The sequence below is a fragment of the Falco biarmicus genome, chromosome 7 (genome assembly GCF_023638135.1).
Source record: "Falco biarmicus isolate bFalBia1 chromosome 7, bFalBia1.pri, whole genome shotgun sequence".
NCBI lineage: Eukaryota > Metazoa > Chordata > Aves > Falconiformes > Falconidae > Falco > Falco biarmicus.
The window spans coordinates 43,343,015-43,631,372 of NC_079294.1; the positions used below are offsets into that span (position 1 = coordinate 43,343,015).

At 43.2% G+C, this 288,358-nt stretch overlaps 2 protein-coding genes across 5 annotated transcripts; one reads left to right on the plus strand and one right to left on the minus strand.

The window, feature by feature from the left end:
- The first annotated feature begins 10,683 nt into the window (after positions 1–10,683).
- Positions 10,684–186,308, plus strand: BRF1 (BRF1 RNA polymerase III transcription initiation factor subunit). 3 transcript variants are annotated; one of them, XM_056344999.1, is made up of 18 exons: positions 10,684–11,001; positions 24,806–24,886; positions 55,656–55,829; positions 80,676–80,707; positions 89,490–89,562; positions 97,629–97,778; positions 99,401–99,494; positions 109,284–109,410; positions 110,960–110,999; positions 111,089–111,181; positions 111,850–112,128; positions 137,798–137,856; positions 139,975–140,056; positions 140,154–140,209; positions 142,058–142,314; positions 177,233–177,284; positions 180,347–180,515; positions 182,743–186,308. In XM_056344999.1, the coding sequence occupies exons 1-18, from the start codon at positions 10,815–10,817 to the stop codon at positions 182,778–182,780; spliced, it is 2,043 nt and encodes a 680-aa protein (XP_056200974.1). In that variant the 5' UTR covers positions 10,684–10,814; the 3' UTR covers positions 182,781–186,308. The 3 variants fall into 3 exon arrangements, with proteins under 3 accessions (XP_056200974.1, XP_056200975.1, XP_056200977.1); XM_056345000.1 differs by lacking the exons at positions 10,684–11,001; positions 24,806–24,886; positions 55,656–55,829; positions 80,676–80,707; positions 89,490–89,562 and adding an exon at positions 55,851–56,423; XM_056345002.1 differs by lacking the exons at positions 10,684–11,001; positions 24,806–24,886; positions 55,656–55,829; positions 80,676–80,707; positions 89,490–89,562 and adding an exon at positions 92,195–92,325.
- BTBD6 (BTB domain containing 6) lies at positions 91,512–97,133 on the minus strand. 2 transcript variants are annotated; one of them, XM_056345004.1, is made up of 5 exons: positions 94,336–94,921; positions 93,788–94,088; positions 93,530–93,620; positions 93,134–93,252; positions 91,512–92,903 (listed from the first exon to the last, which is right to left on the minus strand). In XM_056345004.1, exons 2-5 carry the CDS (start codon positions 93,997–93,999, stop codon positions 91,871–91,873), a joined length of 1,455 nt encoding a protein of 484 aa, XP_056200979.1. In that variant the 5' UTR covers positions 94,000–94,088; positions 94,336–94,921; the 3' UTR covers positions 91,512–91,870. The 2 variants fall into 2 exon arrangements, with proteins under 2 accessions (XP_056200979.1, XP_056200978.1); XM_056345003.1 differs by having other exon boundaries at positions 93,788–97,133.
- Positions 186,309–288,358: the final 102,050 nt, after the last annotated feature.

Genomic DNA, 288,358 nt, shown 5'->3' on the forward strand with positions numbered 1-288,358 from the left:
CCAGGCCTGAGAACCTGGTTGTATATTTAGATGCCCCCTACTGTCATTTTCGATCTGTTTGCTGAAAGGTCTGTGGGCTTCTGCATTCATCAGTTATCTCCTTGATGTGAGTTCTCTTAAAAACTTTCCCCTTCTCTCCCTGCCCTCTGTGCCTTTCCAGCACATCAGCCGCAGTGCCATGCTGTCAGATGCGGCTTTGCCCGGTAAAAGTGCTTTCCTCCCAGGCAGGTGTTTTCTCTGCACGGTGCTAATGCTCCTGACAGCTCAACAGCAGTCCCTGTCCCACCAGCTCACCATCATGCCATCTGTGTGGATGAAGCCTCTTCTTTAGCCCCTAAACTTGCCAAATCTGTGCTTTCCTTGTTTCTTGGATCAGCTCATATTCATCTTTGAGTGGATTCTTCAACCTCATCGTTCCCTTCCTTCACAATCAAGAAATCTCTCTCTGGGTCTATGTCTGTGTGTAACAATATAGGAGATCCAATCAAAAAAAGAGTAAGGGACTGTAAATAACCATATCTCCATTGTATAGCTAGATAACTTGGGGCCAGCAGTATCTAAGTATCTAAGTATCCAAGTATCCAAGGTCATAAAGAAAGTTTGTGTCAGACCCTGCAATTATATCCAGTTTTGCTGTATCCCAGACCCTTGTCTTAGTCATTAGAACACCCATAACAGCTCTTTTCTACACTTCTGCTTGCATGTACTAATGAATGCTTTTCTTTCAATTTCTAACAATTTCTGTCATGAACCCTTCATTGTGTACTGAGATTCAGTCTGACAAAACCATGTTTTCCCTTTACTAAAGCAATGGGAGCATGTACTTCTGATGAGATTTGGCTTCTTCAGCTAATGGACCAGCAAAGTTTTTCTGTTTCTGAATTTTCCTTAATTCTTGAAATCAGCACTGAGACAAGTTCATTTGAATGACATTTATCTGCTGATAAATTGGGATCATGAGTATAAAATCCAGACTTCTTACATCAGTCTGAACATACCAGACATACTCTAGGTCAGTATTTGGAAAAATCTGTCACAGGCAGCTTATGGGGCAAGACTGGATTTTATACGCATGACTTATACTCTAGTTTTAGCATAGGAATATCTGAAGCTTGTATCGGTGACTCACTTGTTAAAATATTGAATCTTGAAGCAAGGAAATAATCTTGCTGATTGTGTTTCTGTGCTTTCTAGTATGTGTCATGGAAAAAAACTGGCTGTCATGCCAGACTTTGCCTCTGCGGAATCTGGTCATATTCCTTTAGCACCTGTTGATTAACAAATTACCTGAAACTCCCTCCCTTGCTTTTAATTACTAAGCATGATTGAAACCTCTGTAGGTATTTCTAATAGTTGCTGGAATGCTGAGATAGCGCATATTTAACTGTTCTGGCCTGCTGGGCTGGAAGAACCCACAAGCAGTCATTTGTTTACATGAAGATTCCCGTTTTGATGAATTTTTTGATGAACCCACAGATGGAGGGTGCTCTATCTGCTAACATCCTGATGTTAGAGCTGCACTGCTTTTCCAGAGCTCCTTCAGGACCGGCTAGTTTTTGTCATTTGGGTCCCTCAAGCACCTTTTCTAATACAGAGATAATGCAAAGCCTCTTACAGCCTGAAGGAAATGTCAAATAGGTGGGATTATGTTTCAGTGAAAGGCCAAAGTAGCAGTGTTATGGACACTGGGAGACTCTGATGGGTCATGGTCTTGTGGCAAATACAGGTTGAAAACAATGTATGAGCTACTCAGTGGAACTGCATGGAGTTAGATGACACCTCTCCAGCCAGGCTTTCTCTCTGAGACCCCAGAGGGCAGAGGTAGCCATCGTGGTGGATATGGATGGTGGTGCAGGAGGGCAGTCAAGCAGAGGGAAAGAGGGCATGGCGTGGTACCACAGGTATCTGTGCTATGAGCTCATCTGCAGAGGAGTTTGGCTGAGGTCTCACCTTCAAGCCATGGGATTTGATGGATTGGATTGGGCTGGTGAAGACATGTAAGGGACCCAGGGTAAGCCATGCTCCTTTAGTCACCTTGTCGATGCTGCATGTCAGCATCCCCCCATGTCAGTCAAGGAAAGCAAGAGCTCTGCTGACGTGGAGAATATATATCTGATGCCAGTTACATCAGCTCTGTCTGAACTGCCAGGCACGTTGTAGCAGAAATGCAGGATTTCAGCAACCCTGTTCAAGGTTCATGAGCTTTTCAAAAGAGTTGCCAACCCAGGCCAGTGCTGTTTGCAGTAGAACTGAGTGGAAAATGGTGTGGAAGGAATCTAAATCAGCAAGTTAGGATTGTATTTCTGGACTGGAAAAAGAACATTTGCCTTGTGATTTCCCAGCTCAAACTCTATGTAGACATCGCTCAATTTTTTTTTCATTATTCCTGTAATTTAATTGTGGGATTTACTCCTTGAAAAAAACCAAAGCCAAACAAAACCAAAACACCACAACAACCTTTCAGTTCTGTTACTCAAAAGAAAATTTGTTAGCAGGATATGTGCACTTATTAAATTAGAATGTTTATTAGTTGCTCATTTATTCCTTGAAGTTGAGAGGAAGTTTTCTCTTTCTCACCTTTCCCAACCTGTTCTGTCTGGGAAAGCTGATAGCATCTCACTTTTTAACTGCAGTTTCTCATCCTGTTTTTAGCAGACACAATGGCTGCAAATGAAAGGTGACCACAGAGGGAGTGGCTAAAATGTCATTGTTGTACATTGTTGTACAGGCTGATGATTATTAGTCACAGTATATATTGGGAAAGGCTATTCGTAATTTTATGTGCCACAAGGACAGTTTGTTTTTGCTCTAAGCCCACTAAATTGCTGTTTCAGCTGGATATTTGTTGCAGCTTGCTTCATTACAAAGTCTTTGGTCATCTGGATAGCATTTCTGTGGCACGGGTGAGAAGTCACGGTAGTAGCTCTAAAGCTTTATTAGGAAGAAAGTTCTACTGTTACTGTTTAGTATGGGATAGACTATGATGGGATGACAGGATACTTGTTAGAAATGCCAAAACTTTAATTTTATTCTTTTTTGGTCATCTTTTCTACTCACATTATATATAAAGTCCCTTTCAGTAGAGGCTCTACATATGTAAGGTATCATAAGCAAAATATGTATGGGAACAACCTCTTCTAGCTTTCCCTTCCAACGGAAATCATTTAGTAGTTAAGCTTAACATCTTCTGAAATGCTGCATGCATATGGGTGTGGAATTGAACATGCTTGGAGCTCTCTGAAATGTTTCTCATGCTGCTATTAATATACGCACTTTACTAACAACTTGCATTATTGACATTGTTGTCCGTTGTACTCATATAAAAAATAATGGTTTTGTGTAATTCTCAGCAATATGATACAGCCATAACTCATGTAGTGAAATCTGGTTCAAAAAGGGACTGAAGACCTCATTGTTCAGTGGAATACATAATCTGCTGACTGCTCTGTTCAATTTGGGCTTCAGACTGTAAACTCCTGGGTCAGGTTTTTTATAATCTTGGTGTGAGCTGACTGATTGAAGCACAGACAATGGAAGGGCAAGCCAAAGGCTCCAGATTTTACTGGCATATTGTTATATTAGATTCCCAATTTTAATTTACTGAAAAAACCCCGTGTTTATCCCATGAGATGGGGAAGAAGAACTCAAAATTGTGATTTTAATGGTGACAGGTGGTAGTCTTGAGTTTGCAGTGCCTTGAAACAGAGAGCTAAGATATATGAACCAACCCATTGTCCCAGGGCAGTGCTAATTTCCAGGCCATCAATGCTGTGGTTCCCAGTTCCCATCTACGAGGGTGCACTGTAAAATACAGGAGAGAGAGGTGACCCCAGCCCTTTCTGAATAAAGCAGAGATTGGCATGCCCATGGTGACAGCATTCCCCCTTTGCACTACTGATGTGGCCTTTTTTCTGAAGAAATGGCAAGATGTACTGCTTTGGGGATAGATCCTGTTTTGCTTCTGGAGGTGTAAAAGAGACTTCCTACCTTGGGGTGAGAGTGGGGAAGGAAAGATGTGGCTTGCACAGCCCTAGAATTTTTCCTTAAACTATTTTTTAATTAAAAAAAAAAAGCACTTTCTGAGACATAAATTGACTATAAATGTCTATTTTGAAAATTGTGGCAGATTTTACCCTTTTGATAATTTCACATTTAAAGAAAATATTTAAATTATTGAAATGATTTTTTTTTCTAATTTAGGCTAACTCAAAGTATCAGTATGAAATAGCTTGATTTAGTCCAAGCATTTTTTATGGCTGCCCTCTGAAAAATGTTAGGCATCTAATTTATTCAACTAATTCAAACTAGGAAACCTGCCAAATTCCTGCAAATTTTCTGGCAACAGGAAAGGATTATGCTCTGGCTTCTCTAAAGTCTAGTGTTGTTTTTATTTAGCCTGCTCATAGCTTTAGATAGTGGACAACTTGTAGTATTGACTGATGGTTTCTTTAGCAATGGGTTAATTTTGGCATATTTGAGGTAATAGGACTCTCTGGGCAGAAAAGTAGGCAATGACACACAGCTCACTGGAAGGATAATTCTTTGATGTCTTCTAGGACCCAAATGGGAGAGAACTGGCCTCACCCACAGGCCAACCCATACTCAGCCAAGCTGTGTGCTCCATTGTACTTTTTCCTGGTGCTAACGGGCTGTGTGAAGGAGGATGCCATATTCCTTACCCTGATTCCAGACTTTCTTTTGCACTGGCCAAGGCAGAGGCTTGCGTGCGGCTGCAGCAATGTTCTCTCTTACCTCTGCAGGTTTCTGTCCGAAGGGGGTCCCTGATGGCCAAAGGAGTCATGACATTATCATACATAAATACACACTTTTGAGACTATGTTGACACACTGACGTTTCATGGTCTTAAATAACACTTACCTGGCATGTTCTTCTTTGATGCTAGCACAGTCATTCTGATTACGGCAGACTTCTGCCTATGAAATGCCAATAAAGAGAGTTTGGATTATTAACACTGCCTGGTAACAGCAGGATTTTTAATACCCTGCTCTAACGTAGCTAGCAAACTCCTGTTTAAGAGGCAATCTTTTCTCCTAATCCAATTTATGACTTGTTATGTATAATTTGTAAATGGCCAACACCATCTTAGGTACTTTACAGACATAGTTTATAGCATTATTTTTTAACTGCATTGAATTTACCTTGATGCTAAGCAGATAATCCACTATTATGCAACTACTTTTCCAAACTTATTTATCAAAGCTAAAGAAGACTCATATTTACTTTTTGATGTGCTTCTACAGGTTCCCACGTGCTGATCTGAATTTTTGGTTTGTTCCAAATTTGAAAGAAAAAAAGGGAACTATCAATAAGAGGTATGATTTGCTTCTGCATTTGTGTGTGCAGATCCATCCAGTGTAATGTCCCTGGGTTTTTTTCCCTTGTACATGAATATTTACACTTAATGAAAGCTTCAGTTTCAGTCTATATAGAAGATGTATTTGCACCAAAGTATCCACTTATCAAGTATGCACCCAAAAATGGCACTTGTAAACAGGCATTTCATAGAATCATAGTATCATAGAATGGTTTGGCTTAGAAGGGACCTTAAAAATCATCTAGTTGCAACCCTCCTGCCATGGGCAGGGACACCTTCCACTATTTCCTCATTGCAGTTCAATTTCTAGGTACACAGACAGTTGCTTAAAAAGGCAGTTGGCTGCCTGGAATGGTTCTCTGATGGTAAGTGATGAATTCATTGTTTGAATGCACAAGTCTCAGAATACAAGAGCTGCAGACAAGCAGAGTTGTGTTTTCACTGGAATATTTGCCTGTGCTTACACCCTCAAGTGATGGAGGCCTTTACTTGTTCAGCACAGAATATAACCAGTGCTTCATAAAAAAAGGGTTTCTACTTAAATGACTTCCCTGAACAGATTATTCTGTGTTCAGACTGTGACTGATTAGCATTGCACTAGTTATCTGGGGGACAAGTTGCTCTTGTGAAGTGATCCTGATTGACAGAAGCTGTAAAACAGGTATAAAAAATCTGGACTGACATGAAAGAGGTATGATGGGAGCACCTATTTGCCACTCATTATAGCACAAGAACTCAGGATAAACTGAAATGTTTAGGCTATTTTTAAACTTTTTCACTTGCTACCCAACTAAACTGTGATACACCCAAACCACTGGACAGTATGGATCTTGAAAGCATACAGAGATCAAAAACTGATTAAACAAACGGATAGATAAAAAGTCTGCTAGTGTCTATGAGCCTTCATCTGATTAAATCCTTAAGTTGCAGATTGCTAGAAACTAGGAGGCCACATGTATTTTTACCTTGCTTACATCCCTCCTGAAAGCACTCACTGTTCAGCTGTGCATCTTCAAGCGGTGTGCTGGCAGTGGGAGATGTTCAGCACGGAGTAGCTGCTCACAGCTTCCAGTGATTTGCTGATGAGAGACTTCCTCAACTGGCTGTGGCTTCTGGATCTTTGTACTCAATATTCTTGGACTTTCCCTCTGCTAATTTCTGGGTGGATTTTCTAAGCTACAGTATTTGTGCTTTCTGCTGTCCTCATGTACTAAGAATTGTACCAGGCACGGACCCTGGGATGGTACCCAGGAAAGCCATGGGGTCTCTGACACTTAGGGATCAAGGCTTAGCTGCAAAGTGCTGTCTCTGAACAGCAGGGATGTGATTGCACAGAGATACGTTCAGGTGTTTGCTAAGCTGGTTTACTGCGTAATAGATCCCAAAGCCTTTTCTTCGCTGAATGTTCTTCCCAAAGCTTTTAAAACTACATTTTATTGATGAATGCCATGAAAAGATGCAGAAAAAAAAACAACCCAACAATCCCCCAACCCTCTCACCACCGCCACCACCACCAAAAAACCCGCAAACCACCCCCCAAAGATACCCCAACCAAAACACCAAAGGAAAACAGATGGAAAATCAGGCTAAGCTGCTGGAATGTGGCAGCTCCTCGACGATTTCTTTTTCCTTGGGTGCCCCCTCGTGTTCACCTCTAGTGTAGCCAAGTGCGTTTGGACTGGCACAGGCGAAAAATACCCACTTGCTATCACCTTATAAGGTTAATCCATTTCCAAATCCTTTGTTCCCCCTCTATCTAATATCCCTATGACTTCATAGCCAAAGAATCCATGTGCAAATCTGCAGGTTGAATGCACAGTTTACGCCTTACCTTGGACAGTCCAAACCCATAGAAGGCTTCCTCTGCCTGTGTTTTGTCCCACGTTATGTGCATATTCAAACATCTCGGGAGACTTCATCAACACTTTTAGGTCTGATTTTAAGAGGAGCAATTCCAGCTGAAATGCCAGAGAGATGAGGATGCTCACAGCAGCTGATTGGATCAAGGGATTGAATTTGTGCCTCTAACTGAAAGTTATTTGTTCCACAGGCTGGTGTGTGGGGAAGAAGGTGAGCTACAACCACAAAGCCAGAGAGTCTCTGGCTTTTCTGTCATATGACACTCAAGCATCTGCTTCAAATCATAGTATTTATAGAAGAGGATCCATCTCTTGTGGAAGTATAGTAATGTGTCGTCATCTTGCTCTAATATATTCACTGCTGTGCTGTTCACATTCACAGGAGCAGAGTGGGATTCCCTTGCACTCCAGTCTGAATTTGTACAACTCATTTGTGTTCTTCCTACTGTTGTATGGGCAGTAGAAAAAAAAAATCTGCTTTTCAAGCAAACGAGAACAGTTCTTCTCTTTGAAACCTCAACAACCGAATGTCAAATGCACACCCACGGGTGAATTACATTCGGGGTTCCTGGAGACACAGCAGGAAGGAAATCTGTTGGTCTGGGCTAACAGACATCCTGATCACCGCTTTTTGTCACACTTAGGAGTGAAAATAGGAGGTATGAAATGTGAGAGAGCAGGTGAAATGGAAAACGGGTCCTTTCCTCCTCTTAACCAAAAGGGCAAAATATTGCAGGGATCGTAGTTTTGTCAACACAAATTTTTAATCGATCAGGTCTTCTTGTCAGGCTTCAGACAATTCACAAAAAGGTAAATTTTGTTAGCCTAAGTGAGCTGAGTTATGGGTTATTCTTTCAGCAGGCTGGATGGTATTGGTCAAAAAAAAAAAAAGGTTGTGTGTGTGTTTTCTTTTTCTTAAATCACAAAAAGTTAACCCTCTTGCAAGCAGGAGACAAAGATCTTGCAGAGGTGAAAAACGACTTACATTTTGGCTGGTAGAAAATGGTCCTACAGAAATGTTTGAAATATTTATGGGGTATTGTATAAGAAAGCTTTCATGAGTGGGAGGCCAAGGGCTTCACTCTTCAGGACTGGAAACCCATCTTCTCTTATCAGCACTAACCTCACCTTGTAAGAAGATGAAAATTAAAACACACGTCCTTCTTCAATATGACACTAAATGAGGGTTTTTTTCCCAGCGGCTGTATATTTTACTCTCACTAGGGCCCTCTGCTGCTCACATTCAAAGTGAAAACCTCCAAACTTGTTCGGGATTCCCAGGAAAGACTTGTACCGCTTAAACCAACCAAAACACCAAGAATTTTGGAAGGGATGTAAAACTTAGGTCCTCATGGATCAGGACTACATTAGTTTCTAAGTGAGTCAAGAAGAAACTTTTTAACTGAAAGATATTTCAAAACTGCTTGCTGCACGATTTCTTGTGCCTGTGCTAGCCTCTGTCAGGAGCACTGTATACGACGTTGCAGCTGATCTGGGTTGACAGGTGTTGATTAAAATCTTCTGATACTCAAGGGACTTTGCTGAGAGAGGAAAATAATTTATTTCATGATTTTTTCTCCTCCTATTATTGCTAAAATATTGGTTTATCAGGGTATCATTTCCCCTGATATTATCTGCACAGTGTATAATTTTGTGAGATCATGCTTGGCTGCTCTGGCACTCATTACATCACTCGCAGTAGGAGGAACTTCAGGAAGGATGCAAACTTTCAGAAGTGGAAGGAATCTGAAAAACCCCAAAGTTCCAATTTTCACAAATTGTCTCTGACAACAGAATAAAAAGGACAATAAGAAAGAAGCCAAACTGTGTATGTAGTGGCACAATCTCCATTATGGTATTGCTATTTTCCTTTGGCAAAAGCCCAGAATATGCAGATTTTTAGGCATATGATGTAATGTCATGACTATGAGAGACTCAACTTTCTGAATGGAACATAGCTTTACTATGTGCCCCATTTTTTTTTTTTTACTTATTTAATTTTTTACACATTTACTTATTGCCTCTAAATGAGCCTCAGCAAGTCATTTTGTACCATGCCTCTGGTCAGTTTGTAGATCTGTGTGGGATACGTGGCTGCATCTGAGTCATTTGGTGGAACACAGACACTGACAGGGAATTTGTAAGGTGAACATTTCTGCTTCTGCATTAACTGACTCGTGTATTTCAAAAGCTGACAGACTGAAGTCTATACAGACATCCACCTCCTTTTCTGCTTAGTTTCCTTCCCATCTGTGGCATGGCGCATGAATTTACTACATGCGGGTTGAGCGCTAAAGTGAGCAATAACTTTCTTGCATGAAAACTGAGTTCTTTGACTCAGGAACTAATAACCCAGAGAGTTACAAAGCACTAGACCCTAATGATATGTCACCTTTGTTATGCAGAACTCAAAGTGCTTTACTGAAACCCATTCATTATGCCACACAAAACTTTCATCTAAGTATTACAGAATGATCGATTATGTTTGATTGATGAAATAATTTTTGAAGCGTAACAAACATTATATCCTTGAAATGCAAGTATCAGTGTTGTAGCCCCAGTTTTATTTTCAGGGAACGCAGGAATTAGCCTACAGAAGTTGAAACCATGAGGGCCATGTTTTTCACTGTATGCCATGTATTTTTACACAACTTTTAATTATTACAGGGTGTCAGAAATAATGTAACATTCAGCCGCAGTGCAGACCTCGTTTGTTAAAAGTCAAACCACCTAAACTGGAAGGACAACGATCGGCAGAACAGAGGCGTTCTCACCTGTATCACTCAGAAACCATGGTGTGAATTTATTAACTCACACGAGGTTAGGTAAGAAGTCTGGGGGGAAATGACTGAATACTGGGCAAATTTTCTGGGAATCCTGGTGTTCTACACTGGCACCGCTGACCCGGAGAGGCCGCGGGCCCGGTTTTGCAGCAGAGGCGCTGGCGGACGCTCCCCGCGGCAGCACCGCACTGCCATGGCGCCGCAAACACCGCGCTCCCGCTGGGCGCGGGGCCCGCAGCCACCCCCGGGCAGCGCCTCCCGAGCCATCCCCGCTTCCCCACGGCCCCCTCCCCCTCAGGAGCTCAGCGCTGCCCGGGCCGCGGCTCCCTGACGGCCCTCCCCGCCGTGGGGGGCAAGCGAGGGCCCGCTGGGTCGGAGCTCCCGGCTTGGCCTTTGGGAGCCCGCTCCGAGCCTTTGGGCCCCGCTCCGGTGCCCGGTCTGGCCGCGTTAACCGGTGTCCACCGCACTCGTCGCGGTCACGCCTGGAGCGCGGTGGCGGCCAGGTGCGGTTCGCGGCCGTTTATCTGGGGGTGCAGGAGGGAGCCCCGCGGGGAGGGCCGGGCCGGGCCGGGGAGCCGCCGCCGCTCTCTGACAGACAGGGGGCGGGGCAGGGCCGGGCCCGCTGCCGGCGGTGAGGCGGGGGCCGCTGCGGAGGGGCGGGGCGCGGCAGACGAAGTCTCGCGAGAGCGGGCGGGGCCGGCCGCCGCCGCGCTCCTCCCCCTGCCGGTCCCGGCGAGAGAGGCCTGCGTTGAGGCCGTGCTGTACCGCGCCGGCCGGCCGGCGGTAGCGGCAGGGAGGCAGCGGCGGGCCGGGGCCCGGCCCGGGGCGCTAGTCAGGATGCCGGGCGGGCGGGTGTGCGCCGCTTGCGGCTGCTCGGAGATCGAGGTGGACGCGGCGCGCGGGGACGCGGTGTGCACGGGCTGCGGCTCGGTGCTGGAGGACAACATCATCGTCTCCGAGGTGCAGTTCGTGGAGAACAGCGGCGGCGGCTCCTCCGCCGTGGGGCAGTTTGTGTCGCTGGATGGTGAGCGCCGCCGGGCCGGGGCGGGCCGCACGTGCGCCGGGCCGGGGGGGGTGTGGCGGGGGCCGGGGGCCACGGGCCGGGGCGTGGGGAGGGGTGGCCGGGGGACGCGGGCCGGTGCGTGGGGAGAGGCGGCCGGAGGGTCCGGGGGACGCGGGTCGGTGCGTGGGGAGGGGCGGCCGGGGGACACGGGGGGCACGGGCCGGTGTGTGGGGTGAAGGTGTGAGGGGAATAAGGAGCGGTGTATGGAGAGAGATCGTTGAGGGGACAGGGGAAGGAGCGGTGGGGGCCAGGGACGTGGCGTGAGGGGGGACAGTGCTGTAGGGGCTGCGGGGGACGGGGACGGTGCAGGGGGTGAGGATGCTGTGCCGAAGGGCAGGGTTAGGGATGGCGCGGGGGGTATGGGTACTGGGGGTGGGGACAGTGTATAGGGAAAAGGGTGCTGGGCAAATGGGGTGCAGGGCGGGTGCCCGGCGACAGGGTGCTGTGCAGGGTGCTGTGGGGCACAGGGTGCGTGGGAAAGTGTGTTGTGCCAGGGAGGGATGGGGTGGTGCCTGTGGGAGATGCTGGTGCTGCACAAGGTGGAAATGGGAGACAGGTGGTGCAAGGTGAGACCGAAACGGAGGGGGGGGGGGGGGGGGAAGATGTGCGAGGTGGGAGAGATGCTCTGTGTGTGACAGGAGTAAGTGCCTGAGGGACTGGAGCTCCCATGCTGCTGGCCTCAGAGTGGAAGGACTGGGTGCACAGGGAATGGGAAGGTATATCAAATTTGGGGTAGAGGACAGGTGAGTTGGGTGTTTGAGTAGGGGGAGTATGGGGAGGCACAGAGGCAGTGTGATGGAGGAGAAACAGGCTGGATCTGAAGGGTCAAGAGTCTGCTTCTGTGACCTAGATGGGTTGGGGTGTTTGTGTGAATGCCCTGGACGATAAGGCCTGTGTACTTGGAAAAAGGCCATATGAAGAGGACTCGGTGTTTGGAAGGGAAGGAAAGCGGTTGTGGGGAATGCGTATAAGGAGGAAGAAATATAAGAAGCATGGGAAGGAGCTTAGCAGTGAAACAAGGGGGCTGATGGACTGTATGGCTGTGGGGAAAGAGCAGTTGTGCGTGGAGAGGGCAGCACTGCATACTGGAGTTTGGGAGTTTACTGTAGGCTAGGATTTGTCTAATGGCATTCCTGTCTTCCGACTCAGAGTGCTGGCATTGCCTCTTTTTTATAGCTTGTGAGCAGTTCTTGTATCCTTCACTTTTTCCTGTAGTGATGTGGAGACCACATTTTTAAGGGCTTATACTGCTTTTTCTCTCCCACCCAAAATTATGCAGGACAGATGGCATGCAAGCTAGAGCGGATTTTGGGATGCCTTTTTCCTATGAAAAAAATGTCAAAAGGAAAAGAGATAAGTGCACCATACTGAGGCTGCTTCTTCTTCTGGATGAATTGCACAGTACTTTCTTAAGTTCCTTTAAGGGACCCTTTCCCTTTTGTGCAAGTCCTGAGATGCTGCTGTTGGTTAATCTTTTTTTGATGGCTAGTGCATTAATCCTTTGCTCTTGTATAGCTAGTTAGTTACCTGTCATATGTTACTCTGAAAAGTAATTCTAGCATCTGTGAAGACAGATAAGCACCATGAGGACAGGTGGGTGTGTAAAAGCAAAAACATAATCGGAGCACATTCTCGCATGCCTATGGTGGCTGTATCTGGCTGGCACAAGGTGTGATTGCAGGGGCTTCGCTGTACGTTCATACTGTGACCTTCTAGTCTAGCAAGTCCCCATGTGCATTAATGTATGTATTTTGGTGAAGTGTTGTTTGTAGAAACAATAGAACAGGACTTTCAAAACAAGTTGCTAAGTTACTGCAAGGATGAGTATGGGGCCCTGTTCACATAGTAAATATTTTAGGGAAATTTGGATATGGTTGTTTTATGCTGGTATAATTCTTTGTTTCAAAACAGATGCTTCTATTGTAAATATTTTTTTTTACTTGACTTAAACTGAGTGATGCAAGCTAATCTGAAGAGATGTATTTGTGCTGCAGTAACAGTGTCTTCATGATGTCTGCTTGTCATCTTAAACTTATGACACTGATTTAAGCCCTTAGGAGCAGGGAGAAAAGCCCTTTCCTGTGTAAGCAAGACAGAATTTGTATCTAAGTGTTGTGCTGGCTGGAGAATTTCCAATGGAACGTATATTTCTTTTAAGTCAGAAAACATGTACTTGCTGAAAGCAGCACTGTCTAGTAAGCTATAGCTTTCAGCGACTTCTGATTAAGTAAGCAGGTTTCCATTGAAGTTACCTGATTTTAACACTTTTTTTCCTGTCGTCTTTGTTGACTCTTTAGGTCTGTGGTTCTGAGGGATCCCCTGTGTATGAAATGCCTTGGGCTGAGGCTCCTCGGACTGCAGTTTGGTCATCACGGGCAGTGATGTGTGGAGCATTTGCAGTGTCAGAGGTGCCCAGGCTATTGTTCTTGAGACCCTGGCCCCTGGTCAGTAGGGCTGGGTGACTCAGATTGTTGTCCAGGTTTTGCAAAGTGTGAGGGTTGCCAGGTTCTCTGTTGCAGAGCTGGGAGTTGAATGGGACTCTTGGTGTCTATGGAGTTCAGAGCTCCTGGCTGTGCAACGAGATTCCCCAAACCCTTCAAAGATCCATGAGGGCTTCTATTTGTGTGCTAATATATGTTGAATAGTTATAGATGCCTTTATTCATAACTTTTTAATCTTCATAATAAAGAGCCAAAAGGGAGTAGAAAACATGGAGATACTGTTGCTGACTTCTTGGTACATCTAGCAAACCTTTTTGTTTTGCCAAGCTGCATGTAAAGGATGCAAGATTCTGAATTTGTTTGCTGAAGGAAGGAAGGGTCTCCTGCGCTTTTCTGTATTGAAGTGGCCTGTCTAGATCATGCCAAGTGCTTGCTAATAAGCCCAGCAACCTCACTGTAAAACATGGGAAACCCCTTCTTTTGTTCTCTCAGGGTTGAAAGAATGTGTGGGGCCACACTTAAGTTTTCCCAGGCGGTATTTTCATTCATCTATCAGTGTGCCTAGTGTAGGAAGCCACAACCTCAACACTGATTTCTTTCACAGAGAAGTTTGGTGTAGCCAGTGTTTTCCAGTGCAGGTGTGTGAGTCTTGTTTCTTTCTGTTTTGACAATTTTAACAACCGAGCATTGGTGTGCTGCGAAAGTGTAGGTTTGTGCATGGATATGAGGGAGAGATCTTGCTTTGCTACTGCATGAAGGTTGGGGTAAATGCAGGCTACGAGTTTGTTGGGCAAAAGGGTAGAAGCAGTGACGGGCAAAATAGGTGGCTGTACAGGTAAATATGGGGGAAGAATGTTTTTTTGGCAAAGTGGTGCGCCTTGTGGATCTTTTGGAGCTTTCTAAAGAAGTCAGTAAGTGGACCAAGCAGATTGCTGGATCTGTGAAGGGAGGTCAGCAAGATCTTTCACCAGAAGCTTTTAAAGAATCTGAGCTGTAGTGAATAAGGGAATAAGGGAGGGTCCTTACAGAGCAGAGTAACTACTCAAATTGTAAGAAATGTAGACTACAAATAAATAATAAGTCTCCTGAAGGAGATGCCAGTGAAGTTCAATAGAATCTGAGCTGATGATCTGGAAAACAAGTGAATGGCGAGTTAAAGGTTTTCTGGCAACACTTAAGTTATTTGGGTTATTAAAGACTGTAGAAAGACCTGTTGCTCTTAGTAGCTGGGTAGTAGGATAGCAGGTGGGATCAAGAGTTGCAGTGAGAGTTAGGATTGTTCCTTTCTTCCACATATGGGATGGTCGTATCTGGACTGGCTAGTATAACTTGGGAAGGAGATCCCTAGGTCTTAATGGATAATTCTGTAAAAACGTTCAGCTCAACATTCATTTGCAGTACAAAAAAAACAGAGTGGTGAGGGGAATGTTAGAAGTTATCAGGAAAAGAATATGACAGCATGTATGTATACTGTTAGGTATCCTCAGCACTATCTGCAATTTAAATGCTGTGTGCAGTTCTAGTGTGTTTATCTCTTTTTCTTCCCCTTCCTCAAGAAAATCTCTAACAGAACTAGGAAAAAAAAAGATCAGGAGAGAAAGATGGGGTGATTAAGAGGAGTGCTTCTTGAAGAGCTTCTCAGAATGACTGAATAGACTCAGCCTCTTCAGACTGGAAAAGATGATTGAATGGGGACGTAGTAGAGGTCTGTAAATACAGTGGAATAGCGTGGTAAGGATGAGCAATTGTTCAGTATCACACAATGCAAAAACCAGGGAGCACTGAGAAATCTAGCAGCTGGCTTATTTTAAAGGTAGCACGTAGGAAGTTCAGAAGCATTAGGAGGGGTTTTGTTTGTTTTTTGTTGGGTGTCATGTTGTGCTGTGTCTGTCGTGCCTCTACCCCCTGAAAAAAAATAAATGAAATTGTGAGTCTTAAATTGTGGATGTTAAAAGTTTACATGAGTTGGAAAAGGATTGAGCAAATGGAATAAAAATGTGTCACAGCCATTAAAAAAAAAAGCTACTATTTCTGGTTCAGGAAATCTTTGAGCCACAGATCTCTAGACTCTGGGAAATTATATGAAAGAACTATTGTGACAAGCTTTCCTACTATGTTTTGTGTTCACTTGTAGGCAGGTATATTAACAGACTTCACCGTTCAGGGGTGGGATACTGGACTAGATAGTTTTTTGACCTTTGGCACAGCTGCTCTTTTGAGTCTTCAGAGGAAGATCATGTTCTTTGAGCTCGAGAGAGCTGCTTTTGAGGGCTTTGACCATTCTTTTAAAACTGGTCCAAGAATCAGAGGGCTATGGTTTTGCAGCGTGAAGTTTAGTAGGTGTCCCTATGAATTAATACTGGGGTTTTGTGGGGTTTTTTTTCAGCTTGTGTTTTGGAAAGCGGTGAGCACAAAACTCTTCTGACTTCGACAATTATATAGATATGTTCCCGCTCTTGAAAATGCTTAGCTAATTCTTCTGACCTCCTTGTGAGAAGTAGGTAGTAGCCACATTTACAGTTGTGAGAGTCTGATAAAGTGTCCAGAAATCCAGACTGCAAGGTGAAGACTTGTTTAGAGTAAGGTTTATGAAGTTGTGTATGCAGTACTTTGTAATAAGGACATCTTCCCTGGTGGTAGTTGGGGCATATAAAAGAGCATAGTGGTCCTATAGAAATACACAAAGGGGGAGCTAGGCCACCCCAGTCCTGATGAGATGCCCTTTGGAGATGGGCATGACTTCACTGGTGGTGGTATGCTGAGACAGGTGTCTTTGTTAGCATGTTCTTGATGGAAATGCCAGATATGATTGCAGGCTAGCCTGATCCCAATCGCATAATTCCTTTTAATGCTGTCTGTCTTGGGGAGTGGCAGGTCATCTCTTGTTGTGAGGCACCTGTGACTTGCTGGGTCACGAGCTGGTAAGTTCTTTCACTTGCAAGGGAGTACCCTCTTCGTGCTCTAGAAGGGGCTTACTGTGTATCTTTCTATTGATCTTCTGAGAGGAAAGTCCTCACAAAGCACAAGCTAGTGAAAGCTTTAATAGGCCCTGTACTGGTCCAGTTAGTTATAATTCAATTCTGTTGCAAGTGGTCACAGTCCAGCCTCAACACTTAACTAAGTATGGTATTCTCTTGAAGCCTGTGAAGGCCCTGCGTTGAAATTGAGTTTCTGAGCCTAACTAATTTGACCCTGGGTAAGTCAGATATGAGTGGAAAAGGGTTGTTACGCATATTTGAGCTTCAAGGAACTCTGCTAATTGCACAGAAAGTGTTTGAGGCCTGTGCTTTTCCTAGCTGAGTCTAGTTTTGAAGAGTAACTATCCACCTTATAATTGATAGCCAGCTCAGACCATCTCAAACTAGCTGAAAGAGGTTGTTCTTTGTGACTACTTGTCAAATTTGAGAGCATTTGAATTAAAATTCCTCATTCTGCTGATTGGAATGAATGCATCTTGTGGGTTTTTTTTTTTCTTCATACATAAGTTCTTAACCGGCTCCTATCGATCGTAACATTTGAACACCTCCCAGCATGAAGTACCGCGATACAGGGTCTAAGAGTGAGCTATGTTTCTCCCTCTCCATTACACTGTAATTGCATCCTGGAAGACTTGAGTTCCGAGACCTTTGCCAGTCTGCACTTGTTTGATGGCTGCTGCTTTTGTAGAAAGGGAAGTTGTGAGTTGTGTGCCATGTTTGAAGATGGTGAATTCTCTGATCACTCTTTCACTGTGCCTGGGTGGGAGCCGCCCCCCTGTCTTGTGGTAGTTGTTGGGAGAAACTGTTTTTACAAGTAGTTTCCCTGAGGCTGACAGGAGAAGAAACAAGTACAAAGCTGAAGAGAGTAAGAGGAGGAAAGCTGAACATGGAGCAAACATTGATAGTCCAGATGTCTCTTCAGGTTTTTGTTTAAAGAAGATGAGAAAATGGAAGTCTAGGGCTTCTGACACTAATCAAAGAAGAAGAAAACAGCCCCACCTGAGAATGCTGATGTACAGGCAGTGCAGCAGCAAGCTGGAAGGCATAACAGAAAACACAGCATGAGAAAATGGCACCACGAGGCATACCAAGCTTGTGATCGTGAAACATGAGCTTGTGATCCTGAAACATATATGTGGGGAAGCTCAGCTGCTGTTGTTCTAGAAATTGCCTTTAAATGCTTGGTAGTAAGTTGAGAAAAACAGCATCTGATAAGCTTCTTGGGCACAAACCATAAGGCAATCTGGAAACCTACCCTTTGAGGTGAAGGGTATCTCTGCGTGCGGTCTGGTGGCAGGAGAGCTGGCTGCTTTGCCAGGCACTGCTGTCCCTTGCTGTCCGTGACCAGCTTCTTGCTGGGGCTCCCCCAACCCTGCCCATGGCCCAAGACCCCATGTCAGACCCTCAGGGACATCAGCCCCTGCCCCAGTGATTCTGCAGCAGAGCTGGTCTGGTCTTCAGTACTCCACAGCCCTGCCCTGCCTGGCCATGGGTCCTGCCAAGCCAGGCCTGTGTCCCACCTGGCCTCATCCCTATCCCTATGGCCCTGTCCACCTGTCTCAGGGCCGTGTCTGATGCGGTTCCCCTTGCTGGGCCTGATCCTGACCCCCACGTGCAGGCTGACATCCTGCCTGGCTTCAGCCCATCCCTGGACCCACAAAGGTGCTCAGTGCCCTGGGCTGCAGCTGCCCCATCCTGCTACAGAGTTCAGGGTCACATTTCTAGTAAAAAATCAGGATTATTTTTCAGAAGTGTTTAGCTAACTCTTAATTAGCATGTGTCTTCCCCAACCAGCTGTCTATCTTTACAAAACCAATAGTATCCCTGTAGTTTTGAGACCTCTGTTGCCCTCTGAGGTTTGTCTGAAACTGGGCAGAGAGGAAAGGGATGGGCAGCGTTGCTCTGTACACTGTTTTCCCTCTGGAAAGCAAGGTGAAAACTGAAGGTTAGCATAACGAAATGCAGCCTCTGCAGGCTGAGGCAACAGAACTGTGGGGTGGAGAAGACAAGTTGGTGGAGCTAGGGGCATTTATCAACTCCAGATAAGACCTACAGGATACTTCATCCTTAAATGCATGTCATGGAAAGCCTCACTAGGAGGGTTATGGAGTAGCCTGGCCACTGAAGTGGGATCCTTGCCCCACGGGACTCACCCTGCCTTTGGGGTCTGAGGTGGGTGAGCATCACTGGTGTGTCTGTGTGAGACTGAACAGTGTGACTGTCTTGAAACAGATTTACTGTTTTATGGTTGATTGCTTGGAATTTCTTTTTTTTTTGGTGGCTTTTGGTTAAAAAATATGTAATAAACTAAATTAAAAATGCCTGTTCTTTTCTTTCAATGCTAAGCTGGCATTTGTTATTTGAGATTTATAGTAACAGATGTGAATTAGTCTTTTACCTTACTCTTACTCAGTGACTTAAGTCAGGAGATTTTAGGTCAGTCACAAATATATAGTCATAGTTGCGTGGATGGGAGGCTGCAGCGGGCATTGACAGCATTAGTCCAATTTCAGCACTGAGTCAGGACCACATATAGCTCATGGCTCTTGTACAGCATGACATAAATTAGGACCTTCATCTCCAAATGTGTATGAGTTTGCAAGATACTGATTTGAGGCTGTTGGGAAGAATGTTTCTTGCGGAAAGTTGTTAGCTTTTGCTCATAAGGAGAAAGGAAAGTTGTGAACTAGTAGCCCTTAACACACCGAGTGTTTGTTAAAACTTCTGGTTCAGGAGGCACCACAACATTTATATTATAGGCTGCTTCAAATATTAGAGTATCAAGGAAAAGTTTCTTCCTTCTCATACAATTCTTTCATTGCAAGTAAATTATAAGCAACTTACTACAGTGACCCATTTGCACTGCCATGATTGCTGAATGTGTACTCTTAACTCTGCAGTTATTGCAGACAAATTTAATGTATCTTCTTCTTTAGTAAAGCTGTGGTATGCTCAATTTTTCAGGTGTGCCTGTGGAAGCTTACTGAAATATTTTGTATATGCTACTTTATCCTAAAAAAACTCTTTATGTTTTCACATCATAGAGCGTGAACTACATTGACCTTAAGTGCAGAACTTGACTGTAGTTTGCCTTGATATAAGTATTTCAGCCTTTTGGAGTTTGTGAAAATGGAAAGTTTCAAAAAATAAAAAAAAAGGTCAGCAAACTGGAAAGAAGAGAGGGATTAGGTACAGGGAGGAAAAAGCTTCCATAAAATTTCAGCTAAGCTTACTAGCCATTGATCTGTGCTTTTTTTTTCCTCTAGAACTTTTTAAGGTGGATAATTACTGTCACAGTGCTAGTGAGATAGTTTGGTAAAGAGGATGAGCTCTGTGTTTGTATCAGTTCTGTGTCTTTGGCTGGTCAGTTGTTACCTACAATAAAGGGTTCTTCTGTATTTTTGAATAATGCAGAAGTGGAAGGAGTGGTGGGTTTGTTTTTAATTGGTAGTTATTAATTAGTTTGCATGTAGGATGTATTGATAGGCCAAATCCTGACATAAAGTACAGTGCAGCCTCGAACAGTCCTGAAATGGGTTCCTGTAGTAATGCACACACTAAAATTGAAATGAAAGTGCTAGGTTCTGAAAAGTAAAAGTAATGTTAATGTCAGCAAAATTCCTCATACTTGTGATGCAGATTTCTAGATAGCACTAATTCACTGATAACTTTAAATTATGTAGAGTGGCCATGATGTAATTTGCAACACAGAAGAAAGTATGGGTATGCTGGATTTGCAGACTTTTTGGGAAATCCTGAAGAACATTTACCTGTTTTAGTGTATGCTAGGTTTTCTTATTAAAAAAAAAATCTATAAACATGCTGTGTTGGGAAGGAAGAGGGGAAACTTGCATCTACTTAATGCAAAAAATAATAATCTGCTATACATTTTAGTGAGAGGGACTGAATCCATTTTTGCTTCTGTAATCCTCCAGGTGGCAATCCTGTGTCAGCTAAGCGTATCATGGATTTTTTCTGGCATTGAGTCGTTTATATGCTGTCCTCGTGATGGCAACAAATGCTTGATTGAAGTGCTGCAGAATGTACCGCTGTCAGTTGTGAAAATGCTGAATTGAGCACGTAACTTGGATGCAGACTGGTTTCATAGAATTGTGCAGCCCTAAACTCGGGTGTGGTAGACGCAAGAGTATATTTATCTCTTTGGTTGGTAGTTATGAAAATAAGGCCATAGCTAGCTAGCTATGGTGGAGTTGATAAAAAGTTTGTGTAAGTTTATTCACCAGTACCATTTCAGCAGGCTGGGGTGTGTGCAGATCTGTTAACTTCCCTGTAAAAATGACTGAGAAAAGAATTATTTCAGTTACAGACTTCAGTAGTTTTGTGCGTTCAGAAAACTTTAAACACATCATTTTGCTTTTGTAGGCATGAATTGTAATGGGGACATTTACTTAATCTCCTTGTGACTTTCATAGTCTAACTTAAGTAGGAAGCTCATTTTTTTCCTCTTAGATTATCTAGTCTACCCTGACTATGAAACCGTTGGTGTTACATAATCTGCATTCTTTATCAGACTCGGATTTTATGCTTGGTCTGTAAATACGTGGGGTTTAAATTGGAGAGTTTTCTCCTACATTGTCCTGAAGAAAGGGCTGGTTTTGATTTCACAGGCAAGGATTTTGGTAGGATCAGTCCTGTCAAATAGATACGCTTCAGTTCAACGTGCAAGCAGCTTCATTCCCTGTCTTTACTTCCTCATTTATGTAGAGGAGACAAAATCCGTCATGATGGGACTGAATCTGTTTCTTCTCCAGGTGTTGAATCTGAAACTCAGCATGTCACTAGCTCTCAGAAAAATGCCCTTTAAGCTGCAGATGCCCGAGTGACTGCCCTTTGCCTCTTCTGTGTGGAGGGATGTGATACGTGCTGTTCCTGCTAGCTGTCGGTTTTTTTGTTGCTGTTCAAGGTTACCACAGACTTCAAGCTTTGCTTGCTCCATTTACTGCTTGAGGAATGTTTTTGTAGAGAAGCAGTGATGTGACTCCCTTCGTTAGTGAGTTGTTAGAGCAAAACAAATAGCCCAGGTGCCTGGGTCTGACCCTGCACACAGCAGCTGTGCCTCCAACTGCTGCAAGGAGCAGATGTGGGGATGGCTGCTCTTGACTGCTTGTGGGATGGGCGCTGTAGTTCAGCACTCAAGTAATGTGGAGTTATAGGCTGGGTCTGGACCTGTGTAAGCTTTGACCAAGTATCGTAAAATTCATAGGCATATGATGTCTTGCGTCTTCAGTTCCTTTCTTCTGGTGTCTCAGGACACTGCCCTACTTGAGGGGACCACAAAAAAAAAAAAGGAAAAAAAAAAAAAAGAAAGGTTGCTTCTGAGCTGTCTAACATATCTCTCCACACCTTCTGTGGTCCAAAATTTAATGTAAATGTCCAGAGAGGAGTCTTCAGTTATGCAAAGCTGAGAATCTGAGTTTGTCATCTACTGATTATTTTTAGAAACTCCGTACCTTGGGAGGCGCTGCCTCATGAAGGTATTTGAGTTGGCTTAGGGAAATGTTAGTGTTAATGTTGAAGATTTGACAGTCAGTCCTTGAAGACATCAAATACTTCTCGGATATATTTTTGTATATCTTGAAAGCTGAATGTGGAAAACCAAAAGCCTATTTAATTCACTTTCGAAGTTTTAGAGGAGGAAAAATGGAAAAGGTCAAGAAATGTAAAAATTTCAGTTAAGCTGGGATGTTAATTTGGTTGTGCCTAGCAATTGCTGTTCCTTTCCTTTGTACTTTTTAAATGACTAGCTTTGTAGGGATTTTTGTCTTTAAATGAATTTGATGGTTTTATTTTTTTTAAGAGTTTATCTTTTTATTACCCAGCTGAACAGTTACGTTAATGAGTTTGGTTTGCATTCTGCTTGTAAAGATTAAAGCTGGTGAGACTTCATAGTCAATGGCAACGTTAGTTTGCAGTTCTGAGGGTCTTAAGTGCTCAACAAACTAGTATTCTGTCAGTTTTCAAAGCCAAACGCTAATTAGAGATGTACAGTCTTTCCAGTTAACTCGCTGAGAAATGGGCACATCAATTCTGATAGCAGAGTTTGTCTTTCAGATAGCTCTGCTAGTATCTGCTGTAGCTTGGAAAGAAATAACTTTTATGTACAATGTTGTATCTTGGTATCTAATGAAAAAGAATCTTAAAGAACTAAACCACTGAAATATCAGCTTAATTTTATTTTGTTGCTTTTTTTATTCTAGCTTCTGAGCTAGTTAAATTATTTTGTTAATAGTAGTGTTTATCACTACTGTAATATTGTTTTTGTGCAAGCTTTTTAGTAGTGACAGGGAAACCTATAAAAGAGTACTGTAGTTTTGACAGAGATCCAATAAAACTCAGTATTTTGGTGTATTCAGAGTTAGAGGGGACTGAAAAGTGGAGCCTTTGTGCACAGGAAGGGGACTGGTCCCTTGGATCCAAGTGCTGGATGAGCCTGCTCCAGCCTGCCCTGCTGTTTGGTCCTGCTCTTGCCCTGCAGTTTATGGCCTCCTCCGCTGTACTGATGCTTGAGCCTGTGCTCTCCAGCTGCAAATCAGACAAGTGAGGTAGCCTGTGGTAAAGCAAACCTTAAAACAACAAAAAATGGAGGGTAAGAGACAGAATTTCTGAAGGTAGATTTGCTACTGAAGGAAAGGAACATAAAACTGTTGCCACTGTTGATACTGGTTTTTTTGCCAGGTAAACCATTCTTATTAAATGTATTCCAAAAATGTTTTGTGTGCTAGGGTAGTTCAGTAACCTCTCTCTGTTTTGCTTCATTGGTTTGTTTTAGAACCTATAAGAATGGCAAGCAGCCATTGTTGTCTGTAGTGGTCTGGAGCAAATACAGAGTTGGGAGACATACCCAGTGAGGAGGTCACTATAGAGTGTTTTTCATTTCTAATTAGGGTGTTGAACTGAAGTGCTTAAGCTGTAGGGCATTTCTGTGAGAGCTTCTGATTATTGTTTGTTGAAATGATCTGCTAATGAAGTGAAGGTGAAGTCAGTTTCTGTTGTGGATAGTGCTGGAAACCCAATTCAGAGTTTGGATGGAAAATCAAGCTTTGAAGGCTTATAGTCAGTAATTCTGCAGGAGTATTAGCTTTTTGGTTTATTTTTTTTTCCTCAGCATAGACGTACATTAAAGGCAGCTGAGAGGAGATTAGCTAAGGAAGTCTGGTAAAAGGGAAAATTTAGGTCACAGTTTCTCATCACTTGTACCTGCTATGGAAGTATTTATTCAGGTGTGTGGGAGAAATACCCTGAATGGCTTTCAAGTGACATTTTTTTTTCTATCTCAAAGTCATTCTAGTTTGTTCCAGAGAACTGGTGTAAGATGGGAAAACATACCTACAAGAACTTGAGGGAAAAACTGTGGGCATCATAGGAACAAGATGACTCTGACTTTTTTCCTATTCTGAAGAGCAGACTACTTGAATTAAGTAGAAGTCCTTACTAACAAATTACTTCTTTTTAATACTGTGCAATATAGCTTTTTGATCGCACTTGTTGTTAAGCTGATAGATTTGAATATCCTGCTTGAGATAGCCTGATTGTTTTTAAAAAAAATCCTTGCTTCAGTGGGAGACTATTTCTGTCCGTGGTAGTTTAATTCCCTGTTCTGCAAGATTGGTTTCTGTGAGTAGTTCCATTGACTCCCGGTGGACTTTGCATTCAGGCTTCTCAGCACTGGCACAGATGCATAAACCAGCCTCTAGTTTATGCTAATTTACAACTCGGGCTTGTTTTAGTCTCCAGCCTTTCAGGATATAGAAGCAGCAGTTCCAGCTTTGCAGTTTTTGTAGCCTAAGTGTCGCTCTGTGTGCCTAATGTTAAACTGAAGTTATCTGAAAGTAAGCGTTAGGTCTGTAGTAGCCAACACAGTCACTATTGAGTGCTAAAGGTGTTTTATATCCTGTAGTGCCAGTAATTAGCTATTAAAATTCTGTATTGAATATTCTTCAGACAAAAAATATTAACTACGCAATTGTTTCATCATTTACTTTAAGAAATATTTTACAATATTGACTTTAATGTTCTGCCTGAAATAGGGCTTTCAACATTTTTGTACTTTTCTTTGGAGCTGAGATTGGGTGGACTTATGGAGCCATGTAATTCCTATGGTATCCCACAGAAGAAATAAACTGCACAGGATTTACATTCAGTATCTTAAACCCTTCAAGCACTTCTGTTGCCCTTCTTAATGTAATTTGACATATTGTAAATTATACAGATATTGAATATAGTGGCACAGTAACTTTCCTTGTAATATTGTAATTCATTTATTGCATTTGACATGTCTGAGTTTTTCGTTTTTCTTTTTTTTTTTTTTTTTTCTCCCTCTAATAGGTGCAGGCAAAACACCAACTTTAGGAGGAGGATTCCATGCCAACCTGGGAAAGGAGTCACGAGCGCAAACTCTACAGAATGGTACTTGCAAGCTCTAGTCTTGTTGATATGGCGGGTTTTTTTTATTATTATTATTAATGTGGTTGATTACAATTAATTTCTAGTTCTGAATGTGACCTCAAAACCTTGGCAGGCCACTTGTTATTCAGTAGACCAGTCTGACTAGCGCTGATTTTTACATTGTGCTCTCGTTTGGTTGTTATACCTGATTTATGAGGTCAGGTAGCTGGCTGACAAAGGGTAATGGCACCTGACAGTACTATCGTCGTTTAAAAGGACTTTTTCAAGGTTGACGTGCCCATTGCACCTTTTTATTATCTGTTAACCTATTGTGGCGTTTTATTTTATAAGTTTTCAGGGTTCTTGAAATGCTTTATGCATGTTTATTTTGAAGTATAATTGTTCAAATGCTTTTGGTTTTATGCAGTGTAAGTGTGAGAATGCATGTATTTATGCACACTTAATAGTAATTGTGCTTCATATGTGACGAATGTGGTGGGGGGATGGAAAAAAGTATTCAAATGATACTTAAATAAATACTCTCATTACATATTATACATTTTAATTGAGATCTACATAATATACGCTCTTTACAGAGAGTGAATAAAACCTGCTTTTATTCCAGAAACAGAATGGTTTTCCAGTTCCAATTGCTGTTAACTTATATCAATGGGCAGGAGTTGTCATTTTATTTTTTTTTGCTAATTAATACTCTTGTCTCATGACTGCTGGAGATGACAGCTGATGGACTGTCATATCAAAGACTCGGAAGCTGACATGTAATTAACTAAGGGACATAGATGGGTTTTACTGATATGGTGCTCATTGTGGGGGGGGGGAGGATATTTTAGATATTTTCCTAAATTAAAGTCTTACACTTGCAACTTAAATGCAGAAAATCTTACCTGGTATTATGCCTGTATAGGTATACAAAGGATAAGATTGATCTGATGATATATCTCCATAGGTATAGAAAGGTTAAGATTACCTTATTGAAATATAACCAGAGTGCTTTACTCAGCATTATTCAGCTAATTTATATACAGAGTGTTTTATTCAGCTGTTTGTACTGAACAGTAATGAGCTGTGCTTTTTTGGCAGAGTAAAGCTTGTGCTTTGTGTGAGCTAGTTTCAGTGTCAGGTCCAAAGTTACTATCTTACAAGTTTCAAAAATGTCTGGATAAAGTGTAACCTTTGTAAGTGAAATAAAACCACTAGAATGCCTTTTGCAGTCGGTGAAGTTTGTCTTTGGATGAACGCACTTCTAAACAAAACTGTAATTTTAGATGGGTGTTTTCAAAATAAATTGGCATGTTGTGCCTAAGGACTGCCCAGTTCCTTGTCTTTAGCTGTAGAAAAGTAAAGTGCTGAGGGGAGAAAATCCTGATCTGTTGCTTGAGTGTTGTTGGAGTGTTTGAATCCTTCAGAGCCCCTTTTGGTTATGCTGAAGGATAATCACAAGACATTGTAGATGTTTTTCTGGGGTCCAAACATGGCTTCTTTCTTGGATGAGTGTTTGCTGGGGCATATTTTTGAGCATCATCCTTCCCCACAGCTTTTGTGCGTGGGGGGGCCCCCCAATCATACGCAGTGATTCTGACTTGGCTAAAGTCTATCTGTATTATATACAAGAAATTGTAGTTGTTTTGAATGAAATTATCTCCCAGACAGTTTTGAAATGGGAAAATAATTTGTCTTTTCACCTATACCTGTCTGAGGCTTTTTACAGGTTCTCTCTCTCTCTTTCTTTTGTTTTGTTGCTATCCTTTATATAAAGAAAAGTATTTGGTCTTTGATTTCTGTAACCAACCTGCATTTGTCATGCTGCCAATCTGTCTCTGGGAAAGTTCTTTTCAATGAGCTAAGTGATGTTCTTGCTCAGTCCCAAGCATGACAACAGCAGCTGATATTTCAGGTGGAGCAATTGGTGTTTGAAAGGCTTTTCTTTCTGCTGCAGTATAATGAGCTAGTTGTCTGCTGCATTTAATCACACTTCTAGCTTTACATAGTTTTTAATTGCAAATTGAGCTATGGCAGTGAACTTAGAAAATCTCACCCTGTCACTGTGTGCCCATGATAATGGCTTTTTTGGGTGAAATTATATTAATATCCATTGTGCTTAGACTTGAAAGTGTAACAAGGTAAACATACTTACTGTATATAATTTAAAATAAAAGCATGAGATTGTTCATTGAATGAAACTGAAGTACGTAGTAAACTATATTAAAAATGAACAGTTATCCTTGGAGTGCTATGCTTTCTGCTCAGAAAAAGGCTGAGCTGCTTATTTATTTGCTGGTACTACTATGTTTGTATTTCCAAAGTTAACTGAGTTGCAAATGAACTGCTGAAATTAGCTCCTGTTCAGATGCTGGCGCAGTGCAGCCTGTGAGCACGCTTCAGGAGGCCTATTCCTGCAACTTGCTGATAGCTCTTACGTCAAGGCTGTGGGCTACCTTCAGTTGTGTAAGCACATGATTTTTTTCTTCTGTATGGTGCTCTATACAAGCTGTTGCCAAAGGGAAGATCCAGGCTCTGGGAAGTACGGATGGGTGGCGGAGCTCGGATTGCTCTGGAGGTTGTCCCCAGTGTACTGGAGAGCAGCTGAGAGCGTGCGTGTGTGTGGTCTGAGAGTGCTGGCAGGTCTTGCACTGTGCCTGGTCTGCTTGCCAGCAACCTGCAGGCTTGACATGATGTGGAGAAAAGTCCAGCAAAGGCAGCAGGGACTTGCTGTTGGTTTTGTTGTGGTTTTTTTTTTTTTTTTTTTTTAAAAAAACAACCACCAACCAACAACATCCCCCTGCTTTCCCTTCCCTCCCCCACTTAGTTTGGGCCAAATTTTTCCCTTCCCTCCCCCACTTAGTTTGGGCCAAATTCTTCCTTGCTGTAATGTCTGTCTCTTCAGGGAAGGTGAAAGGGAGGTGATCTGGGCTCACTGTCTCTTGCTTAACCACAGCAGAGCAGCTGGGGTTGGCTGAATGCATGATGCTGCTATTTTTTGAGGCTTGTAATGAAAGGATATTTAGAATTAGATGAAAAAGTTTTCCATTAGAATACCTAAGGTAAAAAATTCATGATTTTTTTTTCTTTTCCTCCATTTTAAAGTGAAGAAATGCAGAAGTAAAATGTTCCAACTGCTCGGCAGTTCTGGACTAGTCTACCAAAAAATATTTTGTGCATTAGTGTTTATATATACATACACACACACCCTAAATAGAGCCCTGGGAAAACTGGAGGTTTTATAGTTTCCAGGTTTGTGCAAGAATGTCTAATTCACAGAACTAATCTCCCTTATCACACATGCCTTTGCTGTATGTTTCTTCACTATTTATGATGTGGTGGTGCATGGCAGTTCATCATCTCTGCCTTTCTTTGCTAAACCAGCTGATGTTTGTGAACGTTCATTTGTGAATTGGCTGCTTATAAAAACTGGAATCTTGTTTACACTTGCTAAAATATTTATGCAGGAAAGGCCTAATACTGTTGTATTTGATTTTCAGTTTGGTTTTTGGTGTGAAGTACTGTGCTAGCTGAGTGTGCTAAGCTCCGCAAGTTCAACCACCTCAGGTCCACAAAACGCTTTGTATCTGTTCATATAAAGCTCATTTCTGTAGTGAAAACCTGCACATCTATGAGATGATGTGAAGAGGTGATTCAGCATTGTTTTAAAGGATTTGACAGAATAACCAAACAGTACTGTTTTTGTGAGAGACAAGAATTGGGAATAAAATACTAGCTCAGAGAGGGGGGACCCTTTGGCAAGAATTCCTCCCTGTGTTGTCTGCACCTCTTCAAATTGCTGCAGTACTGCCTAACTTTTATGGTTACTTACAGGGCTGAAATGCAGAGTTCTGTCTCTTTAAATCTCATTTTACAGCTCTGTGCTGCATTACATAATCTCTCTAAATAGCTGGTTTATTCTTGTTTCCTTGTAGGCAATCTGCTCTCACTATATCCATGTCAAAGTCGTAGTTACAAGGGAGTTGTTCTTGACTTGGAGCTCTGATACTTTCAATAGTCTTCAGTGGCCAAAAAGAAAAGGGAGAGGGGAAGGAAGGTCAATGGCATGATTATAACTTGAAAGCTTCAGTTGCAGATATTCAAATTTGGTTTAAACTAAGTTTGAAAATTGCAGCTGCAGCTAGCTTAATCCAATTTCTGAACTGTTGTGCTGTGTTTTTAATGATTTCTTTACATGAGTGTGTGTTTTTCCTCAGTCCTCTTAAATACCAAAAAGTAGCTAACAGCATTTTGATGCTAAATGGAAAGGTATTTCTGAAGATATACTTTAATGCATTTTTGACTGTTAAAATTCAGCAATTAGTTTAAATGTTTTAACCTTTGTTGTCATCACTAGTTTCATAGCTGGTTTATTACAAGTGGTTATGGAGGAGGGCTCTCTCTACCTCCTGCCAGAACTACGGCATGAATTAGATAAGGACAACATACTACATGTGTGAAGAACAGAAGTACCCAAAGAAGAGGAACAGAGAACACTATTTAACAAAACTAAAATAATGAGAGAGGAGAGGATGGTAGAATTCTAGGATGGTTTAGATTGCAAAGGACCTCCAGAGGTCTATAAAGTGGTGGCTTTGAAGTTGCATTAAGCTGCTTGGGGCATAGTGCAGCTGAGCTTTGGGTATCCTGAAGGAAGGATATGATACAGTCTCCCTGGACAACCTGCTTTCTAATGTTTGACGACCTTCACAGTGAAGAATTTTTTCCTTGTATCTGTCAGAACTTACTTTGATAGAATGTGACTCTTGCTTCTTGTCCTTTTGCTGTGCATCTCTGACAATTCTGGCTCCATCTTCTTTATAATCTTCTGCTGAGTAGCTGCTGAAAACACCAATGAGACCTCCCCCTTAGCTTTCTTATCATAAGACTGAGCAAATTCAGGTTTTGGCCTCATGCCATGTGCTTCAGTTTCCTAATCATCTTAGTGGCTCTCTGCTGGACTTGCTCCAATATGTCAATGCCTTGTCTTGTGCAGAGCAGTCCTGGACTGGACAAAGTACTCTAAATACAATATCACAAGTGCTGAAGAGGGGATAATAATCACTTCCCTTGACCTGCGGGCTACAGTCTTAATAATGCAGCTCTAGGATGCAGTTAGCCTTTGTCACTGCAACTGGATGCTGCCGAGTCATGTTCGTCTTTTTGTCCATGAGGAATCTAGATCCCTTTCTGCAAAGCTATTCCCTTGCCAAGCAGCCTGTATTGTTGCCCTGCAGTTGTTCTGTCCCAGGTGCAAAAAATAAAAAACTGCGTTTGTTTTGTTGAACTTCATGAGGTTTCTGTCAGCTCATTTCTGCAGTGTCTTAAGATTCCTCTGAATAGCAGCTCTTCCCGTCAGTGTATTGACCGCTGTCCCAGTGTGATGTCTGCAGGCTGGAAGAGGGAACCTCCTGTCCCACTGTCCATGTTGTTAATGGAGGCATTAATCAGTGTTGACCTCAGTATCAATCCCACTCATAAGTCTGATGGTTGAAGTGCTGACCGTTACCCTTTGAACCTGGCCAACTTTTCACCCAACTTGTAGTTCATCTGTCTAGTGTGTATCTCCTCGGCTTGGCTGCCAGGGAGAATGATGAAATGGGATGAGAGAGGAGCAGTGGTTGCTGTTTACCTTGACAGCAGTGTGGCTTTTATTGCAGTCAGGCACAATCTGCCCTCATTAAATCTGTGCTGGCAGTTCCTGGTAACCTTCTTACCCTTTGTGTGTCTGGAAATGGTTTCCAGGTAGATTTGTTCCATAGCCTTCCATCAGGCTGAGGGAAGGTTGACTCACCTCTAGTGTCCTACTTTCCCCTCTGGAAGAAAAGCCTTATGCTTGCCACCTTCTAGTCGTAGAGTACTTTCCCCGATTCCTACAACTTTTTAAAGATGGCAAAGATGCCTTTTTTTCCTAGCTCCCTTAGCATCCTCAGATGTATCCCATCCAGTCTAATTGACTTAGGTATGTAGATTTTGCTTAAGTGAGCCCTTCTCTACCATGGGAAATGTTTCATTTCCTCCAAACTCACATAGAGACCCGAGACACCTGAAAACAGGCACTGCAACAGAAGACCAAGGAGACTCATGAGCTGCTATAGAACCAAGCTGTCATACACCCTGCCTGCTCAACTTCCAGCACATCAGCGTAGAGCGTCCTTGTACTTTGGAAAGACTGTATTTGGAGACTGGACAGTCCTCCTGGCCCCTTTGGCCTCCATGGCTGTACCTCAAGGGGTCCTGCTTACCACCTCTCTGAACAAACTGAAGCCTGCCTTCTGAAATCCAGTGTTATAATTATGCTACCCATCTTCCTCACACCCCTCAAGATCTTAAACTTTCCTCATCTTAGGGTTGCTATAAGCGAGCCTGCCATTAAACTTTACATTCTCCACCACTGATTCATTTCTAGAGAACGGTAGGTGTATCACAGTGCTTCTCCTACTTGACCTGTTCCTGACATGCTCTAGAAGGCCACTGCATTGCTTGTTCCCCCGCTATGCTTCCCTTCCAGCAGATGCTGGGGTGGTTCACCATGAGAACCAGGACATTTTCCTGTTGTCTAAAGAAGCTTCATCTTCAATATAAGATTGTCTGTAGCAGGTGCTCATGACAGTGTTTCCTTTGGTCTTGCCTCTCATCCAGACCTATTAACTCTTTACTGGCCTGTCACTTGCTTTTCAGCAGAGCTTCCCCTGTGACCTTTTCTGTTTGGCCTTCTTGTGGACCCTGTAACTATCCATGTCATGATCCCAGTCACGTGAGCTGTTCCACCACAGATTTTTCACCTCCCTGTGAATTCGTAGTTTTGCAGCTGTCCGTCCACTGAATTCTTTGATTGTTTCCTTTGCTGGATGCAATGTTTTCTTTGACTTTTCCTCCTGTATCAGCTCCTGTCTCTAGTTTTGGTTTCAATAATGAAACTTCTAGTCTAGTCTCTCTGCTGTTGTCATGTCCTTGCTTTTATTTCTGTTGAGATGGAAGCTAATCTTAATCCTTTCATCTCCGCCTTCAGTTAGTACCCCACTGGGGTTTCTTGTCTTGTCTTTTAAACCAACCAGTGCTTAAAATTTTCCTCTTCTGTTTTTTTCTTGTATCCTCCTAAATTTCTTTAGTCAGTAAGGCTTTGAAAGACTACTTCTTCTAGCCAGACCATTGCTTCAGTTTTACCCACTTTGATCTGTCTACTTAAGAGTCCTTTGTTGTCATTAGCAATTTGTCTCATTCATTTCCTTCATCTTTCCATTTGATGTGTTCACTTTCTCCATTTCTCCTTGAGGAAGGGTAAGGGGCATCTTCCCCTTTTCATTTGGGATGATAGTCCATGGTTTTTTGTGTGTGGGTGTATTTTGGTGGTTTTTTTGGTTGGTTAGTTGTTTCAAGTGCAACATTTTCCTTTGGTAAACTTCTTCATTCTCAGCATACCTGTTCCATCTAGTCCCATGTTATGGCTTCAGCTTGAGTGGCAAACAAAGTTTAGATGTCTGTGTGAGCTCATAGTCCTGAACTACTTTCAGGGTCTCAGCACAGAGGCAGACAGACTTAGGGTGTGATTAATTTTATCGGAAGGGAAGTCAAATGACTCATTCTCTTAAGCGTCTGTTTCTCTTCCTCAATGAAAGGAAGTCTAGATTGACTAAGCTCAGATGCTCATCTCTGAAGATAAGGGTGATGGATTTAAGGCTTTTGGTTTTGTTTGTGTATCCCCTGTTGACACAGACTTAACATGGCCAAAACTGAACTACTGAATTGCATCTCACTGCTCTGCTCTTTTGCGTGTTAACAAGTTCAGTCTTCCTCCTTTTGAGGCCACTTGCAGCTTTCCCTTCTCCTGTTTTGTAGATCCATCTTTTCCAGCATCTGCTAAAATGTGGATGTGTCCTAGCTGTGACACTCACGTATTTATTTCTTGCACAAGTGTCTCGTGACTTTCATTGCTCTTCCTTTCTGATCAGAACAGCTCCAGAGCCAGGAAGACAGAAAAGTTGTGACCCAGGATGTTAAATCTTTGGTAGCTTAATGTCTTCATCACAGAATTTTTAAAAGGAATGGTATTTTCCCAACCTGTTTGCCCTTTCATGTCTGTGATCACTGTTACTTGCCACGTAACAGTTCAACAGAAAACTTTCCTGGTGTTAGTGTGCGTGTTCCAGCTTCCTGGACCTCTGTGCTTCTGAGGCTTGCTTGAGTGTCAGTAGGTATGGGCTTTCCTGGTCCGCTGCTTTGACGCAGGTTCTGGTAAGTCACAGAAGCATAAGCCACAACTTAGATGCTGGTGTCCCTGATGGCTGACTTTCAGGGTGTCTCAATAGCTTACGCACCTTTCTCAGAACTTCAGCTTTCAGGCTTTGCAGGCAACTTCACTAATCACCAAAGACTTGAAGAGACACAGAAACTGCTTATTTAAGAAAAACAAACAAACAAAAAAAACCCTCAGAGGCAGAAACGCCAGTCTTTATCAAAATTCTTAGAAGAACATATGCTGGTTAAAAATAGCAGCAGAATGTATTCCTGTTTCCCTGTTAGACTTGGGGACCCGTGGAGTTTGATTCAGAGGCATCTGAGGAAGCAGGGATCCTTCTGGTACTGTAGCCTCTCCTTCAGCACATGGAGAATCTCTTCTTTCTCAGGTGGCTAATGAGACCCTCTGCTTAATGATCTCCAGTTATCTTTGTTAAGAGACCAGTTCATCAGCTGATCTGGGACAACCATTTGGTTATGCATTGATTAATTAGTTCTTATTGAGTTCAGGTTTGAAAATTTTTATTGTCTTAAGCCTTTGCCATCTTTCTGTTTTGATAGGGAATGACATAAAAAGTAACCTGTCTTGGAGATGCTTTTGATGAGCTGCTTCTCCTTATAATGACAGTATCAAGGGAGAAGAATTGATGTCTCCTTTAATGAGATCTGTTATAGTTATAATGAATAGGGTCTAGGTTCCTTTAAGTAAAGAGTGCAGGTATAAAATATAAAATAAAAATAAAAACTAATGGTAGGATTTTGCCAAGAGACTGATGGACAACTGATGTAAAACTTTGAGCACCGCATTCCACTCAGCTGAAATACCTGAGTCAAGCTTTGATGGTCTGTCTTATTCTGTTCCTGTGTTTGCTTAGCCAGAAAAGGGAAAAATTAGAAAATGCACTTCTAAAATTCCTTGAAGGTGTGTGTTCAGTCTGTATGTGGACTCAGCACGATCTCTGTTGTTACCTTTTTCTTTTAATTTTGAAGATTGGCCTTGAAGTTGAAAAAAAACAAAACTGAGGTCTTAAGTGAGTTAACAGACAACTTGTGTTGCCTTAACTAATAACAAAGAATATTTGCGTGTTCAGCTGCTTTGAATTGACCTGTTTGACTGGTGTCTTTCATGTTAGTTAAAGGTGTCTTTCATGATTTCCTTTGCTCTGTCTCCTCTCCTGTCTGTTCTGTCTCTTAGTTTATTAGTTGGCTGTGGGCCAGAAAACTGTTGTGCCAGGGAAGCACAAATCTCTGCTTCATTTTGACAAATAAAAAAAGAAATACATTTTAAAATTCTGCATGCCTGCGAAATTTATTGTGTGGATATTTAAGTTTTGGCCTCTGTTAACTTAAATTTTCTCCTTGTTAACTTTGACAATTTCAATGTGACAGAGTAGGACAAAGTATATCGCGTTTGTGGAATTCACTGATGGAGATTTATCTTCCTATAGCCTTGTGTAGGTACTTGGAACCTGTCATTTCTCTTGAGAGCATTCCTTAAAGACAGTTTACCTAGTAGGCTAATGTTTTTTTAAAACATTTGCTTTTTGAGTATCATTTGCAAGGGGATGTACTTGGATATTAATAGGACTATCTTCCTCCTTATGCAGCGTGGCAGAAAATAGGCAACTGCCTCTCTCATCTTTCCACCCCCTGTAGTAATGCCTATAAAATTCTGTGCTAGTAATCTGCTGCTTCTAACAAGCTTCTGCATTAAACCATTTTAGCTTTTGAATGTTGTTAGATAAACTCGAAATATACTTCAGGTAACATAGCTTTGGTTGAAGTTCCACGTAGCTGCTGCTCTCTTTTTTTTTTCATAATGGAAAATGTGTGCCACTTATATGGCATAGGACTGTTTTAAACATTCAAACGTAAGTTTTGAAGTGTTTGTGTCATTTCACAGGCACTATGGTTCAAAACCTGAGAGGGAGAATGTTGTTGCTTTTTAATGCTGTGTTCTTTGATAGCACCTGGTTTCCTTTTCATGTGTTGAAAGTGCCTTCTTGTTTTGCTTTACGAAATAAATTGGATAGCTTGTGATATGATAGTGCAGGGAAGCATTCCCTAAGCCTGAGGGTCTGCAAGTGTGATTTGCTGGTGGAGCTATTTCGGTTCTCTTGGAAGATGGCTTTTCTTAAATAATGGTCACAGCATTAAATGGAGAGTCTATAGGATTAACAAATAAGAAAAAATTCAGTGCTTGTGTATGCTGTTTTTATAAGGAAGACTATGATTTATTTGCTTGTGTTCTTGTAGACACACTTGTACACATTTCACCTGTACTTTGCAGCTGGACATGAGTTAGCTGTGGTTCTTCCAAGCTGCTTTCATCTCATCATGGCTGATGGTCTTGGAGGAACCAAGCATGCATTAGTTGATGTGGGATACAGGGGACATCAGCTTAAAAGTGTTCGTGACAGGGTGTGCAGGCATGTTGTATTCCTGCTACGGTCTGGCTGGTGGTGTTACAGCCCTGCATCTGGCACAGTATCTGTCATAGGCATCCAGGGTGGCTGAGGGAGCGGTATCAGAGCAGCACACGTGGTGATGCTTCTTCACAATGCTATCACCTCATGCCTTGTGCAGAAGTGCATGTGGAGCTTTGATTGTCCTTGTTGTTTTCCCAGTTGTGTGATAACATCCTCCCAGATGGACAAGCACTGCCATTGCACGTGCTATTCAAAAGTCACTCAGGCAAAGACTTTGGCTCCTGTTCAATGCCACTGCTAGAGCAGCCTTTCCCAGGCAAATACAGTATACCGCTGGAATGCCCAAATGTAAGTCTGGATATTGAATACGTATGAACAGAAACTACAGGGTTCTGTACTAGGTGTGAAATATGTTTGGTGGGAGGGTCGTCCTGTGTCTGGTACAGCCACACCAGCAAATTTATTAGCAGGCTGTCATATGTCAAGCCCCTGCTGAAAAAAGGAAAGCAAAAACCCCCTCAAAAACAAACCCTGGTCCCAGCCTGAACCAGAGCAACTCTGTGCACACATTAAGGTTTATTTTGGGCCTTGGTGATTGCTGTGCTGGATTTGCTGCGCTCCCAGTAGGTAGTAGCTGTGTCAGCCCAGAGAGCTGACGTGCTGTGGTGCGTGGGTGGAAAATGAGATGCTATGTAAAGGATCAGGAACTCCTTTGAGTGGTATTGCCATCAGAGGCAACAGTCTCATAGGGCTGCAGCTCTGGAGTCCAGTTCCACCATCAGCATTTCTAACAGCAAAGCCAGTTTGATCCTGGCATTTCCCAGTCCTCAGCTGCCCTTTCCCATTCCCCTTATACAAATATCCGGGTCTTAGCTCGGGCAATGCATCTGTTTACTGGAACAGAAAAAAAAAAAGCAAGCCACACCCAAGCAGTACCAACCTTTTTTTCTTTTTTTTTTTCTTTTTTTTTTCTGTTTCCCTTTGATCATTTTACTCCTCCACATGCCACCACTGAATGGATGATGTAGAGATGAGCAGGAGCCTCTTAAACCAGCTTTGCAGCAGGAGAGTCTGAACGCAGGGCTGTGTTGTGAGCTCTTCTCTCATTTTTTTTAATTTTTTTTTTTTCACAAATATGTATTTATAACCCATTGTCCTGTTACGTTCAGTCCTGCACAGTCAGAGCGAAGGAAGGTGTTTTCTGTTCTTTTGGCTTGGCTTAATATGCGTGGGAAGCTTTTTAGAAATGTTCTGTTCATTGACTGCTGCTAGCAGATGGATGCTCTCTGCTTGAAGTGCCTCAGGCCTTTCTATCTTCCGTTTTCTCCCCTTCCCTCCTCCCAGCACACACCCTGGAGTGTGCAGGCTGTGCTAATTTAGTCGCAACTTAAAAAGGAGTGGTGAAGAAGAAATGCTTAACTCTAATAGAATTCTTGTCGCTTGCGACGTCTTCAGGGAGTACTTTTTCATTTCAGGATCCCTAAGGATTTTTCCAGCAATGTGTGTTAGATGTTCTGTGATACAATTCTTAATGTGTTAGGACCAAAATGCTAATTCTGTTTATGTATTAATCTATTCAGAATATACAGCACACGTGACATCTAGTTTGATTTTTCAAGTGTTTTTAATAACCTAGGCCTGACTCTTTCCGAGGCGGCCTTTCCATCTGTATGAACCATAAACCAAACACCAAACCTCTAAACAGTCATTAACCTAGTATGTTAAAAAATTTGAACCAGTTACTGCATTTTACTAAATTGGCTGTTGCTGTCAAGAGCTTTTGACACTTACTGGTGGAAGTCGGCTGATGCTTGCTCTGAGGGGTTGGATTTGTTTTGCAACAGAATCACAAAATGTTACTATTCACTGGTAGAAATTGCATGTGTTTTTAATGGAAAAAATGCCAAATTATTCACTAGCAGAATCTAAAATCTGTTCTATAGTGGATGCCTTAAAAATACTGCATGGCTACAATCACCAGGTGGTGCTGTTACTGCTTAAAACGGTTTTTCAAAGTAAGTTTAAATTCTGCCATTGTCATAGTTATTCAACTGTAATTTCATGGGAGGAGTGGTGAGAGAGAAAATTTCTTTATTTAGTCACGTCTTTAAAGCAGAGCTTTTCCTGAAGATTTTGGGTTTGCTCTTCTGCTAGTTGCTCAGAGTGAAATTTGCTGCACATACCATTTTTACATCAGAGATGTTCATAAACTATATGGGATAATTTAGGAGGTTGGAGGCCAGGTGTGTGGGACCATATCTGGGCTGTAGCCTATGTGATTCCTTCTTGGGTGATTTTATGAAGGCTTGCATTAAGTAATGAAGGAGGATAACATTCAGGTTCTGCATGTTTTATCAAAGGGGGAAGGTTGAAGCGTGATGTCTCCTCATAAACTGAACATAATCTGTTTCATGAATGACACTAAATTTAACCTTGTGAGTTTTGAAGGGCAAGAACTCCAGCCTGCTGTGGAAAGAGGCTCTTTTAAAAAAAAAAAAACAACAACCCAAAACCCCAAACAACTCCAAGCTCCTAAAACACAACTTCTATGTAATGTCTTCAATAAGCGTAATGCTATTCCTCTTATTTAGAAAAACTTTAGATCATACATATAAAAATATAGCAAAAAATAAGAATTTAAAAAAATGCCCCTCTACAGTTGTACGGTAATTAGAGTTGTAAAGAAAGCTGCTTTTTTCCTAAGGCTTTGCAGACTGGCTATTTATGGATAAACCATGGAATGGGAAATCATGAGTTTAAAGTTGCAAACTGTTCCTTTTGATGAAGATTTCCACCCTGCTCCCGCCTCTCTCCTTCCCCCCCCCCCCCCCCCAATAATTGAATCATTTTGGACAATAAAGACAGCCAAGTATGAGTCTGCGTAGACTAAACCTAAGTACTGCCAACCATGTAGGTAGAAGTGAAGGAGGTTTTAAGTAATTGAGGGAGGGGGGGAAGAGTTACCAGAAGCATACCTCTCCTGAAGGCATTATTATTGCTATCATTTAGATGTAACTTCTTACACTGAGAATGTAACACCTGAAAAATGAATTGAATTTTTTCCTGCGTAGTGATTTTTTTTTTTACTTTGTTTTCTAATAACAATTATAAGCAAGTGATGCTTACAAAGCAGACAGAAGTACGGCCTGGTCTCCTCGAACCCAGGCTCCAGTGTGGGTAAGGACTGCCAGCAGTGTGGCAAGGAGTTGGGTTCAGCATGCTTCAACCTGGTTTTGAGCTGTGCTGTTTAGACCGAGTCTGAATGTCCGTGGGAGCTGTATTTGCTTGGCATTACTATTTGGGATCCCAAATATCTACCTACAAGTCTGGTTTTAATAGCCTGATTTAAAGCCTTCACGCTGTTACAACAAAGCTGTCCCAAACAAACACAGCATAAATTAAGTGAAAAAGTAGTTAATTGCTTAATTGTTTAAAAGTCAGTTCAGAGGATTCCTGCATTTTCAATCCAAAGAGGCTTCTCTTAAGTTTGAACAATAGAAAAATCAAACATGGATCTTTCTTCAAAGACAGATTGGTAACACTGAATGCAACAAAACAAGTGGCTGATCATATTCAAATGTGTGAATCCCTACAAAATTATATTGTGCTAATAAGCATATAAATTGTTTTTTAATAAAATAAATTAGAAATCGCTTTTTTAAAATATACATCTTTCTTCTATGTGCTCTAAACCCACACAGATAGTAATGATACTTTTGGGTAGTATATTATGAATTGCATAATATTAAGAAGGCATTTTAGGATCATAGTTTGATTCTGGGGGTATGTACAGAGCTGGATTTGTGTGCATTAGACCCTCATGCTTTCCTGTATGTTTGTCATTCATTAGAGAGAATGTATATGAATCGTATTTACATTTTACCTTAGATATATTTGATCGGTTTTATAAATCAATGTTCAGGGAAAGCATTCCATGCATTTTTGCAGTAGGAATCATGAACTTAGTATCGCTGCAGAGGGAGCTGTATAAGGTTCAGTAGTTTGCTTTTTGCTTTGTAGCCATTTAGGTTGAATTTCTGAGAACAGGTTGCTCTCCAGACACTAGTCATTATGTCTGGTCAGAGTGGTGGGTTTTTTGATAACAGTATAGAACATGCTGAACCCGAAGATTGTTTCCTGTCCTTGTAAAATTGACATATAAGACACAGCCATCTTCCATGTTCTTCCATTTTAGAAAGCATCACATTATCTTGCCTAAAAGGGAGACACAAACACTGGAGAGTCTCCAGCCACACTCTCATGGGGTAGCATGCGTGCTGAAGCATGGGTCATCATCCTTAGTAGTCATCCTTGCACTTAATTTCAGGGTTTTGTGGAGCCACTTGACGCAGAACGGCATTTCTGGTTCCACTAGGCATGCGTGCACGTATACATGCAAGCTTAGATGGATGCATAGAAATCCATTTGCATAGGAAAAGCTACTTTCTGAATCAGGTTAGGAGATTGATGCCTTTGCTTATGGAATATGTATACTGCATGTTTTGAGGAAGTAGATGGACAGCTGTAAACTTCTTCCAAGCTCTTTGTAGCATCTTAGACAAATCGGAGGAGTTGCCTGCTACCAATGCACTGCTCTCAAGGCTTGCTGCTGTACTTCTTGCCAGTGCTTGTCTCACTTTTCTTCCTTGCTCTAGCTGATGCCTGTAGAAAACAGCTTTTTCTTTTTTCCTTGGTTTGTGGCTCAGCACAAAATCTGAAGAGCATTGGGAGCTGGTGCAAGGGGTGGTGGTGGGATGGATGTGGGATGTCAGATTTCCCCTTTCAATTCTCTCTGGTAAGGTCATCCTCTGCTATTTTACCTGATCTGTTATAAAAGAAAGCAGACTTCTCCTAATCACTAAAAGATTAGAAAAATGCTCTTATAAAATAAAACTGATGAAAAATACAGCTGTAGCTTCTCCAGTTGTACCTAGTCTTCAGGCTGAGGTTTTCATGTGTTCTCTCCTGCTTCTTACCCTAGGTTTGCTGTGGAGTGAAGGGAAGAAAGCAGACTTCATATGAAAAAGCAGTAAATCAGTAATAGCTCTTAGTTTATCATTCACCCCTCTCTAAGTATACCAGCCTCCGTTTTAAATGTGAGATTAATCTGCAGTATTTGCTAATCCAAATTCATCCTCATTTCCAAAGGTGAGCACAGCTATCTTCCTATCATCAGCAAATTGGCATCTGTAAATGAGGGGGATTTTAGAGGGTTTGCCTTATTATTCTGAGCCCCATGCAGCTTGCCAAATCCAAGCAGGTGTTATGTTTGCTTACTTCCCTCGCCGTGAAAGCTCTGTAAGCTCAGGGAAATAGCTAGAAATAAAATTATTGCATGTCAGCTGAAATATTGTGATTTCATAACAGTACTAATATGGGTGAATAGCTCTGCAAATACAGTAGTTTTCCACCTTAAAACAAATATTTTTATATCTAAAGGCTTCTTTCTTGAGGTGGGGAAGTAATCTGACATTTTTAGCTGCATGAAATCTGTCTTTTAAGCTTAAATACATGGAAAATAATTTACAAGCTTGCATAGTGCTACTGCGGGAAAACGTGTATCTTGAGACTCTTCAAAATAATCTCAAAATAGATTTAGAACCTATAGTTCCTAACATGCACTAGGAAAAAAGAAAAAAGTACCGCTGCTGGTGCAAGTAGAATCAGTCCTTGAGTGTATCAAGAAAGAATACCACTTTTCAAGTGATCTTTGGAAGAAATCCAGGGTGCTTGTGAGGTGACATTTGTTGTCTGAGTGGTCTGTGTTATTCCAGCTGGCCCTATACTAAAAGTTAACTCTTGCTTACTGCCAGCTTCTTTCTTGGGAGTAAATGGGAATCTGTAGCTTTGGTCAAAATGATGTTGTTAGACATCCTGTGGATCATAAACACACTTCTGTCTCTTTCCATTCTTTATCCATGGTGAGTCTACCATGCATTGATGGTAGATGGTCTCCTCAAGGGTAGTTTGCACCCTATTTCAGATCCTGGAGAACTGGGAATAGAAATAATGTTCTTTTTGAAGGATTATAGTGGTTCTTACACACACTTTTCACCATTGGCTAGGCAGTTTGTCTGCTGTAGTGTGGGTAGTTTTGCTTCCTCCCAACTCTGCTCTTTATCTCTCTGGCATATACAACAGATTTCATTTCAAGATCATTGCAGTGTTTGATACCAGCTTTAAGAAGAAAAGGAAGCTTGATGTTGATGAAGGTGTTTGACACAGAGAAGAAAAAGCTTTGATGTTGTTTGGGATTTCTCAGAAACATTGATTTATCACACCAGAAAAGTCAAGTTGTGGGATTATGGTGACACTGAATATTAAGTACCAAACATAATCCTAAGAAAACTTCAGCAAAAGATAAAGATGAGCATAAAGGACTGTCAACGGTATACATGGAAACAAAAATCACCGTCTTCAAAGAGTACATTTGGAGATGCTGTTTCCTTTGCATCTCGCAGAAGTGAAGGACTGCCACCTGCCTCTGTGGTTCAACACGGGGAGCTGTGGGTGTTTTTCAGTCTCCTCCAGGCACACTCGCTCACTATGAAGCTGAGAAGAAGGATCCTTATGTCAGATATCCATTCCTGATTCAGTCTGTAGCAAGCATAAAAGGGAGACAACATAACAACAGCCACTTGGAACAAAATGTTGTTGAAGTTTGAGTGCTGTGATTTCAAAACTATAAGAGGCACAGTTACCAGAAGTTAAAACCACAATTGATTCTGGGCTCTCAGAAATGTTTAGTTCTGCCGAGTTCAGCTTCCCATCTATAAAAGCATGACTTTCATTAGGAGTTGAATGCTTGTGATAATTAAAGCTGGATTAAACAAAGTGGCACCTATACTACTTCTATGGTAATGTAGGATACAGAACTATTAACTTGAGTGTGTCCTGTTGCTATTATAGCAGCCAGTGCCATGGATATGTGGATGTAAGGTTATTTTGCACAAAGCTAGGCAGAATTTCATCTGCCTATCTACATATCCTAATACTCTAGAGTAAAATACAAAAGGTAGAAGGCAGGAAGGGCCAGTGATCATTTTGTGGAGGAAAAACATGGTCCTTGAGGTTGATTAATGTAGCAGTAGGACTTCTGAGGCCTTCAGTGAGGAACGGCTTGTAGCATAAACAGGTCTGAGGCTGGCAATTGATAGAAGTGTTTGCTTATTCTTTTGGATCTTAAAAGAGGTCACTAAATAGACTTTACTGTATGGACCCTACCAAAGCAGTGTGTTAGGTCCAAGGTGATGCTGATGTTATGCGATTCCTTAGGGCAGCTTCCTTCATTGCAGCTTCACAAAGTCAAAGAGGACAACAGTAAAAACTCATTTTGGTTTTTACAGCACCTGCCGAACTGATTTATAGCCAACTTATTTTAAAAAAGAAATTTTCCAAATACTGTCACCAATCAGAAAAATGCTATAAAGTTGAGACCTGTCTGTAGTCAGACTCGGGCAATATTAAATTCGTATAGATCATTCTCACAACTAGTGTAAGAACTATTTCTGGGGTATGTTGCAATCAATACTCTTGTGTTGAACATCAGTGTCTACTCTGTAGGAGCAGTGACAATATCAGGGGAGAAGAATCCATGTCTGTCTTAATGAGATCTGTTACATTGCTGCATAGCAATCATCACATAAATCCACTGATTTCTGTTTAAGTCTTTAGTCAGTACGTTCTCTGGTAGCTATTTTTCACCATGCCATATTACCTAGGGGAAAATGAATTAATAATACGTCTAGTCTTGGGTATGTATGTTTAATGGATGATCTCACATCCTATCTTAGAGTCATACTGCACAGAAAAAACCCTGTTGTAATTGATCTTTGAGGTTGAGCACATAAAGAACAGGAAAATGTAAATGTGCTTACCCAAAACATTCTTTTAACTTACTAACTGGCACACTAGAGGCAAGTGAATTGTCTAGAAGAGCAAAGGAAGTTGGTATCTAAAGAATTGGTTATGGACAAAATTTCTGATTCTTTGTTACATGAACAAGTTTTGAGACTTTTTGTGGGGCGTGTTGTTAATACAATATTTAATTTAGAAAAACTAGAATGGAGTGGTGACTACGGGGCGGGGGGTGGGGGTGGGGGTGGGGTGGGGTGCGGAATCTAAGAGGCAGGAACCTGAGCAGGTGGATCTTTGCTGTTTGGGTCAGGATGGTTTGATGGACATTGGGTCTGCATTGTTCTGCTGCCAAACTGAGCAGGCTGGAAAGCTGTGGACTGAGTCAGGAGAGTCAGCAATTTGGGGAGGAAAGGGTGGGGGGATTTTTTGCCCCGTTCTGTACACTCAGGATACAGAATGATTCTGTCTGCAAAGAGGCTTTTCTCTTAAGCTTACAGTTTTGCAAAAGCAGAAGAACTTACTTTAACATAGTAAATCATTGTAGCCCATTTGTCTTAAATGGGATCACTCTGCATCACGCATTTTTCATCTGTTTTGCTCCTTGTGGATTCATATGTTCCAAGCAGTGGGAGTTTCCATCAGTTCCCTTGGGAAACTGTTATGAGGTCCAATGAGTTTTGTGGTAAGTTCCCGTTAACATGCTGCTTATATTTTCCTTTAATTTCATGTTATTAGTCCTTAGGCATGAACTCATGCTTGTATCTATTTATAGCTTAATCTTCCATTGTCTTCAAGAAATCTAGGGGCCTTCTGCTCTTCTCTTAACAAATCATATTTGATAATTTGGTGAAAGCTTTAAGTTCAATCTCTGGGTCTTTAAGCACCCACCCCCAATTTTTCTTCTGTGCTCTCCATCTTTAATTCTAGGCAGATCAGGGTTCCTGAAGAGGAGAATGAAGTCTAGTGAGAATTTTCTTCTCCTGAAACAGTTGCTGATGACGTCCCGTATGTAAAGGGTGGCTTCATATAAATGGATCACAAACATGCAGATAGAAAATATTTGGCGTAATTGAATAATATCTGAGGGCCACGTTGGCTCTATAGAAATACATAGATGGCATTGTAATTCTAAGTTTTTACTAGAATAGTCTATACATCTGACTTTTATAAATGTTACTGTTTAAAGAAATATAAGGCTGTTCCTGAAATATGTTCATTCTCTCTTTAAACCTAAATCTCCTTTCAACTCCAAACCAAAGCAGATAGCACTAAGAGACTGGCTTGATAAATAGCATCGCTGATTCACTACATTGTTTAGCTGAGATTTGTGGCAACCTTCATTTATGTTTAGTTTAAAACGGAAGGAAATGCCAAGTTGAGGCTGAAGCACTGTCCATAACTTCTTTCATCATCTAGGGGCAGCATACAGATAAAATTTTCAGGGGTAGGTGTAACTGATCTAAACGGGCCTTTTGTAGTGGTAAAGGAGAGCAGCCCCCTCAGATTTATACTCCTTTCTTGTTAGCTATAGCTGATGGACTCGGCTGCCAGGGACAGACTTAAGGGCAGAATATCATTCTGTAGCTGCAGCCTGGATAGATTGATGCTGTCTTACCAAACTGCCAGGTTTCTTATCCCTCTTGTATAAAGGAAGAAGTATTTGACCGCTCTTGTCAGCTTCATATAAAAGTACCTTAAATAAGTATTAACCTAATACAATCTTGCTTGCTTTTGTAATGGCTTTGTGCCTTTCCCAGCTTGATTTCACTACTTCTCTCTTTCTGCTTCCATTTTTAGATCAAGTTTTATCTCTTATCCCTTTGATATCTTTAATAACTGCTTCTTTTTCTTCACCCCCCTCAACTACTTCTCTCTGCATTCTTTTTGCCCTTCATGCTTTCTCCCTTCTCATAAAGAAATTTGCCAATTAGTTGACACCTATGAAATTTCTACTTTTGGAATGAGTGTGTTGTACATGTTCTGTGATTGCCAGTTGGGTAAGGTCTGGATGGGGAGAGGGTGCCCTTCATTAGATCTGCATGTAGAATTAAAGGGGAAAGGAAGGAAAGAAAAGAAACAAAACCCCCAACCACCTCCACAACCAGAGCCCGAAGTAGCTTTGGGCTCACAGGCTTTTTTTCAGTCCTGAGGAAGCAGCAACCTGAAGTCGAGTATGGGTTGAGAGCAGAGTGGGTATTAGTCTGTCAGTAAGGTCTTTCCTGCCTACACACTTGGATGATGGAGAGTGGAAATAACTTACCACTAACAGTTGTATTTTGACCAGAACAACTGGTGTGCAGAGGAGCAGGGCTAAACTCTAGGGGAGGAAAATTGTTCTGCATGTGTCTGAGAACAGGTAATTTCTCAGACATGTTTTAAAAGGTAAGCATTAAAGATGGACCTGGGAAGTAGGGAGGGTTCACAGAAATGTGCAGTACCCTCTTGGCAGGAAAAGGGAAAGGCTGGACTGGCTTTTATAGTGGGGAAGGTGGACTAAACAGGAAGATGCTGTTTTATTATTTTTTAAACAAATTTAGTATGTGTGACCTAAGCTAATAGTTGCTGCAGTGCAGCTGAGAATGGTAATTGTTCAGCTGCAGTAACAATTACTTCTGTTCTTGTCCCTGTCCTCTTGGCCTCAGTGGCAGCTCTGGCCAGGGGATACCTTTAGTTCCTCCATCCTCCTCATCCGTGCGAAGCACTTTGACTTCTGGGCCTGCTGTCTGCTTCTGTGGTGTCCACAAGACTGAAAAATGGCTGCTCTCAGTTTTTACTCTTCTTTGCCTTGCAAAAGCCTGTGTCTGTGGGGAAGGTGCTAGAACTTGCTGTCAGTGAGCGGTAGCACAGCACCAGTTTATATGCTGTAAAGTTTTTCATTGCAGCGATGGATCCTTTTATATTCAGTCTTCATTTTTGTTTTATTTTAAAGATTTTGATAACTCTTACCAATAGGCAACAGAATTTTCTCCTATATTGCACTGTAGTCTTCAATTTTTCTAGCTGTGTAGATTGATGAGAGTGCATGTTAAATGCTTTTTGCTTTGTAGATTTGAAACAAATTCTGATCTTTCTCATAATGCTAGAATTATGGTTTTTTTAAACTTTTAAAAAGTGATCTTTTAAAAACTGTCAGATTATGTCATGAACAATTTTTTTTTCTTGCAGTGATGTAGAAATAGGTTTGGATGCTTGAAGGTAGTGCTTAGATCAGCAGTAATGCTGTGTGACAGTAGAAATGTTTCATTTCTTGTTGTGACAGGAGTAACAATTGGTAATTGATAAGTGCGGGGGAAAAAGCTTTATGTGTATATAGATACAGAAAAATCTCTAAGAATAACTGTCACTTAAAATGTAATTAAAAAAAATAAATCACTGCCCAAACAAAACAGAGGAAGATTAAAGCAAAGCCTAACTGATGGTGCTTTCAGAAGGAAATCTTGAGTGCTCAAAAGCTACTACTACCTAAAAGTTCTTGGGGTCTCAGATTTTTCTTTCTAATTCTGCTAATGTCAGATAGATAAAGGTTATGCTACATTAATCAGTTCTTGCCAGTAGTGCAGCTTTCCAGCTGTTTTGACTTTGAAACAGCTGCAAATCTTGCATGAGTAAAAAATTCGGTTAAAACTTTTGGATATAGATAAGTCTGTACTTGCTTGCTTCTAAAGTTAATCTTACACAACCTGAAGTGAAGCATTCTAATATACAAACAACTAATGAACCCGTTAGCATTTATTTAAACTGTGATAAGTCAGACTTTTGTGTAAGCTCACTTGTGTGAGAGGAGTGGTGAGGGCTGGGAGCAGTAGCAGGGAAGCAGGAGGAGGCGCAGGGATAGTGTGTATGTCTCTTTGACCCGTTTAGGCCGCAGTCTCACATTTGCTTTAAGTCGATCCACATGTACTCTGCTGCTGACAGCATTTCTCCTCGCCCCCAGCCTCATTCTGCTGCCGTTACGGCTTGGGAGGCTGCTTGTGGAGTTATATGAGGGAACTGGTCCAAATGAAAATTTTGACTTTTTGTTCCTTGGGCTGATGCTCAGCAGAGCAAGTTCCCTCATCTGTACCAGCATGAGGCTGCGTAAATGTCGTGCCGGAGGTGGGAACTTTGTCTGCAGCAGCAGCTTGGGCTTTAACTTGACTTAAAACTGTCATGATCCAATACCTTCCGATGCTAGTGAATCAACAGGCAGGGATTTTGTTGGGTTTTTTTATTTTGTTAGGTTTTCTTTTTTTTTTTAATGTCAGCATTGCTACTTTTACTGTTCGTTGGCCTTTTTTGTTACAGGCTCACTGAGATAAAGCTGCTTCTCACTCATGGTATTGTGTGTGTTGCTGGAAATGCTCGGTGTGATCGCTGCAGCCATCGCCTCTGTTTCCTCCCTGCCTTCCCCCATTGTTTGCGCTTTAATGCCACATGGCTGTGGTTTCCCAGTTTGACAAGTAAAGTTCATTAAGGCCTTTACAAGCAAGAAGTACTTTAGATGGGCTAAAAAAAAATAAGCAGGGGTAAGAGAAACAAGCAAGCCACTGTGTTAAGGATGATGGGGCAAGATTAGTAACAGGTTAGGTGCAGCCCATGAATAAACTGTATGACTTCTAGTCTGTTGTTGAAGTGGGGGTGGCAGTTAAATGGATACTGGGAATGAAATGGCAGCGGTAGAAGTGCCACCTGTGAGGGAAGCAGAATTCCAGGAACTGAATGGAAAAAGAGGAACAGCTTACAATGCCAAATATTTTGGAGTGGGTAAGGCAAATTAATTTAAATGGCCAGTTGCTGTATATGCAAAGAGGCTGTCCATGTGGAAGTGGTATCATATAATCGGGGAATGGAAAAAGTGCTTGAGGAGGGGGGTGGGGGAAGTTTCGTGGGCGCTTTGTAGGCCTGCTTTGGCATTAATGGAATACAAGGGCCGATTTTGAGGGAATGAATACTTAAAGAAGTACAGATAAGTGCTGGGAAGAGATGTTAACAGCAGATTTTCTAGGTGAAAGAAAAGTAGCTTAGTATCAAATATTTAAGAAGTGGTTGGAGTAGTGACCACTGTCTGAATTTTTAAGCCATTAATCTTAAAGATGCATGCTACTTCTCTTCAGCTGAATAGATGAGCGAACATTTGACATGCAATGGAAGGGCTTTACCGGGAGAGATGGGGAGCTGCACCTGGTAGTTGGGGCACTCTCATGGGAGGCAAAATGGATGGGACTGGATTGTTGTCAGCAGGCAAAGAAATTGTATACAGGTCTCTGCACTGAGATAGTCTGGTTCTGGCCCAAAGAAGATAAAGCGGAGGCATCAATCCTCCAGTAAACAGGTCTGGATTAAGCCTTTTTTTTTTTTTTAATTATTATTTTTAACAAGGATCAGTTTACTGATTTGGTTTTCTGTGTGTCCCCACAAGCAGTTGTGCTGGTGCAGCTGGTGGAGTATCACAGGGAAAAAGGGTCAGGAACTGTTTGTCTCTGCTGAGGTAGCAGGAACAGAGTGGTACCCTTGGGCAGCCCGTGAAGCAGGTCTGCCAGGTGACACAGGCATGGGGATGCATCAGTTTGGAGGGGGGCTGAGTGTGCACGGACCCCTGGTTGCTCAGCCCTGGGGCTGACACATCCTGGGGAAGAGCATGGGTCTGGGGATGTGGGGTGCACCTACGATTAGATGGTCATGACAGTGGTGATTTGAGGCTAGGCTGAAGTAGGCAAAAGCATGGGAATGAGGCCAGCATGTTCATCGCTTTCCTCATAGGCAATTAGGTGTTGCTGGGTATAACTCTTGGCTATCCTTAATAAAATTAAAGGTCTTACTGTGCTGGGTCAGCACTGCTGTAATGTCCTACAGTGCTGCTACTTTTACTGTTCGTTGGCCTTTTTTGTTACAGGCTCACTGAGATAAAGCTGCTTCTCACTCATGGTATTGTGTGTGTTGCTGGAAATGCTCGGTGTGATCGCTGCAGCCATCGCGTGTTTCCTCCCTGCCTTCCCCCATTGTTTGAGCTTTAAATATTTTCTTGTCTTTGATCATGGGATTCTACCCTTGATTAGGTTTCTGGGACTAGCCTTCATGAGGAAGCCCTGCTGATATTCCTGGACTTTCCTTGTTGTGGCTTTGTTTGTTTGTTTTACTTATTTGAAATACAAATAACATAGAAGCCTGGCATCCAGCAAAGAGCAGGAAATTCATTCAGGCTTTGAGCTGGGACTTGTGGAAATTGAAAGATATGACAAAGCATACAGGGATGCCCACACATAAAAAGTACTCTTCCCCCCCCCCTTTTTTTGGGAGCCTTTTCAAAGAAATAAAATTTGGGTTTTCACTCCAAATGCAAAATAAAATCTGCACATTAAATTCAGTCAGTAAAGTAATTCAAATTCTGGGAATGAATACCCAAGCAAAACCCATCCAAAACATTCCTTTTAATAGAATCTAGTGTTTGTTACCATAACAATCCTTTATATTTGTGTTGGGTTTTTTTGGGGGTGGGCAGAATTAGTGCTGTTTTAACATGACTCTACTGCCTGATTCAGGTGGTGCTAGTTTCCAGGGCCCCTCAAGCAAATTGGAGAAAGGGGGGAAAATCTGTATGCCTGGATTTTTATGATGCAGTTTAGTATCATAATAACTCGTTTAAGCTCTGGCTGTGTACTGCCTGTTATTTCCCTGGAAACTTATGCTTCATACTGAAAAGTACTACTTGGAAATAGCAATGTTAGAGTCTCTCTCCAACTGAGGGGAGGCTTGCAGATGAGCAGGCAGAAGCCAGATAAGAGTAATCTATAGCTGTCGCTGCTTGACATTACTGACTTTTAAGAGATCCAAAAAAAAGTATGATTCCTCTTGAACAGGGGAAGAGAACAAGATGTTTCTGTAGTAACGAGATCATAAAAGAAAGAAAATTGCTTTTAAAGAATGGGTCTGATTTTTTTTCCCCTTTTTCTATTTTGCTCCTATTTATAACTTAAGCTGCAGTTTTGCCATCAACTGCCTCTTGTGTAAGCATTTAATATTACCAAGATTTTCTGCAAATCTACTTTCGTTATAGTGATTTCTAGCCTACACATTTTGTTTTGTAATAACCACTGTTTCCTCCATCAAAAGAACAGAAGTTTTCTGAAATAAAAGGATAGTAGCATTCAGCGGTCCTATCTGAACTTGTCAGTTAAGGTCTTAGGTGCCAGTTCAAAACACTGAGGTTGGCATCAGTTGAGAAGATGACGGTGTCTCTTTCAGCGTACTGGGAGTAGATGAGTAGAAATGCTTTTTTTCAGTAGGCTTGGAACTAAAAACTGAAAAAGGCCTTTTGTTTTTAGATGCAGATTCAGGAGCGTGATAAACTTTACTACTTGGTAGCCTGGGAACTTGATTTTGTATGTTGCTTACAGAAGCATGAGCTTCTCTCTCTCCCCCTCCACCCTGATGCTATGATGAGCCTTTGAAAAATAAATGGGAACTGCCTGGTATGTGTCCTATGTGTCAAAAAATTTCTGTGTTTTCTAGACTTCAGTTCTTTTGCTTTTGAAAGGAGAATAATTTTACTTTTTTACCAGTGAGAGGAGGGGGAGGATTTTTGTAACCTTGCTCATGAGCTTCCCTGCCTTTTTAGAAAGACACTGTTCCTTGTCCTTTTCCCCAAGGTACTTAAACACCACTTTAATGCCATCACTAAATTGCAAGGGCAGCATGAAATGTAAGCTTTGACCTTAAAGGCTCTGTTTCTTTTGGTTTAAAAAAATAATCCCAGGATCTCTCAAAAACCTGTAAGGCTCAAAGGAGGCAACTCTTACGGCAAGTTACTAATAAAAGATGTACCTACTAAGAGACTTGTTTTACCCCTGTATATTTTGTCTTGCATGTTGTACTTTTGCCTAGCAATTTTGACAAAATGCAATACTGATTTCTGACTCTTCCACAAGATGATATTCCTTTATGGTACTGAGATAGTAGTTGCAAGTTTTTGGAGTAGTGTCCCACTCAAACTTCTTTTAAAAAAACTGTTCTAGTGGATAAAATGGAGAAGAAAGTAAAGAAGCTGCTGGTCTGAGTTTTGTTTTGCAACCCAGAGCACGACAGGGTGTAAAGGTGTGGCAGTTATGTTCTTTTCCATCCAGTAAAGCAGTTCAATTTGTTTGAGTTTGTAACACTGCGATGTAATCTAGTGAATACAGAATTAAGCAGATTGCTAATAAATTGCATTGTAACATTGGATATTCCTGCTGTTTTGGCTGAGATCATAAGGCTTGTTGCATTCTTGCAGATAGCTGAACCAGCTCACTGCACACTAGGACCATATGGTCAAACTGGCGGAAAGGGCATTAGCCAGCCGTTAGGGCTGATTGAAGCCACGCTGGTAGTCTAGAGACAAACGATAGAGACAGTCAGGCGATAAACAGCAAATGGAAGGTTATAAAATGCCACCCAGCTAGTGAGGAGCAGTGGGAGTTGGGAGTATGTTCAAGGGCTGATAGACATAATGCGGTATTGTAGGCTGGCTGGAGGGAGTTGCTCATCTTCCCAGCCCTGTCGCTTTTGCAGCTGCTCTGCAGCTCCTCCCTGCGCTGGCCATATTGCTGGGGGAGCAGCACGTAAGAACGTATCTGAATGCTTAGCAATGTTTGTGGCTACTGTGGCACAGTTAGGAGGACTCTTCATGTTGAGGACAAGCAGTATGAATGGGTATTTGATCTCTGCTCGTGTTTGTCAACAGTAACTGGAGCATTGGATACAGAATTTTATTTCGATCATTTATTTTACTATGCCCAGTTTCTCCAAGCATGAACATTTGCTCTTCAGTTACCAACAGGTTAAATTGCTGTATTTATAGTTAAATAAAATATTACGGAGATGCATTTTTCAGCCCTGGAAATGTCAGGTTAGAGAGATGAGCAGAAAAGGTTGCAAGTCACAAAATTACGTACTTTTGGTCATCATCTGACTGGGATGAGGGCACTGTACAGCAGTTTGGTATGGTACTGCTGTACTGGGGCGACAGCCATTTAGCCGATGCCAGCCTTTTCTTGGAGTGACCTCTTGAATGGAGATGCTGCTTGAATATGTGTAGGAACCAGAAGGAGCACAAGGTAACTTGTGTTCCCTGTGGAGAAATCTGGAGGCATAGTTGCTAATGCTGACTTTTGCAGCGATTTTTTTGTTGGTGTTACATAAGATACCAGAAAAATAGAATTTTGTTGTCATGTTAAATTTAAGGAGTGGGGGTGGTGGTGGGGGAACAACAAAGCTTTTGATCTTTCTTTAGTAAACAGGAGACTGGTTACAGAATGTAAATGTTTATCTTGGATGATGCTATAAGTAGTACATTTCTTTCTCTCTCCTCACAGATAAGGACAAAAACCAAGTTAGTCATCAAGATGCACATAATTTCTAAGATGTTTTTGTCCTGCTGTAAGTTGCTCGTTTTGGGGATCAACAGCAGTGTAACGGTTGTCTTATTTTTCCACAAACTATGACTGATGCAATGCTGCAAAGCCATTTGAGGGAGTACTAGCACACAGATTTAAAGCCTTCGTTGGTCTGCTGAAGACTGAGTAAAACATTCAAAGAAATAGCATTTCCTGAGTGGACGAGTAGCTTTCTGTGCTCTTAGGTCTCTTTGGTATTTGTCAGTAGACAATGACTGGTCACCCCTAAGGTAATTGCATTTTAAAAGATGGATGTTGGATGAAGAACTCAGCTAAAAAAACATATATTACTCAAATAAGCATACTGTTTATGTAGGATGGATTATGATGAATTATATTTCAACATTTGAAATTATGAAAAGGTTAAATACTCAAAGAATATTAATGGTAGTTCAGGGATGAGACTAGCTCAGTGGGAAAAATAGCTTATGAAAGAAATTATTTTCCAAATATCTTCCTCAATATTATTTTTTTTTCTGTTCTGGTATGATTTTGTTGCTAAAGTGCCCTCCGAGGTGTGGAGTCCTGAATGAGAGTGGTGTTCTTGGGAGAAGGATTGCCTCATGATGGGGATGGGCCAGGGGAGTGCTGAGGGAGAAGTCTCATGGATGCTTGTGCTGTTCTTACTCTGCATCTCCAGCTCGTTTGGGCTGTTCTCTGGCATATGCCCAGGACCACATCAACTGCTGCTGTGCTGGTGGCATGGGAAGCTTCCTCATCACCTCTTGCACCACCTCTGCACCACCACCCTGGCCCTTGTGGAGCCTGGTGGGCCCTGCATACTGGTTCCACCATTAGCCCAAGAAGCATTCAGGAGAGCATGTGCCTCTTCCTTGGCATAGGAGCCACTGTCCTCTGCAAAAACTTTACTTAAAAGCAAAATTCAGACAACACTTAAAACTGCTGAAATTGTTTCTTTTTATCAGCTGCCTTTGTGGCTTTGAGGACATTGAATTGGACCATCTGTCTTAAAGGGAATGCTGCTCATTGCCCAAAATCTCTACAGGTGACCGTTCCTTGTGTCTTCACCTTGGCAGCCATGCATTGCAGAATACAACCAGATAAAATAAGTGATGGGAAGAGGCAGCTTTCTATAGCCTCACAGATCCACACTGGCCTCTTGAGTGGACTTGTTTGGGGAGGGGTTGCTCAGGGAAGCTGCTTTGATGCCACTGCAAAAATGAGTTTCAGTACTGAAGGCTAATAGCGTTATTATTTCTTTCCCCTCACAGATGAGTGCAAACTGATTCTTTGTTAGGGACATAAAAGTCTTGATTCTGCTTCAGCATACAGGTTGTAGAGTGGGAAATAAAATTCAGGGGAGAGTGACTGCTAGTTAGTGTCTTAGTTTTGGGAAGATGTAGCGTTTGTATTTGGGGCTGGTGAGCACCAGTCCAGGGCCTGCTGATGGCAGTGGAAAAACTGTTCGCTTTTTGGGCTTTGGATTACTCCAGATTTTTTTGTACCCATACCTCCTGTGGGAAGTGATATATCCTTCCTCTGTTATTTCGTCAACCACATGGGTTACACCTGGTTGACCAACAATGTGCCTTAAAGGAGATCCCATCGATGAGTGCACTAATTGCCACTCGTGGAGGGGGGAGAAGCTATCGCTTTGTGGCACCTCCTGCTTGGCCGGAGTCTCACTGACCCTGGCTGCGCGCCAGAGTCACCTTTTATTAAAGCTGAATCGAAGCAATGTCTTTGGCAGGAGGTTGTTGGGAGGTTAAGCATTTGTACCATGTTATTAGTGATGATGGTGTAGGGATTTGCATAAGATCGAGCTGGGTGGTCTGTGGAGGTGCTGGTGGTGTTGGGGTGAGCATCGCGTGGTGGCTGTGGCTGTCCGTGAGCAGTGGTGGCCGAGGCGCGTGGCGGGCGCTGTGCCCCCTGCAGCAAAGCCACTCATGACATCTCTCAAGGGAACAGATGAACGTTTCCTGTAAATACATGTACTGGAAACATCTGCCCAGCACAATGAATTAAAGGATTTTTCTTGATGTGCTGTCTGACCCCGTATGCAGAGAAGCTTCAGTGCTCTGTTTTCCTCATGACTTCCCCATCTTTTTCTTAAGTTGTCTTTTCAGCACACTCTTCTGAAGCTGGAGCTGTGAGGATGGACTGGATCTTGCTTCCCACATCTGTCCCAGCAGCTGTACTGCTTCCTGCCATGAATCATCTGAAATGCACTTTTTTTTTAATTGTTTTATTTAAGGGTGAAGGCATATTTGTTTTCCTGAAGCCACAGACTAACCTCGACAGTCTGGCAGCCAAGCCCTAAATGGGGGCTGGGGTGTGCAGGTGTTCGGAGGAAGGAAGGGCACCATTGGTGGTGGTCACGGGCATGCCTGGAGCAGAGCTTCTTTCCTGGTGGGCTTTGGCTGTGGTCAGAAGAACTGCAAACTTCATTGCTTCTTGGAGAGCTGCAGCAAAATGTCTCTGTTTGCATGTCAGTGTCAAACGTGCCATTCTGGCTCTCAGAAGTTCATTGCTGCAGCTAACCAAGTGCCAATTGCCAAATTATGTTGGGGGAGAGGGGCATGATCTTTTGTCTGAGAAGTCTTGGCCATATTTTTGGATCCTTTCTGGGGCTGATGTTTGTGGTTTTATTTTCCAGACCTCATTGATTGCATGTATTTCAATTCTAGCAGTCATTTAAGGCTTTTTTTTGTCCTGAGAAGCTGAGGATGTATAGTTCCTCCAACTTGAGAGGTTACTGTATTTCACGCGGAGATGAAATCCAAAATCCGCCCCCTCAGTTTTGTCTTTTAAAAAAACACTCCAAAAAAACCCCAACCCAAAATCACATTAACTACAAACTTGTTAAGCAATTTTTTTTTTCCTTGTTAATTTTTCTAGGGAAACGTCAGATTCACCACTTGGGAAACCAGCTTCAACTCAATCAACATTGTCTGGATACTGCCTTTAATTTTTTCAAGATGGCTGTGAGCAAACACCTCACCCGGGGGAGAAAGATGACCCACGTAATTGCTGCATGCCTCTACCTGGTGTGTAGGACAGAAGGAACTCCTCGTATCCTTTCATGCTTAAATAAATAAACCACACTTTTAGCAAGTCAACTATCCCAGTTAGACCTTGTTTCAGAATTTGAAAAGGTAAGTGTTTAGGAGCTAACTCTGTCTCTGTTGGTTTTTGTAGAATGAAGTGAATGGGAGTTTTTCCTGTATGTGGTTCAAGTAAAATTTTTCCTTTTCTCAACGTGCAATACTTATTATTTACAAGGAGCTTATAAATGTCACTCTGCCACACATCAATAACCCTAAATTTCTTCTTTCTCAACATTTTCTTCTAGTGTAAAGTTGCACTTTTCCTGTGCTTTGCTAGGGATTATTTGTTCCTGGTGTATGTTCTGTTTTGTTTTCCTTTTTTAAAACAAATGAAAATTAACCTCAAGCCTTCTGCAGTGTCAGCATTAAAGAACAGATATGAGTTCTAGTGGGTTTCCCATCAAGATGCTTGGATTACCTTTTAATGCTTGTGGGAAGGACAGTATTGCTCCCATTTTAGTTTTGGGGAAAAAGCATTTGATAGATTCTGAAATTTGCTCAAAAATCATACAGGAGATCAGTGGCTGGAGGTGGGACTGCACACAGGCCAGATTTGCAAGTGAGTACTCCTTGCTCCAAGTCAGCTCTGTTTTTGTATTGTGGAAAGAACTTCATTAAAATCTATGTAAGCTTTAAATACTGATGACCATCCAAATTTGTTTGGGTTATAGTTTTTTCTTTTATGTTGTCTTTCAGTTGCTGGGATTTGGAGTTCAGTATCAAACAATTCTGTGTTATTTTAGTTCTTTTCTACTTTAAAGCTATATGTGCATATCGTCAGTATTCTGTTCAGTTTGATGCTTTCTCTAGGTTGCTGTTCTCATTCTGTATTTTACCAGTCGAACAGCTTAGCTTTCCTTTTAAGATTGAGATTATGTTTTTGTTTTAGTTTTGGAAACTACATTCAGTATTCTAAAATTAGTGCTTTCTGATAGTGGCTGTGGTCATTGCATTTCATGGTTAAAAAACAAAACTGGTTTTGCAGGAATAATGGAATTAAAAGGAAGACTTGCCTATTACATCGGTCTCTTCTAATGTATAGTCTCTGTGTGAACTTTGAACAGTATATTTATCATATACCATAAAGACTCTGTTGATTTAAAAGCATTACCAACAGTTTTTTTATGCCCATGTCACATTTTCAAAGTAATTTATTTACAGTCGTTATTTGATACTACTGAATGATAGCCTAGCTGTAATACATAAATCCATTTTCCCCCACTAGTAGTGACAAAAAAGCATTTGAAGCAGTATAAGCTGTAAGAGGCAAATGGGTACATTTAATGTAGCATCCATCTGTGCAGCAAGTATGACTAACTTTTCTAGCAAAAAAACCAAACCCATCCTTTGCTTGCTTAATATCCTTCTTTAAAGTATTTCAGTGTGTATCTGTTATGTGCAAGATGTGCTGGTCTGGTTGACGCTTCATGAATACCTAAATTCATTTCCCAACTCTTTTCATTAAGTGGAGGTCTTCTGTGATACTTCACATAAAATACTAGGAGTAAAGTATGAATAAGACTGCAAAGTTTCTGTATCAGTATCATAAAGTATTTCATGTTCGTTTGTACAGTTACTGTGCCACCTGGGAATCAAGAAGTACTGGTGCATGACTGTATGGCTTGATTTTGGTAGTGTTGATTTTTTAAAAATCCATTAGATTACTTAATTTTGTCGTTGTTATTAAGAATTTAACTATGTTACTTTGGGAGAGTGAGTTCAGCTTCTGCCTGTGTTCTGCTGTTTGGATGGTAGTTTGTTTCTGGCTTGGTGGTGGGGGTTTTTAGGGTGGGTTTTTTTAATATTTAAAGCTCAGTGTGGCTTGAAAAACAAATCCCAAATAAACGATGGATTCTGAACACTGAAATACAAGTTCCTTTTCTGGTATCTTGTCTGTTCATTAGAAACTTAAAAACCTGAGAGCCACAGGTGCATATTGCTGACCCTTGCAATTAAAATACGCCTAAGCCTCCACAAATTAATTATGATGATCATTACCAGTGTGTTGTCAGATCTAGGCTGGAAACAAATACAATACAGAAATGCACTACAGGAGGCAGGAGTGTTCCCAGGGCCTTTGGTCCAGAGGGACCAAGAGCAGATGTAGAGGATGGCATGTGACAGGATGCTTTAGCAAGAGTGAAGGTGCACGTTCAGGGTAATAAGCTTGCAGTTGTTCTGGGTCTTCTAGAGAAGCCAGCAGAGGATGGCACCCAAAGAGGAGAAATATACTGCATAATATACACTGTACAAAGGTCGTACAGTATTTGTAACACTTCAGGATTTATATATGCTGCTAAGGAGATTTACTGAGTTTAAAACATGTGTTGTCGTTGTGTTAAATACAGAACTTCCACAAAGAAATTGGGGAGAAATTTAGAAAAGGAAGTTAAAGACTGAAGATTGGTGGGTGTATTGTAGAGGAAGGAGATAACGTGGAAGAAGTAGTGAAGGGCGGCAGTATTCCCAGAGCTCAGAGACAGCAGCCTTGGTTTTGGGTGGCCCAAATGAAGTAGTAGAGTGACTTGCAAGCCATAGAGACATGATCTGGGAATGCATTAGTCTCTGAAGTAGACGACAACATATTTCTTAAAAATAGTAGCAGGAGCAAAGTCTGTATGTGGCCTGGGGAGGGAGTGACGGTGGGGATGTAGTCAGGGGCTGAAGTGGCAAGGAATGTTGTGCTCTCTCCAGTGGCAGAACCAAAGGAGTGGGAAGTGTGTGGAGAGGGAAAACAGAATTTAATTGTGTCTGCAAGTTCAGTTTGAGGGAGTGGAATGTATTTATCTGACATGGATATCTGCTTATTCTTCTTTTTTCATAACGTACATGTCGCCAGCCAGCCTCTGTGAAAATGTGAAGAAAATTGTAGCCAAGTCTGGTGCAGTCTATGCTTGAATAAACCTCAGCCAGAAACAGGAAAACATTAAGTTCTCCTTGGTTCTCATGCGTTGTTTAATTAATGCAAAAATGCAAAATATTCCAGTAACAAATCTTTTTAATCTGAAAAAAACAGCTCTAGAACTTAGAGAACAAAGAAGTTTATGCAGCTTTTATTGATAGATCTTTAGAAACTTTAATATATTATTTGAGATCTGAATTGATTTTAGATGTTTGTTTTTTATTAGCTTATTTGACACAAAACCCCACAATGCAGCAACTTTGACACAGCTTTTCATCTGCCTTGCTTATATTACTCGTCGGCATTAATGTTTTAAAGGGAAGATGGCTTACTAGCCATTAGCTGAATTTGGGAGGTTTTCCATCCTTTTGATGAGCTACCTATAAAAGCTTTAATTTATTATTCTCTTTATAAAATGTGTCTATATTATCAGTGTCAGAAGTAAAGGTATAATGCAAAAAATACATCTGAAGGAGATAGGGATTTTTAAATCCTCAAGTTTGATGGAACTGGTTGTTCCCCCCCTCCCAGGGGTTGAGGCAATGCTGAGCGTTTACAGTGACATCTGACTTCAGCTGGCACTGCCAGCGCTCTGGGCATTTCAAACTCAGGCTCTTAATTTGTTTCTTGGAATAGTAACAGTCCTCACTTGTTTCTCTTTAATGTTTTGAACAGCTTTTCCTCCCCTACATATGTCTGAATGGAAACAAAAGACTCTTTAGCTTGTCCTGCCATTCCCAAGGGAGAGAACTTGGGAAGAGCTGGGCAGGGTGTTTGAGTGACTTACGGGCTTGGCTGTAACCCGTGGCTGCCCTAGGGTCACTCAGGAACAATGAGAGCCTGGCCAGGATTTTCCAGGTGGGATGTCAGTTTGTTTTAATCAAGGAACATTTCATTCTGTTTGTAATCCTTTTTACTGTACACAACTGTTAGAACAACTGTACAACTGGCTGCTATTTTGTTTGTAAGATTTTCCAGCGCTACCACCCGGGTGTTTTTTTTTTACAGCAACATGGTAAATGTCTTTTATCCCACACAAATGCACCTTTATTTTACTGATTTGTTATTTTCCTTTGAAGCTCTCTGGAAAATGCACCCTTGTAAACCAAATCCTGTCTTGTTAGAGAATAGTAAACAAAACCTTTCCCACATGAGAAGAGTCCTCACAAAGTTGCCTCGCCAGCTATCTTGTGTAAATATTCCTCTGTTTGCCTTTCAGGAAGGTTTTCCCCCCCTCCAGTAAAGCTGATCAGTCTCGATGCTGGGGGGGGTTGCCGAGCCCTTCCCACCGCCCAGGGCTGGAGCAGCCCCCACAGGCTGAGGTTGCTCAGGTTATTCAGGTGGTCTTCAGCAGCTTTGTGTGGTGTCAGAGGAGAGAGGTGGGGTCCTCCTGGGGTCAGTCCAAGGCAGCCATGGGAGGCCTCTCTTCCAAGTTGTTTGCAGAAGAACCTTTCCATTAAATGTCGAATTAAAATAACATCTTAAATTTGAGCGCTGGGAGCAGAAGGCTGACAGGAGAAAGTTTGGTGCCTTGGTGGCTTTTATGTGTAAACTTGCACTGGGTGGGAAAGCATAAGGCGCTTTTCCTCCCCTGCTTCCTCTGCCCTGTGAACCTCCCTTTTGTTTGAGGGCATTGCAGGATCCCAGCAGGCAAGAAGGATTTAGGAAAAAAAATAAAAATGGGCATCTCCTCACTGAATGGGGCAGTACTTTGTTATTTCCTATTTGTCTGAAGTACTTGTGCTTTATTGCCAAGCTATTTGAATGGCTCTTGGGTTAATGTGTTTATTTTCATGTCACAGTAAGGGAAGTTGCAAGTATTTATCTTCATTTCCAGGTGCAGAACTGAGACTGTGACACATTCAAAGTTACCCAGAAAATCTGTGATGGAGTAAGGAACTGGTCTCTTTAATCCTAGATTAGGCAGCAGTTCCTGAGCCTTTCTGCCTTGCTGGCCTTTGCAAGTTCAGTTCGGCTGGTTTCCTCTCGAGCATTAGCAGGCTCTGTTGGCTTCCATACTGTCTTGGGAAGCTTTGTATAACCTTGCCATGAGAGCCTTTGATGGATACATTCTTTGTTTCCCTACTAACACTTCAAGGTCTGTCTTTGCAAGGAAAAGGGCAAGACTTCCTTTTTTATTAGAAATGAAAAATTAGATCTCCATCAATCTTTTGACCTCTACTAAAACTTCCTGGAGCCAGCAGGCCCTAGTGTTCCCAATTAAAAAGTTACCTTTTGAAATTTAGGCTTTAATCAACAAAGTTTTAGAGCTCTGGTCAGGGAAGTTAATAAAACCAGTTTCTATTTCTCTTTGGTTAAGGACTTCCTTTTTAGCAACTGACCTTTTACTTTTGATTAAATAAAGTTGCATTCAAAACGTTTTGTTCAAGTGTTGAGTATGACAAGGACATAAGAGATTAAAAATGGTTTTTAAATTGCAGTTAAAATAGAATATTTACCAAAGCAAATTACTTTATTTCATTTCACCAGATTTTTTTTTTTTGTGTGTGTGGTAAAGGACGCCAAGAACTTTCTTCATAGAAGGTTGAATAGAATAGATTATGTTCAGTTGGAAGGGACTTGCAACGATCACATAGTCCGACTGCTTCAGGGCTGACCAAAAGTTAAGGGCATTCTCCAAACACCTCTTAAACACGGACAGGCTTGGGGCATTGACCACCTCTCTAGGAAGCCTGATCCAGTGTTTGATCACCCCCTTAGTAAATAAATGTTTCCTAATGAAGCATTTGCTTGGGCTTGAAGTCTTGGGAAAGCCTTGTCCATTTCAAAATGAAGTTTTAAAATTGGAATGCTTTTGAGGGGATAGATTTTGGCTGTGAGAGTTTCAATCTGTTAATGAAGAATGGCCGTCTTAAGTCGGGTGTGGCTGGTGTTGCCCCATGTTATTTGCATCTATTGCCAAATAGTTCATGTGTTTGGTTATGCTTGGCTTGTGTGATCGTGCCCATTTGGTACCACAGGAGAAAATGCTGGAGACATAGCAAAGAGGGCAGCCAGGGACAGCAATAGAAATTTAATTTTAGCACCTTAATTTCTCCCCGTCATCTGTTCCTCCAGCCAGGGTTGGAACTGCTGAATTTCAACAGCAAGGCTCATGACCTGAAGCCTGTATATCCAGTCTCCTTTTCCGTGGAGTGAAGGAGAATCATGCAACTGGCAGTACTGCCCCACAGGTTTTTTTCATATGAAGAGGTACATCTAAAGCAAGCATGCTGCTGAGAGAATGAGGTCTTTTATGATTCCTGTTGGTGGGGAAGTAAAACTTTCCATGTTCTTGTTGATGTTGTATGCTGCATTGCATGGCTTCATGCTCTTCCCCACTGCACCCCCTCACTGCAGGGGCTGCTCCCGGCTGTTGCCCTGTGCTCACAGGTGGGCAGCGCTGGGGCAGTGAGGCTGGAGGAGTCGGGGCTGTGTCACTCTTGGGTATCTTGCCTGGCCTCCGGTTGTATTGCAGAAGAGCTTATGTTTCCCTAGGTCCAGTGTCATATCTGTCAGTCTGCTATGGATGTCTTTATACTATCTGAAGTGATGCTGGGTACTTGAGTTGTTGGGCTTGGATCTGGTGGTTTGCAGTGTCTTTTAAAGAGAATTGCCTCTTGAGAAAAAAATAACCTGAAGCTTTTCAAACTGGTTGTATGGCCCTGCACCTGGGGGACAGGGCTGGGGAGATGGTTAGTGGTCCTCAGGTTCTCCTCTTGTCTCTTGGTGGAGGAAAGCCATAAACCTTACTTGTACATGACTCGGATGTGGCAGGACAATAGTGAGCATGATTGCTGACTACCATTATCCTGCAGGGTGCCTGGTTGCTGAAAGTCATCGAAGCTTTCCACGGGGAGACTGTAATTTTAATGTGGAGATTCAGTACTTGGGTGATTTTCTTTGTTCCTTTAAGATTCCAGAAATATAAAAGAGGAAAGGAACTTTGCATTGTGCTGTGTGTCAACTCAACATCTTACTGTTTAAATCCTTGTACTAAGTGCCCATTATGGATGCTTCAGGGAGGGAGGGGAAAAGCTGCTGTAAGTGCAGTAGTGATAATTGACCCACTTAAGAGAGCTGCTCTAATTTTGCATGTTACAGCATCCTGGAAATTCAGATAAGAATGTTGATCTCTCCAGCTAATAGGATTTCTAAATATATCATCCAAAAGAAGCAGGAGGACCGTAATTTTGCATGTGTGTGTGTGTTCAGGCTGATGTTTTGTTTAAGAATTGCACACTCTGAAAATCTGCTTTTCTGTTAACTTGTTACTAACTCTGGATTAAAATAGTATTTGACCTCCGGTGCTGGCAAGGAAAGACCTGATCCTGCCCCATTGAATTTGCTGACGGAATTCTCACCAGCTTTTGTATAGAGGAGTGAGCAACTTTTTTCCCCTCAGGATGTTGGTACCCAGCAGGTGGCTCAAATTGTCAACTTTTCCATAATGTAGCATTAAACAAAGTATCTGTAGAGATAGAAAGGTGGCAAGGGTCACAAGATGGCCTATCAGGATTATAGATTTCATCTGGTTTTGATATTTTTGTTTGCTTTATTCATTTAAAGGAAATTTTGAACAGTGAAGGTCAAAATAATCCTCTTCTGAAATTTGACTGCAGAAATACTTTATTGTTTTACAGAGCAGAGGGTTTTAAATCCCTCTAGGCAGCTGTTTTTCACATCAGTGGGTCTGACTGCTGAAAACCATGGAGTTTGCGCTCAATAGAGCTGTTGCACCTAGATTGTTTTAAATTTTGAGATCCTTTGGCCTTGCTTATCATACCTTTCAGTGCTGGGACAAAACCAGGCATCACAGCCCCCCTTTGAAAAGAAGGGACAAGCTTTACTCTGTAGGCTTCTGGATTAGGTCCACTGAAGCCTTTGTCAGCGTGGGCTTGGATTACATTATGGGCAGGTAGAAAAGGTGTTTATTGCTTGGCAGTCCTGTGTTCCGTCACCATGTCAGGCCTTGTGCAATGCAGAAGTACTTACAGAAGAGGCATCTGAGCCAGTTTTTTAATGCATGTAATAATGGTTTGTTATTGCATACATACAAAAATAATAAATTCATTGCATGGTCTGCCCCTCTTAGTAATTACGTTCCAGTTTGGGGTTTCTGAACAGTTGAGACATTTGAACACTGTCATGGTAAAGATGCAACAAGGAAAGAGACAGAAGCAGGGAACGATAGAGCTACAAAGGGATCAGTAATACTAGAGTAAAAATAGGAGGGGCAGCCCTTGCCCTGAGAGGGGGTGATGCTATGAGACACGGTGACAGAGACATGGGAACTAATGAGGGGAATGAAGGCAGGATGAGTTCTGGGTGATGGGTGGGAAATGTGATGGCAGAAGTCTCCTTCCAGTGAAATAAATACAAAGGAGGGATGATAAGGAAGGGGATCACACCTCTGATGTCTTTGACCTTCAGTGATCCTTGCATGCTTGTGAAAATAAATATTTAACAATCTTCTTAAAGCTTGTTTAAAAGAGGAAATAATTAGGTGGACTCTCTGCTTAATTCAGAAGTTTATCTCTGCATCTGAATTTTGGTGCTTAGGTTAGCAAAAACAGCATAATTACTGGGTGGTGTTTTGACCTGATGGGAGCTAATACGTTGCAAACACCAGCTAAATAAAAAACCAGTGTGGTACAGCTGGTCATTGTGTAGCATCTTCTTGCTTTTGTTAGAGGATATGCTGGATGTGGTGTGGGATGTGGAGGAGACTCTTCCCTTTCCTTCCCTGCATGCCCACCCTCGCTTAAGAAAAGAAAAAAAACCATTACTATAGGCTTTGTTTAAATAAAACCTGGTAGCAAATATGATTGATGATTGATGCTTTTGATCCGGTCACTGAAAAATATACCTGGTTGTAGCCATCTTGATTTTCTGCATTTTAGAAGTCAATTAGAAAATGAAATGCTCTCCTTCATTAAAATAATTTTGAAGATTGTGTATTTGCATTTTAATGCAGTAAGAATGATGCCTTAGAAGACAAATTCATATTATTAGTTTGAGATCAGTAATGCAAAATAGGGTGAATAAAAGCCACCAGTGCTTTGAGACCTGTAAGCAGTTCTGTGCTTGCTATCTGCAAATAGTTTTAGCTTGAGGTCTTCTAAAACTGTGTCCACTTTCATCATATTCTTAAGTCTTACGCAGCTTTTTTCACCTTGCACTTTTTGATGTTGTAAGAACAAAGTGAATGCATATCTAAGAAACAATATTACCTTTTGAATTTGTTTTGGAAAGAACAGGATTCATTCTCATAGTTGGCCTGTCCTCCTACCTTGAAAGTGGTCTTGGTAATGACTTAACATCCTAATGAAGTGTAAGTCTTTTAAAAATTGGTAAAAGTCCTTCTCAAGAGCTGTCTTATTTCTTCAGATGTTTGTCATTGGGATTTTGTTTGCATGACATAGTCTTCACACACAAACTTCATACTGAAAAAGCTTCTCAATAAAAGATTTTTAGCGTTCTGTAATCTCATGTCAAGTAAAATTGTGAGCTGAGCCTTTTCTAATCTTTTCACTGTTAGCCTGCCTTTATGGTAAGTCCATGTCCTTCCTTGAAGGCAAAAGAGAATGTCTTTTAAGTTTAACTGCCAGACTGGCTCAGTATTGTTGTAAGTATGAATGATGTAATACTCGATCACATGGTGGTATGTCTGCTATTTTCTTCCCTTTGAGAGAGAGAGAATAATCTTTCCATCTTATCCAGTTTCAGCAGTCTGGGAAAACGGCAGCTTTAAATGAGACCCAAAACAACCAAAATCTTGATTTCTTCCAGAGCTTTGCTTTTGAAGCCAAATGTTCCCTGTGCCTTCTTTATTTTGACTTGCTAATTGGAAATAAGATGTTGAAGATAACGTGTGCTTTGAAGCTTGTGTATTGTGTATTTTATTTAGATTTAATCCTTTAAACATTTGACAATAAAACATAAATTGCGGAGCTCTCGTCTTTAGATCAGCTGTAAGTGGATCATTTTAAGTTTTCAACATCCTTCCAGTTTGGGAGAAACACAGTAGTCTCAGTGATGTTTTGACTGCATGTGTTGGTAAAGTGCTATGAGATTTGCTAATCGGTATTTTTAAATGGTGATATATAACTGTTTCTTCAATGAAGGAGCAGCTTTTCTGCCAAAAATCTTAGCTTATGCCTTGACAGGGAGTAGAAATCAGAATGCTCTTCATATTCCTTTTATATTTATTGGTAAGCAGGAAGGAATGATGAACTATATATATTATCATATTAGGAACTATTCATGATGAAAACCAAATTTTGGAAAAGGGGAAATACACAGACTGCCCACACTAACAGAATTTTTTTTCCAAAAAATTGTCTAATTTATGCTATAATCTTTTTAATATGAAGAGAAAATTGTGCAGTAAAAATGCATATTCAGCAACAGGACATGTAATAATTGAAATGTGAAAGTCTCTATTTCATAAAAAACAGAACTGCAAACTTTGCCTCTGTCTTATTGTTGGGAGAATTTCTTGCCTTATCTGTTTTACAATATTTTTCCTTCTATAATTGGTCCTCTTAACTTTTTATTGTGCTTGTAGAGAGCCTTTTGGCATTGCAGTTTCCAAGGGGAAACAAAGTTGTGATTGTCATTTCAGGTACTGTAATGTGTGGCACAATTCTGGGACAAAGAGCTGGTGTTTCAAGTTAGACTGTAGAAAATTTGAGAGGTTACCTGAACTTGCTAGTTCTGAGAAAGCACCACGGTGTCCTTGCTTTGCAAGGATTTTGTGCCTTTCTAGCTAACTTGCATTAAAAATACACTACTTTTTTTTTTTTTTTTTCCCTTTTTCCCCCTCCCTAATGAAGCCATGGCTCCAGAGTAATGAAGTTCTGCCTATTCAGCTCCAAAGGTTGTGAAATTATAGATGCTGTTCTGTGACTTTTCCTGTCGGGTGAAAGAGCTGGGCTGTCTGAATTGAGAATATTTCTTTTGAAATTTGCCATTGAAATCACCAGTGGACCATCCTTGATCTCCAGGGAAATGAGGAAAGAAATGTAGAATAATTGTAAGTCATTACTAAAGAAGTTGTCTTTTAAAGAGACATCTGGAGGTTTCAGCTGCTGTGTCTCAGCTGGTACCTGAAATCAGAGAATGCTCTATTTTGTACTTATCTGGAGTTGAAAGTTTGGTTTTCCCACATGAGTGCTGTTAACTTCTGCAGAATCTAAGTTGAATTTTCTCTTCTGTATGAGAATTTCTGGTCCTTAAAGGATCAGTCTTCTAGAGAATGCAACAGATGGACTGCATCTGTGCTGCTGTCTCTGAGGGACTCCCAAATCACTGCATTCTTGTCACATCTGGAGGACCCAGTTCATTGCCAATAATTATTTCCAGCACGTATTCAGATTACAGTTTTTCGGTTGAAAAATATTTTTGTCAACGTTCAGTTTAATATTTATTATCTTCCACCTCAACTCTAAGCTCTTACTGTGACAGAGGAAAGCAACTCAAGTATTGGTTGCTCTTATATTAATTCCTCAGTCTTTGAACTGGTGGCTTCCGAGTCTCAGCTGTTTCTCATAGTCATTCAATGATGAAAGAAGAGAATACTCCAGTCCTTGGGTTTTGCTGGTAACATTGGCAGCCCTCCCAGTAGAGCTGAACTGGTCACTTTCCTCCTGTTGCAACTGGCAAAGATGGGAGCACAATCGGGAGCCAAGAATGTGGGCTGAGAAGGTGGTATCCAGAACATGAGGACATCCCCCCCCAAAAGAGCTGCAAAAGAAGTATAATGATGGAAGTGTTTCATCCCAACAGTCCTTCCTACTGACAGGTTCATAGGATGGGAGGAAGGAGAATATAGAGTGTTTTCTGCCAGTTGTCCAGCAATCAGGTGTGGTACATACACTGCCTCTATAAACGTTTCCCTGTATCTGAAGGTGATGAAATATGCAGGAGATAATCCAGAAAGCTTGTGCCATATGTAGGGTTGTGGAATAATTTCGACTGGAAGGGGCCTCTGGAAGTCAATTCTCCAGTTCCCCTGCTCATGTCCTCAGTAGATTGCTGAAGCCCTGCTCAGAGTGTTGGTTGTCTCTAGCAATGGACATGTCATACTCTCTCTGGGTTTTACCACCTTCTTGGCAAAGATTTTTTTTTGTCTTAATATCTAATCAGATTTTCTTTTGCTGCAACTTGTATCTGTTACCTTTTTGTTCTGTGTGTGTGTGGCTGAGAAGAATTTGGCTCCATATTCTCTATACCCTCTCGTTTAAGTAGTTAAGACAGCATTAGATGTCCCCTGAAGCCTTCTCTTCTCTGGGCTGAACAAGCCCAGCTCTCAGCCATTTCTAGTATATCGCACACTCCAGCCCCTCAGCCACCTCAGTGGCCCTCCAGTCATCACTCCAGAGTGTTGGTGCTGCACTTAACCTAGACCTGAACATGGCACTCCAGGTGTAGCCTTGTAGGTAGTGAACAGAGGGGAATAACCATGTCCTTTGACTGCTGGCTGTGCTTTTGCTAGTACAGCTCAGTACATGTTTCACCTTTCTTGATGCAAAAGAGCATCCTGCTGGCTCCTGCTCAACTTGTCCGTGGGGACCTCCAGCTCCCTTTGTGCAAGCTGTTCCTTGGCTGGTCAGTCCCAGCCCGTACTGTAGCAAGGGGTTACTCTGTCTTGAGTCTTGCCTGTGAGACTTTTAAGAAGTTCAAAGACAGATACAGCTCCTGTCAGCCTGGTTCTCCAACTTGCCAAGATCCCTCTGAATGGCAGCCTCACCTTCTGACAGATTGAGCTGTATTGACTGCTCCCCAAGCTCGGTGTCAGCTGCATACTTGCCTAGGGCGCCTTCTGTCTTGCTGTCTCCTTGCTAATTGAGACAGTGTTGCCCCTGAGGGATGCCTGCGGTAACTGTCTGCTAGCTGGACTTTGTACTATTCATCACAGCCCTTCAAACTTGGCAGTCCAGCTGATTTTATGCTTACCTTCTAGGCCAGCAAGCCAAACCATAATGTCTCAACAATCTGGCTTTAAGAACACCATGGCGGACCATGTCGTCAGCTTTGCTGAAGTCAAGATAAGCAGCATCCACCACAGTGCCAGTTTCCCCTGAGCCCATGTCGATCAGGGTGCCGTGGAAGACTGATGGGTAGGTGACACTTTGCTCAGGGGTGCAGCTGAATTATCTTTCCACTTGGCAGTTTAAGTGTTTGGCTAGTGTTATAGTACGGAGAGTTTCTCTTTGCTCAGAGCCCAGAGTGATCCATCTTATGGTGGGTGACACAATGACAGGTGCTTATTGATATGTTTTTTTTAAATTATTGGGTTTTTTTTTTTAGAGCTGGTGATTAAAGCCTCTTGCTGATTTGCAGGAAACCCAGATTTGCTTCTGTAAGGGGAGTTAAAAGCTGAGAGGGTAATCGGGGCCAAGCCCTGCCTGTTCTCCTTCTGAAGCTGTTGCTGCCGTGCAATCTGAAATGCAAGAATTGTGGGACCAGAAGAAAAGCAAATAAGTAGAAGCTTTTGTAGGTGAATGGCCAGGCTTTGAGAGAGGGTGTATACCTTGTTCAGCTTCTTTCTCTTAGGTTATTTCTGTGTCTGTCTTCGGTGTTTTTTTTTAACTGATGTATTTATTACATGTGATTGTATTGACCTAATATGTAACCGGTCCTGCCAGTAGGACTGTAACTCCAGTTTGCTTCCTCCTAGCTGAGGGTCCTGGTGATGGAGGTATAGAATCTGTAGCATTTTATGAAGGTCAGTATTACAATCCCCATCTTCTGGGTGGAGAAACTGAGGCACAGAAGGGAAGCAAAATTACTTGCTCATCAAGGCAGTAGTAGGATGTAGATATGTTTGTGCTTCATGTGTGTCTATACCTCATACTGCTGCCTCCCACAACATAGGAGTCCTGTTCTACATACTGCTATTTGATTTTGCTAAGACCCTGGAATATACTTTTTCAAGTCTATTGGCTAAACCCCTTGGAATTTTTAGCTAAAATTGTGAAGAGGAGCAAGTTCTCCAGGCTCACTAGCCATGGTGTCATACTGAGCTTGTTATCAAAATCCTAGGCTGATGGGAAAAAAAGTTGTCATTCTTGAAAGCCTTGCAAATAAGACACAATCAGCAAGCAGCTGTAAACACAAAACCCACAATAGCATTCTCCGTTGTTGTTCGGAGCAGAGCTGTATTTTAGGAGCTTGGCATCAGCACCTTGTAGAATGTTACTTGAAATTACACCACTAAGTTACAATAAAACGACTGCAAGACTGTGTTCAAGGACTCTAAGGAGATCTTTCCCAGCGTATCACTGGCAGTTTTTATTTTCCCAGAGGCAGATGATATGTACACCATTACTGATTTTTTTTTTTTCATTCTCTCATGAAGAATTCCAGCAGCTGAGATAAGTTTACAGCTTCTTAAAAACTGATAATGAATGAGCAGTCTCTGTGCTGTAAGAGAGACAGGAGATAAGTGCTTGCCATTGCTACAGCATTCAAAAGAAGATAATACAGGGATAAAAGTTTAACATGACACTTCAGGAAAATATTCCTCGTTTTCCATCTTGATTAAAACCATTTAATGAAGGTTGTTAACTTTTAAGAATGTGAGAAGTTTCATTTGCAAGTAAATTAACTTCAGTGTATTCACTAACGGATGCTTTGCAACATTGTCTTGTGATGCTTTGGGAGTTCCTGACTGAGGTATATATGGGCAGTAATGCCAAACAGAATTGCAGGATCCATGACCAGTGGAGAATTGTAGCAGACTGCTTACTGAAGACCTGAGTTTTCAGTAGGATATTGGTATGTGTATTCTGACCTCTTCCTACCCTCCTCTTCCCCCACATGCCTTGCCCCAATGAAGGGGTTTCCTTTTGCTCCTTAAGGATCCCTTCATAGAGATGAGTAATCAGTAACAAGGAATTAACACTTGCCTTATCTTTTTTGACACTGAGAATTTATTTACTAAATGTATTTACAAAGTGATTTTAGAGCAAATTGGTGCAAAATTGAATTAAATATTAAACTGGATAAAGGATGTTAAAGTTGTTACAGGAGCTTCTTAAGCTATGTGTTTTGGATAATAGAGGCGTGAAAATTAGAGCTGGCATACTTGCAAGGGGGACTGAATCTGTGATAATGCATTTAATCTCTTTATTATAAGGCACTGAGGATGTCACTTAGCTCTTAAGCTTTTTTTGCATGTTTTGGATGGGGACAAATGTCTATGTTGATTTGCATATCGTAAACCCACTAGTTAGATCAGGATGTTGCATTAAGACAGGATGTAGTTTGGGCCTTTCAAAGGCAGGGAGATGGTCTGAAAAGTAATTGTTGACCGTAACATTAGTTATCTACTAGAAGATTATACCTAAAGTACATTTGAAGGCTTGTTTCTCTGACTCTTTGGGGAGACTCTGGGGACCCCAGAGTCAAAATGCATATTATAATAATAAAATAATCAGAAGGTTTCAGAGCATTTTGGCAACAGTTTCTCCTTCCTTGATTTCATTATAAAAACATGATAAAGATGAAATGTGTTTTGTGGGATGGTGGCAAAAATGGGAACAGAAACCCAGTGTCCTGAGGCACAGCCTAGAGTGCCCCTGGGCTATGGCTTTCAATTTCTTGGGGAAAAACTGATCCCTAAAGGAAAGCATTTATTTCGCACCCTTTCATGTAGATAAAATCCAAAGTGGATCAAACGTCTGTGACTGTATTTTCCCTGCTTAGTAGATAATCTTAAAGATTTAGTCTTGTAATTGAACACTCTGAAAAGTTAGCTACCTTAAAATCTCAGACATGTCATCTTTCTTCTGTGCCATGTCAACTCCCTCCACCTGCTGTACTGTACTCGATCAAGGACCAAATGTAATCTTTTTCTAGGGGCAACTTTTCAAGATATAAGCTTGCTTTAAATTTAGAATCCAGTATATTATGTCCTTGAAGGGGAATGTGTCATTCTGAGTATTGTATCCATTTCAAAGTATGATGCATCGCTTATCTCTGGCCCTCAAAGGTATTTAAAATTGGTATTTGCTATTTTTAAAATTAGAAAAACTGTTGTGGTTCATTGTTTGTTTGGGTTTTTTTTTTGTTTTATTTTTTTTGTTTGGGTTTTTTGTAAGTTCTTGAGCCCTGTTCAGTTGTGCTCTCAGGAAGCGAAGGTATCTTCTCACCTTTCCAGCTAAAGGTAATCTCTCCTTTGTGTATTGCTGTGAAGTAGATGTGAAGACATATTGTGTATATGTGTATTGTGTTGCATATTGTGTATTGTTCAGAGGTTGGTAAATTCAGATGTGCTAACTCAGTTTTTTTCTGTCTGTTACCATATCCAAAGATACCTGGATAACTGTCCAAGCAGGTAGTTCAAGTTTTCTACTCCCATACTGCTAAATAAACCTCCCTTGAACACTCTTAGAGTGGTACGATAAAGCATGGCCTGTGCAAGATATGTTGTTCTGTATTTGCTGAAATGCTTTATTAGTAACTCATTTGGGTAAGCTGCTACTTATGATCCATAAGGCAAGCCCAGTTTAGAAAATGTAACTCTTTAATAAAAATCAAATTCTGTATAACCTTGTGTTATGACTTATGTAGGTTTCTGCTACAGTGAACATGTATAAATCCTTTTTTTATATGTAGTGTAGGCATTTTTAAAGTGAAAGCATGCGTTGAGGATTTTTCAACCCACTGATGCAGTGCATTAGTTTAGCACCATGGTTTCCTTTTTATTTTACTGAAAATGACTGAACAGACTGCTTTGAGCAGTTTAGCTAGTGTAAAAGTGGCATGTTGTCCTGACTTCCAAGCACTGCTGATAGCTAGTCCTAAGCTCCTGGTTTTCAGCTCTGTGCACCGTTTAAGTTCTGTAACCAAGACAGGTGATTGGGGAAGTTATTGTGAGTTACTGCAATGCCTTTAATCAAACTTGATTTGATTACTACGAGACTAGCAATTAACAGTTTGGTAGCACTTGTGAAAGCAGTGCTCAGTCTGTGCCCTGGGAGAGAGCCAGCTGCAGCCTTGAAGCCATCATGCCTGGTGTTTCCCAATGGAGTGCAGTAGATGTGTGGGAGGGTGGGAATGCAGAGCTCTCCCACCTGCTGGGGAGAGGTTTTCTGATCAACTGGAATACACTGGTAGGGGGAAAGGCCCCCTGTACCGCCTGCTTTCTGAATACAAGGGCCCCCTTTGGTGCCGGGCAGTTAAGTATCCAGTCGGTGTCATGAGAGAGGTTTCTACTCTTAGGTGCCTGCAGGCTTCTGATACAGAGGGGCTTATTCTGTCCTAGTGTTACATGCCATATGCTGATACGGTTCTCTTGAACGCCTCTGAGAATGGGAGCTTTAACACATCCGATTGTTGTACTTCCCACCAAAGGCCATTAAGGATTCAGCAGCCTCAGAATGGCAGGGAAGTGATTCATTTTTTTTGAAGCCGTGCTTTTTCTTAAAACAAAGTCTCTAGTGTCAGAAATCTTCTGCTAAATGAGTGGCACTTACATGTAAGATACCAGATAATGCCTATGCACAGATAAATCAAGTTCACAGGTACTGGCAGGAAAGCAACACCTGAATTTCTGTGCAAACTCTGGCGTATCCCGGTGCTGGGTACAGCAGCCACCACACTCCCGTCCCAGCAAAGGTCTGTTGAGATAATTCTCTGAGGAGCACTTAATACCGGTGCATTAGACTCAGTATGGGTATGAAAGCAAAGATTTACCACTTGGCTTCAAGCATCGAAAATGTAAAACATTCTGTATCTACAGAATCTGGTTTTGTTCTGGTTTAATTAAGCACTGAAATGCTACTTTTTGAAGAGTATAGCTGGGTGTTTGTAGTGGGTAAAGCAGAGCAGTACTATGATGAACTTTTGCACAGGAACTCTGTATGTACTTAAAATAAGGAAGGTGTTACCAGTTTTTTAAGATTTTGATTTACTGTAAAGCAGGTATTCCACAGGCTTTTGCTCCTTAGTTGTTTTAAGGTTTCTCTTTCAGATAAGGTAGTCTTTGTGTTTTGGAGCAAGCTGGGGAGAGCTCTGCAAACATTGACTTTAAAGAGAAATTTGAGAAGGTGGGATGGGTGACCGAGAGATTGTCTCAGGCTCTAGTTCTGATGAATGCTTTAAGCTAGCGTGAGCTGGCACAGCTTCAGAAAGAAGTCATCTTGCTTTGTCCTTGTCTGCTCAGTCCTCCCCCAGTCCATCCCCTGCCTTCTATCAGCCCAGGTGTTCCTGCAGTTACATGGGAAGAGGGGAGTTAAACCAGCTGAAAGGGGGGTGGTGGGCAGAAAAAAAGAAAAACCACTGACTTCAGACAGTTCCCTAGGCTGGTTTGCAACGTTGCTGCACAAATACCAGCCTGGGGATGGTAATGGGCCAGAATCTAGCCAGTTTGGGGCAGGCTGGCTGAGATTATTCTGGTTGGGGTTGTGTGTGGGGGTTTTTTTTGTTTTGTTTTTTTGGGGGGGGCTATTCTTTTTCTTTTTTGCATTTTTCCAAACTCTTCCATTTGGAGTTTTTTGAAAAATGGAGTGTCAGGCTCATGACAGTGCTGGTTGTCCTTTGCCACCTCTGAGCAGGCAGTGATTTTTCTCTGCATCTAGTTTCTCTGTCTCAGCCGGCTGTTTCACGTTTCCAAATGTGTGTGTGTTGCTGCTGTGCTGAATTCCCGATTGTCATCTCAGCATCATTCTTCCAGGTCCGCACCTCTGAGTTTTGTGAAACTTTTCCTTCGCTGTCAGTACAAGAGTCATGACCTTTACAGATTTTGTACACGGGGGAAAAGAGAGAGAACTGAATTTCTTTATGTTTACGTAAATCTTTACTGTTGGTGTCCTCCTTCCCAGCTGCTTTTTTTTTATGCCTACTTTATTATCAAATAGTTGTTCTGTGCAGATTTTTGAACTGTGCAATTTCATAGCTGCTTATATGTTTGAACTCTTCAGACACAGGATGTTTTCTGCAGTGGTTTTACTATTTACTCTGTTTCTTTTTCCCTTCCAGCTTGAGCTTTGCTCCTTTCCTGGTGCCTCTCTCCCATTCTTGTCTGCCAGCCCCACTCTTCTTCTGAGTTCTTCCTTAAACCTTGCTTCTCCTAGCAACCTCTCTTGTTTTCCCTCACCAGCGCTTCTTCAATTTACTATGGAGGGAACGAGGTCTCTCTTTCTTGTTTGGAGACTTTTTGTTGTCTGAGTATAGCCAACTGTTTATTTATACATGGTCACATCATCCAGGTTGAAGATTAACCTCATGTCTCTCAAAACTTCTAAATTAGTATTTACATTTTCATTCTATGCCTAAATTTTCTTTTCCCAGAGCAAATATACTAACTAGATTATCTTTCAGTAGTTTTTACAGGATATTCTTTGCATATTTTATCCATTTGATGTCCTGAATAATTGCAAGTTAACTGCGCAAGCATTTTGGGACAAGAAATGTTTTTTGTTGTGTGGGGTTTTTTGTTTTTTGTTTTTTTTTTTACTTTTTTTGGTTGTGTTGTGTTATAAATTTACATGCAACTATGTAAATACTTTGCAAATAGCCCACAAAGCAGGTTATTTACTTGCAGTCAGTAGCACTAGGAAGACAGCCTAGCCCCGATGCTTTGAAGATCATATTCTCCAAGGGCAGTGTTTTCAAGAAAAGTGCTGAATGCTCGCTGCATATTCAGCTAGCCTGGCATACTTTTGAAAATGTTCCTCTAAATGGGAATGACTCTGAAGACAATTATTAAGAAAAGCTACAGCATTAATTTAGTGAAGGCTGAACTGTATGTGCATTGGGGAGTCTGAAGGTTGGTACAGCTCGCAGGCATTGGATCCATCCAGTCTAACTGGCTGTGGCGCCAGCCAGCAGCCCAGTTGCCCTAGATTTTGTCTACAGTCACTGGAGATAGAGGAGGGGAGAACTGGTGTCAGAGGCTAATTCGGATCTTGGGTGAGACAGAAAGCTACACTTCTAACCCTTTCAGTTAATGCCATGAAACCAGGCAGGCTGAATGCAGCCCAAAATGCCTGTCTCCTTTTTCATAGTCTGCCTAGGTGGTTGTATGATGCTGAATTACTGCTGCTGAATTATTGCTGCTGCCTTTGTCCTAGCTAGGAAGATAGTGACATTGCACATGTTGAAAGGGAAGTGCTAGAGAAACATCCGGATTTACCTGTGGAAGGATTGTGGTGCTGCTTTTTGTCCTTAAGTTGGGGATTTTAGAGTACAGATTAAAGAGAAATATGGTTTTATGAAACACAGACATGCAGCTGTGTGCAAAGAAGGAAAAAGCCCAAAACCCACAGACCAAAATGCAATTTTTTTTTAATCATGCATTGATCTACACATAAAGATAGCTTTTTATAAAAATGGTATTTGTGTTTACCAGTTTGATTTGTTAAATGCTGTTTTTATTTGTATACTTGACTGGAGCCTGTGCTATGTGGGCTTCCTTGCACAGACAAAATTGCAAACTTAAACTTTGGAAACTGGCTCTGTAGGATTTCAGCCTCAAGGCAAAGCTTTTATTAGAGTTATCAGAAATGAGTTTTCTACAAAAGCGTTGGTTTTGGTGGTTATCTTCCAATCGTTTTAGTTCAGTGTCATTGGGAAGAGAAATGTTTACTTTAAACAATTAGCGCTGTCAGTCAGTTTTAATTAATTGCTAATTAAAATGGTGAAAGATTGTAAAGCAGCAGAGATAATCGTGATAAGCTGTAGTCAGAAATCACTTGGTGTATGAAAACATGGAAAGGGGAGTTTGTGAATTGGGTGTTGAACTGAAAGGTGGAAAACTGGGTTCGGGGCCAGCCAAATGCTGGCACTAGTTGTTCACCCTGGTATCACTCTGTGTCTGTCTTCCCTTTTGTCTTACTGTGTGTGTTACTGTAAGTGCTTCTGGGAAGTTCTCATCTCTTATGTAGCTTATACAGAACCCTGACGTTGAAATTGCAAATATTTCATTTCATTTAGAACTTGAAGAAAATTTGTTTCACTGTTCAGCAAATTGGTGTTTTATTTTTTGCTTTTCAGTCAGATTTCCTATTAAGCTTTGCTTTTTTGTTTGCAGCCAGTTGAATTGCTCTGGTTGAGTACAGAGAATGACTTTATGTTTAAATAATTTAGAAATTTAATGACTGTGGTTTTAGTTTTTGATAGAAACAGAAAGCATTTTAGCTTCAGCTGAAAAAAGGTAATGCTTCATTAGTGGACAGCATGGCTGTTACGGATGTCAGATTTCTGCTGAGAGGCTTGCAGTCATGATTCCTGGGCATTTGTTCTCTTTCCGTGGGATGGCTGATTTTGTAGTAAACTTGTAAAAATAAGTAAAAAACGTTCTGAGGATAACTTACAAAACCTAAGTAAATACTAGACTCTGTCTCCTCTGCACTGCTTTTTTGTGCTTGTATCTCCCAGATATGACATGCTACGTAGTGGAAGAATTTTGACTCAATAGCATGAAATAATCTGTTTGAAGGTTTCCTGATTATTGTAGGTTGTCAGACACTAAAATACAGATTAATTTTTGTAATTTTTTTTTTTTAGGACTGGGAACAACTGCATTGCAAATTATAGTTGTTATTTTAAAAGCATCTTCTACAATTTATTCCTGCATCTCTATATATAAACTTTGGCAAATGCCAGTTTTACTTCCTGCTAAATGTTAGTATTGAAAACCAAGGGGGTTTCACTACAGTATTTGCTGTGTACAAGTACTTTTAGGATAGCTGGAATACGTAAAATGTAGGTCTATCTGAAGTACAAATGCATGCTTGTTTTGGTATTTTTGCGTTTTAGGTTTCCGGTAGTATTCATTTAATTATGAACTTTTTGTTTCCTCTGGTGCTGGAATGAGATCATTATTGTTGTGATTCATGGTGCTCTCACATAATCCACAGATTACTAGATTATAAAGGCAGAAAAGGGAGTGTTCTGGCCACTCAGTCTGACCTCTTGCATCATATTGGTCAAAGGATTCCCTTGAATTAAATCTTCTGAAGTGAAGACTTTAGACTCATCTTGTTTTGATTTATAAGTTTCTAGTGATGGACAGTCAATTGCCTACCTTGCTGAAACTGATTTCAAGAATGAATAGCAAAGGAAAAGCAGTTGAAACTGTTAGAGCTTTTTTCTCCTTTTTTTTTTTAATTTGGGTGCATTTATAACCTAAGTTCCCTTGTGTTTGTCCTGTTATTTTGTATGTGTATATCTACCATATCAGTAGCTTTCTGTCCCTTTCAGAACTTTCCATGTGCTAGCAGGCTCTGTATGTAAAATCATCATTGTTTTCTTTCAGCCTCAAAGAAAACATCGATCTTATGATTGTATAATTTTTGAATTCATAGTACGTATTATCTGCTGTTTTCAGCTGTTGTTGTACGTTCTCCCGAACTGTTCCAACTCCGAAAAGGAGTTTGAAAACAACTGCCTGTTTTTACAACTACTTCCTGCTGATAATTGTGCTCACAATATTCATAGTAAAGGCCAACCCATTGCTACTGCATGACTCAAGTTTCCCCTTTGCTTTTGCTTCACTGTAGCAGCTACCCGTCTAAACAGGCAGAGAGATTGCTGGAGGCTACCTTAAATGAAATCCAGAAATGCCACATTTTTACTGTGACCTTTGCTTTTGCAATTTCAGTGGACGCTTGAACTAACTTCTCTAAGGAGCAAAGCAACTGTATGTTAAAGCATCTATAGTGTAACTCTAAATTGCTTCAGAGTTGCCTGAACCCTGCAAGTGAATTTCCCATCTGCTTAGCTCTAATCTTATGCCATTATAAATGCATACAATGCTCTCTTGTTTCTTCTCACTTGGACAAAATGTGTGGGTGTTCTTGGTTTTGTTTTTTGTTTCCCCCGGCCTGTTACAGTGATAAAGCCTGGGCACCTGTAATGTGTTACGTTTAGGTCTTCCATCAGAGTGTTTTTTAACAGTTTCAGGAGGATGAAGAACACTCTGGTATACAGATTTCATGACTGTAACTGAAATGTCTAGGTTAGAAAAGTAGCTCTCTGGCTCACCTAAGATGTGAATTAGTGTTTGGCACTGATGCTGTCTTTCTGGCTCCTCCTCTGTCTCCGGTGACAGCACTGGCTCTGGGACCACTCTGTTGCTCACTTCAGTGCCTCAATAACTTACAAGCCGCATTATGATTATTATTATTATTTGTTCTTGTTGTGTTTTTTCTAAGTTATGACAGAATCTATCAGATAAGAGTGATAATTTTGTTTATCTCAGTGGTGAAGGTGTCTCAGGGTGAGTGTAAGGTAACCAGACACTTCAGGTCAGTAATGAACTAGGAACATTTTCAAATATAGTATAGTTCTCAAGCATAAAATTGGTGTCATGTTTTCTTCCTAGGTCTGTTAGATAAGCTGACGGTTATGGTTTCTTGGCAATTGCATTATTATTCTATTTTCTCCTTTCTTGCTACTTTGACCAAAAAGTTGCATTGAATTCAGTATTGCTCTGCATAGATTTCTAAGCTATGTATTTTACAGGTTGGTTTTGTTAGCAATTTCCTTACTGGGTTAAAATTTAAGATTACTTTAATGTCTTGCGTAATACTGTCTATAATGGATTTTGGATTTTTTCAGAGACATGTTGAGTTTTCAGCTAATTAAATATCCAGCTATGCTGTATTTTTTAATGCTAAAATTACGTTTCACCAAATAATATTAACATAACATATTGAATTTTGTAACGGATTTGGAGTACTAAATTCTTACAACTTCAAATGCAAACTAAGGATAGAAATATTCAAGGATAAAAATTCGTAGCGAGGCAAATGTTTATGTATAAACTGATAACAGTATCAGAATTATTCACCTTCCATGGCTGATAATATTTAGGAGAAACACTTACTATATTACTCTGGCATACTTCAGTAACATAATATGTGTGTTACCATGATGAACCAAACGTACCGATGTCCCTGTATTCTTTTTAATACTGGATTTTTTAACATGTATGTGCATTTATGTATGTAGCACCCTCACACACGTGTTTTCTTTGCCTGCCTCACTCTCTCTTCTCTCAGACTTTACTTTGACGCTCTTTTTAATGGTAAAACCGGAACACCTTTACAGTGTGTAATTCACACCCGAGTAGCTGATAGGAAATCCAGCATGTGTTCTGATAGCAGCAAGAAGGCTACCTTTGCACCTTAAGCTTAATGCTGCTTGGCTTTTTTCTTATGTACTGTTACACAGTGTATTTCTAAGCATGCTTGCTTTCAGTAAAATCTAATGGAGACTTGTAGTGCTTTCTGCTTGTTGTTAGCTATTATGAGTTCCAAGTGTGCTCATAATGAGTAGTAGATGGTGACCTAGTATTTTTGCAGCAGTGTAGGATATGATAGATGGAGTCAAAACTCTAAGGTAACAGCTGATTTGCTTGGTCAGAGAAGAGAGTAGCCAAAGCAGCTTTCTCTTCCCAGTTCTTTGACAGGTCCCAATAGAAGAGGACAAAAGAAACTTACTGCTGTTTTTTTAGTTTGCTCTTCCACCTGTTTTTCTGGGAACCTGGGCTCCTAAAGTGGGATAGAAGACTACTGATGCTTTATGTTCTTAAACGAAGTGCAATAAACTATCTTGCTGCTATTACTTTTTTTTTATCAATGGGTCTTTCTTAGGCTGCAGTATATGGTATTTTAAATCACACAAGGTGTTGGTTTGTCCTTTGAGACTATCACTCCACATAAACAACTTGTGCGGTAAATGCAGTGAGTGCTGGCAGGACTTTTGGGGGGACCTGAACTGTCAGCTGCATACCAACTGTTAGCAGAAGTGGTACATCAAAGTACTTAATCTGTATTTGGTTTCTTTGACAGTTAAACCTGGGTTTATTTCTTCCTTTTTTTGTGGTTGCTAATGAAACTAAGAAACGCTGTCACATTCAACAAGCATGTGTATTCCTTGACTTCTTCACAGACATGTTACTTGATCTCAGTGACCTTCTTCAGGTATTGTATCTCTTTTTATTTGAAACTTCTGTTGAATTGTTGAAGTTTAAAATTCATTGCAAGCAGAGAGCTGTCAGTGTGGGCTGTTCGGGATGTTTCAGTTTCTCTCTAAAAATTTTGAATTGGAAAATCACTGGATTTGTAAATCTCAGTAACATTACATGTCAAAAATGTTAATGCTACAAATAATGTGTCAAGGGTTAGTATGATCCTTTCGTCGGGATTCAGAGTCACTGCAATGGCATAGGGTCAGATGTTACATTTTTAAAACAACAGTTGTTGAAGACAGGTAATTTTTTTCTAGATAATACTGTGTAAATGGATTAGTGCACTACAGAGATGTGTTCTATGAAATGTATTTTGAGAGAAATGCATACTTGCTCTGTGTGTGGAAAGAGAAAGCTCTACTGACATATGCTGTCTTACCCCCATTCTCCATGTTACAACTGTTTTACATATAATGTGAGTAGGTTAGTTGCATCTATTTTTGTCCTCCCAGCTGTCTTGGTAAATGGCATCCCTCTGAAGACTATTTATTGCTTGAAGCAATCTGCTGCAATTGCAATAATCAAATGAATTTTTAATTCTTAAAATCAGTAACTTTTTTCTGAACTCTTATTGAATTATCTTGATTACTTATAACCAAATACTGCATGTGTAGAATGGGAGGCATAATTACATAGTGTGAAGAATAAGAGGTATCAGTTAAAGAAAAAAAAAAATCTGTTGTCTGTTCCTGCTGACAGGAAAGAGTGAATGATTTGTCTTTTTGCCTCTGTACATTCCAGCCAGAAAAGGTGTCAGGATGGGAGCATATGAGGACCAGAAGTTTAAAGAGTGGTAAATAAAAAGATGGGAGAGACAGAAATAGATTAGTAGTAGGGAAATAATCAACCCCAGAAAGAAGAAAAATGCAAAATGTCAGTATAATGATCTGTATTTATGCATTTAACTGTGTGAAGACTTCTGATGTGTTCTACTTTATAGCTTCTTAAGATGAATCTGAGCAAACAGGAATGTTAAATGTTACTGTTAACTGGAGCTAGCTAGAAAGTCCTGTTTGAGAACGTATAAATGAGCTTTTCAGGTCCTAGCTTGACTTCTCCTCCACCCTGAGTTTGTTTAAAACAAAACCCAAAAAAACCCAACAAAAAACTTGGTGGCCAAACATTTATGGCCCAGGCAGAAAACTTCAGTACATTCTGCTCTAGATCAGCCTTTGCCCATAGATAGTGTGCCTAAAAATGAAAAGCAATTAGTTCATTAGATTGTATATATTACCTTGAAGTGCCTTTTTCCAAGGACAGCTCTCCCATCCTGAAGTTGGGATGTGAATGCCATTAAAGAAGAAGAAAGGTTATTACCTGTAGCAGTAGTGGGAGTGGTGCTATCTTTCCAAAATAGTTTACTTGTTCAGACTCATCTGTAGAAAATATGTCATGCTGGTTCAGGTAACTGTTTTTTCTTGGTAAAATGAGAAAGGTGTCAATTCTATATCAGGAAAAAAAATCACATCTGAAAGTCTAAAAAAATTAGTTACTGCTGACCTTCACCAACTCTTGCTTAGATGCTAACAGCAAATTTTGAGATTGTTCTTCTGAACGTTCTACTTGATGCAGCTCAGTTGCTGTGGGGGGCAGGGAAAGGCATAATGACCCTTTGTGTATTGCTTCATCTAAAAGCAAATTAAAAAAAAACCCCAAACTTTAACTCTAGCTACCAGCAGAAAAGATAAATGAAAGCCTGTGAAACAGGCTGTCCATTGTTTCCTTTTGCCAACCTGCAGCTGGAAAGAATAGGAGCTGTGCCATTCTTCGTCCCACTGATGGCACCCTGCACGTCAGTGACCTTCAGCCAGTGTCTTGCAAGCACTGGGAGAGTTAACACCCTCTGTAACTCCCAGCATAAGAAAGGTAGTAGCTAAAAGTAAAAGTAATGAATATTTGAATCTGCTGTTACCTGCAACTCAGTATTTGTTTAATGACCTGTCGTATTTGTGTTCGTTCTCTCTTGTTCTGTTAAGCTTAAAAACAAAAACAAAAAAAAACCCCAACCAACCCAAAAAAACAAAAACAAAAGGCAGGAGGTATGGAAATCCTAAGTGTGGCCTCTTGGTCTCTGGTCTGTACTTCTTGTACAGCCTTTCTTTGTGTCTTTTATTGAATTGCTTTGGAATTTGGTTCCTCATTTTCCATTAAAAAAAAAAAAAAGCTGTCCCCTGTAGTGTAATATGCTTTCAGAATAGTATTATGCTGCTGAAACTTAGCAATAGAGCAGCCTAATTTTCACTGTTAATGGCCGTCTGTTTAAGAAGTCATACAAGCCTTCCTCTTATGCTGATGACTGAGATGTGGGAGTTTGTCTCATCCCACTGGAGAACTGCTACATTTCATAATAGGATTATGAGCTTCAAAACTTCTGTCATCTTGGAACAAGCCAAAATGTTGATGGTATGTTTGTTTTTTTTTAATTGGAAAGGCAATTTCTTTGGTATTTTTTTCTGCCATTTTGTCTTCAGGTGAAATATGTCTTGGAAACCCCATGTTGAAAGTGTTGTCGGATTCAGTATGCCTTTGGTACATTTAGACTTTAAAGCAGTATCTGCAATGAACTGAAAATGTCCAGACCACAGCTACAAACGGGGCTCCTTCCCGGTGCAGGGCCGTCATGCTGCATGTTGATTGAGTTGGAAGGATGATCAGTCATCAGTCTCTGACAGGGAAAGTACTTGGTTATATTTTCAGATACTGCATTTTACTTGCAAATATAGTCTTTAGAGAGGTCTGTAATCAGGCCTTTTGTTTGCTTTTTTGTTAGTCCAACTTAAGCGACAGGCCTTGCTTGTTTCGGAGAGTTGCGAAGCCTGTCAAGCCTTGGCCTAACTTTTGAACAGTTTAGGTTTGCTTGTCTGTTTCGAAGCACCTCATTCCTTGCACCTGCAGAACTATTTGACTGAAGTTTTGATCTCACTGTGGTGAAACGCTGCCTTTCTCATCCTCAGAAACGGCAGTTTCTTTTTTTATTCTCTTGTGATCTCCAATGTAGTGGTCTTTGCAATGTGGTCATAAAAGATTTTGAGAAGAGGTGTTGGCAGTGCTTTGATCTCCAATTTCAGCCTAGTAGAATATAATTTTTAGTGTGCCTTGTGTTGTGTCCTGCTGTTAAATAAGGCCAATGCTTTGGTTACTGAGATGATGTTAGACAGAGCCCAGCTCTTTATAGGAGTATGCTGGAGGAAGATTTGCAGCAATGAACATAATTAAATGAGATGTTTTGACTTGATATCAAGAAAAGGTTTTTCACCATGAGGACAGCCAAGCATTGCAACAGATTGCTCAGAACAGTTCTGAAGATTTTTGTCTATCAAGGTTTTTGAGATCCTGAGCAACCTGGTCTGTTCTTGTAGCTGACTCTGCTTTGAGCAGGAGCTTGGGCTGGAGGCCTGCTGAGATCCATTCCAACCTGAGCTATACTATGGTTATAGATATGGAAAGAGGGTGCACAAGAAGCGAACATCAGTAACTAGTACTTGCTTGATCTAGTCCTCTTTTGGTCTCTCTTCAAAACACAGCTCTCACTCCCTATTTATCTTCAGTTTGTCTAGTCAAGTAACACTGCACTCTTGTCCAGAAGGATTTTTATTGCAAGTTACTTTTGGATGCTTGTTTTCATTTATTTCTTCTACAGGCAGCATTGGCCTCTCAGATTCTTCTATACTTGTTGCGAATTCCTTTTTGACTTTCTTGCGTAGACGGAATGATAATGAGTAATTGTACTGCTGTGGTGGTAGAGGAAGAATGCTAGGACTACCACATATGCGATTAGCGAAAGTAGGCTTTCACTTCGGAATCCCCAGACTTAAGGCCACACTTTAAAGCATGGCATGAGAGGAAGCTGCTTAATTGTGATTTGTGTCTCTTTGAACTGCAGTCTGACAAGCTGGGTTTAGTACATTTGTAGTTTTGCGTATTGTCTTTTGAGGATAAATGTAATGTTCTGGTTGCAATATGGATGCAAAAAATAAGTTTGTTTACTGTGTGTAGAAGGGTAAAATAGAGAATTTTTTAAAGACTATGCTCATTTGCTTCGTTTTTTAATACCCTTTGTTCACTTGAAGTTATTAACATGTTGACGGCATTTGCCTTTATTGCCCCTATGCAAATTGCTATGTTGATTGAGTTAAACAACCTGGTTGGGACCTTCAGGCATTACTATACTAGTAATGTTAATAATGAATCAAATAACCACAGGTGCCTCTTTCCCCAGCAACAGACAGTCTCCTTAAAAACTCATTTGCTTTTCATGCTTGCTTAATTATTTAGGCAAGCAGCCATGGATGTTTCACAGTGTGAATTCTCATTGCATTCCAGCTGCCCAGTCTTTGGCTTTCTAAAAGACAGAATACCTTAACCACCATCACAATGTGTAACATTTTCCCAGAATTGCCACATCATGGTCTTGAAAAACCTTTTTGGAAATTGCTCATAGTGAAAGGGTATTGATTTATAAATTTATGGAACTTATGGTCAAGCAAAAACTTCCATTCAATGATTGCAGCTTTATTTTTTCTACTGTCTAGAAGGTAAAGTGACTTGGTAACTGTATGAATGGGAGATTCCCTGTTTCCCAAAGAAGATTTTTTTAAATTCTGAAAGGTGTTAGTGATGAACAGCTGAATTCCTGTGTTATTGAAAACAAGGTATTTGTTATTTCTAAAAGTGGAAGTATATTGGTGTTTCTGAACACATCAGGCATGATGTGAAGGCAAGAGGAAATTCTGAAAGGATAAGAGTCCCCATGGAAGTGTCCCTTTGAAATCATCATCTGATGACTGACAGATGTGAGATGAAAAGACTGTACCTCCAAAAAAATACTGTGAAGGGCAAAGAGTATAGCAAGTAGAAGGATCTTTCTGTAAAGATGTAAATGAGTAATTGGAAGCCATTCCTTCTCCAAGTTACTTAACTAATATAAAGTTCTATAACAAGAGCAGAAACTAACTACTGGTAAAAGACAACATCTTAGAGAATCTTAAGTCCCTCTGTAAAAAGGGTAAAACCAGTTGGGTGGGGTTTTTTTGCAGTTCTTTGGTGAGTACATACTTTTTGTCTGAAAGATGCCTTCTTGCTGAAGAATCTTGAGTGTTTCTTTTAAAGAACTCAGTGGCAGGTCCATATGCTCCTAAGCTTAGTCTGTTACATGTGAACTGAATGTAAAATAATATGGTAAACATTATCAGTGTATGCAGATATTACTTTAAAATATCCCCTCTGACAGAGGATGACACTGTTCTCTGTTGTATTAGGTGTTGATGCTCAAATATAATGATTGCATCAAGTTCAGGAAATTTTAATATTTGATGAAAATACACAAAGAGCGTAGGTCTTATGAAAGTCTATGAAACAGTTGTCACACTTGACAGTTTTGATTGGGGAGAGTTTGGGGAAACACTGTTTTTCAGTATGGCCCTTTTAAATTAAGAAGGGGAAAAAGGCCGAAGTTAATGTGGTAAGCTTGAAAGCTGCACCAATTCAAGTCTAAGCCAGAGACATCCTTTTAGAAGGGCATTTTTGTTTATTCACCATTGTAAGGACTCATATAAAATTAGGTTTTATGAATGCAAATGTCATATGCTTCTAAATTTGGAGTGTTAAGCTTTTGATGGCTTGGAGTATATGAATTTGTATAAGAAGTTCTTAATGAAGAAAGAACTGGAAATTAAAGTAGGCCTCTAAATTAATTCTCAATTTTCTGAGCTTAATGGAGTGCAGAAAAACATACAAATGATGAGAGTAAGGAAAGACACTATCTATATGCCTATTATATATCATATCTCATCTGTCACAGGATGTGCCTGTGTGCGTGAGTAGTAGCTGAAATTAGTGACAGTGGCATAAAATTTTAGTGAAAGGGCCTTCCTCCACTAAAACCAGAAGTTCTTAAATACCATGTTTAAGCAGTTCAGTGCCATTACAGATTTCTGGGTGAGCTTTATGCCATCTTTAATTTCCCATTTATGACGCATGCACCAGCACCTGTGACTGTCTGGTAACTTTTAAAGATGAGAAGCGTACTGTTTGAGGAGGCCTGAAGTCTCTTTTCCTACTGATTTTCCAGGAAAACTGGAAGCAATTAAATACTCCTGATTCTTTTTGTGACTTTACCTTGGCATTAAAAACATGTAAGCTTCATGAGAAAAACAATATGGGCATGTAATCCACTGTATATTATGCTTGCTTTCTAAATTGGTGGTAACCAGAAACTGCAAAGAAATGCATTGATGATCAAAAGAAAGAAATTCCCTGATGTTCCATTTCTATTTTGAATTTCTTTTGTGTAAATATACTGCCTACACCTTGAAGCTGGTCATAAACCATTGATGATGTGGGTGAAGTGGAAAAGCGGGTTAGATTTAAGTACATTACTTCTCAAGTAGACCATGGATCCAGAGACTTTTAGTTAGGCCAAGGTGAGGAAGATAGTCATCAAGGAATTTTATTATGCATTTGACTTTGCTTTAGATTTAATTTGGCACCCACTGTGATTGTTAGAACTTCACTGAAAAGCCCTGCTGCTTTATGCCTCTTGAATTTTATTTGTTCTTTGATGGTTGCATTTATGGAAAGTTTGCCTGGGAGGAGTTTCTTAAAGTGACACGGTTTGATGGGGACAGACATCAAGGATTTGGATGTCATGACAAAGAAAAGCCAGAAGGAGAAATAAGTGTCTGAATTTGAGGTTGTGGGTTGGGTTGGTTTTTTTTCCTAGACTAAAATGAAAGAACTAGACGAGTTTGTGAAGCCTCTGATGGAAACATAATGTGTTCTTGGCTCCACTGAAGTAACTGTATTGATTTGTGCAGTGAAACTGTCCTTGCAGAACAAGATCGAAGTGATGAGGTTTAAGATTTATAGAAACTTGGTCAGCCAATGTAGAAGGCTAAAACTACAGCCAAACCCGCACTCTTTATAATATTCTTTAGACAAAAGGTCAAAATAAGCCACTCCAAGCTTGCAGTGAATCTGGAACATCTAAAGCCAACTGAGACACTGCAGATACTTTGCTGTAGTGATGTCTGTTCTCTGTGGCTCAGGTAGAGTCACATACTCTCACACTCTTACATGAATTGCCAGATTCAGTAGGTGCTTACTTTTCTGTATAAAGTTCGGTGGCTTATTTCCTAAGAAATATTCTTCTTATTCAAAGGGTATATTTTGTTCCCTTCCTGTCCATAGAATAGTATTTCTGTGTTGTCCGGTATTTCAGGAAAAAGACAATAAAATTTAAGACTATACTTCTGTATCTTCTAAGCCAGTACAACCATCGGTCACACACAGCATGGAAGATACTCAGCACTTTTCACTAAATATGGAATGAATTACCATCATACCATATACATTTGATTGCTCACTCACTTGCAGGATAAATGATCATTCTGAGGATTTATTTAAAGTTCTCACTTTTAAATTTTTTTTTAAGTTTGAGAAAAACACATAACACTCTCATGAAGAAAAGTTTGGAAGTGTAGGTAAAAACGTGTCAGGTTTTGTTTTCATTTTGTTTAAATGTAACTTCGTATTTTAAACTAATGTTGTTAAAGCTCTTTTGTGAAACTGAAAGAGAATATACTTATTAACAAGGATTTTATTTTTTTTTATTTCCATGGGCTTGTACCATAATCAGCAACTCAGTTGTGCAACTGACTGCTTAGTAAACACCTTCACTGTCCTGGCATAAGACCGACCACTGCAGTTCTGTTACATAAAAGCAATATACTATGGTTAAAAAAAAAAATAATTATTTGTTTGTAGTGTAGGAGGATGGAGGGTTTTGTTGTTTTGGGTTGTTTTTGTTTTGTTTTTTAATACTAACTTTGGCCTTTACATACACCTTGGGGGAACAAGGTGTTCATGGAGCTTCGTGGGAACATTTGGGGCTGATTGCGAACTGAAGTATATCCTGCCTTTCCTGCTGACCACAAAAACACATATTAAGATAGGGAAAGAAAACTTCCTCAGACTTTAAAAATACAAATGTAGCTGCCTATGCTATAAATTGCAAATCAGATTATAAAGAGTAACTCCTCTTTCAGTTTGTATCTTCCTGAGTGCAACAGTGAAGGAGGGCAGGGGAGCAGGGCTCTGTCCCTGGTTCCTTAGCAGGTTTAGTGTGGTTTAGGGCTTTTCTGAATTGATTTATCTTTTTTTCAAAATAGGGTGATCTGGGTCAATGTCCAAACACTAAGAGTTGACAAATAACCCTTGGAGCATGTAGCACCACTCCTTGCTTTGGTGGAAAAGTTTTGTGTGTGCTTGTGCAATACTTTAATTATCCCACTTCACATGATCATGCAGAGCTGAAATTTGCACTAACTTGTGAGTATTTGCACAGGTTTTGTTATGTTGCAAGATAAATAACACTTTACAAGTACTGATATTATATTAAAGTCTACTTCATGCTTTACAGTGTTAGGTGACAGCTGAAAAATTGTCCAAGTACTAGAGCAACACTGAGCCCACTGAAGAGCATGATGAACAACTTTCATTTTTTTTCGAAATAAGCTTACGCTTTGATTTACAAGGCTAATTTGTGCAGCTCTTGACAAGCACCAAGTATTATTCTATACCTAATGAATATCGCTTGTGTTACTTCAATGGAATTTTTTTAAAGCAGGTTGTTTAAGATCCCAAAAGTTGGGGTTTTTTTCCTTTCCATATAAATGTTCTATTAAAAGCATTTGTGGTTTAAGATTTAAATAATGGGTTTTTTTGTCTTTTAATAGGTGAATGTCTATGTGCTGGGAAAAACTTTCCTTCTGTTGGCCAGAGAACTCTGCATAAATGCTCCAGCCATAGGTATTTTCTTTGAGTTGACTTCTGAGTATTTGGGTGTATTTTCTGCATGGTTACTTGACAAGAATATATATGCATGTATGTATATGTACATAGTACTGTGTGATGAATACCAGAGTGGTAACTTAAAAATGAAGCTGGAATCAATCCAGGCAGAAGAGCATTGCTGACTACAAGAGCCTGTTCTCCTTTATGTAAGAGTGTTTTTTGGGGAGCAAGATGCAATTTTCTTTTACAAGTAATTTTGTTGCATTTTCTGAGAGTAGTTTAGGCTATGCTAAAACAATGGGCTGATGTATAACAAATTTGTGTGCGTCTACAACTACAAGCTTGCACAGGTCTGTCACACACTAATTCCACAGAGATGTGACATTTCATAATTATTTGCCAAATTTACTATCTGTCCATCACCTGTAGCTGTGTTCAGTGCTTGAAATACAAGTGGCTAGATGGAAAAAGAGGAGCAACTTTTTCCAAGCATATGCATAATTTTTTTATTAGTAAGTAATCACTGAAATTGTACAGTGATAGGGAGGTGGGTTTTAACCTGTCAAAAGGGTAGAAAAAGCTATTGTCTTGGCTGTAGCTTTTAAGCCAACAGAAGTCATGCCAATTGCAGTTAGGAGTGTTCATAGAGAGGTCTTGTGACTGTTACCCACCTCTGTGCAGGAATTTTCATGTGTCTTTTCGCGCTCTCACTCCCACTCTGTCTCCTTAATCTGTACTGAATCAGATGTCTTTGTGTTCAAGAACAAGACATACACCACCCCCCCCCCCCTTCAGATGTACGCAGCTGGGCATGTAACTGCCTTCCTTTGCAGCAAAAGAACCAGCAGCTCACATGCAGAGCATCATCATAACAGCATCCAGATAGTAGTATGTGGCAGTGCACAGCTATTGTGCACGGGCTTCATTAGCATAGCCTGGTATCTGGTAAAAAGTTCTTGTATTCAATAATTCAGCTGCCGCCTTATTTTTCATTACTTTCAAGAGAGAACAGGCAGAATTGATATTGCAGCTTAGTTTCAAGGTGAAAATTAATGCAGCTTAGGAAGAGACAAACAGAAAACACTTCTAAATTAAATGTAGAGGTACTTGTTTTACATGGAAAAAATACTGGTTTTAGACTGCTGTTTGAGTATTCTTTCCAGGGTCATTATGACAAAATATATTTATTAAAAAACAGTAAGTATTTCTAATTGGCTCCTCTGTAACAATTGTCAGACACTTTTATCCCCCTTTGAGAAAAGGGTACTAACTATACAATGGCTGCTCATAGTGGAGGAGACTATGCTTGAAGAAAAAAAAAGAGGGAGGAAAGAGGCAGCAGCTTTTGTTTAAGGTGGCTTATTTCTAATTATTAATTAATTGAACTTAAAAGACGACATTGCAAGTATTTCTCAAACGTCTGCTTCTAAATGTGAGGGTGGGATGTATATTTAGACAGTGGTTGCCAGTATCACAGCTGTGGGCTAAACCTGTGATGAAGCCTGTCACTGCATTAAAACTTCATCTGTATGTCTTGACTCGGGCCCTTCGAGTGGGGTGCAGTTTGACAGGTGCAAGTGTCAGTGTGGCGTTTGCTGGGCAAGCTGGAGGTTAAGTCAGAGGATGTATGTGAATGGGCATCAGAAGCTTTCAGATATAACCACTGGATGATTTTGATCAACCCTGATTACACTCATGGTTTGCTGGTCTTCAGCTTAGGCAACACACCCAAAAAAACTGAGCTTCTGCATAGGTCAGCATCCTTTTTCACGAAGGAAAGTAAAGGCTGCTGCTGGGTAATCTCCGTTACCAGGCAAGGCAGCTTTCGTGTCTGCAGTGATAGCTAATGCCCTGTGTAGATGCACAGCAGGGGCCAGACTACAGGACTGTCACCCCTGTTAACTGTACTGTAGGTGAATTAACAGACACAAGCCATAAGATCAGCAATGATCAAGTACACAGGATTTAGGGCAAGTAAAAATGTTTTATATTTCACAGATTCATAAACTGCTCTAGTTTAGAACATTCTGTTTTAAGTCAGCTGCACTCTGCAAGTTAGTTATCTATATACAAAATAAATGCACAGTACGTGCGAAATTTAACATTTTTCTGCTTGTTGCAGTCTTAATAATTAAGTCAAATAGCTTATGAATAAATAAAATAAGATTAAATTCAAGAGCATTCCTTCACTTATTTGTATAGCCTGATGTAGCAGATAGGTAAGTAGCGTAACATTCCATACTGCTGCAGAGTTCATAGTAAAACTGAAAAATCCCTTAATGTGCATCATTGCAGTATTGGAATACAATCAAGGTGAAATGCATCATGCATAGAAAATGAGCTCAGGTATTTGTCCTCCTTGTACTCCAGTTCCATTAGTACTGTCCGAGGAGCACTGGAACTGGAATGTCACTTTCCCACACTGCACTTCAGTCATTCCCTCTTGCCCAAAGTAGCTGAGTTCATTACCATCAAGAATAGCACTTACATTGTAAAACGTGTCTTGCTCAACCTGCACAGGGTGTTCAAACCACACAGAGAAAGTGTTACTGGAGCCGTCAGAAGTAAACTTTGTCAGATTTTGAGCAAGGACAACTCCTAAGCGCTTCAGTTCGATTTTGACGCTGTATTCAGCTTTGCCACAGCTCGACCCATACAATCCCAGTCCTGCTATAAATATCCGTTTGTCTACAGCAAACTGAATACTGTCACATCGCCCTCGGTACCTCCACTGATTGCTGCGATATGCAGACGACTGAAACCGATGGCATCGCTGAGGTACGAGTCCTTTTCTTTTTGTCAGCGGAAACTCTAGTTTGGGTTTATTTGCGGCTGTGTACCACAGGAATATGTTGTGAGTTTCCTCAAGGGTGAGGATGTCGGACTGGGCAGCTCCGTTGGCAAACTCTTCCAAAGTCATGGTCGGAATCCGCACCAAGTACAAAGCTTTTCCTAATACGTTCCTCTTGTTGCGTGGCGTAACCGGCAGCCCTTGCCTTTTGCATTCAGCCTCTGCCCAGTTGAGAACAGCCTCAAAAACTACCACTTCCTTGGTGTTGAGCGCCTCCCGGGTTACAATGATCTCTAGTGTTTGTTGATCTATCTCACAGAAGCCTTCTGACTTCAGTGCCATTTCTGCTTGAGCATCAATCACTTCCCAGCAGCGCTGCGTCAGCTCTGGCTCCTCGAAGAGCCTGCTCTGAGACAGCAGGACACAAGCGTTCTTCGCTTCTAAACTGGTCTCCAGAAAATTGACGCAAGCCTTTGCTAGGGCCGGCACGATGTACTTCTTGGCAGCATACAGCGTAGCCAGAACTGTGTCAGCTTCCAGGTCTATTTCGTCACTATACATGTATCTAGATGGGAAAAAGATAGTTTCTTAGGGAGGGGGGGAAATATATATATAGGCCATGAAAGATTGATCTATCATCATCTTTGCTGGCAGTGAATCTGATGTTCAGCATTTGTCAGCACATGAAGTAAACAGTAATAAGTGCGTATTGCACAATGCCAATTAGGAGATGTATATTTTATAAGCTACATTGATTCTGTCCATGTAATTAGTAGACTTGTAGTGGCCACTTACTTTAATAGGATTAGAAAGGCTGCAGGTTCCACATCTGGTATATGGATTTCAGATTTGACCTCTGCGAGATCGCCATAAAACATAGCATAGAAGACTGAGCTACCGACTGCCAAAACATACTGGAAAATAAAGAGAGAGAAGCCTCAGTCATACACATCGGTAAATGCTGAGTGCGCTGGCTTTTGCTAAGAGCTACGCTTAGGGAAAGTTAAAAGCTGCAGTGGAGGCAGAAGACTGCCTTGGACTGCTCCCTTTAATTGCAGCGTATGTGAATTACTTCTGGGATTAGACGAGAGCTGTAATTAGAAAAAAAAAAAAGTGGAACCTAGTTGGAAGGCAGGGGGAGAAGGCAATACGCGCAGCAGCATTAAGGACCCAGAAATCATCCGTACAAACCTTATGGGCAGGAACTTTCTTGGATGCGCCCGGTGGGCCCACGATGAAGTGGACGTCAGCCATGAGTTCGTTATTGAACATCAGTGCGTTCCTGCAAGCGAGGGGAGGGGGGAGAAGCCCCGTTAGCCGCGGGCAGCCCCTCGCCCGATGCCGCGGCCGCCCCAGCCTCCTCCCGCCGGGGCCCCCGGTGCTGGGGCCGCCCCAGCCCGGCCTTGGCGCAGGTGCACGGGGCGGGGGGTCCGCCGGGGCTGCCCTTACCTCTCCCGCAGCGTGGGGTGGAAGGACTGCCAGTTGGCGCTCTCCAAGTTGTTGTTGTTGAGGTTCTGGAGCTGGGGCGGCGGGGGCGGCTGGGCGCTTTGCTGGAGCTGCAGGGCGTTCTTCTTGCTGTTGGCAGCGGTGGCGGCGGCGGCGGCGGCGTTACTGTTTGCAATGTTGGTGTTGGTGCTGGCAGGGTAAAGTTCTGCAGCCATCTTCTTCTTCAGGGACAGGGGCACTATCTCATAGCATCCTGGCACCTTGCCGTTTGACCTCACACTCTTTTTGGACTTCTTTAAGGTCTCTGGAAGCAGAAGAAAAAAAGTCAAACACTTCATGATCCTGCCATTGAGGCAACCATGGGGCAGTGGCATGAGCAAGAGAACTAACAGATCCCAAATGCGAGTCCCACTATCTGGATATTTTGTACGCTTCTAGGTGCGGGGTGGCTTTTGGTTTTTTTGGTGTGTGTGCGCGCTCGGTGGCTAAATCCCCCGCACCTCTCCGGGGGCAGAGGGATGCTGCTGTATTGGACCGGTGCCAGCGCTCACCTTGGCTCGCAGGGGGGGTCCCAGCCTCCGCGGCACTGCCACGATTGCAGTGGGGAGCCCGAGCGGGGCTGCCAGGCACTTCCTTCCCCCAGGGAAAGAGAAGAAGAAAAAAAATAATTAAAAAAAAAAAAAAGCCAAAATCCAGCCGCAGAACAGCCCACAAATCCAGCCGAGGCAGTGGGTCAGAAGGGAGAGTCAATCCACAAATCTTCCGAGTGCAGCAGCCCGGCGAGGGTGAAGCGCAGCCAGCCGCCCAGTCCCCGCTGCCAGCGACCGCGCTCCGCTCCGTCCTTCCCCGCCCGGCGGGGGCACATCCGCGGCGGCCGGGCCGAGGCGAGGCGGCGGCTCCCTGCAGTCCCGCTCCCGGGCGGCCCTGCCGCCGCTCGCACCAACTTTCCTCCTCCACCCGCGGCGGCCGCCGCCGCACGGCGCTGCTCCTCCGCGCTGCTCCTGACCGCGGGGCGCCCCGGCTCCTCCGCGCCGGGCGGGCGGGCGACGCTGCCCTGGGCGCTCCCCTCGCGGCAGCGGGACGCGGCGCTACGCGGCCGGGCTCGGCGCGGCTCTGCCGGGCCCTGCCTCCGCCTCCCGCCCTAATAGGCAGCCGCCGCGCCGCGCGTCACGGCCGCCCGCGCCAATGAGGAGCGCCGGGGCGCGGCGGGGGGAGCCGCCCCCGCCCCGTGTGCCAGCCCGCCGCGCCCCCCCGCCGCGGGTGTACGTGCGCAGCGCCGGGCCCGCGACCCCCCCGCCGCCCCGCCGCACCGGGAGCCAGCGCGGGGCCGGGGCGGGCGGCGCGGGGGCCGGGCCCCGGGGCTCCTGGGGCGGGGCGGGCGGCCCCGGCGCCCACCGCCTTTCCCGGGAGGCCCGGGCGGGGGCGCCGCCGCGCCGCACACCGCCCCGCTCCGCTCGGCCGCGCAGCCCCGCGGGGGGAGCCGAGCCGGCGCCGGGGGCGGCCGCAGGGGCACGGCCCGGCGGGGCGAGCCGAGCCGGGGTGGTTGCGGGGCTTTTCCCGGCCTGTTCTCGTAGCCCTGGGGCTGCCGTGCCCCGCTGTGCGGGCCCTCCCCGCCCGCCTCCCGTGGGGCCGCCACACACACCCCCCCACACACACACCCCCGCCGCGCTGCCCGTGCCCGTTGGGTGGGGGCGGCCTTCGGCGGGCCCGGCTCCCGGGCCGCTCCCCGGGCCTGCCGCCCCCGGTACCTGTGTGGCGGGGAGGCCGCGCCGCCCGTTCCCGGAACCTTTCCTGTGACTGCGTGGCGCCCGGGCGCTGCGAAAAGTGCCGGTCCCGAGCGATGAGCGAAGGGCAGCCCTCGGCAGGGCAGGTGCTGCTCCCCTACGGCACGCACCGGCGCGTCCCTGCTCTGTCTGCTCGGCGGCCGCCGCAGGCCCCGCTCGGGGGAGCACCGGGCTCGGCCCCGCTGGCACGGCCGGTGCCGGCCCGAGGCTCGCCCCGAAGGCGCGGGGGTGAGCATCAGCGGGGCGCCCCCCCTCCACCGCTGGAAGGGAGCCAGGTGTCCGGGGGGGCTAAAAAAAAAAAGTTCACATCCCCGCGGGACATGTTTACGTTAACCTTCGCCCTGCATTCAAGTTCTATATTGCTGGTGTTGCTTCCTGGGCATTTACAGCCTCCTTCAGGTTTTGCGGTCCGTGCACACGTGCCCCCACCACCCCCCATGCATTCATTTTCTGGCTGGTAGCTTCAGAATTTAAATTAATGACGTGCAATATCTTGTCAAATGATGGGTGGGCATGAATGCCAGCAGAAATGCCAGAGGAGCAACAAGGTGGGTGTGTAAATGCTCCTGGGACTGGGAAGAGAAGGCGGTGAATTGCCTTGCTCCACTCTGCGCCCACGGAGCTGAAGCTGGGCCCTCTCAGACACTGAACAGGCTCCTGCAGTGCGAAGAGCAAAGTTTAAATGTCTGTTGAACCCTGGGCTGCCGCTTCTGAAAGGGTTTTTTCTTGTATTTCGGAACTGGGCGTTTCTGTTGAGTGCAGTTTTCTAAAATCATACTTGGGAATGCAGAGCAACCACCCTTACGAGTCATCAGGATCAGTTAATCCTTCCTAAACCTTTGAGTTTTAGGGTCACTTTTAGAGGGTGGCTGCACTCCGGCATTTCTTTGGTTTTGAGGGAAGTGTGTTTGGAAGTTCTTGCTCGATAAATGTGTTCATTTAAATGCTTCTGCAGGGCTGACAGGCCTAATCACCTACGGTGTGATCTTGGTAATTATGGATAGCAACAGGGCATCATTGTTAGAACTCGGTGCTAAATGAAATGGCTTTGATTAATTGTAAATTCATAAGATTGTTCCAGTGTTTCCAGCTGAATTTTCATCTTTATCAGTTTAAGTGCCCACATAGGGGATCAGCTAAGGAAATTGAGTTGAGCCTGGTAGTTAACAATTTACTGTACATCATGGATTTTCGGTCAAGTGATAAAAGGCTGGCAGGAAATGAGAAACTGATACCTCAAATAAGAGTAAACATGTGTTAAGTGTAGCTTTTACAAGATTGTTTGATAAATTATAAATTGGTTTAGGCAAAGCACAATCCATACTGACATATTTTGGTTAGTTTGAAGCTGATAACGCTAGCACTTGTAATAAGTTTATACATCTGGAGGCAGATCCGTGGCCGATGTAAATTGTCATAACGCTGTTGACGTTAATTGAGTTCCAACAATTTATGCCGATGGAGAGCATGCCTTAGTATCTGCAATAAACAGTGTTTTGTATTGTTGGAATATGAGTCTGAGAAGGAGCTGGAAGTAAATTTGAAGATGTAAAGGAGACTTTTGCTAGGGCCATGGGATTTTAAGCAAACTGATTTTTTTTGAAGCTTAGTTTGTAGTCAGGTACGAGACCTGCAAGTTACCTTACTTGTTACTTTGCAGGAGACATTAAAAAGCATTGGGTCTAAGTCAAGTCCTCATTCTGCAAAAGCTTTTGCAAATGCTTAGCTTTGTCAATAATTTCAGTGATACCAGTAATACTGCTCATGTGTTGGAGTTGGCACGTGCAGCCTTGGACTCTGAAAGGCATGTAAGAAAAACTTTGCGCATGCTTTAAAACTCTTGTCTATAAAGCAAGAAAGGGTTTTGTTTTAGCTTAACTAAAAAGTTGCTTCTAAAGCTCAGTGACCAGAGGATCTGGCCCAGCAGCACAGTCCATGTTGTTTGCTGAGATGTGAAGCAAGCCAGCCATAACAGCTTCACAGTAGTGCTGCTGCTCGAGTACTGCATTTCCTAAATCAAAGGTTAGGATTAGAAATAATTTTCTTTCTTTCTGTTGCAGATCCATGTTTATATATTCCTCGTTTTGCACACATGCTTGAGTTTGGGGATAAGAACCACGAGGTGTCCATGACGGCTCTCAGGCTGTTGCAGAGAATGAAGCGGGACTGGATGCACACCGGCCGCCGGCCGTCTGGGCTCTGCGGAGCAGGTATGTCAAACGCTGGGTGTATCACTTCCCTCACAGTGGGATGCACAGGAGAATCTGGGAGTTGGGAACAGATGAGGACTTTCTGATTTGCTCAGTGATACCACATTCTCTGGGTTTTGTGCTGCACCTACAGATTATATAGGTCTTCACTGGAACAGTTTTTGAAATTCAAGCTCCATTTTTGCCCTTGCTCCTACATTACTTGCTCAGATCCTTTGTATCTTACATTTTGGATTTTTTAACCTCCTTTCTGACGCTCTTCTCACCCTCACTCTCTGCAAGATTTAGCTGCTAAAAGGTTTTTTTTTGTCAGCTAAAATGACACCATTAGCGCAAGCACTTTGATTTGTGTCTTTACACAGAGTCTTATGCAAGAGATGCCCTCTTTGACCTGTTCTGTGAAATTATTTCCCTCTACTTCTTCATCTTTTTTCCAAGATCCATTGCTGTCATGATGCTTACGTAAAACCTACCAGTTTGGGAGGGCTAGGTTAAAAGGTAGACAGTACCAGCCAGTGAGGTCAGAGTAATGAAGAGTGTAGATAGTCACAGAGTTTATATATGCACTTTATTTTATTTGAAAGATCTTACATGTGCATGCTGGAACGAGAAATAGTGGTCAAACCTTAGGGAACCCAGAACTGTGCAGTCTTCTTGAAATTTCTAGCCTCTTTTTGTTAACGGTACTTGCTTATTGCACATTGCTAAAAATTTGGGTATAGACTCTATGGGAGACCAGCCTGGTCTTTCATTCACTACATAGACTGTATCCACATGAGCAAGTAATTTGATTCAACAGAGATGGATCAATAGATGGAAGCAGGTGCTGAGTCCCCTGCATCCATCCATGCAACATACAGTTCGTGAGGTGTACTGTGGACGGGTTTTAGCTTGTTTCCCTGGGCTAAATGTCTGTGCCACGCATAGTTCTTTGAAGGACCAGTTGTTAGTTCAGCCTCTGATGTTCCCATTAGAAACTGGAGCACTTCACACATATACCTGAAGTAGAGCTCTGTTTTAGTTTCCACTGAAAAGAAGCAGTTCTGCATGCTTAAAACTGTTCTGTGCACTGACCCACTGCTTGATGGGTGGGGGTGATGCTTCAAAACGGAGCTAGTGCTCTGAATCAACAGACTTGTGAACATGCAGCCAGTGCTAGTTACCTAGCTGTGTAGAGGGTCTTGCCAGAGAGTACTTGGCCACTAGCGAGACAGTGGTAGTGGTGACCATGATGAAGATAACAGCTTAGGCAGATTCAGTGTTTTGCTGGAGATCTTTTTATTGAGGACTAGTAAATTCTGCTGAAAAGATGACAGCTTTGAAAATATGGGATCAATGAGATGTTCTTGTGCTGTATTTTCAGTAGCTGGCCACGGTTGCCCAAATGCTGAAGCACAGAATTTTTCAGGGTGCAGTTTGCAATCAGCTTAATTTTATTGGGTAGGAAGCAAAGTTTGTGAAGTCAATTCAATCACCTGTATTCAGCGGCAAGCTGAGCATAAGCATTTACAGCTTTTTAGCCAAAGGCAGGGGCAAAGAGAGGCTATAGTTATCTGACTGTTTTCTGCTTTTCTTCAGGAAATTTTCCTCTTTGACATTGACTTTCCCTGCTTATTCTCTAGCTCTGCTAGTGGCAGCAAGAATGCATGATTTCCGACGTACTGTTAAAGAGGTCATCAGGGTGGTCAAGGTTTGTGAGTCTACATTAAGGAAAAGGTCAGTGCAATTTTATTGCTTTTATCTTCCGTTTACAGTACTGAAAAGTGGTGTAGTCTAAAACGAACGTATATCGGAGAAAACCAGGTTTTTTTGCTTTTCAAAACTGCCAAGAATAACGTAAGTACAATATGTTTTTAACTGGTCATTTTTAAGTACTAACACCTGCTTCTTATGTAAGGGCTCAAATGCTTAGCAGAGACGGTAAGGAGCACTGTGCCCATTTAACAGGTGAAGAGTTGAAGGCAAAAAAATGTTGGGTTGGAAATGTTAACAGTGTTGTCATGTCTTAAGAAGAAATAATTGATTGATTCTCAAAGCTGAGGGTGTACTGTGGGATTTTTTTTTTTTTTTTCATTAATCCAGAATAGAGTGCTGAGAGGTCTTGTCCTTCAGCTGTTATTGAACAGAACTTTTCAAAATATTTTGCTGCAATGTTCATTTTTGATAGTGTCGCACTGCTAATAAATAGAAGACAGTGAAGTGAGTCTAATGCTAAGGTCACTGAAGGGATCCAAACTGGAATTGTCAGCAGAATGTGAGCCTGAAAATAGGAATTTCCCAAGTACCTTTGGCATGTTTGGGGTTTTTTAAAAAGATCTAATACTAGTTTCCATATTTTGATGAAGTAAGCAGTCACTCAGTTTCCCTCATTTTATTTTTGAAAAGCTGTAACATTTTCTTTCCCTGTATTTTCAGTAAAAAATGACCTTTTTGTGAAATATAATGCTTTCTGTTGCCCCCAGATGGAAATTTTTGTACCACCAATATATTCTGAAGTGTGTTCCATCAAGGTCTGTCTTTAGAAAGCTCTCCTGGTGTCTCTCTTTCTCTCCACCTCATTGAGACCAGCTTAAGCACATCCAGCTCTGTCTAATACTTCTTAATAATATTAACTTCTTAATTGTGAAAAGTATTTTTGCCCCAGATCATCTGTGGAACAGGAGTGATGCTATTTCCCTACCATGCCTGGGTGGTATAGGGGTAAAGTTAAAGTGTTTGAAATGCTTCAAGGCACTACAGCTGCAAGGATGGAGTAGTACAAAAGCTACTTTTTTCCTTTGGCCAACAGGTCATGTGTTTTAGTGCGCATTTGGTATGATTGATGATTTATATATCCACAGTGTGCTTCAAGATCCTTTGGTGAAATTGTTAGAGTTGGTTCTTACTAAGAAAATAAGCATAATAAGTTAGAGTTGGAAGGAAAATTAATTTGAGCAATTGTTTCAAGTGAAAAAATCTTACTGCAAAATTCATGCTTTGAAATGTTTACTCAAGTCACACACATCAACTAAAATGACAGCGTTATTTACTTTGACAGAGTAAACGTGACAGCTGAATTATTTTCAGGCAGCTATAATTACAACTATTTATCATGAATCTATAAATTTGATTGATGTTTTTCAAATAAGAGCACGTAATATAGTATTTAACGAAGGCACTTAAAAAAACCCAACTTTGAATAACTCTTTCTGCACTCCAGTTTTTATTCTTTTCTTTCAAGAATTCCTCTCAAAATGCCATTGAGTAGAAGTTGTCTAAATTAATAAGAACTTATTCTTGTTCTTAAAGATTTCTTAGCTTCTCAGTTTTTGATCTACAGTTTTATTTCCTTGTGATTATTGCTATAGTTACTCTGGTGTGTAAAGAGCTACTGCTGCTTGGAGCATTGTGAAGGTGTTAAGCGTAATTGGGTGAACACTCATGAACGGGTGGCGTTGGATGCTATGCTCATGGCTGATGGCTTTGCCCTGACAGCTCTTGAAGTGAAACCAAACAGGAGGCCAGATAACCCTGAAACTTCTAGCCTGCTCGTTTGATTTAGCTCCCAGCTGGCTGCATGGTCCCTGGGGAAGCACAGACCATGGGAAGCTGCATTTGCTTTCAGTGCTGACAGACTTGCATGGCAGAGATCTGCAAGGGACGCGGCAGCACGGGCATGAGGTGCCGCCTCCCCCCTTGCCTTGCGGAGGCAGGCCTGCAGCTGGGGGCGCCGGGGCAGTGTTCCACAGTGGCTTGGCTGAGGGGACAATGCTTTTTAAGAAAGCCCCGCTTGGCTTCCCATTTTGGGAAGACCCTCAGCAAGGGGTGGCAGCCCTTCCCTAAGCAGGGCACTGTTTTTGATCCAGTGCAATGCAGCTGATGCGACTGTGTAAAACGGGATTAGTTCACTCTGTTGGCCGTCATCTGGAGACCCCCAGGCCCTGTGGTCTATCACCTCTTTCACTGCTGTGTGGTGGAGGAGTAGCCCTTAGGAGGCTTTTCACAAAAATTGGATGTGCCTTCAGGCCATAAAAATGAATGACCCGATCATAAAGGGAATCTATTTTGGAAAGAAAAAGCGACAAAGCATGGCCCGTGGACCCTGTCGCTCATCTCCAAATCAAGAGTTCCTAATTTAACTGTCTGTTTGGTTAAAAATCAGTGTATGTTTGTTTGTAATAGGTGTGGGGGTTTGGTAGGATCTTGGGAAGAACACTTTGTAGTTCCTTCACAGGGCCTTGAAGCTTTATGTTTTGAAGTACACAATTAAAATGTAAAGCTTGTTGCTGTTGTTGAAAGTGAACATATTAAATATTAATAAATGCACTGATAATTCTATCTCATTTCCAGTCTAATTGAAATGATATTAACTTATATATCACTTTATATATTCAAAGTACTGTGCAAATATTAACTAATTAGTCAAATTGTTATTTTCTGTGTAATCATCTGTGGAGATAGCAGAAATTAACTTTTAATAAACCCAACCCTTTTATTCAGTTTAACCCTCACATTCGTGCCTGTGCTCAATGCACCTGTCTTTGCTGCTGCCTTTTTAACCTTTACATACTCTCCCCCTTCATCTGCTTGTTCACCTATTGCATGCTTTCTCTGCATACTAAATTCTGTCTTTATCTGCAGTGAGAATAATTTTTGTGATGTTTGTCCATTGTGCATTATCTAATACTGTGCGGTCCTTATGCCTGTTTGAAGATCTTAGGCGCTTCTTGAATAGAAATAAAAAACCGTAAATCAGCTTATCTTTGTTAACACTTATATTTTACTTCTTTGCCGTACTCTTTTTATCTTTAAATTAAGCTGCTTTTTACATAAAAAATACTTCTTCTCAGTTCCATAAAGTACTGTCTGTTAAAAAACCTATTTGTGATGAACTTCAGGAGAAGTAAAGCTTCATTCAGAAGGAGTTGGATAAAAGGCCAGAAAGGGTTTAAAGGGCTCATTTTTGAGGTGACTATTTTTTCTCACAACAAAATAGCATTTCTGGGGAAGGAAGACAAGAGTTGTTATGAAGGAACTCCAGTTTCTGGTTGGAGATGCTGCAGGGACTACCATAAATGGGGTCCTTTGCTCATATCCTGAGGGCCCAGCTACAGCTCTTTCAATGCCTGCTTCGGTAATTTTCTGGGAAAATTAAAGATTCATGCATAGAGATAAATGTATTGCCTGCAGCTTTTCTTATTTTCATTTCTGCAATATATAGCTCACATAAACTTCATGTCCAAGCTCCCAGTGCAGTCTCAAGCTGGGTAGATGTCTGCCAGAGCAGGCAAAGCGGGGAGCAAGTCGGTATAGGAGTCCAGGGTCAGGCTGGGAAGAGAAGATAGCAGGGGTGCACGTAGCTGCGAGGTGGCTGTGCGGTTGCGTTTTCCAAAATAGCAAAGTCGTATCAAGGCCAGGGCTGAAGGGAAAGGCGTGAAGAAGTCTGTGTTCAGCTGTGATCCAAGTAAAGCCGTGCTAAAATCCCGTGAAAGGTGTCCGATGAATTAAGTGAGAGCTGTTTACCAAAGATACTTGAGCACGGGGAAGGGTCGGGGATGCACAGTATGACCGAGTTGTGGTATTTTAGAAAACTGAGGAAGTTACTTCATGTAAAGGAGCTTGTGGTGGTGTTTGCTCTATCTCAGCTCAGCAGCTCTGGAGCTCCTTCGCTGGCCACTGATTGTGATAAGCTAAGAAAGTAAATTGAGAAATATTTTATGTCCCCAGTTCAATAATTTCAAGTGGCTTATAGATGATTTCTAGAAATCTTTCCAGTATGGTGAGTAAAATACAACTTGATCCATGCGGGTTGGTATTGCATACCTTTGTAAGTTGAGTTGTCTGATTTAATGAAAAAAAGGTTTTATTTCTGAGGAATCCAATTTCACAGGCAGTGTTCCTTTTTATAAATCCAGCTTCTCTACAGCTAGTAGGCTAATACGTGAATTAGATTCCTAATATATTTTAGTACTTCATACTTATTTAAAAAACGTAATTTCAAAATTATTTGGTGTCTGTTACTTTTGAAACAATAATTAACTTATTAGCACTAACTCAGGCTTAGATCTTGTCAACAGTTTTCTCTGTGTTCGGCTTTCCTCATCTGCGCGGCTGTTAAGAAATTAAGCAGCACGCTATTTTACTTTTCCAGGAGATCATAGAGTGTTTTTGACAGGCCACAGTGGAAGGAATCACGCTAATGAAACAAAATTTTAAGGAATGTGAAAGCATTTTGTTTCATTAGCTTGGTGTGAACATTTGAATCAGGTGGAGAAAGAAACCCAAGAACAAAAAATTCCAGATCGTTTAGACTGGTGGACTTCTGGGATGGCCAAGGAGATAACATCGGTGGGATAGCGGGTGAGCTAACCGTGTGCTCAAGTGTTAACCCGAATTAACCACATATGTAAGCGTTTGCAGAATCAGGGCTTTGAAATTTAAGCTAATGAATTTGTGAGAATTTTAAATCTCTGTTTTGGTGTGAGCAAGTAAAACCCAACTAATTCTAAAGGGTCCTTTATTTAGTACAATACATCTTTCAAGGTGCCCATTCTTTAATATGTAGAAAAACAACAGAGAGTTGCCAGCAAATGAGCACCATTAAATTATCAGTCACCAATTAATTTGCAGTAAATGACTGTGTGTGTATGCTCTTACTCCATTGCAAAAAGAGGTGAATGTATTAATGTAGTACACCGTGGAAGTGAAAATGCTTCTCTTTACAGTTGCATTGGGCTGGGAACACAGACAGCCTAATTCAGCGCAGCTCAGGTGATAAGTTGTAACACTACAGTAACTGGATCGCCTTTGATTTTGTCCTTACCTATTCATGTAGGCTTCAAAAATACCTTTTCTTTATTGCTACAAGTATGTGTAAAATCGTGTTACATGTACAATGATTAGATACCAGAGGATTACACTTCTGTTTGTTTACATACTGATGGGTACTGGAAAACTTTTTTCATGTCATGTAGGAAGCATTTAGTAACTGTTTCTGATATATGTTCTATATTAAGTATCACTTGTAGGGTATGTGTTTACATACTTCCATAAATCATTCATGCATAAATATTGTATGGCTTGGAAAAAAAAAATGGGAGAGAAGGATGATGCAATAGACTGTTAAATTTGTAGTATAAAAAACAGTGATGGTTTGCCACATCAGTGTAAATTCTGAACTACTTTCCTATGAGTGAGTGCACGGGTTTAGAGTGGTAGGCAACACTGATGAACGTTCAGTTAGAACAGTGGTGATCTACTGCAGGGTTTTGGTACTTCACCAAGATAAAAAAGTAAATCCCTTTCCCAGAGTCTGCGAATGTTGGAGTTGTCAAATCAGCTGATCTATTACTAGAACTTTTGTAACTGATACGACAGTTAAGATTATGTAGAGATCATGTAAGTTATTACTTATGTTTTTAATTATATTGTTAATTTTGGAAAAATCAAGGGAGTTTAATTACCACCAGCAGCTTATCTCACAATAAAGTTCTTTTCATGTATTTCTGCTAACAATATGCCAATATTCAGCTCAGTACTTTTTTTTTAATCCATTAATAAAATAATTTAAGTACCTTAAAAAGACCTTTCTCAACAGGTAACTTAAAAGCTGATTGCTCAGGATTAAATTTCATGTTCACTCTTTAAAAAAAAAAGTCTCTGAAGTTACAATTTGCCCTTCTGTATAGGGGTCGAGCACAAGATACCTCTGCTTTATGCTGCCTGCTTTCTAGAGCTAGATGCTAATTGTGTACATGTAGGATGACACCATGGCTTTTCCTAGCTGGTCTCTGCTTAGAAGCCCCTCTTGGACTTTGAACTTGGACTCCTGAAGCATTTCTGAGTTGGGATCCAGAAGACCTTGTTCTTTTATGTGCTTTCTCGCACCCCACTGCTGCAGAATTTCAATTAAACATTAAACCCGAGCAGCTAGCTGTGCACGGGAGTCTTTTTTTTTCCTTGGCTGTAGGTTGGATTCATAACTCTCCACTGGACAGTCCCCCTGAAGCAAAACAAAGTAAAAAACCTTGCTTAAAAATGACTGACCCGTTTTCTCTTGTTGGGAGCTAAAATTAAGTGTGAATAGAATCTGTTTACTGTTTTGTGCACAGAAGTGCTTTATCAGAAGACAAGGTGTGGTTTTGTCTGTAAAGGAATGAAACAAAAGCCGTGGAAATTTTTCTTTGAAAAAAAGGGTTGGGGTTAGGAGCAGATGACACTAAGCTCTGGAAAAACTTTTCTCCCGAAGGAATTTGCTTGAAAGAGTTTGCTGTGAGAAACTGTATGAGGAGGGTTTATACTGGAAGTTGAATCCTAGCCTGGGCTGTAGTGGTTGTCTCTGCTTCGACTATAAATAGAAAATACTTGTCTGCCAAATTTCAGTTTTTAGAGCCCTTTTGAATTTGTGCCAAGGAAATAGTATCTTAATTTGTATATCTGTTTATTTTCCTCCTTCTGTGTATAACTTGAAATGGCAACTTTTATTAGATTTTTTTAGATTAACAAAAGTGCAAAATGAACTTGGGTATCATTTTAATGTGGACCTTAAAAATAACCTGTAGCTATTTTTTTTTTTTTCATGAGGGCACTCCCTTACCCCTGAAATTACTGTGCTTATAATTAGGGTTGCATCAGTTTTTCTTATCTGCCAAATTAATGTTACCTTGTTTCATGCGGGGTAGACTGCTGTGTGCATCAGTTTGTTGCTTTGGTGGCATGTGTCCAAAATTAAAGAAATGTTTAAAAATATGTAGACAGGATATCAGCCAATGTAAAATGTTGAGGCAGGCAAATGGTTGGCAAAGGCAGGTATTTATTTATATCGAGTGGAAGGAGGAAATGTTGAGTGAGCAGCTCACTCTCCCACAGAGATGATGCTCAAACTGTGATCCTTGGCCATCAGGGATGGTTCTTCATTTCAGGAGGAAGGCTAGAGCCCTGTGGTTAAGACTAGTGAGAAATGAAGAAATTATGTACTACTCTAAATTGGGGCTCGCTGCAGGCCTGTGCCTATGCTGTGGCCGGCGGGTGGTCAGCCTGCGCCCCGTTTGGCTTGTGTCAGGGCTGAGGAAGGGCATGGGACTGGGTGCTGGTGGCCGGCTCAAATGGTCGCACTGTGCTGTGCTGTGGGTTTGAGCTCCTTCTAGCACTGCCAGCAAACATGGCATAGCTCTGTCCTGTCCTGGCGCAGATGCACTGAAGGTCTTGGGAGAGACCCATGCTGCCATTTTAGCCGGGTGGTGGCCGGTGGCTCACCCGTGGGCTAACACTTGTGGGTGCGGGGAGCGCCATGTGAGTCACACGACACGGTGGACAAGGAGAGGGGCAGGCAGAGCCTCCGATGTCGGCAAGGAGACGTGCATGGGGTTAGGTGCTGGAACTGAAGCATGGTCATCTTACCCCCAGCCTTGCTTCACAAGCAACTGGTTTTGCTACTGGTGTTTGCTACGTCGCTCCGCACGCCCCGAGGTGGTGTCGTTTGGCTGGGCACTGGGTCTGGCTGCACGTCTTGGACTCGGAGCCAGTGGAATAAACAAACCAGGTGTCTTTGCCAAAGTGTATATTGGCTTTTTGCAGTGGGAGGAGAATAATACTTTAATGAGGTGAGTGTGGTTGGGAGGAAAAGTCTTCCTGAAGTGGAACTACCTGTGAATGCATGATTCATATGTGGCGAGATGGAGGACTGTAGTTTAATGGTGGTGACTGGCAAAATCCATGCTCCTAAAATAAGGCATGGGTTTGGCATGAAGTGAATCCTGAATTAAAATAATAATAACAGCAGTGCCCTAGCCAGGTTTTCCCTCTAGCCTGATAGATGAGGCTCCCTTCTGGAAGGTGGGTAATGCGCGCTGGAAGCCCGTTAGCACTGAGAAACACTTCTAGTCTGTTAATTAAAAGCTGGGTGATGCTGCTGCCAACAGCATCCTCCTCTCCTTTCCAATTTGATCTGAAAGGGAGGAGGAGGGAGCTGGTCCCTGGTACTCTGAGGGAAGGTTTTGAGCTGTCAGTCACTCTCAAATACATGGCTAATTTGGGGCTTGGTGGAGATGCCTGAACTCCAAAAGTAAGACTAGGTTTCAGAGGCTTTCTTCTCCTCAGCAGCACTAATTTTGGCTGGCATAGCCGTGCGTGGGCTCGGTGTGCTGCTTGCTGTTGGATTGGCATAGAGGTGCCTGGCTCTCCCTGCCATGTCACTGCAGGAGGTGCCACACGTGGCCTGTGCTCCAGGAGCAGGGTGCCTCTGGGCAAGGTGGCCTGAAGCTACGGCATGCCTGCATCCCTCTTGCCTTGCTCCTCAGTTTATAAAAAAAGAAATGCAGGTACTGATGAGGATAAAGGCCGAGAGTGTGGCCCTGTGCTCTTGGGTTTGACCCTGGAATTGGTTGGAAACTGAATTTCCGTGCTAGAGAAAATTACTTCTTCGGAGGGAGTTCTGTTGCGGTCAGAAGTAGAGGGGAAAGCCACGACTGCGTTTAGGTGGGGAGAAATGTCGAAAGGTTCAGTGCTGGGAGTACTGAATCACCCTTTTTAGTTTCCTAGCTTTGCAGATGGAAGCTGTTGTCAGCTTTGCTTCCTCTGGAAGATGGGAATATTCCAGTAAAGCAGCTGCAGACCCGTCATTGCCGTTTTCCCATGGAAAATGTTGATATTATTAAAAGGGCACTTTCTGTCAGAAAAGCGTTCTGCCAGACATTTCCTGACCTGGCTTTGTAGTTAACCTTTTGTCTCACTTTCTCCATCTGTAAAATGGATGTGCTTGTTCTCCACCACCTGTATAAAATGATGAAATTACGGCGTCGTCTCATTTAAGATTCAGCTCCTTTGAAAGGTTCAGCTGCTTTCATGGCAGATTCCCCATGGAGCTAGTCCTCTCTCTCACATAGGAAGGAACTTTTAAAACACAAACATTAAACAAATACAAAGTATGTTACTGTAAAATTATATGCATTTGCCTATTCCATCTGTGCAACGTGTAGATGATCTTTTTATTTTTCTACTGCTTTTGTGTGTCCTGGGAAGATTGCTTCTTGTCCTTCTTCCAGTCTGCTGAAGAGACGTTACTTTAACACTTGCTTTGCATAAATTAATCATGCTAACATATCAGGAATATTTTAGAGCATACTCCTAAACTATGACGGCAGACATTTTAGTTTGGGAATCTGTTTTGTTGTTGCTGTTGATAACAAAACAATGAGATGGGAGGGATGAGCTGTGTTTCCTGTCTTAGTTTTGTCAGTCTATACTTACTTGACCATAGGGGCCGTGGTATTTCTGTTCAGTCCTTGTTCATCAAAAAAAGTGTGTGTTACATTCTGTAATAAATCAAAAGCTAACTTGTGATTGAAAAGCTACTTTCTTTGCAGCAGGTGAAACAATTAGTATCACTTCAGTTTTAATGTAATCTGCATTTGAGCCAGAGTTTCTAACGATGACATGTTTATTCTGTAACTTAGCAGACTGACAAATTTTGTTACTCTTAAAGGCGTTCTTAAAGATGTTATGGTGATGTGCTATATGCTTTGGTAGGTTGACAGAGTTCGAAGATACACCAACAAGTCAGCTAACCATAGATGAGTTCATGAAGATTGACTTGGAAGAAGAATGTGATCCTCCTTCGTTTACAGCTGGTCAAAAAAAATTGAAGATACAGCAGGTGAATTCTGAATTGGATGCTCTCTGTATTTCTCTCCTCCCTCTGTATATTCCTTTTTGAATCAGTTAATACTAAATCCTGACTGACCAGCCTTTGATAAGGTTTAGTTACATTTAATTTGAGGTTCTTAAGAGAAGGGTGAGCATTAATGCATATATAATGATATACACAGTGCATTAACTAAAGGATATTTTTTGTTTTACTGGCAAAGGGATAGCTTCCCATTTAAAAAAATAATTATATATATATAAGTTTTTTTCCTGTATCATTTTTGCTCACTCCTCCAGAGAGATGTGCTCTTCCAGATATGTAGCTTCAAATGTAGCTTTAAACGTTCCCTGATGAGGGATCGAAGTACGTCTACTGTTGTAGCCAGCCACTGCAGAAAGAACAGAGCCACTGCTTTTGTTAGTGCAGATCAGGATGTCTGGGTGGTCGAGTAAACAAGCACCACCTGAGCTTCCGTGTTTTTCAGGCTACCAGGGTTTGGTGCGTAGCCACGACTGCTGTATTGTGGGTCAGGGTTCAGCACACTCTGCCCAGATGCTCCCCCATTTGCAAGCTGACGCAGTTGCACTGGGCACAGTTACCTCCTTCTTGCTTGCTTTCTTGCTGCATGTGTGTTTCCCTTTTTTGTGCTTTCCCTTTTACTGAAGTGTCAAATCTTTTTGTCCTTAGAAAACTGGAGGCTCTCATGTGACAGCTTAAGCTGAGCTTGTGGCATGGAGGTCTTGAGTAGCTGTCCTTATGTCTGCACTTCCCTTTTGTGTGCTGCGTGCAGTCTTCCACCCTGGTTAGCAAGAACCAGGGTTGCAAAGGTGTAAGCTTTGTTACTGGATCAGAAACGGTGCGCTGTTTTTAAGGTGATACCCATGGTCAGGAGAAGTGCCATTACATATAACTTTTGTTTAAACACATATGAAAACAATAAGCCAATTACTTCAATGAGACTGCAGGTTTTGTTGTGTGGTACAACACCTGCTTCCGCAGAGATTAGTTCTCATGTGGCTTCATTTCTTTACAAAGCATGAACTGAAGCTGGTACCAGCAGAGAACGTTTTACTACTGTCACAGCCAATTCTTACATCATTAGTTTTTCAGGGAGTTTCATTTAAAGGTCTGTAGGCGTGTTTATGATGTTCTCAAGAGCCTGCCACGTGCTGTAAGTCAGTGGGCTTCACTCTGCCATCGCCTGTGTGCTATGTCTGGGCTGGGCACTGCAATTCCAGCACTGTCCTTGCACTTCTTTGCGTCTACAGGGACAGTCAGAGAGTTTGACTGCTGAGGAAAGGGGCCTTTTATTTGCAGCTTGCCAGAGTGAAGGTTCCTTTTGAAATACAGAAATAGGTGGGACATTTGAAATTGGTCAGTATTTTGAAACTTGTCTGTCTGACCTGTCTGACACTGCAAAGTAATTTGGGTTGGGTTTTAAACTTGCTTTTTGCTTTTAAAATACCCTATCATTCTCTGTCTCTATATACAGTTCACAAACAGTAGAAAGTTGTGGGTTTTTTTTAGTAATTTCACATATATTTTATTTCTGTTTCAGCTTGAGAAGGCATTATCAAAAAAGCTGGAGGATTTTGAAGGTATAAGTTGTGTTTAGTGTAACATATCACTCATTTGTTCAAAATTACATCAATGATTGCTGAGTTTTATTTTTATTTCAACACCACAGGTGAAATATCGAGCTATCAAGATGAAATAGAGATTGAATTAGAAAACAGTAGACCAAAAGCAAAAGGCGTCTTTGCAAATTTCACTAAAGATGGTAAGTCTATAAAGTCTTGTGACCACTTAAATAGTAACAGGTTCAGATCCTGCAGGCAGTCTTAAGTGTATAAACTTTATTGTGATAAACATGATCATGTATATGGTCTCTATTGGGTTGGAGTTCTCTCTGCCAATTAGTTGGTTCATATATCAGTCTTCAAAACAGCTGCATTGTTCATTAATGATTTCAGTTGTTCTTCTTTCCTGGTGCCTTATAAGCTTGGCACTGGCACATAAGAATGTTCCTTTTCATCTCTGAAAGTGCAGTGGACCAGTATCTAGACACTTCTGTCACCAAATCCCACAGCTGACTTGGTGATGTGAAAGGGCCTTGCCTGTGTTGAAATGGCTATTTTTGATTTGTAGTTCTACCAGTAAGTAGCTGGCTTCTCTTACAGAGCCATTTTACTTGCCATAATTCGATAACACAATACTTCTATTTTAAATCATGACTGTATTCACAAGAATATGTTTTATTAGCCGAGGTAATGAATTGGAAGAGCATCTAAAAACTCCATGTATTCATATATTGTAATAAAATAATGTATATTTCTTCTACAGATTTTCTCTAAAAGTTTTTATTCTTTTAAGTCAGCATCTCTCTATTTATTAAGTTTCCGTAACGGATGGTATGCAGTGGCTGATTGGGTTTTTTCCCCTTTACAGATTCTATAGAAGATAATACCTCTAGCATATTTGGAGAGGAGGAGGCAGAAGATGAGGAACTGGAAGCAGCTGCTAATCACTTAAACAAGGACTTTTATAATGAACTTCATGAGAAGGATAGAGGGAAAAAAAATGAAGATGAGGAATACAAAAATGGAAAGGAAGCTCTTGTAAGACCACCCGCATTGGAATCCTTGCTTGGCCCACTCCCCACTGCAGCTAGTCTTGGCATAACAGAGTCCATAAAAGAGTGCATATCCACTAAGGACCGAGAGCCTGGTGAGTAGGAGATCGGTTCAGCTCAGGGTGGAAACTGGACACATGCAGACAGTTGTGGGTTTGTTGTGTAATTTGCATGTATCCTGGCGGTTAGCAATTCCATCAATCACTGTAACATCGATGTACAGGAGCTGTGAGATTGGGTGGGACCAGTGGTCTTGGTTGTTGATGTTGGTCATTGGCATCTGCTCCTCAGGAAGCAGCAGGAAAATCTGGAGTGCCTAATTATTTTCTGCAGCCTGAGAATGTGTATCTCTTAGTCAAATAGATTTGCAGTCGTATGATAGCTAATGGGCATATTTCAAGCCATGGAGTCTCAATTTGGAAGTTGGAGGAAGCAGATTCCTGTAAATATGACTGGAAATTAAAACCCAAGTATGAGAATTTTAGATCAAGGCAGAGTTTCTCAGGAGACATTTTACTGGAGTCAAACATGATGCAGTCTGTCTCTCTGATTGAGAATCTTTGCAAATGGCAAATACTTAAAATGTTTGTAAGAGGAGATAACCGGTTGTATGCTTTTTTCTTTGATATGAACTTTGATGTGTAGCGTGGTGGTTTTGCTCCATTTTTCTTAAAACCCCCAGATCGATCTGCATTATAAAGCTCTGTATAGTACAGTGGGAGCGGGACTGATCAACTAAGGAAGCCAGTTTTGCCATAGCCATTAAAGCAGACAGTACTGCAAACAGCCAGGCACCCAGGCAGGTTTGTTTGCTTTTTCTTATGTGTGCTTGAGGTTTATGGAGATGGCATTTTTAAAAATTCCTTTTGCATCTTAATGACTACGAGAACAGAACATATCTAAAGGCCATTTTATTCTTTTCTTTATCACAGTTAATTTTTCCATCATAAGACATACCTGTCCAAATCTGTTTTGTCAGCTTACCTGGGGGTCGACACAGCAGAACATTTTGTTATCCAAACTGTTCTGATGCTAATTTCTGTTCAGCATCAACTACTTACAATAAGATACTCCCTGCCTCAATAGATGAACTGAATGCATTCAGATGCTTATTATGTTAGTGTTCACCTTCCAGAAATGTGGCAGGATGATTGCATGTTTATATTCTATACAAACGAAATCATATAGAAACAGTTGAGTGGATTTCGTTTTGTTTTAATTACAATTAAGAAAATGGATGGCTCGTGGCTTGTCTTTCTGCTGGAAATCAGCAGTTCATGTTGAAGAGTTGTCGGTAATGGCTAGAAGCTGTTGTTGTCTGGCTAGCCAGTGACCTGCAAAAATGAGTTTCCAGTGATGGACGTTTCTCAGCTGGCATTGCTATTGACCATTTTAATGGACAGGCTGAGGACTGAGGTGAAGGATGAAGCTTAGCTGGTATAGCCAGGTATGTTCCTCTGAGTCAGGCTTCAAGCAGGTGGGCAGGACAGTGCATGGCTGCTCATGCTATGGCTTGTCTGCATTTGCTGTTTGTTTTCTTTCAAAAGTGGAAGATGTGCCAAATGAGCTGAATTTCAAAACCAAATGGGTTTCAGTATGTTCATTCTCTTTTAATGCATCTGAGAAATCATTGTGGGTGTTTGAACAAGTACTTTTCATAACATGTTCTGAAGCTTATATGCAGAATTACTGTTTTGTTTTTATTTTTATTATAGATCCTGCCTGAAACTTTTTTTTTTCCAGCGACTCTGCTAATTTATTTTAATAATTTTAAAGTTTCATGTTAAGTCAGATTCATTTTGGTTGTGTCTGTGCTGCAGGATGGTTTTGCTGGGGTGCAGTTTCCAGTCTCCAAGCCCTTGCCACATGGTGCCTGTGTGGTGTGGCTGCATCAGGGTGTGCGTGTGCATCATCTCCCTGAGAACCTTGTTTCCTTTGGGAGGTCATCGGGGTTCAGGAGCAGTAACAGAGCCTTGATGTGTTTTGGATGATTGAGAGCCAGGTCTAGCAGACAAGCTGGGAAGTACACCTGGCTTACAGCTGGAATGTCGTTATGCAGATTAGAGAAAACCTCTTGTTAAGATGCCTCCCGTTGGTCACCTGCACATCTTAGCTCTGAACCTCAATGAAACTGGTGTAGATGTTTCTGTCACCTCAGGCAATGACATCTTGAGTTCTGCCTCATAGCTCTGGGAAATCTAGGAAAGGCTTGTACCTGGAAGTAGTATCTTCTTCTATCAAGCCAACTGGTATAGTTCTAAAAATTAGACAATTTCCAGGTTTCTGGGCCCTTCATCAAGTCTGAAAAGGAACAGCAGTTTTCAAAACTAAATACAGGATGAGAGCAGTTGCTCCGAGTTTAATTTGAATGGCATAATCATCTTGAAACAAAAGTAGTTGGTACCTGTGGAGGGAGGAGGAAAAGATCATAAAATTTCCTGCATTTATCCTGTGTATTTGAATTCGGTTTAGTGCAATTTATACTGTGACTCTCAGCTGGCTGTAGACTTGTTGTGGTATTTCATGTTCCAACACCTACGTCCATTGGAGAAGGAAGAGAGTCATTGTAACATCACACCCTTAAGGTGACGCTTTGGTCCTTCTCCACAGCTGTGTAAGTCATGAACCAGGAACCTTTCCCTTCCCTCAGCCCTCTGCAACCCTGACTCATCTTCTGCTGTGCGGACCATCTGGCTCAGGTTAGGCTGGAGACCTTGGTCAGAATGATTTTTATCTCCTGCCGGGCTCCACGTGTTGTTGGATGGGTATATTACGTCCAGTCACTGCAGTGGCTGGAAACAGCGTGCCCGGTGCAGTGTGGTGAGGATTCCCTGCAGACCCTCACAGTGATAACACTGCGTGGTTGGGCAGGTGGCTATTAAATAGGAGCTCAGCAAGCAGGTGCAGTATGCGCAGTGTTTGGCCTCCCTAAATGCAGGGTATCTCCTCTCCTTGCTGTAATGATCTCTCTTCCTCAAAAAACACTCTGCTGTAGGTACCTTCTACAAAGTCTTTTCATTTGGCTTTTGCATGTGGTAATTCAGTTTATAATTGCCTACATCAGCTGCTTTGGGAAATCTTCCACCTTTGTGCCACAGCGGCTGCAGCAACAGCAGAAGGTTTCTTGCAAACTGCTTATGCAGGTAAGGCTTAGGTGCAGAGCCCAGGTATTAAGAAAAATTTAGTGTATTTTTTCTCCACTTACATTTGATATTTGAGCAGTGTGAGCTTGTCTATATGAATGTTTTATGGAAAACATAGTATTTTAGCAAATTTGCATTACAAAGACAGCATGTGAGGTATCGGGTTAATGAGTCTGAGGCAGTAAAGTGCTTAGAATAAACACTACATTTGACTGGTTTTTTCCTACAAAGTGTATTAATTTGCAGAGACATTTAAGTTTGAGTCTTTGCAAACTGCTTCTTTCTTATTCTCATGATAGAAGTGTTTTATAATGAGATCTCCATTTCAGAGTTGGACATTGGGTACATCAGTCTGTCCATTTTCCTGGCCATGCAGCATCCCAGCACCCTCTCGATGCTCTACATGCTTTTCCTGATTCTGCAGTTCCTCAAAACAGGGCACTGTTTCCTTTAGGAGACTGCCATGGTCAAATACCATGGTCTTTGTTCTCAAGAAATAACATTCTTTGCTGTAAAATTTCCCTTTGCAATTTATTTTTATGTCCCTTTTGTACTGCTTCAGATAATTTATCATCTTTCTTGGTGTTTATGTCCTGGTGTTTGCTGGCTGTCATCCTGTCCTTCCCGTGTCATGCTGCTAGGCTGTACAGTGCCAGTTCATCTGTTCTTGCCACAGAAAGCAAAAGTCATAAATTTAGTTTTGGCCAGGGCTAAAAGTGAGCAAGGTCTGATAATAACAGAGATAAAGGTAAAATACAGGGTGTAAGTTACCAACTAACTTTATATAACTTCCCCTTCACAATCTAGGTAGTGTTTGAGACCTGGTTTAGTTTCTGTTTTGAATCAAAATTCACATACAGTCATTAAGAGCAGTGGTTTCAAATAATGTATGAGGTGGGTGGTAACACGCTCCTGCATGTCCTCATGAAAGTGAGCGGCTTTTGAAGTGAGAAATCACTGTGCCTGTAGCATCTTGTGCTTGGTTAGGTACCCAGCTAACTGCATTCGCTGCTAATTTCACAAAGAATACATGAGAAAGGTTTTGTGCTTGTTCAGAATTTGTAGTTTGCTCATTTATTCCTCCTTGTATTTATTCCCCCTCGTATTTATGCCTCCGTTACTGCTGCCAGCATAATCTGGCATGGGCTGAGGTTGAAAGATGTTGCCATTGATTTCTGTGGGTGTTAAAGACCCTGTGCAGACAATGTTCATTGATTGAATAGTTGTCCCTGTGTACAAATACTTTTCAACTTCTTACTTAAGGAGGCTGTGAAAAGTGGCTAAAGATGAAGTTATATGAGATAGGGATGGGCTCATCCCTCATGGTCCTACCCTTCTCCTCCAGCTTTCATCCCCTGCAGGCAGCTGCCACCTTCCATTTCATACTGGCCTTGGGGCTTCCCTGCACCCTCTGTGAGCAAACTCAGCTCCCTCACCCAACGAGGACAGATGCAAGTGCGTATGATCCCTCTTTGTTTCTGGCAGCGGCAGGCGACCAGTGCCAGCAGCACTGTGTGCGGGGAGGTTTGCAGAAAAATGACATTTCTAACAGGGTCTGAGCTGCTGTGGAAGGATCCTTAAGGGCTGGCAGGCTGAAAGCAGTTGGAGACTGACTGTTGGTGGCTGTATGGGCCAGGGAGAGTTGTTTGCCCTGCCTGGGATCCCAGCTGAAATTGTGGGGTGGTGGGGGAAGGCTCACTGCTGCCACCGCTGCTGCCCCATCAACAGGTGGGTGCTGACCCCTTTGTGTACTGGCTGCTTATTCTAGCATCCTCCTTGCTTCCTCAGATTTTGTCTGAGTACATCAGTATGAATATCTATAATTGTATACGTGCATATAAAAGTATACAAAAAGATATAATCAGTAATTAGAGAGAACATTATGAAGCCCTATTAAATCATAATTACTGCATACATGAGCAACAGAGCTGCTGAGTTTAGCGCTATTTGTGTTACATATGCAAAGTACTCTTGGTCATCAGTGCAAGCATGCATGGCCCCATCCTGGTTGCTCTTCTGGCTCTGGATTCAACACTGCAGTGGTTTTAAGCCCCACCTGTGGAAATGGGCAGTGTGCGTGACCTGCTTGGTGCCATCGTCCTTGTGTGATGCCTTCAAAGCACTTTGAAGGTTTGATCTTTGTGTGCCATTTTGCTCATTGGAAAGTATTTGCTGTGGCAGGACGGACTCTTTCCCAATGTTGAGATCTAAGCAATAAAAACCGTGGTGCAAGCTGGTCTTTCTCATCTAGCCTCTATATGCCTGTGTTTGGCAGTCTTGATAGACTGTATCCCTGATTGAGCCTTCATTATGCTGTTAATGAGATGTGAAGAGCTTGCTGCAGCCAGCATGGTAATAGGAGACCACCAGCTGCTTTGAATGCATTTTTTTGATACCTGAAATCTTGGGTATGAATTACAGATGACGTGATTTTCTTCCTTGACTATGCGTGTCACTCACACACAAGTATTGCATGTGCATGTGTTACTCCAAAATCTGTGTATACGTTTTTTTGCAGGATCTTTGCATTTCATTAGAGGATAGGAATGCTATAAATTTGTTCCATATTCATGCTGTGAGTAACTAGGAAGGTTAAGGGATGAAAACTAATCATACAGTTTGGCTGAAAGATTTCCGAACATATCTAGAGAGGAGTTTTGGAGAGAAACCTGCAGTTTGTTAGAGCCATCAGGGAGATAAATTTGAGTGAAAGCATAAGGTGAATCATGTGAATACAGTTTTAGCACATTTGTGGATGTTACAGGATTTTTCCAAAGGATTGATTTATCAATACAGACACTCCTTACAGGAAAATGTGTGTCGTTTTTTCAGAAGTCTTGGTCAAGAAGAACTGCCCGAGAGTAATGGGTGCTGTGGTCAGAAGAAGGTACTGGAGGATGGGGTTCAGGTTCCTGAGCTGAACGGAGCAGACCTGTCTCTTAAACCTCACTTGGCCATGTCCCCTGTGAATGAATTCCCTTAGCCCCTGGCTGACCAGGCTGGCTGTCCTGTTACCCTGACTGTTTCAGGGCAGGAAGTCTTTATGCCCTTCTCCTCCTCCTCCTCCTTATTTTTCTTTTTTTTTTTTAATTTTATTTTTTATTTCATAAAATTCTGGTCTGGAATGGGCAATGTTTTAAAATCTTGAAAGCTTTTCCAGGCTTGCTTTTTTTTTTTTTTTTTTTTTTTTTTTTTTTTTTTTTTTTTCTTCTTTTTTTTTTTCCTGACTCCTGCCTCATCCTGACTGCTAAGTGGGCAATGGGCAATGTGTCTTTTCTGTCTTGAATTCCTCTAATAAAAGCATGACAGAAAATCAGCTTTATTTTCAATTTGAGTAGCGTAAAAGCCTTACATTGCTCTTTGATGAGGCTAACCAGCCGCTTAAAGCCTTATCCTTCCCTTGCCTGAAGAAAAAAAAGGCAGAAAGCCGCTTTCTCCTCTCTTGCTGCTTCAGCTGGCTGCAGGCTCTTTGGAGAAGGAGGTGGCAGCAAGGCTGTGTCTCCAGTTCAGAGATATGTGGCTGGGAGAAGAGGTTGAACATGCTGGACAGGGGCTCTGGTGCATCATTCTGTGTGCTGATATTTGACGTGTGTGCTGCTACATCGATACTGCTTTTTAATGGAGCAAGGAGAAGCAGTCAACCCCAGCGGGTTTTTATACGTTGATTTCCCTTGCAGTGAGGGGAAGTCCAGGTCTGCTGTCATCTGCTCTTCCTAGGTTTAGGCTTAAGGAGGTAGAAATGTCCTGGAGCACAGAGTTGGGCAAGCAGGGATAAGAGGAGAAAGCTCAGCTGGGCCTTTAGCAATGGTCCTTTTCCCATACCTAAGCAGCAGAATTATGAACAGTTGCTCCCCAAATACTAAGGGAGGGTTGTGTTCTGTGGTTGACTTGGATGCCTCAGCATTTGTAGGTGCCAGTCTAAGGTTTTCCTTCTCTTAGGGCTCCTTTTCAAGGTTTTCTCCTCTCTGCACTCCTTAGCATCCAAAAAGATGCTGGTTCTCTGTGTGGGAGATGCTTTCAGGAGCATTTATAATTGCTCCTGCCTTTCTGGGGGCTGATTCTTAAGGAACCTGTGGAAATGCAACCATCTGAGAGATCACTGCCCTGCTGCTCCTAAATCTTGTTTGAAATAGGCTGCGGATTAAAACGAGGCTTGGGAAGGTGGTGATGGGGGGTTTCAATGCAGACACCTACAGGCACACAGGAAACCTGGCTAAAAAAGCTGAATAACCCCCTACTAGTATGAGAGTTATATGATACTTCCTTTTCTGCACCTGCCAGAATTTGAGCTCATTAATGCTCACGGTTATTTGGTTAGGTGGCCAGTTTGCAGAAGAAATGGCCATTCCTGCCCTGCCCTTCTGCCAAAAAGAAATAAAAAGGCTTTCACAAAATAACTCTACTGAAAACTAAAATTGTTCATCAGAGAGTTGCAGAAAGTGAAATGTGTGAAAGCTATGGAGAGGATGTGAAATTTGCATGGAAAGCCAACCGCTCAGGAGGATGTTATTTGAGCAATTCATCACGGTATCTGAAATGTCAGGAGTGGAGGCCTGGGTTCAGTTCAGGGAGTCTTCATGGTCTCAGTTGTTATTGAGAATAAAGAGTTATTAACCTAGGTCAAGGAGCCGCAAAATGTGCCCTTGGAAGAAGGAAGTACAGTGCAGAGAGATTTGCAAGGCTTAGCTACTTTGGGTTTAATATGATGGGTAATAAATCCGTGTGCAGTGCTTTGGTGGATCCTGACCACTTCGCGTTTGTCTTGCATCTTCTGAAAAAGCTAAAATAATCCTCCATTTAGTACTTTATTTTCTTGTGGTGCAGGTTCAGCTGGTAAAGGCAATACCTGCAAACTGAAAATCCACCGAATTAATGCTTTAAATGGAGTGCTGTTTTGGCAAGGTTTTAATATTTTTTTTTGTAGCAGTTTGTTGTTTTTCTTTTGTTTGGTAGCTTTGACTTTAGTTTGGAAAATTAATTCCTATATCCTCTTAAGGATTAACTTCATCACACCCCTACACACTTCATCTGTTTTGTTTGTTGGTCTGAAATCCATGGGACTGTCGTAGTAGTCAAGATGCATGGGCTGGGCTGCGACTTGCATAGACGACCCTTGTAATTAGGGATTTCAGATACGGCACTACAGACTGTTAATGAAAACAGTCATGAGTTTAGCCTTGTATAATTGCAGTTTGACATTTTTGGTTTGCTAAATGCTTTCATAACTAAAATGGATGTATTATCCAGTAGACGAATAGTATTAATGTTGACATTGTTGGCAATTAAAAACAATTTTGGAAACTGAATTACTACTCCTGATTGCTTTTGAAATAATTTGTTTTTCGATGTTACTTTAGGGTTGGTTCATTTATTAGGTCTTTTTTCTTGTGTGACAATGAGATAATTGCTATGTATTTTTTATCCTGTAAGCAATTATAATCAAAGCAGCCAAATATAGAGTCTGCTTTGGCCTGGAATCAGAGTGACCTGTCAACATGAGGCTACTGTAGTCTTCAGCTTTTCAATTAATTTTTTTTTTTCATATGCACTCACCAGACTGCATTCAGCAGGGCTGTAAAAATGGCTTTTAGGTTTTTAAGTGTTAACATTAATTACAGTGGTGCAAAGCTGTAGAAACTGGCAGATATTAACAATTTTGGGTTGGTTGTTAATTACAAAAATCGTGATCTTTTATCTAAGATTGTGTGGACTGTGTTGTGTCAGTGTCCGAAGTGGTTGGAGGAGGAGTTGCTGGCAGGCTGCGTGGGGAGGGGAAGGTGCAAACTAGGGGGAAATAGCAAAGAGTTGACCCTAGGGATTTTTTTGCAACCAAGTTTTGCTAAAAGGAAACAGAAGAAACTTACTTTTTGGTTTTTGGTGTCAGCAGTTTAAGTTAAGGCTCACTTTCATATCAAAATGTATATGTGCACGTAAGGTTGTAGAAGTTGTTCTCTCTGACGAAAGACCTGGACGTTTACAACTGTGTTCCAGAAATAAGGAAAGGAACATGAAATGAGAGAGGGTAAATAATGCTGTTAAGGAGTACCTGGGAAGAAATTCAGAGCAAGAAACAAGGCTCTTGAGATAGGTATAAATGTAGAAGCCAGAAGTAAACAGTGGTACAACGGGTGGAAGGATACCATTTTCCAGCAAATTCACTACTTAAATGCCATGTTTGATTTACTTATGGTGGAGAAGCCACCGTGTGCTCACAGATGGGAAGGAAGTAAAACAGTACTCTGACCAAATCGTTAACACATAGAAGAACAAGGCAAACAACTGATTTTGGAAGTTACACTTAATGGTCCTTACTAATTTCCTCCTAAAGGTAAAAAAATGCAAATCCACATTACCACAGAGGTCATGTATTGAAATACTGTGTCACTGGTGGTGGTGGTGGTGTATTCTGGCAGTGTTTTTCCTTAAATAAAACATACTCCAGTGAGAAGTTGCTATTCCATAAAGTCTCTCCTTGCACTTCAAGCCAGTTTTTTGCACTTAGTAGGAGTACTGCTTTCCGTGCTACTGCTGTGTCTCACAGCTCTGTAGCTGCTGCAGAACTAATGTGAAGCTCCTGTGCTAAGTTCTTCCCTGAGAGCAAAGATAAAATTCCAGGTTTATACCACACTGCTTGAATTTGGCCTCCAGTTTTAATGCAGAGCAGGTGTGTCAGGATGTGATGTTGTGGGTGCTGTTGGTTGGGGTTAAGAAGTGCCTTGCCTTACTGGCTCGTCCCCCTCTTATCTGCTGGGTTTAGTGCACATGTAACTCCCTTACCTCGGTCAATCAAAAATGTCACAGGCTTGTGCAGCCGTTTTTAATAACAGGGTCATTTTGACAGACATGTGTTAGGGAATGCTGCCTTGGTGGGTACGGGAGGGAGGGAGGCAGCACCCGCTGCGGAGGGAAAGGCACAGGGCTGACACTGGGGGCAGAAACCAGTTCCCCCAGTTCCGCTAGGGTTGGAGGAACACTTTGGACCATGTCTTTGCGGCAGCAAAGAACATGTATTTGGGGGGCTGAGAGTGACATTCGTGCTTGCACTGAGGTATCAGTGCTGGAAAGGTTTTACATTCCATCAGTGAACTGGAATGGGCAATTTTGGATATGTTGTTGCCCAAGATAATTTTATATGCAGGGTTTTTGTAGAGAGAGTAAGGTTGATGCTTGAAGTTCAGCTCCAGAAATGCAGCACTCAGAACTCTGGGAGCAATGAAGAAGTCTGATTTAATAAGGTGGGGAGGGAATTCAAAAAGGCATGCTGAATTCTCACCTGAAAAAGCCTTCTTTTATATTTAAAGTTTATTGCTTTATCTTGACATTCAGGAAGCATGCATGAAACTTTCTTGCCTTTGAAAGCTTGATAGAAACTCTTGAAGTACTTTGACTGAAACAGAAAATTTAATAGTGAGGTATTTTGAACATGGAACGATGTTTGTGGGCAAGTAATTTAAACAGGTACTAATATGAAACGGTGTTGTACTTGAAAGGCTACAATCGGTGTACACACACAAACTGGGTAGAATATCACTGGGAGCAATAAAATCTAGGGATTCTTCGTACTGCTTTCATTGCAAACAATTTTTATGGTATGGCGGTTGAAATGCAGAGAGCTGGCACATCGCTAGATTGATAATTCCTCCTGCTACTTACAACTTATTCTCAGTACAGATGTCCCCAATTCTTTCTTTCTATCACATTAAAGTTTCTTGTCTGCTTCAATTTCGTGCCTGGCTCAAACCTTTTTTGAAATTGTCCCTCCAACATATTTTTTCTCTCTTTAAAAGTTTATATCAGATAAAATCTAACTGCTGTTCTTTTATCCTAAGGTTTACGCTTCAACTTTTAATAAGCTCGTTTTAAAGAACAGTCTTCCTTGAGAGAGCACTTGGCTGATCCATCAATAATTATATAGTAATAAAGCAACTGTGTAAAAATGGCACCTACATGCCGAACAGATTGGTTTGCAGAGCCGCTGACAAAGATTAATGTTTATTACAGTTTACTGCTTTTGGTTCTGCAGATGCAATATAGCTATTTTCTTTGTGGTATAAGCATCATGAAAAGTAATTTCCAATTGTGGAATGTTTATGATAATAAGGATGTATAACTAGGGAGAGCCCAGACTGACTTTCAAATACCAGCATGAGTTTGCAATGCTGCTAATTTAGAAAAAAAAATAAGCAAAGAATATTTTTTGTTTTATTTCTCTGCTTAACAGATTTTTTAAGCAGTCACTGGGACAGAACACACAGGGAACCCTACAGTGTCATGTAGTTACTCTTCTGAATTAATTGCTATTATATTAATTGCTGAATCCCCATATTTGGCAAGCTTCCTCATTCTCCTTGCTGCATCCAAAGATTTCTACTTTTAATTTTACTGCGATATGGAGGAAAATGTAGTGTCTATAAAGAACACGGAAGTCTGAGATTGTTGTTGTTTCCTTCCTTTTTTTTTCTAAGTGCCAGTACAATTAAGGCTGTGATTTACATGGGTTTGGATTGTTCAAATCTGTCCTTTTCTTTTGGGTCAAATGTGGAATAATGTAGTCTGTAAGTTTTTATGGCCGGTAGATGTGTAGTCCTTTTGGTCAGTTAAGCTGATTGCTTGCAGTGATGAAATCGTCTCTTGGTAGCAGCTGAGAAACACCTTGAGAATTAAACTTTTGTGGATGCAGATGTTGGGATTCCTGCCTCTGCAGCCTCCGGCACGGCTTCCTGGTACCCCTTCACTGGATTTCCCCGGGGTGATGCTGGTGGGTATGGATGCCTGGGCACTGTCAGTCGTGTCCTAGCTATAAGGTGCTTTCCTTGACTTGTAAACCTCTTCTGGGCAAAGGCCAAGAGTCACGGGTTCTCTGCTGTTGCTGCCAGTAATAGCAACTTGGCCTCATCCTGGGTGTGTTACACCCAGTTCAGAGTGAGGAGTGCAGTCGGTCCTGCTCCCAAAAGACCCTCGAGTGGCATAGCTCCAGCCTCATCCCCTTGGTCCCTGGGGGCGGTGGCAGAGCTGAGGTCAACGTGCCTGGTTTGGCTCAGCAGGAGGTGAGGATCTGTTCCTCAGACCAGTTTGCTGCCACAGCCCTCAAGTCTTCGTGGCAACTTCTGGCTACATCAGCAAACGCTTTCAACCCAGATCATTCATTTCAGTTGGCACTTATTGGCGGTAATGTTCCTTTGCTTGGCTTCATTTTAGCATTTAAAGGTTTTTATGTTGTTTTTGACGGGATGAAGGGAATTAACATGGGAGTGCTTTGTCTGGACTTAAGTATTCTCTGCTTTATCTTGCTAGTAAGATTCAAAATCTTATTCTTCCAGCAGACAGGGCTTTTGTCTGTGCACCTTGCTAGCTCTTCTCTCATCAGTCCCTTCTGTCAGCCCATTATCCTGGGCTTATTTTACTGCACAGTTAATGATGCTTAAGTCTGCTCTGGAAAGAGTTTGACTAGTTAAAACTAACATAAAGTACAATACATCCCAGTCTTATCTAAAGAAGTAAAAGAAATAAAAAAATAAAATATAAATAAACGTCTGTTCCATAGGAAAGGACAGTAGGCCTGAATTTGAAATGATGGTCTGGTGGTGCACTCGGTCCCACTGTCCCTGTTGCTGACAAAGACATTGAACAGTGCCGGTCCTAGTAGTGACCCCTGAGGAATGCCACTCGTCACTGGTCTCCACTTGGACATTGAACTGCTCTTTGATTGTGACCATCCAAGTAATTCCTTACCCACCTAGGGCTCCATCTGTCAAATCTGTGTCTCAACAGTTTAGACACAGGGATTTTATGTGGGACAGTATCAAATGCTGTGCACAAGTCCAGGTAGATGATATCAGTTGCTCTTTCCTTATCCATCAGCGCTGTCATAGAAGGTCACTGAATATGTCAGGCATGATTTGCCCTTAGTGAAGCCACGTCGGCTGTCACCAGTCACCTCCTTATTTTCCATGTGCCTTAGCATAGTTTCCAGAAGGATCTGCTCCATGATCGTGCCAGGCACGGAGGTGAGACTGACCGGCCTGTAGTTCCCCGGGTCTTCCTTTTTTTCCCTTTTTAAAAATGGGTGTTATGTTTCCTTTTTTCCAGTTGTTGAGAACTTCACTGGACTACTGTGACTTTGCAAGTTATGATGGATAGTAGGTTAGCCACTCTGTCCACCAGTTCCCTCAAAATCCACAAATGCTTCTCATCAGGTTCCATGGACTTGTGTATCTTTAGGTTCCTTAGATGGTCTTGAACCTGGTCCTCTCCTACAGTGGATGGTTCTTCATTCTCCCTGTCCCTCCCTGCCTTTACCTTCTGTGACTTGCGTGGTGTGGCTGGAGAACTTGGCAGTGAAATCTGAGGCAAAAAAGTTATTCAGTACCTCAGCCTTCTCCATATCCCGGGTAACCAGTTCTCCTGTTTCTTTCTGGAGAGGGCTCACATTTTGATGTACCTATATGTACCTGATGTACCTAGCCTTCCTTTGATCACTGATGTACCTATAGAAGCTTTTCTTGCTGCCCTTGATGTCCCTGGCCAGATTTAATTCTGTCAAAGCTTTAGTTTTCCCAGCCTGATCCCTGGCTGCTCGGACAATGTCTCTGTATTCCTCCCAGGCTGCCTGTCCTTGCTTCCACCCTTGGTAGGCTTCCTTTTAGTGTCTGAGTCTGTCCAGGAGCTCCTTGTTCATCTATGCAGCCTCCTGGCCCTTTTGCCTGACTCCCTCTTTGTTGGGACACATCGCTCCTGAGCTTGGAGGAGGTGATCCTTGAATATTAACCAGCTTTCTTGGGCCCCTCTTCCCTCCAGGGCTTTGTCCCATGCTACTCTACCAAGCAGATCCCTGAAGAGGCCAAAGTCTGCTCTCCTGAAGTCCAGGGCAGCGAGCTTGCTGTGCGCCCTCCTCACTGCCCTAAGGATCTTGAACTCCACCATTACACAGTCACTGCAGCCAAGGCTGCCCTTGAGCTTCACATTCCCCACCAGCCTCTCATTGTCGGTGAGAACAAGGCCCAGCGTAGCACCTCTCCTTGTTGGCTCCTCTGTCGCTTGGAGGAGGAAGTTATCACCAACGCATTCCAGGAACCTCCTGGATTGCTGATGCCCTGCTGTCGTCCTTCCAACAGATACTGCTGTGGCTGAAGTCCCCTATGTGGACCAGGCTTGTGAACATGAGGCTGCTCCCGTCAGTGTTTAGTGGGCCTCATCCACTCGGTCTTCCTGGTCGGGTGGCCTGTAGCAGACCCCTACAATAATGTCACCTGCCCCTGCCCTCCCTTTGATCCTGACCTATAAACTCTGGTCGGATCCTCTTCCATCCCCAGGCGGAGCTCCGTGCGCTCCGGCTGGTCACTGGCACAGAGGGGAACACGCCCTGCTCGCCTCCCCTGCCTGTCCTTCCTAAAGAGCCTGTATCCTCCCATGCCAACTCTCCAGCCATGGGAGCCATCCCACCACATCTCTGTGGTGCCAATAAGATCATAGTCCTTCGGGCATGCGCATGTCTCTAACTCCTCTGGTTCGTTCCCCATGCTGCGCGCGTTTGCATCGAGGCATTGAAGCTGTGCCCCCGGTGAGGCTGGCTGAGTGGCCGGAGCGGCTGGAATTCCTTTGTGCTGCTCTTGAGGTGCTCTCCTGCTGACCTGCCATCCCTCTCCAGGCTCTGGGCATCACTTGCTGGCACTGGCATCAAATCAGAGGGATCTGTATTGCATGTAATGCTGAAGGTGTTTAAGTGAATTGGTACACAAAATGCACATCCCTCTCTCCAAATGAGCTGCGGACCATGTAGTCATGTTTCTGAGAAGTGGTGCCAAAATACAATGTGTTATGGTGAACTTAGATTAAGCTTCATGGGAAAGCATCATTACTCAGTTAATTAAAGAAGAGCAACTTTGATATTATGCCATGTGCTGTAAAATAAAATGGGTGCGTGGCAGAAAGAGCCATGAATCCTTTTAGTGTATGTGAGACTGAGACATAATGTGTGGCTTCCTTCTTGCCTCTGCAGTGCTGTGTTGAATAGAGATTGAATATATTCAAATAAAAAAATAACGACATGTAGATATGGGACCTTATCTTTTCCAGTGCTCTCTTTGAATGTTTTACCAGTCTACCTGTTTTTTGAGGTTTACTAAAAATCTTTTGAAAGTCTTTGCTTCGCTCTGCATCTAATCAACATTTAAGCAGGGTCCTTTGTGTGCCTGTAACCTGGAGAAGACTGGCAGGTTCATGAGAAACTGTAAAATCAGCAATATGTAATGTAGCTAAAATGACATATTAAATATAGTCCTGTTACTATATAAACTTTATATACAAGTCAGATGTTGAGATTAATCAGAATGACAGGTTGTACAAGCATATGGCTGGCCTTTCTGATAGCCATTAGCTTGAAAGGCCGGCTTTGAAATCAGCTCCATTATTTATAGGTGAATCATGCTGCTGGGCTTTGTCGGGAAAAGGTTATTTCTCCAGCTCCGCTGAAACCTCCTATGCACGAAAGAGCCTTTTTCCACAGTTCCTGGAGAATAAGACAAATTCTTCTCCAGGAACTTCGCCACAACTTTCTTCCCTTGGAAAGCTGTGGTGTCGGAGGGCATTCCAACGCTATAGTGATGGATCTCAGGCATATGGAGTACACATGCTAATTATGCTGTGCTTACGGTTCAGTCTATCCAAATGCCAAGGCATTGGGGCCTCGGAGTTGCTGCAGGCAAAATGTTAAAATCTTTGCCACTGTCTACTGTGCATCTGGGAAAAGGCCCGCTGTAGTCCCTAAAACATCTGGGGAGAGGAGGAGGGAATGTGCGCATGTCCTCGTGAGGAGTTTGCTGCAGTACATGTGCTGTCTTCCGCAGGACTCTGCTGCAGTTTGGCCGGATGACCAAGGGAGCTTGCACTACTGCAGCGTCACCTGGAGCCATCCTTTTATCTTCATATAGTTAGCTGTCTGAATGGATGCAACACTGCATTGGTCCCTGGGGCAATGCTCCTGTGAGATCTCTGGGTCTAGAGCAAGACAGAGAAGTACTTTACCACCTACCCATTGCTCAGCCATTAGGCATGATCAGAGGCAGAAAGATAGCACTTAATCTAACAAGAACCAGTTCAGCTGCCATGATTTTTATGTAAAAGCGTGGTCTGTGCTGGCTGCGGCCACTTATTGCATAATGGACTGGTGCTCTTAACACAGATCTGCATTTCTGTAGCTACCAGCTTTTAAGAATTCAAACCCATGTCTCCTGTTGCAGGTTTATAAACCCCAGCTGGTGGTCCTGATCACTGCATCAGAGTCAGGATCTTACTTGTGTGATCTCTTTCTGCTCCATGCCTCTGATAGCCCTAGTGGCATCAAACACTGCCTGGTAGCTGCTCTGAATCCAGCCCCATCTGCCACTGAGGCGCTCTCCTTTGGGCCAGGTTCCCACCTAACTGCTTCATTTACAAAGGTTATGTTTTTTTCAGGGGAGTTTCTGCTCTTGCTAGTTATTCTACTATAGTAATATTAAATAATAAGAATAATAAACTTTTACCTTCTCTTCCCTCTCCCCATCTCTATAATTCTCTGCTTGCTATTTCTTGTTAGCAATAAAGGTAGGAGGAAGCTGGGTAACAAAATAAGAAATTTCTTACATGGTAATTTTCTTGCAGTTAACAGCTTCTCACCATCCAGCCTGCCTGGACAGTGCAGTAAATGTCCAGGATGCAAATTGTTTTTTTCCCCCTCTAAATAAAGACTCAGGTTTATAATTGCGTATACTATATTGTGGTGTTGTCTTAATGCTAATTGCTGAAGTATTTCTGTAGTCCAGGTGACTTCTGGTGGCTGGTGCTGAGCTCATTGCCAGATCTACCATAGACCAGCTCTGAACCTCAAAGGAGGGTGCAGAAGTCAGCCCACCTTTGCTGAGAGACAGTGAGAGTGATTAGAAGAAAACTGTAAATGGAAATTCAGCTCCTTCCTCTTTCTCGCTTCTCTGGGTGAGTTATTTTGCTAGGCTGTTCTTAACTGGCAGCAGCTCTTTGGTCCAGACCACAGTCCTGGGAGCAAGAAGAAGACTGTGTCTTTAGCAGGACAGTTGGCATAGGCCAGGCTCATGTGGCAGTAAGTCTGTGGCCTTTGGAAGCTGAGTGCCTGTCCTGGGGGTGGGGGGCTGTGGGGTGGGAGCTCAAGGGTGAGTGCGGTAACCCTGACGTTGAGGCAAGAGGTGTGTCAGAGCTCGCCTGGGCTCCTGTTTGCACTTGCTCATGACAGTTCAACCGTTTGTGCTTCTGCTAAAGGCAAATTGCTCTGATTTTTGGGCTATCATTAGAGCCAGCGGTGAATGTCCTAGGAAAATACGTTAGCTTTGCTTTTGAGTTCTGATCAGTCAAATTAACCTAAAACTGTTGTATTCCAAGTCTCCTCAAATTTTCCCTGTATCTTTGTAGCTTAAAAACTGTGTGTGTATATATGGCTGTATACATTTAAATTTTTTTCCTGGTGGGACAGAAATCGGTTCATTATTAAAAAAAAATAGAAATAAAAATAATCCAAGCAAAATTCTAGGATTTGCTTTTTAAGTTCTCTGTAGTGCAGAGCTCACCGCCTAGTTTTATTTGAGGTTACAGGAGTATTTTTCTCAATAAAGCATATGTCCTTCTACTGGGGTGGCTGAGTGCCGGCCAGGCAAGGATCCTGGGCTTGCAGGGATGCACAGCAGAGCATTTAGCGCCCACAGCAAGACCTGGCTTCTTAACCGGCAAGCTGCAGTTGCAGAAATGATGCTTCAGCACTTAAACATTAAACCAGCTGTTCCCTTTATGGCTGGCTCGGGTGTAAAGTGCTCTTGCTGTTTTACATAGTGGTCTGGCAGCACGAGGAGAGTGGGCTGGAGACAGATCTGAGCCCAGTTGACTTTGCTATCGGCTTTCCAGGGCGTTGTACAGCCCTCGCCCTCTGCAAGAGATACGGCGGCGCTTTGCACTTGCAGGGTTTGGAAAGGGGAACTGATTAAGATGCTGGTCAGTTCTTCTCCCTAGCCTCTCCCTTTATATAAACTGTTACTGTTGGATACCCCTGCAGAGATTAAAAAAAAATCAGAAAATAGAGGCCAGAAGGCACCAAAAAGAAGGAAGGGTGGGGGAAGGGAAAGGAGAAAAAAGATGCCAAGAACAGCATAAAAGGCAAAGGAGGAAAATACAGCAGGGAATTGGTGTTCGGATGGAAAAGAGCAATAAGTAAGGGAAATCTGTCCTATATTTTCTCCATTTTAACAACTTTTAAGTCCGTAACTACTCAGGCAGGAGAAGGTGAACCTATGGACGAGCGCTGAGATGTGTGTCACACCTTTGGCAGGAGTGCAGGACCAGTCTGGGTGTTGCTAGACGCAGAAATTTTGAGTTGGAGAAGACTTGTGCCTGTGCATGGGAGCTCGTACCACTTCTGGGCTCTGGAGCGGGAAAATGTCATTTGTGGTAGCTAATTAGTATGTTTCCAGGTGAGTATTTGTCCAGTTGATCGCTGATGGTTATTGGTTTCATCAGCAACAAATAGCTTTTTTCATGTTGTTCAGACCAGCCATCCTCTGAGCACTTGGTTGTGGCAGCAGGGTTCTGAGTTTAAAAGAGAATGATGGGTTGCATCAAGTAGGTTGCATAAAGGATGCTCTTTTTCACTGTTTTCAAAAGGTGTTTGGGGGACGTGAACGTTATTCCAGAAGAGGAACATCTGCTGCTGGTTTTGAGGACAGTGTCAAGATGTTCAAAAGATTAACTTTCAGCTGTATTTATTTGGGGAGGTTGAAAGGATTTTTTCGTAAGGGCTTTTTATATTGCTATGTAGTTCAGTAAGCATGAGCTTACCTTTTCAAAGAAAATTCTTCAGAATCAGAAAGGCTTTGTTTATTGCTGGACTGGTTTTGAACAAAAAACATATATTGCAGGGAGGATTTCTGGAGAGAATGGAGTGATTAACTGTTTTTGTGATGAAATAGTGTTTAACAAACTTCCATGTCTGTTAGACTAGCAGTATAATCTTTAACTGAATATAAAATGTGTGGATGTGGTTTGGTTAGATCCTTTGTGGACTGTGAGGTGAAACAATAGTATTTGGTTCAGTGTGGGTTTGCTGCCAGAAAAGCAGCAGGGTTGGTGGTTTGGTGTATTTGTTGAGGGTTTTTTTCGAAACAGAAATTTAATTTATAAAAAATGTGTTCAGTGTCTAATAAAAGTTCTGTGAGAGATGACTGACGGTAGGAAAAGCTTTTCTCATAATTCTTTCCCATATACCATTAAACACACAAGTTCGAAATTCGGCTCCTGCGATGGGGTAGTTGTTCTGTGGCCGCTGTACAAAGGCAGCGAATGCGGGAAGGCTGTCGGGTGTCCGTTGGCTGCCGTAGGGCAGACGTAGCACCTGGAGCTTGAATCAGTGTCAGGAAATAGAGATGCAGGCACTTACTAAAGGGTTTGTATTCTGCTGAATCTTGTAGGAAAGCCTCCTGCTTACAGCGACGTGGATGAGCATTGTGCAGTGATTGCAAACCAGCTGGGATCGGTCCCAGCTCTTGTTCCTCTTCGTTTTGTGAGAAGGTTCTATTTTCAGCAGACAGGAGTGAGGAAGGAGCTAATGAGCTTGTTCATCCCTGCTTTTGTGCAGGCTTGCCTTGCAGAGCCACTCTCTCGTGCTTGCAATTGTAGGGTACGTAGCATATATGTGGAATTTCTTTGGTTTTATCAGGTCACATCTTTTCCCTCTTTGCCCTTCATTTGCACCCTTTTGGGCTTTGCCTCTATACTTCCAGTCCAAGCACGAGGAGCCGGCCGGTGGGTGCTTTGCAGTGCCAGGGCTGCGTGTCCTGGTGCTGCCGGGCAGGCTGGCGCCAGCCAGCAATGCCTCCTGCCATCCCTCATCGGCAGGAAGGAACATTTCTGAGAAGAAGGGGCCTCACTCTGCATGGCGCAGTGTGTTTGCTTTCTCTGAAGGAGCTGGCAGGCTGGAAACTTGGCTTCAGCTGGAGAGGACCCCTTAACCTTGCCTTGGCAGGAGGAAATAATATAAGTGACAGACTTCATTTATCTTTATGCTGTATGCATAGCCTGGTGTGCTCCGTACGCTGTCAGACCTAAATCCTGGTGTCGAATTGGCACTATGAAGGAGTAGGCTGTAATTTTCAAGGTGGCTTCAGGTACAATAAAATAAAAAATGCTTTCACTTAAATACAAGTGTAAACGTCCTGCATTTTGTGACCTTAATTTCATCAGTGAGTGCAATTCATTTTGCTCACTCCTTACGTTTTGTTTCTGTGGCATGCTTCTGATGGCACACGATGACATTGCTGAAGGTGACCGGAGGGAGCAGAGGCACTGGCAGCTGCGCGGTTGCACGCTCTGGGATCGGGGCATGGCGGGGAAGGCTGGGGTTGCACAAAGAGGTGCGTTATCTGGAGCACTGAGATTGGCACCAGTTTAAAACTGCCAAGATAACCTCTCAGCCTGTTGCAGAGGCTTCTAGCCCCATATTAATAAAACTCACCATGTACCGCTCTCATACAGCCCCATGGACTCTGCGTGCCCCTTGGCGTGCGGCAGATTCATTTGCACACCCATTGATCTTCGTATGCCGCACTTCATGCCGCGCTGCTGCTGCCGCTGCAGCGTTTTCACATCCATTTCTCTTCCCTATCTGATCACTGTGGCACTTTGTCTGCCCTGCGCCGCTGCTGCTACCCTCCCGGTTACCCACTTAATGACTGTTCTCTTCATGCCCCTTGGTAAATCAGTTATCTTCCCCTCCAGATGGGTTCTTGTCCCCTCTGATCAGCTAATCAATTATATTCTGGTGTGGTTGTGCAGTGCCTTTTTTGATGCTAAGCTACCACCTTCCCTTTGTGCTCCTTGCAAATCCCAAAGTGGCACCGACACCGCTCATCAGATTTAGCTGCAAAAGCGTTTCTGCCCCGTCAGGTTCCTCCGACAGTCTGTGGGAGCCTTCTGTGGCTCCCGTTGGTTTTAATCCCTCCCTGGAGAGCAGCGATCAGTCCCACTATTTCTGGTGCCCCGGGCTCAGGTCGTTTGGTTTGTTGCTTACGGCTTTTTATTAGTGAAAAAGGCTCTCCCAACTGTTTTAAGATTTTGTGGTGCTCTAGCCCCAAACTGTTTCTTAAATGCTGGGGGTGCTTAGCTGAATAGGTGGAAGGGTTCTTTGTTTAAACTCTTTCGGCTCTTTGACTGCTACGAAACGGTGCGACGCAGGGTGTATTTGCTGCATGGGCCCACAGCACCAAGTGCCTTCTATTATATCTGCTCCAGAGGATTTCCTGGGAAGTGTTCAGCCTCCATTTCTGTCTGTAAGGAAATCCTCTTATCTAGGCAGAGCAATAAATAGTGCTGCCTCCTGTAATAGAAGCAGAAAAACACATTCTTCACATGGCTGTTTTTAAAAATGTGGGGTTTAAAATATATCAGCTGGAATGATTCTTCTGTAATAAATCCCCATAATAGCATGTATGTATACATTTAACTAGCTGCGCAGAGGTAGGGAGAAGGGGAGACGGTGTGTTAAAGAGGGTTTAGCGTGCATTTAGTAATGACAAGAACAGTAAATAATCCTGCAGGTTTACAAACCTAATCCCCAGTGTCTGATTGTAGCCCTTGCATCTACTAGAATCAGTTGGAAAGTCATTAAAAGGCTGTAAAGAAAGGGCTTTTGGTGTTTGTGTTTTTTATTTTAAATATTGGGGGAGCTGGCTGGGTGACTGATGATTTTAAGTGGCATGAATGTAGTTCATTTGGGACCTTGATGGAAAGCTCTAGAAGTGCCACGGAGACGTTAAGTGAGGATGGAGTAGTGTGCTCCTGGCTGCCTTGCTCTACGCTCTTCCTGATAGTACTTTCATTTAAGAAGTGGATTTGGGGGTGGGGGTGTTGTTTTTAATGCCCAACTTATTTTTGCCTGTGCCCTGCAGTGAAGTGGTTGTTTTTCTTAGCAGAAGAAATCCACAATGTCTAAGAGCCGTGCCACGTGATGCTACTGCTTTTAAATAAGCTTTTAAGCGGTTGGACCAGATGTTGGCCACATCTGTGTTTTTATTTCATTGAACATTTCATTTCGACCCTTTTATTAAAAGAAAAAATGATCATTTAGGAATTATTTTTAAAAGTTTAGCAGCTGGGAAGATCTTTCTGGTATATAAAAAACCCAAGTGATTTACTTTCTGTGTCCTGGAGCAAGACGTATAACATCGAGCAGACGGATAGTTATGGCTGATAGGGTCTACTCATGTTGGGAAGGAGTGCCGTGGAAAATTTCAGATCAAAACGGGTGTATTCTGTTTTGAATTGGCATTCTGTAACAGAACACCTTTTTTTTTTTTTTTTCCTCCCTAGTGGAAGTGTTAAACCAGGGATTTGAAGGCACCTTCTCTTCTGAAAACCCCTCACATTTAATGAATGCTTATCGCCTTGGCAGGAAAAAAGGCGACTTGCAGGCAGAAGGATATCCTGCAATTACTCCCTCTACTGCCATTATGGGGTCTCAGAAATGCTTATTATTTAGAACTTGCTTCTGGATTTTTCTCTGCAATTTACCAGTTGAAGAATGAGTTTTCCGTCCCCATTGCTAATTGATCCAAAGAGAAAAACTAGCACCTAATTCAGTAACAAGTTATATTTAAAATGACATGTGAAATTGCTCATGGTGTCTGAAATTACATCATTTTCAATCTTGCATATTAGGGCTGTATAAGGCAACAGACACCTACTGTACTGTGACATACTAAATTTTAAACCTCTGAGCCAAAAATGTAGCAGGGCATGGGAGGAGCAAGGTGCTTAATGATGAATGAAAGCAGTGGCAGCTTAGTTTCAGTGGGATATTTTTATTGTTCATAAGAAGCTGTGGCAGTTTTTACAACAAACAATTTTGGGATGCAGTTTTATGTGAAGCTGAGCAGTGACTTGTGTAGTTCTGTCGCCACTTCCAAATGTTGATTTTCTAGCCTGCGATTTTCAGAATGTACCAGTAATTTTTGAGTTTGGCTTCCTTTTTCTTTGTCCCTAATTCCAAGCCCAAGATAGTTTATATTTTAGTCTATCTGATGCGATGAATATGGGAAAAAACCCCTAATCCTTTATTCACTCAAGTAAACCAAATTGAAAGTTGGGGTTTTTTCCCCCAAAATAACACTGAGAGAAAAAAAAGGTAGATAACACAAAGAAGGGGGAGGCCATCCCCCCTTCTGTCCTACAGCTTGGTGGTTAAAGCGCTTACCCAGAATATGGGAGACCCAGTTCACGTCCCATTTCTGCCCAAACTTCTTATGACCTAGCAGACAGGTTGTTCTGGCCTGGGCACACTCTTGCACTCTGCTGTTGAGCTATTTTATTTTGTGTAATGCAACATTTCTTGACCCAGGTGGACAGTCGACTGAGAAAGGGTCTCAGACACTGGACTACAATATTTACTCCTTTCCTTTGTGAACATTTAAGCATTTTGCTCACTGGAAATTTGTATCTCGGTTCCAGAAGGAGGGACATGTAGTGCTGTTTTGCAGAATACTCTGTGCTCCAGTGAGTGATGCAGCATACAGTGATTCTTCTCTGCACTTTGCATGGTTAGGGTTTGCTAAAAAATTCCAGTGAGTTACATTAAAGAGGCAGCAAAACACCAGGATGTAATTTGTCACTTTCTTCTTCCTCTCCAGCCTCCAGCCAGGGTGCACTCTGCCATGTCCTTGGGTCACATCCTTGCCTGCTGAGTAGTGGGGTGCCTGCACAAGGAGCTGGGGGCTCCGTAGAGATCAGAGAAGAAGGAAAGCCTATATATTGAACAGTTATATAGTTACTGTAAAATGTTTCACACTTTTAAAGTATATTTTGGGGAAAAGGTTGTAAAGTACATCTGGTGCCTGGGACTAAAGTACAGTTAATTTCTAAACATAATGGCAATGAGAAATGTTCCTTAAGGCCTTTCCAGTCATATTAGCATCAGTTTGTCTGAATTGGTAAAGTTCACGGTACATTTATGAGACAATCTCAGAAAAAAATCAAAGCACAGTGTTATGAAGTTCCTTGTGACAGGACATTTTCTTTGGGGTGAAACCTGTTTCGCATATAACTTGGTGTGGAAAGTTTAAAACTTCCTGTTGATTGTTTAAAGTGTTTTTTGGAAAGATGTTCGTAAGCGCTCAGTGTCCGATACCAGTAAATGTCTGCTGAGTTGAGCAGCCAGAACCTTTGCACCACCTTAGGAAGTGCAGCCTTTATTCCTAACCAGATGTTTTGGTTGGATTCGCAACCCTGTGATTTCACATACTTCAGGCAACTGGTGTAAATGCCTGAGTTTTGCCAAGTGGAGCATCATTTGTATCTTCTGGGAGTGCTCGTAATGCCTACCTTTGCTTGTCTTCACCATTTGGTTGCCGTAACCTGCTGTTGGATCAAAGGGCTGCAGCTGCCTTCCCCCTCTGCCGGTCCAGCTCTGCGCTGCTCAGGAGCTCTGCTCCACGAGAAAGCACCAGGCTGGGGAATCAAACTGTTCAAAGGTCTTGGTTTGTGTAGAGGCACATCTCCTGGACTGGAGAGCAGGAACTGTACAGTTGCCAAGCTGTTCTACACCATTTCAGTTTTAATTTGTTATTACAGATTATTGAAGTTTTGTTGATTTTTTCTGCAGGTAAACTGGTTAGATCATCTCTTGTCTAGTCTTGATTACAGGTAGTAGAGGTGACCAATAACATTGCTTCATTCCCCAGCATCAGTCTTTGTTGAACAATTTATTTTCTTCTCTACCTGAACTACATTAATAGTGTGTTACTACTGTACATTCATGTGATGTGGAAAATCAGGTTTTGCTGCTGTACACTGTGCCAGTCCCACATTAGGCCTTGGTTCTGTGCTGTTAATGTTTTTTAATGGATAGAATATTAAAAAAAAATGTTTTCAGAAGAAGTCTGCATAAATACAAAGCTAGGAAGATGACAGTAAAATTGTGATTACGGAAAGGCATTATTGTTTAACATTTATCTAGACCTTCCATAGCTTTTAAAAGTTATTTTAAAATTTGGAAATGTTTTAATAATTCCCATTTTACTAATACACATCTTTTTACAGAGCTGGTATGAGGTAAGTGGTTCAAATGATGACAGATCAGAATGAAAAAGAAAGCCATGGTATTGACTGTCAGCATGATGTCTTTATTCATTGGTCCATGTTGCTTCCCTGAAAACAGAAAATATTTTCTAAGTCATAATTTACGGATAAACTGTTGACCTATAGGCTCTGACAGATAAATTCATATTATGATGATAGAAAAAATGGTCATCTTTTTGAAGTGGTTTCCCCAGCTTCCCGCTTAGTGTTTGTGGCTGTAAATTAAAATGGGGGGAAAAAAGGGCAACTGAAAGTGTCTAATAGATTTTTAGTGCTGAAGAAGACAGTGCTGATAACGTTAAATTAATTCAGTGTGGTGAATATGTACACATGTGTATCCCCATATTGAAAATACTCAGCAACACATTAAACCTCCTGGATGAATGCAGGAAGGATGCAAATCTCTGAAGGGCAATTGTTAAGTGTTACTTTATCATAGAACCTGAATTGCAATAGATTTTGGACAAACGTCTGCCTGATTAAAATGTGTTTTTCTCTGTAGAGAACACAGGGGATGGTGAATTAGATCTGAGTGGGATTGACGACAGTGAGATAGATCGGGTAAGTCTCCCTCTTATCTTCTTATCCAGGGTGTCTTCTGCATTTGGATATCCAAGAAGGACAAAGCGGTTCTTATCTGGGTTATGCTCTCCCCTCACTGCCTCTTCGTTCTGATCTGTAGAGAGGTTCGAGTGATTTCAGTGATCTGAGATCTCAAAATTAACGTTCCCGCAAGCCTGTGAATTTGGCGTTCCTTGCCCAAGTTATATATATCTGTGAGGCTGCTGCTGCTTGCTCTTGCCATGCTGGAATAATTATGTTTTAGAATGTCTTTTATTCTGAAGAGGGACTTCTAAAAGTTTGGTGGAGCTCTAAATTCATTATTTAATTAAGATATACTCTACATAGAAGGCTGCCATGGAAACCAAACTGTAAAACCAGCATGTACGGCTTCTGTGTTCTTTCAGCGATTTCTGTAACATTTTCTGGATTTATTATTATTTGTGTGGCAGTAAAAGATACACTTTACCGTAGAACCTGAATACGACAGCCAGCCAGCTGTGGAAAACGGCTTGTTGAAGGCCACACAGCAGGTCTGGCTCTCCTGCCTCTGAGCCTGTTGCCCTCTCCAGCTGCCACACTGCTTTGCAAGTGTAATTTGAACAGATAATGCCAATGCTAAATACTCCTTTTGGGGTACAAAGTCATTGAGAGCAGTGAAATTGTGTAGGGGTCACTGATCTGCAAAATGTTGCTGATGGATGGTGGAGCAGAGAGATGCTCTGCTTGACTTCAGCCTTGAAGTGGGTTTTGCTAGGCTGGGCATTCGGAAGGGTCTTGTGAATTGGGTGAGGTGAATGTGGTGTGGAGGAGTGGGAAGGCTGAAGGTTTTCAGCATAGCAGGTCCATCGGCACGGTCGTTCCTCCTCCTAGGCTCTGTGAAGAGGTCATAACTCTACTTTTATGACCTTATATTAATTTCCATGGCAATAGACTGTAGTATTGTAAGCCCAAGATTATGAACTCTCTAAAAGCATAAGAAGAATGAATGACTGAGTTAGGAGGAAGTGTATTTTACTATTATGGCCCACTTTTAATTGAAGCAGATGAAAGAGTGAAAATTTGTTCTGATAAACCAGGGCTTGCACAGCTGTTTACTCTCCTCAGTTGCCCTTGGAGGAAGGACTTCTCCTTGCATTAGTTTCATTTGACTGGAGTTATTTTTATCATTAAATCCTGTATGTACATTTTACTTAGGACAAAATCTTGAATGCTCAAACCCATAAGATGGAGACATCTCAATTTGTTTTTCTTGCACTTAAACATCATTTTACAAGTCTTGGGTCTGCTGCCTAAATATGACGTGTCTTGTTCATGAAGGATGGCCCGATTTGTCTTCTCCATTGTTTCATGGACAATTGTGCTAAATTCTGGGTTTATTTTTACATTTTTGTAACTGAAGAAGAGATCTATCTACCAACCTGTGAGCCTGCCTGCTACCTGTTTATTTCTGTAATTCATCTGAACAGGTTCTAGATGTGTTTCACAGCTCCATACCTTCTAACGATGTAACTGAGACTAAGTGGAGTGAACTGAAAAATGCCTCGATGTTATTACTGAACCCAACTCTCTAGGGGACTAAAACTCCAGCAGTCTAAGCTGGTTTCATTCACACAGATGTGGCCATTGAACTATTAGTCTCAGTAACTGTGCCTAAACCTTTGCAGAAACCTGCCCAGAAGACACATGTTTCTGTTTTGGTAGCACAGGGCAATGGTTCCCCTACTGTTTTGAATTACGGACCACCGTCAACACACAGAATTACTTGCAGATGACCATGTTGTCACGATACCCTCTCATATAATATGAAAGAGATCATAAACCAGGATCACTTTAGGTTAATTACAGACCGTGTACAATGAGTCCTGGCTGATTTTTGATCGCCCCATCATAGTCTGGAAACTGAGCACTTGTTTTTTGAAAACATGTTGCTTATTTTGCTGGCTTTAGAAGTGACTAGAAATGCTCTGTTTGTCACATCTCAGTCAAGTTTTCTTTTATTAATGTATTTTTAAGAACAGAATGTGAATTGACCTTGCCAGTGGTTTTTCAATTCACTTTTGTTACATGGTTTTCAAGTTGATTTCTGAAAGTAGATAAACTTGTTTTGTCTTTTAGTATATACTTAATGAAACAGAAGCTCAGATAAAAGCAGAGCTGTGGATGAAAGAAAATGCAGATTATTTGAAGGAACAGAAAGGTAAGTATATAGGACTGAAATTCTCCTTTTGGCCAGTGTTGCTGAAGTATGCAGTCTGTGTAATTTTCATGCTGGTTACCCTTTTGTCATCTTTCAGAAAAGGAAGCAAGAATAGCAAAAGAGAAAGAACTTGGGATTTATAAGGAACACAAGGTATTAAACTGTGTGCGAATTGTGTCTGTTTGAAAATGTCCTGGAATTCATTACATTTGCTGATCAGCTCCATGTAGGATGTATGGGCGTAATGGTACAGGTCACCACTAAATGAGTAAAAGCTATTGTATCTCTACCTGTTATTGAATTACAAGGCTATAATTTTTCAGGTGGTGAGTAAAACTTTCTTGCCCAAGATTTTATTTTAAATTACTATTACGAGAAAAGTCTGTGCATGGCAAAGTCAGAGCTAGCTCTTTGCATTTATGATTGCTGTCCTAATTGCTTGCTTATTTAAATAGAGGTCTTAAGACATGCCAAATTTTTATTTTTCTTTTAACGTGTGCATGGGGAATTTGTTTGTACTTGCCATAACTTCAGTAGTTTTCTTGCCTCTTACCATAATGATTTCTTTATGAAGAACTGAACAGATCCACTTGAAGGAATATTTTGTTCTACCTTTCATAAAGAATGCGACAGTTATGTTAACAAATGGCATGTCCTGTCTCCATGTTTAGCAATTTAAAGCAGCCTAATTGGCCGTATATTCACAATTTACGGCATTAGTGTTTTGTGTAATTGAGCAAGTGACAAGTCAAATCTTCCACATGCAACTAAAATCCATGTTAGCTTTAGTGTTTGTATCCTCTATCTTTTTTTCTGGCTAATGCGAAAGACAGAGTTTCCTACTTCCCCTAGGTATTTTAACAATAAAAACAAAACCAGACAATGAAACACTGTTTTATGCTTCAGACTTTCTCATTCATCCTACGTTTATGCAGACGTGGCAGTCTACCAGCAGTTTTCAAAATTGTATAACTCGTTGGCACCGCCAAGTAGCCCAAACACCCACTTTTTTGTTCGGACAACACAGGAGTTTTTCTCTAACTCTGTATTGTTTCTGACAGCTCGAGTAGAACTTGATTAATATAGTGCTTTCCAATTTCAAGGTAGCACTTGACCCATGTAGGTAAACAGAGGGGCTATTATCCATTAAAAAATAAATCTCCTGCAGAGCTTGATGTTAAAACCTTCCTGTGAAAAGGAAAACACCAAATGAGAAACAGAGGTTCTGGGCTTTTTCGTACCTACCCAGGCATGGGGCATGGCTAGAAATGTTCCCCGATGTCATTTCTCTTTGTCTGGCTCTATGCAGCATCAACCTCCGCAGCGCAGCGCTGGGCTTGGGCTTGCAGCATTTGCCAGGGAAAAGCAGTTGCAGGTGACATTGCTCCTGTGCTCCTGCGTCTGCAGCCTCCCGCTTCCCATCCGCCAGCGTAAATGCCGGTCCATGCTTAGAAAGCTGCTGCTGATATTCGTGGCCTTTTCCAGTGTGGAGGATGGGTTGGGTGGATGCTCTCCCACGCTGCATTCGGAGTAGATACAAAATACCGTTGCAGTTTCAATATGGAGTTGTCAGTGCTTAGGGGAGTCATGACCCAGCTTGACTCTAACTGTAAAGGCAATTTTAGCAGGGAAACTTCTTTATTTCTCTGCTGAGTGATGCTATCAGGGTCCCTGTTCTTGTAACAGGAGTTCACTCCTTTTTTTTCCACGCATGAGAAATGGCCCATGTTTTTTCTCTGGCAGCATTACTAATACTGAGTAAAGAATTTGTAGTAAACTGTTCGGGCATTTGGCAAAAAGTGAACACTCATCTCTCTGAGAAAAGAGACCTCTAGGTCCTGGTGAGTGGCAGGAGAGGGAGCGCTGGCTTAGCCTGGGCGCGTCGCCTGCATCCCCCCGCATCAGCAGCACCTGAGCCAGGACTGCTGAACTGCAGCTCGCCCTTCTGCTTCAAGGAAACTTTGTTTGTATCTACATCACTAATTTTATATTTTAATTAAGCCAAAGAAATCTGCAAAGAAGCGGGAGCCAATTCAAGCCAGCACAGCAGGAGAGGCAATTGAAAAGATGTTAGAACAGAAGAAAATCTCAAGTAAAATTAATTATAATGTGCTAAGGGACCTGAACAGCAAAGGAAGTAACACACCAAAGAAAGAGGATGACAGCACTGATGACAGCACCAACACCAAGAAGCTGTCAAGAAGAAAATCTATTGCCAGTAGGAATATAGCCAACCCTGTAAACAGTGTGGGAAAAAGGTACTGCAATTGTTCATTTATATCTCTGTCTGTGAGACTGTCTATGTATCTTTCTGAGCCAGACAGTGTAGGGACTGAAACATTTGTTTGAGGCTAAAATAATGCCGGGGCTCTGTTTTTATTTATTTGCCTGCAGTGTCGTGGCAGCACCTTATTTATAATTCACATATCAGAGGTCTGCTTTAGTGCGAGGTAATCATCCTGAATCAAAAAAAAAGAAAAAAAATCAATGGAAATTCATAAATGTGAATCTTTCAGCCAGGGACACCTTTTCTTCATATAATCCTGACATTTGCTGTCCTTCCTTTCTAAGTTGTCTGTATCAGCTGACATGACACTAAATGTTCGAAAGCTTTGGCTTTTTGCTTGATTTGAAAAATATAGTTCCCATCTGTTTTGACAGCTAGCTGTTTTGATTAGCTTTTATTTTAGTTTTATTCCAAACTTTTGTTGTTAATTGATGACACAAATATAAAGCTTTATAGTAAATACGCTTGTCGGTTTTCTGGTCTGCATTTGCAAATGTTTTATAGTGTGATGAAAGCTATTATTTTAAGGAGTAGAATATTCGACTTGCTGGGCAGATTTGTAGTGTGCTGTGAAGTGCATAAGGAGATTGATGTGTCCTGTCTGCAATATTAAACTATTCTATTTGTCTTCAGTTTATGAAATCATGTCAGATGATCATTTGAAATGTGTCTATGTATAGTAATTTCTTACTTGGATTTTATTTATTTATTTATTTATTTACTGCCTAGAAGACACTTTTTTTTTTACTTCCAGAAGTATAGGCCAGGTGCCCCACGGAAATTTAGGTATTTAATTCTGAAACATAAGATGATGTCTCAGCATCATAGTTCAGATTTAGGCCTGTGTTGCAACTGGGTAAAGGGCCAGGGAGGTCCGGAGGGCAGGCAGCCACAGGTTTGGGTGCTATTCGTGCAAGAACGGGAGGTGTAGGGTACCTGAAAACGTGAAGCTGGGAGGGGGAGTAAGCGTTCGTCTGGAGTGGTAGTGAGCATACAACTCTCAGAAGCTAAGCAAAATAAGGATGACTAACCCTTATTATTTTATGGGTAACCCTTATTTTGACTTCGTTGGACAAGGAGGGCAGAGGCATGGTCTTCAGTTGGGCTGAAAAGCCAAATGCCAGAGCCAAAGCATTTGCTGGCCCCACTGTCACTGGGATGCAGGTTTTTGCACTGTACCAAACGTCTTCCCTTTCTTTTCTGTACCTTCTTTATTCTGTGTTTTACCAGGATGACTTCATCTTCGTTCAGCTTCTCACTGTTAATATCAACAGCTTTGCTTTCTAGTTCTTGACTCACTGTGGATTTTAATTTCCTCGCTAAGTTGCTACTTAAGGTGATGTCTAATGACCTGAGCACCTAAGTTTTCCACTAGTGAAGGAACGTGAGGATGCATTGAGGATTAACTAACAGCATTTAGCCTATGCTTTATTTGGATTTAACAGGTATTAATGAGTCATATTCGGTATTTCTAGTAAAATACGGCCAATTAAGTTGTCTGAAATGCATTGTTGCGATGGGAAGTAGGACTGGCCAGGACCATGGCTGCATTTCAGAGCTCAGCAGTAACACGCATACTCAAGCTGCTTTGCCACGTCCAAACCTTGTCACTTCTGAGGTTTGAAGATATGTTGGGCGCTCAGAACTCCTGTTGAAGTCAGCGTGTTAAACGCTTAACAGGTGTTAAACTCTTTGCAAAATCATGCCATAAATATTTAATTTAACAGTGGTGCAACTTGAAAAGGTTTCTAAATAAATACAAATCAGTATTTTCCAAAAGCAGCTAATAAAACATGTTTATTTTTCCTCTCGAGAGCCTAAAGTACGTCCTTAAGATGCATAACAGAGTTTCCTAATGATGATTAGCAGATCTCGGATACAATGAATTTTGCAGCAGAACACTTCAGAGGAGGTTGGGGTTATATGCAGATACGTGAGTTGAGAAGATTTTGCGCTCCTGAAGTAGGCAGTGTTCGTGCTTAAATAGTATGAAGGACTTGGCAAACCATTAGTTGGACATTTTTTTCGTACAATTAAAGATTTATGACATACTTTTGATTTTTTTGCTAATATTCTAAATGCCATGCCTTTTAAATGGCATGCATAAATTTCTGTGTTCTGCATTGTTCTTATATGCCATGCATTCATTGCCTTTGTTCAGCATTGTTCCTCTGAGAGGTGAATGGCTAAATAGTTTCCCAGTGATACAAAAATCATGGTAATTTATATGCAATTAATAATAATAAAACCCCTGAACATTTCTCATTAGAAAATGAATGAAGCATATAATGTGTCTTTATCCAGGAGGCGTTTGCAGAGATCTTGCTAACCATTTTGGTTTGTAGTGATTTACAGTCCTGCGTGTTTATCTTTGTATGTCTTCAATATTTAGTAAGCTGCATCTGACTGCAGTAGCACCTTGCATAACCATGCTTTGATCTGTCCCTTTAGTTCATCTGAGTTACAGTCAGATTTTAAAGAGCTACTGATTTAGTCCTGTTCCCAATTAGAAGGTACCAGTACCAAGTTACAGGGAGCTTTACAAGCTAGGAAAGGAATACTTGATCTTCGTGATTAAAGCAGCAGTCCTCTAAAGGTATAAAATTAGGAAAGTAGATTATTATTTTTTAAATAGAGAAGTATCTTTATTGCTTTCCTTTTGCAAGCCAAGATTTTACATACCTCACCAGGTTTGGACAGATGATACAATGAGGTATGTCATGTGTCTTAGAAATTGTCTTCATATACAGTATGTAGCACCTTGGAAGTAGGAAGTTGATCTCCATCTCCATCTTTCTAATTGCCCCTTGCTATAAAATACTCTGCGCTGTTACTTCGACATAGAGGACTTCAGATTATCTCGTAAGAGGAACGGTTTCCCCAGCCAGATGTGGTGCAATCTCTGGGTGGTGTTTTGGTTTTTTTTAATATGACATAAAGTAGCAGTTACAGTGTTAATCAGTTAAAATATTGGAAAAGCTTTTTTTTGCCGATGTGGTAATGATAAGCAAATTTTACAGTCTTGTAAGAAGTTGTTCATTTGCAAGAAATTTCTGAAGAGCATGGTCCCAGGAGCATGCTAAAACTGGATATTCTTTCAGTTGGTGGCCCTTTTAATATAGTTTTGTTGCTGCTATAATCATTTAATGGTTACTTGGATTCCAAAGACTATGTAGTTTATGCGCGTATCATTTCATAAAAAATCCTAATTTTGAAATTTTTCTATTTTCTGAGATCTTGTTTAGAAGGTACTTTCAAAGAATTCTTCCAAAGACCAGGCAGATTTCTCTTTAGATGAGCAGACCTCATAGACATCAATACTTCTAGAAGGAAACTGGACTTTTGAACAGGTTTCTTTAAGTGAATGCTGTGTAATTTTTTTCAGTTTTTTTAAAAAAACACCTCTCCCAGAATTATACTGGGGTTTTACTTATTGTATCTGTCAAGATGGTAGAATACTAGTAATGACAATGTAAGTAATTTGAGGAAACTTTATATTGTGTAAATCTATTTCATTACATTTCTTCATGTATTTTTGTTCCAGTGGGTATCCTGATTGGTGCTTCATATGCAAAAGCATCTCATTCTCTGTGTGTTCGAGATGTTGCACAGTGGATATTACCATAATAGATGTTGCAACTTTAATTTCAATTACCAGTTGCACAGTTTATCTTCACTAATGTCGTCTGTGCCTATGAAGCATAAGAATAATATGTTGAACTCCTAGAAAAGAACAATTACCACTTTGAGCTACTTAAAACCTCTACTCCAGTTAGAGCTGTGCCATGCGCTGGAGTTCTTCAGGGCTAATAAAGAGGGGGTTTAGGGCTGGAAGCTTTTGGTTAGAAGCTTAATAATTTATTTTATATTTACTTGAGCCGTATCTTAGAACATTACTTGTAAGTGAAATGCATTGTACCAAGAAAATGTGGGAACAAGAAAGGTTTCAAGTCACTACTTTTTAAAAACTTTAAGCCCATTTATTGCTATGTGCTTGAAATTGGTAATGATATCAGAAAAGACAGAATATATTGTCAGGGGAGTAAATGTGTCAGGTTAATCTCCTGAAGAATTTGCCTTGGAAGAAATGAAGCAGGACTGCAAAGCACGGCTGAATCCGTTGTAATGAAACAAGGTTGTTCTGAATGGAAGCATATGAATATATAACAGAAAACCAAATCATGCCTACTATGAGTGTGATGAAAGCCCTTGGTAGAGATCTCAGATCTGGAAACTTGCCTCCAAATTCTCTCGGTGGTCTCACTTGTATTTATCAACTATCGGTTTTGCTGGTGCCTGTTGGCATGTGGCTCCATCTGTACTTGTGAGCGATGGGATCTGGATGTTGTGAACCATGCATGTGCAGTACCGGGGACTTGTTCTGCTGCTCAGGGTCCAGCCCTAGGATGCACACTTTCAATTAGAGTCTGCTCCAGCTACATTTTTGTTGGCTTTTCAATGGGTGTCACGACCCCAGAAAAATCCCTTTTTATTATTAGGGAGAATGTATGTAATACTCTTCTACAGCCTAGCATTCAGCATCTCATTTAACCTGATAAATTACTTGGTACTTTCTTGGCTCTAATTGGAATCACATTCCCCTGGGGGGGTCATGTATGGGCAGAAGCCTAATTTAGATGCTTTGGAGAGCCTGATGATCCCACGCTGCCGAGGGAGCCCGGGGAGACGGAGCTGGCCACCTGCCGCGGGACAGTGGGAGCGCTGCCCCTAGCTCCCCCCAGCTCCCACCCTCACATGCCACTGGCCCTTCCTGACATCCAGGATGGGAATACTGCTTTGTAAGGTGGAAGTTTGTTTCGATGTCATTGGCTTTGCCAGATTATTTCTGGTAATGTTGTGGGAAGAAAGGGGCATGGGGTACTGTTTATCGCACCCAGCCTGAAAACTTCCTCTTCGCTTGTCGATACTGCAGATGTCCAGCAGAATCTGTATTTCTTTATTCTGGGGAATAAGGAGGGAAGAAGCCCCGACCACCTGTTACCCTCACATCCAGGATCACTGATCATATGCCCTTTATTTGTAGTTTTACAGTTTAGGCAGGTGGAAGCGTTGTGCTAAGCGTGGTACCATGTCCTGGCTAGGGTCCTAACTTAGCTGCATGGCTGAATGTCCTGAACGCTTCGTCTACCTTGGCCATGGCTTTTAATTTATTTTCGTAAACCTAAAGCAAATGAGTTGTTTGATGTACAGTATTTTTAGTTTTTTTACATTATGAGACTGGTATTTGTGGAGGGGAGGAGTGTGAGCTCGTGTTTTCCAGATTATTAGATCAATCTAAACCAGCATGAAGCAAAGCTCAGCTTGAATAATCCAAGGGATTCCTGGGTGTCTGATAAACCTTTATATTGGTTAGACCCAGGTGATTATAAAGGTGAAAGCACTCTGGATTCACTGTCAGGAAGAGAGTTGTGCTTTCAGAACCTTTTTTTATTAGGAAAAATGACATTGTAGTAGTGGTTGAAAAATTTGGGAATGGGTATGCTAGAAGTTCATTGACTGCAACGGATGCAGTGGGGACTGGTGGGCTGGTGGGCATCCAGCTGGTTATGCTGGTTAGCAGTTCATCAAAGCAGAGCTGCTGGAGAGGGACAGGCCCCTGTGTCTGGCAGATAGGAAGCTTTTGAGAGTCTTTTCCGTGCTCACTTTGCTGGTGTGCATTCTCTGTACAAATTGGCCCGTTGAGATGGGGTCTTAAGAGTGTTTCTATATGCTTTAATTTTCCACCATATATTTTTATTTTTCAGAATTGCCTTCAGCTCTTTGTCTAATTTACCTTTGATATCCTGTTTTTCTCCTTCTGCTTTGAAGTCTGTTACATGGTTTGGAATTCACGTGTATTTACTCAAAGTGAGATATTAAATTTTATTTCTTCTCTTGTGCTGCTTCAGGCCGCCTTTTTATATGTGACTAACATGCTAGCACCGATTTTCCACATGGAATAAAATTCCTTACAGAAGATTCTGGGAGTACTTGTTGAGAAGGTAGTTAGGAGTTTCTTCTATAGTTTAATTATTATTTGGTTGATATTTTTTGTGTTTCCTCTGGAGCCAGTCTCATGTTGGCTATGGGATTAACTAGACTGATTCCTGGGTAAGAATGTGCATGTGGTGGGAGCCTTCCCGTTAAACATGTGGAGTCAGCTTTTGGTTTGAATATTACGTACGTGGTAAATAAATTCTCTAACCACTTTGACATAACTGTTTTCTTATGTGATCTGCACTTTGAGAATTTCTTTGGAGTGTAATTTTATGTATGTTTGTGCTTTGCTGTGGTATATAATCATTTAAATCAAAGGTTAATCAGAATGATTAGTCATTTTGAACAGGAAAACGGTGACATTTGATAAGTACCTCCACTTAAAATAAATCTTACCAGTATTTTCCAGTCTTGTAACTTTTAGAGGGACAAGCTTATACAAATTATGTTTAGTATTTTATTTACAAAAAGCAAAGCCAAGAAAAAATGAATTCAAGACTTCCAAGATTCTGCTTTTCAAGTCATGCATCTCCTTATTAAAGTTAGCTGTATGGGGGAGAGCTTTACGAATGACCTTGAAAGGAGCTGACACATGCATTTGCTTGTTCACAGTTGATTTGAGGAGTTGATCTAGCAAAGCCTGTAGTAGTGTTGTAACCTGGCTAACGCTGCAGGTTACTGCTGTTCATAGGGCTAAGAAGCCTTTTATAATAACAAGATAAATCAGAGCCAAGAACAGGAGAGAAACGTATCTGACCTAACGTGCTTTAAAATGAGGGTGTGTTTTTAACTTCTGAACGCTAAAATGTGATGACCAACAGCCTCTCCTCCTTCATTAAGTGAGGACACAGGAGGGAAAATGCCTTCCTTCTGCGCCTAACACCACGCTGCTGAGCAAATGTGGAGGTAAGCAAATGCCACCGAGAGACCAGGGAGGCACCCTGTCTGGGGAACAGTGCGGCAGGTTATCCCTTCACCCTCAAATTCATTTCTCTTGGAACTGAGATAGGACAGAAGGATGGGGAATTATTTTTTTTTCCCCAGAAAAGGATAAAAAAAACCCCCAAACCCAGTTCCCTAAACCCATCCTTCTAGAAGCTCGCAGGTGTTTGTCAGGATCTGACGTTTATTCTGATTACTCAGGCCATTTTGAAGATCAGTTCCCCCTGATACCAACGATAGCATTTTTCTTTCTCATCTGATGGGCTTGATAGCCCTGAAAATACAGCTGCGTTAAACTCTGGACCACGTATGGATTACAGGTCTGCATGGCTGTGCTCCACCGTGTTTGGAAAGGAGCTCCTTTCCACCCATCACCCGGCACAGCTCGCATCCCCAGCCTGCAGGGTCTGGATGCATCTGTGCTGCTGCTTCTGCCATCGACTCCCAGGTCATTTCAGCAGTTACTCCAGCGGCTCTGCACTTCTTTGGTGTGCAGCATCTGTTCGTTAGGGCGAGGTTACCAGAAAGCTTGTGAGGTTACCAAAAGCTTCATCCCTCAATCTTTTCCTTCTGCAGGAGGTGAGTTACAGAATCATTTCCCCCTTTCATGCTTGTTCTGCCAGTGAGTTAAGTTAAACAAAGTTAGAGGTTTTCTAGCTTGTTAAATTATTAAAATGGAGTATTTTTCCTGAGAATCCTGGGTTTGGATTCATTAGTTTTCGAGTACTGGAATAAAACGCTAAAATTTCAGTATGGCAACTAATTCACCTGTATTTTCACTCTGTAAAATATAATTGGAGAAAAATGCCCCTGGAATAGCTTAATGATAGGAGAAGTAATGTAAAGAAGCCTTCTCAATGTGAACTGTACCAATTTATGTAAGTTCAGTGATGCTGCAAATCATCTCTAGTTGTACATCATTCATTAAGAGCATTCAAATTTTATAGGACAGACATTTAATGTTGTCAACATTTGCTTTAGCATAAGGATAAGGGAACAAAATCTGCTGCGACTGCAGAGGGGTGTTCCTGAGCTGTCATTTATTTGGACTTAAGAGAACCTTTGAGAAATAGATGTAAATAAACCTTTCAGGACTGGGGGAGGACACATCCAGGCTTGTGTGAGTGTTTCAGAAATAACCATTGTCTGCTGAGTCCAGTGCTCAGTTTCATTTGCCCCAAATGATTAGAATGCCTTCAATTCAAAACTAAAAAGGCATTGATCTGGCTCGACCTCGTGGCCCAGACCCAGGTCAAGTCTCCTTATTTTTACAGCAGCCTTCTTGTTTGTTTAATATAAATTGGATATTGCTTTTCTGCCTCCCACTCAAGAAAATCATCTCCTTGTCAAATTCCAAGGGAGGTCGGCTGGGCAGTGCAAAAATGCGGAGGGGATTTTTGTGACTGTCTGAAATAATTTTGTCTTGTGTTTTAAGACCAAATAGGAGCAATTTTAGCCCAGAAGATAATTTTGTGTGACAGCTGGATTGTGAGCGCCTTGTTTATCTATGTTCTCATTTTCAGGTTGGTTATAAGAAAATACTCTGCGAGCCTTTTTCTTCCAAATTACACTCAGTGGGTCTAATGGGAGACTGAATATAAATATGTGTGCGCAGTCTCTTTAACTTTAATAATGTGTTAGCAAAAACAGTTGTATGTGATGTGGGGGATGAGAGGATTGGGAAGAAACAAAGAAATCGGAAGTGTTATGGCTCTTGTTATCAAACCCTAGAGGTGCATGTCCTGCTGTCACGGCTGAGGATGCTTCAGCTCTGTGAAATGCTCATTCTCAGACTGTAAATGTTTCTTTTTATTTCTTTGGGTTTTTTCATGAGTAGAAAATGGTTGGTTTCAGAATTGATTTTCCTTTGATCCTAGTCCAGCAGTATCTGATTGTCCATCTTCAGATATCTGCTCATTTTTTTAGTATAAACCGAAGTGCGTGCATGATGTCTTTTGGATTTGCAAATGTAGTTTAATCTTCTGCAAATATTTGTTAAATGATGAAGCAAAACAACCCAAAAGTTAACTTTTCCTCACTACAATATGGTATACGTTATTTTACCAAGGCTAATACCCAGACTAGGAGAGCAGTCACATGAAGCTTCTTGTTTCTTGATGTTTGCACGCATTGCCGGGCTGGATAGCTGGCAGTCATTATGTGGTTATGACTGCAGTTCTTTCACCACGGCTGGATAAAGTATTGGAAAGTTATAGCAGTTTGTTGCAAAACTTCAAGTACTGTTTGTTCACATAATATTTAACAGCATCTACATAATTAGTTTTAAATTGGCCAGTCTGCTGCAACTTAGTCATTTATGTAAGTGCTGTTCCATTACCCAGTGATGCTTCTGGTGTGCTGACTGATTTCAGTTTTACCTTGCTGCAGTTGTTACTAAATATAGGATGAAACATGCTGAGGTAACTTCTAAATGTGGTCTTGGAAGATATATGCAGGAAATTTGACTTTTTCTTCTGCTGTTCAATTTCCAATTTATTGTGAGTCATTTCCCCTGCCTCCAGTGCAGCACGACGATAGCTTGAGCAAACTCATTGCTGTGTGTAGGTTACGCAGGAGCCAAGGAAACTTCCCCCTGACTCTAGAGCAGCACACCTCCTTCTCTTCTCTCGTACAGACCCCTTCTTTGTGACCCAGAAAGAAGTAAGGGAGAAAACCACTGACTTTTATATACATTTTCCTCTCCCCCCACGCTTTACACTCCAAAAGAAACCTGTGCTGCTAGAGATGTTGGGGGGGAAGGTACAGAGCATAGCGTGCATGGACCTCAGGACCTGCAGTCCGTATCCCAAGTGCACATGTAAGTGGAGAACCTCTTGCTCCGAGTGCTGTTTCAAGGCAGCGCTTGGCTCAGCAGCTGTCAAAAACAGTAGATGATTTGAAATCTTTCCATTCAAGCAGGACGGTGATAGCTGGCAGGGAAAGGATACACCGAGGCTGTTAGAGCCTACAGAGTGACATGGTGTGATGGATTTGAAACCTGTATTGATACTCAGAGTTGAGTGTAACCTTGCTGAATCGGAGCACTGGAAGATGCTTGGACATTGAGAGCACTCTCAGGCCCCATACAGCATAGAAGTGTTGGACATGTTTTGATAGTCTGTTGTCTCTTTATTTGGAATCGGTTCTAGATGTGGTATATATATGAAAGAAATATATGCAACTTTACAGCACCGCTTTCTTGGAAGAAGTTATCAACATATTTAATCGGGGTGTTTTGAGATCTGAAGTATGAAAGACATGCACATTTGGAAGTGAAATGAAGTGGCTGGCATATTTATTTTGTAAGGTTATCTTTGCCTGTCTAGAGTGGTGACGTGGTAGTTTTAATAGGAAAGAGGTTTTGCACACTTTTGCGTGGATTTTATCATGCAGCAATAGAGAAACAAAATAATTTGGAATTTAACTAAAACTATTGTTGAGGTCGAGTGAGACAATCATCAGATTAAAGCTGTAGTTGAATCAATCGGTCATCTGATGAATTAATGATGGAGCTTAAAGTCAACAGTGAATCAAATCATTAGGTGAAGAGGAGCAAGACAGAAATTGGAATGGTCTAAAACATATGACTGGTTATTCCAAGGCAGCATCGCCTGCTGCTTGGCTACGGGGGGCAGAGCTGGCCCCTTCTAGTTTGGGTTTTCGTAAGTCAATTTAAGGGTTAATTCTGTGCCTAATTGAGGGTGGTTTAGACACTTGTTTTCTTTCCTGCCAAATGAACTGTGTGCAAGCAATATTGGCTTGAAAAATTGATATGCAAATATGACACATCTTAAACATGTTTGCACTTTATTCATACCCTTTGAAATACCGCAGGGGAAAAATCATGGGAACAGAATAGAAGAAACTCCTTTGTGTAGGTTGTTTGTAGAACAGGGTAGGTAGGAGAGCAGCTTGGATTGCTGATATTGCTGATGGATGCCTGTTGTGGGCTTCCTCTACATGTATTTCTCTACATGTATTCCTACATCAGGCTGTACCTTCTGGGGTTTCTCCTCCTCCTCCTCTGGACAGTGTCCAGAAGATTAGGATCATTAATGGCACTCAGTGATGTGGTGGTGCAAAAAACCTACTTTTTGCTGATGTATTTGTTCATTATACCACCTCTGCCACACCTCTTTAAATCTTCTGAATGCATTGGTGAAATAAGAACTTTCTTTGCCTACAACCTGGTCCAGTCCAAATGTGATTTTGACCTTTGGGCAGTCTGGAATATAAAAAATTACTGGGCCTTATGTTTGAAGCCAGAACATATATGCTCCAAGTGTGTAAGAGAGAAGCTTGCTGGAAGAGCTTCAGTCTCATCATGGGAAAAGTTCAGAGTACATATACCTTAAATTTTCTTAAATCCCTATAGGAATATAACTACTTTTTATCCATGCATCCATTTTTTTATTTTCCTGTTACTTCTTAAAATACTCTCGTTCCTTTTCACCAGCAAAGCATCGGGATAATGAAATAATTTGGTTTAACTGGATTACATACATTGATCTTGTATGGCTCAGATAGACTGTCCTACATTTCATGAAAATAAACATAAATACTGATTCATCAACTCTAAAAGCATGAAATGACTATACTCAATTCTGTTCTATTTAAAAAAAAAAAAGTACAGAGAGAGGGGAAGCCATGAAGGGAAGAAAGACAAAGAAAGGACTAATTAAGGATTTAAAGCCACTGGGGCTTGGAGTTTTTTTGCAGCCAGTGAACTGAGTCCAATGTGAAGTGTGGTGTGTGTAAGCCATAAGAAATCATAAATTCTGTATAAAGCAAAATAACTTACTAGCGAGTGACCGACTAGCTAGAGAGGCCTTGGTTGGAAGGGAAAGGTTTCTGTAAAAATAAATCTCATCTCGTTGACCTTTCCTGACCCTGGCTGCCTCTTTCTTAATCTAACCTGAAGAGATTAGAAAACCTCTTAACATCAAAAGGAACTGTAGACACTATTGTCTCCCAGAGCCCCATTGTGTTTCTGGGTGATTTATAGGGAAGCAGCAGCCTGCTCCTGCTCTGGAGCCTTCACCCGCTGGCACCAACAATGCGGCCGTGGCTACGGGTCAGGCTGGCAACCTCAAACCCTGCCTGGGAAAAACAGTGCTGGGCTCCCAACGTGAGGGGCGGGAAACCCCACTCCAGGATTCATTTGCTGCCCAAACTTGTTGATTTTACTGAATCAACATTTTTCAGGTGCTTCCTGTATTTTATCCAGGAGCGGATAAATAACGCCTATTTTGTTCAACTACAGCAAACACAAATGCAATTAAATCACATTGAAAGTTTGTTCCTTCAGCACATGGTTGTTGGTTCTGGATGTTATATATATATATGTGTGTGCATGTGTATAATATATATATATAAACCCACAAGCTTCACAGGAAAAGTTCTTTAAATAGCTGTTGGAGGAAAATGCAGGTTTTATGCATTTATTTCTATCTCATCGTCAGAATTGACATAGAACATTTCTAAGATCTCATGATTACTAGGCTGTAGTTTTTCAATTAGCTTTGGGTCACAATTTAAAATTACTCCTTAAAACAGGAGGAGGTCTTAAATTATGAAGCAGTAGGAAATCCTGAGACCCCAGGCATTGAGTGGCCTTGCAGTATAGTATATATTTGTTATTTTGTTGCTAGTTCAGTAGCTCAGAGGTATTAAGCACAGCGTTACATTAACTTTTTGGTGAAGACCAGACACTAGAAAACTCAGGTTTATGGTTCAGCATTTGCTGATAGGATTTGCAACTCGGAGAAGTCCAGATTTAAGATGGTTTTTGCAGAGTACTTGTGAGGGGCCAGCCGCAGTAACAGATGCATTTTTGTCCAAATTACTTTCCCTCTCTTTTCAATTTCAATATCTGCTGATTTCATTTTAAAACCCATTTTAAAGCAAATGAAATAGCTAAGACTTTTTCTAGCACAGTAATCAAGACCATTAATACCCTACCTCTCTACAGGCCACAGTTTTAAGAGCTGATGTTTGTGGTGCTGTTGCCTGTGCTGGGTGTACACTGCGGGAGACATAGTGGAGCTAGGGGTACCTGTATTAGGCTCTATTTTAAAGTAATTTTAAAGATTGATCAAGATTTTCAGGCTTTTATTGGAAGACTTATCTTGTACTAAAGCACTCTCAACAGCGGAGCTCCTCTCGCCTGTGCTCTGTATCACAGCTCCAGAGGTATCTGGCCAGCTTCCAGTTTAAATTCACTTAATAGAGTAAATCTGAAATGATTTAAACACTCTCCATTTACCACCATAACCAAAGGGTCAAAGCCAGGAGCTGTAGAAAAGCTAATATTCAGGAGAGTTTTTAAAGAGGAATTTAAACCTAGCTGCTTTAAAAATGTCATTAAGATGAGATAGGGAATACTTTAGGTAAGTGATTTCAAGCACCCAAATCTTCTGTTAATGGATCACCTTAAGATTTTCTGTACTGTAACATACCTAGGGTTGGATTTTGTCCCACTGACCTCGGTGGACTTCTTGTGCACTGTCCAGCCGTGGAACAGTGTATTTTGGTATGTATAGAGGCACTGCAAAGAAATGTGAGCCTTGGTCCCTAATGAGGCAGGTCATAGACTGAATGGATGTTCTCAGGCTTTGGGCACGCTTTTGGAAAGAAATGGTAAAACAGTCTCCTTCACATCTGAATTTTTGCCAATTTGTGCTACAGCTTTCCCTGATCAATTGCTAAACATGCTGTGTGTTGCTGTTGTTGCAAATATTTTGTTTTCTCTCCTTTTGTGAGACATTTTTTAGGATGGGCATCACCCTTGTGTAATAATCTTGCTTTTCTTTAGCTCTTATCAACTGTATCTCAACGTTATTTATTGTCTTTCTGTCTAACTTAGGCTCTTATGTATGTTTTTACTGCAGTGTTTCTCAAAATCTAGAAAAAGAACCTTAAGTTTTGAATGAAAAGGAAGAAATAGCTGTGGTTCTCGTTTCCTTAGAACTTCAAAAGCACCCAAAAAAAAGATTAAATAGGAAAACAGAGAAAAAATAATTCAGAAACATTGAAAGGTGTGCACTGATTAAACTGTAGGGAACATTCATGTATCTGCCATTTGGTCTCCTGAAGATCAATACCATGAGACTAATCTATGATGCTGTAGCAGTCTATAATAAGACTAACGTGTTATCTTTCAGAGTATTATTACTGGAATAAAAATTGCTGGTTTTAAATTTTGAAGATATTGGTATACTTGTCCTGGCATTCATTATTTCATAAAATGGATCAACAGTGTTCTCTGTGTGCACACACAGTTCGATATTCTTTCAAAATGATACTGAAGGGTGATCATGCTGTTCCAGTGATCCTGTGCAGCAGTTACACTTGGAGGAATGCCAAAACACACGCAAAAAAAAAAAAAAAAAAAAAAGCAAGCAAAAACCCAAGGAAAATGAGACTGATTCATGCCTGATGCTCAGTGTTACAAAGGCAACTTCTCTCTCAGCTGGGCGATGAGCACAAGGCAAAGGGGTGTCTGTGTCGGCAGGATTTTGCCCAGTGACAGTTGCAAAACTGTCTTTGAAGTTTTTTTGTGTTGGCTTGTGGTCTTTGTAAGTTAAGATACTGGGAGTTTGTAATTTCACGAGGAGGGAGAAGCGTCTTTAGTGACGTATTTACTGCTGTACTGATAGACAGGTTATGAAGTTTGAGCTAATTACCATTTCCTGTGTCGCCTTAAGTAGTTTTGAAATTACTCATTTGCTCTTGTGCTGTAGTAACTTTTATAATTTATTCTTTTTTTCTTTCAAGGAACAGAATGCCATATTGTCTCTAAATTGGGAAAATATTAGATTTCCTTAGCCTAATCATAGAGTCCTGGTTTTGCGTTTATATTTCAAAACACTGGTGGACAATAGTCAGTGAAAGCAAAAAGACACAAGGCTTGCTGAGGCTGAATTTGGAAGCCTCTGTTAAAAATATGGTTGTAAAGCAACCAGTGCCATGAGCAGTGGAAGCAGTGAAGTTTCATTTTCTAGTGGTTGCCGTCTTTTTCCCTTTGGTCATTCCCTTCCTCCCCTGGAGCAAGAGCCCCAGCTCCCCTCAGTGGGCCTTCCCTGTTAGCAGAGATGGGTTTTCTGGTGCAAGGCACGGAGCTGGTGGCCAGCCCATACCTGCGTGGGATGTGGGCAGCTCTTTCCCCTTTGGAGGGGGAAATCTTTTGGATGTCCTCTTCCTACTTCTGATTTTTGCCAAGGGGCAGAGGAACTTGGTTATTTTTGTGACTTTGACCTCTGTAGGATTTTGTGGTCCCCAGACATTTGGAGGGGTTGGAGTGGAGAGGAAGATGGATGGACTGTCAGCATATTGCATAGTTATCCTTCTATAATTACCTTTTTCTTATAGTGGAGAGTGCACCTTGTGTGTGTAAGCAAAGACCTGAAAAAAGGAGTGAATTTCTGTTGCATAGGAGCTGATTTAATAGGACTTTTGGAGCTTTTGTTGGTGAGGTTTGGGGTTTCGTTCGTGTTTTTTTTCCGCAGCTAAGCTACTATCTGAATATCTTCTAGCATTTAGTAACTGTTGCTCTTTTGAGCAATTTTCAGGGTGAATCCAAAATCGCATGAAATAGAGAAAGAATAATTTTTAACCCTCAGAAATGCCTATGTTAAAGTTGCCCAGTATGGGCAATGAATACTTCAGTATGATGTGTTTTATTAGCTTTGCTTGTAGCGAACCAAAGGGAGTTTGTCATAACATGAGTTGCTTATTGATGACACAGTTGTCTGTGATTGATTAAAAGTGGCAGATTTATTTCAGCTTCAACTCTTTCCATTAGCATTCCTATCGACCATCTGGCAGTGGAAAACCTCACTTGTGAGATAGACTAGGGTCTTGTTAAAAAAAAAAAAAAATCACAAGATTTCTTGGGGCCTTTTTTTTGCCAGTGTCCTGATGAGCCAGAAAGTTGTCACTTCCAGTGACAGTTCTCATTGCCTGAAAGGCTTGAGACTTATGCTGGGTCAGCCTGTGACTTGTTTTTAGTGGTTTGTAATTATTGCCTTGTTCACAGCAAACATTTAGTTAATGGTTATGCAAGTATCATTTTGTGGGCTTTGTAGCTCTTCCATAGTGTTCAGTTGTTGTTCAGAGTGAGAAGGAACACGGTGCTGTTTAAGTGGGAGGAACAGAGCAAACAACTTTTTTCAAAACGATACCTACAGGAAACTAGAACTTCCCCTGAATTACTCGATTATGAAGAAGTCGTATCGTAATCAAAATCATTTGACTGTGCCTAAGATGCTCTAATCAAAATCATTTAAAGATCATGTACCAAGGAGGGATGCTTAAGTGGCAAAAATGAATTGTAAATGAATTGCAATGTTCCAAAGTGTGGAATTGCCTATATGTCCATTAAATGGTAGATACATGACCTGAGATGAGAGAAATATGGAGCTGGCATACAATGGGCGATGAAACCTCAGGACATTTAGTAGAGCTTCTGCAACAGTACAATGAATTACATCACGATCTGAAGCACAGCAGCTGCTCTGGCCCTACCATCCCCTGATGAGTAATAGTGCATCAGGGCTATCTTTGGTAAACAGCTTTATGGGGCTTTTCTGCTGCAGTGTTTGGCACTTGGAATTGTAATGCTGTCTCTGGCTTCCCACCTGCAGCATCCCCTGCTCCCCAGAAATACAGTAATTCAAAATAAAGGCATGAAATCTTGTGGTTAGGACCCCTTTCATCTAGATTTTATAGGGGGGCATTGTAGAGATTAGTGTTACCTGTGTACTGCAGAGACGTGAGTTATGGACAGAGAAAATATACTCTCTATGAGTTTCCCTGTATCTGCAGGATTTGCTTGAAACAACGCTTTCGAGTCTTTATTAGCATACTTTTTTGCCATGGCGGGGACGGGGAGTTCTGAAATAAATATTTCCATTTCTCAAAGTGTGATAGATTTCTGTCCAGGATCTCCAGAACATGACCTTGGTGGCTGTAAATATTTTAAACGATTCCATGGATATTTCAAGTCTGTGGCTTGTTGAGGCATAATGCACAAGGGACTTCTTCCTAAATGTGTTCCTCGTTGCACTTAGACTCACACAAACGTTGCAGCAAGTGAAGGCATTAAAAAAATTCACATGAAGGTCAAAGTGACAGGTCTTATTAGGAGATTACTGGCAATGGTTCTCTTGAAGAGTAATCTCCTAACAATTTATTCTCAATTTCATATTCGATTTTGGAAATTGTGTGGAGGCGACGTTAAGGTTACATAGATGGTAGTTACTTGTGCAGTATTTAGCATTAGAAAGGAGATGAATCCCTTCTGGTTTTATTTTACATCATTAGTAATGTTTATGCTGGGGGACTGTGCAATTTCTGAAAATGAAATGTTTTTGGACAGTTAGCAGGGATTATCTGAAACACATACATAATGTATAGTGTAATTCATTTGAAGGTCTCCTATGTTATCCTTTTTTTGGTCTGAAGTAAGATAATATTGGAGTAAAAATTGGGAGAAAATTTATTCAACCACTTGAAGGCATTTTGTGGAGGATTAAGATTTGTTTGTTTTTAAGTGTTTCTCAAAAAGTGCTTCTCTCGACCGCTGTTTTAATTGTGCCATCACATCTGTGAAGGATCATTATCATATTCTTTTATACGGTCACGTGTCAAAGTGTTACTAGCTTCCAACCATCCGTAGACTATTTGATACAAATGCTTCAGAAATGGAGCTAACAGACAAGGCACCATCCTTGTAGCAGAAAGTTTCTTAAATTTCCCCACCTGCAGGTTTTTTTGTCCTACTTACTACATTTTCTTTCAGAAACAATGCCTTTTGGCAGCTCCTCTTGTATTCAGTCCAGGTTTTGGATAACTGGCCAGACTTAGGCACACCACCATCTCAGTGCGCTCTGCTAGGTTCCTTGCCAGTTGTCTGCTTGAACACCATCTGTTCCTGGCAGGAGTTACCTTCAAATACCTAACAAAACAGGTCATGGGAAAAACCAAAGTCTTCCAGGAGCTAATGGTGTTCATGTACCCTGCTCCTCTAATGCCATCAGCATTTGCCTCATAGCCCTTCGGGAAACTTGGGTTATTTAGGCAGGTTCTCTTACCCCAGGGTCTTTCCTTTTGGGGAGTACCTTGTCTGCCCCAGCAAACAGTGGGAAGGGTGTGAACTTGCAAGAAGATGTTTTGTGGAAAGCTGGAACAATGTGTGAAATTCAGTCCTATTTCACAATGAGATGGAGAACTGCGCTAATGAAATCTGCAGGAAACAATGAAGTGAGTCATACAGCAAAGACAACTGAAAATGACCGTGCAAAGCAGTGCCACTAAGAAAAAAAAAAAAAACCAACCAACTGAGAGCAGGAAGTAGAAAAGAGCGTCTTGGAAAAAATCCAGGCTAATGCATCCGAAGAAATATAATCTGAAATGCAGACGTACAAGGGAGCAGAAGCTGTAAAAGCCATAAGGCTGAAAGAGATAGAGAGATAGTGGACTGCAAATTAGATATGAGGCTCTACAAAAGGACCAATTTGGGCCACGTGTTGGAGAAGCAGCACGTGACAGATCAGGGAGGCATTAGGCCTGTCTCGGAGAACTGTTTGCTTCTGTGGACAAGAGAATTGGAGTCATTAGGGTGATTTCAGCAAGAAACTAGTGATGATCTGGAGAAAGCGCTGAAACACTATCCATAGTGCGATGATTGGAGCCTACGCGTACATGAGCGTGGAAGCATTTAGAGCGTAGATGAGGGAAACAGCAGCATACGGCACGGCAGAGCTAGGCTGCAGCTGAGGAAAAGGCTCATTTCAGTGGGATGGCAGAAGGAAAGTCTCAGTGGCGGTATGGCTGAGTGCCGTGTTTGAAGACAGCTTCATCGAAATACAGGTTGACAGCCAAACACTGGATTGACCTAAGAAGTGCCTTGTCTCTTTTTGGAGCTGTGTCTTGATTAGATGGTCTGAATGTTCCTAATTTGTTCCTTAAGGCACTCATAGACTTGAAGAAAGAGATAAATGGTGATGGAGAACCATTTTTTCACTCCCATGGGTCCTCTGTGGCTGGAAGTGAACTTTGAACTATGTCTAAGCAGAGGGTGCTGCATGTCCCGGTCACTAACGGGTGAGAGAGGAGGATGCCAGGAAGGTCCAGTTTCATATCCCTGTGTGGGAGTCAGCACCCTCAGATATTTTTTTTCTTTTGCCCAGCTAATAACGCCAATAAAAGTGTGAAAGGGTTTGAAAACTTAGAAGTTTGTAAAAAGGTCAGTTTGTTTCTCCTGCAGGAGTGTGACTGTGGCACGCTTCTTGGGGTGGGGGTGGCTGAAAGTTCCTGCCTGTATCAAGGGGAGATGCTGGCATGAAGCAGAGTTGTCCTGACCTTGTTCCACCATTGCTGCTGTTGACCCTGTTAGTGGGTTTAGTCCTAAAGAAATAAATCTTCAGCTAATTATTTCCCTACTCTGGTGGCCTTCATAGACATTTTAACATTTTGAGTAGGAGCCGTTACTTTGAGCATTTTTTTGTTTAGTGTAGCATGCAGAAGGGGAAACTAAAATCTGATTTACAGTGATCCTGGATGCAGGTCAGTTATTCGTGTCAAGAAGGTTATATGAAAACAGGTTACTTGGTAATTTTGAAAGTGGCCCAGCTTGCTGCTTAGTAGGACTGCATTTTGCAGAGCCTGATTATTCAAACTCCTTTTTCTAATATTAGCGTTAATTCCCTTATAGCAGTATTACAAAGTTGCTCATTTCTCAGCCCCTTTAAATGTGGGAGCCTGTCTGTGAGCACAGCAGACAGCTTATCAGCTCAGCAGCTGCTGCTGTTTGCCAGTATCGTATGTTTGGTAAATGCTTGCAGTCAACCTTGAGAGTTTACGGACCTTGGCTTGCGTTTCTTTCTCTCTGTATTTCACTGCATTGTTTAAATCAGGAGCATTAAAAACCCTGCTAAATTTAGAGAGAGGAGGGAATCTGCAAATACACCAGCCCTGCCTCCTCCCACCAAAAACGCACCTCCTGGCCAGCGAGAGCTGGAGGCAGCGGGGGTGCGAGGGGGCTGGGGGTTCTGGAGGGCTCTGCAGGCACACCCCTCCCAGTGGCTCTGTGGATGCAAAGTGAGCCCAAAGGTAATCTATGACTTTGTCAGGGAAATGGGGAGGGAGTAAAAGAGCCTCCAAAACCAGCACTTTTAATAGCTCAGGGTGAGGTTTTTCCCTCCTTTCAAATGTTTTTGTTTTATTATATCTGACACCAGTCAAGGAGAGAGGAAGCTCCTTAACCTTAATGCAAATAAAACAGTAGTGCTTTAGAAAAGAAATCTGTTCACTTTATACCTCTAGGGCCAATGGTTCTGACAGACCAGAGAATTTAAAAATAAAATTACTCATTAGTTAAGTTTTTTTTACTTAATCTGTTTAACTGTATCAATCCATTTGAAGCCTGATCTCTGCTTAGGAGGAGTAAAAAATTACCTATAGCAATAAATCCATCTGTCTGTCATGCTGTTTATCTGTCTCTCTGTCTACACCCTAAAGACTTTAAAATGTTGGTTTTTATTTCTATACCATTGCTGAAAATCAATTGTGACATTTTCTGTTTAGGCTGCTAAAGGTTTTGGCAGATAGAACATGGATTTTGTCTTTTGATGGTGAATTCAATTCAGTATTTATTGCAAAGTCCTCAAGTGTTTAAACGTGTGGTGATAGAGAACTAAAACTCCTGCTGTGCTAAACTCCACCAGGTCTCTTCAGTAGTTCTGCTATTCAAAAAGAATTGGGACTTGTTTCATCTGTTTTTAATAAACGTGAAGCTTGCACGCTATTTGTGTCAGAAGTAAAGCCAACTTCATGTTGCAGTTTGACATGTAGAATCTAACTTTTTAGCTCTTGCTCCTAAAGACACCTACTCAACTTACGATATTGTTATCCTTTGAAAAAGGTGAGGGGCTTGTGCATCATCTTATCTGAACTGTGGCACTGAAATGTGCACATGAAGCGAAAGCCGGTCTGCAAAAATGCCGGTCGTGCAAGAGGGTACACACCTGGACTTGCTTACTGGCCAAGGTGGATACCAGCATTTGGGAGCAGTTGGCTTTGGTCGGGTCTGTCCTGCTGTTGCTAGAGCTGAGGAGAGTCCGATGGAGTCCTCTTCCAAATATTGGAAAATGAGAGGAGGACAGAGCTGGATTTGGTGAGTCAGGCATCATCATCAGCATGGCATCTCCTGCATCATCATGGAGAAACGGTTTAGGTGATGTTTACAGGAAAGGGTTTGGTGATCCCAAACTCCTGCGCCTGTGCCCTGAGCCTCCTGGGAGCTGTAACACCCTGTAGGCATGATTTTGTGTCTGAACAAATGTGCATTAAATACTGTCAGCTGTTAATGGGGGCCATGGAGGCATCACAGGAACTGGTGCATGGCAGATGAGGGAGGGCTATTCCAGCATGGTTTTGCCAAACACACTTGTGCCGCCAGCAGGACTGATGGGCCAGGAGCCCGGGACGTGACCACAGGGACAGCGCTCGCTCAATGACATCCTCGTATTTCTTTTGTTGAGAGATGAGAGAAATCTGCTCCAGGGCTCTCTGCATGGTGCTGCCATTTGGTAAAAATACCACATCACTCGTATGCTGTTTCTGAAGTGTATGGTTTCACTTCTGTCCTGTGAGATGGATGGGGAATTTGAATGTTGGACCGCTTGCAGGGACGTAATTCGGTGGGAAGATGCAGAGGCGGTAAATAAGTTCAGTATTGGAATGGATCAGCTTTTGCCAGTGTTGGCAGCTGGTTTTAGCACCTTTGTGTAAAGCAGGTTCGTGGTAGAAGTATGTATTTTGTTTACGAGATTTATGCTGCTTTCTTGTTTCTCTTAAGATTTTGAGTTAAGGTATTAATGGTCAGAAGCTTAGAGGTAACAAGAACCTAGAGGAGCTTCAGCTGTAGTTTCTCTGTTGAGGCCAGGCAAAACATAACACTTCTGAACTAATACTTTCTTGCTCTAAGAACGACTGTGAAAGTTCACATCAAAGGATCATAAATTGCTACAAAATTAATTTCCAAATGTAAGTCTGTCGTGCATGTGTTTAAGTTTGATTAGGTTCCTTTAAAACAGTTTACTCTGAAAAGCTCTTTCCATAAAAATATGCACAGTGAAAAGTGTTTATGCTACGATGTGGCACTTGCATAGCATTAAAAAAAAATACTTTATACATTTATTTATTTGCTGTAACATTTTCCTAACCAACTGAGCAAAGTAACTCAAAGATCTGTGGTGTCGTGCTAAAAACCCAAGTGTTAGGCTGCCAAGTATTGATGTTCTCACGATGCTTGTAGACACAAAAAACGAAGGCAAACTGGAATGATGCTGTAGTGCTGATAAAGGAAATGCAGTGTATGGAGATTAAACAGCTGAAAGGCAGACATACTACAAGTGAGTCTGTGCAGACTGCTGTCTCACTAGAGCCAAGCACTTCTTAGGCATTTACTGCATATTTTTGACCTAGTACAGAATGTAGGATATCTAAACGTAATGCATTCAAGACTAGTGTTTCTTAAAAAAGGGGAGAAGGGTGTCACTTTTTTGAAATTAGAGGGTTTTTTGTTGACTGATGCTTCAGAAATGCCTTTAGAGAGCAGAACGAGTGTGGTGCTGAAAAAGAACATAAGCAAACTTGCTTGTTAGATGTTGTTAAAGCTAAGCTGATCATCGATAGAGATTTGCATTATTTTCCCCGTGTGGCATTCGGTAACAACTTTCCTCAGTGCGCTTTTGTTTCAGTTGACATTTGCTTGAATGGCCAAGAGAGTTGGCAAATTTTGTGCTAGTGGTCTTTGAAGTTGTGACTTCAGCCCAAACAGCCTTCTCTTTGTGTACGGCGGGGAGCCCCTTCGCTTTGGAGAGGGATGCGTGCAGCATAAAGCCTAGAAAGGGTCCGTACACTGCAAGTCTTACAATACTTCTTAGCACTTAACTTTAAGTAGTTCAGGTCTTGCAGGAATATTGGATTGCTTTCTGTAAATTTTTAATGCAAGGAGTTGGAGTTCAAAATAAAACAATAAAAAAAAAAAGCAGAAGATTAACCTGAAAGTACTTTTTTTTATTGATCTTCAAACATAGGTTAGTATTTAGAAGGATTTAAACTGCAGTGGGAATTTACTGTCTTCTCTGCTCAATACTATTGTTGTTTCACTACAGGGTTCGAGTGCAAGCTTTCTGAGGTACAAAGAAAGAAACAGGGATTTACTTGATGGATAGTGTTTCTTTCATGTCTTACTCATTCTCACTGGAGTTGTATTAAAATCGGTTATCAATAAGCGTCTGAAAAACTTGACAGAATATGGTGACAAAATATGAATGCTAGGATAGGAAGGAGGAATTTTGTATAAATAAGACAGCGTAAAAGTATCTATTTGTTGTAGTATTTGCACGTTTCACAGTCAGTTGAACTCCTTTTACCATTCACAGTCCGTATCTCAGTAACTGCGTGGGACTGTAGCTTGCACGGTGTATCTGTGACTCTTAAGGGTTTCATCCCTGGCCGTACCCGTCCAAGGGAGCAGCACGGTGCTGAAAGGCAGCCACTGCCATTAAAGCCTTTCATTATTTCTGTGTACACAAAGTCGAGGATGTGCATGAGCAGTTTTTGGATGGAGCCTTGTAGCTGCAGTAGTTTTCTTTTTAATGCATCTTCTGTAGCGGTGGTGAAGTGGAGAAAAGGATGTTGTTCAGCAATAGGGATTGCTTGCCTGACTTTTACGCTGACCTTCCTCAGAAACTGGATTTTTGATGGCTGAAGAACTAAGCACTGGGGGCCACAAGTTCTTTGAAGGGATGGATAAAAAAAAATTAGGTGGAGTAAGGATTTTTAAACAGATCTTGTCACGCAGGTTTTGCTGTGTTTGGCTTTGATGAAGAGTGACTCATTCCCAGTTACAGAAGTTTTGGCCATCTGGATGTTTAATATTGGGGTCAACCTTCTGCCCATCCAGGTGAGGGCTGGGTGAAGAGGAGGTGTCAGGAGCCACCTGGGTGAGCTGTAAGCCAAGGTCAGGGACACATCTTCCCAGCTGAACTTAGCTGCTTCTTGCCGTCCCTCAGATCTGCTGGCTGACCTGCTTTTGCAAGTGCGCTTTAACAGATTTCGAAAACTCCAGCAATTTCAAAGGGTAATAGTTAGCAGAGGTCTCTTTTAGGATGACCTGGCTTGTTTTGACTGAGCCAAATTAGGGACTGGTGACCCAAGCAGAGGTACCCCCTTCACCAACCTGTGCAGCCAACTGTGGGCAGCATGGGCTTCACCTGGAGAGGTTTTCTAATTGATCCGGTTAAACCAGTGCGAGAGGCTGCGAGAGGCATCTCCTCTGCAGTTTGAATGAGGTTTCCATTGGTTAATTTGTATCTGTTAACACTAGTATTAAGCTGAATTAAAGAAAACCACTATTAAATAAATCTGCTTTGCATGTAGCATCCCCTACAATATCTAACTTAATCACAGATGTGCAATATGAAGCTTACACAAGACATCAGAAAAGGTGGTGCTTGCTCCCCACATCAAAAGTAGTGTCTCTTAAACAGGAATTACACGTATTGTACACAGATTTTGAAACAGCAGGTGTTTTTTTTTCCTTCCTAACACTTCCATTTGGAATTTTCTTTCCATAAGAAAATGTGGCTGCATTTTTACACTCACCAATTTATCTGTACCAAATGCATTGCAAAGGAGATAGGCTTTTTATAACATGAAGGGCTTCTGCAACCCGGTTCAGTGGATCATTGGTACATAGCAGTATGTGTGAGCAAGCTCCCGTAGTGTGTACCAATTCTTTCAAACTTGTGTCATATTCAATGGTAAATAGCCATTTTCCCCAGTGATTTGTACTGGTTTTGCACTGTATTATCCATGCATAGTTATACCCAAGCAGAGATTGCTATGCAAGCAGCTTCCAAGGTTGGAATAAAAGGGTACAGTTTACTTTCTGGACCTTTCTTATGTCAGTAGAGCTTGGATCCAAAGGTATGAGAGAGCTGTGTGAACTTGCTCTTTTATAGGATATTTGGCGTAGAGGGATATTCTTCCAGTGGAGCATCCTGTTGGGTTTTTGGGATGGGATGTGGGACTGACTTCATTTTAACTTTGAAAAAGGCTGTACAGATTAATGTAGACATGTTTACAATGTATGCTGACATCTGACCGGTTCATGGGCTGGATGTAGCCTGATCTTGCCTGTTGTCGAAATGGTGCAGTTTCGGCTCTCTGTCAGGTTCCCTGGTCCCTTTGGCACAGCTTCTCCTGGCGAGGTGAGAAGGGGTACCCCACAGCGTACTGGTAAGGAGCAGGGGAGGCCAGATGCAGGCACAAAGGGCATCACAGCATCGGTGGCAGCGACTCCTGGCTTACCCTGTATGGCAGAGCTGGGAGGAGGACCCGACAGACCGGTCCTACAGGCTTCATGAGGGAGCCCAGTTTACACAAGGCAGAAAGTACTGGGGTGGTTACGGGGCAATCACATGCCAGCCTGACTTCAGCCAGCAAATGAGCATTGCTATGGTTATTAGCTAACTATTTCCATAATGTGTGTCTCTACAAGTTATAATTAGAGCTAAGCCTGCCCCTAACTAATTACAAGCTTGCTTAGAAGTATAGTTTATATAGAGCTTTTAAAACTTTATATGGGGAAGATAGACATCCACAGGCATAATAAGAATGATGCCTTATTTTCAAAATTACATTTGTAGGCTTTGGTGTCTGCTTCTCCCTCCCTTTACAGTTTGTGCAGGCTTTTTTGTTGCATCCTCATCCAAAGTTTTTGCCAGTAATATTGCCCAAGTTTCACCAACATCAAGCCAGCTATTTTTGAGTTTTCTTCTGAGTGTCTTGTTCTCACTGCTGAGAATAAACCAGATGTTAAAATGTCTTTGAGCTTTGTTTTGAGATCTCTCATAAAAAGAAGATAAGGAGTCTTGAAAGCGGTGAAACTTTTTATTGAACACATTGCTACAAGGTCTACCTAAATAATGAACCATCTATGGAGACTTGCTGTGTGTTTGCTTAGGTGGTGCCACACTTGTACGTCTTCAGCTGGGTCGCTCAGGAATAAAGCGATGCTGGTGGCATAACCCGCTCTGAGCCTGACGCCGCAGGGCAGCAAGCCTGGGTGACGGGGCAGGTGGTGAGTGTGACACGCAGTTGCAAGGGGGGCTGCCGTGGCTGTGGGTCTAATGGTGGCATTACCCACACCCAGGTGGTTGTTGCCATCACCGTGCTGGCCCAGGCCACTCTCTGGGGTGACTCGGGGTGACTGTGTGGCAGAGGCAAGGCCAGATGGTACCGACATGGTCACCACTGCCCTACAAAGGTGTTCTCTTCAGATTGTCTTATTTACTTGCTGTCTTCCATTTCCTGCTTGCAAGTGCTGCTCTCTCAGGAGCAAATAGTGTCTGAAAAGGGAAGGGAACGCAGCGGAGCTTGCAGCGCTCACGCACTTGGCTTTTGGCACCTTTGGTACCAGGGGATGCTCACATAGCCTCCATCACCACTGCTTATCGGGGAGAAATAAAAAAGTGGGGTGCCTAACTCTCATGGGGAAACACAGAGATAACTCCTGCAGCTGAAGAACTCCTGCTCCTTGCTTTTGTCTAGCCATTTTTGAATTTGGTATTTAGTTTGATTATTCAGGTCAGATCAGATTTAGGTCAGTTGTGATGGATTTTTTCCAAATCCAGTTCCCTTGATTCCTACTGTAAACGCTTACCAGATGACACAATGTGAAGCTGGAACAGACTTGAGCTGTGTGATGACCGAATAAAATCTCAGTGGGAACCACTTCCACGTTCCTGAGATCAGTTTCTCATGTAATAAATTCTGTATCCAAAATTGTATCACATACTTTTCTGACAAGAGTGAGGGGTTTTTTTCTAACGGACAAATCCCAGCAGAGCTATTTATAAGAAGCCTCTCTCTTGTGTTTGCACTCACATGCCTGTTGCTCAGACCTACACTGAAGAACAAATACAAGTAAAAACTTCTCCATGTCCTTGCCAGTGCTTTTGGATCCACCCTGTTTGGTCTGGTCTGACATCCTCCACTACATTTCTTTGATATTGTTCTGTTGGAAAGAGTTGCCATAGGAAGCCACCATTAAACCCTTCTCCCCAAAGGAATGATCTGGATTTATATAGTGACACCTTTTCTTTGCAGACTGTTTCACTCCTTTGTTCTGCTTGATCCTCTCCTGGCCGTGAGGGATGGAGAGGAGTGATCCAAGAGGGATCATGCCAAGCACCATGCTATGGCTAACACTGGCAAAGCCTGGTGCAACACGGAGTAGCCTAGATGGCAAGTGCCCAGGCGGTGCACGGGGCTGTCCTTTGGCTGGGGAGGAGGAGGAGGAGGCCAGTCTGTTTCTCGAACGTCATTCCCGGCATGAGAGAAGCTGCTCAAGTTGTTTTTTTAAGTATTAAATTTAGAGTTGCGTTCTTTCACTGTTAGTTTCTAAAATGAAATCAGAAAACGTCCAGAACTTCTTCCTAGAGCAACCTACAGCTCCTTCTTCCGTTCCAGCCTCTTCATTCATTTCCTGATACAGGAGCGGGAAGCCTTGACCCAGACTTCCCTGAGTTGTGTCCTGGCTCGTGTATCATGATGATACATGTTTCAGTCTCTTCTGCATTAAATCAGACAGGTGAGACCTGTGCTTTCAGTTTTGAAAAGTCCTGGTGTACGTGGGGCACAGGGGACAGCGGGTTCTTCTGCACGTGGCTCCTTGGTGGCTGTGAAACCACGTTAAATCATCGTCCCACCATTCAGCTGCGTGATTAGATGTTCTGTGCATACCTCAAAATATGTGATGTTTTAAAGCTAGATTTGCTATTTAAATAAGAGGTTCGCCTTAATTGGCTGTTACAAATTACAAGCAAGAAGGAATGATTTATTGCTTATAATTAGAAATGAGTTACGAAGGGGAATGTTGGTAATCATAAAATAAAGCTTGGAATACATTGATTTCCAGATGGCTGGCAGTGAATTTGCTCTTTAATGTATAATAGACAAGGGGGAAAAAAAATCTGTCATCCATCTTTATTCCTTGATGGATTACTTGTATGAATCTATAGTTACCTGAATTTTGAAATACTAGTTTTGCCTGCATAATTGGATGAGAGAAACTTAATGTGCGTGGTGGTATATGCTATCAGAGGTGGTAGAAGAGGTGATTTAGTATTTTGCCTAGCATGATTTTTGTCCTTGTAATGTCAACAGGGAAGATCTAACGATATATCTGGCATCACCTTTGGGTATAACAATCTCAGTGGATTGTTCTCAGAGACTGCAGGTTACTAAGATGTTTTTCTTTTCATCTTTTGCCTCATTAGCTGTTTTTATGAGGTTGAGATTGATCAAAACACCTGTCCAAAAGCAAATATCTGTGATCCTCATTTCTTGAGTCTAGAAAAATATACTCGCACCAGATACAGACGGCAGTGCTACTGCTGAGAACTTTTCAATAGCATAATCCTTCTGTTGAGATGATAGTGTGTTCGTTCAACTTTTTAAATTTAATATCTGTTACTGTAGTTCCAAGCGTGATTTAAAAATTATTTCTGTTTGCTTTCTCCGCTAATAATGGTGCTTTCTGCCATAACAGATGTGTTCTGCACTGTTACCACTTGAAAGACGGCACTAAAAGATAGTTAGACATATTCGGATTGTCACCACATGAGTTGTCTCACGCCTATGTTTTAAAAGTGACACTGCCATTAGACTTGCTTAACTGAGACCATCATGGTTACTCATTTACCTTCATTAAAATGCTTCATAGCTTCCTTATTTTAAGTAGCTTTTCCCAGCAAGGTGCACATTTGCCTTGCTGCCATCATTTCATCTGGAAAAATTTCCATGGTGAAAGAAACAGCATATTTTCAACTAATAATTTCCTGACCTGTGGAGAGATGAGCTCATCAGTATCTTTATTGACAAACCCAGGAAGAAGGTGTGTCGACCAGAAATATTAGATCAGTCAGCCTTTCTTGTCCTGGAGCAATTGTAATTTCCCATGGTCTGCAGCAATTTCCTTTATAAGCAGATATGTGCAGAGATTGTTTCGGATCTGCTGCAGTAACATCATTTCATTTGGTCGCAATAAGGTGGCCTTAGATTTCATTCTTTTCATTTTTTGTTGTCGAAAATCTTTTGGTTTAGTCAGTGGAAAGAACAGCAAGTTGCTATTTTACAGCATCTAATTGAAGAACGAGCGCTGCAGCTATGCAGAAAAATACTGCCTGCTCCGAGCTGGGTTATTGAAGACAGTTATTGTGGCCTCTGCCCCTCGCTGAAAAGCCTGAAATAGGTGTTCAGGATACGTTAGCAAAAATCCTGCTTTTCAGAAGCATTTCGGTGACTGACGTAGGTGCTTAGTACCGTGCTGATAAACATATCCTGTAGTGAATGATAGCGATGCTTATTTTTTGGCAGTTTACTCCTGTGGGTTTCGATCCCCAGATACTTAAGCCTGGGTATTTGCTAGAAGAGGCCAATCTCATTAGCACTGAAGATGTTTCTCAGCATCGCGTTGTCTGATGCTGCGCTGATGAAAGCGAAGGTCCTGTGATCCAGCATGAAAGAAGGCTGAGTGGGAATCAGAAGTGGGAACAATTTCTCATTTCACTCTAGTTTTTGTTGTCACTTCAGCTTTGCTTTTTTTTCTGCTTGAAACGGCTCTTTCTGTAGTGTTGCTTGCTTGGATACAGGAGGCAAATGCTGGCTGTGTATGCACAGGCGTGTTGGAGCAGAGTTAGAAGAAGCTGGCTCTTAACACATCCTGACCATGTTGCCAAGGTGTCTGGCACTATCTAGGAGGCTCAGACCCTGCCTGCTGCTCCATCAGTCACGTCTGCACAGCTGGCAGCTCTGGGGTTAGCTCTGAGGGACCTGGACCACGCTGTGCGTGAGGTGAGCTCGTTGCAATGTGGACATGCCTGTCAGTTGGTGTTGTTTTGTCGGTGGTTGGGGTCTCTGCAGCCCTGTCACTGGGGAGGGTGATTCAGGGAAACTCCTCGGGGCTTTCACACTGATGGTGAGCTGGTTGGGTGAAGGGCTGGTCAGCCTGGCCTTCAGAAAGCCCAAAATACTTGCCTGCCTTATATTCAGGCACAGGTGGTTTCAAGGTGTGAGGATGCTCTGCCTTTCTGCAGATCATGATGTTGTCTGTGGTTGTGTGTAGACTTTTCCCAGTGTGCTAGAGTGCACCCTTCCACTCCAGCCCGTCCTCAAGGCTTCCTGCAGCCGTTCCTTGGTGTCACAACCAGCCATGGCCTTGGCCATGCACCTTGGTTGCCTCTCTAGGGGAGAGAATGACCTTTGTGAGCACCCGGCTGTCAGCCAGGAGCAGATGTAGGAGATGGTGGGATCCATAGCTGGATGTGCAAACCCCAAAGTGCTCTGGTCGCAGTCGTGGTTGCAGTCTCTGTTTTGCCCTCTGGAAAACAGCGGTGGTCTGAGTCCAGGAGGGTCACCCCTCAGTCCTGACCTAATGGCACAGCAGCGCGTCTGTGTCTCCTGACGCAGCTGTGTTTCCCAGAAGAGAATTAAATCCTTGCAGAGAGGTAATTCCCAGCTTTCCGGTAAGGATAACATTGATGGTACCTAATTAAAGGGCGCTCTTAGCTGGGGTAAACATTTATATTAATTTCCTTCTCACGCAGATGTCTGGTAAACTGACCTTCTGAGGCAAAACCATCTGGCCTCAGGTGGGAGGAGGATCTCGGCCAGCGTGGAGAACCTGACCAGTCTCTTGCCGAATCATTTCTCAATAGCTTTTTCTGTCACTGAAATGGCAGATGTATGAAAGGCCTGTGGTATGGATGCATACATTTTATGGGCAGTTCTCTTAGATGACCTGCATAATTACACTGCAGGCTTGTGGCTGCGGGCTCCGTTGTATCTGCTTTCCATCGCGTATTCTGGGATCATCCGCATATAAAATTAGCATGGGTGGTAAGCAGCAGTAAGATGTTCCCTACTTGGATGGATTAAATTAAATCCAGTAAGAAACAGAGCTTTGGGTGACTTTCCAAATTACTTGCAGGATTGCACTGAGGAGGTTGTTGCGGTATCGTAAACCTTTTTGGTGGGCGAACAGCCTGATGCAAGTGAGGTGGTTTTATTACCTCGCAGTGCTCTTTGTATTTTATGTACTGTGCTGTGTAATCTTTTGTTATTAAATAATAAGCAAAATAGAAACAGTTGTTTCTCACAGCCAGCTTGTTTTTCAGAGAAATTTGCTCACTTTGAAAGTTCAGTCTGTGTGATCTCCAGCCCTGTCAGGAGCTATTATTCTGAATCTTCTTTTAAATTGTTAAGCTGGAGGACAAACCTAGATGTTATCATGCAGATCTCAGCTGAGAGCGGAGTGGATTCGGCAGGGAGCAGCCTCTGATGCCATGTACCATGCCATTAGTTTTTGTCGAGAACGTGTCAAGATTATCTGCTCCGAGTGTTATGTGTGTTGGCTGACACGAGCATTTGTAGAGCTGTGTAATTTTTGAAGTAGTTTGAAATGCGGATATAACACTTGGTGCTGTGAAATCTCTTTTTTCCCCTTTTACGAATCACGTCGCTGTTCAGAAAGTTGCTTGTTTTGTTACTCCCTGCCACAAGGTACTGTATTAGTTTGCAAAGGTCATAATGGAAGTGCCTCAAACAAGTCGTCAGCATAGACAGTGAACAACTACTGAAGACCAGTTGCAACATGACATTTTCAATAGAGACTGTTGGTGCTTCAGTAGATACGGGATCATATCTCAGTGCAGGATATTGTTATTTATGGAACTTGGCAACCCTGAATTGGAGCTGGACCGTGATGGACAGGATTTTTCACGTGCAGTGTGTGTGTGCATCTGTGTACTTAGTAGCCTTTTAGAGATGAGGTTGACTCATGCACAATAAAAGTTGGATAAGATACATCAGCTACTAGTTTTTTCAAGGCGCTTTTTTCATCATAACTATTCAAACTTATCCCAGCCTCAAAATCAGTCGTCCTCTTCCGTGAAGACACTTTTTTTCTGCCCTCTGTGGTGCAGCCAGACAGCAGAAGGAGCCCGTATCTGTAGCCATGGCAGCCAGTAATTTATTGCTCCATATGGCTGGTGTGGCAGCAGCTGCTCTGGTTTAAGGAGGTCAGGGCACCGGGGCATTTAAAAACAAAAAACCTCGCTATAAAACCTTCCTAAATGGTTTTGTACAGTAATAGTAGGGTTCTCCATAGGCATAAGGAGAGTCAAGGGAGAAAAATTAGCTTACCTATTTATGTATTAATAACTTTTATATAATTTTAATCAAACACATTATTTCATGGGGGGGAATAAGTTTTTTGTCTCCCCTTGCAGTGGTTTAACCTTTTTTCCGTTTTCATCGCTGGTGTTTGCAGGTAGCACATCGTGTGGCGGCACAGCGAGCTGAGCTGTGCCGCCCACAGGGCGAGTGACCCTTCCAGATCTGTGCTGCAGCAGGTGCCCACCAGCCAGAGCAGGAGCAGCATCCAACCCGCTGCTTTTGGATGCATTAGATATTACACTGAGAGAGAAACCGTATCACCCGGATCGAATGGCAGCGCTATTCTTCTAGCAATAAAGATGCATGTTTTGTGAGCAGTTATCTTGGAGCAGAAATACAGCTTTAATTTCAGCTGGGTGTGAGAGTCACTCACCGCTGAAAAATGGTATAGAAGGGCTCTTGGATTTAGCACTAAAGTTTGCAAATAGGCTTTTCATAAGCGTGAATCTTTTTATTTTCATTAGGGGACCATTTTAATTAAAATGAAACTGGAATGTTTACTCTTTGCTTCCTATAGCTGTGATTGTTTTCCTCACTGTGTGAGCACATGTATAATTTGTTCTAAAAGAAATGTCAGCAGTTTCTGATTACCTTGTGAGTCTTACTCAACAGCTTGATTTTAATTGGGGGGAGGAAAGATTTCAGGGTGCTCCAGGGAGGTCTGATGTCTTTTGGTAGCAGGAGGAAATAGGTGCTATCTTTGGTACAATGTTAATTGCAATAATCACTACTACTGGTTTAAAATAAAAGTCCTTCATTTCTTACCCCTGTTATTTTTTTTCAGTCGTGTCAATGAAATACAACCTGTTTGGTAATTAGCATCCTTCAGCTACATAACCTTTTGACACTGCTGCATCTGTATGTTTGTAAGCATCTAAACAGGGTGACTTTCGGAAAACAGTACTTGACAGTAAGACAGTAGTCTTAAAATTTTAGGCAATAGGGAAGAAATTTTTACGGTGAGGGTGGTGAAACACTGGAGCAGGTTGCCTGAAGGGATGGTAGATGCCCCATCCCTGGAAATGTTCAAGGTCAGGCTGGACCGGGGCTCTGGGCAACCTGGTCTAGTGGAAGGTGTCCCTGCTCATTGCAGGGGGGCTGGACTAGATGGCCTTTAAAGGTCACTTCCAACACAAACCATTCTGTGGTTCTGTAAAAACTCTACAATTTGGATTAGATAAAGGAAAGAAAAGGCCAGGCACATAAGGGGGAGTGCGTCCATGCATTCAAATACATTCTCTCTAAGCCCAGAAGTCCACCAGGACTTTTATGTAACAGATCGTTTATGTGGGTCAAGAGTATCTCTTTCTTGATCTTTTTGATAATTCTGAAATATGACAAGAAATATCTGTAGCAGAATAATGTGTTCTGGTCCTTCGGTGGTACAGCTCCTGAAGCATTCCTGTGGCTTCTTTTTGTTTAGATCTACTTTAAGGAGGCACCTTGGACTACTTTGGTTGCCAAAGTGCCTTTTGAGCCTTGTGAAGCATTTCTGAGATGACCAGTTTCTGAACCTTTTTGGAGCTTAGACGATATTTTGTATTTTTATATCGTCTTCTCCATCAGGGATAATGATCTGAGTCTCCCCTGGTCATTCTCTGGGATTCTGTTTCTTCCTGCTAATTATTTGAAATAAACAAGTAGGAAAACAACTGGTTTCTGTGTGTTAACAGGGAGGAATGACTAATAGAAAATTGAGGGAAAGATACAGCTTATCATCAAAGACTGTATCTCTGGAGACATAAATTGGTATTCATTAAGTTGTTTGCCTAGACTTAGTTAAAAGATGTACTTAGTTAAAAGATGTCTGAGCAGTGTTCCAGTAGAAAGCAAGTCTTCTTGTTCATGACTAGATACTTCTAGATGAGGAGGGGAGACCAGAAGGCAACACTAAGTGATGGATTGAGAACAGCCTTCCTGCAGTAAGGAGAAAACAGGCTATGAAATGTTTTTCAGAAACAACAGTATTTAACACTCAGCGGTGAAGTAATACTGATCCATCTTTTCTCCCAAAATATGCAGGTCTCTTTCATATCTGTTGCAGAATTTAAAAAAAAAAAAAAAGTGTATGTCCAATTTCTGTTTCTTATTCAAGGTATGAGCAGCAGGGTCCCCTTGTTTTTGATGATGATTTCTGTAGCTGGAACTTGAATTTTGCCAGTGATGATTACGATACCCTGTGTGTATGATCTTACTAGTATCCTGTATATATCATCAAATACAGGGAATGGGTTGCAGAGTGGTGCTGGGTAATTCAGAGTGTGGCTCGGATTTGCCATGTCTGCGTTTTTCTAAAAAATCAGTTGCCTTTTGACTTTTGTAATACGTGACAAAACCATCTATTCCAGAGGCCTTTGGAATGGGCTGGGGCTGCAGTTTGAGGTGAGGTTTTGTTACTGTGCTTGTTAACGAGCATCCTTTCTTCCTATCCTGAACTGGGGCAGGCGCTTGCAAGGGAGAGTGTTTTATTTACTGTGGAGTCTGCGGCTCTCTGCTCTATATCTCATGTCTTTAAAAAAGTAATTGCCCAACATAACAAAGTTGCATAGTGCTTTCAGTGGAGGGTGAATAGTCTGTGCCAAACTCTTGTGCCTGGTGTAAGTTTTCTGATGTTCACCTTCTTTCCTTCTTTGCAGGTTAAGACCCTTGATTTCAACACAGCTTGCTAAGAAGGCTCACACTGAAGAGGTATGTGAAGTCCAGCACTTCTCCCAGTGTGACAGTTTGAATTTGGAAATTCCCACAGCCTTTCTCAGCTTGGCTCTGGCTATGTGGTAGATACGGGCAAGAGAGACTGAGGGCAAGAGTCTTGTCTCTCTGATCAGACCAGAAGCTGGTTACTGCAAACACTGCAAAGCTGAGATTGCCTGTTGTCCTTACGTATCCATCAGTAACATTAGCACAGCCTCATAATGCCTGGTTACACAGCAAAAAAGAGAAAACCCCCTGCAAGCATCTGAAAAGGTACATATCAAACAAGTGGGCAGGAAGAGTAGGAGCAGACAGAGCTTGTGCCTGTTTCTCAGCGCTTGGACCATCCCTGCGGAGAAGGGAGGTGATGCAAAACACAGCTTCTGTGCAGCCAGTGCTGACCCAAGGGAAGGGCTGGGCTTCTGCAGGAGACCGATAAGGAAACACGAAGTGACAGCTTACCCTGTATAGCACGGCTTACTCTTTGGTTGGTTTGTTTGCTTAGTTTCAAAATGTAACGGTGCCACAGAAAAGTTAGTGCTAGTAACTGGCCACTGCCAGAAACCCTCCGTGGGTGGCTTTGTGCCCCTGCATTTTCTGCTGAAGGGATCGTGATTATTATCAGAGTCACAGCAATAATTGCTTTCTTTCACTATTACTTTCACACTCTACAGAGTAGACATATGCATTCTGTGCATAACAAAATAATTGTCTACTACATATCTAAAAATTCTGTTTCTAATACACCAAAGGTATTTGTCCTTCTTTTTCCCACGAACATGTGACACTGACCCCCTTTTGGAAGTGAGCCAGTTACCCTAGGTGGTGTGACATGCTTTGACAGCTGCCCATCCATACATAACAGTGTGTGCCAAACTCAAGTCCAGGTTGTCTGGAAGTGAATTCAAGAAGTTCTATTTGAAGACATTTGACTGCCTTATTTTTAAAATGACTAAAACCCACTGATTTTCAGAAACAGTTTGATATCCTGCCTGGGGAAATACATTTTCACTTACGCTATGCTCATTAGAAAACTCCGCACATTTGTAGAAGTACAGCAGTCTGGAAGTGGACATGATAATTAGAAGAAGGTCACATTTTAATTAGCACAGTGCAATTTTAAAAAATAATGACTCAGTTGTAGCTTCTTTATATTCACCCACTTTTTCAGAACAGATGGATAGTTTTAAGCATCTAAATTGATACATATTATGATGCTGATTCATCTCAAACTGTTGTGTCTATTTCTGCTTATACTGGAAACCTAGATGGACTCAGTTTGATCACTCTAGAGGCCAAAGCAGTGGTAGGAAAATAAAATGGATGGAAGTTCCTCTAAATAATATGATTAATTTGAGCATTAAAAAATCATGAATACCTGTGTTTGAATGATCTGAATATCTAAATACTTGATTTTCTATTAAAATTAATGGGTGTCTTTTGCCCTATTAATGAATTATTGGAGCAAACCCTTAGGTGACTTTGAAAAACTCAGGCAGATTCTTTAGGTTGACTGTCATGGTATGTGCCAAGTCCAGGAACAGCTTTGATGTTTGAATAATTAGACTGTCAACTTTTTGGTACAGGGATTTTCTCTTTCGGTGTATCTCTAAAGTGCCTGCAGTCACAGGGATTCTGGGAGTTACTGCATCCCAAGTAAATACATTTATAAATAAATAAGTGAAAATAAATTACAAGACTGTATCAGAACTTGCTGCCAGTGGAACTGGAGAAGATGCAGCAGTACCTAGTTGGGTACTGTTATTCAAAACCTAAAGCACTGTAGGACTTTTCTTGTGGTGGGGATCCAAGGAGCTGGGGTTTTCTGGTCTCCTTTGGACCATTCATTGTTCAGAGCACCTCACCGCTGTCCTTCCCAAGGAAGTGGTCCCAGTCTTTTTCATCTTTCCTAGCAGGGGAGATTACTCTCAGTGCTGGTAACTGCTGACTAGTGACAGGTACTGTTAAGCACCTTCTTAAAATTGCTGGCATGGCCCAGCAGCATTAACCTTTAATGTTCGTCAACTTGCCATTAATGGGATGTACTTCTGAGCCACAGGCTCTAGCGTACAAGCCTCAAATCGTCCAAGTACGGAACAAAGGTGAAAAGTGCCGGGTTACAAAGCTGGTGGAGGTGAAGCTCCTGTGATGTTTCTTCCCTGGGTGAGACAGGGAGGTAAAGCCCCGGACTGAGCACACCATGGGAGTGAGAGCTCCAGAGAGACCAGAGCCTGGACTGTGCTGGGGCAGACCACGTTGCTGGTTCCAGCCCCATTCCCAGATCTGCTATTAGTGAACCAAAGACAGTATTACCTTCTCCAAATTCACCTCTGACTCCTTGCAGTTGTCCTTTCTCTCCCTCCCTGCTGTGTCTTGCCTAACCTTGGAGCAACTGGGGACGTACACATATGGAATGGGTCCCGTCAGTGATCAATTCCCAAGTTAGTGTTTGGAGATCATTATTCTGATGCATTGCATAGGTAATGTTACAGGTGCTGGCGTGTGTTACCAACCTAGTGCTCTGCCATCACATTAAGTGCTGTCTAAAGAGTGCTATTTGTTCCACAGCTCATTGTGCCTCCAAATAAATCCAGCCAGAGCTGTCAAAACTAATACAGGTTGCATTTTTTCTGATTTGAAGGGTACGTTTTTGCTATCATTAAATTGTCAATAACGTTGTTATTGTGTAATAGGCCTGATGTGAGTCAAGTGCAATGAGGAAAATGTTGTAAGTTTTCCTGCAGAGCTCTGCTGAGGAGCCTTCACTCCCAAATTTCTCCTTAAGTTGTGCTTGCAAGAGGATCCTTGTTCTGCAGTTACTGTCTCTGGGTATTTCAGTTACATGGCTATGAATTATGTGAAAACTGGACGTTTGTGCCTGACTTTCATTTGAGCAACGTTTCTTTGAGCAACTCGCATGTGCCCTAGAACAGCTAAACCTCTAGCACTGACATGGCCTTCCAGCTCTCCGGTCCTTACCATTTTCAAGCTGCTTAAGTTTTGTACAAATATTGAACAAAAGGAAGGGCTGCTCTACTGACCCCTCTTCTTTTTTGCAGATGACCTTTCCCAGTGCACAAGCAGAAGCCCCTGACTTAGAAAAACCAGCAGCTGTGCTAGTGGAAAGTGGCCCAGTAGCTTACAACCCTGAGGAAGAGGTAGAAGAGGAAGAAATAGAAGAAGATGATGATCACTGCATGAGTGCCTTGCAGTTAATGGGAGGGAACGGTAAGCTGGGATGTGCTCTAAATCCACTGCTGCTGTGGGGTTTGTTGTTGCAGGGCTGAGGACAGACAGGGTTGCCCTGTTTGTCCCTGTCCTCCAGGAGCTCATTCCTTGCGGAGCTCCTGCCGCTTTTCTGGCATTGCCCATTGCTGTGGGAAAGCCCGGAGTCACCCTCGTCTGAAAACTGACCTTCTTAGTGACTCCTCCTGAGAAAACTTTGCATCTGGAGTTTTAGGCTAAGAGGGCTTCTCAAGAACAAACCGACGTCAGGCCTTTTGCAGAATCAGGTTTATTAATGTAGATCTGAGGAATTACGGGGTCAGTAACCCCTCCATTAGCGGTGCCTGGGGCTCGTTGCCTCGTGAGCCGAGCCACCCCGCTCCTGCCTTCCTCCTCAGCTGGGTCTGCAGCAACGTCCAGACTGTCCGTGAGCCCTGGGGATGTGGCTGTCCAGCTCAAAACAGAATGCATCGTCACACTCTGTTTCTGGGGAAAGTGTTGGGAGGAAATAGTTCTTCACCAGGTACAGAAATTGCATTGACAGCGTGCAGCGTGCTGTATGTTACACAGATGTGTGCTCATTTCTTTGGGTTACCCAGCAAAGCCACTCATTTAATTAGGTTTCTTCGCTGGCAGGAAAAGGCAGTATCCTCTCTGCTGCCATTTTTCCTAGCTGGACACATCCACATTTATCCCTAATTAAAAACTTCCCCTTAGATGTTAAGTTTTGAAAATATACAGAAATATTTTTAAAATGAGAGCTGCTAATTATGGGTTGTGACAAATCAAGATGGGAATAAGTTTCCTACTGAAACGTTATTTACTGCAAAAATCTTTCCAGTACTATTAATTTAGCTTTCATGGACAATATGCATACATTTCACAGAAGTGTCTGTTGCTTTTAGATTTATTTCTCCACTGGAAAATAATTGCCGAACCATAGGAAAAAGAGTTTGTTGCCTGCATTTATTATTAGAATAATGTTCCCAAGACAAGGCACTCATGTGGGGGTGGGTAGGTCTATGTTTATTAATACCCCCCCAAAAAAAAAAAATAGAATAAAGGTCACTGAGCTTTTTTTCTTTGTAAGTGTTACTATTTTTAAACCATTCTGAGAACATTCCACTACTCCCTGTCTGGTCTGGACAGCAGCTGAAAAATCAGAGTTTAAAAAAAAAACGAAAGGAGCGTTGCCAAAATTCAAATGCAGGTGTGCAGAGCTGCTCAGCAGAACAAATAACTCCTTTCTAACTGCTTTCTTCATGGATCTTAGACCTGTCTGCCTGGAATAACTACAGGAATTACAGATGGTGAACATCACCAATTCTACACAAATTATTGTAAATTACACTTAATTCTGCTTCCGAGCATTTGCTTGACTCTTTGGATGAAATGTTGCACTGTGTTCGATTTGAAATATAAAGGTTAACTTTACTGAATGCTCCTACGTAATAATTATCTGTAGGTTTGACTACGTAACAGAAAATAGGTTTCACTGCATTCAGAAGCACACAGAAGAGAAACTGGTGCATTAGAAACACGCAGACTTGCCTTCTGACACACACACCACGCAGTCTTTGCACTCAGCATTGTTTTAAGAAAACAAAATAGGAAAAAAAATCTGGGCAAGATTTTAAGCTCTTTTACGAGTAAGTAGATACAGGAGATGTGAGTCAGATGCATTGGTCAGGATTTGTTGCATGACTCCTTTGAGGTTGATGGGAACTCTGAGCTATCTCTGAACTCTGGTAGTTTCAGCCTATAAATGCATGAATAATATAAACAAGGCAGCTTTTTTCTTGGTGGCTGTGTCTAGTGAGAATCATGCCTACTTGTAAATGTATGCTGCTGCTTATCAGCCACCATGTTTCAAATTACTTGTGACAATCAGGCTTGAACACCTTAACCTCTAAATTAAACCAAGTATTTCACATATCCATGTGCCAGGTATTCCTAAATGAGGGTCCAGTGAGAAGAGGTATTTTTGGATACATGCTTACAAATAATTTTATTCATTGAGGAAACTACATGCAAGAACTTTTTATTCAGCCCTAGGAATTTTTTTTTTTAAGTTGCTTTCTTAAGTTTTTTTAAGGTGCTTTCTTAAGGCAAAACTTACCATCTAGTTGCACAGCAGGAAAACAACCTGAAAGTAGCAATACTTTTGTCGTATCTTCCGCCTACCTGGAATATTTGCATTTTTATATGCTTTTGTCTTTGTGTGTTTCAGATTATGGCTGCGATATGGATGATGATGATGGCTATTAGTTCCATTTACTTCCAAAGGACAGGGACTGTGTCTTGTTCCCAGCAATCTTTGGTCTTCAAACTGTATGAATAGTGAAAGAAGCTGTCTATGGTCAGCAAGTGTAATCAAGCAATCTTTACTTTTGCAAACCTAATTTTAGTTTGGCTTTTACTCTGGTCAGTTTACATTGACCCATAACCCAGCAATAAAGTTTGGGTTTGTACTTGAATATATTTTTTTTTCGGTGGATCATAGTTTGAGGATGAAATTAACGAGAGTAATGTCTCCAGAGAACAAAAGAAAAGAGACAAAATAGATTGTGTATAAAGCATGTGTGGCTGAAAGCAGCACATCTCTTATTTATGTGACTCTGCTCTTAGGCCTGCTGTTGAAAGGGAGCAGACTGAAGGACAGATAGGAGGACAGGTAAAAAATGAGAAGTGTGCCTGTTGGTTATTTGAGTACAGTAGCATTTATTGTCTCATAATGCTACAAGCAAAAGAAAGGAAACATTTCTAACCTGTATTGTAAACATGACTCTGCTGTTGTATACGAGCTCATTACCTAAGCCTATCAAAAAGTAATGACAAGTTGTATATTTGCAGGGCAGTATTGGTTTCTCTGAAATGAAGTAAATACTCCTTTATATTAATCGATTCCTAGATTTCTTAAAAGATGTGACAATAGAAGGCAGTGTTGGCAGCGAAGCATCATCTTCCACTGTGAGTCTGGTGTGGTTTATGTGGAAGGAGGGGGAAGGCCTGGGTGAGGCAAGGAGCGCGGAGAGCTGGCAGGTGACAGTGCTGTGCGCACGCGCCTGTGCTGGGCATCCCTAGGGACAGCCAGGTCCTGCTGCGCCTGCTGTTGCTGCAGGAGTCACTCTGGCTGTCTTTATGGCGCTGCTCTTGTCCAGCCGAGCTAGGGTGAAGGTCTGCTCCCAAGAGCTGCCTGTCTCTCAAACCAGTTGAAAGAAAGAGAAAGCTGAGCTTTTTAATAAATAAACTAGCATCTGCTTTGGCTGAATTTAATTTAATGTAATTTATTTAACTTTCTATGGGTAAATTAAAGGTCACCATGCAGCAGTCTGGCTTTCACGGCTCAAATCCCACCCGTGAACAGTTGCTGCAATGTGGATGATGCTGAAGCTCCAGCCCTGGGTGCCGCAAAATGTCAACAGGTGGGTCCTTCTCTTCCAGATACATCGACTCTTGCAAGGAGAGTGGGGGTCAGGGAAGGAGCCCCTATTGCCCGATCCCGCCCTGTTGCCTCTGACCTGCCTCTCCCTGGCACTGCTGGGGCCAGGGCTCTCGGCTCTGGGAAATGCACTGCCCGCTGGGTCACACTCTTGATGAGTGCAGCTGCGGGACCCAAGCTGTTTTCATCTCTCTCCCTCGTCTAGTGATAGTCATGAAAACTGTAGCGCTGCAGGCTTGTCTTACACCAGGGCAGGATGGATCCCTGCCTTACCAACGTGGTTTCTGTTAAGCTGTCTCTCCTGGTCAGCTCGTCCTTCCCACCCTCTTTGAGGAGCGCTCATCGCTAACGCACCATCCATACTCCTGCTGCGGAGGGTGGAGCGTGGCAGAAGCTTTAGGAAGCTCCCTAGCTCCTGCCAGCCAGGGTGACAATGATGCCAATACCTGTGGTTGTCACCAAAGAGGGGAAGGGCCATGTGGCCTTCCATACTTCTGTCCCTCTCAGTAGCATGCATAAGAGGGATCATGTATGTAGAGCAAGAGGGAGTGCTTTTTTTTAGAGCAGCCTTGATATTATTTGGCTGATAAATGTAGTCTGTTGGGTATTTTTGAGCCCTGTGTAGGCATATTTCTGCAATGACTTCTTAAAAGCAGAACTTGGTAACAAAAATGGTGTAGTGAGGCTAATGGGAAGAAGACCTCTTCTGAACCAGTTTCCAGTTACTTAGTTTGCAGCACTTCAGTGGAAAGAAGAGATTCCATATAATTCTTAGGGAAAAAGCTGGCATTTTCACCAAAAAAATGTAGATTTTTTTCTGATACTTCATAAATACTGCACAGAAAAATGATATTGAGGAGATAAACCTTTCTACCTCTCTTTTATCTACACCATAATTAAAAATCATACTATAAGTAGACAGCTTTTTAAAAAGTAGTTTGTTTTATCAGAGTTCATGCTCTGCAAGTCTTTGAGACAGTTGAGTTTGATCATTTGGGTTCAAATTAGCCAATAGCGCTACTACAAATACCCATACTCACAGTGTATTCTCAAAACTCGGGTTTTATTCCAAGGTACACATTATTCTCTATGCAGGAGAAAAACATGCATAAATAAACACGCATATGACTCATGTAGGTCGAGTGCTTTTCTCAAATGCAAGATGTTGGCTCTTAAAGAAACCGCTAAAATGAATTCTTTATTATCAAGGGTCTTTCCTCCCGTCTTGGTTTGTTCCCCCAAAGCTTACTAAACCTTGCTGCCAATGTAGTAGTGATGTTATGTGCGGGAGCTGAGTCTGCCCAGATAACTGCTGCTAGTAAATTTGGATTTCAATAGCACATTGCATTTCTGAGAACATCATTTCCTGCACTGGAAGCAGGACTGCAGTTTTTGAATGCTTTTGTATGATTTGATTAGGAAAGGCTATCTCGTAGTCTGCGAGAAGGGCATTTGGAGAGCAGAAGAAAAAAAAAGATCTACAATTCCATAGCATCTCAGTATTTCTGGTGAAGTTAATGGCATGGTTTCCATACAGGAATCCTAAAGGAAAAGCGATGGTATTGGATAGGCAGACTTCACTCTGAGCATTGTAAGGCTTCTTAAGGTATAGTGATTATGTACATTTTTAATTTATTGGTGACTTACTGGGATTTTTATAATGTTCATTCCTTCTTGATTTAACTGAGCTCAGGAAATATAAACAGATTAGAACATGCTAGTTTCTGTTTTTATAGCCAGTCATTAAAATGTAAAAAGATTAACACTGCATTAACTCTGTTTACTACTGTTGATGTATCTGGACAATTTTGTTGTATATAAGTAAGCCTAAATTCACTTGGAGTAATTTGGACCCTGCTTTTCTCAGGATTCTGATTATAATGAAGAGAGCTTATAAGGCTTCAACATTTGTTGTTCTTAGATCTTATTTGAACCCACACAAGCTGTATGTCATCGGTTTTGTTGCATAAAGTATGTCTCTTGCTGCAAGTCACTTTGCTTGACAGGCAAAACCCTCCAGCTGTTGTATCCAGCTTGTCTGCCATGCAGCCTTTTAACACTCTTGTACTGTGGAGTAAAAAATGAAAGAAATAAGGAAAATAATGAGATTCTTCACTGTGGTGAGTGCTTTTTCAGTGTCTTAATCATCTGTGACATTTCTTTAAAATCTCTGTGTTCAGTACAGCAACTTTTAGATGGTGCCAGACAGCCTTGTCTTGAGGGTTAAACACGATTGTCGAAAAAGTTCTTGCCATCCTGATGGTTTGTTTGTATTCTTTGGATTGCATTGAAACTCCAGTCACAGATGTGTATGGTTAATGTGTAGTTTTGCCTAATAAATGTTCTGTTTCTTATATTTGTGTTGAATCCTTGTATTTGTTTCAGTTAGTGCCAAGGAAATTAAACCTGCTTGATGTAAGCATATGTATCATCCTTACACAACCACAATATGAGCCATGTTAAGCTTTTTTACTGTAATATATTTGCTGTAAATAAGAAGTAAAACCCTTGCATAACCCATTTTTTATGATGCTCTCCTGCTAATTTCTGATTTTTCTGTCCTCATTCTTATGAACGTTTGGTTTTGATTGTGGCATGATTGGTTGATAGTGGCGAAGATCTGTAATTCAGAGCTTGCTTTTGTCTCTAAAAGGGAAGACATGTCTAATCAGGCAAGTGTGTTTTACAAGATAGTGTTCTACTGATAAATATAGATACTTTCTGTAAACTGCGTAACATTAACGAGGTTTTTCCACTAAGCTATATAATTAACTGTCTGTGGGAACAATATATAGTGTGTGTGTGTTTAGTGGACCTGTTCCAGTACTTGTTTCTGAAAGTTGTCGCTTGATAAATAAGGTGTGTGCTGAGTTAAAAAACATGTTATTTTATCAACATCTGGTCGCCACAGTTTGGAGGCCAAAATGCACATCTACCCTTTGTGCATATGGGTGTTTGCTCCTTTTATTTTTTTCTAGGAAGGGGAGCTACAACTGGATCCTCAGGAGTGTCTACAGCAGAGTTCCAGCATATAGTAGGACATTTAACAGTAGTTTTGATATGGCAGTAAGTATGTGTCATTGCAGCATTTCACCGGGCTCCCATAATCTCTAGGTGCATGCTTGCTCTCACTGACAGCGGGATGTTTTTATCTTCGTTTCTTTTCAGCTGTTCCAACCCTTTCCACGGGAAGTTGGGAACTTCTCCAGTGATGTTCATCACTGATGTGCTCTCACTTATAACGTCTAAGCTCTTAAAAAGCACTGGCCACTTTGGCCTTGGACTTTCTGCTGCTCTTCCCAAACTGCACAGTTACTGGCTTTGTCCTGTAATTTTTCTCTCCTCTACCACACCAGGCTTTCATAACCAAAACCATTCTGTTGCCCCAGCTGTGTTCATCAAATACACCACCTCCTTTAAGGGTATGAGAAGTTAAATAATGTTAATAAACCTGAAATCTTGCAAAGCTTTATATTAACTTCATTTGTCAGCAGTAGATCATAGCACACTTGTTCTTAGGTTCACGTTTTGTCATGCAGAAAAGGCTGTTGTAATTTTCTACTCCTGTGTTGTAATTTTCTATTTGTGTGGAAGAAGAGTTACAGCGTATTATTTGGTGTTTCTTATGCCAACCCCAGTACCTGGCAGTGGTCTTAGTAGGTGGTGGTTGTTTGGTGAAAGGGGTTAAGCACACAAAAAAGGAGACTGGGTGAAAATTCATGGCTTGGGGCATAACAACTTTACTTGGTGAGTTCCTTCATCATAATTGTTTTTTTTCTTATGGGACTATTGTGCATTTTTGTGGAAATGAGGGAGGCGCATACATTCCATAAAAATGCAAAATGAAATTCCCATCTTGCCACACGGCTCTAGGAGCACAGAGTTAATGACTCCTAGTCTGAATCTTACGTTTGTTATTGTACGGGTCAGCAGTAAGTGGCAGTGTACTGGACACCGGGATGACAGTCACAGTATTACCGTTTCCATTGCAAAGTTGCACCAAGAATACTTTCTTACTGCTCTTGGTGCTCTTAGTAAAGTTTCTCAGCTCTTCAAAAGCAGAAAACCACAGCAAATTAAGGGAATTTGAACAAAGCAATAAAAAGAAATGGCACCAACACTGTGCTTACCAGGTAGTTTTTCTTCAGCGTTGTTCTCTGGGGAAGGTAAAAGGTTTTTATATGCAGAGACTACAAGGGGCAAAAGTTGCATCTTAGCAGCAGCAGAGGTGAGGCAGCATTTTCCATTTTCCTCACAAGAATTCCAGGCTTCTCTTTCATGGTATGTCATGCACCATCTTCATCATTTGCAGACTGGGCAGACCACTGGAGGATACGGAAAGAGGTAGGACACCTAAGCAGGTAAGGAAGAGGAGATGGTGAGGTGTCTTCATTTCACTTGAGCAAAACCAAAGGAGATTCATTAGAGTGGTTTTAAGGACTGTAGGTTGATGTTAAGGAGAAAAACAAGCTGCATTAAGAAAACAGGAATGATGAATGATTAGGGAGTATTTCTTTACAGTGATGTGCCTTGGGCTGTGCACAGGCAGTGAGCGTAGGAATGGACCAAGGATAATACTTGCATCTCTGGAAACGCAGCTGGTCTCACAGCTGCATTAAAAATTGAAGTCTTACAATGCCACTGTTGCTGATATGCCTCTGCTTCTGTCAGGTTGAGGTGTGATTTCTAAGGGCCCTGGGATGCCAGCTGCCCCAGTCCTGGCTAATGGACAGCAGCATTCCCTGCCCGTGGGCTGGTGGACAGGTTTCATGCTTGTTGCAGGTGTTTCCTGCCCATAGCTGCTCATTCGCAAAGAAGAATCTGTGAGGTTTTTTGGGGGGAAAAAAGCCACGTGCTCATTTCTCAACTCTAGCTTTTGATAACCATAACAAAAAAATAGGCTACACTGCTGCCTGCGCAGCCTGGGCTGGCCTGAGGTACCACCTCGCTGCAGAGCCGTAGCGTGTGTTGGAGGGCAGCATTCGTGGCTGGTGCAGCCACCCATCTGCCAGCAGCTTGGTGGGTGTTCTGACCCCTGTCCTTCTTGCTGAGGGTCCCCTAAGTCTGCTGTTCTTGTAGAGGTGCTAATCCCGGTCTTCGTTAAATACCCTTGGGTGCATAATGGTTTTGGAGCAAACATTTCTCAGTAGAAATCCCATGCAAAGAGTGTGATCTGTGCCAAGAGCCTGTTAGCAGTCAGGGATCTCAAGTTCCCAGAAGTGCAAACAACTAGTCGGAAGGTGATGTGAAGATGCCCATGATAGATACACACAGTTGTAAACTGGTGCAGTTCCTGTGACTTCGCATCGGGCAGTAAGGGCTTTGCTGGTTTACATCAGTGCAGGATCTGTGCCATTCGCAACAGTCTCTAGAAGTGGTAGCAGTAATGAAGGAAGGGAGAAGAGTGCTCTGGGGTGAAAACAGTTTGTGATATCGTGGTATGTCACCCAAAGCCACATCTTACTCTGTTTGTCAAGCACAACTTACTGCCTTGCCTAATTGACCAGCAAAGTGGTGTTATCTATTCCGCTGATGTTAAAATAAATGAGAAAAGGGACTTCAGTGGTGTTATAGCTGTAGTGAGCAGCACGCAGTGCATCCCTCTTCAGCTCTGCAGGGAGACGGCTGTGGCTGTCAAAACTTCCTGTAGGGTGGTCAGAACTACTCTGATGTGGATCTGTTGTAATTGAATAACTGTTTTCCAGAGCAGCATCATGTCTGGGAAATGGGCTAAATCCTTGTAGATGGTTTGATTCCTGCCTATACTCTGGGAGCTCACCAAAGGAGAGTCCACACACATACCAACACAATTCAAGTAAGATTCATGGGTTGACACAGGGTAAAATATAGCTAAAGCAAATGGTTTCCAAACTCTAGTCAGCGTGTTCAAGCAAACTCTTACACAAGGCCACTGGGAAATTGTTTGATACTGCTGCATGCTGCCTTAAATCAGTAGGACCTACTGTAAGCTCTGAGGTTTGCAACAGCAAGTCAGTGCTATGTGAATCATTGTGTTTTCTTTCTGGGCCATCAGGCACCGCGAGGAAGGGTCTGAGTGGATTTTTGCTGCCTGCGTTCAGATGAAGGATCTTTCATCTTGTTCATCTTCCCGGTATAGTTGATGCTGGCTCGGAGGAGCTGGCTGTACTGCATTAATAAAATGCCATCTAAAACACTTTTGGCCAGTGCTCTCGGCACACATGCAAGTTTAGACTTTCCGATCTCCCCTGGCCACTTGGTAAGCAAAAGGTCTCTATCAACAGGGGTAGTGCCAGCCCTTGTACAGGTGCCCAGCACAGACCTCAGGTATTGTGAGTGCTTGTGAGTATAATACTGGTGTGAGAGGGGCTGCGTCTCAGCTGGGAGATGACAGTACATCAATAAAGAGATTATATTCGTCCCAGTCTGCTGCACGTGTGAGTGGGGACAAACAGTTGTACTAATACCTCTGTGCAAAGAGGTAGTTTGGGAGTCCCAAGGGCTGTGCTCAGGCCGTGGATGAGTCCCATCCGTTGATCCACCTTGATTACTACAGCACGTATGATGCTCAGAGGGAGATAAGCAATTGAGGTCATCTGTGACACCTGAAGTGAAGATCAAAAGTAGACAGAATGAAGTCACAGCTATTGTAGGACTTAGCTGAGGCTTGGAAGGAAGGCTGTGGCTCTCCCAGTGTCATTGCAAGCCTGCTTTCCCAACCAAGCTTAGCAGTCATTAAATTCTTGGGTAGATCTTAGGTTAATTGGGGCATAGAGTACCTTGCCATCCGAAAAAGTGCTTTTGGGGGTTTGGGGGGTTTTGGGGGGTGGGGGTGTTGTTGTATGTGGTTTTAAGTTACTCCCTCTATTGCCGTATATTGCATGGACCTTGCTGGGGATTGCAGCTTTCCCTCTAAGCAGAGTCCTCACTGGTCAGCAGGAGTAAACAATCAGTACTGAAGAGCAGAGATGTTAAATGAGACAAAAAGGGGGGAAAAGCAGCACAGATGGAGAAGTGTGGTGAAACTTGAAGCGTGAAAACATCATTTGCTCCAGGTATCAGAGCCAGGGATATCCCACATTGGAGATGGAGGAGCAAGCAGTGAACACAGTGGAGGAGACCTGGTCTGGTAAGCTGTGACCTGAAATTCCTCCTCATTTCACCTCTGAGAGAGGAGGCTCCATGTTTCCTAATACTGCAAAGGAGGGGTGTGAAACCATCTCAGGTAGCTCCCTGTGACATCCCTTATTCTTCACCATTTACTGCTCACATGGGTGTGATGCCCAGCTCTGCCCCAGCTCTGCCACTCGGCAGGTGAAGGGACTGGGGCATCACAGCAACACCCCCTTGCCCTGGAAAGAGCAGTGGTGTTGCTTGGGGTTTCACCCATGCTTTTGCTCTCAGTCTGGCTGCTTTGCTGTCTCTGACGATCTCACCTAGATAATTTCTTGTTTCTTGTACAATTTCTTGTGGGTAGCTTGAGGGAATGAACATGGGAGCTCAGGGAATCTAGAACGACCGAGGGCTTTTGACAAATCGGTATGGGGCTGCTAAGTCCTCTTTACACGTAGACCCTTAGCGCCTATGCTGTCTGCCCTTCTCTGTAACATAGCAGTCACAGGTGTTTTTGGAAGAGAAGGATGTTGTGAAATAGTTCTGGAAGTGCTGCTCTCAGCTGTTGTGTGTCAGGCACTTGCAAACATTGTGAGATCTGTGCAGAAAGCAGCAATGTACCAGCTGCCGCAGCAGCAACAGCCAGGAGTGCCAGAAAGTAACCCATAAAAGAGTCCATGTGTCTGAGGGTGCAACGTGTGAGAGAGCATGGCACAGAGTCCAGTTTAACTGGAAAGCAGGAGTGACAGCTACTTCCCAACCAACACCAGAGGTGAGCTTTAGGGGCAGGAGTGCATTTTGCCTTCTGGATGGCAGCTCGTCAAAACTTGGAGCTGCATCCTCAGCTGGTGCAGCCGTTGGTGCTCGGCAAGACTCAGCCCAGTGGCAGAGTCACCCTGAGGCTGGGTGGAAGTCCTGCCTGGTGGTCAGCCTGTCTGCTGGCAAAAAGGGAAAATGTCTCTAGAGGAAGCAAAATTACCTACTGGAATCCCTGCAATCTGTAATAAATATTTGAGGTGCAAGAGGCTACAAAATGGAATGGAATCAGACATGAAAGTGAAATCTGCTTTTTGTAACTTGAAAACACTGTGATATCAGCAATGCTGCAGTGTCTGGGAGCAGCCTGAATAAAAATGTGGATGCATTTAGGAATTACAGTATTTGTACAAGAAATGTTCAAAGGGCTGCAGTCTTCTGTCTCTTTAATTAGTCATGGGAGTGAACATCTTTGGCTTTCTGTGGAAGAACAGCAGATTGTTGCTCTTCTGTCTTTCTAAATACATGTCCTGTTTTCCCCTTGGTATATTTCATTATAAAATACAATAATAAAGCTTTAAAAAATCTTTATTAGCTAGCAGATGGTTTTGCAAGGCATTTTAATGAGATGAAGAAAACTTTAACGGCAGACGTTTAAAGTTGTGCTTAGACAGAGTGTTGCCTTTGGAAAAATGTTGGGAATGTTTTGTCCTTGTTTTTGGTGGAGCTTGGCACCAGATTATGTACTAGGAAATAGAAGTGGATGATTTACGCTGACTGGTTCCCTCCGGAGAGTGGTTTTACATCAGTGTAACATCGCTGAGTTCCACAGTCACGCCATGATTTACAGGGGTGCAAAGGGAGAGGGAAATGTCATTAACTTGATGCAGTTCAGGAGAAATATTACATTTCTCATATACTTGCCTCATTCTGTTGCCACAGTCAAGAGATGTTTTTGGGAAGCTTATAGGCAGACCCTCGCAGGCAGGGCAGCAGTGTGCCAGCTCCTTCTGGGTATCTCTTTCTGGATATCAGCATCAGCGGCATGGAGGGATAAGAAAAAGGAGATGGGAGAGCCTTGTCAATCTGGGCTGTCTTCTTCCACACTTGCTAGATTTCCTGAGGTATAAGAAGCTTGTGCCGAAAGCAGGTAGGAACACGGCTGTCAAAAAAACCTTTCAAGGCCTTGATGGTTCTTCCAGGCCTGTATTCCTCTCTTGAGCAAGCAATGCCATGTCCTTTGGAGGTGCAAGCTGCCTTGTAACAAAGATGCTCAGATCTGGAACTCCGAATCCATGAGAAAGAGGGCTTATATTCCTTTAAATGTGTGAGTTCTTGTTTGTGTTTTTTTTTTAATGTGAGTGGTTGCTGACTTTCAGATCTGCTTCATCCAAGGGTTTATTTTGGCTGTGCAGGGTCTTGGCCTCACAGGAGCAGGGAATGGGGAGCCTGTGGTGATTCATTTGCACAGACAGAGGATTGGCTGTCCCTGCACATATTAAGAGATGAATCATGCTTCACAAAAGCAATAAAAAGTCCCTACTAAATGAGTAATTGCCTGGCTACCTTCTTAGTCTCTCCAACCCTTTGTTCTTCCCTTGGACTGCTGACCCTCTTACACCTGGCCAAGCTTCAGCGTCAGCTTTTTGCACTGTTGGAGACCTTTGTCCTTCTAGTGGCTCTAGATCTAGCTGATCTACTCTCAAAAGCCATTTTTCAGATTTGGAAAAGCCTCGCAGCTGTATGTGCTACACAGGCCATTAAGGAAAGCCTTGCCCTTTCTCTCCAGATTGAGCGTGCAGGATCACCTGCACACCAGCAAGAAATAACATGATGTAATGTACCTAGGAGCTATAGAGATGGACTTGTTAGAAATAGCCTCACCAATGTATAGAAGGGAAAACAAGGAAGTTTGCTGGGATATTAACACTCAACAGAGGAGAATTTCTCTGCTTGTGAGTCCTGAGGACCCTAACAGGTGCTCTGAAAAGCCCTGAGAGCTCCAAAAATTTGATGCAAAGAGGTTTCCTTCTTCTAAGGGCAGCGTGTTTCCCTGCCCCACTGCTCAGGAGATGCTCAGGAAGGCGGTCAGGGTGAACTGCCCTTTGGGATCCCTGTAGCAAAGGTGCCTCTGTGTCAAGGCGAGTACCAGCCCTTCACCTTCTCCTCTGCTTTGCAATACTAATACTAAGTAGCAAATAGGGGGCATCTGTTGTCATTTGGTCACCATCCATACAGTCATCTTCATTAGCTCCAGGGCTACTCTTCAGTAGACCCTTGCCACGTTCTTCTGTTTTCTCCATCCAACAGCAGGTATTTCTGTGGAGGCCTGTCCTGAAAGGAAGGCTGCTTGGCAAGAGAAAAACAATGTCTCTCTTTGCCAGGGACAGACAAGAAGCATCTGTGCCCCCAGCAGCAGATGCACCACATGATGAGAACATCTCTTCACCCCTGGCACATGCCCTTCTTGTGGTCATGGGGCTGATGAGTAGCAAATTGCCATCCGCGGTGTTGTGACTTGCAGAATAAAAGCCAGCCCACCCTGTCGGCTCTGCCAGCACATGTTGCAGTGCTGAACTCTTCTCAAATGACAACATTGAATTGTGTGGTGGCCAAGGGGACTGAGGGGAAAGACAGGCCTCTGCCGTTTCAGGTAGGTGAAGAAAGGCCATTGCAGTTGGGCAGGTTTCCATGCCAGGTCGTTCTGGGAACAAACAGACCCACCTGTCCATGATCATGTAAAAATGGACAGGGATTCACTTACCTTCTTGCTCCATTTTGACTGCACCTTTGCTGTGGTCTGTTCGTCCCACGTCTTCCAAATTCACCCCTCCATGCTCTGAGGTGTAGCAGTGCCAGCCATGCCCACATAAATACGTACGGACATCTCCGCAGAGCTCTAGGCTCCCTAGGAACATTTTGCTTCATTTAAAGCCGTCATCCTCACCTAGTGACTCCCTGAGCTGCCTGTTTCTCTCCGCTGAATATAAAGGAGCTGCTGGTGAGCTGTTGGGACAGCATCTGCCTTGTAGGCACCAGGAGTGAGGTGAGGTGAGGTGAGGTGAGGCGAGGAAATCCCATTCGTACCTCTCAGCCTCCATTTAAAGCCCTAACTGTTCTCAGCACGAGAGGCTTGAGTGCCTCCCTTCTGCTATTAACCAGCCATCATGTGCCCCGGAAGAAAACAAAAGAGCTTTTAATATATAGCTAGGTTGACTAGGCATTGTAAAATGTTGTGCCATAAATATCTTAGATTAATAACTTGTTTATTTGCCACTTCACAATAGGCAGGGGGAGTGTCTGTGAGGCTGCTAAGCAGTGCTCATTGCAGCTAAATTTGGCATTTAAAACATGCTCATGCGACAAGCATCACAAAAACTTTGTGAGGAATTAAGACAATTTAAAATGTCTGAAGCGCATGCAGAATAAATTGCAGCTGGCCTGTTTGCCCTGCACATCAATTGCTGCCGCTAGCTTCTTTCGCTGGCGTTTCCCACACTGCAGTTTTATTACTGAAGTTGTGTCGTGTCCTGGTGCCTGTGCACGTTTAATTTGGGCTCCATCAATGAAATCTGAAGTTCATGTGAGCTAAGCCACATCCTGAACACAACGGATCTCCTCCTGTCCCTGGCCCACTGCTGTGGTGCCTGTGTCCATGTGCTGTGGTTTGGACTCACCGGAACTCCCCCCAGGAGCAATCCCAGTGTGCTCTGATCCCTCCAGAAGCAACTGGTCTACCCACCTCTGGCGCTCTTCTGACCTAGAGTCACAGTGGCAGTGAACTTTCTCCACCCTCTAAAACTAAAGTATGTTTTGGTTTGAGCCGCTTCCCAAGAGAGCACATGGGATTACGGTGTCCTATGGAGCTGGAAATGAAACTGCTGCCTGCTACTGTCCCTGAAAGCTGCCTGTGCTCTGCAGCGCTGATGTCCATCATGGGGCATCCCCAGCAGTGGAGGTGCCTGGTGGTTCACTGGGGGTGGAAGCTGGAACGGTGGGGATGGGAAGGCAGGAGCTCATTAGGGCCCAGCACTGGCTGCCCTCGTACCTGGTCTCTGTAGCTACGTCAGTGCATCCATGTAGGTGTTTGTGCCATCCATGTGTGTTGGAGACATGCTGCATGGACAAGGTCATGTGAAAATGAAGTTTCACCTAGAGAATCTCATTGTTTTCAAACACACCAGTGAGATGGGGAAGGGAAAGGGGAATTTGTGTCCTTCCCTGGGGCAGTGAGTCATTAAGGGGCTGGGCAGATGCATGAGCCTCTAGGAGACACTTGCATCCCATGGAGGGCAAGCTCTCCTTGTTTTAGTTAAGCACAAGGGCAGGCCATCTCCTGGGCAGGAGGAATGGGCTGAATTTCTGGGGAAATGATAAAATTTGTCATGTCTCTTGGAAGGCTTCAAAGGTGGCTGTTGGTGCATGTGGAGGGTGCTTCTTCTCACCAGTGAGGTGTGCCGTGGGGTCAGCTGGCAGGGGTGCCTTGAGGGACAGGGTAGCTGTGTGGCCAGGAGCAAGGGAAATGGTTCTCATGCCACCCTAGGGATGTTAAATGCTAATATTTCTTTATTTGATTTCTCCTTGGCTTTTACAAACACTTGTGATGGTGGTGCTTGTTTCGGAGGGTTTGAGTAAGTACTCTGTAAGGAAGTGAGCAAGCTGCTATTGACATTTTACGTTCACCTGGCTTGTGTGAGCCAAGCATGATTTAAGGCACCTGTGTAACCCTGCTGCTCTCTCCTAGGAGCTGGGCAAGCCTGTGAGCAGGGCACTGGGACGTGACTCTCAGCGCAACACCTTCCCAGTGCCCAATGCTGGGGCCAGCAGTAATGGTGACACCCTGTGGGTTGGGCAGAGCTCTCACTGCTTGGCAGAGGTCATCAACAAAGCCAAGGGACCCAAACAAAAAGAGTTCAGTTCCTCCCAAGGCAGCTCTCTGGAAGAGCTGTGCGTGTGATGGTGAGTTTGAGCTGCCACATGGCTGTGGAGAGCAGAGGTGGGTGTGAGCTGCCCTGGGATGTGACAGCAGGTGCACCTGGAGAAGTCCTGGCCACGGCTGGATGGGCAGCATCCAAGTTAACCAGAGGCATGGAAATCTGCATGGAGGACACATCCCAGATCTTTGAATCATGTGGGAGCTATCATCATCTTGTGCTTTGTTTTTACATGGCTGTTGGGGTTTGAGACATTTCCCTGTTGTTTATGACGGCTCAATAATGCTCATTTTTGTCTGGGGAAAACAGGACTGTTCTCTCAGGAAAGACAAATGACACCATCCAAGTTGTACAGGGTGTTACTATTTCATTTAAAATTCATGTGTGCATTTGTTTATGAAGTGAAGCGAACACGTTAGACCTTATCAAGACTGTCATCTGGGTCTCCCTTGACATGCATCCCCATACTTTGCACCTGCAACCAGTGACCCTGTTTCCAGCATCCCCTGTCCTGCCCCCTCTCCTCCCCACACCTCCATGTGGGGAACATTTTTGCCTTTGCTTCCCTCTGGCTATATAAAACACAATGTGCATCATGCCAGGGTTGACTCTGGGGCTCATCACTGGTGCTGCAGAGCCGGGGCTGGGGATGTGCCGCCGTGGGAGAACCCCCAGTTTGCCATGGAGCTCTTGCCCCAGGAGAGAGCCAGGCTGGGGAGGTGGCTGCAGAGGGATGCAGGAGTCTGGGGACATTGCCTGCTGCTGGGCATGAGGGTGTGCAGAAAGGCACCCAGTATGTTCACTGCTCCCAGCTAAACTTGTTTGGATAGATATGGGCTGCATTTCTAAACGGGCAGTTTTTATCCACTTTTTAATGCTAAACCCAGGCCCAGGGCAAAGCTGTGGTAGAAATTCCCGTGGGAATTATTGCAGAACCAGAATGGGGGGGGGGTGTCTTAAAAGTTCCTTTCACTGTTTTCCAAAGCAGCACTGGTGACATGTCAGCCTTAAACTGGAATTTCCTGTAATTTGTCAGTTTTCCAGTTTTCACAATTCTACAATTATTAAAATGATAATTTTTCTTCCCCCCCCCCCCCCCCCCCCCCTTTTGCGTTTGCTGGATGCCATGAATCAGAGAGTGGCTGGAGGAGTTATCTTGCTCCAGTGTAATTCGATTCTCTCTCCCCCCCCTTAGTATTTGATGAGAAACCTTTGTATTTTCATGCTTTAATACAATCTGGCACATAATTACAAATGACTCATAGATAATCTTGGTCATGGAGCTCTCTGAAATTAGATGATAATTTAGCCTGGAATTTTTGTAGAAAGAACGAAGGAAAAGACAATTATAATTATTCTAATCAAGATATCTTTTTCTTTGCCTGGGGTATTGCTCTGTGAACTGCCAGAGGCCTGAAAGTATTTAGACCATCTGATGCTTGCAGTTGCCCAGGCAAACTCTACTGATCACCGCGTAGCTTCATCGCCATGAAATTCCCATAAGTGCTACTGGCAGAGAGGAGAAGATGAGACGTGCGGGGGCAGACCCGCAGAGCTGCGTGCTGGTGGGGTGTGAGCAGAGCAGCTGCTGGAAAGCAACCGCTCTGGGGGCTTTGTGCAACCCCCCGGGGCTTTCTGCCGGGAGGGACCGCATCCTGTGCAGCAGCAAAGGGACATTGGGTGACATCCACCGCCGATTCCCACACAATGGGTAGAGGCGTTGCAGCGGGCCGGAAGGAGGGCTGGGTGCTCCCATTCACGTCGCTGGACCTTGTGCATCTTCCCTTCCTTGGCTTTGATGCCCGTTTAGGGGCTTCCAGTCAAGAGCTGGGCTGTGGGGACAGTGCCACCTCGCACAATGGCAATCCTGCCCTTGTCCCCACTGTTGAGGCTGGTGCTTAGGGCTCGTTGACAGAAGGGGTGTCTGGCCCATGGGATGTTGAGCAAGAGAGAGGTCACCGTGAGGGATGGCCCTGAAGGGGAAGAGGTTGCTTGTGTGAGGCTGTCCCCAGCCTGGTGTGTGTGGCTACTAGATCTCATGCCCTGGTCACTCCTATAATGTGGATGGAAATACAAGCAGATTGGTAGGAAAATAGAACATTTATCTTGGGAGAGACTCAGAAGAGTGTGCCTTGTTTCAGCCAGCAAAGGCAAGGAGGGGATCTGAGTTCAAACTATAAATACTTCAAAGGGGCAAGCACCAGGGAAAGGAAAAAGCAAAGAAAACAAGGTTGCATAAGAATAAATAAGAATAAATTAACCGTGAAGTAATCCAGGCTGAAAACTGGAAGGTTTGTTGGTATTCTGGGGAGTCTCTCTTGAGTTTATGTTATCTGGGAGAGGGAGATTGAGGCACCCCAGAGAATGAATCTGAAATATAATGACCAGCCAGGTTCATGGCAGCATCACTGACCATCCTGCTGCTGATTGCTTCTGTAGCAACATAGAATGAACGTGCTGATGAACGATCCCAAGCCCTGTCCTGCATCCCTGAGGGGCAGCACCCTCCTTCCCATCCCACCCCCGGGGCTGGATCCTGGCAGTGCCTTGAATAGGTTCAAGTACTGGTGATGCAAAACTCTCCTGGTAAGAAACCAAGAGATGTTAGGCTAATAGAAAAGTCAATTAAACTGAACAAAAAATGTCATGGAAAGAGGGAGAGCATTGTACTGATTTGCATGATCACTCTTGGCATTTAATATAATAAAATATTGTTTTAAATCTGTGGTGGGTGCAGGTTTCTCAGCCCTTGCATGCAACAGCATCTGGATGCCACGGGACCTGGCACTCCAGGTGAGTGGGACTTGAGTGGCTCCAGCCTCTGGGAGGTGAAGGTTGCTGGCACATGGACCCCTTGCAGCAGCCCTCCCACAGGTTACACCTGAGCTTTACCTTGCTTGCCTGCCTGATGGAGGGGTGAGTGCTGGTGAGGTGACCTGTGAATGCAATAAGCACGTCTCCTCCCCTCACACAGTGGGTGTCAAGTGCTGCTTGCACAGATGAAGCTATGTGTTAACAGCTGAAATCTCACCTCAGGTTTTTTTCCCTGCACCTTTATAGCTCCTGGCTTTTCCCCTGCCAGCTCTTTTCCCACCTACCACTTCCTAGCACACATCATACTCCAGCGTCATACTAATCACTTGGTGAATGGGCCCACTGATGGGGACTGCACAAAAGTCTCCTTAAAAAGAAGTTGACCAATTTTGTGTTAATTTCTTTTTTAAGTAAAAACTGTTCTTTCCCCAGCTACAACGGCATTTTCAGCATGGTGTGTGCCTGAAAGCCACAGCAGCAGAGCTGGCAAACAAAAGCAAGGTAAGGTGCTTACCTTGGATAATATCACCAACGATAAAAGTCAGAAGCGCTAATGTGCTCTGAAAGCCACTCTGAAGCCGGGGAAGGTGATAACATGTAGTTAATTCTGTTTGCCCAGCCACCTTCCCACTCCGCAGACATGTTCCCAGCTTCAACTCAAACCCTGCCGACGGCTACATCCTGGCCAGCGCTGCTCTCCCTGCATTGCCGCAGGCTCTGCGAGTGATGAGGGCAAAGGAGGTTTGCTACAATGAATGAAACGGGAGTTTCCCAACTCGCATTAAGGGCCTCCATCTGAACTGGGGTTATCTGCCTTTCGCAGGAGCTCACGTCTGCAGGTTCCTGGGGATGAGCCCTCTCGTCCCCAGTCCTGACGCATTGAGGTAGCATCTTCCTCCTGCGCTGGCTGAGTTTGTGCTTGCGAAACAGCTCAGCATGAATGTTAACTGTTGCTGCAGGATTATGCAGGCAGCACTGTTATCCTGATGGAGCTCATCCCTTCACCCCCCAGGAATGCAGCCAGCAGAGGCTCAGATGTCCAGGGTAGGCATTTTATCCTTATTTTGGGATGATGCTGTGCGGCTTCAGGTAGGAAGGAAGCTAATGGAAGCAAAACAGTGGCAGTTTCCATGTTTCCCCCCTGTGTTTAACTGCAGACAGGGGGCAGGGTGTGAGGACAGGAGGGCGATCTGCTCCCCCATGGGACTGAGCCCTGGCTCCAGGGCTGGGCGTGAGCTGGGCTGCCCTGCAGGACGCTGCTCTGCTGTGGGGTGGTTTGCAGCACACCTGAGAGCAAAGCGAGGTGGGGTGATGGCAGGGCTGCCGGACAATGCTGCCAGGTACATGATGCAAAATAAACACCGCCTTGGAGGAGGAGTGAAATGCGACAGGGCTGGAGGACTCCCTGCGGCTGTAGGTCCAGGTTCCCACCCTGTGACCCCACAAAGCTCAAGGAGCTGGGGTAGTTTTGGTGCAGTTTTCAACAGAAGCAGACGAGAACACCCCGTTCCTCATTACCCAAACCCTCAACCGCAGTATAGCAGGGGTGCTGCTTATGCCACATCAGTTTTTGAGCATACAGTGTGCGGAGGGGTGCTGACCCGGTGCTGCGGGGAGGAGCAGGACAGGCAAAGTTGGAAGCCTCAGTCTCTGCCTTACCTGCCTGGACCTTGCTGAACCACGCTAGAGGAGGTATGTGTACAAACCCTGGTGGTTCCTGCTTTCAGGGACACGAGGTACTATTTTTATGTGTCTGCAAACACTCGTTATCTCAGCGACAGAACAAACAACTGCTTTGCTGGGAAGAAGCTCGTGAGAGGAGGGCCTGCTCTGCCAGGGGTTTCTTGGGGCTGCCCTGCTTCCCAAAGCCTGTCAGGGTTGGGTTTTAAGATGCTGTAGAAGTAGCAGGAGACTAACATCTCTGATAGATGCAAAACCAGCAAGATCAGAGAAAAACGAGCTTTGATTCAGAGCAGCTGCTGGGAAACAGACTCTGCAATAAACTGAAATGCTCTTAGCACTTGATGTTTGCGCACTACAATGAAAACATCTCTGGTACAATGGGTTTATTTTAACTACAGAGGACAGAACCTGTCAAATGAATGCACAGCCCCTGATTTGAGCTAGTTCATTTTCATGTGTGTGTGTTTTCTGCTCCTTGGCAGCTCTTGTAGGGTTTGCTGAGGGTGATTTACTTGTGCTGTTTGGGAGGTGGGCTTTATGGGAAGCCACCGCCTCTGATCCCCGTGTGGAGATGCATTATCTGTGAGCTCAGACAGGATGGAAGAATAAGCAGGGTGATGATGGATGTTTAGATTTGCCAGCTGAGCTAAAATACTGAATGAAAAAAAAGTGCAGTTCTAAACATTCATCTTGATCTAAATCCAGATATCTTATTTCACTTCAGATACACTGTGTATTTTGTAATATTTATTCCCCATACACACTTAATCACAAGTTACATTTAATATACATTTGCTCTAACATTTATAGTAAGGGGCTGTATATAAACTCCTGAAACATTGCTTCAAAAACAAAAGTTAAATTAAAAAAATATATTAATATTGTAATCCAACTTCCCCCCCGTCAGCTCCCTTTGGGCTCCCTTTTGCTTTAACCAGCCTGACACCAATCTGTGAACTCTTTGGGTCCATGTGAATCTGCATTTTCAATTGCATAAGCTCTGAACAAAGAGGTTTCATCTCTGCATTGGAGAAAGCTGCTCTGCTTCCTCTGTCCCCCACACATTCACCTGCCCCTGCTCCTCTCCGGCCTTTTGTTCTCTGCTGGGAAGTGTTTGCATCACTCCTTCGGTCCAGTGGCAATTTCAGAGTGTAAAATAAGAAAGAGCTGCTCTGTATTGATGCACTTGGTGTTTGCAGGGGTGTGGCTGGGGCCTTAGAGTGCTCCCCACTCCCGGTTGTGCTCTCGTCTCTGCAGGGGTGGTTTCTGCCTGTCCTCCTGCTGTTTTCTGAAGGAGAAAATTAATAGGCATGAAGCCAACAGCTTTATAGAGGTGGGACTTCGTGACAGAAAGGGACTTTGGTGGTGCTGTGAAAGGAAAATTATTTCTATACAATTTAACATGAATCAATGTCTCTTGAAGATTTAAAAAAAAAACCAAAACCAAAACACAACACCTGAGGAACAAAAAAGAAAATACATTTGCTTTTAGCACTGTGGTGGTTGTGCTGCTCAGTAGTCGACACTGGAGACTGATGTCTTCTTTGCCCAGGCAGCAAAGACAGCAGGGCTGGAAGCAATTCACATCTTTGCTGGTGGAGGGATCTCAGCAGGAACAAGGCTAACGGGGCTTCTGTAGACATGGCCAAGGCAGGTGTAAGGTCCGCTTGGACCCAGAGTGGCTGCCCCGTACTTGTGTTGTCGGGCTCAGCATGTGTTCTAGAGCACTAACTGCCACAGAAGTGTGGAAAATGGGGGCTGACGGTCATCTGCTTCCTCTGTCTGAAGGCAACACCAGGTGTTCTTCAGACACCCCAGGAAACCTTGTCCCATGTGTAACTCTTCCCTCTGCTGCACCTCAGAAAAATGTACGGAGGTGTGCACCTGCTCAGCTCCCCGCTAGGCATGGACTTGGGAGTGAACCTTGGAAGCTTGTTGGCAGGGAAAAAGTTTTGCAACACTGTGGACCCAACGCCATAATGTGCAGTGGGCAAATCCACCAGGTGTCCATCTTGCTCAGCCCTTCTGATGTTACCCTCAGATTCCTGTAACTAATTAGCTTTTCCTATGAAAAACCTACCCAGAACGTTGCAAGCCAGCAATAAAAAAGTGGTTGCTTATAGATATGTATCTGAATTGCTGAACTGGTACCAACCAAATAACAAATGTGATTTTGACAAATGTTCCTACCACAGGCAAAAGCTACAATGCTTTGAGGAGCAGAATAACACAACCAGCAGGTACCCAACTGCAAAATTAATGTTAGATTCCATATTTATTTTGAGCCATCACCTTCATTTACTTTCCCCTGTACTCACCTGCTCAGGGATGTCTGGGTACAGAGAAGCTGTCTCGGTGCACAAACCTGTAATAGCCTCTTGCAGCAGCATCCGTGGACCTCGGGAAGCACCATGGTGGCACACGGTCCTCGGACCCCAGAACCGGCTGCAGAGGGATGGATTTTGGAGGGGAGAGATCACAGCTGGGCAGATAAAGTGTGTTCATAGACAAAGATTTTTTTAGAAATTTGATTTATGTTAACTGGAGAAAGGGCGGGACTTCCCAGAGCAGCTAAGGGAATTAGGTGCCTGATTCCCATTGATTTCCCTCTGACAGAGATTAATGTACTGTTTTCCACTCTGCGATGTGCCCATATGCGTTGGCAGGAGAGGATAATATATCAATCAGTGAGTAATGTCTGCTTGCTAACTTCAATGAACGGTAGAAGGATATTTTACGTTTGGCTCTGATTCGGGCTTTTGGCTGCTTATCCTATTTTGCGTTGTGTTGGTTGGTTTTCTTTTTGGTGATTGCAAGATATATTTGCAGGGATCTATGGGACACTACACTGACAGTGGGTAAGACTAAACTGTGGAGTGATTTTTTTTTCATGGGGTGAGGCAGCTGCAGGTTTTCGAGAGGGGAAAAACTCTGGTTTGTTTTCATTCCCTCAAATTCACAGGGAAATGCAGGAAGAATAATTCGACTAAATGATATTTTCCAACCACCTTAGGCGTTTTGCTGAGGCTGCATTTGCATGACAGAGCTCTTTATTTTCCACCTTCTGATACTCAGCGGGAGAGGGACATTATTGTCACTAGAATATTCCCGATTCAGTGAAATTTGAGTGGGCTAATTAAATAATGTAAAAACCTTGCCAAAGCCCAACAGTTTTGTGTGAAAGGAAACGGCACGGCGTCCCCTCTCTTTATTTCAATGGGAGGAGAGGAAATATGTGAGACTAATGAACTCTGTAAGTTTCTGTGCTTTATTCTGAGCAAAGCAACCTTTAGCACTATTTGCATTATTAATATCCCAGATGGGCAAACTGGCTGACACTTGACACCAGATAAAAATCACATGGAAAAAGTGTATTAACTTCTTTCTGCTGTCTTCTTGGGATTCCTCCTCAGTCTTGGGGACCAAACTCCACTCCTTGGAAATGTGCTGGAAATGGTAAGCGCTTTCTGTCTGCATTAATTTCATATGGACTGAAACTTTTGGACTTGGAAGTCAATACCAGGCTCCCATTTATGACATTTGACTTTGGATGAGGTATGTGTTGCTCTAGGTCTTTTTAGAGAGGGATGTGAACTTCCATTTTGGCAGAAGGAAGCAGCCAGGTCTCTGTTCCCACCAGAGTCACACTTCTAGGGAAATACAAGCTGTTTGCTTGACTCCTTGGTGTCTCTACTACCTCTGCAAACCTTCCTGTTTACCTGGTGCCACTGTGGGAGTGATGGTCTAACCAGGGTCCCTGGGGGGCTATGCTTTGGTCTGCAACCTGAGGATGCTGCTGTTCTCCTTGCCCATCCTTCACCTGTCCATGCAACTGAGATGATAAACCCAGGGGATTAGGGAGAATTTCTGGTGTGAGGTATCACACAGCTGTCTATGGACTTGTGTGGAGCATCTAGGAACACTGTGTGATGTCCTGGCAGGAACTATAAGAGAAACCTGAAGTGCAAACTTGCAGGTAGCTAACAGAGATCCCAGGCTTTCCAGGAGGGGAGCTGTGGGAGGATCCCACCTCCTGGTGTGTCAGGTAACCCTATGAAGAAATGATGTCTCTTGCTCTCCAGAGCTTTGGATTAGGAGCTCGACAGGTTAGATTTCCATTAGGAAGATGTCTTGTGGTTGGTGTTTTGTGGGGGGTTTTTTTGTTTGTTTTTTCTTTCTTTTTTTTTATTTTTTCCTGTATAACATCTGAGATGTGGAAGAAATGCTCAAATTGTTTTGTGCCCAGATTGCTGTTACAAGTGAGTGCCTAAGGCTAAATGTTTCTGAATGATTTCACTGTCCAGTCAGGACTGTTGTTTCTGCTCCATAAGATGCTGGCAGCTTGCTGGATGTGTTAAGAATTGCTGGACTTTTAAAAGGCCTTTAATATATAGTTTGCCCTTGCCAGAGTTCTGAGAAATTTTTTAAGGTCTGCAAAAGGTCAGGCAGACCTTGAAGATGTCCCAAAATATTTGTCCCCAAAAATTCACTGGAATAAGAGCTGCTCTTCTGGCTTTGCTGTCCTGTGCAAGACAGCACTGCACCCACGCGCCAGCCCATCTGAGGTCCTCAGCTGCAAAATGCTTAAGTGTGTGCTGGTTTTCAGAGGAGTGAATAATATTGTTGAAGCCAATAAGGATACTCGTGTGCCTAGCATTTGGTTTGGTTTATGCTCTGCTTTCCATTAGGGTCTGAAGTTTTATTAGAATCCCTCTGTGCTTCTGCAAACTCATCCCTGCTCCTGTGTCTGCTCCAAGCACCCGTCCCCCACGTGGCTGTCCCACCGGCCAGTTGTGCATCTCTCCCTGCATCACCCCCTCACTCCAGCATCGGCGTGGTCTCCCTCCTGCCTTGCTGCAGGAGTGCTTTGTGCAGCATGAGGGAAGAGTCAGCATTACCCCTGTTGTTCTCCACCTCCAGTCAGTGGCCACATAATTCAAGGGCCAGAGAATGGGTGATGCTGCAAACGCAATCAGGTGGGAGACGATGAACTGAAGAGAAGCGTTATTAAAACTGCAGCAGCTGCAGGCTGGGCTGTGCATAAAAGTTTACTGCAGTCCTGCTTCTAACCTCCTCCTAAACTGGCAACAGCTTTGTGGTTTATGTACAAACGCACAGCAGATGATACACAGTCCTTGTCATTGCTGCTGTCCCCTCCTTGGTGCCCAGCAGGGAAATCAGAAGGACCTTTTCAACATTGTGGCTGTGCTGGGAGTGGTGTGAAACCACGCTGGTATTTCTTCCACCTAGAAGGCTGGTCCTCTTGTGTGGTGGTTCAAGGACCTACTGAGACACAGCTCCACCGTGCCTCTTCCTTTCTTCTGGGGAGGAAGAGCAGCATGCGGTCCGCACTGTGTCTGCCTGGGATTGTGCTTGTCATGCTTGTGCATTCCCATCTCTCCCCAGGCTGCCTGCCAGAGCCAAAATCTGCAGACCTTGAGAGCCTCTGGTGCTTCTGTGGGAGGTAAGCCAGTGCTGTGGGGCAGGGGAGAGCCCCCTGCGTCGGGCTGCGCGGGGATGCACAGAGCAGCAGCTGCTTGTGCACCGAGGATGGCTGCCAGCCTTGGAGCAGGGCGTGCGAGCCAGCTGTGCGCCCTTCGTGCTTGAAGGATTAGACTGTGCAGGGCTGAGGCTGGCTCTTGGGCACCACTAAACCATGCCAAGGCACGTGGGATGCTGGAGACCACCATGGCTCTGGAGGTAAGCTCCTGCGGTCATGAGCAAGAGGTGTCATGTTGAAGAGGAGTTACAGAATGTCCTTCCATAGGTTACAGATGGTTCTTGGCATCCTGTAGCACCAAGAGCTTTTTTTTTAAAAAAAAAAAAAGACCACCAAAAGCAGCAGGAGAGGTGCAGAGGGAGGCTGAGATCAGCAATGCCTGAGTCTCTGCAATAATGATTTCTTGCATAACCTGCCCTGGGAAGCTGCCTGTGCTCCCATGCTCCAGAGGGAGCAAGAAAGCCCTTGCAGTCCCTGCCAGTCTGATCACTTGATGACCCTGGTGACAGGTTTGACTCCAACATACTTGGATGCTGAAGGAAAACTTTGTGTCCTACAGCTGCCTTCTCTGCTGGGCCAGTTCTCATCCTCCCAATTTTATGTGCTTTGTGTTTTCTATTTTTCTCTGGTGCACAGGTTTGCTAGGCCAGAGTGCCCTCAGTCACTCCTAATCAGCTGCCTCCCCAGTCATGTCTGGATAAATAAAAGTGTAACATATGCCCCAAATGGCAGAAGAACTGAAAAACTTCAGTGACTAATCAATGCGAAAGGGTGCATCACAGCCACCAGAGCCATTTCTGCTAAGCTCAGGCTAAAAATCCCAGGGCAGATGCTATTTATGTTGTACAGCACTTCAGAGGCAGCACTGCAAGAAAGCAGATAGACAGAAATGAAGGTCAGTCCAGGCCTTTTAAGCACTACATTACTTAAATGGCTTTTCCTGCCTCAGCTGTCTTGCTCTGAGATTAGCCCAACTCCAAATGAGGAGGGTTTTTTTCCCTTGCCGCAGTAAATCACATGCATATTTCTGTGCTAGTTCTGAAGCTGGAAGATACAGTGACCCTACACATTTGCAAACAATTGCTCAGACTGAATGCCTGGCTGGGAGATCCCTTCTAAAACAGTTAACAATTACAACATAGCGCCAAATTGCATCACACCTTTGATCTGCTTGGCATTTAAAAAAACCCAGCAACTCATTTTCTGAATTGCTGTTGAGTCTTTAATTTTTTAGATACATAAAGCTGACACGTGAACACACCCATGTCTATAGCATAACCTTGGCTTCTCTGAATTTATGAGAAGCTTGGCAAAATTTGGATGATTGAGTTACTAAAATAACTTTCGATGTAATTAACATGCATTGCCTTTGCAGGTACCAGGGAAATTGCATAATTGAAGTTCAGGTGATGGAGGTTGCATGGCTTTTTGTAAAAGCACCAAGTGTCCGCGGTACTTCTTTGAACTGACCTCATTAAAATCAATAGAGCAGCATACTAAACCACTGTGTAGTTTATGTTTTGGGAATAATTCTGCTCTTCTATCATCATTTTTTTTTCTCATAGACTGGTTGGAAAACTGACGGGGTGCTCGTTAATGAGGATGCTGCATTCAGTGAGGTCCGGAGATGCTGCAATGGCTGTCTCAAGTGCCTGTGCATTCTGATGCTTTGCAGGGGCAAAGGCTAGACTCTGCATTTTCAAAGCAACTGTAAATCCAGATTTAGCATCTGATGGGTTACAGATTTAATCCAGTATAACAGAATGCAGCATGTGGCCCATACTTCAGAGCTATCAGTGGTTCTTGAGTAATAAAGCAGTGGCGCAGATTCGAATGCCTCCGAAACCATCTTTTCCCGAGTATGACTCCACCCTGACAACTGCGTGCTGCAGGAATGCCTGCGCCGTGGATTAAAATTGCATTTACCAACATAGAAGTTAACTCAGCACTTTTGTGGCGTTTGTAATTTGAGTGGCTTGCAAAGGCCTCTGTGTACTAAAACGAGTATGTCACTGACCTACTGCTATTTAGGTAGATTGCTAGATTATAAATTTAGTTATTTTATCCTGTGTTGCCTTGAAGACCTGTAAAGCAGCACGGCTGCCCTGCGAGCCATCTCTCGATCAGCCGAGCAAGGCAACACAGAGACCTTTGTTCCATTCTCAGCAAAGTCAAGGAAATATATCTGCATCAGCTGCATTTGTTCCACACTTTGCAGCTTTTCTTTGGAAGCAGAATTTCTAAGGCATTTAGAGACATTTCAGATACTTGCCTCTGCCCAGCTTCCATATCCCGAGAGGAGCTGGGCAGGGCAGGGGAGGTACTGGTGCTCCCTTTCGCCAGGTATCAGGAGTGAAAGAACTTTGTTGGGTCATAACAGAATAGGACATCCACTTGAACACAAGGAACTGCACAAACTCTGGATTTCTTTTTTTATTCATTGACCAAACTGAAAAGGAAACTCAGGTTAGATCAGTTCAAACTAGATTTTTTTAGAAGTATTTTTGCAAGGTGAAATATTAAGCAAAATGTTTTGGTTTACTGAGAACATAAAGTTTAACTGCTCAGATACTTAACTTTGTTATTTTTTCATTATGAAGTTTGAAACAAAGCCATGTATTTCATGCCTGACTTTCCAAGAATTCCACTCCCCTAATATTTTTTTTTATTATTATTATTTGGAACATACCCAAGAAGCTCAGTCCAAGCTAATAAAATCTGACCATCTTGAAAACTTCATTTTTTAGTAAATTCTTGTTTCACCTTAATGTTTCTGGCTGGTTTTCCTACACGGAGGGCCCAATCTGATGCCCCCAAGTCTTGCCTCTGGCACCATGCCCCATGTGAAAGCTCTGGGTGAACCGACATTTGTGTTGCCAACTGTGACTGGCTTGAAGAGCAGCAGGTCCTTCAGGATGGTCTCTAGTGAGAACTCAGGGCAGCTTCCCAGGGACTGGAAGTTTTCTGAGCAGCAGGAGGACTAAAAAATGTTGGGAGGGACAAAAGTCTGGAAGCCATAACCGTCGTAGTGAAAAGTCTGCGTGTTGCATGGCATCCAAGCTATAGCAGGGCATCTTATTTTGCTAGGCGAGTGTGAGATCAGATCTAATTTAAAATAGAAAATAAAAACAAAAGCGTTTAAGCCCTGCCTCAGAAAACAGTTATGAAGTTTATTCAACTCAGCCCTAGCTAGGACAGCACTTAGATGTGTTCCTAGCCTTAAGTATGTACTTAAACTTACTTAAACTGGATCTAAGCATGCCCTTGAAAATGTTTACGTGCTTTCTGGAGCTCAGTTCATTGCCATCCAGAAGGTCCCTATGGAAGCTGTTGCCTCCGTGGGTAAAGAGAGTGAGCCTAGTGCAGTTTCCAGAAGTGTAAAAACTATAATTTAATAAAATGGCAATAATTGGATTTATCTCATCTAAATATTCTTTGGTGTGAAATCTCCTATCTGTATGCGGGTGAACGGATTTCTTTCATCTTTGCATAAAACCCAAGCAGTTAAAAAAGTAAGAAGGTGTAGACATATCCTTCAGCTGTGTTATACTCAATTGGCAATTCTTCTGCAGCTAAAGGGAAAAGATGTTGAATATTACTACATCGTAGTGTTCACATTAGTAGGATATACAAAAACAGTGTTCACTGTTCTCTATTAGATAGAGTGATATATGCATTTAAATAGGCACACCATGACTTGGGTTTATTGCAACAATATTTATTTATTTATCGCAAGCTTATTTTTACTGCTGACAAATATTTTCTGTGTAGTTTGAAATTCAAAAGAAATAGTCACAAACAGTCATTAATGTTTAAAGGCACAGGTTATTATTTAGTGTAGTGCTAGTTATATTATACATTATGCATTAAATACTTTTTGGTGGTACACTTATTAAATACAAATCGAGGCAAACCAATCCCTCAGTGGGAACAGACCTGCCAAATAACTATTTTCTTTTTACTTTCAGTCTGACATACAAATGAAGATCTTTTGGATTTCAAAGCTGGTGCTGTTTCCCACGCCGCACCCCCCCCCTACCCCCCTACCCGCCTTTCTTTATTTTCAGCGTGGATTTCCAGGGCTATAGGGACTTGTTAAGGAAAGATCAAACATAATATATATATGTATTAATGCATGAAACAGATATATTTACCTCACAGGGGCACTGAGAATTAATTAGTTGCTGATTAGAAAGTGGTGGAGAATGAAAACCACTGTCTAAGCGCTCGATACTATTTTTCCTTTGAATCCACAGCTGAAAATGAAGCCAGCCAGAGCCAGGGTGGTGGGACATGTCTGCCCTGCTCACGGTCTAGGCTGAGCGGGGGAGCAGCCTCAGCACAGCCTGGCAGCAGCAGGTTGCCCACGTGGGCGTGCTTTGAGCAGTTTATCTGACTGAATTTGTGAAATAGCTTGCTTAGGCTGCTGAGGTGTGAATGCTTTTCATGAGGACAGTCCATGCCTTGAGCCTCTGGCTCTGTTGCAGGTGTCCCCAGATGAGTTTGCCGGTGGAGTGTCTTCTCCCTGTTAAGTCCATGGGATCACTGGGTTTGGCTGGGAACAGGAAGGGCCCAGGGACCCCGCAGGCTGCTGGTGCCCCCAGACCCTGGCTGCACGCACAGGGAAGAGGGTAAGAGCAGAGCAAATGTAAGATAATGGTTCCCCTCAACAGCTCCCAGCCTACACCAGCGTTCGGCTCAGGAACTTCCTAAGCCTGATGTGGTGTCTGTATGCTTGACAGATCTATCTTCTGTGGATGTGTTCATTCCTCCCTCAAAGCCAGGTAAACCCTTAGCATCCCTGGGGCAATTCTGCGAGGAGCTTCCAGCTATATTTTTTTGAGAAACCCTTCTTTTTCATTTGTTTTTAACCTGCCATCCACTAGTTTGATGCCACCTCATTCTTGGGCTGTGGAAGGCAGTGAGACATCATTCCCTGCTCACCCTCTCCATAGAACTCCTGAGTTTGTAGACCATTACCTCATCTCCCCTGCCATTTCTCTCCCAATGTGAGAAGCAAGTCAAAGCCTGTTCAGTTGTTTCTTGTCTGGGTTAATTTTCCTGAACTCTCCTCTGAGGACAAGGCCCATTGAGCCAGTGTCGAGGGATGGAGATCTTGGTTAAAATGAAGTTATAAACCATGAGTTTTTCTGCAATGCCCCTGGGAAGGAGCAGCTCTCATCATGCTGGGAGGGGAAAGGGAGGCACCAGGAGATGGGCTTAGAAAGGAGGCTTTTGTAGCTAGCCCAGTGTGCTGAATTACTGCTCTTGTGTGAATTTTTGTTTCTGAATGCTGTGGCAGGTATTAGTATGTTGGGATTGTAATTGGGAGGCAGGACAACCAGGGGCTTTATGTAAGTGTCTTTTGTTGTTTAAATATTCTACATACCATCAAAGCAAGCTCCCGAACAGTCAGTGTTGGCTGTCCAGCTTTTGTACATCTAACCCCAGTGAAACCCATTTAAATCATGGAGACTGAGTTGGGTCTCCCAGCTGTCACAGCTGTCTGCTACAAAAAGGGAAGCAAAAAATCCTCTTTAGCACATCTGGGACTGAGTTCAGCAAATGTGATTTGGGTTTTTGTGTGGGTTGGAGGACAGGGGTGCATTGGATGGGTGTCATGGGTGTCCAGCCCAGGCCCCGTGCGCACAGGCAGCATGTCTCAGACCATCTCTGGAGAGCACAGAATACTGCAAAAGCTGACAAAATTCAAATAAATGAAGCAGAACACTTCAAGGAAGAAAAAGAATAGACTGTGATAGTTTTGTGGGATTAGAAACACACTTTTTAAGGCAGCTTTTAACCCTTTAATTCACTGTCAGTGCCCTCAGATATCATACTTGGATGTGAACTGAAAGCAGGGCTTTGAGAACCATGGCATGAGAGGGTGCCTTGTGGTCCTTTCCTGCCCATCAGATTTCAGGTGAAATTCAGGGATGCTGCCATCAGCCCCTCTGAACAGCTGTAACTCCTCACAATTATCAGCCCTCGCAGAAGCAGCTGTACGCTGCCCCTGCCACAGCCTGGTTTCTTCTTGCCTATGTGCTGAAAACACAACACACTAAAAAGGAAATTTTATGGAGCTGTGTTGGGGCATGCTCTGAAATCCACTGGAGTTCCTTGACATGACATTTTCCTTTCCCTTGAGGACACATAAAAGCATCTGTCCGCTCCTGCCACGTGGGCTGAGGATGGCTGTGGGAGCCCATGTACATGTGTGCAGCTCCAGGCGTGGGCTGTCAGGGTACTCGCACGCTGTTGTTTGCATGGGGCTCCGTAAATTTTAGCTAGGAGCCTTTGGATACCCAACCTGCAGCACACAAGCAGCATCTCCCAATACTGGTGTTTCAGTTTTGGCAGTAGATGGATTGAGCAGTGACTAATTCTTTTTTTCTTGAAAGAAGGCTGAGCTGTAGCGCCCAAATCATTCACTAAAACAAGCAGAATTTGTGCTTTCTATTTTCCCATAGATTTTGCCTTAGCCTCTTACCTGCTGCACCTCCCACCTGCTCCACTCCCCATCTGGGTGGCAAATCGTGGCAGACTTAAAGCACATTTACTGGGCGTGATGTCTGCTGCTCGCCAGGCTGGTGCACGTGTACCGCATGTCACTGACCACTGCCTTTAACAATAAGTGAGGGGCTGAGGCGTAGCAACCATTTTCTCACTGTGAAGGCATACCTTCAGGGCGTAGACCCATTTTATCCAGACCTTTTAGGGATTTAACATCTTTGGCAGCACGGAATTAAGAAGCCACAAGAGAGGATGGGCAAGTAAGTGGATAGCAGCAGCAAGAGACCAGTGGGGTGACTGCTGAGACAACCAAGATGGAAATAGGAAAAATAGGAAACAATACTAAAACTAGCTCCAATTTTTGGAGCCACAGGTTTCTCTGAAAGCGCTGTAGAAACTGAAAGACATTACACCCCTGCAGGGAGGGTTGTAAATCCATCAAAACTACTTGCAACTGTATGAAAATAGGGACAAAAAGGCACTATAATATTTTTACCCACCACCACAGCCCCCCGTCAAGAGGAAAGGGGCCGAATGGTTAATGGCTTCTGCCAAACAGCGGGATGAGGTGCTGGCAGGGATCTCAGCAGAGGTGGGTTTGCTGGGCTGGCTCCCAATTAAAACATTGCCGCTGATCACTCCAGTGCCGGTGGGAGCAGCAGCATAGCCGGCTGCCTGGGATAGGCCAGGCAGTGGGGCAGTGAGGGCAGCACAGGCGGGTGCTGGCTTCTGTCCTGGGAGAGGTCTCGGCAGGGTATGGGCAGGGTGGTGGCTCCTCCCTGCTGGCCTGGCAGCCCTGTTTGACCCATATGAGAAGAGCCAAAATCTGGTCTCTGGTTGTCCATCCGGAAGAAACCATGAGAAAACAGCAACATCATGAGTCAGAAAAAAGCCTGTTTATGTCTTTGGTATCATGGATGAAAGCATCCAACTGGTCCTGTTTATTTTAGCAAACATCTCATGGATCATCAGGAATTTTCACTCAAGAGTTATTTTTAATTTTTCTTCTCGTCCTTCTGAATCAAGGGAAAGTGCAAAGCCAAGGAGACCCTCCTGAGACCCAGTATGGAGTGCCTGACAGGGCAATTAGTCCACATTCTCTAAGAAACTCTCCTTCAAGTCTCAAAACTTCAAAGAAAAAACCCCAACAAACCAGTACCTCTGCCTGCAGGGTGTCCACGTCGTGCTGTCTGACGCTTGATGCAAAGGGGATTCATTCTCCCACATCCAAGCTGAAATTCCCCAGGTACTAATCAGCAATTTCACATTTGCAGCTTGAAATGATTTGTGTGAAAGCCATTAGATGCTAGGAAGTGGGGTGTACGAGAGATGTTCTCACTCAGTCTTCCCAAAAAGGAAGTAATTTTTTATTTGCATTCCTTGACCGGCGACATTTAAGATGTTTACCCCCAAATTTTAAGCTGTAGAAGGAACTGGACCACCCTGTGCTTCAGCATTGATAGAAACAAAATCTGGCCATTGAGTATTTGTGTGTTGTCTTAAACCTGAGCTTCCTTGCTGAGATATCTTCTTTAGTGGAAATTAAATAACATACAGTTGCCCCTGTCTACAAGGCTCATTACTGTCTGTCAGTTCTGACCATTATATCCACTTAAAATACCACAGGGAGAGCTTATTGGGATTCTTCTGATATACTATTCCTCCAAAAGTCAATCAAAAACCAATCTAGTGCACTTAAGGCTTTTACTGCTTTGCTGAAGACAATCTCCCAGTATCAGCCAATCTGCACAGTCTGCTCTGATCGCACAATGATTTTTAAGGGCATGTGAGAAGAGATTACCTACCTGTTTGTAAATGAGAATAATGGCTCACTTTCAGTGGGTTGTGGGTGTACGAACAGAGGTGACAAATGCAATTACTCCTCCTCCTCCAACCGGAGGGGGGGGGGGGGGCGGGAAACGCAAGTGCAACACGCTTGTTTGGACTGCATCATAAAATCAGCGGAGAGTTGCTTGGTGGGAGGAAACCATCAGTGGGAATGTTGGTCGGGGAGGTGAACACCAGGCAATGGAGCTGAGTTATTTCCCTGAGGTGCTGGTATGCGAAGCAGGCTCCAGCGTGGGAGGGGAAAGGTTTGTTTTCAGAGCAGCTAATAGTCCCAAAGGGTCCTGAGGCCACGTGCATCACTGTGCTCTGCAGTACAGGGAAACAGAGGCACAGCTGCGCTGCAGGGTTTATGGAGAGTTACAGCCTGCAAGAGCAGGGGGACAGGGACAAGCCCCCCGAGCAGGCTGTGTGCAGTGCTTCCTGCAGGTGGAGGGGTGAATGGACAGCACTGTCCAGTCAGAGGGCCAGAAGTGTTAAGAACCGCGTCCCTAAAGAGGGTCTGTGTACTTCTAGAATGCCTCTCGGGGGCGGGAGGGGGGGCACCATCCTCCCCATCACAAAGATGTGGAAACTGAGACACAAACCACTTCAGCAATTAGCACTGGTAGTTTACAGTAAATCAAAGGACCGAGCAGAGGTATCCTTGTCCCCTGTCTTGCTTTAAGGAAAAGCTGTCTCTTTGCTCCCTCAATTTAAAAGTAGGTTTCATTTCTGTTTTTTTCAGGACATGCTGTGTCTCTGAGGGTTGTTGGACTGGAGGTTAGTGTCAGTCTGGCTTCCAGGTGACACAGAAAGCCTCCACCTATCCTCTCACCATCCCTAACCCAGGTGTTCACTGCAGGTGCTCTCACTCACCCTGATGGGCTCGCTGCCTTCGAGGAGAGGCAGCCTGTGCTCTCTGCCCTTTCCCTTCTTGACCCCTCATAAAGCCAGGGTCCTCCTTCCGTGATAAAACGCCTAACTTGAGTCTCAATTTATATGTATTTCATGCATGACTGGGGTGTCCTCTGCACAATTGTACTGGGCATCTGAACAGGAGGCAGACTTCCCCCAGTATAGCTCATACTGAGACAGAGAAGTGCAGTGGTGGGGCTTAGGACAGCCTAAGCGTCGGTCTTCTATGGGTATAGCAGTAGTGTGTTCTCTCCTGGTCATCAGAAATTACTAGTGGCGTTCACAAACTTCTTGGGGTTCAGGTATGCTCCTCCCTGCTGTACTCCATGCCAGACAGTTTTCCCGATCAGGCTGGGCAAGAAAAGGCACTTCACTTCTTCCTTTCCTGAACCCTGTTATGACAATTTTCATGCCATGTTGCGCATTTACTCTGTTAGCACATTGAGTACTCTTTGAATGGCCTATGGGTTGTGTGTTAGTGAGCTGGATGCTGGCTGTGATGCTCCAGTACCCCATTTTTAATACCCAGGGCTTAACCTCCCAATTTCTGTTTCTCTTTCCCTTAGGTGAATCTGAAACCACCCTCTGTTAACTCAAGCTGGAGTTTCCTTGCCCTAAGGGGTTTGCCTAGGGGAAAGGAAGGTTTGGAACAAATGCAATGCCATCTGAAATTAAAATGCTCCAGACCTGCCTGTGCTCTCCTTCAGAGTCCTTCCCTCATTGCTTGCAGATATGGGGTGCATGAGACCATATGATACTCTGGGACCAGAGAGGGATGGACTCACCTGATCTGCTCCTTGCTTTCCCTGGAGGTTTATTGAGTAATATTTCTTTTTTTATGCTTTAAATATCAGTCTGAACGTTAGGCTACTTGTCTCTCTAATTTCATTCTGGATGTACTCTTGTAAAAGCTCATACATCATATTACAAAGATATTAAATGCACAGTTTTTTTGTGGTATTTACATGTACTACTGTTCTGGAAGAACAAGGTAGAGGTCATTGTACCACAGATGGTTAAATGAGAAACAAACGTGGTTTCTAATTTGAATAACATCTTTCAGCCCTTGTAGAGATTTGCACTTAGAGGGCTGTGCTCTGGGATACACCATCACAGCAGTCCTGACAGCAATTGCAGGTGAACAGATGCAGCCCGGTCTGCACTTGCAGTTCATTGCTGGGGCTCTGTGGCCTTCGGTGGAGAAAACGAAGCCACAGTGGTTCCTCCCTTCCTCCCCAGGCTGGAGGAAAGGGTCTGTTTCTGAAGCTAGCAAAGGGAGAGGCGTAACCACCCCTGTCCTGCTGATTACTCAAAGCAGAGGTTGACTTTCTAAGCTTGCAATTTTGCGTGTCCCTGCACAGACACAGCGTCTGATAGCATGGCAGAGCTTGATGTGTTTATCTTCAGCTCCCTGGGACACAGAGGAGCGTGTTCCCCTCTTCTCCTTCTGTTTTATGGATGAGGAGTGGATCAGAGACGCTAAAGCTCAGCCTGACTGTCTTGCCCACAGCCATCAAAGAAATCCACAGGGGAGAAAGGAACCTGTCACCATATATTTCTCCTCCATGCAGAGGAGCTCAGTGTTGTCGGCCAACAGGGACGTAGGGCACCAGGGAGGCACTGGCTGGGTCTAGGGGAGCATCTCCCTGCCTGGGCAGCCCCATGCTCCGGAGGCAGGGACATTCCCCTGGCCCAAGCCTGCTCCACAGCCATGCGCAGAGGCTTGCGTGGAGTTCATGTCCCCATTGATCCCATCCTGGTCCCTCCAGTGACCTCGTTACCTCCTTTCTGCTATCTTAAGCTCATGCTGCGGAAGAAAGCGATCCCACTGCTCTGTGCACGATGTAGTGAAGTCCAGGTGCTGTAAATGTTTAACTAGGCTTAACTGAGTGGTTATGTGTTGAGTTTGAACTGCTAAAACCTGCATTTGCAGTTGAAAACTCAAATAGTGTAAAAATTGTAAAGTGACTCATAAAATGACTAACATGACATCTATATAGACTTCAGAAGACATTTTCTACCCTTTTCATAGCCAATCACAGATTAATTCATCAGTTTGATAAAATAAAAAGTAATTAATACATTTCTGTCATATATCTCCTTGCAGTCAGAGTGATAAAATATTCACAAGAGAGGTGGCTTGGAAACATGAATTTGATGAAGATGATTTAAAAAGAAAGAAACTTTAATTAAAGTCTAGAAAGGTCATTGAGTCCTACCATCAGATAATGGTGAAATTATGAAACAGATGGCAAATGTCCCCAAGAAGAAGAGAAGCAGTGGTCTAGAAAAAAAGAAAGCGATAATGTTAACAAAGTAAAACTCAACTTAGCACAGGCATTGTTTTTACAGCCTGGTGAGCAGGGAGAAGTGGTCAGACAACTTTGACTTGCAGAACTAGGCTTTTTGACTGCTACTAAAAAAATTAAACTTATGAAGAAGAACACTGTATTTAGGTTTGTCTCAGACATTTCATTGATTTCTTTTTTCAGGTGCATTGCATAGAAGATGACCCTCAGGTGTCTCCAGAGAGAGTAAACCTGAGTTGATTTGAAAGCCTGTTCTCGAGGCAAGCTAAAGGTGAGGACTCTGCTATTCCTGGGAAACTGTTCAGGGCTAAAACTTTGGGTCAAAAGGTCTTGTTGGCAACAGGCATCTGTGTGTCTTAATCCCACTGGCTGAAGGAGCTGCGTGTGCTTGGAAAGGGCTGTGGACTGGGTGGTCATAGAAAGATCTCAGAAGTGCTCTCTGAGAAGGTTTGCAGCTTCTAATACAATGGAGGTCTTACCTAACTTTACATAAACTGTAAAGATGCAGTGGCAGAAGGTTTAAATCAAGCTGACAGTCTGGCTGCATATTTTGGTGGACCTGCACTGTTTCCTGGGCTAAATCTGCCAGGTCATTGCTGATAGGGAAGAGAATGAAAACTGACAGCATCATTCTGCAATGGTGTCAATGTGTGTAGCTATGATTGAACCCACCTCAAAAAAGATACACAGATCTAGAAACACTGCAGAGATGAGGGGATCATCTCAGAGTGGCTTCCTTGTGATGTCCCCCTGCTAGAGAGGGGTCTTCAGCTTGCATGAGGGTCTGGAAGACAGAGGCCATCAGCTGTCCTCCAATGATGGGACAGAGTGCTTACAACATCAGGAGCAGACAAATAAGGAATAATTTGTCAATCAGCCACTTTTTTCTCTCTAATTCTGTAGAAAATACTATGGGACTTCACTAGACAGGTGCAGGTTTGAAGTAAACCACAGAAGATAGTTTGTCAGGTGGCTTATAACTTCACTGGAACTCATGACTAGGTGTTTCCAAAAGGGATGGAGAAACACCTGGAAGAGAGTCCACTGGAGTTTATTAACATTGAAGACACTAGTTTTAGCTCAGAAATTTTTAGAATTGCAAATTCTGGGAGCTAGGAGACCTTCTACGGAGGTATTATTATATACTTGCCCTATCCTACTCTTCTGTAGGTGTCCGTTGTTGGCTGACTGAGGACATCAGGTGAGACAGACTCACGGTATAACCAAATAAGACTATTCATAGAATCACAGAATCGTTGGGGTTGGAAGGGACTTTAAAGATTATCTCGTTCCACCCCCCCTGCCTCGGGCAGGGACACCTTCCACTAGCCCAGGTTGCTCCAAGCCTCATCCAGCCTGGCCCTGAGCACTTCCAGGGATGGGGCATCCACAGCTTCTCTGGGCAACCTGTGCCAGTGCCTCACCACCCTGATTGTGAAGAATGTCCTTAGATCTAATCTAAATCTACCATCTTCCAGTTTAAGGTCATTCCCCCTTGTCCTATTGCTACAGGCCCCTGTAAAAAGTCCCTCTCTGGCTTTCTTGCAGGCACCCTTTGGGTACTGGAAGGCTGCTGTGGGATCTCTTGGGATCATTCTCTTCTCCAGGCTAAAGGACCCCAACTGTCTCAGCCTGTGTTCATAGGAGAGGTGTTCCAGCCCTCTGATCATCTTTGTGGCCCTTCTTTAGATTCACTCCAACAGGTCCATGTCCTTCTTATACTGGGGCCCCAGAGCTGAATGCAGTGCTCCAGGTGGGGTATCACCAGAGCAGAGTAGAGGAGAAGAATCACCTCCCTCAGCCTGCTCATCACATTATTCTTATAATCTTATTGTTTTCATAACCTTATTGTTATATTTTCAGATAGGTTAAATCTACCCATGTCCCCATTTCTGTGATTCCTCTTTGACCCCAAGGCCTTAATCGTGGCCACAAATCACAGGAGCAAAAGCTAGAAAGAACATCAGGAGCTCATCTGTCTGCTCTTTTGGCTCTTGGCAGGGTCACCTCTGCTTGCCTTGTTCCTGGCAGATGTATCTGTCTATCCTGAGAAATTAGGACCATCTCTCCAAGGGCTCCTGATAGTGCTTTGTTGTCCTGAGTATTATTTAGTAAGTGTTTCATGCTGTCAGGCTTAAATCATGTTACAGTCTTCATCTATTCTCTTTATTCTGTCCCCATGGTCATGAAAACCAGGACATGATGCTTCCAACTAACCTTCACCTCTAACTAGAAACCTTTACTTTTTTGGAAGACCATGGTCAGAGATAAGAATAGGAAAAATCAAGCAGATGAGGAAGCCATGAGATCATAGTGAATGCATAATTTTTTGTTCCAAGAAGCAGAAAAGTACAGCTTGCCCCATGGCTTAGCTGTTATCTTCCATGTTGTTGGACCATGTCACCTGTTGTAATGCAATATTTGTGGGGAGGAATTGTGTAGCATCTGTGGAAACATGGTGTTATGAAGGCCCTATATCCTTTCTGTCTGTTTTTGAGGAAAATAAAGAGGTTTCAAAAAACCTCTGAAAACCTGGTGTATTTTTAGTTGCCTTATCCACATCACTGTGATTACTGTCCTGTTCAGTGTGGGCTGCTACAGGCTGCTTCCCCAGAAATTCCACTGCTGCTCACAGAGCGTGGTTCAGGTCTCAGTGGTAGGGAAGCTCCGGGTTGCTCAAGCAACCCTAATTCACCATGATCTCATCTTCACTTACCCTGTCACAGTCTATTTTTTCCACTAAAGCCTGTCTCAGTTAATGCAGCGAAGGGATGGTGCTCACTTACTGAGCAGCTATTGGAGACACTTTGCTCCTTATTGTTCGATGCACAGCCCCAGGCGTGAGCTACTGTGTTCACTTTAAGCTCTCTTGGGTTTTTCTTGTGCCCGTTCCTGCCAGGTGAGTGAATGAAGGGCTGAAGAGATATTAAGAGCAAAGTCTTGCAAGGAGGCCGAGTACCTGCCTGCAGTGTACCTGGTTTGTCAGAGCCCTGTGGCACCCAGGAGGGTTCAGCCCTCACCACCAGCAGACCCCCAGGGACTGAGCCACGCTGAACACATTGTAAGTGGTGGGAAAGGGAAGTGGGGGGATCGCCCTGTGACTCCCAGCTAAAACAAATGGTTTTCTCTTCCCAACCTTTATGCGCCTTTCTAACCTTGCGGACAGAGAAGGCAGTAGATGCTCTCCTTTGCTGCCTGGCATTGACTCACACCTCAAGCATGTTCATGATGGTGAGGAGCGCTGTTGTGGAAGAAATACCAAGTGGCTATGTAATGAAACTTGCCAACAAAATACATCTATGCCAAATGACTTCCCAGAGTCTCATGCTTCATAAACCAAACAGCAGGGCATGTTGAAGGAATCTAATTGATTTCAGCAGAGGACAGGTTTCTCTCATAATCTGAGTCAGCCTTGATGTTGCTGACTATCAAATGGCATTCTTGGCATCTGTCTCAGTCTCTCAGCAGGGATATGTGTGATTTGAAGTGATGGTCTCAGACATTTAAATCACAGATCCTTGTCCCACATCATAGTTAAAAGCAGGTGAATACAGGCTAAACTAAATTGTGACACATGCTACCTGGCAGGCTGGGCTGAGGGAGACAAACCAGGTTCTGCTCACGGGATCCACACCACTCCTCTGCCTGGTGTGACCCCTCCTGGAGCAGGGCTGGCTAAACAGGGTGCTAATCCCTGAGCAACCATACTTGTAAGGGATTGCTTTAATACTTAAAAGCTTTCACAAAGATAACTATCATTTTTCAAGAATATCATGGACTGTAAACTGGCAAATGAGCACTACACTACCATGCAGAAGTCCTGCTAACTGTGGCTGGGTGGACAGCACCAATGGGTATGTGTACCTCCACCACTGCCGTGAAAATGGCCTGTGAACCTCAGCTGGGGTCTGATTCATAAAATGGCTTTCAAACGTCACCAGTCGAGCTCTCAATCTAACCCAGCACCCACTCTCCTTTTCAGTCATCTCTGTGCTTCAACATTGCCTCTTTATCATAGTAAATTCAAAGACAAAGCCATGTGCAGTGCTTTATTCGTATAGCTTGCCTATGAAAGATCAAAGGTGGGCTAACAGGGCTGCTCTTTTCCCTAACATCTTCAGTATCACTTTGTCTAGTTGAGATATTAAAGACGGGTGACAGCACAGACCAAACTCTCTTGGTTATCTTTTGGGCACACACTGGATGAACTGAGGCAGACAGAAACCAGATCGACATGCCTCTTTCTTTTCTCTTTTTGAAGGAAAATTCTGTGCCCAGGAAACAGGAATCTGACACACCAGAGTTCGAACAATTTTTTTTTTGTCTTCTGTAGCAATTAGTTGAGTTTCTTTTGGTTCGTCTTGTTATTATGTCTACTATATTTTCCAGAAAGTTTCTTTGATTTACAGTGCATTATGGATTCTAAAGGAAATCACTTCCCTTCTTTTTGCCAATTGGTTAATGTGTTTAAACATTTTCTCCTCCTGCCAAAGGCAGTATAATAAGAAGGGCTGTTGCAGTGGTGTCCTTAGGGCAACTCACTGCTTTCATGTATGTACCCAAGTTTGTGCAGTTTCCCTCCATCATTTATAACATTCCATCATTAGAAATGGGGTGATTTAGGTATGCTTCTTTGCAAGAAAGAAATTTGAAGGCTGTTGCTTAAGGCATCCTTTGTCCTTTTAACCCATGGCTAATACTCTTAAAACAAAACTTACTGTTATATTATTGAAATATAGATCAAAATGCTTTATTTCAGAATTGGAGCTAATGAGGATGCACCAGAAGTTTTGAGATTTTGAGGAAGTAAAGCTGAAAACAAGCACGTTTTTGCAAATTGACCCCCTTCATTTGACAGAAGGAATGGAAACATTCTAATTTGCATATTTCAGAACACTCCAAGTGGATTTTAACTTCTAAAAAGTTTAAATCAATTTTTTCACTGTAAATTAATGACAAATGCTGTTTATGATACATACCCAAAGCAAATACAGGGGGACACCCTTCTGCAGGTGTTCATACCTGCAGCACATTTCTCAGTGGTGTTCAAGTGATTCACCTCCAGCAGATCAGGAGAATGTCACAGTATTTCTCCCAGACTGGAACGGGGGATCAATCTCCCCAAAGGCCATTTGCATGCTAAAGTGGCTGATTTCAGTTGGGTCCTGTCTCAAACAAGAGGCATTTGTGAGCATTAACATATGTGCATGCTCGGAGACAGGGTTGAGTAGGTAGTTTGCATGTTGATGTGACCACGGAGGCAGAAAGGCTTCCCACTGAGAGCTGCATGGCACCTGCCCAGGTAGAACAGAGCAGCTTATCCTTTAGTAGTTGCATGATTTGCTAATGGCTTTCAATCACAGGAGATGACTGCACCTGGCCACCCGAATGCATATTTGCATTTCCATAGAGAGGAGCTTACCCTAGCCCAGAGGGAAAATTGGTGAAATTCCCTCCTGTTGGAGGGGGATCAATAGTCACTTGATGCAGTGACTAAAGGGAGCTTTGCATTTAAGGAGGAAAAGCAACAGGCTGCACCAACCCTGATTTTTTTTTTTTTCTTCTCCTTTGTGAATGCAAACTGAGACTGCAGAATGGGCATCCTATGACCAAGCCCCTGGTGAGGTAAGTGTCTCCAGACCCTTGGCTCACCGTGCTGGAGGAAGTTTCCTGCTGGTTTTGGCCTTGCAACAACTATATGAAATGCCCTTTTCTTTCCTTTCTGTGATCGATGTCTTTATATACATTTGAAATGTTATGGTCCACTTTGGAATTCTTTTTGTTTGTTTGTTTTGGTTAAGCTTTTGTTTAACCTGGCTTGTGTTAACTGTGATTTCAATGTGATGGCCTGAAATCAGGGTATTCGTATTTATGGTGCGGTGAACTCTCACGCTGTGCACCAATCCAGTCTGGCCACGCTCTGCACACAACATATTTGGAGAAATGTGCAGGTGAGCTTTTAGGCAGCAGGAGCAGGGGATGTTGAATCCTAAGAGGTTTGAGTAAGTCTGTAATAGGGTTACAAATACATGCATACAGACAGAGAAAAGTGGATGAAATGTAATCATTGTCTCACATATGCATAGTGTATGACGATTAAGTACCAAGTAAATACACGTATGTCCAGAAACTGTATAGTATATTGCCAAAAGAAGCCATGCGTTTATATCTGGATATATGGGATGTATAGTTATGTCATTGCAATGTACTTATCACCGGCTGGATGTGATAGATAGCCATATAAGTACATCTTGTTTATTAACTCATACTTGTGGTATAAGGCTGTATAAACACAACGTATTCATAGTCACATAAAATCTCTTCTACTTATCAGCTCATCATCTCACTTCCTATCTCAGCAGAAAATGTCTTCTCTTTTACTGCATCTTCTTGGCTCATGCTTCTTATTTAGATGAATGATTCTGCCCTTTAGCTTCCCAGATGCAATGTGGGGATAGAGCTTGTACAAAAATGCTTGGCATAGACCAGATCACAGAAAGCAAGTCTGGGAGGGTCTTTGTGAAGTTATGTTGTAGATTCCCTGGCTATGAGCAAGGACTGGTAACACCTGTGTCATACCTGTGGAAATTGCAGTACTACCCTGAGAACTGCTCAGTAAGAGGCCTGGAGAAGAGCTAGCCTGGATCCATCCCACCACCTCCGGTGAGGGAGCAGGGGGGTGGTGGGGCAACCCCAAGCCCAGGGCATCAGGTCTGTGCCTGCAACTGCAAGACAGCAGTATCAAAGGGTAAAGGGTGGACAGCAGTCTCCTTTTGCTCTTTATTTTGATCTGTCCTTGCTTCTGGTAGTGCCCAGGGTGCCTAAAGGACAGCTTTTCCACACCTGTATGTGGAGATATACTGAAGTGTTTTGTTTTGTTTGTTTTTGTTTTTTTTTAATTGCAATAGCAAGTCAAGAAAGTGCTAACACTGAAGGCTATGTGACAGCAGGAGACTTCATGTAGTTCACTGTAACCTTTTAATATCAGTTTCTGTTTTGAAGCCCTTTCTGAAGTGGGATTGATGCTAATATCCCCATTTTGTAGTGGGGAAACTGAGGCACGGGAGCTTGCTGATGTCTCAGACCAAGTCCAATAACAAAATAAGAATTAAGGTGTCTGAGTCACTGTGGTACCAAATAAACAGCACACAGAAGAGCTGATTCAGATGAAAGATGCTTGCCTACTTTATTGATTTACACAATCTGTGACCCTGATGCTGTAGGACAGATGATGCTATTACTACCTCATAGTAAGGAGGTATTACAAAGGCTTTGTCAGGCTCATTTTGGTCTTATCCCTTACTCAGGAGGTTCCAAGCCAGAAGTAATTCATAATTTGTTCCTCCTAGGCAAATTACCATTGAAGTACTTTAATCTTGTTCTTTCCTGTGAGGAGCTGCGGATATGCAGTATTTTTCTTAGAAAAGCTGTTCTGCAGCATTTTCAGAGAATTTAATCCCTGCCACCCCATCTTTAACCTGCTTTCCTGAAGGAACAAGGCATACACAATTGCAGGGGCTATCCACCCGCTGTCTCTCTATCTGCCTCGACCTTTAGTAGGGGTGAGCCCTTCAGTTGATTCCAACTATAGCTGACAGAGGGATAGAGATCTCAAAGATACTCTGTTCTTGGGAGTTTTGTGAAACTGGCAGCAAGAAGAAGCCCTGGGGAGACCAGCAGCAGAGACTGCAGCGTGACTTTCCCAGAGCTGGGCAGTAGACAGGGGAGCACCTGAAGTACCACAGGTGTGGAAGTGGATGCGTTATAAAGGGATATACCAAAATCCAGGGCACACAAGAAGAAACTAACCAGCAGTAGTTCTGCTCTCTTGGACTGTTTTGTTCCCTCTCTAAACTCTCCTGTGGTACCTCTCAAGGAATCATGAAGCTCAGTTGTCTGAGGAAGGGGGTGGGGAATGCCAAACAAACCAGAAACCTGCTCTAGGTTGCTCGCCATCTTATTGAGACTTTGCTGTGCCACCTTGGAGGGATGTGGTCGAGGATCAAAACCTGCATGCTCTGGGCACTTGGGATTCTCCTTCCCAGTGATGTCATGTCTTTTCCATGATGGAAATCACTGGCACTTCTGCTGGCTTCAACAAAGCCAACCAGCTTTCTCTGGGTGAGGAAACGTTCCATCTTAAGCCCAGAGGGCTCATGTGATACTGGCTGTTAATTCTCTCACTGGTCCAGGACTGATTGCAGCTCCTGGGAAGGGGCCAGCTGGAGAAATGAGATAACATGACACACACCCTCCAACTACGTGGAGCCAGGGTCCCAAATGAGATGCTCTGGTGTACAAATGTCCCTCATGTCCCACCTTGTGTTCAGCATCGTGCTTTCCTGCGAGACACTGAAGCATAGCTAACCCTTGGCACGGGCGGTTTGTTCACCCTTGGACAGGGGTGGATGATTGCTTGTGGGTCACAGAGTGGTTTTGTTTTGGTTTAGAAATAGGAGGAGAAGCTGGGAGTGTCTTTTGATCAGACTCTCAGTCCTGGGCTGTTCCTTGAGCAGCATAAGAAGGCAGCTGTCTTTCACTAATGAAAGCCCTTATTAAGTCTGGAAAGAGCACGGTGCAGCCGAGGTGACCTGGGCTCGCAAGGAAATGTGGAGGAGCTTACAGCTCATCCCATGGTCACTACAGTCTATGTGTGTGTATTACTCGGTGTTGAGAAGCAAATGGTCCCGGAGAGAGACCAATGTGTCTGCTGAGCAAAGCTGCAGAGCTCTTAAATGACTGGTAAAGCAATGAGGTGCTGCTTCAATTACACTGACTCAGCCTCCTAATTTTACCCTTTTTTTTTTCTTTTACCCATCACACTTTTATGGCATGAAAGCCCAGTAAGTGACACTCAGCTGCTATCAACTGTTTTAATATGGACTTTTCCGAGGGAGGCCGAAAAAAAAAAGCTTTTTCCAAGGTCATTAGCTGCCAATTGCAGCCTGTTTGAAAATTGCTTGCACTCTCTGCTAATTGGTCTACCAGACCTGTTCATTTGTTAATTTGATGTTATTAGGTAACTGGCACATCTCTGCTGCAGACAGAATAAGGTGAGGATTGAGATGCTGTTTTGATCTTTTTCTTTGGATGCTTTGAAAGTACCTGGCATAGCATGTGGCTGCTCTGTGCCTGTGAGTGGGGGGAGACACGACAGGACACCATCCTCAGGGGTGGTAGGGACACTGTAGGGACACCCTGGGCTGGGTGTCACCCCTGCCAGGTGGCATAAAACTTAAACTCTGGGGTGAAAGGGATAGGCTGAATGAATAAAATTGCTTTAGGTTCATAAATAACTCAACCTTAAAGCAATTGTTGCAATTAGATTGGCCCCAAATTGACTGGCTTTGGATCTGCAAAGTGAAAGAAAAGCTGTTTCAGGTTTAAATGAATGTTTTATTTGACAAAAACAGAGTCCTATAAGAGTGAAAGGGTGGACCCACAGAACCGGTACCTATACCTGCCATGACCCTCTCTCCTTGTTATGAGACCATAACTTGGGATGAGGACTTGGGTCTCAGTCCTTGGCTGTCCAGGAGGGTGCCTTGGACGTGAGCTGATCTCCTGCCATTTGTGTTTCACTCTAAGAGGCAGATGGGCTCTGCCTTCAGTCTGGTGAGGCCAAGCTCTGGAAGGAAACACAGATCACAGTATATGGGGACACCCCATTGTGCCCACCGCTAGATATGACCTATAGCTGGATGGTTAGGCTATTTTTGGAGGAGAAAGACCTTGAATTCAACAGGGATGAGATTTGAACTGAAATTAATGCCTGAGATGCTGCAACAGAAGAGACACCAGCTGTGTCTCTCAATTCATGGAAGGTGCCAAATGCCCTGAAACTATTTATACATTAAAGAGTACTCGGTGAGTGCAAGCCAAACTGTTTCAGGTTGGCTGAAACAGGATCTTTTAGCAGCTTCACTGTATGCTTTAAAAAAATTGCTCTTCCTCATATCAGGTCTGCCTCCTCCAGCTTGTTGCACCGCTGTGCCAAGCAGAAATGCAGCCCATCTGCAAACCGGTGTTACTGGTTGATTGTATCTCTGTGTTATGGACCTGCTTTTTTTGGCAAATGGCAGCCATAATTTCTTCAGTGTGGAGAAGGAAAATTAATTAGCTCAGCTGGTGCATAGAGGTGCTGGATCCTGACAGGAAAGGGCTCAGCTTTGGCTCCCTGTGCTGTGCTGAGTGTATGGGGAATTTGTGTCATGGTCAGAGCCACGGGTCAACCTGGACGTTGTCCCCCACTGTCCAGCAGTTCTGCCTCACTCTGGTACTGGTCCTTTACTTCTGTGCCCTACAAACAGCTCTAAGACTATGTTGATCATCCCATGAGGATGCTCGCCAGCCCCCTTGTATTCTTCACTTTTACCCTTCATCCTTGTATCCTTCACCCCAAGGAGACCAGGAACATCTCAGACTCAAAACTTAATTTCTTAAAAGCACCTACTATTTGAGTGTGTTTGAACCCTGCAGTTTACGGTCATGCACGTGAACTGTTGTTGCCTGTGCTCTGTTGCAATGGCAGCAGAGCATGAGATGATGAGATGAAGGGCTGCATCCAGGTACAGGAGTGCAAACCTCTCTGCCTTCATCTCCATGGAGGGCCTTACTGATGGCAGCATGAGCAGAAAAGGGTGTCTTGTCAACAAGCCCAATGGCAACAACTTAAAATCCAACTTCAGAGATCTTTTGCTGCTTTTAACTTGGGTAGGAAAATTATCCCTGTTGTTAACCGGTCATTCAGTCCCTGGCTCTCACTGGCTGAACTTGGCTACCTAACACTGGTGCTTTTTTTTTTTTTTACTCCATGCACCTAAGAAAACACTATTTTTGTGTGTGATCAAGGTGTTGGGCACAGTGATTGAAGCAGGTCCCAGGAGCACCATGCCAGGGTGGAATGTAAAGGGGATGCTCGATACTACCTTGGACCTGCCTTTGTGTCAGGGCTAAGTCTAGGTCTGTGTTCAGAAAGCTGAGAGCAGGGAGCTGGTCAGGAACCTCTAGGGAGGAGCTGGCTTGGGGTGGGTGACCTGCAGTTTGGTGATGTTGAAGGAAAACAAGCAAAAGCCCGTGTAATTCTCGCTAGGCTGGGGCTTTCGCCAGCCCAGCTATGTTGGTCATGGATTGCACCTAGTTGCACCCGACAGTCACAGCTAGGCTGGAAAAAGCTTGTCATCTTGACCTGGCGTCAGGAGCCAGAGGATTTAACAGGCACTTCCTTGCTGCATTTTGTGAATTCCTTAAGAAAACACTTTCCTTCCGTGGGTGATTTCACAAGTTGGGAGAAAAGCAGCTGTTGGTGGTTCACAGCTAAGATTTCCCTGAGAAGTGTAAAGTCTCAGCTGGACACCATGATGATAGATTTTATAGATTTCCCCCCTCCCTCCACATCCACCAGGCAGCTAAATCCAACAGTAAGCTACAGTGCATTTCTCTGTGTTTAACTTCTCCTTGAGATAATCCATTTGCCTCTGTTCTTTGAAAACTTACTGAATAAGCCACTTGTTTCACACTGGTGGGGAAATAACACTTTGGGGGCCCCTTTTGTGCCTGTCTTATGTATAACAGAAGCATGGAGTTTTATAAAGTCTAATAAATACCCAGCTCTGCCAGATGTTAGCTTTCCTTTTTTTTGCTTTCTTCTTTTTTCTTTACTTTTTTTTTTCCTACTAGAAAGGAGGTCGGAATTTGAGTTCCAGACTTTAGCTGACTGCAAATAAAATGGGACTGTTTCTAAGAGACATGTTGTGACAATGTAAATTATCACATTTTAGATGGTGTTAAATATAGAAATGCCAATTATGAGGGGATGCATTTTGTTTGGCGTCTGATATTTGTCTCATCAAGACATCCTTATAAGACAGTGTCTGTTTAGTATCTTCCCATCTTTTTACTCTATTATTCTGCTCTGTCTGCTAACAACGATTAACGAAGAAGTTATAGCCTTTTCTGTGTTTCATGGTGCTTGAGAGATGAGGGCAGGTCATTGTATAGCTCATGGGGGCTGACTCCAAATTAGCATGCAGTGGAGAAATTCCCACTTGCAAGATCTGCTCCTTGGCATAAAACCTCTGGGCCACACCCAGGGAGCAGAGACCGGTAAAAGATGCAAAAAAAGACTGTGCTGATGCACAGTCCTGTGGCTACAGCCAGGGCTGAAGGGTCCACAGGAGGCAGACAAAGAGGCTGGAGAGATGGACCCAGCAAGGGCATGTGATACAGCTCAAGTCAGGAAAACCAGGGCGAGGAAGAGAAATGTTTCTCTTAGGCTGGAACAGACAAAATTCACTGGAGTGAAAGGTTTGAAGTTTATTCAGTTATTTTGGTAAAACCTAGTTCATTCATTGATGGCTCTATTTGCCTATCCCATCAGAAAAGCATGTGTTTGGTCCATTTATAAAATTAAAAAGTGCCATTTTCTTTATGGTGTATGCTCTCTGCTGCTTCTCAAGAGCAGTAATTGCATGGAAACTTGTATGGTTTATATCTACAGGAATCTTAATTTTAATACATACAAAATTACACCTATTTAAGCCTCATTTAGTTAGAAGCAGTGCCGTTTTCCATCAAACGCCTCTCCAAACAGAAGCTGGTTTTACACTTAAAGTGAACTCTCAGTTGTAACTTTATCTTCCCCACCTTGGTCTCAGCTCTATTAAACTCAATCACCATCATATACTATTACCCGTTCAGTTAATGAAAAATAGTTTTCTCCAAAGGTAAAGTGTTATAATTAAGGGCGCTGTATAGCTACAGTAGCTTTTGTGCCTTCAACCTTTTTTCATTTTAAAATCGGTTCATTCTGTGCAGAGCAAAAGGCCAGAAATGCTTATGAGACAAAATAATTCTGTTCAGACAGTGGGGAAAAATAATTACATAGGATTACATGGCTGCAGATAAAATTTTGCAACAGGTTCTTGTCCCTGCCATGGATCATCAGGCAGATCTGATAAAACTCCTAAGTAGGCCAGTGTTGTCCAATAACTTAATCGCAGTGTTGCTTTTATTCAGAATGATAGTGCTTTTAAAGCAGTAATGAGACTTATGCACAATGGGGTGTGTGGTTTGGCCAGAGGCCCCAGCCCATGGAGGGGAGTAGGTCTGTCCCTCCACCCACAGCACCCGTGGGCATGCCAGCAGCTTGGAGAGGTGATGGTTCAGGCTTGATGGAGCTAAAGTGAGATGATTATTTGAATATTCATGATATCCATTGGTTTGGTCAAAATTACTATATTTTTTGCCTATGTACTTAATTCATATTGTATTCTCTTCCTCATACCCTAAATTAAAAAAGTCCTGCATGGAAAATTCCTGATCTGTGCTAATAAAAACACATTCTTGCGTATGTTCTTATGATGCATATGCAGCTATACAAATATAGATGATTTGTAGCGATACACAAATAAAGCGGGATTTTTCAAAAGCGGTCTAACTACTCCCAGCCTAAACTACTTGGAGTAAAAGCAAGGAGAGTTTATAATTAAATTCACTGGGAGCTGTGCTAGTCCCCTGCTGAGTGCTTTTAAACATTCCTCTCCTTAGACTCTACTGTGAGAGAAATATACTGTATTTATAGCCATCTTGTTTCAATATAAACATGTCAAACTGTAAATCTCAGACAGAGAGATGGGCTCAAGCTGAAAAATTCAAATCCAGATTTCTGACGTTCTCTATTTCAGATCAGCTCCACCATGGGCTTCGGGTTTGAAGATCTGGGACCGGTTTCTCATTTAGGTCCAGCTTCCTTCCTGGCATTGGGAGAGGGTTGGCTCCTGAACCCCGTGTCCCGCCGAGCTCCAGTTATACTGCCTGTACTGAATTAGCTCCCGATTTCTCTCAGCTCCAAGGTGTCTTCCCAGAGTGAAAAGCCCTTTGTGTTTCAGCCCAGATGTCCCTGATAACCTTGCTCCCATTGAGAAGATGATTACGCATTTCTTCTATAACGGGAGCAACCTGTACCTCTCTCCCTCTTTGGTTTCACATTTTTGTTCTGCATGTCCCCGTGTCTTTCCTTCCATGCCTTGTGCTGAAAAGAGCCTAATAATACAATGGCAACAACAAAAATAGCATCATGGTTATTATTAGCATCAGACAGGTTTCTTACTGTGAACCAATCGGTGTCTGAAATGGGCCGTGTGCTGTGGACAGGGCGCTTCTGCCTCCTTGGGCTCCTCCGATGGGAGGTGGAGGCTGGAGGAAGACAAAGCAAAACCCAATGAACTTTGGCTAATTTGGAAAATGGCAGCAGCTATTGGTGCGTTGACAATCCCAAACTTGTTTAAGTGGTAGATCTGAGGGAGAAAGAGAGGGAAAAGAAAATGTTTCCATAACAACTGACATGTGAATGCTGTTAACGTTCCTGTGAGGTGCCAGCATTCATGTGTTCATGGCACACGCATCTCCTATCAAGGTGTGCATGCTTTGCAGATGTTTTCTTGGAGCGGGAGATGTCCTAATAAGCAGGTACATTGTTCCACATGTTTAATAATGAACGGCAATGAATGGCTGCTTCAATTCTCCTGACCCTTTTTTCTTCCCTCTTGACCTTTCTCTTTTCTAGCCTGTCACAAATGAAGAATGATTATTAACAGAAATAAAATTAAAAAAAAAAAAAGAAAAAGAAAGTAAGAAGATTATGCTTGAGGAAGAAGGGGGACTTGGGAACATAAAGGAGAGTGGAAGTGTGTTATGTAGTATTTGTTTTCTCTGCTGCCATTTTATTGCTTTTCTGGGAGCCCTGCCAGAAAAATGGCAAGTAGCACTTTAATTAAAGAAGGCTCTGTGTGCACTCCAGCTGTTCCTCATGTGACCGGCCTGTCTACGGGTAAAGCAAAGGATGCTCCTGCCAGCTCGCCCAAGTCAATGCTAACCTAATTCCCGACCACACACTGTCAAGCGTTCGTGCAAACCTGCAGCATTTAGGGCACTGCCTGCGAGTCAGATGCCCGGCGCCCCGTCCTGTTCCTGGTATCCTCACGTATCTGGCACAGGACTGCCGGGGTGCATGAGTGTGTGCAGGGAGGTGGGGCTTCACTTTAAAACATTTTCTCTGCCTGCGGCAATATTCATTACCCATAAACAGACTGTGCTGCCTGGAAGGAAGGGCATTTTGGGGTTGTTGGTGGTGGAAGATTGGCCCCCCACTGAAGTTTCTGGGAAAGCAGAAATTGGCTGCAAATGAGTGTGACTAATTTTTCAGCAGTAACCTAGATTTGAGATGCCCTAGGCTCAGGGAAGATGGGTGCATTGTTTTGTTTGGGTTTTTTTTTCTGTTTGGTGGTTGGTTGTGGTTGTTTTTTTTTGTTTGTTTGTTTGTTTGTTTGTATGTTCTGGCTTTGGAGAAAAACAAATTCAGCTGGAAAAGAAGGGGCTAGCTATGCCAATACACCTAAGCTGAAAATCCAGCTGCATCTGGAAGGTGCTGTATGGATTCATCAGCAATGTTAAAAAAATACTAATAAAGCAAAGCTGCATAATGGGATGGAACTTTTTGTGATGGCCCTATGAGAAAACTGACAGCATCTTCTAGCTTGTACATACTAAAACTGTCTTTCTTGTGAAACTGTCCTCTGAACCTAGTTTCTTGTCAAAGAAAATATTTACTGTGGTGATGTAGGCTATGTAGTCCCTTAAGACAATAGGTTGGACTGAGTTCTTGTTTATGCTACAGGGCCCCTTTGCAGCCCTCTGCCAGTGTGAAGGGCATGAAGATGAATGTGATGTTGTTTGTGCCCACTGTAAGGCCATTCTCCACTGCCAGGCAGGCGTAAAGGGGCCTCTCTGTAAGCGAGAGTGTCATAAAATCCTGTATAATAAACCCTGTGCTTTTGTTGCAGCAGCTCAGTGGCATTACTGCCATCACAAATGTCACTTCTGACGTGCTAATTTAGGTGTGACATGAAACGGCCAAGTGTAACCTAAAGTGTCCCACAGCTGAAGCGTTTTATTGTACTTTCGCACACCTCGCCTACCAGTAACATGACGCTGCTTCCTCCCACAGCGGCACGTAGCCGAGCCTCCCATATTGACCTGCCAGAGACCTTTTTTGGGAGCTTTCCAACCCTTCTCCTTTCATAGCCTGAGAATTGTTCATTCTGTATTTGTCTATCTCCCCACACACCTAGGTCTATTCACATGGTTTACAGCAGGGCAGATGAATTGATATAATACATTGAGGAGATTCAAGACCAAGCTATTGTATTTCTGAAAGTCAGCTTCAGAGTAGTGGGGACAGGCTGGAGTTCCTCCCCCTTCCAGCAAAAAGGAGAAACGGAGACCAAACCTGGGGAGATGTTACTGGGATGCGTCAGAAGGGAAGAGGTTTGGATGGAGTTTGGTGTGCAGGTGGGAGGTTAGAGCTCTACCTTGCATGCTTTGCCCAGCCTTAACATGTTTGCAGAAGGCCGTGCAGCAGCTGAACAACTTCTGATGTATGTCAATCATATTTAAAAAAGGGTCATCTCAGTCCTTTCTGGTGTAGAAGCTGTGTTGCCAGCTGTAGGTGGTTTCCAACCAGTAGCTGGAGGCTCTGGAGGCTTTTGTGCAATGTTCCCGCTGTGCCTTTCCTGTAAAACCCAAGTGATGCTCTGGGTCCTCTCTTTGCACACCCACCAAGTTGTCATTATGAGACTTTGGGTTCCATCAAATAACAGCAGTGTGTTTTCCTCAGATATGGAAATATGTGTGTGTGCTGCATGTATGCAGGTCCAGAGTCTGGCCATGGTCACATCCCCAACTTGTGAGCTGGCTGCACACTCTCCTCTTGGCTGTAAATCCAAGGAGTGCAGCACCCTTTTCTTTCACACTCAAATGTTGATTTCCTTTCAGTGACACCATCTGTTCATTTGCACCCCAGGTTGTTTCTCTGAAGTGATTTATCTGTTTTCTACAGTCCGGTTTCTCTTTGGGTGACATCGTTATGGGAGTCTTTAATTTCTCTGGTTCTGCCAGGTTTTCCTCCATCCATGCAAGGTTTTTTTTACAAGAAAACTCATAAATTATTTTCCTTCCCCTAGCCTTTACTTTTTGGCTTGCTAGGCGGTTTACTTTCTCTTCACATACATCTGAGTGAACTTTTTTTGTTCTGGCTGCTTTGAAGTACAGGCTTAGGAAGCAGCAACAACTTCATGAGCTAAAAATTATCTGGGCAGAGTTGGTGCTTATATAGGAGGCCCTTTGCTGTTTTGTACATCAGGTGCTGGGCAATAATACAACAAAGACTCTCTTCTTGTACAATGACATGAGTTCCTTATTAGCAGAATTATTTCCAAAATGTACCTGGAGATGGCATTCTCACTGCCCTGGTTTACTTCTGATGCTTCTCATAAGTTTTTTTCCCTCTTCAACATGGATACCTCTCTCCCGTTACAGGCAGGCTTCCATGTCTTCTGGTAATGCTCGTTGATCTATTTATTTTTGGTGCGTGTGTTTGTTGATTTGCTGGAGCCAGTGGCTGCAGTACACCAGCCACCCTAAGGGCACAGCTTTTATTGCCATTCTGTTGTGGTCTAGCAGGCAGCCTTATCCTTCAGGTGTGCTGGGCTTTGGACTAAGGTTGTGTCATCTTTGTGTAATTGTTATTGGCAGGAGATCTGCTCCCGGTGCCTGAGTGCCTCTGTTGGGTGAGATGTTGTCTCTCAAGGGTCTTCCTATATAGACAGGAGCAGCTGAGAGTTCTTCTTGGTTCAAGCCCTGTTTGTGTTGATGTCCTTGTGGGCTTTGCCTGTTGCTGTGCACTTATTGACAGCCCCATCTCCATTCTGTCCTGAGCTGTACCTAATCCATGTGATGTGCGGTTCCCTCCACAAACTGGGCTGCTACCTTTTGACATTTCTTCACAGAGCATTTGATGACCAGATGCAGACATGCCCATCCAAGCACAGGAGTCTCTGATCTCTGGCATTTATTATAGCTGACTGATTGGCTTGCTGCATTCTTAGCTCTTTCTCCTTCATCTTCTGTTGGGCTAAGGCAAACTACCCTGCACTGGAAACACAAATTTGTTTTTTTGACTTGTAAATCAGTTTTCCATGCCTGGATGTTTTTCTGGTGGAAACACGGGTGTTGTAGGAAGTTGGATAAATAAATTTAATTCCAACACAAGGTCAGGATGTGGCTAAGGTATGTAGCCAGTCTGGCAGCTCTAGCATTCCCTGTTCTGCTCAAACATAACTATGATTTTTCTACTTAATATCTCTCCAGGCTGATTGTGGCCCTCATGTTTCATATGCTTTGTGGAGAACGACGGCGTGAAAAGATCTAGGTCTGTAAACCTGGATTAGTTCAGTATTGACTAATGTAGAGATGGTGTAGCCTAAGGTGATGTTCTGGCAGCATGCAAACAGGTGTGGAGCTGAAACAGTCTCTGTCCTTGGCAAGGATATGAAGGAAAAGACTAGCAAGAGAATAAGTGGTCTACAGTACAGTCAGACACCTTGGAGACATCGGGCTGGGACACAGAGGACAGTTCAGGAGTGGGTAGGGGTGTGCTACATGGTGAACTACACATCGGAGGCAGAGGGAGTGGGACAGTCTTTGGGACTGAGAGAGGGAGTGAAGAAGGGCATTTAGGGTGGGGAGAAATAAAAGTAGGCAGAGGTAACCCAAATTCAGATCTACTTGTGTGGCTGATGCCATTTAAGGCCTTTCCAGGCAGGATCATGGCTGTAGCTGGCCAAGGGCATGTCTGCATCAGATGAACAGAGCTCACCAGCTGCCTCTGAGCAGGTTGGCATGGCTGTTCAGCACAGGGTTGCACAGTGACACTGACCTGGTCCTGGAAGCGGGATAGCTGGGTCACCCCAAGGGACAGGACCTGGTCAGCAGGGAAATCTGCCTGGTGCAGCTCTGCACTGCTGTGCCTGCTAGTTTGCTTGCATGCAGAGCAGGAATCTTGGCATGGAGCTGTGTTTACCTCATGGCGTAGACCTAGCATCCACTCCCACTGATCCGCCAGACCAGCTCCTTACACTGTGGGTCCTAGAGACCAAACTGGCAGTGTCTGATGATGAATATATGGGGTGGGAAACAGCTGGGCTGACCACATAAAAAAGAAGAAGCAGCGCTGCCTCTGGTCTTCCTGGGTCCAAAATGAGAGGCAGCCACTGGCCAGCCACAGCTTTGACCAGCTTGGCAAAATTGAAATTGGATCTAGTGTCAGCATTAAGCAAGATCACTTTAGAGCTTGGTCTCTGCTCAATTCTGTGTGCATTGAAACATGCCTGATGCTATGGTACTAATGCACTGCGCATCATAAATATTAGTAGCACTGTTTTTGACGTAGCCTAAAGCAGCTGCCAAATGACTTCCTGCTCGGGAATGGCAATGCTGCAAGCGTGGTGAAGTGGCTCATAAAACCCCATGCATGGCACGCCATCAAAGCCCATAAAATGTTACTTAGCTGTAGGACAATAATACCTTTCTGAAGCAGGACAAGGCAGCTGGCTGGATTCCCATGTAGAATCTGTCTTGGATGCTTGGGGAGCGCTAACAGGATACAGGATCTTTGCCTGTCAGTGCTTTGAGAACAGTGCAGGTGGGTATGACCACAGCTTCTACTGTGGTACCAGTGCTGATGCTGGTGGGCTTGGGGAAGCTGCAAAGGGACAAGAGCAATGGGCAGCAGCGGTATGTTCAGGCTGAAGGGTTTTAAGGAGTGAATGGAGCTCATAAAATCCAAGGTGCCTAAAGCTTTTTCAGAAGCTGAATTAAGTCCACTGGTCTGGATAGATGTATCGTGTTATTACTATTATCAGTTGTTTTTCTTAACCCAGTCAGGACTTGGCGGTGCCAGGTGCTATACTAGCCAAGAGCAAAACCTAGGCCCTGTCCTACAGAGTTTGCAGTCTAAGTATAGGATTAGCAGCAGCAGGTGGGTACAGACAGATGAGGCAGCACAAGGAAGCAGTGCCCTGATGCCAGCTAGCAGGGTGGGCCATAGTGGCACCTTAGCAGAAGCTTATGAAGGATCCAGGCTTTTGGAGGTGTTGTGGCAAAGAGTAATCTGAAGGATCAGCTCAGATCACAGAACAAGATGTAGAAAGCATCAGGGTGCCTGTCTGGAAGTGTGGCTGTGGGAAATCACATTGCAGGCTGAGCTCTTGGGGGTGGTCTCTTGTCCCAGAGATAATGAGTAGTGGGGACAATGGGTGTAAAAGAAAAGGAAGTGGCCTGTGTTGGAGTCAGTGCTCTGGTAGAGTTTTGGGGGGCATATAGGTGCAAACTGTGAGCGGTGGGTCTCTGCAGCAGCATTCAGAGAGTGGCTGTGAAGGGATGAGAACTGTATTTGTGAGTGGCAGAAGAGGTGATGTTGCAGTAACTGAGAAGCTGAGAATTTGCCCAGGCTTTTGGCTGTGCAGAATGACAGAAAAGTCCATAGATCTGAGTGTTGAGTTTTGGTCTGAACCTGGAAGGTTTAGCTTGGAGTTGCAGATCCCAGGCAAGACTATAGCTGGAAATGTCCCCTGGAGGGGTGATCTTGCTGGGCTGTGGTGTGGAAAGAAGAGGGAGGCTAAAGTCTGTCTCAGGGACTTGGTTTAGGCTTACAGTTGAGGGACACTGGAAGGCTTTGTTTGAGCAGGTCTGGCATCAGGGTTGAAGTGGGAGCCACCCACATGGAAGGGATGGCTGAACTTTTATCTGGGATTGGACTGATCTTGGAGGCAGTGGGAGAAGGCAGCACTGAGATCAGAACCCAACTGGGCCCTCTCATCAGGGGACAGGAGGTGAGGAGGGTCTTTGGAGAGATTGTTAGGGAGCTATGAGTAGAAACAGGACAGAGGAGTGTCATTGAGCCCAAAGGGAAATAAAACCTCAGGAAGGTGATAAACCTGAGTGAGGATGTGGAGAGTGCAAGGAGGGTGGAGGTAGAAAGCTGGATCTGAGATTGTGAAGACAGTTGTCTGGAAACCAGGCAATCTGTTTGGCCAGAAATTTTGGTTTCTGTATGTCTGCTTTTGATCTCAACTATGAACATAAGTAAAATATTTCCAGTTTTCTGGCAAAGTGGATGTCCCTAGACCATGCAGCTGCTTGGTGAAAACAGCTTTGTTATCAGTTTGGTGGCCAATTTTGCAGTGACATTATACAGCTGTTTGGGGCCCTGCAGTCTTGCCTGCATTCATCACCTGCCTTCAAACTGGTCCTGGTTCTCATTGCTGACCCACTGGAAACCTCTGTCTTGCACCAAACTAACGTTTATCAGACTTGAGAGGCTTTGAATAAAGCAATTCCTGTTCCAGGGGACTTGAATGTTTTGACAAAACTTTGGTCTCATCCTGGAATCTCCAAGCAGCTCCAGCCATCGATGACTTTGACATCTGTGATCTGAGCCGAGCACAAGGAGAAGATGCAGTATTTCTTTAGTTGGTGCCAGGCTATTGTGATGGCTGATGCAATGTTTGGCAGCTAAGCCATAGCAAAGGAGGTTTGTGTTGCAGGACCCAGTTTTAACAGGAGTTTTAAGGCCTTAATCTTAAAAAAAAAAAAAAAAAAGCCCACATAAATTCCACTGGATTGGCAAACAGCCAAACCGTAGTACATAACCTCTGAGCACTCCAAGAGTTTTTTTGTAGTAACTGGATGAGGAATGAGTTGATAGAGACAGAGCAGGGGGAGTTCAGAGTGCAGCCTTTCTGATGATTTTTCACCATGCTGGATTGTCCCTGAGTTCCCTTGGCAAGAAACCCAAACCATGCTGCACCTCCTCTCCTTGGCCACCTCCACGGTGGAGCTGCCGGTCTCTGTGTGCCGGGCTGTGAGGGAGAGGTGTTTATGCTTTTCATCCAGTGGGAAGGTAGGGAGTGTGAGCACAGGCACGTCAGACTGCAATATGATAACAGGTTTGCCCCATCACTCACTTTTACGGCTACTAGTAGAGCAAAAGAAGGAAATTCCTCAAGCACGTGGGATCTCTCAGCTGTGGGAGAAACTGCTGTCCTAGTCTTCTCCACTTCTTTGTCCAAGTCAGCAGCTGAACTGCTGCTCCTAATGCAGACTAATGCCATGCAGCTAATACAGAAAACAGAGAGGATACACAGAATATATCAGATCCAGGTTTCCCAGGGAGGATAAAAAGAGAGGGCTGCAAAGTCTCACCCCTCCATTAGCACTGACTGGTGTGGCCTCTGACAGGAGGGCGACAGGGAGCAAAATCCCCATCCCCAGCAGAACTGCATCTCCCCAGCGACAGGGAAATAACCTCCTAAATGCTAGGTGCACAGGCCATACTGTGTGAGTTTCCTAGCCTCTGACTTTTCTGGCAGTCAAGAAACTTATTTTCATGGTTTTCAGATTTGGTTTTGGGAGGACAGGTGGGGCTGCAGTGGCCTGACAGAGGTGGGCTGCATGATGGGGTTGGGTGATGTGATTGTGTGGTACCTTCCTCCTCACTAAACCTACCGGCAGATGAATTTCCTGAATGACTAAATTCATGTAAGTGCCTATCCTTATAGGTGGCACAACTGTTTTTTGTTCCAGTGAGGCCTAAAGGCCCCAGCTGAGGTCAGACCCGGTTTCCAGCAAGACCTGTGTGTACACACACAGCCCTGCTATGGTGAGATGGGTTGGAGGAGGCTGGGAATAGGAGTGACTTACCACAAGTTGTGTGGTACATTAGTACTGGAGCCATGGCAGAAAGCATTGTCCCCAAGTGCCTCCGTGTCCTTTGCTCGCCCACGCTGCCTCCTGCACCTGACTTTAATGATGCAGATGTTCCAGTTATGTTCCAGTTTCTCATCCAAAAGCTTTGAGATTTTTCGTATTCCTCTGAGGTCAGCAGACATGGATGGCAGTTGAAGGCTATGCTTTTGCTGGCCATTGTGGCCACATACAGTTACTTGAGAGGGTCTCTTCTTGCTGTTAAAACAACTTAATGAGTTCCCTTTGTCCTTTGCTAGGTTTTTGGTCTCATACACACTCAGAAAACTACTTTAGTGGGCTGGGGAGGGGAAGCAGGAGATGTGGTCTGACATGGAGGCAGAGACTGCTCATTTTGTCAAGCCCTACTTTCCCATGTGCTTGGGGGTCCATGAAGCTTCCCAAACCAGTCCATCTGGGTGTGGGGGCTACGCTGAGAGGAGGAGACACCCCTCTGTGGGACTTTTGGCTGCAGCACCCCAAGGAGCAATGCTGAATGAACATGTGAGTCTGCAAGTGCATCCACTTTAAGCACTCTTTAAATGTGCATTTCCTCTCCTTCGTAGCAAAGTGTCGTAAGAGAGTAAAAGGGTGTCACCAATTCCCCTTTTGCTCCCACAAAACCTATTCATATTCTCTCTTGTGCCTGAGAAACTACTGCAGAAGAGACTTTCCTTCTCTTACACTCTTTTTTTTTCCACTTTGTAATGAAATGAACAATCTTTCATTGTTAGATTTTAAAATAATTCTCTTCCGTCAGAGTCCGACTCAGACATCTAACTGGCTGGACTCTGTACCGGAAAACTCTGTTAAGGACGATGCATGTCTGACCGCCTGTTGCTTTTCCTCTGTTTCCCAGGAACTGCTGTAAAACCGTTCCCTACCCCTGTGGTCAGTAGGGTGATGTAAAGGAAGGGTCTGGCCCCAAGGCCATTGAATGGTGTGCGGTCCCCAAACTGTGGAGGCTTTTGGACAAAGTCTTAAAGGAAAAGGCTTGGGAGGGATTTTCAGGGACGAGTCTGACGCCAAGGCGAGTGGCAGCAGCCCGAAACCGGGGCTGTCCCCCAGCCCTTTGTTCCTCCGGGTGGTCGGCTTCCTCTGCCCGGCGTAGCACAAAGAGGCTTTGGGAACTGGCCCAAAACCGAGGAGTGGCAAAATGCATTTGGTTCCCCTGCTTTTGTAAAAGGCATGTCTGGCTGCCAAGGGAAGTTTCCGTATCCTGCTGCCTTCTGTTCGCCGGGGCTCAGAGGGACCCGCTGTGCTCCCGAGTCCTTGGGCTGTGACTGGAGTCTGGGAGCTTTGCTCCTTCCTTTGTACACAGGCAGAAAAGACAACGGTCAAGTGTTTTCAGCATTTCTGACCAATTTGTGCTTATTACAAAGTTGGCTGCATGGGTCATTTTCCTGACATGGGTTGGGTGTCCAGGGGACATTTGCTTTGTTTCCACTGGGGCTGAGCTTGTTTTGGAGACAGAGAGCCTGGTCAGAAACTTGGGGAAGATGTGGAAAAGGTGGTTGTGGGCTTAAGGATGCCCTCCAAGAAAGACCCAGCTCAGGGCAGGAGGTGCGTGAGCTGCCTTGCTCAGAAAGCAAATGCAACGTGGGAAAACCACTAACTCCTAAAGACACTGGAGACAACTGTCTCCCTCAGTGCACTCTGGCTTGAACAAGTTGTGAAGATTGTCAATAAACAAGCTCTTTATCAGGCAAGATGGGTTCTTTGGTCCAGATCCTTTTCTTGTGGTTAATCTTGGTTGAAGAGGGAGTTTTGCCAACACGCAGGGTGCAGTAAAGGGATGAAGCATAGCACAGGCTTTGTAAAAGGGAACTAAAGAAAAAGACTTGAGACACATGGGATCAAATGACAGTATTGGGAATTATTGTCATGTGGAGAAACACTGCACAGACTGGTGCAATTAGCTGATATTAAAATGGGTGTTTAAGCTGTTAAGCATCCATAATGGTGCAATGGGCAGAGGATTGCAAGGATGAAAGCAGGTTGTCATTAAAAGATGTGGTTACAGGAGGCATTTTGAGTTTATATAGCGTGACAGTTTGGAGAGTAAAGTTTCCTACTTTGGGAAGATTTGGGGCTTTTGCTTTTATTAATTTTCTGATAAGACAGGGTCTCTTGGTGTAAGTCCATGTACTGGAGCACTTTAGCCTAAGGGCTGTCTTCTACAAATGCACCTTTCAGGCCCTACAGACAGGGCTTGGGTCGCTTAGACTGGGGTGGCTGCAGGCATCTATCACACCGGATCACCCAAAGAGAGCACAAGCATACTTAAATCTTGCATGCGTGCATAATGTGAAAATAGGAATAAGTGACAATCTGCCATTTGCTTGACAAGAGCCTCCTCCAGTCTGGGGAGCACTCTGCTCAACAGCCGCCTTTCCTTCGGAAGCAAAGCCAGAGCACGCAGAGAAACTCTGTAATGTGTTATGTGTTTGATATGAAAGGCATTTGAGAGTTTTTTCCATTTTCTGGGGTGAATTAATATAATAGAGCTGTCACCTTTTATCAGTCAAATTTGGTGGCAGCCAAGCTCAGGGATGGTGGTGGAGAGGAGGCCATGCAAAAGGTGGGGAAAGATCTGGAATTTGCATCACGGAGGAGATTTTTCTGTGCATCTTGAGAAGTGAAGGGCTGTTCTTTGGGGTTTGTTTCTGTCAGAGGCCCTGACAGATTTTGGGCTGGGCTGAGCCCGCTGGGGTGGGCACAGAAACCATCTGGGTGTGAAGCAGAAGCTGCTGCCAAAGGAAACCAAATCCTTTTTTTGGAGAGACTGTCAGGGTTATTTAGAGGTAGGTTTAAAATGTGCTGCTGTTTTTGCCACAGTAAGGAGTACCTCTTTCTGAACTCTTCCCCGAGGACAGGCTACATGGCCGAGTAGAAGAGAAACATCCTGCCTGAGCTTGCGTCTGAGTATGCCAGAAACGCAGTGGAGCTGACACAATTCAGCAATTTAGGGGGCAACCTAGTGCTGAAATTAGTATTCTATATATTTAATGTCCTATATAAAATTTTATAACCTATACATTCAGAACTCTGTATTAAATATGTATATGTACAATGTGTAGCACACGAATGTTTGCTCTTACTTGCTGCAGTCAGAATTTTGCTAGATCCTGTATGCCCCTGCTCCTGTTAGCCCAAGTCCTGACCTGACCAGTACACAAGCACCTCCTGGGCAGAGAAGGATACCATGAGGTCTCACAAGGGGCAAAAAAGTTAAAACATTTTCAGTGACTCACCCGAGATTACACATCCTCAGGGCCTGGCCACGACACGGCCTGGCAGTCCCAGCAGACCATTTGGTGGGGTTTTTGGACTTGGTGCTGGCCTACTTGCCCCTGTGGAGCTCATAGCACTGGAACTGCTGCTCTGAGATATGTTTTTCTTGGGCAGATTTTATATTGGCTCAGTCTTGGCATCTCTGAGGCTCCTGGGGTGGAACTGCCACAGCTTGCTGCAGGCATGAAAACCTGCGGTCCTCCTAATTGTTGCCCCCAAGGTTTTCAGCTGTGCTTGGCAACGTGAAAACTGCTTACGGTTCTCGGGATACACCAAGCATCTTACAAGTCCCTTTGTAAGATCTTCTCTTACTCATGCAGCAGCAGAGCTGAATGTCCTCGGAAGAGCATGCAACTGATTGGAATTAACAAGGAAGTGGAGAGAGCAAGTGTGCTGTTTTCTTCCTAAATTTTTTGGGGAGATGTCTGAAACACTGGAACATTCCTTCACTGAATGATAGAATTAACGAGGTTAGCTCAGTTGTCGTTATCAGTGCATGCCTTGAGAAGAAGGAGCTATGAACAATTCTATTAAAGCCACACAACTGCAGATAGAGTTTTAGGCAGAGAACTGGATCTACCATCTGTAGGTGACACAGGCTTCTGTCATCCTGAGGACCTTTTTTTTTTTTTTTTTTTTTTTTTTTCCTTCCAGGAAGCATTTACCTATGCCAAGTCTCAAGTGTTTTCCAGAGGAGGTTATGCAGAGAGAATCAAAACGGAATTTGGATACAGACCCAGGGATCTGTTTTCACTTTCCCAAGCACCTTGAGTGATGTGATATGATGGGAAAGGGTCTCTGTGTCCCCAGGGATCTGTTTTCACTTTCCCAAGCACCTTGAGTGATGTGATATGATGGGAAAGGGTCTCTGTGTCAGCTTTAGACAGGCTAACTGGTTCCACCCCGCACATGGGACTGAAAAAGGGAGAGAGGTGGAAGATAAAGGTTTTGGCGACGGGGTGACTGGATGGTGTGGTCTCACTCCAGGCAGGAAACCTGAAGATACTGACCTATCTTTGCCTTTCCCCCCTTTTCCCATCTTGCTTCACTTAATTATAGCATCTTAAACACTGTATAAATTGCTTGGGGCATGGGCTGGTTTTATGTATGTTATGTATATATGCAGCTGCCCAGTGCTCAGCACAGAAGGGCTCTGAGCCTGACTGAAGCCCCTGGGGTCCCAGAGAGGGTGTCGGAGATGTCCTTTGGTGCGTGGACTGTCATAGCGGCAGGAGCCACTTGTATCGGACAGAAAGTTCTGCCTATTTTTTTGCTGTCAAATCCCTTGCCCCTGTATTTTTGACTGTTCATCTGCTTGGACAGTATAAAAGTGAGAAAAGGCTCCTGTTCCCCCCTCCCACAGCAAGGCATCACTTGCAAAGAGGTGAACGCTGCAATAACTTCACTTACCACCTCTGAAACAATCAGTTTTGGCTGAGTGTTTGCTTGGCACTCACACCTAGCAAGAAAATGCCATCATTTGGAAGCTGCTTGTTTGAGTGAACAGCTTCGTGAGCAAGGGGCAGCCACTGGGCCTGAGACTGCAGCTGGGAATTCTGATGGAAAATCTCCTTGCTTTAGTGTAAAACATAAAATATGGGGATCTCTTTATTTGAAACATATCACCATCTCATCCTTCCACCGCCTGCAGTCTTCAGCTGAGATAACCAAGGTCTCTGGAGTATATTGTGTTCAGAGTGACCTTCAGTAAACTTGTGTTGTGACCTTAGCGCCGTGCCCAAAACAGATCTCCCTGCACCTGCCAATATAACCAGGAGTCTGTTATGCAGAGCAGGTGGTGTTGCTTCTTGGTGGACCTGGCAATTGGCTTGAAACCTCCTGTTCAGTTTGAATTTCAATCTGCTGCTGAATGTGGCTTTTGCCTGGTTTCTAAATGGATAACGTGTTTCAGTTTCTTATTTTGTCTGGTAGGCATTTTTATACAGCATACATCTGCAAAACCAGGCTTTCTTATAGATTGGCCTTATCCTGCTATCTCATCACCACAGTTACTGCAGGCCTAGTAGGTATTTTTTCTTGGTGACTGTATAAAAAAAAAAAAAAAAAAAAGAGTATGTTATCCAGGACAGGACACTGGCAGAACTTGTGACGTGATTTGTAAGGTTAAGGCAAAGCATTTGATGATCTCTTAGTTATTTAACCTGAAGAAGGTATCAAGCCTGTCCTCCCACCACTGCACATGATGTAAATGAAAAACTGCAGAAAAAGCACTATAGATCCACTCTTCTGCAGATGGCTAATGTACATAGAAAGGATTTTGTATTATGTATTTGCATAATTAAAGGAAAGGCAGCATTACTGGTAGGTAGTACCTGGCTGGCATTTACATCTGTCAAGCCTAAATGAGAGCAGGGTGTTTATGAAGTGAAATGATTTAACATGCCAGTCTTCTCTCAGCTGTCATCTATTTCAGGAATTTCAAATATTTCTAAATTAAGCTTATTTCTCCTTCTTGCCTGGCTCCAGAGTGGGGAAAAACTTTACTGGAATAAACAAATAATTCATTTTAGTTAAATCATACTGGTGGTAGGAAGGAAAAGGCAAAGGCAGAGCTGAGTAACAACTTTAAGTCAATAAAATACTGACATGGATAAGTGAAAGAGGGAATAAAAGGGAGAACGTGATTATCCAACATCCCAAATGTGCAGTGTAAACAATACTTGTGGTGAGGGATGGCTAGTGATCGGCTCAGTGTGTCAGGATGGAGAGCGATTGTTCAGCCTGCTGGGAAGCCTCATTGCTCAGGTGACGGAGCAAGTATTCTGTATTTATGCAACAGCCTTGCTGTGAGCCAGGGAATCGGGTCCTGGTGTCAGACTTGGACAGGGAGGCTGGCAAGTTACCTCCTAATCCTGAAAGAAAGCTTTTTCTAACAGCTGATCCTGCATGGTGGAAGCCAGAGTTTTGCCCTTACTCAGGGTTAGTTTATCATACGTCCCTCAGGAGCGAATTGCAAATCCCAGCCAGTTGGAAGAATTGTCTCATGGCTATTCCAGATTTTTCCCTCTCTAGCTCTTACCAGTTCCCACTACTCTCCACTTGTTTTCTCCTTGTCTTCCTTACCTTCTCCACCTTGTCCTGGATTAGATCTTTCTTCATGTACCTGACCGGTACTGGCGCAGGTTCTTTCTCGAGGGAAGCTGGATGCACCTGGTAAGATAAACCCTGCTGCTGAAAGCTGTGGGCAGTGAACATTAAGCAGCAATTAGTGTGACCTGAGCTCTTCAGTGGCACAATACCAGGAAACCAGGTAGTGTGGAATTCCCCTCAGTGGATTTACCATTTACCGCAGCCGCTTGGCGTGGGAGAAATGAGCATGAGGGTGAGCTGTTGCTGAGGAATTGTACTTCCTCAAGGGCCTGGACTTTTCTTGGAGGTCTTTCTCAATCCTAGACTTCTCCAAGGGATTCCTGATGGTTTCTCGTCAGCTCACCTCTCTGGCTTCTTATCAGCCTGCTAAGCCATGAATCCCAGATGGGTGTTTAAGCACCCCATACTCCCAAGGAGGGACTGGCCAGTTTCACCAGAGTTCAGAAAACTTTGATTCACACTTGTGGGTTGGGATGTGCTTTTCTGAGGCGCAGGCCTTTGAAGGAGCAGCAACAATAGAATTTTAACTTATTTCAAGGAATAGGTGAGAGAGCAACCATGCCAGTTTTAATCCAAAGCAGTTCATCACTGTGCCAGACTAGCAGCTGGAGAATGCTGGGGAGCATGTTGTGCTTTGATGTTTCCAAAATGTGGTCCTGGGGGATTTCAGTGTAACCAAAAATGTTTGAAGTACTGGCCTCTTGCCACAGTCTGGGATGAGGAATGTTTCTGAAAAACTTCACACTTCTGTATGGGACTGGACTGTTTTCCCCAGGCAGCCCCAGGCAGTACTGAGATGGATGTACTGTGGAATTGTCTTGCTGTCTTACAGCACCTCTGATTCATAACCCCAGGGCAACAGCAAGATGCTAAGGGCCAGATTTTCAGGACTTAACTCTGAGGAGTTCTTTCTTATAATCTTGGAGAAAAAGAATATCCAGTAGTTCAAACTCTTTTAAGTACAATGTGATTCCTGATCCTTAGATTTTTTTATAAAGTGAGTGATGTATATTCAATTTGTGTAACTGAATTTACATCTCCTCTGCTATGCATACAAAGAACCCTGTAGAAAGTAATGTTTTGCTGGCATTTTGGTTTTGTTGTTGTTTTTTTTTTTTTTAATAAGGCAGTAATGTGTCTCCTTATTCAAAGTGTCTGTAAAAGGTAAAATACAGAATGTAAGGCATTAGATTAATTGTATTTAGCACATTTCTAATTCTGGCCTGAAAGGAATGAGTGTCATAGGCAAGGGAAAAACTGTGCTGTTTTGCTGTTCTTCATTGAAGATTAAAATATAAATTACTCACCTATCCATTAGACAAATGTGAACTCTGGAACTCATCAAACATTAGCAGAGAAGGGGCCTTGTCATCCATTGGTGTTAGTGTGGCTTTAATCGGCAAGGCTCAGTGGGACCTTGTCCGTCTATTTTATAAAGAAACCCTATGAAAGGAGGGCTTTTCCCTCTCTTTTCACAGCCCCTTACTATGCTTTTCCTTCTCACCTTTCTTCTAGGTCTATGCCTGCATTTGGCTTGCTGAGCTCTTACACAAATCACTGAGAAGCTTTCGGCCAAGAAATGTGTTAGAGAGTCTTGCAGTAGACAATTAGTCTCTTCTGGCAGTACCCTAATTAATCCTGTTATTAGTCTTCGCCACTAATTGCTCTAGGTGAGGTCTGACCCTACTAAAAGCCACCCCCTCTGGCGAGGTGCCTCCACCATGCCACGACCTGGGTGACAGAGTGGCAGACGCTCTGGACGGAGCTACGTGTGCAGGAATTTGCCTTTGCACTGCTTCACTGGCCACTGGTGCAGATGGCAGCCTGCAAGGAGTAACCTAGCGTGAAGCCTCCTTCCTGGATGTCTGGGCTGTTTGATTCAGGGCCTGGTACCCTGCCGTGCTTGCTCAGTGGGGCATCCCAGTCTTCAGGTGCATGATGTGCCACCACAGCCTACTGTCGATAAAAGGCTTTAGATGAAAAGCCTTGATCACCTCCCATTAATGCTTCACACCAACAGTGCTTTTAAAAGATTGTCTTGATGATAAAATGAGTGACCTTCACATCCAAGAGTTTCAGAAGTGCCAGCTGTGCCTTCCCATTAGATTATTATTACCGGTTATAATGTCATGCTATAAATTGTATCAAGACTAGGGGTAGCCCTGAGACAGAGCTATCCATTCTCCCCAGTCTCCATCTCACTGGGAGCATGTTTCTCTTTGTGCTCACTGAACAACAGTTCACACCTTCACAGTTTCCTGCACTTCACCCTGAATTTTGCTCCTCAGCATTTTTAAGCTGGGTAGAGTGTTTCATCAGCCAAAGCAGCTTCAATTTTCATGATAAAAGCAACTGCTAGCTACATGTAGGTGGTGCCAGGTGCTTCTGGCCCATCAGCCAGATGTAGAGCATTTTCCCTGATGCTGCAAAAAATGGGAGAGCCTTCCCTAAGCGAAGGTGGGGGGAGGGAAGAGGATAAACTCGAAATAAGTGACTGTTGCAAAGCGCCCTTGCATGCCAAACAAGAACCTCTTGTTTTTCAGGCACTGCTTGCCCTTGAGTTGGCTGATGCTTACCTCTCTCGCTGAGCTCTTCAAGCGGCTTCCTGCTGAATCTTGCAACCTCATGTCGCTGTGCCTGTGCGCTCAGTGTGGCAGGGAGGGACAGTGCTCGGTTCAAGAGAGGCTCTGAAACGTTAATGAAATGCCTCTGAACTAAGCAGGTTTTGTGTGCCAGGCAAGTTTGAAAAGCCTGTTTTGTTTGCTGCTTACGTTATGAGCACATTTTGGAAGAACCAGCAGTATTTTTGGCCTGGGTGATCGTTAATTTTTTCTTTCCTGGTTGTTCTGTACAGACTCCCAAGTATTTCTGCTGCTCTTCAGTCATCTGCCAGATCCCGCTTTTGCAGCCCTTCCTTGGATGGGCATATCTGATTTGGTGGGTGCTCTGCAGCAAGTGATGGTGACCACTGGCAATAGTTCCATTCAGGTTACTCATCTGAATCACTGTGTGTGAAGCCCTTTGTGATTTTCTGGGCGTGTGGATCAGACTCTGCTGGGTGGCTTTGGAGCAGTCACAAGCTGTACGTTTTCTGCGGGCTCAGGGGGTGTTCAGTGTCTCTCCAAAAGCTCTCAGCATCATGCAGTGTTGGGCAATCTCATTACTTCTTTTCTGCCACCAGTGTTAGATTGAAATCAGTAAGGACTGAATGACTTATCTTCAGGAATAGCACCCCAGTGGCTGTAGCAGGAATAAAACCCTGTGCTAGGTCCAGCTGGCAGTTTATAGCCTAGGATTTGTCTTGGACATGGTATTTCCAGCAAGGGTTAATCCTGTGATCTGTATTCCATGCCAGTTGAACCCTTGGGTGTGATGTAAAATAACAGATGCCTACAAGGCATCTTACCTCTCCAGAAATGGGCTCCTTTAGACACAAGGAAGGTGCTGGTGGACATTAACAGAATTGATACACAGAGAGTGAAAATCCTCCCAGAAATGGCTTTTCAGTCCAAGGGCATGACTTTCCCACCCCTACTCACTGGATTAAACCTGTTGGTGGGGACGCTTACAGACCAGGGAAGAGAAACCTGCTGTGGGATTGCTCACGAGATAAGGCTGGCAGGATATGGTCCAACTTCTGCATTCCATCTATTTGCCAGTCTTTGCAAGCTCACCTTTCTGGCTGCATTTATGACTGAACTTTATGGGTTTTCAGAATGGTTTCTGGAGCTCTTTCTGATCAATACACAGTAGTGGTCCCTCTCTGGAGGGCATGTTCTGACATGATATTACCCTGACGTCCGTTCTCTTCTCGGTTTATAGCTCTCCTTAATATTTAAATGGCTTTGTTGCTGCAGTGCTTGTGCCCCGCTTACCCAAATAATCTATAACTCAATGACTTCTAAATCCACTTCACAAGTTGTTATATTCATTATAAATGAGTTGTAGTGCAACCTGCATCACAAGTAGGTATTCTCATCTGCAGGTCTGTGCTGAGATCCAGTATGAGCAGTGAATATATTAAACCCATAAAACCCCCAAGACATACCATACCATACAAAATGAGCTCTAACTACATGCTCTGTTCCTCCTTATCAGTTATATTCACTAGCCATTCACTGAAAATGTATCACACACACACACCGGGCAGCCGTTCATGCAGCCACAGCACCTCGTACAGCTCCTACCAAGGTTTTGCAAGTGGCTGGCATGTCTAGCAAGGCTATTTGGAGATGACTGGGACTGCGGGTCTCTGCAATTAACTGGGTGACCCTAACTGCTTATGCAGGAGGGGCACAATCCAGCAGTGTTCTGGGCCCTGCAGCACAAGAGGAACCAACACCCCATGCTCGCCTTCAAGTCTGTGACTGGTCTCATTGATTTCAGCGGCACCAGGCTCGCTGGCTGCTATTTCAAAGTTGAAGATGCAGCTTGGTGTGGACTGGCCAAGTATTCAGACAAGCCTCTGCATCTTTGGGGACTTTATTATTGTCACAATCAGCTTCATCTGCCCAAGGGCTTTGTCTGGTAGGATCTTAGCTACTTTTTAATCTCAAATCCTGGCTGATCGCTCTGCTAAAGCTAGCTTCACAACTGCTTTGCTCCCCAAATGCTGTGTATCTGAGAATCTTATACAAATGTTGCTCTTGAGATTTAACTTCCTTTTTAATTTTTTTTTTTTAATCACTATGGAGTAGTAGCTTTAAAAGGGATTTGAAAAAAAGGAAATCTGGAGTTTGGAAGAGACTCCCTACCCCATTCTGACAATGAATGCAGGAGAAATATTAGAACTTGGCAATATTCCTTTGCTTGTAAAATTTGATAGATTTAGATTTGACTGGTTTGCCTTGGATTGAGTAGGAATGTTATTAGTGCATGAAATTCAATGAGCTCTAATGCTATTTAAAAAGCCCTAATGAGAAGGGTGCTTTTGTGTCAAATTCTATTGTTTTTTTTCTTCCTTTTCTGCTTTCCATATTTCAAGAGCTCTAAAAATATTTTTAACAGTTAAGGAGGGAAATAGACTTTTGTCTGAAGGACCTAGGGGAGGAGGGGAGTCTGGGGGTAGGAGAGTGAATTGATCTGGTTTGGTAGCTTTTACTGTATGTATGTGTTCTCCTACGAACCATTAAATTGGGGAGTTCACTTGGGTTACAGCTGGTGCTAATTGTGATCTGAGTTTACTGACTGGCCTCCTTGTCTTTCCAATCAAGAGTCATTGTCTTTCCTGTTGAGATTTTTGTGTGACTTATGGGAAAGTATCAGCTTAAAGGACAAAGAATTGTGATGACCAGTTTTCAGACTGATTTTTTTTTTTAATGATCTTTCGATTAAATGCAATATTCTTGTCCATAAGACTCGGTAAGGAATTGTGCACTTTGGTTGGTTTTGGTGGGATACACAGTTTCTACAAAATCTAGTTTAAAGAAACCTTGTATTTATTTTTAAAAAGTCCACGAGGTAAAAAAAAATAAAAATCTAAACCAATTAGTTTGATTCAACAAACTGAAGCATCTTGTTTTGAATCAGGTCATTGTTAAATTGGGTCTGTCCATGTCTTAAAAGCACTGCCCACTGCGCAGACCTGACTCCTTGACCATTGTATCTGCTTTGATTGGGCTTTGTGGTGCATCATGGTTCCTATAGAGGTATCACAGGAGATATATTCTGGCTACGAAGTCCAACTCACAAAAAAGAATAAGAGCAATGCACGCGCAGACACCCACTTGCAATAGTCGCCAAGATACTGCCAAATAGCCTTGAAGCAAGCCATTTCTAACAACATGTTAAAACAAGATCTTTCATAGTTTAAATAAACTTTGGACTTAAATTCTGGAAAGAACTTCAATATTTTACCTTTTTCTCCAGCTTGGAGGGAAAACCAAACAACAAACGATCAGAATTTACTGATATTAGATCTGATTTTTCTTGTTTGTTTTCTTGTAATAATACACATACAAGCAAAATTGATCAAACCCTCCTGCTTCAGATTTGTATCTTATATCATTTCATGCTATTTTCTTCTAATGTATTTTAAAACATTTCTGTTCCAAAAGCTTGACAGGTCCCTGCACAGAAAGCCCCAGAACAAGGAACCCCAAATATATTGCTTCCTTCTTTCTCACTAGCCTCTTAAAACAAAGTATGTATTTTACATCAACAGATAGAACAGCCTTTTTCTAACTGCAATAAATCTGATGACAATTTACTTTATACGAAGTCTTATGTGATGCACTGTTTATGTCCTGTGAAAAATTTCTTTTTGACTTCTGACTTAACTGGAAGTACAATTACTCCTGCAGCAGGGAAAGCCCTTCTGCAAGTGCTCCCACCCCTGTGTTTGCATGTCACACTTCTGCTGCACTGCATGGATGGGAGATAACACTCATTTTCAAAAACTCCTATGTCAGCCAAAAGCTGGGTTTTAAGGTGGATTTTGCTTGCTAGATCCAGTGTGCAGATTTAGCTGAACCACCCAGAAGCCTGGAAGTGTTCCAGTTTGCACCTTCACAAACTCTGTCTGGGCTGTGTCCCAGGGCAAGGAGATAAGATGCTCTAATACGTAGCTGAAAACTGTCTTCACCCTGTGGCCCTGAAGCTGTGTGCTCAGCTAAATTTTTCCTGGAATAAAGCAAAAAATGGGTCCGAGTCATCAGGCCTGCCTTGTGCCTATGGCAAAGTGCTGGCAATGGTTTTCTCCTGCTGTCTCCAGAAGTGAAGGAAGCTCAGTATCTTGCAGGATGCAGCCACTATAAAAATCTCCTGTGACATTGCTCAATGGTATCATGCAAAGTATCAGAGATCAGCAAATGATTGTTGCTAATTATGTTTAATAATGGTTTCAAATGCACTGCTTATTTTCTGTTTTCAAATGTTCTGCTCTGGTTGCCCAAAACATGTTGCGAAAGACAGCCCTTGCAGTATAGTGTCTCCTCCTCTTTGAAAAGGATAGTCTGATAAATCATGCACAAGAGCCTGGTCTTTGCAATCATCTAGTCCAGGCTACAGACCTAAGAGAGAGAAAAAATAATCAGCTCAGTCTGGATGCCTCATCCTCAGAATTAATTGTTCAGGTTTTCATCATTATCTCTTGGCTCTTTTGCAGATATTTTTTTCCAAATTCATTGAATAGAAAGCTAAAAAAAGAAGCTTTCATCGCATTATCGAACATCTTTCTGTGTACATACACCACCCCCACCCCCCTATAGTTCAGGGATCTATTATTGTTCTATTAGCCGTGTTACATCTGCATATTGGCATAGGGTTTCATGCCCTGGACATTCTCAAGGGACTATACCACTGTTAGATTGCTAGCACAGCCATTTTTCTGGGGTAACTGGTGCACAAGGGCAGTGCTATATTAAGTGCAACATATGCTAGAAATCAGAAATGGAAATGCCTCATCACTGCAGTAAGAGCACTAAGCCAAGGCTTAGTTAGCAGCTGGGACACAATATAAAAATAGTAAACCTGGGTGAGAAGGGCTCATAGGAGAAAAATGCAATAAAAGAAGCAGGAACTTCTAATTTCCATTTTCAAAACTGACTGGGGAAAACATTTTGCACAGATTTTTCATCAACATAGAAACAATGGACCCCCAAAACAAGTCTGTTGAAATCGTTGGTGAAAAATGTCAAGGGTTTTGGCTGAATACTCTTGTTCTCTTCTGAAGTGGTTGTTCTCTTGCAGTTAAAAATGGAAAATTTCAAGGAAAGAAGATGCTTCTTTTAAAAATCTGCCTTTCATCAAAGCCTCAAGTACAAACAGAAAAGGGAAAACTTCTGAGATAAAATGTCTACATATTTTCAAGTTATAATTTTTTTTTTCAGTTATTTGTAGAGCATATTACTAATACTTCAGCCTTTTTTTTTTTGGCTGGGTGAAAAGGGTAAATATATTCCACAATAATATCTTGTTATAAATCTGTGTCACATTACAAAGGAAAACAGCTTCACTGGCCCTGAAATAACAACTGCAGATATTCAGGAAACCTGGAGATGGGGACCAAACTGCACTGACTGCATGTGGAGCAGGGAACCGGGGACTCATGCCTCAGGAGGGCTCTGGGTCAGTGCAAGTGTGGCATTAGCCTCCTTCACTTTGTAGGGATGTACCCAGGTTCATAATGGTAGGACTCTATGACCTTAAAGTTCTTTTCCAGGCTAAATGGTTCTGTGATTCCCAAATGATTCTGTAACCAGTGTGCTATGTGCTGCTCCACCTGGGGGCTCTTTCTGTGCTTGGGATGGGTGCTCTAATTCTTGTGCTCTGTCAGAAAGAAGCTACCTCAAAAAATACTTGTAGGCTAAACCCGGCCAATACTGGTGTGGCTCTGGTTTGCAGTAGTCAGTGGGGGCAGACTGGATGAGCTTCTGACCCTAAATCCTTGAAAGAGCAATAATGAGGCATTTGGAACTGTTTGGAGAAGGTTGAAAATGGGCAAGGCTGAAGGTGTCTAGACGGGAGCAAGTAGCCTGTGGGCATGTGGAAGGGCAGGGACCTGGCAATCAGGGAGCCTAGGAAAAGAAAGTCTTTGGGTCAGGAAGAAATTTTTCTGTCCAAGGGAGGGGCCTGTGGTCAGGGAGGGCACAGCAACTGTCTCTGAGCGTCTGACCTGTCTGCTGGTTGTACAACTGACCCCAGTAATGGTTTCTGCATCCCCGTATGTGGTCAATGAGCAACACCTGGGGTCTGGCACACTGGGCACTGGTTTAGGCTCTCGGGACTCAGCTAATGGGGAGTCTGTTGTTGAACTGTTACGTTCAATTTAATATGACGTGTAGCTCCTCAGGATTCTTCATACCTTGTTGGCTTTTGTAGCATCTTACACCAAGGTGCTGTTTGCACAGGGTTCCCCAAGCAGCTTCTTAGAAACAGCTCCTGCTTAAAGAGCACCAGCTTGCTCCCGTCCCCTGCACCCAGTCCCACACCATGGCTGGGTGGTATGCTGAATCAGTGAACTGGTCCCAGTTAAAAATTGTTCCTCTCCTCTTTGTTGGCAGGGTTGTTCGTATGCATTATCATTCCTTGACCACTTATGTGGGCACAACTGAGAAAGGTGATCCAGGGTGGAGCGTGGCAGCATCTGTGTAGCCACTGCTTGGCTCATACTGTGAGGCTGCAGCCCTAAAAGTTATTTAGATTATTCCCTTGGAAGTACTGTGACAAGAACTCATACAATAGTTGTGCTTCTTGTTTCTATCCAGCACGTCCCGGTGAAATGCTGTGGAGTACTCGGAAACAGAATCAGTATGGGCAACTTCTCTTAAGGCCACTGGGCATCTATCTTTGGAAGTTGGTTATGTGAGTGGCTCAGAAAACAAAATGCTCTTGAAACAGTAACAGCAATTTTAAAGTCTTATATTAAACATTTTAAAAACCCCTTTCATGGAAAATAGTGGGTTTTGTTAAACTGGTCAAAGAACCCAACTAGGGTAGTTGTTCTTTGCTTGAGTTTTAGGTGCTGCTTGTGTCCCCATTCTTCTGTGTTCCTCACGACGTGCCCCCTCCTTTTTAAGAGCACTTCAAGTTTCTTGCTTATCCTCTCCCATCAAAGCTTTGATGCTTTATGGGAAATATAACGCATTTGAGGATCTGGCATTGTAGACAAGTGAATCAGAAAAAGGAACTAGAGTTCCTATCAGGATCTACAGCATCTATTTTTGGTCAAAATATTCTTTTTCTTTAGAGTTTTTAGGGGAAAGAAAGAAGTCATTCACAGTAAAATGTTAATGAATGGTAGGGTGGGAACTGCTGCTAACCGTTTCCACTTGAAATTTCGATTCGGCCAGCCTACTGGTTCTCTGTTGCATTCCTGTGTAAAATATGCCGTGGCTGGTGAGCAAACTCAGCAACCTGACTCTAAGGCTGGCCCTTTCCACTGGTGTCAGAAGATGCTGGTGTTTTCTTTTTGGGATATTCAACTGTTTGTTCATTCTAGAGTCTTCAAGTCTGATCAACAGGTGCAATGTTTCCAATAGATTTGGAAGTGATGCCTCACTGTGGCATCAGTTTGTAGTCCAAGACTTTGTTATATTGTTCTTGTGCAGACTGAATGGGCCCATGACACTGTTTGGTCTCTTTTCTTTCCTTGTGACCTCAGCATTCACCCTCTTTTCACAGCAGTACCAATTCTTCCAATTGGTATATCTCACAAAAAAAAGTCCATAGTCTTGCTGAATCTGACCAGAGCCATGAGGACAGTGTTGACCTGGCCCCTGCCAGCCCTATCAGCGTCACTGTAAGAAACCTGGCTTTTGTCAAGGGTAAGTAGGAAAATCTTTCGTATGCAAGGTGGAAAAGCTGCCTTGACAGTTTGCTTGTTGGAAGTGCTAATGGGAACATTGATTTAATGTTCTAGATGATACCAGTAGCCCACACACCTGACCTGAAACCTCATCAGCCAGGTCTGCCTTAAGTGTCACACAGGGACAGTAATCTGAGAAAGGTTGGAAGCACAAGCACTCCTGCATGCTATGTGAGCACCCTCCTGGCCTCCAAGAGGCAGCACTGGCTTCAGCTAATGGTGGATCTGTCATAGGTATGTGCTGGTCATGACAGCTTGATCTTTTTAATACAGTGCATTGCTGTGGGTATAATATAAAAGCGTGCCTTGAGGAAGCGCTTGAAGCAGCAGAGAACAGTAACTTTGTGAATTAGTTGAAGGATACCCTAAAAAATCTTCCATCAATGGCATCATCCTGCTGTGTGGTATCAGCACAAAGACCAGTCAATGATCTATCTTGCTCCGTGCTGAATTTGCAGACAGCTATGTTTCATCAGACATGCTCTGCCAGTCCTTTGAAAACGCTGATGTGCAAGGGAGAAAATGAGGCACACGAAGACAGTACTATTGTAGTAAAGTCATGACCTTGCTAACCTCTGGCCCCGTATTCATATAAACAATACTGTGACCAAATATGACTACACCCTTAGACAGATGGAGAGTCAATACAACATTGCTAAAGTTAATATATTAATTTCATTTACAGAGCTAAGAATATCCAGAAGACACCAGTTATAGTGAACATATTCTGCCCTCTGAGCTGACCTCTTAGAAAATTTTAACAGAGCTATATAAAAAGTGAGAGAGAAATAGTAGATGCTCATCAAATTAGGAGAAGAAATTGACTGAAAATGGCATTTGGAAGACCAAGCTAGATAGTTTTTAAATAATATAGCTGGAAATACAATGAAAATAGCCCTATCAAAATTGAATGTATGTGACAGAATCTTATAAAGCTTCACAAGCCTTCTGTGAATATAATATGCAAGCTGGGAATATTGGATTCAAAATAATAAAAAGCTCCCAGTCAAGCTCCATCTCATTGCAATGAGCTGTAGTGGCTTTAGGCAGATGCTAAAAGGTTGCAAGCAAGTGCTTAAGCAGTCTTACATAAGAGATAAATATGATGGATCCACATGTAGTAGAAGCACTTCTTAGGATAAAGAGAATCTCCCCAAAATCACAGTAGAGGCAAAGCTGGAAGCTACCGTACAAACTACGGCATAAGAGGCCAATTAATTTCAGGCTATACAGTGAGTAGATTATAGGATCAAGGACTTTTTGCATTTGGAAACCAAATGCAAGGTTAGAACTGGAAAGACTAGGAAGCAAGCAAGATCCTTGGAGACAATAGCCTGTGGGTATTGGATCCAGCCACTCTCTGCAGCTGTACCCATGATGTTTCTATGTGCTTCAGCAGTATTTGCAGATGCAGTCCTACCAAAAGCTGAGACAACAATGCACAAAGCAGGCCTGATTCTCATCTTAGTTATGCATGTATAAGTTGCACTGTATGTCTGTACATCCAGGGTGAGGTCTGGATTGCTGCATTAGGCACAGTTTGCTGCAGGGAGGACTTGAGGCAATGTATGGCTTTAAAGACAGCTCTGTAATGGTCCTGCCTGGTGTGTGTGCATGTGCACACAGACGCACAGAGATTTACACACTCCTATGATGAATAGAGATGGATGCAGTCTGCCTATGCCAGTCTGATTGCATAGTTACACATTCCAAGACCAACACAACATGTAATGCATCCTACTTTTTCATAGAGTACTTCCCAAAAATAAAATGGAAAGTTTAGCCCCCCCCCTCAACCTATCTTTTTAAACCTTCTCAAATGATGTTTCTTTGTGCTGTAATTTAGGATCTGTATAAATACGTTCTGCTGCAAAGGGTGATAATTACCCCACCCACACAATTTTATAATACACACATCTAATTGTAGTACAGTTATTTGTGGCAGCCAAGCACTGAAAATATACTATTATTGTATGCCTCTAAGCAACGATAGAAAGTCTTTTTATTGCTACCTGAATGTATACTTTCAGGGCATTTTTATTTCACCTAACTAATCTGCTTTTAGATTTTCCTCTTTGTGTGGCTTTCAAAACTCCCTTTCTGCAATTAAAAATATAGGTAATTAGTAGGCACATAAAAAGACTCTCTGGGAATGTCTTGTCAGTGCGTCACAGCGTCTTGCAGAGATGCCAGAGCTGGATCGAAAAAAGGTGAAAGACCTTCCCGTTGGTCCAGCAGATGGGAATTCAGAGTCTGCCACTTCCTGTAGGTCAGCCTGGTCAGGGCAGGACCTTGGCCAAGGCAGGGGGGGATACAGTCAAGGGCTATTTTTCATCCTTTTATATATGGCTTGCCAAAGGAAAAGCCAAGTCCTCCACTCCCTCTTTCCTAAGAAACAACAGCCTTTTCCATAATTATCCCCTACTCCCAGAGGTTTTACCTGCACTGTCCAACAAACTAGTGCCATTGTGTCCTGCCACATCCTGGTCCCTTGACTGCCAGCACTCCACAGCTGTCACTCTGGTCTGAAAACGGTCCTCAGAGGCAGTCTATTTCTCTTTGAATTTAAATCCAAGTATTGTTTTTGGAATGGCTTGCCCCAGGGGCTGTCCCCTACAGGCAGTCCCTATAGTTTCCCTATAGGCTGTTCCATTATCTCGTCTGAGTTCAAGCCTTGATCTACCCGAGCCCTCCCTGCCTGTGCCTGTAAGGGGCAGGCAGTTCATTCCTCAATCCCTTCCCCAAGTCTGTGTTTAGCAGAACTTGTTTCAGGATTTGCTGGAGAGTGAAGCCTGAACCTGAAACACTCACACCCTCATGTAGTCTTAGCTCCCAAGTTTTAGGAAGTCTCAAAGGCTTGTGTGCTGTACTGTAGGCCTTCACCACCTGAATAGACTGGGATTTGCTTGCTGCTGGCCTTTTCCAAGGGGGAAGAGTACAGCCAGTGCAGCTGGAGGGAGCTTTGGGTCAGAACATCAAGGGTCCTGTCTCTGACTGGGTGGCTGTGGTCATTTTTAACTCTAGACCAAAAAAAAGAAAAAAAAAATCCCCTTGGGTAGAAAACATAATTTAACAAAGTCCTTACTGAGTCAGGGATAGATCTTGCCCCTCTGCTCGCTGGAAGTAGACAAGGAAATAGCTGTGACACCCTAGAGCAAGATGTCCAAGGGATGTGTCCTCCTGCTGTGCGTCAGGGGATGCTGCTGGGTGAGTCACGCTGCTTTTTAGCAGGCACAGAGCAGAGCAATGCCTCTGCACTTCTTTGAGAGATTTACCCTCCTGAGGTTAAGCTGCTGTAATTTTGACTGCAGAAGGGAAAAAAAACCCAACCAACAGTTCAAAGGCAGAATTTCAAAGTCAGGCTCATACATGGAATTATGGCAGAAAGGTTGGTGCTGAGGGGAGAGGCTAGAAGAAGGAGGCATAGAGAGAACTGGCACTGAAATTTTGCATGACAGCCTGCTCAGCAGCCGGCAGCAGCACAGACCCTGCGTGGTGCCACTTGCTGCAGCATGCCTGGTGCTGCAACATCAGAGCATGCTTCCAGCCTTATCTGGGGATCTCCACCTTTCAGCTTCATGGGTTAGAGCAGGCTTTTGCGAGTCTTCAGCTCCTTCTGTCCTCAGGGTGTTGGCTCTCAGAGATAGCAAAGGGGTATAAATGCACCCTACGCCCTTTGAAAGGACACATGTATACTCACAGGCTCTGGCAGTGCAGAAACCCTCTGCCCTTGTGCTGCTGTGGCATCTGCAGGAGCTCTGGAGGTTTCCAGCATGGTGGCAGTGCCAGGACCCCACAATCCCTGTGCCGCCATGCTGTCCCCTGAAGGGCACCCTGCACCTCTCCTATGGCTAAAACAGGGGCAGGACCAGGCTGGGTTAGGGCACAAATGCAGGCCAGGTGAGATGCCTCCTGTTGTCAGGAGGCAATTAGTCTAATTGCCTAATTTGAGAGACCAGGTGGAGAAGCCCCTTGGAACCTGCCCCCCCTTCCCTCAGCTCTGGCCCTCCCTGGACAGTCTAGGTTTCATCCTGGGTTGTCCATGTCCTCCTGTGCCTGTTTCTCCTCTCTCCCACTTCTTTCTCCCTGGGCTTCCAGCATGGATCCCATGGATCAGCCTCTCCAGTCATTTCACCTCCCCATTATTCCAGCATTTCCTGAAACCAATTTTCAAACCAGCTCTATCTGTGAATCTTTTTTTCTGTGACTCTGCTGTCTACTGCATCTATCCCGTGACTTCATCTTTATGAGTTTATGAAGGAGTCACTGAAGCCCAGCCCCAAGGACTTTTGTCCATAGTCACAGAGCAAACTCTCAAAACATCAGCCTGACACAGCATACCCCACTATCTTTCTGATACAGCGACAGTGATAACTTTGTTGGTAATCTAGCTGTTTTCATTGATTCATTTAGATTATTTTTGAATAATCTTGCTCAGCACTTTTTAATGTCCTGTCTACCGTTGGTTAGAAAAATCTTGAAAACATTAGTTCATTGGAGGTAAACAAATATGGTAGAAATGTTGAAGAGAGCTATGTCAGGCATGCCACAAAAAGATAGGTCAAGTATCAATTTTTGTCTGTTTCCAAGTCACGGTGAGCCAGGCCACATGGAATGAACAGCTGGAGGCATGAGGAGACTGCAGAAAGTTACTACTTTAGGGGCTGATAGGCTTGACTCCATCTAGAAGCAAGACTGTAGCACCTAGATCAGCAGCGCGGTGAGAGCTCCAGGACTGGTCCTCAGCGAGAAAGGTGGCACATCCCTTGGGAGATACAGGTAGGTGTGTACCAGAGCCCTTTCCCACAGAGCTTAAGTGGATATTTCTCTTTGAGAAGGAGATGGTGCTGCTCCTTCCTTGGTGTGTGGGTGTGACCTGATGGATGAGCTTGGAGAATGCCAGTTACTTTTGCCAGCAAAATAGGTGGCAAGTACCACAGACTCAGGGTGGTGCAGGCACAGTGCTGTACAGCCCTCTGAGGTTTTAACCTCAGCAGGGGTAAGTCCGAAGCAGGCTGGGAAATCTTCCCAGGGCAGATACTCAGTACATTCACTTGGAGTTGCACTGCGCTCCAAGACAGAGGACCTAGGTGTCCTGGCTTTCCTGCCTGCTCTGCATTTCTTATAAGTTATTGAGTGACTGTGAATTGAGAATATCTCTGTTAATATTCTGATTTGATAAGTACATGCACAGATAGTAACAGAAAGCTTTTATTATGGAAATGGAGATCAAGTCAAAAAAACCAAAAGCCATGTTTATTAAAGCTTGGGTTGCACTGTAATGTGTTACATTTGGTGACTCACCCCGGGCGTCGTCAGGACATGCATGCTAATGCTGTGATGCAGTAGGCTGGGTAATGAAGAGCAAAAGATCATTCCAGTTAGGAAGATGACCAAAACAGCTCTCTGTTCATCCACTACCTGCATGTCTGTCATGGCTAATGTGCAGAGCACCTTATCTGTATCCCTAATCTATTTAAATGCATGACTCGCACAAGCCCCTGCCAGAAAGATGACGGCAAGAGATCTGAATGCTGGGGCTGACAAGCCCCCTCCCAGCCTTGCCAGTGGGCTGAGCAAACCATGTCCCTCAGTCCTGGGGCTGAAACTTGGAGCCAGTGATGACGTTGCAGTCCAAGTGCTCTCTGGGCATCCCTGCTGAAATGGCGAGGCAGATGAGATCACTGTCTCGTGCCGCCACTCTGGTCCTGGCTTGTGGTGGTTGTCCAGGAGGCTCAGAGAGGGGAGAGAGCTTTTCAGCTGACAGCTGAAGTGTGCTTTGAAAACACAACTATATATTAAGAGCATGTTATAGGCTCATAGATCCCCTCCCCTCTCAAGGCAAAGGTTTATTTGAAGGAGCCACTCCTACCATCTGATAGGCACCAGGTAAATGCAGTCTGTGCAAGTGCCGTTTACTTGTGTAGAGCCTAGACTGGCTCATGCCTGTCTGTTGCAAGGTGTGAGGATTTGCCTCTCATCATCTTCAGGAGTGGGACATTGCTGGAACCCTCCTTTGACTCCTTTTCAAGTACTTCAAACCTGCCAAAGCACTAGGAAGGCCTAGGACTGAGAAGTTCCTTTAAGAAATAAAATGAATGCGTGCTCCTGAAATGACAACCAAAGTTAGCACTGCTGGTGTGTGTGTGTGTGTGTGTGTGTGTTTGTAGGGATTCTTTACTCAGGCAGCTGCACTCAGGAGATGGAGTGGCAGAGGCGACAGGAACAAGGGAGGCGAGTGGATTCATGCACTGGGACCTGCTATTGAACTGCTACAGGAATACAGAAGCATGTTCCCAGCTGTCCTCAGGTGGTGTAGTCTCACTGTGGATTATCTTGGCTTTCTCCCCTGCTAGTGCTGCTGCTTTTAACTCTGAAGTTTACCTGGCTCAGGGATGTCTGTGGGGATCAGGGCTGGGTGATGTTGATGGAGTGTTGCAGTATCTTTCCCATTAAGTGACAGGCAGCATACGAAGCATTAACTGGTGCTGAAGGGGGGGCTACCGCTGCAGTCGCTTCTCCTTTGACAGGGCTCCCTAGGGCTTGTCACGCATGAGACTTGTACAGTCAAGACCTTACTCTTGGTTTTATCCTGGGAACAGTAATTGAGTAATTGCTTAAATAGGATGGGGAGATAAACATCTTGGTGGCTCTTAGGAAAAGATCCAAAGAAGATGAGCTCCTAAAAGCCAGGTATCAAAGTGTCTTAAGTAGGAGAGAAGCCTAGCCTCAGTGCTGCAATTCAGCATTTAGTGTGAGCAGCCTGTGGGGCCTGAGGAGGGTCAGCCCCACAGCTGTGCCCAAGGGCTTAGCAGGGAGGTGTCTTCCACCTGCTGGCAGAGCCTGCAGCTCCTACAGCTAGGCGTGAGAGAACTGCCGAGGGCTTTGGTGCCAAGGTAGTTTTCTGGATCTGCCTCAACAAAACTCCTGCTCGTTTTAGAGCAGTTGGGAATTTGTCTGTGCTCTTCATTTGTTTCCATTTGGGGATCCTGCCTTCACCCTGCAGTGGACAGAGGCAGCCAGGTGAAATGGCTGAACTGTATCCATCTGGACCATAATTTTGTAGGAGTCTCCCTATAAACAAGTTGCTCCTTACGTGCTATTCAGACCTTCCAGCAATGCTGTCCTAGAGACATCTTTAGACACACAGATTCTTACAGGGGTGTTGTGCTCCTGGTCTAGAAACTTCCCAGGAGCTGTCATACCCCTGGCAGCTTCAGCTACCCTCACGGCATGAAAGCAAAGAGCTTCACTGTTATTGCCTGTGCAGAAATGGTAAATAACCAGCCCTTTCCCACTTCTCTTTAGTGGCTGATCCGCTCCTCCCAACCCTGCAGGGGGTGGGCAGAGCAAGGTTGACAGTGCTGCTGCTGAAAAGCTTGTCCCTTGTTTAGTCCTCAAATAAATCCTTTCATTTATCAGCTGACATTTTGGCCAAGCTGTCTTTCCTTGGGGCTTGGCAGGAACTGAGCTAGAAACTTGTTTAACTTGGTGGAAGGGCGCTGCAGTAAGAGAAGTCTGGCGATGCTGAAGGGTGCTGGGGGTTGTCAGCTCTCTTTTGCAGGCAAGGAAAACCTCACAACATATCAGTCTGCTCCTAACAGTTTGTTACCTCCCAATGTTCATCTACTTAGACTTCAGCCTCTTCACTGGGCAAATGGGAGTAATTTAGTCATTATTTCCAGCAGCAAATTGACTCCATTAGAGTTCAGCTGACCGATGCTCCAGCTGCTAAAGGGGTGGGAGTGGTGCTGTCTGGCTGCTACAAATTAGACATCTTCTTGGTTCCTGGTTTGCCTTTACTGCTCTATTTTCCCCTTCTGCATCCCTTCCAACTCAGTCCTTGGTCTGATGCTTTTTCGAGCTTTTCTCAAAGCTCCCATCTTCTTTTCATTCCCATGCACAACGCAATGCTGGCAGGTTTTTCAGCTTTGCCACCTTGTCCTGTGCCCCTGAGCTCTCTCTGCCTGGGGTGCTCTCCTTTCAGGCAGCATGTAACACGGTTGCTGCAGACATCTGTCGCTAGCTGAGCCCCCTTTGACTTGTACTGTGCAACTCCTTTCCCACCCTCTGCCTTTGGTTCACAGCAAGTGGTGAGTCTGAGGGAGGGGGCAAAACCTCCCTTCCTTTTATGGCAGATTCATGCATGGGCACAGCTACCACTAAGGCTTTGTGTGCAGGAACAGAAACGCTAGTGACCCTTTTGTGTTATATTGACCATTTGTTAAATCTTTAAACCCCATCTGTTTAGGCTGAAAACCTTTTAACGACTGGACATGAACAATTTAGCGATGATTTTTCAGGAGAAAATTGGCTCAGTTTGAACTTCGGTGCCCATTGCTCCAGCCGGTAAAGCGTGGACACTGGTTTAGTGACATGAACGCAGCTTTGCTAGGGACAGTTAAAGGGCTGGTGGCCAGCACCATCAGGAGAGTACAACAGATGTGATTTTCTCATCTCTGGCACCTCAAGGCTCTCCCTCCCGTTTCCTCTCTGTGCTGGGAGAGATGCTGTTTGTTCTACTGATTACTTTGTTAGAAGATTACAATTCTGTTGTTAAACACTGGTATTTTTCCATTCCTGCTCCTAATGCTGATGTTCATACATGTTTACTGTTCTGGCTCTGGCCCGTTTTTTCCAGCCATTTGTGTCTAAACTGCTGCCTCTCTATAGCATATGATGCTGATGCCCCAAAGGATCAGAGTCACAGGGAACTGCATCTTTGAGAAGAAACTTTTCAAATCAAATTGCTCTTAAACACCTTGGCTCTAAGTGAGTTCTGAACAGCAGGTGGGTCCAGAGGTAAAACAGGAAAACACCCAGGAAACAAGAAATCATGCTGAATGAAAAACTGAAACAACTAAAAGTTCTGCTAAAGGTAAATATTTTTATGCAGGTTACTCAGGGGGAAAAAAGCCCCCAACATTTTACTCTGTATCTGCAAGGTACAAGTGCCAACAAATAGGAACATGGCAGAAGGTGACCTGATTTTGATAATACCTTTTGCTCAAGCAGTTGATGTTTTCACTAGGGTTTTTTTCTGTAATGCAGAAGGGCAAAGATGAAACAGTATACAGAAACTTGAGGAGATCTGGAGTTTATGACAGGTCTGATACTGATCTGGGACTAAACTTGTCTAGTGGAAGGATTAGGTCTCTGAGATCCTCACTGTATTTATGAATGGGACATGGGGTAAATATGACCCAAAAATAGTTAAGCAGTGACAATTAGCATTTGACAAGCAAAGGAAGTTATCAAGCCTAAACTGAAGGATATAAAGCACACAGAAAACCAGAATGCTATAGGAAAGGAGACCTAGAAAGAAAAGGGATGTTCAAAGTGATGTACCACAAAAGGCGACACACTAAGCTCAATGTGTTGTGGATTGATAGCACTGTCCTACTGTCCTACTAGAGAAGATCAGCAAAGCTTGAGATGAGACCTGTCACATCTATTTTCAGTAGACATATTAGCTCTGACAGTGATCCAGAGTCTGGTTGCATAAATTTAAGCACTGTGCAGTGAGTGCATGTTGCCACTAATTCCAATTATCCGTAATTCAGTGGACTGAAGGGAACCAGTGTCAGTCCTGTAAATTATCTGCCAAGCAGAGTTGCAGGATGAGTCTCTGGCCTGGTTGTAGTTTGGATGAAGCACCACTGGTGCAGCAGGAGTTGTATCCTGTTGAAAACAGGAATAGTAGACACTGAAAGTCAGTGGCAACTTGCATCTGTGTAAGTACCAGATAAAGCAAAGGAGTTAAAGCGTCACGTAGCGTAGAGCCATGCACATGGCCAGCACTTTTGAAAACAATGCTTTGAGTGTCTAAAATTGGAAACAATAGCTGCAAACAGCAGCAGTGTTATGAAAGCTGTCCCCATAGCTGGATGGTATTGTCATTTAGAAAGACGCATACTCAGAGTAATGGGAAACATCTCCAAATCACAGGGAGAATGGTGAAAAAGGCCACTGGGAAAGTGTCAAATACGACAGCCATAGCAAGCTGCAACTGCTGGGGCTCGGGCATGATATGGGCAGAACTGATGGATTTACTATTGCTGGGAAACACTTGTGCTGATATTTCAGGCTGATCCATGGGTACATGCTACAGATGCCAGAGAGAGTGATTTAGTGTTGGCTGAGGAAGGCAGTGTTAGAGGTGTGTTTCTGAGAGTCTCTCTGCCCTCCAGAGCTATTTACAAGCCTGTGTTGCACTCAGCCATTTGCTACACAGAGCTGATGGGCCTGTGACGCTGAGGATGCCACAGTCAGCAGATAGCACAGCTTTTGGTGATACTGTCCCTTTTCTGTGCTGGATCACTTCCCACCAGTTGTACAGACACTACCACTGATATCTGCTGGAAAGACAATGTAGCTACGCACATGCAGTCCAGGAGGTTCCTGCAGAGCACTGATGATAAGTTTTTGACACAGGTGGCAGAGAGCCAACGAGCTGAGGTGGACCTTGTACTCATAAACAAAGAAGGACTGATTGGGGCCGTGAAGGCTGGGGCAATGACCATGAGATGGTGGAGTTCAGGATCCTGTGTGGAAGGAGCAGGGCAATAAGTAGGATTGCAACCCTGGACTTCAGGAGACCTAACTTTGGCCTCTTCAAGGACCTGCTTGCAGGAATCCCAGGGGTTAGGGCTGTAGAAGGTAGGGGGATCCAAGAGAACTGGTTAATATTCAAGCACCACTTTCTCCAAGCTCAAGATCGGTGCATCCCTATGAGTAAGAAATCAAGAAAGGGGGCAGGAGGCCTGCGTGGATGAGCAAGGGGCTTCTGGCAAAAATCCATCAGAAGAAGGAAGTTCACAGAATGTGGAAAATGGGATAGGCCACTTGTGAGGCATATAGGAATGCTGTCAGAACACGCAGGGAGGTGATAAAGAAGGCTAAGGCCTGTTTGGAATTAAATCTACTGGGGGATGTCAAGGACAACAAGAAGGGCTTCTTCAAGCACATCAGTAAGAAAAGTGTATCTAAGGAAAACGTGGGCCTGCTGCTGAATGAGGTGGGTGCCCTTGTGACAAAGGATACAGAGAAGGCAGAGTTATGGAATGCCTTCTTTCCTTCGGCCTTTACTACCAAGGCTGGCCCTCAGGTTTCCCAGATCCTGGAGGCAAGAGATGAAGTCCAGAAAGGAAGATTTTTCCCCTGGTCAAGGAGGATCGTGTTAGAGATCAGTTAAGCAAACCTGACACTCATGAATCCATGGGCCCTGAAGGGGTGCACCCCTGAGTGCTGAGGGAGCTGGCAGATGTTATGGCTAAGCCACTCTCCATCATCTCTGAAAGGTCATGGAGGACAGGAGAGGTGCCTGAGGTCTGGAGGAAAGCCAATGTCACTCCAACCTTCAAGAAGGACAAGGATGACCCAGGAAACTACAGGCTGGTCAGCCTTCCCTCCATCCCTGGGAAGGTGATGAAACAGCTTATTCTGGAGATCATCTTTAAGCACGTGGAGGAAAAGAAGGTTATCAGGAGTAGTCAGCATGGACTCACCAAGAGGAAATCATGCCTGACCAACATCATAGCCTTCTATGATGGAATGACTGCCTGTGTAGAGGAGGGGAGAGTGATGGATGTTGTTTACCTTGACCTCAGCAAGGCTTTTGACACTGTCTCCCATAACATCCTCATAGGTAAGCTCGGGCAGTGTGGGTGAGATGAGCAGACAGCGAGGTGGATTGAGAACTGGCTGAATGGCAGGGCTCAGAGTTGTTATCAGTGGTGCAGAGTCTAGCGATGTTACCCAGGGGCAGTGCTGGGTCCACTTTTGTTCAACTTATTCATCAATGACCTGAATGAAGGTATGGAGTGTACCCTCAGCAGGTTTTCACAAAACTGGGAGGCGTGGCTGATACACCAGAGGACTTGGACAGACTGGAGAGTTGGGTGGAGAGGAATGTAATGAAATTCAGCAAAGGCAAGCGTGAGGTCCTGCACCTGGGGAGGGATAACCCCAGGCACCAGCACAGGCTGGGGCTGACCTGCTGGAAAGCAGCTCTGCGGAGAAGGACCTGGGAGTTCTGGTGGGCAGCAAGTTGCCCATGAGCCAGCAGTGTGCTGGGGTGGCCAAGAAAGCCAATGAGATCCTGGCGTGCATTAGGAGGAGGGTGGCCAGCAGTTTGAGGGAGGGTGTCCTCCCCCTCTGCTCTGCCCTGGTGAGGCTGCACCTAGAATACAGTGTCCAGTGCTGGGCTCCCCAGTTCAAGAGGGACAGGGAACTACTGGAGAGGGTTCAGCAGAGACTAGGAAGGTGGTGAGGGGACCGGAGCATCTCCGTTCTGAGGAAAGGCTGAGAGACTCTGGGGCTGCTTGGCCTGGAGAAGACTGAGAGGGGACCTTAGCACTGTATGCAAATACCTGAAGGGCTGGTGCCAAGAGGACAGGGCCGGGCTTTTTTCAGTGGTGCCCAGCGACAGGACAAGGAGTGACAGGCACAAACTGCAATGCAAGAAGGCCCATCTGAATACAAGGAAGAACTTTACCTTGAGGGTGACTGAGCAGTGGAAGAGGCTTCCCAGAGAGGCTGTGGGGTCTCCTTCTCTTGATGTGACTCTGTGCAACCTGCTGTAGGTGACCCTGCTTTAGCAGGGGGTTGGGCTGGGTGATCTCCAGAGGTCCCTTCCACATTCTGTGATTTGAGAAATCACCTCAGAAATAGCTCTTTGGGAAAGAGTTTGGGCTTCAAATGATGGCGGATCTCTGATGTTGCCGCTAGGTTAATTATTTTTCTAACAAACAGCAGCAGCAAAGGAAATCAGTGCTTATTTTCTGACAGACTTTGTCTATCCCCAGCTCACCTCCACTGGGTCATGTTGTAATCATCTTAGCTGGATGAAGAGAGGTCTTTATAACACATGAAGGTGTTAAGGTCTTTGAAAGCGGTCTTCAGTTGGGTCTTGCATGCTGCTGTTGAGCATACTCACTGCATTGGTGTCCTGGAAATTTGAGATGAAGTGGGCTTTTTCCTGAGTTTGTTTTAAAGGAGAAACTGAGGAAAGATGTCCCAGCAGTTCAGGTTTTAGTGTTCTTCTCTGGAAAGCTGAGTTCAGTTGCCATCTCTGCTTTGGATGTAGCTTCTGGAAGGAAACGGCAGCTTCTTTATTTCTCTTTACAGTCAGCATCAGCTGTATTGGGCTTCTGATGTGTCAGCAAAGGAGAGGTAATACATGTGGATTTGCAGGTTGTTATGCATTTCTGCAGGCTCTTGACACGTGTTTGAGAAGGGTGTATGCCAGCCAGGGTGCTTAGGGGCTTTTCCTGGAGAAGGAAGGACTGGGTTACCCTGAAATGGAATCTGCTCCATGAGTCAGAGATCCTTCTCTGTGTCAGAAATTGGTTAATTGCTGACCAGTAATTTCTGATGTTTACATCACAGTTTTCATGCCATGAAATAAAGGCCCCACAGTATGTTCTGAACTGAGCATCCCCTATACCTTTCTGCTGCGCTTCATCAGCTTTCATTAAGCTTCATTAAGGAAGCCAAACATCCAGTGTTTAGTTGAACAGACATCTTTTCATTATTGTTGAAGAGGATGAAATGCAATGATTTGCTGCAATTCATGCTTGTGTTATAACAGAAATGCAAGAAAAGGCTCAGTGTGCTTGTAATTCCTTGCCACCTTCTGCTTAGCAGCCCTGGCACCCAAGGTGTTAATGTGGAAACACCGGGGCTCTGACTTTCCTTGTCCTTATGTTGTTGTTTCTCTCCTTATATGTGCACTTATGCATATGCGCACATGGGCTATGCACAGTTTAGGTGGTTGCTGATAAATAATTAGTGGATGCACATGGAGAAACCCCTCTACTTTGGAAGCCTTTGTACATATATGATTTAGGGGAGGATCTTTTTTCAAATCAGAGTAGCCTGTTTGGCTCTCTTCTTTTTCAGCCCTGAACACCAACTAAGTAACAATGGACCATCACAACAGCTAATCCTTAGCTTTGGGGTGCTCAGACCTCAGTGTGGTGGGTTGACCCTGAGTGGATGCCAGGTGCCCACCAAAGCTGCTCTATCACTCCTTCTTCTCAGCTGAACTGGGGAGAAAAAGCATAACTAAAGGCTTGTGGGTTGAGATAAGGACAGGGAACTCATTTAGCAATTACAGTCACGGGCAAAACAGACTTGACTTGGGGAAATTAGTATTTATTATTAATCAAATCAGAGTATGGTAATGAGAAATAAAACCAAACCTTAAAACACCTTCCCTCAACCCTCCCTTCTTCCCTGGCTCAACTTCACTCCTGATTTTCTCTACCTTCACCCTGCAGCGGCACAGGGAGATGGTGATGGGGCTGCGGCTGCAGTTAGTCCATTACACACTGTCTCTGCCTCTCCTTCCTCCTCAGGGGGAGGGCTCCTCACACTCTGCCCCGCTCCAGCATGGGGTCCCTCCCACAGGAGACAGCTCTCCATTAACTTCTTCAACATGAGTCCTGCCCACGGGCTGCAGTGCGTCATGAACTGTTCCATTGTGGGTCCCTTCCATGGGGTGCAGTCCTTCAGTATCAGGCTGCTCCAGCCTGGGTTGCCTGTGGTGTCACAAGTCCTACCAGCGAACCTGCTCCAGCCTGGGGTCCTCTCTCCATGGAGTTACAGATCCTGCCAGAAGCCTGCTCCAGCGTGGGCTTCCCTTGGGTCACAGCCTCCTTTGGGCATCTACCTGCTCCAGCATGGGGTCCTCCACAGGCTGCAGGGGGATACCTGCTCCACCATGAACCTTCCTGGGCTGAGTGGCACAGCCTGCCTCACCATGATCTTCACCACAGGCTGCAAGGGAATCTCTGCTCTGGCACCTGGAGCATCTCCTCCCCGTCCTTCTAGGTGTTGTCATCTGTGCCATTTCCCCGTGCCGCCCCACCCCCCTTCTTAAATACATTATTCCAGAGGCTTAACCACCATCACTGATGGGCTCAGCCTTGGTGACTCTGTCTTGGAGCTGGCTGGCATTAGCTCCATCAGACATAGGGGAAGCTTCTAGCAGCTTCTCACAGAAGGCACGCCTGTAGCCCCCCTTGCTACCAAAACCTTGCCATGCAAGCCCAATACACTCAAGTTCCAGTGTCTGCACATATTCATGTCACTAAACTTTGGCAATGAGTAACATGTGGCTGAAGGGAGAACGCGAGGAAATGAATGGTGGGATTCTGGGTCTGGGGAAGGAATGGGGATATGGAGTGAGGGTAAAGTGAGCCAATCATTTTATTTTTAAAGTGAGACCTTACTAACAAAGATTAGGTTGAGGAATGCTAACAGCTCAGTTCTATATTTTTCTTCCAGTTCCTTAGATACATTAATCATGTGTCTTGGTTAATAAGCAATGATGATTTCTGACCTCATGAGGGGCACTCTGTAAATGCCTATTTTTTTCATTTTTTTAGTATATGTATAATGATATATACACAAGCCCAACAGGGAAGGTGCTTGATGAAAAAGGAAGGGAACTGTGAAAGAATAACCCTCTCCTTCCTCTCTGCTGTATCCCATCCATTCTCACGTCTTTTTTGAGCATCTTGGCATCTTCTGTTCAGCCACATCCACATCCCTCAAGCTGAGGTCCCCTCTTGCCTGCTGCAAACACCACTGTTACCTTGCAGTTGCTACTCCAGAGTCCAAAAGGAAAGATTTTACCCCTGACTTCTCTCTGCTCCTGGCCTTTGGCAGCTCTTCCTCACTTTAGTTTCAGGATTTGCTCTCATGTTTCATGTGAGAGATCTCTGCTTTTTCCAGTGTGAAGGCACTGGCACAGCTAGACACATCAATCCTGTGTTTATTTACAGGTCAGATCCAAGACAGGCACCAGCAATCTGGGATTTCCCATGCTGCCTTACACAGGACTGACCTCTGCAACGACCCACACTTTTATGGAGGGTAGGAGGTAGTTCAAACTCTCTATCAGCTCAGCCCACAGAATATCATGTGGGATGGCTCAAATATGCCAAATTTTGTCTTGTGATTAAGTGGAATGGTCCATGATCTATTGAGGTCTGAGCAAATTACAGCCACATTAATTAAACATAGGCTCTCTGGTTGAGCCTAAACCACAGATGGCATCCCACAGATGGAATGCCACTCTTGATATTCACAGAGCCACTCAGCCCTTTAACTTCAGCTTGTGCTCATTAGTAGAACAATTTATTTTAGGTGCAGCCATTGGCCTCTGCTGAGGAGAGTGCTCTTAAATGGATATCACTGACAAGGGCCCAGTACACAGAAAGAGGCGCGATAGGGAGCAGGAATAATAGAAGCTCTAAAAGTTATCAGCTCAACCCAGCCTTTCAAAACTGCAAGAAGAGAATTAGGTATTGCGTTCCCAATAAAGTTCAGTAACATTTGGCTATTTTACTACTTGAGGTGCTGTTTTTTTGACTGATTGTAGCTGTGATCCGTTGGAGGATCTTACAGTTAGATTTTCTAATATTGAATGTGGAGCTCTTTTTTTAATGGAAATATTTACCCTTTGAAGCTGAGTCCTAAAATCATCCTTGCTTCTCCCTCCAGAAGGCTCAAGTTATAGCTCATTGGTTTTCGTGTTGTCTTTTTGGCAGTGCTTGTGGGAAAGATGCACCATAGCATGGCAAGGTTTATTTAGCAGGAATGGCTACTGGTGATAACCTAGCATGGGGCCCCATTCTGTTAAGCACCAGGCATCCCCTGTGCCAAAGAGGGGAAGGATTATATGAAATAAAATTTCTTACACCTGGCCATGTGGAAACCGATGCATGGATATGAAATTACTTTTCCAAGGTCATACAAAAAAATCTGTGGCAAAGCTAAGACCTAGCACGAGACAGTCTGAGTTCTAGGCCAGCACAATAATGTCAATTATAATTATTAATGTGAAAGGAGGAGGAGGGAAGAACAGAGGAATGACATTTCTGCAAGGATGAGGATGGCAGGGAATTATTTCACACTTTAAGGCATCCTGACACTGCGTGTAAAGATAAGTGTGGGATTCTAAAAATCGAAATACATTTCTTTTAAAATACACCATCTCATTTCTAACATTAATTTTTAGTTAGAGAGGTGGGAGGGAATTTGCTATTACTGTCTTTGAAAGAAGGCAGCCTGTTAATCAGTAATTAAGAGTGGTGCTGGAAAGGGCTTACGTGCTTTCCTTCATCTGCTTCAGGGCCTCTTTTTTAACTGTAACTGGCCAGGATTGCCTGAAAATGCAGTGGCTGCCCTGATAATGGTTCATCTTCAGAAATAAGCTGAAGGTAGTTTGGTTCTGGTGCAGGTTCTGGCTAGCTGGGTCCTGGATCCAAGCTGGTCCCTTCTCTCTCCTCTGATATCCCTAGGGGACCATCTGCATCCTGTAATAGAAAGTTAAGACACATCAGTTTAGAGCTGTGATGAACTAAGTTTTGGACCTTCATGCTCTTCAGCTGAAGCTCTTATTTAAGTTCTTTCATGTGGGCTGTGGTTGTTCTGGGAGTGCTTTCTTCTGTAAACAGATGTGGGGAGCACTAGCTTTCTTTAGTGCAGCATCTGTAGTTGCTTCTCTCTTGGCCAGTAATAGAAGGCTGTGGCTGCGCTTTAGTTTGTCATCATGTGTGCTGGATTCAAGCCTAGACCTTTGGCCAGGACAATTCACACTTTGCTCCTCAGCAGTGAAGTTTGTACATTTGAACCCTTGTGTTGAATCCCTTGTGTTAAGATAACTGCTTGTAGGTAAGGTAAATAAGGTTTTGATGGAACATCCAGGTACTGTAATCAAGTTTCCAAAGATTTTAGGCAGGAGGATGTGCTGGAATAGCATAATTCTCATGATTCTTTAACTGTTCTTCTCATTTTTATGAGCAGTGTAGGATTTTGTCCCAATACGCCTATTGCCCACTTCATATTTCAGTGGATTTGATCGAAACATATACAAAGTTGTTTTGGGCAGGGGCTTCACATTAGCCTAGTGGGGAGGTTTCTCCAGAGCACTAAGGTTAACAGCAACAGTACTAGTGTGTGGAGAAGCCTTGGGGCTAGTGGCTGGAGACCCGGAGGCTGATTTCTCGGAGTCAGGGCTACAAACTTGTACAGCTCATTTGGAGAAAAAACCTGAAAAAAAATCTGTTTCAGAAAAAAAAAAAAAGATATAGATTTTTCTTCCTACACAAAACTAAGATTTCAAGTTTTCATTCATACTCTGAATAAAAACTGTGAAATATTTGAATTCCCAGTAGTAGGGAAATACTAAGTTGTGACCAGTTCTGAGTGTAACTATGCTTTTCTTTTCCCCTTTGGCCTTGTTTTCCTAGTTATTTCTCATTATAATCTGGAATTTTTAAGGTCAGAACTAGCTGAACTGGGCCAGGTGATTTTCCCTGCTTTACCTAGATGCTTGCAAGTTTGTAGGGATCCATTAATTCAGTGTTTGTTGGAAGATCTGTTTTCTGTCAATATGTTTTTTTGCTCTAGTAAGCTGTTAGGATGCCCTGCTGGGCTTAATATTCTCAGATAATGAGTGCTTGATCTTGGTCAACCTGAAGTTCTACCAAGAAAGTCAAGTTATTCAGATACTGTTAGTTAATTACCAAAGTTTTGCTTTGAGACATGCTGAAGTCTTTGGAAGGTGTCTCCTGATTTTACTGGCTATAGAATTAGTACTAAATTCATTATTTTCAAAACATGGAACAACCCTGATTGGTTTTTTGCATCTCCGTCACTTCTGAATATATAGCTTTCAATACAAGCATCAGCAAAATATAATTCTCACTGTATTAATTTTATGATAAGGGCTATTTTATATAAATTCTCAAAATATAGATGCCAGTATTAGGCTCAGCCATCTTTTCCTCTGAAAAGGATTTTTCTGTGCTTTCTTCCTCAGCTTTATAATGTTTGGTGATCTGTCCCTTCCCAAAAGTGTGCTGTCGGTATAGCTGGCTGTTAGTGGTAATTACAGCCTTTCAGAAATTAATAGCCTCCTTTGGATTGTACTCTAAAAGAACCACGACTGCTTCTGTGCATAGGGAGTGGTGAAACCGAGAACACTGAAAATTTTCCTTCAAAAATACTGTTGTGTTTGAAAGTTTTCATCATCTGCTTGCCTTGATATGATGAGGACCGATGGAAGGACAATGGAAAAAAACCCAGCTTATTCAGGAGATAATGATATGAAAGGGAGAATTAGTCCTTCAAGTGTCTTATCAGAAATCTCTTTAAAACTGGGGGAAACCAAAGTCTACCTCCTTTTCATCTTGAAGTAATAATTTTCATAAAAAGCTACCTACTCTTTTCCCAGCTCTGTTGATAGCAAAGGTTATTGATTACTTTTCTGTATTCATGGTGCCCTTCCTGACCCTATTTAATCTGGATCCTGTGTGGGTACTTATCTTTGTGGTCACTGTGGTTTAATATTAGTGACTGAAAAATGATACACAGCTCCTGGAGTTGTCTTTGTGGGCTCAGAAGCCATTAGGCCCTCTCACCTTTGGTTGCCATCTCTTCTGTCCTATCTCAGGACTGTTAAGCGTCCTGTTGATATGATGATATCCAACAACATATCATTATGTTGTTGGAAAGAGACCTTCCATCATTTCTTATCTCTGTGTTTGAATTGTTATGCCCACGCATGTGATGAAACACAGGCGGCCTTCATCACCAGTGCTTCACAGCCTGTTGATGTGGGGTGTTTTTCTCCTCTTCCAGCATGCAGCTGCATCAGCCATGTTTTCTTTGTGGGACCTTAACGAGTAAGCTCAGCTCATTGCACAGAAGTCCTACGTATCTAGCTCCTGGCTGGAGGTTATGCCCCGAACTGTGCTATCCACAGAAATACTGGAGCTGAGGGTTTGTTTAGCAGCAGTGGATGTAGCCAGCGTGCCGGCAGGAAGCGAGCCTGAGGCACGGGCTCCCCGCGCGGGACGCAGCGCTGAGGAGGAACAAGGAGGCTTTTCTTAAAGTAGGGCCCAGCAGAGCTAAGGTAGTGCTGAGAGACTTCAGAGAAGGGGTTGTTCACCGGCCTGTGGCACTGAGCCCCGGCAGGGTGAGTACACCACCGGAGAAGGAATGAAGCAAGCTACTGAATGAAGTGACCTCGAGGTTATGGGTTTGGAAGTAGCTCCCGTAATGCAGGTCTCCTGAGGAGTAGGTGTGCGCGGAGGGCTGTACAGCCCTTAGCGATATCTTGGCTAGATGCTGTTAAATAGGTTTTAAGGATCAGAAGACAAAGCATTATAGACCGGAGGGGCTGGGGCTGCAAGCCCTCTCCAGCAAAGGCCTCTTTCTTTCCCCGTCTGTGGCTGCCTGGTTCAGCAGGGGCCCTGCTCTGTCATTAAAGCTTACTCGGCACTAGCTCAGTCCAAATCACCAATACGAGGGTTGACCGGCAGGAGCTTTGGAGGGGGAAAACGGAAATTACAAACTAAATTGAAGGGGGAAAATAATGGAAAAATTGAAGTTATAGAACAGAACTGACCACAGAATGGAAAGGGACTTTCTGAAAACCTAATAAAGCATCATTACCTTTGGTAGAAGTATGTGGAGAGCTGCAGCAGTAGAATATGAATCAGAAAAAATGACATCTGCCCAATGCCAGCCGTAGCCCTTGGGTCAGATTGTGCTGGCCTTTTCTATCAGCTTTTTTATTATGTTTTCACGAAAAAGGAGGTGACACTGAGGGGAGCGTGCTGCTGTTTCTATATTCTGCCAGTTCCCTTTTCCCACTTGGTAGCAGCAGCATGCAAATACATCTAATTTGATTTTTCTACTGTTTCCTGAAGAAAGGTAGCCTCTACCAACTCCAGACCCCCTGGGGTGTCAAAGGGGGTTGGGAAGAGGGTATGAAGTTAATTCCTTTTGGGTTCTCTCTAGATATTTTTTTATTTCATTTTTCCTTAGGAATATTTATTCAGTGATCCTTCTTGCTTTTCCACCAGAGATATGGTTACCCTGTAAAAGTTCAACATGGTTTTCTATCATTGGCATTTACCAAGCCATCAGAACTAAAGATTGAAATAAATCTACTTTAGACTACTTCAGCTGTAAGAATGTATAGAACACCTTATTTACTGTGAAATTAAACAAGGATAGATACCTGTTTGCAATCCCTGGTGTGTAGCCAACAAACATGTTTCATTACTATGGCTAGAAAGAAAAACATCTTCTATAGAAAATTTTTTGACCAAAGTATAAGAATTCAAAGAAGTAGAATCACTTTACTCCTTGTATTAGATTAACAGCTGAAAGGCAGGCAAAATAGGATGATTTGGTTAAAAAAAAAAATCTTGGATCATGTTCACAAAAACCCTCAACAAACCACTAACTTGTTCCATGTACCTGCGTTTTTACTGAATATTTGAAAAGAAAATCTTCAAATGTCAACAATTATTCCTTTAAAAAAGGGGAAAGAAAGAAGAAAAAAAAGAAGCCATTAGCTAACTGCTGTGTGTCAGATGGTGGGTTTGATCAGCAGTGCATTTTGTAGTGTTGTGCACTGTCATGATAATAGTTGATTGTCCCTCAGAAATAAAATATTAGCATGCTTCTGATTGCAGAAGTTCAATAATAATAGCAGATAATGGTTATACATTGCAACAAGGGGCAACGAGGGAGTAGTCAGCAGCAGTAGCAAAGTCTATCTAACTGTCTATTTGAGGGCCATCTTGTCTGTCTTAATCTAGCCAGCTGCCTAGAATTGCTTTTATGTTCTATTCCAGATATCTGGGTTTGGATAGGTCCTTTGGTTTTTTCTGCCCTGCCCATGTCCTCCTTAGCACAGGTTTTCATGACTTTGAACTCTACCCAAGGAAATCTTGCCTACTGTACAAACTGGTTATTCAAAAGCAACTGGTAAACCAAGGATATTGTCTTTTACATGGGCATGGTCTAAATAAACTGAAATAATCACACTTCTAATCTAGGATGCTGCTACTGGGATGACCCCCTACCACAGCCCTAAGTGTAAGATGCACAGCTATACTGTGAACTCAGTGCAGGGGCTGTTCTTTGGTTGTGTGTTTGTGTAGGCTGGGGTGTAGGATTCCTATATGGGAACAAAACCAGTCAAACAGTGATAATACAGGGTGTGCCGGTAAATGATTAGTGGCCTGAAACGTGAACTCTGTCTTTTGTTTTTGCTGTCCTACTTACCTTTCCTTCTACCTGCCCATATGGCCTTGGCATCCCCAGCCCGTGGCCCTATAATTTTCTCTTTTGGTCTTTTGGGGGCTGGCAGCACAGCTGGGCACAGGGATGCAGGTTAGCTCTGCCCCTCTCGGAGCCAGACAGGCATCAGCTCCCTCCTGTTCAAAACCCCTATAAGGGGGTGAGCCCTGCTGAGAGAGAGGACTCATTAGCACAGGCACAGTGTGTGCTAATGAGTCTAAATAGCTTCTGGAGGAAGCTCATGGCTTTCCAGCATATGGAGTGGGTGGAGCGCTGTATCTCACGGTATCAGCATCTCCTTCATTGGGTCTGGTTTGCTGAAGCACACATTTGAGTAGGAAAGGGAAGAAAAATGGATAGTTCTCTAATTTCTTGCCTGTTCCTTCCACAAACAAGCCTTCCCTGGAGCCTGCAGATTTATCACAGCTGAGAGGGAATTCTGTGGCAGCTTCTTATTAAAATATTGGCAGCCTATTACTGTTCCTTACAAATGATGCAGATGGATCACTGACTGAAACAGTGCTGAAAGGCAGCTCTGTCTGAGGTGAAATGCTCTTTCTCCATCACCGCTACCTGCCCTTTTCCTTACTGGAAAGCAGATTTTAATTTTTTCTTATTTTGCCTACCTCAGCAAATCAAGATCCTGAAAGTTATTTCAAAGGCTTTCTTATCTTTTAACAAATATCTATGGTCTGTAGCTGTCCTGACCTTGAATTGGTTACCCATGCATTTCTCACATCAAGATTAGATTATTGTGACTCCCTCCTGACAGCCTGGCCTGATAAGGCTCTGTACAATTTCCAGCTGGTGCTGAATGCTGCTGCCAGGCTCTTGTAATAGAGAGATGAGCTCCACATTTCACCTTTGTCCAAAGCGCTGTGTTATTTGCCAGTTAAGCAATATATCGACTGGAAGAGTTCCCTGTTAGAGATGAACTGAACTTTTTATCCACATTCAGGCATGTGTGTGCTTTGAGAAACGAGATGAAAGCACAGGTAGGTGCTGATTGTCCCATCCGACGATGGTACAGGAAGGGCACTCAGCACCTAACCTCACATTACCTGCATTACTGATAGATTATCTGCAGCTCACCTCCACACAGGATGGCAGGAGTCCAGCTTATTTTTTTCCTGTATCTTTTTAATTTCCTCAATTAACAGTAAAAACCTGATTTGGTATCAGCTACGTCTGTAAGGTCCCAGCTGCCTTGCCCTGCTGACTGATAGCTCCTGTATTTTGCAAAATCGGATGCAGGAGACTGCTGCTGTTGGTGGTGGAAGCAGGAGGTGCTCTGTGGCTAAATGCAGCAGTTCCATACCCTGCATTACAGAGCTAAGCTTGCACACAGCCCACTTCAGCGGATGTGTGTAGATCAGGAATCATCATACGCTGTACACCATGGTGTGTTACTACAAACACTGTGAGGCTGCAGGAAACTACAATGTGCCAATTGAAAATAAGTTGCAGGGGGCCTTTACAGGAGGAAGAGGTCAGGTTAATGTTGAAATGTGATGTTGGGCACGATCCCATAAAAAACCAGGTGGGTGAAGGACTTATTTACTTCTTAGCATTTAGGTGTTCCCTTTTTCCTGTATTTAAAATATTTTCAGCTTCTGTGATTGGCTGGAAAAAGGAGGCTATGTTTTGATAAGGAAGCTGGTGATGTTCTTGCTTCATTCTTTTTTTCTTTAGAACTATAAATTTTTACATCCTTGATATTTGGGACATGCTGAGGAAGAGGAGAAACTGCATGCCTTCACAAAAAATTATCCTCTCTACCTCCCTGAGGCTGACCTGTCTCCTTCCTGCTCCAGATAGGCTAAATGAGCCCCCCAGAATGGAGGAGTTAATTCCCCCCTTCCAGTCTGCCAAGGGGCTGGTGGATTTTCAATCACCAGAAACTTTCAAATCTTTTCTTAAAAGACATGTTCTAGTTTAAATAATTTTTTTTCCCAAATGGTGGTCAGACTTAAAAGCAAAAGTCTTTTTAATCTTTTGTAACTCTAAAATACCAGTGGATGCTTCTCTCCTGTGCCTCACTGGCTCCAGAGGACACCCAGCCTTGACAGCACTGAGCTAGAGGCTGTTTGATTCAGTATTGCTACTTTGTGATTGTACAGATGTAGATAGGAAGAGTCTTCACTGAAACTGAGTTTTGCTGTCATATCCAAGAGGGGTTTCATGTTGTTACCTAACTTTATAGTAACTGGGAACTTTTTACCTGCCCTTAGCTGCAAAGGCAAGAGTGAAATACCACAGGGCTTCATGAAGTCACTTCTCCATCTTCAGGGTCATAATTTTGCAAAGGAGGAGGGATTTTGTGCTGCTTTTGTTGTTCGAACTTTAAGAGTGGAGAGGGTAGTCAGTGTAACATGGAAGTTTGTCATTGGTGATGCTCTCCATCGCTTGGGATTACATCAGAGAGCAACAGTGTGGTAGGGAGAAGTCAGTAAAAATTATGTGGAGGTGCTTTGCATTAACTTCCTTAGCCCATCTTTTGCCAGTTTTTGTTGCTTTCACAATCCAAAGGAGACTTCTAATATTAAAAAAGCAAAAAAAGGAAATGCTTCTAAGCAGATGAGCCCAATGTGTTTCAAGAAACACCATGTTTGCAAAGCATATGCACAGTACTCAAAATAGCTCATTTCTTTCTAGCAATGATAGCTCTAAAATGCCCTTGACCTTCCGAAGAAGAGAGATTTGTACTACTGCAGTATATAGGATTTTAATATTAAAAGAGGTTAAATAGCAGAAAGTGAAAAGCTTTTTGCTTCCTCTTTGGTAAGAAGTGAGCTAATGCCAGCAATTTCCATGGCAACTGCAAACAGACCGTCCTGTTCACTTCCATGTTATAAATAAAACAAAAATATTCTCTGAATTACACGCTGTGCCTGCATGTATTTGCTATCACCATGTTCAGCAGACGCTGGGAAATATTTCTGTACTTATTTGTTAGAAAAGATCACAAGGTTTATGCAAACTAAATAGTCTTGGTGGGCTACGTTCCTTTGAGGAAATAATAAAAATAACCTCAAAACAAGGCCATCTTTTTCATTGCTGTTGTTCTCTGAGTTTTGCAAATAATTACAAGTCCAAAACTGGTAACTTACCACAAACTGGTGTAAACAATAAACTTGCAGTAGCATAATTTTAACAGGAACAAAGTAACTTTAAAAAGGGTAGGTGATGACTGGGACTTCTGCCTTTGTATTTCCGATGGGGAACACACAAAGACTGGAAGGATGGTTATATTGTATCTTGGTTTTGCACAGACCTACTTTGTGTCCTCTCACTGCATCTCATATTTTGTTTTCTAAGTCTAAAGTGTAAGCTATTTCAGTTCATAGCAATTGCTTAGTCACAGGCAAGTTTTCATCCTGTCCTTCTTTCAGTCCATGAACCGGTCTTTCCCTTCAGTACAAATGCAAAGCTAAGATGAGGCTTTGGAGCAAGGGATAAAGCATAAAAACTTCTTGTGCAAAAGCAGCACAAGAACTTTTCTTCAGATTCCTCAGCCCCAGCTTGCATTCAGTCAGAGGGCAGAGCCTGCAGAGACATCTGGGGTACTCCTCGCTCCCTGCACTACTCCGTAAGTGGAGAATTATTTTTTGAGTGTGCGGTGACCATCTCACATGCCACTTCGCAGCCATAAGAAAAGGACCGGGAGATGTGAGAAGAGCTTTGTGAGACAGCTTGTTCCATTAACTGCTCCTTGAGGCTGAGGTGACCTTGAAGGAATAACCAGTACTGCTAAAAGCAGAAAGATGCATTAGGCTGATTCCGTCACTCTCTGTAGGGTTTTTGCTGGGACTGTCCTGTCCATTTGCAGCTTGTTCAGAATTCAGCAGTGCCATTGCTCGCTGGCCGGAGCCTTTACCATCCTATTGTGCTGACTTGGCGTCCTGTCTGCTGGCTGAGCACGGATGACCAGATCACTTGACATTATTAAGGTTTTAAAGCACTTACAAGTACAGGCCTTGCCTCTTTTCATACCCAGGTTCTCAGGCTACATTACATCAGCAAGTATGTGTGATCGCATCTGTATGTTGAGTTAGTAGGAGATGTACACGTTGCAAAGGAGACTCTTGTTTCCACTAGTGCCATTGAATTATCGATTTCCTAACTTAAAATAGAAAATTCTAATGATTGGCCTCTCCTGTTGCTTTCAGACAGAAATCTTTAAAAATATGTTATCCTTCCTGCATGTGTGAATGTTTCTTGGTTTTTCAATCTCTTTATTACAAGAAGATATTAAGTCAGGTTTGGCTGCTGAGATTAGTTGCATTTTTACTGTGCTTGTGTATGTAAGCAGAAGGGCACAGGTAGATATAGATTTATTTTTGTATCATATATTTTCATTCCTGTTAAAGCTTCCAGAGGTTGAACTGAGACTTGTAAATACAGCATAATAAACACCTTGGCACAGCAGTGAGGATTTAATAGATTCTGTCTATTAGAGATGAAATTTTTTTTTTCAATTAAAATTGCAGGCAAGGTTTCTAATTACAGTACAAATTATTTCAAGTGTATTTTGCTCCATTAAAAAGCTGTAGCGGACAGTGCTGCACTTGAATCAGAGCTGGGAATCTAGCCAGAAATGTGACCCCCTTCATCCCTCCATTCTGAGATTTTTAAAAGCACAATTGAGGGTGAGGTAGCAGAGGAAATGTCTCCATTTTCTATTATTAAGTGTTGAATCCTGCCTCATCCCAGGCTTGGATCAACCACCTCAGGTTCCACCTTCCCCTTATTTACACTGAAGATCCCTGCTATTTACACTAAAGATCTCTGCAATGCTCTTGAAATTATGCTGACAAATTTAACTGCGTTTGCAGCGTCAGACGTACCTTATGCTAGTCTATGAGTTCACACTGATTTTCAACTTTAAAGGAATAGGAAGATGGATGAGGAGCTCCGTTAGTGCCATACTTTCAGTAGAGAAGGACTTTTCCACATTGCTTACCTGTGCCATGTGAAGGTGCCATCCTAAGTATGCTCACTGTTTGGCCAAACTGAGGTCACTTTTAGGGCTCTAGTAGGGATTTTAGTCCTGCACATCTGTGCAGAAGATGCTCTGTCACACCAGTCTTGGTGGTTTAGATGAGGTGAGTGCTCTCCCCGTGTCCCAAGCTGCCTTTGAGGGGATGGGAGAGGGGATAATATGGCTTGGATGTTGCTGCAGGGTATTACCCAGCAGAGCCACAGGTATGCAGGAAGGTAGAAATTTCAGATATTGCTGGTACCCCATTCCACTGCTTCCAAACCTATTGTCATGGCCCTAAGGGAATTAATAGGCCTTAATGGCTCTGACCAGCCTCACCTGGGACCCACACCCCTGCCAGGGACTCCATTTAAGCTCAAGCCTGGGCCTTCAGTCTCTGTATGGGCTATGCCATAGGTGAACCTGTCTCCTGGGTGGCCCTTAGTGCTGTGTTGTAGGTATCTCATCTCACCTTTGGACATTCTGAATGTAAATTGTAGATTGTCTCCAGGCTGATATTTGTCCTTGACTCCTGGATGGACTCTGGATCCATGTAGCCCTCTATATGGCCCAGTCTCCATTTGTTCTTGATTAGACTCTGGCTGGCCCCTGAATCTGGTGCATTAGCTGCCTGGTCTGGGAGCACTGATGTACTCTTTTACCACCATCTGCCTCTGCCCACCGTGCTCAGGCTCTGTGGGACTGTGCCCTGTGGGTGAGGGCCCTGCCTGGGCTGTTCCTGCCTCAGGGAGCAGCCATCTCTCACTGCTCCCTGATGCTGGCTATGCAGAGGTCTCTGCTCCCATGGTCTCTCACAAGTTGCTCCCTGGTGCCGTGTCCTTACCAAAGTAGTGTCTCTCCCTGCCTTGAGTTATGCCTCCTGAGGGAACTCCATCATAAAGCAGGACCTCTGTACCTAACTTCCCAGACCATCGCCACAGTTAGAGGGAGTCAGAGTCTCAGATCTCAGCACGTGGTTTCTCCTTTCCCTCCTGTATGTATGTCTTGCCCTGGAATCAATGCCACTGGACGGGAGGACACAGCAGCCTGCCCAGGCTATTCTTTTTTGGCCAGGTAGTGGTGTTTTGTTCCCTCCTGCGTGGAGTTTTCTTCTTTGCATTATGTGATTGGGGTGGGGGGAGTGGAGGGGATGTCTGGTCCTTTATCTTTATTTGGGGAGATGTAAGTAATTGACATGTCTTGGTGGGTAACAGGGGAAAGAAAAAAAAAAAAAAGATCCCTCAAACCTCTCTAGTTGCTAAGAGACGGATGCTTCAACTTTGAAAGCCTCCATGCATGCAGGGGATATTATCCTGGCAAATTGGACTTTCAAATCTGGCAGCAAGGGAAAAAAGGTGATGCCCAAAAAATAGAGGGCATTTAGGTGATTTGATTTCAGAGACATCTGTTTTTCTTTGCTGGGAGGGCAGGGGGCTGCTCCAGTTAGTGAACGTATGTGATCACATTATTTGTAATAAGTTTACTTGGGAGCGTTTTGCTCCTGTGCTCACAGCTTGGACAGATGACCCCCCTTTCTCTCCTTCTTTCTGAACTGGTTAATTTTTAACTCTGCTTTTGTGTACAGAGCTTGATTGTGTAGTCAGGCCATGTGTAGCACTTCTTTGAAGCCTGGAACCAGTTTGCATGCAGATGGGGTGCATGATCGAGTAGCGGTTTAAAGTTTTATACCCACGGGACCTGAAAGTCTCCCTTGCAAAAGCCATCCACTGACTGGTGCAGGAGGAAGAAGGACTGAGCATGCTCATCTGTAGCTTTCGTGCCTCGAATAGTAGCTGCCTCCCTTGGTTGCTTTGCTGTAACTTCTCCGACCACATAAGTTTCTTCAAAAGCACTGCTGTTGCTTGTCCACCAAGTGAGGCTTTAGGAAGGACACTGTAAAAGCTATTACATCTTCTCTTTTCTATGCTTAGGCTCTGCATCACATAACAGTAGGAAGGTAAACGCTAACAGTATTGCACTGCTCCTGTCACCAGCTGCGAGATGTCCATGGCACAGTTTGCAAAGGGGTGCAAGCAAACCTCCAAGCTCCCTGAGCTCTCCTCAGTCTGTAACATGGGCTGGGAGGTTGGTGTGTGCTCCCGACTGATACAGAGAAGCTGTGGTGCTCTCGTTGCCATCGCTGTGCTCCAGGACGTCCTACTCACACACTGCTCTGCTGGCATGCCCTGGGCCACAGCTGACCACGCAGTGCTTGCATGACCTTGTTGCGTTAGTTGTAGGGCTTGTGTTTGCAAAGCAGTGAAGAGGGGTATTGGGATCTGGGGTTGTTCAGTCCTGCATTGCCCTGGGGACAAGGCTTGCATTGTGCTGGGGCTTTTGGGGGCTCTGAAAAATAATGATCTTTCAGAGAGAAACTCCTAGAGCTGTAGCTGCTAGTGCTTGGACAGAAAGTGTTGGCAGTACCAGCTGTTTAGTGGGCAAACAGTGGTTTCAGTCTCAGCCACAGTTCACTGAGGAGCGCACCTGAGTGTGGTGTGCTTAATTTGAAAGTATGGAAAAGACTCAGACTCTCAGAGGTGCCAATGTCAATTCTGCCAGTTGTGCAATATTAAACACCTACATCAGGTACAGGCTTTGAGTGCAAAGACTTCACTCTGTTGGGTTCTGGCTCAAACAGCCACCTTCAGTGTTTTTCTTGAAGACACAGGAAAAGAGAAAACCAAATATATTAGCAATATAATATATATATATAAATATAAATCTGATATTCTAACAGTACCTGTGGTTCCTGTTCCTTGTGATTGCAGAGAATTATTTAAGAAGACCTGGCTTCTTGTTTGCTGGCCCTTTTGAAGGCATTAAAGAGGGTAACAGCAGTGTTTTGGAGGAGAAGGTTAGCTGAGATGGACTAGAACTGCTGATGCTCTGGGAACCTGATCCTGCTTCTTCCTAGACTAACGTGCCAAAATGAGAGGGGGGAAAAAAGCAACCTGTGAGGAGACTGCTACCTCCATTTGTTTTACTGACTGCTACTGACCCTCACTTGTACGTCTGCCTGACATCAGTAATCAAGCCTGTACTTGCTTACTGTCCATTTTGCTTTTGGGCAAGTGCTAATCAGATCCAAGCTGGGCATCACACCAGAGAGCTGTTGAGGCTGAGAGCTTATGAAACCAAGTGCAGGCTTTTTCTCAGGCTGATGCTTCAGCCAGCAGTAGAGCAATTGTTATCTTTATACTAAATTTTTGAGATGTTGCCTTTATGTATAATCTCACAAACTCACAGTAGCTTTGGAGAATGACCAATATTGGCCATGTAAGCTAGATACTTTCTATTTTAGTTGCTAAACAGGACATAAAAGGTAGAAAATACATTAAAAGTAGAAAAGGAGAAGATGCATGAAAAAGGGAACAGGAGGGGGGGAGGGGTTGGTCTTTAGCCAGTGTTTGTGATTAAAGCTGAAGCTGAGACCTGATGTCAAGGGCCCTTCCCAAACCAGATCAGGACAAAGAGTCAGCTGTGTCATGGTAGACCAGAGACTAAAGGAGATGAATACCAGAGGCTGTGTGATAAAGTTCATGCTTTTCAGGTCGCCTGTCCTCATGGGACTAGTGTCCGATAAGGTAGTCTACAAAACAGTGACAGACCCATCCT

Excerpts from the sequence above, each read along its gene's own strand:
- BTBD6 (XM_056345003.1), bottom strand. The coding sequence starts at position 94,158 with ATGCCACTGCCCCATGGTTGCCTCAATGGCAGGATCATGAAGTGTTTG. Across the intron at positions 93,621-93,787 it reads CACCCCACGCTGCGGGAGAG|GAACGCACTGATGTTCAATA; the intron begins GTAAGGGCAGCC and ends CCTCGCTTGCAG. Across the intron at positions 93,253-93,529 it reads AGAAAGTTCCTGCCCATAAG|TATGTTTTGGCAGTCGGTAG; the intron begins GTTTGTACGGAT and ends TTTATTTTCCAG.
- BRF1 (XM_056344999.1), top strand. The coding sequence starts at position 10,815 with ATGCCGGGCGGGCGGGTGTGCGCCGCTTGCGGCTGCTCGGAGATCGAG. Across the intron at positions 55,830-80,675 it reads TAGGACAGAAGGAACTCCTC|ACATGTTACTTGATCTCAGT; the intron begins GTATCCTTTCAT and ends ACTTCTTCACAG. Across the intron at positions 111,182-111,849 it reads TGCAAATTTCACTAAAGATG|ATTCTATAGAAGATAATACC; the intron begins GTAAGTCTATAA and ends TCCCCTTTACAG.